We start from the raw sequence: 288,358 nt of genomic DNA, 5'->3' as shown, positions 1-288,358 counted from the left end.
ACCATGTCCTTCCAGTAGTGTGGCCACATGTAAATCGATCAGCCCACAGTTATATGCATCTTTGGCAAAAACCTGTTTGAACTCCATGAATATTTTTCTCAATTGGTCTTTTTCTTCTTCAATTGTACAAGAATCTGCAGCTTGAATATGCTCCTCTACCATTTTAGAAAACGCTGGCAAAACCTCCAAAGAAGGAACCTCTGTACTTTCCTCTAATCCTTTGGCAGTGTCTCTTTGGAGAGTTGCTGTACTCAAATATTTTGCAATATTGACCTCCATTTCAATATGCAGTTTTTCTCTTTTAGATTCCCTTAATTCGATTAGAATACAATCATCCTGATGACAGCATACCATTTCACTTGGCTGATAAGGGTACACAGACTGAACTTTAATTATTTAGGCTTAGACTCCAATGTTTCTGGTAATTCACCCTGTGCAGTCACATAGCTTTCAGGGATGTTCCCGATCACTGGGTTACTGAACTTAGCAGTGTAATAAGACTTCTGTATTGCCATTCCAAATGCTGAATTGTCTTCCAAATGAATGTCTTGACACCCTTTATTGTCCACCAGGATTTGAATGGGTCCATCCCCAAACTGTGCGTGGTGTATATTCGCATTCTCACCCATGCTGCTTTATGACTTAATTTAGGCATACAAATGCATCAGAATCTTTTTTCTGTTGTCCCCTCCTGTATTGCTACTGTAAATTGTCTGATAAAAGCGGGAATGGTAACATCCTGTTTCACCTGAAGCTCATTTGCATATAGCGTCAATTGGGCACAATTGGGTACGTGTCTTTTGTCTTCAAATTCAGGTGCGGCTCCACCCAACCTGAACCAAACCTTTTGATTCAGAAAGTCTAATACCATACACATTCTACGCATGATGTAATTTCCCAAATAAAATGTGTTTGTTGTCCTGCTCACGATCCACAAATTGTGACAAATTCTCTTAGAGCCAATTGTAATCTTTAACATGGATCTTCCTACAATTCTTTGTCCCAACTCGGGGTCATCTAGGCCAAAGATGTGTTGGTTCTTTATTTAAAACTTTGGGATCTCCACTCTGTGATGTATTTGTCGCAGTATCTTTTCATTAATCAAACTTCTTTCATGCTCACGTGCCTATGTGGCTTCAATCATTTCAGAATGCCCATTCACATGGATATCAATCCATGGCTGCCCTTCTCGCACGTGTATTTCTGAGATTTTTGAAATGTGTTTTTCTTGCTTTAACTCTGGAGCAATACTTGGTTTGCATTTTTCATCATTTAGATAGACATGCAACGTGTTTTCATTTATTTCTGTTTGGCAGTTTTTCATGGACTCCAATTAAAACTCCAAAGACCGCTTCTCTTTTTCTCCTTGCATTTCATCCTGACACATGAGAATGACAGTGACATTAGGAACACAGCCATTCGGAAGCTATACATCCACTGCACTTTCTGATTTTGCAACAGTGTAGCATACTTTCACACTTCAGCTTTGGATCATTAATTTCTTAGGTCTCAATGGTTTTTTAGCTAAGGACCACAACATTCCATTTAGCCCCATCAATGAGGGGCGATAACCTCTGCAGGCAATTTGTCCCTATGAGAACGGGTATTTCTTTAATGGGTGTGACCAACACTTCCTATCTCATTTGATGCTTCCCTATCTTTATGTCAACCTAAGTGACACCTTCGATATGTATTTCTTCCCCATTGAAATTGTGCATGGGGCCTTCATTTTGCCTTACCTTTGATATTTTGGTTGCTTGAGCACCTATATCAAGCACTGCAAATACATTAGATTTTTCTTCAATAGTCATAGGAGCATATTTCCCATCTTCAACCTCTTCTAGGAAACATAACGTGAATTTTTGCTAATTTCAGGACATACTTTTATTAGTTATTTTATACTTTTTGCTAGGCAAATGGGCACATGAAATAACATCTTACCCTCCTTTTTGCCCATTTTGAATTTCTGTGTCTATTCTCCTGGGCTCAGAACCCACTTGGAGTGAAGCCACTGACTGCCCCTCTGACTTGGGACTACTAGTGTGCATGCCCCAATTTCTCATTGTGCCTTTCCCATTGTCTGGTTCCTCTCTACTTCCACATTGCACCCTATTGGCAGGGTATTTTCACAAGTGTCACATATGTCATGTTTTGTTGTGTGACATTTATCTAAGTTTTGTACGGAGCCTGTCATTTCTGTCCTTTGGAATATCCTTGGTTCAAAATATTCCTAAGGTGATTGACCTGAATCCACCTTTTGCGCAATGGTTTCCTCTGTGTGGGTATCAACAGTATTTTGATTATCAAGTAAGAATAATCTATCTGTTGATCTTAATTCTTCATTTTGTGTTTCACTTTCCAATTGGATATTCTTTTTAACTCTCCTTCCCTGTTCTTTGGGTTTTTCTTGTTAATTTTCCCCTTTTTGTTCTTCATCTTCACACCTGAATGGTCTTTTTTAACTCTAAATTAAACTACACTCACTTTTTGCGTGTGTTGAAAATCGCTGTCTCACTTTCATTCATTTGTATTCTCATTTTTAAATCAGCAAGCAATTCAGTACTTTTATTCAAGGGCGATTCATGAGCATCTGTGTTCACATCAGGGCAAAGGTCATTATTAGTCACTTGTCGCTACGCACAAGGTCACTGCTATGACCTTCCACACCTTCACTTGGCTGTTACTTTCAGATTGCACATATTTTCCTATCTGTTCAGACAACATTTTGACTTCGGCCTCGAGCATTAAAACCTGTCCAAGTCTCTGAATTCCTCTCTTTGTGGTCTGGGCGGTAATGATTAAACTCACCCTGATTAGGCCTGTTCTGATATCTCTCAGGAGATTGATTTCTATTTGTGTTACCTCTGAAGTTATGTGACACAGGAGGTGGAGAACGTGGCATGACCATCCTTTGACCATGGTCGACCTGTGGTGGTGACTGATTATATTGGCGAGGGATATAATTCATATTTTGTCTTTCATTTGATGGGAACTGTTCCCTATGCTGGTTTCCATTTTCAATTAATCTATCCACATATCGTGTTCTTTGTTATTGGCCATATACCACTGCATTAGGGTATACCAGTGTATAAGGGTCATATCTACTGTGCACCCCTAGTGTCTGGTATGAGTCATTGTAAATTTGATTTTGATTGTTGTTTAGGCCTGGCATATCATGGGGAAATCCCACTCTGGGAGAACTACCAGGATATCTAGGACTAACATAACAACTTCTATTGCTCGGATCAATAGATTGGAACATAGGAGTTTGGGGTGATGTCCTCTGTGGAGGCATGCCCCTTTGATTAGGTGTCATGTCGTTCTTTGTCTGAGCTTGGGCTCATTCAAGTGGCATCTTTACAGATTTGACCTCCAAAATCGCTGGTGTGGATTCCTTAGACTTTGGTTTTGCCTATTTATTCTTGGCCCACTCCTCTTTCTGACCAAATATCACTTCATACAGTTTGGCCCCTGTTCCATTATCCATTCAGTTGGTTTTTCCCTGTCACATTTACGAATTAACTGGAAGACAATTTCTTTTTGGAGCCCGTAAAAGTATGCAGTTTTAAATTCTACAGAGTTAGGGTTAAAGGTCACATCAATGCGTGAAAATGCTCTTTTTAAGTTTTGAAAGAACTGGCGAGGTGACTCATTTTGCTTCAACGTCATAGTATAAGCGGCTTTCTTGGCATCCTGTTTCGACTGGTAAGGTGAGAAGTGATGTCTAATCTCCTTCTCAAAGTCTGCCCATGACAAATGTTCCTATTGATTGAGACCACAAATGATACTGGCAGATGCTGAATCTAGAATGAGGTGAAAGTACTATCTATATTGTTCCCTAGGGATCTGAAGTGCTTTCAATATATCATTAACAGTCTCTGAATGGTCTTCCTTGAAACAATCCCCTCCCTTTTAAAATGTTTTAATCAAAGTTTTGATAGATTTCATAATTTTTATAGAACTACATGGTGCATTCTGGTATGCGTCATTTTGTCACCCATTCCTGTTCTCTTGGGGGCAAGAATGTGTGTGAATATTTGAGGGGATGCAGACCCTACCACTGGGTTATAACCAGCTACGGTCAAGGGGACAGCTGTTGGTACTGTAACGCTCACCTGATTCTCGCAGAGGCGCCGGTCTTGACTGGGCGACTACCGTATCTTCAAAGGTGATGTGTAGCACCCGGTTGGCTCTTTGGGCTGGACCTCTGTGCACTGTATGCCTGACGTGTAGAGTAAGATGTCTGCAGATAGAAAATATGGGGTTAATGAACTGGGGTTATTGGGGTGTCCCTATCTCTTTCCTCTTCTCCTCTCCTGTAGACCCCCAAAGGTTAACGCTCTCACCTTAGGTAAGTGAATGCCGAGCTCTCCATCTGCCTCGGGGCAGGGTGCTGTAACCAGTTTCTTCACTGGATAGGTAGCGCAGGCCTCTTGACTTCAGGGGACTGCTGTCCGTCGTTTACTGCACGAACGGTAAGTTTCGAGTCATTCAAATGTCTTTAAAGTCTTTAGTAATGATGTCTCTTGTTTTGCAGGGTTCCGGCGATGGCGGATGACGGGCTTAAGTGAGTTGAAGATGGAGCCCGTGTGATGAATAGAAGCGCCTGGAAGCACGTAAGTAAGCGCTTGTTGCCTGCTTCACTATGCGCTCTGTCTTTTTATTTTGCAGGTACGAGTTCGGAGCGGCTGCAGGGTGCCGGAATACCCACTGGATTAGATGTGGAAAGGAGTAATGGCACGTGAGTATTAAAGTTCCCCAATGTCTTTAAACGCACCTTGTTTTGTCTTTCAGATGCGGGATGCAGCGCCGAAGGCCTCCGGAGCGTGCGAAGAGTTGGTAAACTTTTGTCTTTCAGATGCCGGAATGCAGTGTGAAGACCTCCGGAGTGCACGAAGAGTAGGTAAGCCTTTGCCTTTCAGATGCCGGAATGCTAACCTGTTCTTTCTTGTCTTTATAGGTGTTGCTGAAGACTGGATTCAGGATGGTAAGCCTTTGCCTTTCAGATGCCGGAATGCTAACCTGTTCTTTCTTGTCTTTATAGGTGTTGCTGAAGACTGGATTCAGGTTGGTAAGCCTTTTTCCTTAGGCCCAGGACCGGATGCGGTTTAAATAGCCTCCTGTAGTGCTTAGGTGTCTCCTTCCACAGCCACGCCTAAGTAAGAAAAGAGTTCCTGGTAAGAAAAGAGTTCCTGTCTTCCAGTGTTCTGAATCTAGGGAGTGGCTCCAGCCCCACCCAACAGGAAAAGTAGTTCCAAACAGAAGAGGATCAGAGGCTCAACTGGCAGGCAAGTAAGCAGCATGGTCTGCTGAAGGTAAGTCCACCCAAGCATTATGAGCCCGGCGCTTCCAGCGCTGGGACTGGGCATATTTATGAGCCTGGTGCCACTGGCGCCAGGACTGGGTCCAAAAGGTCCCAATTGGGACTGGTTGGCACTCGGAACCTGGGTTATGGATATGCTTCCAAGGGAGTTGGGAAAACCCTGACCTTTTGGAAGCAGAGATCATGACAGTACCCCCCCTCAAGGCCCCTCCCAAACCGGGCTTCTCCAGGGGTTTTGGCTTGTCAGGAAATGTTCGGTGAAATCTTTTGATTAGGCGAGGAGCGTGGACATATTCAGCAGGTTCCCAGGATCTCTCTTGGGGGCCGTAGCCTTTCCAGTCAATTAGGTAGAATAGTTTAGATTTGGAGATCTTGGAGTCCAGAATGCTTTTGACTTCAAACTCGAGTTCTCCATCCACTAGGATAGGTTTTGGAGATTTGGTTAGTCGGGTTTGAGGTTGCACAGGTTTTAATAGAGAGACGTGGAAGACCGGATGTATCTTCATGTGCGGGGGCAAGTCCAACTTGACCGCTACTGGGTTTACTATGGTAGTGATGGAATAGGGACCAAGGTATCTTGGGTTGAATGTGCGTGGCCCTTTTAGAGATAGATATTTGGTGGATAACCAGACTTGATCCCCTACTTGATAGTGAGGGGCTTCCTTCCGATGTTGATCTGCTCCTTTCTTGTATTGTTCTTTAGCCCTTTGAAGGTGAGAAACAGCTTCCTTAAAGGCTTGGGTGATTGTAGAATGCAGGTAGTCTACTGCTGGTGTTTCAAGATCTTGGAGGGGATCCAACTCCGAGGTTCGAGGGTGACTACCGTACAAAAGAAAAAACGGGGTTTTCCCAGTTCCCGAATGGACAGAGTTATTTTAGGCATACTCGGCAATCCAAAGGATATCTTTCCAAGTTTTTTCAGTTTGTTGCAGCATGCAGCGTAAATACTGTTCCAGAGTTTGATTGGTCCTCTCGGTTTGTCCGTCGGTCTGAGGGTGGTGACTGGTCGATAGTCTCACATCAATTTGAGCCGACCGACACCAACTTCGCCAAAAATGAGAAATAAATTGACTACCTCGATCCGAAATTAGAACCGAAGGAAAACCGTGCAGTCGGACGATGTTTTCGAGAAATTCTCGGTCCAGAGTTGCTGCTGTTGGCAAGCCTTTGAGCGGAATGAAATGCGCCATCTTGGAGAATAAGTCCACGATTACTAGAATCGTATTGTATCCGGAGCATGGAGGTAGATCGGTGATGAAATCCATAGAAAGCGCATGCCAAGGGCGAGGTGGGATGTCAATAGGGCGTAAGAGGCCTGCTGGTCTTTCCTTTTGACTCTTGTTTTGGGCGCATACTCCACAGGACATTATAAAGTCTCTGATATCTTTTTTCCAAGACGGCCACCAGAAGTAGCGCTTGATCTTTTCTGAGGTCTTGGCTATACCGGGATGACCTTCCATTAAAGAGTCGTGATAACAAGAGATTACTTTTTTCTGTAAATCTGTGCTGGGTAGGTATAATCGTTCTTGGAAATACAATAAGTTGTCCTTTACTGCAAAGTACTTTCCCTGCAGATGCCAATTCTGTATGTCTGCTGGAGTTACAAGTTGCCTGGCTTTATCCTTAACTTCCTCTATGGATTCTGTGGCGATTACACCCAGAATTCTTTGTTCGGGAATGATTGGTACAGGTTTAGGGTTGACCAAGTGTTCTTCCACTCCCATCCGAGAAAGGGCATCGGCTTTACCGTTCTTTGTACCAGGTCGATAGGTAATTATGAAGTCAAACTCGGCAAAGAATAATGCCCAACGGAGTTGTCTAGAGGATTGGGCTTTTGCGGTCTTCAAATATTGCAGGTTTCGGTGATCCGTAATCACAGTAACGGTGGGTCGGGCCCCCAGCAGATAATGCCGCCAAGCCTTAAAGGCAGACTTGATAGCCAGAAGTTCCTTGTCAGTAATCGTGTAATTGATTTCAGGAGGCGAGAATTTGCGGGACCAAAATGCCACGGGATGCAACTGATTGGTTACCGGGTCCTTTTGTGATAGAACTGCCCCCATGGCAAGGCTTGAAGCATCAGTTTCCACGATGTAGGGGAGTTCGGGGCGAGGGTGTTTTAAGATTGGTGCAGAGATAAATTTAGTCTTCAAATCCTGGAAAGCTTGTTCCGCCTCGGTAGACCATTCAAAACGTTTGTTTTTCTTTAACAAGGCAGTGATGGGCTGGACTATTTGAGAGAATTCGGGGATAAACCTGCGGTAAAAGTTAGCGAAGCCTAACATGTTTTGCTCACCTTTTACGGAGGATGGTGATGGCCATTTGAGAACTGCATCGACCTTCTTTGAATCCATACGCACTCCGCCAGGTGATAATATGAATCCCAAGAATTCAACTTCAGTCACGTTGAAAACACATTTTTTCCAACTTAGCGAAAATTTTGTGTTGACGCAATCTTTCGAGGACCATTTTCACATGTTTCCGATGTTCAGATTCCGATGAAGAATAAACGAGGATGTCGTCAATGTAAACAACAACACATACATCTATGAGCTCTCTGAGGACATCGTTCATAAAATATTGAAAGGCGGCCGGGGCATTGCAAAGTCCGAAGGGCATGACTTGATATTCAAATAGCCCATACTTGGTGCGGAAGGCCGTCTTCCATTCATCGCCCTCTTTTACTCGTACCAAGTGGTAAGCTCCTCTAAGATCCAGCTTTGTATATATGCATGCTTTTCTGACTTGGTCCAGGAGTTCAGGGATCAAAGGTAACGGATATCTATTCTTAACGGTGATCTGGTTCAGGGAGCGATAATCGATACAAGTTCTAAGGTCTCCTTCCTTTTTTGGAACGAAGAACAAAGCTGAAGAAGCAGGGGACTTGGAAGGACGAATAAACCCATTTGCCAGGTATTGATCCAGGTATTGTCGAAGGTGAAGGTTCTCAGGCTCGGTGAGGGCATACATTCTACTACAAGGAGGAGTAGATCCAGGTATCAGGTCTATCTGGCAGTCATAAGACCTATGAGGAGGTAGAGAGTTAGCCTGATCCTTACGGAAAACATCTTGGTATTCTAGGTATTCGGGAGGTAACTGGGGAGTCTCTGAAGAAATTGCGGCCAGTGCAACACCAGGTGGAGGGTGACAAGTAGAGACACATTCTGGAAACTGGACCGTTCTTGCTCGCCAATCGATCAGAGGATTGTGTTTCTCTAACCAAGGTATTCCTAGAATAATCTGAAACTGAGGGGCCTTGATCACATCGAACACGATCTTCTCATGGTGTCCATCTTGACTTACTAGCGTCACCTCTTGAGTGGTATGCGTTACTGGCCCGGAGACTATCTCCGTACCATCCACCGTAGTAATGACGTCCTTTACAGCCTTGGGACAAAGAGTTAGTTTCATCCTCAAAACCATTTCATGATCCACATAATTGCTGATGGCACCGCTGTCGACGTAAGCTTCAATTGCATGTAATCGATCCGGATTATCAGGGCTAATGAGGACCATAGGTATCACGAAATGCGAGTTCACGGAACTGGTTTTCACGCTCGGCAAGAGGACCTCTATTCTTGTCGGGTGAGGTCGTTTCCCTGCTCAGAGTTTGTAACTTTGGTAACTGCAGCTCCTACTGCCTTCTTGGCAGGTTTCACCGGACAGTCTCGAAGAAAGTGCCCTGAGTTTCCGCAATATAGGCATAATTGCAACTGTTTCCTCCTTTCCCGCTCCCTTTGTGTTAGAGGACCTTTCAGACCCCCTATTTGCATGGGTTCCCCGGAGTCTACTCCTTTGGAAGGAGTTGGCGGTTTGGAAAATACTCGAGCATCAAACTTGGAACGATCGGCCTTCCTGTTCTGCAGCCTGTGATGTATTTGAACGACCAAGTCTATATAATCCGAACAGTCTTGTGGGGGATTCACTACTTGGGCTAAAACGTCTTTGAGCTCTCCACGTAGACCTCTATAAAACAGCGTAATCCTTTTGTCCTCAGGCCATTGAGTTTCCACTATTAGTCTATTGAAAGATGCAATATAAGCCAAAAGGTCTTGATTACCCTGTCGCAACGAAAGAAGCTCATTGTCCAAGGCCTGCCCCTGTGAATGTCTTGCGAACAGTTTTTCCATACTAAGCTGAAAGGCTTGAAAATCATGGAGAACCGGATCATCTTGATTAACTAGAGGGATTGACCAGTCTGCCGCATTGCCACTAAGCTACTTTTGCTTGATCAGTTGGAAAGGCTGTTGGCCGGCATAAGAAGTGCAACCGGCACTGATTGATAAATACTGCAAACCTCTTTGGGTCACCAGAAAATCGTTCGGGCGGAGCCAGAGGTACATTCCCAGGTAGGTTGATCTGCACTGGATTCATAGAGGATGTTGAAGGAAGATTTGCCCCTGATGCGGGTAACGGGGTCTGTCCGGCTTGTGACTGTAGCACTTGTCTATCAAGATTGTCTGTTCTCTCCTTGGAAATAATTAGTTCCCTTCTTAGAGCATTCGTTTCCTGACGAGCTGCATGCACTTCTGCCCTTAGTTCCCCAAGTAACCGGGCTAGGGGGTCAGTATCCGAGGTTTCCATAGCGCCTGGGCGAGAGTTTTGCGGTAGGCTTTGCGTTCTGTAACGCTCACCTGATTCTCGCAGAGGCGCCGGTCTTGACTGGGCGACTACCGTATCTTCAAAGGTGATGTGTAGCACCCGGTTGGCTTTTTGGGCTGGACCTCTGTGCACTGTATGCCTGACGTGTAGAGTAAGATGTCTGCAGATAGAAAATATGGGGTTAATGAACTGGGGTTATTGGGGTGTCCCTATCTCTTTCCTCTTCTCCTCTCCTGTAGACCCCCAAAGGTTAACGCTCTCACCTTAGGTAAGTGAATGCCGAGCTCTCCATCTGCCTCGGGGCAGGGTGCTGTAACCAGTTTCTTCACTGGATAGGTAGCGCAGGCCTCTTGACTTCAGGGGACTGCTGTCCGTCGTTTACTGCACGAACGGTAAGTTTCGAGTCATTCAAATGTCTTTAAAGTCTTTAGTAATGATGTCTCTTGTTTTGCAGGGTTCCGGCGATGGCGGATGACGGGCTGAAGTGAGTTGAAGATGGAGCCCGTGTGATGAATAGAAGCGCCTTGAAGCACGTAAGTAAGCGCTTGTTGCCTGCTTCACTATGCGCTCTGTCTTTTTATTTTGCAGGTACGAGTTCGGAGCGGCTGCAGGGTGCCGGAATACCCACTGGATTAGATGTGGAAAGGAGTAATGGCACCTGAGTATTAAAGTTCCCCAATGTCTTTAAACGCACCTTGTTTTGTCTTTCAGATGCGGGATTCAGCGCCGAAGGCCTCCGGAGCGTGCGAAGAGTTGGTAAACTTTTGTCTTTCAGATGCCGAAATGCAGTGTGAAGTCCTCCGGAGCGCACGAAGAGTAGGTAAGCCTTTGCCTTTCAGATGCCGGAATGCTAACCTGTTCTTTCTTGTCTTTATAGGTGTTGCTGAAGACTGGATTCAGGATGGTAAGCCTTTGCCTTTCAGATGCCGGAATGCTAACCTGTTCTTTCTTGTCTTTATAGGTGTTGCTGAAGACTGGATTCAGGTTGGTAAGCCTTTTTCCTTAGGCCCAGGACCGGATGCGGTTTAAATAGCCTCCTGTAGTGCTTAGGTGTCTCCTTCCACAGCCACACCTAAGTAAGAAAAGAGTTCCTGGTAAGAAAAGAGTTCCTGCCTTCCAGAAGAGTTCCAGTGTTCTGAATCTAGGGAGTGGCTCCAGCCCCACCCAACAGGAAAAGTAGTTCCAAACAGAAGAGGATCAGAGGCTCAACTGGCAGGCAAGTAAGCAGCATGGTCTGCTGAAGGTAAGTCCACCCAAGCATTATGAGCCCGGCGCTTCCACCGCTGGGACTGGGCATATTTATGAGCCTGGTGCCACTGGCGCCAGGACTGGGTCCAAAAGGTCCCAATTGGGACTGGTTGGCACTCGGAACCTGGGTTATGGATCTGCTTCCAAGGGAGTTGGGAAAACCCTGACCTTTTGGAAGCAGAGATCATGACAGGTACATAGTTTCCTTGGCTAGGGCTGTGACTGAATTCAGATACATGGAATGTAGTACAGTGTTGCCTTCCCTGAGATTTGAGATTAAACATTTGCTGTTCCAGGTTCTTACACTGTCCATGAAGCTGTTCTGCTTCATGGCTTCATGACAGAGATAAGAATTCTCATCCCTGACCTTATTGATAATTGCTTGCAATTCATTGATTTGTGTGTGAGAATGATTAAGTGCTTTGGTTTTTTATTTTTCCTTTTCTTCCAGTAATTTAAATATGTCCTGCCATCTTCTCTAAGGGTTTACATTTCAGAAACTGCAACATTTGTATCTTTCCTTATAGCATCCAATATTGATTTTAATTCTTGCTCACTCTCATTAAGTTGTTTCTCTCTCTGAGCCAATTGAGTAGCAAGAATACTACATTTGGCTTGAAATTCCGTGTCTAACTCCTTGTTTTAATTCTGCGTTTGATTGCTGCACCTGATCACATTCATTGTCCAAACTGTGCTGTAATTTGCTGTTGACTTAACTGATTTTCTCTTGCATACTTATGGATCTGTATAGCAGAAACCACAGTTTTGTGCACAGTCTGATGATGCATCTTTTCTGTTACATAGGTTCTGTCACTCAGAATAACCTAGGAGACACATGCTCTGCAGTTATAAGATGAGAGGCGATAAGACAGAGCTGCGGCGACTGGAGAAGAAAATGGTGGCAGACCGCAGCCAGATGACAAAGGCCTGAGCGAATCTTTGAAAATACTGGCCGCAACGGGAGCCTAATGGATAGAGCTAGCCACAGTCTGCTAAAGTGGATTTGTGAAGAAGCACACCCGGTGACTTGAATACATGCAGGGAAGCAATATATACATGGTTTGAGCACTGCACGAGTGATACGGTACTATACAACATTGGCCAATGGACCGTGGCATGCTACGTGCAGCATGAGGCCCGAGGAGAAAGGAGCTGCTGATAACGGGTTGTTTGGGACTGCAAAATGAACACTAGCCCACTGTGAGATGCGGAAACTCGAATGGCACTGCTGTACGAGCCCCGTCATGCTTGAAGGCGGATGTAAATTAAGTCTGCCCACACCCTGAACTGGAGAGTGGCAGAGGGCCGAAGTATTTAAATGAGGGATTCATGAGAATCCAAGTTATGCTGTGCGCGGCCGAGGAGAGATGTGCAGCTGGATACTGTAGCAGCTGCTGGATCGCACTTCCAAAGGGGGACGATAACTGAAATGCAAGTGTGAGGACGCCCGCCGGTGAACGGGATACATTGTAACAGTGGGCCCGGCGCGGAGACAATGCGAGCCTGGAAGCAGCTGTGACAGGCGCAGCGCAGCCATGAATCATGGGCTGTACTGAGAGGCGTTTGCACAGTGCAGTTACCTGGGTACTTCCACCTGGATGGAACACACAACACGGTGCCTGTGTTCTCAGGCCTAGACAACGGAATGAGTAGGGGCTCTGGATCGGGTCTGCACAGTAGAGAGTAATATGGGCCGATCATCCTGATCAGCAGCCCTGATGCAGAACAGTGGGATGAAGGGCAGATAAGAACCCAGAGAAGTTTTGCAGATGGGACTGTATACGCAAAGTACACAAGGGTATTGGAATGGGGGAGGCGTGGCTAGCAAGCAAAGCAGGAGGCAGAGCAGACCTGGAGCTCCCGAAGATCTGAACAACATCCTGACAACAGAGGGGCCGCAGCAACAAAGGGCGCGACACCTGGTGAAACGCCTACAGATGTAATACAACCCAGCCATAAATACATGAGTGCAAGACCGCAGCCTGACCCCATGGTAAGGCAGACTAAATCATACGGATGCCCGAGGTCGGGGCACCAGAAAGGGACGCAGCATGGGAACCAGCAGGCACAGAATCACCTACAGATAAGACACAGCCTGAGGCCCTCATATTCAAGGGACCTAACTGGGGCGGAACAGAAATTGAGAAATAAGGAGCACATCAGCGCCAAAACAATACACAAGGAGACCATACAACGCAATGCCCTAAACAATCTGTGACCAACCACTCTCAAGAGCAGGAAAGTCTGCAATGCCAGAGGAACAAAGGACACAAAGGGGAAGGACCCTAATACCACCACAGCCTGCGACACAGACAACGGAGCCGGAACACCTGAAGGAGATAGCAATAAGCTCACACACCTAAGGCTGAGTCCCTGATAGTGGCATATGCCGCAACATCCAGAACAGGGGGGCCCGCTCACCTGGAATTGCTAAAGACATGGCAACTGAGCTGAATAAAACAAAAGGGAAGCAATCTACGATGGAGGACTTCACAAAGACCCCACAAGCAACAGAAGGTGCCAGAAGCAAGGATAGAAGTGCCCAGCTGGACGTATCCCCAGCGCGAGGAGAGCAGCAAATCCTGGAAGCTATAGCATACCTGAAAGTGGCCTGGGAAACGAAACTGGAGGCCGCCATGCCCACATTGAAAGTGGCACTGGAATCTAAAATAGACGCAGTACAAATTGATCTAAACCCCTTGAGACAAGATGTAAGGGCAATAGCGGACCGCACAGGAGAACTAGAAAAAGAAGTGGGAACCAACACAGCAGCCTGCGCCTCACATGCTTCAGAGATCCACACGCTACGCCAGCAGGTGGGCAACCTGGAAAGCAGGGCCGAAGAAGATGAAGGACGGGCACGGAGGAACAATATGTGTATTGTGGGGCTCCCGGAGAGTGAAGAGGGATCGAACCCCATGGAGTTCATTGAATCTATGTTGCTGCAAGAAATAGAAGGAGGAACACTCACCCAGGGATTTGCAGTGAAAAGAGCACATAGATCCTTGGTAAGGAGGCCCCCCCGGAACCCCCTGAAGACCCATCATAGCCAAAATACTAAATTACCGGGACAGGGGAAGGATCCTGAAATATTTTCGCAAGGGAGGCACGATCTGAAGGGCGTCCACCTCAATTACAGCATACCAGGACTATACACTCCAGGTGCAACGGCGGCGACTCAATTTCGGAACGGTAAAGAGGAGGATAGGGGAGGCGGACTACAGATACATGCTGATGTATCCAGCGTGGCTGAAGGTGTTCCACAAGAACAGGATGCTATTTTTTGATACCCCAGAGGAGGCATCGGATTGGCTGGACTCACAAAATTGCCCAGAAGGGAAGGATGGCCAGAAGGGAAGTAGTGCCGAGAAATGATGCAGAGACTTCGGAGAGTGAGGTGCTGTATAAGATGTGAAAATGGGACTTGATTATAGTCATGTACACAATGAGAAGGCAAGCGAAATGTGGCACACAACAGGTTGATACAGAGCACCCGACCTCACACCCCCTTATATAGGTTAGTTGAGTTACCAGTAGAGCGATAACCTCCAGCTGGGTTTCCGGTACCGTTTTAGCTGGATGGAACCAAATGTGAGATCGCCTGAGATCCAGGGATGGAGCTGGGCAACAGTTGGGGTTGGCGCGGGAGGAGGGAGGGGAGGGAGTTGGGGAGTTTGTAGTGATAGTTGTTAGGGAACGAGCATGCACCCACGCGCCTCTGTGCATAACCCACGGTAAATATTCTCGGGCTGAAGGATATGGAGGGAGGGATGGGAAAAGGGATCTGAATGGTAATGGGTGACCTCAAAATAATAACCTGGAATGTCAGGGGGCTTAACACCTACCTGAAGAGAAATAAGGTGATGATGTACTTGAGAAGGCAAAAAGTAGACATAGCTCTGTTGCAGGAAACTCAACTCACCATGGAGAAACAGGAGGTCATTAAAAAAAGTGGAGAGGTACTACCATAGGAGCAACTTATTCAGCATACGCTAGGGGGGTGATCATTTGGGTGGCACCACAGGTGCCTTTGCAGATATTACAGCCCATGGTGGATCTGGATGGGAGGATGGTAGAGCTTTGTGGGCTTTTGGATAACAGGGAAGTAAGCATTATAAACATATATGCCCCAACCAAGATACAGTGACTTACAACAAAACATTATACAGAAAGATCACTCCCTCACAGGTGGAGCGTTCATATGGGGGGGGGACCTGAATTGTACGCTAGACCCCAAACTAGACAGATCTTATAGGAAACTAGATAAACCCACCCCCGCAGCGAGAGCGTTATGAGCCCTGTTAAGAGACTTTGGGCTAGAGGATATTTGGAGGCAGCAACATCCGACAGGTAGACACTACTCACATTATGCGAACCCACATAATCTGTACACAAGGCTGGACTATGTGTCCGCAACCCGTGAAATAACAGGGGAAGTGGTGGGTTCACAATACAAAGCGAGAATACTATCTGACCACTCCCCTTTGGTCCTGGAGTGGCGACACCAGCCCCCAAGAGCCAGAATCCCAACCTGGAGGCTTAGGGCCGAGGCACTGAGGGATACCACATTCCAAGAGGACCTACGGGAAGAGATAATTAGCTATTTTGAGAACAATACTGGTAGCATGAAATCGGAGGGAACTCTATTATTTAAGGTGATAATAAGGTGGGCGGCCATATACAAATCTAAAGGGCTGCAGCGGAGTGTAGAGTGAGAGCTACAGGAGATAGAGAAGAGGCTGGAGACAATAATGAATAAAAAGGGAACCTCACAGGAGCAGACAGAATGCGTGAGCCAGTTACGATTGGCTTGCGGGGAGCTGTGGGAGAGATTAAGCAACCTGAATTACAAGAAAAAGATTGAGTGACAACACGCTGGAGGGGACAAACCAGGGATGCTGCTCGCATGGCTATATAAAACCGAGGCACCAAGATCTGCAATTAGAGAGATAGTGGGGGAGGCGGGACAAGTCTGGAATACCCAGGAGATGGTGAGCGAGAGATTCCTCAGATTTTATAAACACATCTATGCAGATACGGGGGAGAATATGGAAAGAGAGACACAGGAGATCCTACAGGACATAGGATTGCCCAAATTAATCACAGAAGATAGATAGAACCCAGAATCCCCAGTTACACTGGAGGAACTAGAAGCAGTGGTGATGCATCTACCCATGTGCAAATTCCCAGGCACGGATGGGCTCCCGCGCGAGTTTTATAAAACATACAGGCAACAGATCCTTCCCCCGCTACTGGCAATGCTGAATGAGGCATATGAGAAAGGGAGACTGCCGGAATCTCTGAGAGAGGCGGTAATCATCCCGCTCCTTAAACTAGACAAGCCTAGCTTAGATTGCCGGTCGTATAGAACACTATCTATGTTAAACAAAGACAGCAAAATCCTCATGTCAGTACCAGCGAATAGACTTAAGCTGGTGATAAACAAATTAATACACCCGGACCAAACTGGGTATGTCCCAGGCAGAAGCATATCTGATAATCATAGGAGGCTCCACCACATCATAGAGCAGACAGAGGGCGACCTAAATGAAATAGCAGTAATCTCACTAGATGCAGTCAAGGCTTTTGATTCAGTCAGAAGGCCATGGCTTATGGCGGCTTTAAAGGAATACGGGATGGGACCTGGGTACCTGCGGTGGGTGAAAATGTTGAATAGCTCCCCCACAGCCAGGGTAAAAACTGGAGCAATAATCTCAGATAGATGGCAACTAAGCAGAGGCATGAGACAGGGTTTCCCATGGTTTCCGATGCTGTACATCCTTGCACTAGAGCCGCTGGCAATTTATCTGAGACAGCAATACAGTGAGGTAGGTGTGTGCACCAAAGGGGGGCCGCACTTGATATCACTGTATGCAGATGACATGCTCCTGTACCTGCGATACCCGGAGGAGAACCTGCAATACATCCTAGAAGTGATCGAGCGTTATGCAGCTCTATCTGGGATAGCGGTCAACCCCAAAAAATCGAGCATGTTCCCCTTTCGTAGATATAAAGGCATACTACAGAAAAACCTACCCACCGTGCAGATAGCTTGGCAGACCAAAACGTTCAGATACCTGGGGATCAATATTTACCAAACAGTGGCAGATGAGCATAAGCATAACACAGAGAAAGCAGTGGAGGGCGTCAAGAATAGCATGGAGTTCTGGGCAAAGCTCCCCCTGGCCATGGTGGGGAGGGTGGCCCTGCTGAAAATGGTGGCCTTACCTAGGCTACTGCATTTTTTCACAAATATCCCAAACATGGTGCCCAGGAACTTTTCACTAAATTACACAGCCTGTGCAGAGGTTTCCTATGGCACAACAAGAAACAGGGTGGCCGGGGGCACTGTTGAGCAGCCGACAAAATGGCTGCCTAGCTTTCCAGCTCCGTGTGCTGCCGCTTCAGATCTGCTTCCATCTGCGGTTTAACATCTTGCCCCATCTTCAAACCCGGCTCCTGCCTTGCAGACACTTGGAGCTACCTGTCTGTGAAATTCTGCCCCGAACCGGACCTTCTGAGCCTGGTTTTGACCGATGGCGCTGCCCCCGTACTGGGCCGACTGGGCCGCCACGCTGCTGCCGAGCGGGGACGAGGTGGCGCCGGGCAGGCCTCGCCGCTGCCTGCAGCCCTGCGGCTCGCGTGATCTTACTACCCGCCTCCCTCGCTCGATCGCTGGCCTCCCGACGCCTGGGGGCTGGAGCTGATCTGGAGTGCGGGGGCCGCCTTCACTGCCCTGCTATGCGTGGGTGGATCCCGCATCGGACTTAACCGCCTGGCCACTGGGATCTTCCGTGGCCGTCCGCCGCTCTGCACTCTCGTGGTGCCGCTGGCTGGCTCCTTCCCGCGGCCCCTGTGTCTCCGCGGGACTCCCGAGGACATCTCCCCCGCAGGGCCTGCGGCCGGGGAACTTCACGGTGCACCGCTGTGTCTGTGCTGCCAGACGCGTGTGATACCCCTGCGGGCGACGCGTGGACTCGCTGGGGACCCTGTCATCTGGATCGATCGCAGGCTTGAGGTGAGGAGCCGGGGTGACGGCTGCGTGCGGGTGTCCCTGTAATCCCTCCGCTCCACTTGCGGCCCCCACACCCTCACCTGTGCTATACGCCCCTGGGACCTCGCGCCCGTTCTCCTGTGACCTATTGAGGCACACTGCATGGGCATCTCCCCTGACACTGCCTCCCCTGATAATACGCTCCGGATGACTCTGTGAGTTACTGCTACACCATCTAGAAGAGAGTGATTTCCTTCATTTGACCTTTGCTCTGCATAGCCCCAGGTCAAAGATAGTGCCTAAGTACTCATACCACATAATGTCCAACGGATCCAGGAATACCAGCAAGACTGGGGCTATGGATAAATTTGCAAAAGCCACCTCGAGATCCGAATCGGCACATTCTTCATGCGACCAGACCGACACGCCGCCTCAGGCGGACCTGACGGTCATGATGGAAACTATGGCCAGAAACTTCGCTGCATTTCATGAAAAGCTGGATGACATCAATGCAAATGTGGCATCTCTTAGGGCCAAGTTAGATCAACCGGGGACGCGAATCACTGAGGCTGAAAATAGAATTGGTGCCAGCGAGGACACTATAGCCACACTGCAGAGTACAGTGGCCACACTTGTCACGGACATGAAGTCAGTAAAGGCTAAGTGTGATGACCTCGAATTCAGATCAAGGAGGAATAATATACGCATTATTGGGGTCCCGGAAAACGCGTTGAAGGGCCGACTCGAACTGGCTGTCGAGAACCTCTTGAAGGATCTATTGGGCAACCCGGATATGTCCCCCTTCTTCACGATCGAAAGGGCCCACAGGGCACTGGCCCCACGTCCCAGGCCTGGGGACTTTCCAAGACCCATTATTGCAAAAATCCTGAGTTTTAAAGATCGCGACCAGATCCTCCGCCTCGCACGTGAGAAGGGTGCGCTCAGAATGGATTCGCAGGTGATCCGAATTTCTCTGACTTCTCGACCGGAGTCCAGCAGGAACGTCGCCAATTCCTTGGAGTTAAGAAACTGCTCAGGGAGAGAAGCATTCCTTATGCCATCCTATTCCCTGCACGTCTGAAGTTCACATTCAACAACAAACTTTACTTCTTTACGGTGCCTTCGGAGACGGTGAAATTCATAGAGGCACACATTCCCCCTCATCCACCCGCTGAGGATATGATGCAGAATGACTGAACTCCATCCGAGGCTTGCTCCCTCTGATCGTCCTATGGTCAGGTGTCCTGATGGCTCCACAAGTATCCGGTTGTTCTATTTACATTTCCTATGTAGCCCGGGCTGTACTCACAGCATCTAATCTCTCAGAGACGCACTGTTAAATTACCATAATGTTAATCTACTCATCTTGACCATGTTGACTTCCTATTGTTGTTGAGTGTAACGTTCCTCTGATCCACATTCAGGCCCGGCACAGCCACTGATAGATGCAGCGACATGCATTTTCATACCGCAAACACTGCTTGTTTTCTCACGGATCCCACTGGGCTCCAAGCGTGCTAGCGCACGGCAATAGCGCACTCCATTGCAATTGCACTGTTCTTTACACTTTTGTTATGGGTTAGCCCCTGTTGGGCTCCTGCACCAGTTGGATCAGGTTGGGGTCGATCCGGCTGTGCACAGATAGGGGTGGTTGGCGTTTACACTACTAAATTTGGGTTAGTGGTGAGGGTGGTGGGTGGGAACGGGGTGTTATCTAAAAAAGGCACACAAGGTTGCATGGTGCGAGCATTAAAGGTCCATGAATGTATGTTCGACTTCAAACGTTAGGGCACACACTACTGTTGGGTCCGAGATGTCCACTAAAAATGTGTGCGGTATGATAGGATATTTACCACTGCAATGTCTACCGTCATAATGTCCTGGAATGTCCGTGGGCTAAGTAATCACACCAACGCTCATAAAATCATAGCTTATGCTAACAGACACAGCTGCAAGTTACTGCTCCTACAGGAGACGCATTCCAATGGCCCCATACCAAGAACTATGGGGTGTTCTAACGATGATTCACAAATCCATTAAGTTTACACTGCACAAAAGCTACACCGACCCTGAGTTACATTATGTAATACTGCACTGCACTCTGGCTAACAAAGAATATCTACTTGTCAATACCTACTGCCCCAATGTGGATTCCCCCGAATTTTTTGACAATATCACCACCATACTGCTGGGATATGTGGGCGTACCGATTCTGTGGGGTGGGGATTTCAATCTTATCCTTGACACGGTCCTGGACAGAACTGGAACTGCTCCTCGTTCCTTGTCCAGTGCTGCACGCAGACTAATAGCCCACATTATGACACTTGACATCTGTGACGCGTGGAGAAAGCTACACCCCCAACAGAGAGACTACACCTACTACTCATCAGTGCACGATAGCTCTTCTAGGATAGACCTATTTCTTGTATCTAAAGGAGTCATGGGTGGGGTGGTGGAAGCCCAGATTCTACCTCGCACACTGTCTGATCATGCCCCGATTACACTCTCGACGAGGCTGGGGATACCTGTCCCGACGTTTAGCACCTGGCGTTTCAAATCAGAGGCCCTTAGAGATGTTGTGTTTAGGGCTGAAATACTTGCTGACATTCTGTCTTTCTTTGAACACAACACTCTTCCGGACACCTCGGCTGCAGTCAGGTGGGACGCCTTCAAAGTGTATATTAGGGGTATGTCTATCTCCCGGGAGGCTGGGGTGTTGAAATCAATCAGAACAGCATTGGGTCGATCTGAAACCAAATTGAAGCAATTGGAACTACAATGTGCCACTAGGGCGGACCCCGCCATACTTGCTCAGGTCTCCGATGAACTCCAGGCATACAACAAGCTCGCTGTCAGCGAAACACAATACTTCACCCGCCCGCAGGCAGCCAGGAAATATGGAGAGGGAGACAGGCCCGGGAAAACATTAGCGACGCTATTAAAATGGGAATCTGGCCGGACGCAAATCACCTCTATTAAAGATAAACATGGCAACGCACAATAGGCTGACCAACAAATCCTAGACACATTCGCTGAGTTCTACAGGTCCCTCTACTCTCAACCCGCTGAACACACAGAACAACATATGCATGAACTCCTCGACCAGATCCCCACCACAGAGATCTCCTCCGCCACTCGAGACGAATTGGTCTCCCCAATTACACTAGATGAAATAGTAACAGCCATTTCTGACTTGCACAAAGGCAAGGCCCCAGGACCTGACGGCCTAACTGCCGAGTTCTACCAGGAGCACGTCGCCATAATCGCCTCCAGGCTGCTTGAGGTCTGGGACGAATCGCTCGATGCCTCTATCCTCCCCCTCTCCATGCGCGAAGCAGCCATTACAGTGCTGCTCAAGCCTGGTAAACCTGACGATGAATGTGGGTCCTATAGACCCCTCTCCCTTATTAAGATTTTTGCAAAAATTATAGCTAACCGATTCCTGCTCATTATGACGTATTTAGTCCATGAAGACCAGGCCGGCTTTGTACCCGGAAGGTCTACCTCCCACAATATCAGAAGACTGTTTAACGTGATGTCCCGCATTGATCAAGATGTACAAGCTGTGGCGGTCACGCTTGATGCCCAGAAGGCCTTCCATATGGTCTCCTGGAAATACACATGGCTAGTGCTGGAGACCATGGCCAAATCAGAGATCTTCCCTTCCCAAACATGATTAGGTTCATCAAATTGCTGTACACTTCTCCCGTGGCGCGGGTTAGAACCAATACACTGACATCTGACCTTTTCACACTCTTCAGGGGCACCCGACAGGGATGCCCCTACTCTCCTATTCTGTTCGCCCTAGCAATAGAGCCGATGGCAGACTATGTCCGTGCTCATCACGCCCGCAAGGGAATTAGACTGAAAGACAGTCCCGAAATTATATCTTTATATGCGGATGATGTTTTGCTATACATCAGAGACCCTGCAACACATCTTGAGCCCGTACTAAGGGACATCACCCGCATTGGCACCCACTCCGGTTTCACTATTAACTATTCCAAATCAGAGATCTTCCCGCTCACTAATTCCACCCAGGAACCCACCACTGAATACCCCCTCCGCTGGTCACCGAATGGTGTTAGATATCTGGGTGTGCAAATATCGTTAGACAAATCCACCCTCATTGCTGATAACTATTCCGCGATATCACAAATAACTGAGACTAAACTCCTACGGTGGCGTGCCCTCCCACTATCCATTGCTGGACGGCTCTCCCTCATTAAAATGATCCTACTCCCCAAACTTCTCTACACGTTTAGCAACGTACCCGTATGGCCCAGGAGGCAATACTTTACTAGACTACACACACTATGTGCACAGTTCCTTTGGCACTCTGGCGCAGTACGCAAAAAGTGGACGGACATGGCACTCCCATATAGACAAGGGGGACTCACGGCTCCAGATCTGTCACTTTATTGGTCCACGGCCCAGGCCCAGGCCCAGCATGCCACTCACTGGTACCCTGGTACTCTGGTGCGTCCCCATATCAAACTGGAATGACTGGCAGCTGCTAGTGTCAACCTAATGTCCCTCATACTACATCGGCACTACACACCTGACTCTCCCATTGACCCAATCAACACGACCCTTCAAGCCTGGGCTCGCCTGCTATTTCAGACACCTGAAGCCTCTCCGTACTACAAGTGGCTTCCTGTGTGGGCCTTTCCCGGCTTAGAACCCACTCATGATGCGGCACTGGCCCGACACTGGGGGAGGCTGGGATACCAATCACTGACGGACTTCTACCCCGAGGGCAGGTTCATTGACCCCCAAACTTGGAAACCGGGGCAAACCGGGTCCGCCTTGGAGACCCTTCAATACTACAGACTGCGAGCTGCGTTTCACACCAAATGGCCCACATTCCTCGATGAGCCCCCAGACAACTCGGCCATTGCATATATTGCCGATTCTGGAGGTGCCCATGGAGTAGTCTCATCACTTTACAAGATCCTACAGGATGCTACCCCTACTCCCACTCTCAAGGCACGTGATGAATGGGCTGGCGAACTAGATCTAGAAATATCAGATAGGGTTTGGGGGGATATGTGCCTACACACTCAGAAAGTCTCCCTCAATTTCCGTCTTCGTGCCATATAGTACAAACTTCTAAATAGACTTTACTACACTCCACACAGGACTTCGAGGTTCACCCATGCTATGGCACACCCCTCCCCCCGCTGCGGGGCGACGGCAGCTGACCACTTACACATGTTCTGGGCTTGTGACAAATTGCTGGGGTGTTCTGAGAAAGCATCCTAGAAACACTCACGGCTATCACTGACACAGTGATTGACCCTGATCCTTCAGCCATCCTCTTTGGAGCCTGGAAAACGGATGACACCAGACGTTTGGCTAAGTTTCTTAATATTGGGTGCATGATAGCCAAAAAATGCATACTTCAGAACTGGAAAAGTCCCCGCCCCCCGGCCCACCAGAAATGGCTCCATATGCTTACTTGGTCACGGAACTGTGAGGAGGAATTTATATCCATGCTCCCCGCCACTTCTCGACCTAAGAACATCTGGGAGGAATTCAATTCGTACCTTAAAAGTCGTAGTGAAGACACACCCGGCTCCGGCCCGTCCACCACCCCTTCAGTGTCCACTGCTACAACATAAACTCGTATTCATATGTATCTTGTATGATCATTGTCTGACATTACTGTGATTATGTACAGCAACTTATGCACTGCTCCACCTAATGTTTCTTACTTCTGCTTGTTGCCTTGATGTATGTACCATACACCAAAAAATAAAAGTTTAAAAAAAAAAAAGAAACAGGGTGGCCCTGTGGAAACTACAGAATGCGTATGATAGAGGGGGGATAAATCTACCTAACTTTGAGATATACCACCTGATGGCGCAATTACAATACGTAACCAGGTGGCTGGCGGCAGACGAGACAGCAGAATCCAGGCTGCTGAGGGATGAGAGTGCCCCATACTTCCTACGAGAACTAATATGGCTACCCAAGTCGAGATGCAGGGTAGACCGAGATTGCTAACGCTGGGCTGAGAGATTTGGCATAAGGCGTGCCGGACCATGGGAGGCCTGACCCCATGCTCCCCGCAGGGGCCACTAGTGGCGCTATGCGGTGCAGATGACCTACTAAGGTAAGGAATCCGGAAATATCAGGAGCCAGTGGGCCTGGCTACCGTAGGGGATATTTGGCAAGAGGGGGAGGCCCTGGATTTCCAAATGATAATGGACGGAACTGGGATACATGCGGGACAGCATATTACATATAGCAGAATAGTTAAAAGGGTGAAAGAAACGTGGTCGGAAATAGCGCTAGCAGAACAACCGGGCAGAGCCATTGAAATGATGTATGACATGTCGGAGGGAGGGCATGAAATATCCAGGATATACGAACTAACAATGTCAAGAGTGGGAAAAGAGCCACTCAGACTGAGGTGGGACTGGGAGGTGGAGGCAGGAGAGACCATGCAGGATGGGCAATGGGAGAGAGCCCAAAGATACCACAAGAAGGTGTCTAGAAATGCGAGGCTGCAACTGATCCAACTATATGTTACCTACAGAGTATACATGACCTCCCAAATGATAGCAAAATTTGGAAACGCAAATGCACAAAAATGCCCAAAGTATGGAGAGGTGGAAGCAGGGATGATCCACATGTTCTGGGCATGGAATTCTGGGGGGAAATTAAGAACAAGCTATCTGAAAAGGGAATTAAACTAGACGTGGAATCCATATGGGCATGTATGCTGGGGGGATTCACCAGGCCATGCAAACCTGAGACACGTATGTAAACTCAAGGATCTAGCATACATCATGGCCAAAAGGAGAATTGCCATGAGCTGGAAAGCTGCCCATAGACCCAGACTAGAGATATGGTGGAAGGACCTCCTAAAATGGGCAGATGCCGAGACAGTGGCATGGTACGAGGCGGCTAATAGAGGGAAAGGTGAAGAAGTGGGACCACTGACAGAATGGAGACAAATTCGTATCGGCCCACCCAAGGTGACCCCAGTGATGACGACACGCCTGAGAACGAGGGAGAGAACTAATCCTGAGTAACGTGAGCCAGAGGCATATGGGGGAGAACTCGAGTTTTAGGGGAAGGTAGGAGGGAAGACATAAAAGAGAAACATGTACTGTATGCTATGATACTTGTAACTGAAAATGTCGGGAGTGTAAGTTATATTTTGTTTGTTGAAAAAATTAATAAAACTATTTAAAAAAACAACCTAAGGACACACATCTGCACAATGGTTCCTTCATCGAAAATGCTTTAAAATGCCTCCTTTCCAACCTCTGTGCTAATCCTGCTTTTCCATATTGTCACATTTTCCAAGGACCAAATTGCATGGGCATAAAGCTTTGCCTCGAGGTAATCTGACAATTAACAAGAAACATTAACAAGAAAACTTGGCCTGAATCTGAGATATGGCGGCACTATTGCCAATGACACTATAACAAGAGTCAAGTGAGCACACAGTAATGCACTACCTCACAGCAATAATTCTTTTAATGAGTGCACATTATGGTGATGCTTTAGGATGCAAGGCCATGCCCAGTAATTATTTTACCGTTCCTGGCCAACGCACCAAATCTGTAGGAGATCTTTTGGGTTATATTTAGTATCTCATGGTATTTTGCAGTATTTTAGTGTGGTGGTATTTTCATAGCTCTTGGCAATATATTGTGGTAAACTTATTGGGGCATTTTTATAGCGGTGAGACTAATTTCAGAACACTACCTAAAATTATTTCACCAGGGTCACCAGCAGTAAACACATACTGGACTGAGTGAATAATTGGCTCATGCTCCCCTGTGATATTTTATCTACAATATATGCCCTTTTGGTTAAATATTAAACATGCAAATGAAATACAAAACATTCATTCAGCTTTGCAACGGAAAACAATTTACTGTGGCTAACTTTGCTTTGAGATTTCTTACTGCGTGTTTATCTCTCTATGCATGTCAAATCAATGAGACTGAATCCATAAGAAATACGCTGACACTAAATAACCTTTTTCAAATTATTGTTCTTTATCATAAACTTGAACTATGCAAGTTACACAGAATGACATGTGAACACACATTGTGAATTCAACATAGACACGTTTTTTCCTGCAATGGATGTCAATGCTCTATCTGCTATAAAGGGCAGAGCTCTGCCTGTTGTCAGCCTTGAAGTTAGCAACAAAACACACTCTGATTTGCACCAAAACTTAGATAAATATAAACAGTTTTACATGCACGTTTAAATTCTTCTTACTAATGCAGCACCTGAAAATGAACTGAATTATTTAACCTGTGCTACATAGTTTCAAACAGCCACTTCACAAGTCCCACAATTAAAAGCATAATTACCCAGGTATGTTAGCGATATTCCACAACTCAGTTTGGCAGTGACCCAGGGTCATTCACAGATAAGGTTGCTCGAGACTGCAGCTCTTCTAGTGACTGCCAACCTAGGAGAGCGACAGCCTCAGCCCTGAAGACTCAATTTGCCCAAGGAGCAGCCCTCTCTTCCTTCCAGAACTTCTGCCTTCTTCGTCAGTGAGTGGATGGAATTACCAGCCATCTCTTCCTCAAACTTTTTTCACAAATCCCTCTGTCACTCAAAAAGCACCTCCCCACGACAACTTGTCTAATTAAAATAGCATGTGATTTCCTTTGTGCCTTTCTCATTGTGCAAACTACATTGCTGAAGAGAAAATGTTACATATCTACAGTGCTTCCTTCCCCGAGACAATGCAATGTCTTTAGCAGAATGGATCTCACATTCCACCCTTTAAAACACAGGTCATCTTCAAGCCTGCACGTTTAAAATTGTCCATTCCTATTTCAAGATCATCATGCATTTCCATCAACCTGCATCCAGTTTATCATGGACTGATTTACACTACATGTTATTATGGGAGTTATATGTAAAATGGTTTTGGGTAAATTAGTATGTTAGTTTCATGTTAGTTTCATTTTTTCTAGTGTCTCCCAGCCCTAGACAATAGCATTGTGGAGCAAAGTGATCATTTTCTAGCATTTGTTCTGTGCATTGGCATCTATTTAGATTCAGCCTGAGTCTCATACCCTTGACTCACAGATGTCTCACACCCTTGACCCTAGTTAAAATACAAACATTAGTTAAAATTCATGCATTCAATAAAATTAATTTATATCCCTACACCTGTCAGGAATCAATATGTAATCTTTAGTGTGTTCCCTATTATGTACTAGGACATCTTGGATTCTCTTGGTCCTGAATGCCGACCTCTGCTTTGGTTCGGGTGCTCACATTTTTCTGTATTTGTAATTCCACTACTAGGTGAATGTTTGCCTACAGGGGCAGTACGTGTTTTCTCCCTGATCATCTTACCTTGTGCACCTTCTGCACATATTCTTATTCTCTGCAGCTGTGACATTCATCTTGCTAGTTTCAAAAGAAATGGACGGTCAAATTGTACTTGCTCCAGGCGTGGGAACATGCTTCCCTTCTGCTCCTTGACCATCCCCTGTGAATCTCCTACACTCTTGCTCATGTGCTTGTCACAAAGTTGTAACACCTGATTAAGTCCCTGCTCCTCATTCGGAGTGTGGGAATAAGCTTCGCCTTTCTGCTCTGACCACTCGCAGCACAACTTTACACCATGCCCCAGGTCTACTGACCATGTCTGTGTCTCTCACTTATATGAGCTGAAAATAAATGCATTTAACTGTGGGGAGGCCTGGTACATCTAAATGGCCTATGAAACTACCTTTATTGTGAGGCTGTCTCTATGTGTTAAAAACCTAAAGGATGTTAGATATATGTATATCATGTTTTATATTGCTACCTTCTAGTTTTTCTTATGAATGCTTATATGTATGACAACTTGAAGCACTCCTTGGCCCCGATTCTCATCAAGGTGTTAAGTACCGAAAAGGACGTTAAAAGGGTTAACAACCTTTTCGGTACTTAAGACCTATTCTGAAGGTGGCGCATTCTTCCGAAGTCAGAAGGAGTGCGCCACTTTCAGAATACATGTGGCGGTTGCTAGGATGGGTTGGAAACCAACCTAGCAACCGCCACATTTGTAAACTGGCTTTTTGGAGGCCTAGTCTTGTGGCACTCTCCAGTTTAATATGTGCGCTAAACTAGTGCCCATATACGGTGCCCTTTTGGTGCCGTTAAATTGGAGGAGTGCCACAAGAAGTCTTGTTTGGTGTAAAGGGAAGTGTCTATACAAACCTGTGTATATGAACACTTTCATTTACACTAAAGCGAGCAGCTTCCACGTTGCATAATGCATGATGCAACGTTGAAGCTGCTCGGTTTGGTGTATCAGCAGCATTTTCGTTAAATAACGATTCCTTCGTTATTTAACGGAAATGCTGCCGAGATTCTGCAATCCGCTTGTTTCCATTAGAAACAGGCGGATTACAGCAAAAGCACTGTTGTGCTTTGCGAAGACGCCCAGGCCCACATGAGAATAGCAGTGGTGCCTGGGTGTCAAGAAATGGCGCAGTGAGTTGTGCTATTTAGCATGCTCACTGCGCCAAGATGAGAATCGGGCCCCTTGTGTCTTACATATACTAAACTCTAAGTATGTGTGTGCTGGCATTGCTGGCTATGGTCTATCTCACGTCCAGCAGGGGTCTCAAAGATGGGTCTGTTCTCTTATCGACTTCATCTAAGGCCTTTGTGCTGTGCATATTGTCTGGGCCTCTGGCTTTCTGTGTGGTTTCAGTCCACACAGCTTTCTTTTTTCTTTATATTTTCTCTCCTGCTTGGTACATTGGAGATTCATCCCAACACTACATTTGGTTACATCTCTAAGGAGGATGACCTCTGTTTTGGTAGGGTTCAGTTTCAGTCAGGCATTTGACATCCAGACTTGAATGGCGGAGAAGATGTGTATCAGTTATTGAATGTTGTCAAGTCAGTTGACCTTGCTACCCTACTTGCTATTCCTGAGGTGTTTGCCCTCTGTCTCTTTCTTATTCTGATTGACTGGCTGAATATCTTTCATGGGTTTAAACCCTGGTCTGCCATTTAGATGTCCGTTAGAAATGGCTTTAACTCTCTGCTCCTCTGCTTAGCACAGTTGTGGTCTGCATAGATCTCTATTTGTGTTGGTAATTTTCACTGGGATATGTAGTGGTGAAGGGGAGGACCATGAGAGCAATACAAACCTGGAACCAAGATCCTGTGCATGTCCAGAGACAGCACTATTCCTGATTCCAAACCCAAAGAAATGTGTATTCCAATCTGCAAACTGCAATGGGAATCATGCAGGGAGCCTGATGGAATGAGTGTAATGCATATTCTATCACAAGGAAATTGTGCTATCTGTGAGTTTCTACTGCCTAGTTGTGCAACAGGGTTCTGGATCCTCAGCTCTTTATTAGGATTCCTGAACTACACATGAGATGAGTGGATGGGCATGGGAGAAATATTACAGGGGATTCCAAGATGTGCCGTCCCCATGCAGCATTTCAGAGTGCTTATGGGCATGTTTAGACCCCTTGGTCCATGTAAACCACAGAAGAAAACCCTTTCAATATTACTTTGTCAAACAGTGCAGTTGTGATTGTTCCTATTGCTTGACTAAAAACCCAATGGTCCATATAATACAAAGAGAAACTGCTCATGACAACATTATGTTAATTGTGTTGTGTCACACTCCACAGTGCCCCCAATGGTGGTGCTGTTATCAGTTTAACCCTCAATCATGTGCTGCTTCATTACGTGTCACACACATCAAACTGGCCTAAATGCATGCTATGTCAGCATTCTTGTGTATTAGCAGTTCACAGTCCCGCGCACCAAAAGAACCCTCATCCTGGAGCAGTCAGCAAATTTGACCAGTGAAATGTCAGCAGACGAGTCCCCTTGTCAGCAGTAACTATGTGTTCTGTGTCCTTTTGTGAAGTCCAGGTATGGGGAGCCATTGTTCAAAATTACCTTTTGCACTGATTGTTTCGAAAAAGAATCCTGCTTTTGAGTTTCCCACTAATATTGCAAACTGGCCAAACACTGGTGCAGATTATTTGATAAAACGCCTAATCTTCCAATTATGGAGATCATTGCATTGACTTCTTGCACAACAAAATGGAGATATGTACAGTATATATTTACATGAGATGTGACTGGCATTTTAATGTATGTATGACATGACCCTTATCCCTACCCATCAGATTATCTCCATCTATGGGCAACAATTTAATATAATCCCCATTTAGATTTAATGTTGTGGAGAGCATACATTTTCAGTTAAAGACCCCCACGTTACGCCATGTCTTCTTGAAAGTGTACCTCAGTTCATACCTTTCATAAGATCTTGAAAATACTTATGTGTAAAATATGCTGTCTCTTCTTCATAAGTTACCTAATGAGTAATGTACTTCTCTTGCACATAGAAAGAGTTATGGTCACTGAGGCAATTCTAAACACACAAAAATACAAAATAAACATGACATCGTACAATATCCACCTTTCCAATTTGTGCAAAACAGTTATTCCTTTCCTTTACAAACACGCCCGCCAGATGCTCTTCCACGATCCCCTTTTAAGGCATATGAAACAGGTCGTGACACGTGTACAACATTGCGAAACAGAAACCAACACCTTTGAAAAAGCAACTGATTTCCAATGAAGTAATACAAAAGAATGACAATCGAGGTTCCCAGTTAGGCACCTGTGTCAGTAATATTCCAGCTCATTAGTGATATTTAATGTCAAGAGGTCAACGTTTCTGAACCAGTATTCTATCACCTTTCAATTACTTAACACCATCCATGCAAACAGGTCTTCAGTTGTTTCTGAGTTAATCAGGATTCATATATATATTCGAGCCATGGCGTGTGAAGCTGTCTAGTCCATAGAAAAGGTTTTCCTGAAGGGGATATGGGCTAATCTGGGAAGTGAGCATTGCTGGAAGAGCCCATCACTGTGAGATCCCTTTGCAGGTAAAGTCTAGAGCGGATTCAAGAGCTAAAAGTCAACGTTCTGCTTGATGTCCTGGATTCACATGAATCAGACAGATAAGTGTGCACACATCAGACATATTGAATGAAGATCAGTGAATGAGACCATTCCTAGCCCAGCTTATTTTTGTAATCCTGCATCCGGAGAGCTTATCCAAATTGCCTGCAGCACCACTAATCAATTTAATTACTTGTTTGCACAGAAGCAGCTCATTAGTGATCTTTTTTTTAATTCTTTGCCACTGTGATGCTTACTCGTTGTCATAATTTCAATGAAACAAATACTGTGTTTTAGTAGCTATGTATTTCTTGGTGCGAAAAAGCAGGTCCCACATATTATACAACTGTATTAATTTACCAATGTAACTCCAGTCAAAGAATATTTGGGGAAAATGCCAGCTGACGGTCATGGAGCACTTACAAATATAGTTTACAAAACAATCAATATTCCTCTGATATCATCGCTGCATAACTTCAGAAATTGGCTATGGAGGGGAAAATTCGTGTTCGCATGTGAAGGTTGCCTCATCACCCTTAGGTGCTGGAGCTGATTCTGCAGTTTTGGCAGTTTGTAATTGTATACACGCCTAAAGGGAATAATGTCTGGCAGCCATGTTTGCTATAATTAAGCCCTCTAAACTGCACAAATTCCACGGGAGTGCAAATCACAGTAGATAGACGAATATCTTGCATATGGCTAAAACGAGAGCTATATACAATAGGGGCTCCTACTCTGTCACTGTCTGTGCGCTCTGGAATCTTCATAATCCTCTTGCTGTGCCAGATATAGAAACAAACAGTAGACAGATGCATCTCTGCCACAGCACTAATAGCATCCAATTCAGATCACAGTATGGTATCACAGTATGGTCCACATTCAGCCCCCACTTAAAGTTCGTAATCGATTAATTTAATTAAGACGTGTTCTTTAAAAAAACGGTCCGATTTGTTTAAAAAATAAATAAACAACACAGAAAAGAATAGTTTTGAATACATGAAAATATGGTGGTGTTCTCTCTTTCCTGTTCAATTTGCCTTCTTACAACTGTATTTCAGATGGCACTTTTTTTTAAAAATCACTTCATTTTGAGTTGGAATCACATGGTACATTTCATTTATTACAAGCGGTTCACACAAAGGACTGCATTTGGCAAAAAATGGGTTGTTCAGACCATGCGCTATTGTGAAGTGGTAAAGCAGCACTGCAAATAGCTTATTGCTATTATTACCCTGGCCCGTAAGACCGGGGTACTTAAAGCATTTTCTTATGTTGTGAAAAAGATCTGTTTCGTAACAGAAAAATATGAAAAAAGGCTGCCAAGGAAGGGTGAAAGTAGTCTGTTCTCCCTTTCCATGTCGGCCATTGTAAATAGTAAAAAAAAGTAAACAAAAAAATGCCTGCCATGGAAACGGGAGAAGGGACTACAAGTAGTTCCTTCTTCCTTTCTATGGCGGTGTGACGCAGATCAAGAGCGGACGTGCTGGAGACAGAAATGTGTTTCCAGCATGTCCTCTCCCGGAGAGGAGTGAACAAGCAGTTAAGTGGTGGGGAAGGGGGGGGCTTGTTAAGGGGGAGGGGAAGGGGAGCACTTACCTAATGCTCTGGTGGGGGAAGATGGCAGTCTCCAGCCGCGAGCAGGCTCAGAGCGGGGGATTACCATGGGGTAATTCACTTGTTCCGAGCCTCCTCATTGGCTGGGAGCCTGACACCTCACCCCTCACAACACCCCACCGGGTACTAATTGCAGAAAATGTCACAAATAATCCAAACATAAAATTATACAATTTGCTAAAAAAAAAAAAGTGGTATTTTAAATATGCCACAGTTTGAGTTCCTTTTTCCCCTTTGAGACTTCATTCATAATAAATCCTGAGGTTCCAATAAAATTATATGCTATGATAGGGAGGATGAATTTTGTTCAAGGTGATAACGTCCGCCAGGAATAATTAAGAACGCTTGATGTTAAAACTCACTGCTTCTGTCTCTCTTCTTTAGAAGACAGCTCCTTTAGAGTGCAAGAAACCCCATTCAGACTTAGGGAACAATGGCTTGCCAGGCCTGCTGCTTCTGGAGCTATGCCAGGTCACTCACTCACATGTCTTAGAGAAAGCCATTTCGCAAAATACCATTCACAAAGATGGCAGCCAGTATTAGAGGATCACGATCCATTAATCAGAAGCTCCTGGCATTTTAAGTTACTTAACATGCATCTCATTTAACAAATTAATTTCTCTATCATCTTTTTATTATTATTATTATTATTATTATTATTATTATTATTATTATTATTATTATTACCTTCTAATGGTCATTTTTAAAGCATAGGACATCGTTCATCAAAACAGCAATTTTAATTATTCCATAATCAATTGTGGTTTCTACTGGCATTTAATGTATTATATCATGGCAAAATGTCCTCTTTTCGCTGTTGCACATTTTGGAGTTACTTTACAGAGAGAGCTGCGATTGCAAACCCTCTCACATTTCTTTTGGAACTCATAGTTAGAATTCTATCTTTTTTTTTTATTCTGCTGTTTAATTCCTTAATCATCCCTCGAGTGAAACTGAAATGTAATTCATTAAGCAACTTAGTGTTGAGTCAAATGTAACGGACATGAAAAATGTCTTTTCATTAGCTCACATCGGCTTCATTGGTTCGAGACGTCAGTGCCCAAAGAACAAAGGAGAAAATCGGAGATTTTATGCAAAATTATCTCCATTTAAGGGGGGTATGTGTGAGTGTGTAACATGGTGCTGGTGAAGGCGGGGTGTATGTCATTTGTAATACAAACAAAGGAAGATTGCTCACAAGCTTTCAAAGAAAGCTTTCAAGGGTAGAATGAGAAATGGTGGACCCCAGAGAGATTTAATTACTATTATTGTAGAACATTATGCAATCGAATCCAATTCGTTTGAACGTTACATTGGATGTGTTTTAGTTAGTCACAGAAAAGATAAGTGCTTTTTCAGGGACTACAGTTTCAAATATGCCAACATGTTTTAAGAGCGGCATCTTATAAATGGTGAAATCACACAATGGTTCAAACTATCACTCTACCTATCTTTCACATTTGAAGGTGTGAGAATGCTAGACTGATTAAAAGTTCTCATTCTCAAGTAATGTTTGACAATTATATATAAGATCCAAACGGGGACATTTCACCAGTGTACTGCTCTTTCTGACCATTTTATTGCTGAAGTTAAGTCCTCAATATTGGTCCAAACACCATACCACTTTTTGATGTCCAACTGCCACTTCCCTCACAATAGACCAGACGTTATTGCACATGATCTACAGCAGATCCCAAGTGTCAGATTAAACAGAGGGTGCCCCCGACAGGGTCCTTGAACATGATAATCAAGAAGGGGCCAAAGAGTAATTAGGAGACCATTAACGTTGAACGCACAATACCTAAAGGGGTATTTCCTCGTTTGCAGGTGCTTCTGTCCCATGCAAGGATATGTCATTGCATATGTAAAGGATGCACACAGTCGATTAGCCCTTGGAGGTGAGCTCTGCATTTGCATTGCAGGGTGAGTTGATATGGGCCTCATTACAAGTATGGCGTAAAGGCAACAACAGCACTGGTATCGCTACCGGCACCGTTGCAACCGTACCACCATACTACAAGTTCTGCTCACAGGTGCCCTTGCAGCCACCAGGTCTGACCTGGTAGCCGTACCGGCACCCATGAGCAGAACAAAATGGTAGCACCGGTACCGTCATTAACAGTATCAGTGCTACCACCCTCCCCATTCCCATTCAGCCCTATGGGGCCGAATGGGGATGGGGAGTCCCTTATTACTGGCACCCGCGATTGGGCATTTACCGGGTCCGCCAAACTCGGCATGACCCGGTAATTGCCCATTCGCGGGTGCCAGATTTTATCACAAGTTTGGAGGTAGCCTGCCTGTATACTTTTAATGAGGCCCGCCTGTGAACCAAATGATATTTAAAAACATTCCATACTTTCCCCATTCTATCCTTCTCGAATCAGTATCTGATAGGATGTATAATAGCTAATTCCGTGAAGCTCATCTTCAACAGTGGTGTAACATGAATGAAAGACTTAAAAGCCTTGAGTCAGGAGTTTGTGCATTTCATTTACTCCATGGCACATTTTCAATATTTTCAATCATTTGTTTGGTGGAGAGGGCAGGTGGAACACAACTTGGGTTTCCACCACCTTCCTTCCTTTTGCACAGATTTTCATGCCCGCGCAAATGCTCGAGATCCCTACGGGGACCGTCTGCTTTATGAACATGCAGCCTGCCATGCTTTCATGGCAGGCAGCATGTACTAATTACAATGAAACACTGCCCGATATGCTTGGTCAACATTTACTTATAACTGTGAACAGTGCTAACTTTTAATTGTAATTATACACGCTGCCTGCCTTGCGAGCAGGGCAGGCAGTATTTATTCACATTGCACAGTGGCCAGGTCCCTGCAATCAAATAATGTGTTTGAACCATTGGCAGTCAGGCATAGCTATGTCCCTGCTATTACATTTTAAAATGTGCACGACAGAGAGCAAATGTACAGGGCAAAATGCATCATACATGCCGCACAATGTGAGCAAACGCTGCCCGGCATTATCAAATGCATGGCAGAGTTTACTTTTAATTGTACACACCGCTTACCATGATCGCATGGTAAGCAGCATTCACAGTTACAAGTAAACTCTGCCTGAGAATTGAGCATGTCAGCAGTGTTTAATTGTAATTGCACAGGATGCATCCTCTATGGTGTCAAACTGCCCCATAAAGATCTCCTGCATTTGCGCCGGTGCATTTGTATGGCGGAGAGGAAGGAAGGAAAGTACTGTAAATGCAAGTTCTGTTCTGTTTGGATGGTAAATAATTGTTTGAATGGGAACCAAGCGTTTGTGTTGCGCATGCTATGTTGGTGGCTGGAGTAGATGCGATGTTAGCGAGATGTTTCATTCTGGTATGTATTTAGTGAGGTTAATAAGAATGAGATAAGTGTCACTGTTAGTGTTATTTGGTGTATAGTTGATGCATTTTAGATTTGCACACACATCGCAACATAATGAAAAGTCTGCTGATACAATGTGAACACAATGTAGTTGTGTGACATTCAATGCAGTGCCTGAAGATGGGAAGCGAGGAGCTATAAATTTACATTCAAGAAAGGAGATTTGCAGATGGGAAAGCCACTGTGAAGGGACATAGTAGTCTTGAACACACATGCACAGACATATATTGTGATGCCTCCTAGTTCTGGCCCTACCACTTCTCTGTGTGTGTTTTCTCTATGTTTTCTGCCTCTGAGGTCCAGCTGGACCTCTGGCAGTGCAGCTCTCCATGTTTTCCATTTGGTAAACAAACACCCATGTGATACCCTTTTGGCAACCATGGGTGGGGGTACACCCTTGTACCCCTTATGTGTGTTTTGGGCACTTGTGTGTTACCCACAGATCAGGGTATAGGATGGTGGCAGATACAGGCTGACTTGGCAGAGCTCTGAGTGTCCTCCATTTTGGGAAACCAGGGCCCTGTCATAGGAATCAATGGATTCCTGACAGGAGGCAAGATGGCCCCTGTGGCATCTTGTTTTCCATTGCCTTTTACCTTGTTTTACAAAAGTCCTGGGAAGCCCTGGCTCTGACCCTTCCTCCTGAGTGGCTGTTGGATGGAACCATAATATATGCCTCTGTTCCCTTTCCTCCTGACTAGCTGTTTGGTGGAAATACCATTCAGGGATCTGGGGCTGCTTCCTTTCAGACTGACTGGAGCCTTCCCAAGGGCTGTGTGCTGTGGGTACACCCTTGGTGTGGGGCCTGTATGAATGGAGTCTGAAGTAAAATCACATTTTGTGTTATTGTTGTCTGGTTTCTGTGTGTGTGTCACAATGAATGAGACAGTCCTGACTGAAACGGACATTATTGCAGTGTAGTGTGCTGAAAGGCTGGGTACTTACCCCAATTCACATTCTTTGTTATGGGTGTCTGGTTGGAGTGAAAGGCTGCCTGCCTGCATGAATGCACTTCTGCGTGATTGGCTGACTGAGCCTGGCTGAGACAGAGTGAATGGGGAACGGAGGTGTATATCTGAAGGCCTCTCACTTACCAATTTGTTCAGAAGTTGAAGTCGAAGCTAAGCACAAAGAGGCTGTTCCTTGAAGCAGAGCTGGAGGAGAAGTATACTGTTGCCATTTCTTCAATGTCATCTGAAATCTGCCATGTTCTTCCAAGGACTGATCCAGAGAGGACCTGCAAAAGAGACATCTCCCCGAGCTACGAGGAACCATCATTCAAACTGCTACTCTTCATCAGAAGTATCACAGATGCCAGTCCTGTGTGCCTGTCGTCCGGCTAAGGGGTCTTCATGAGTCCTGAAGAGGAGTTGCCAGACATCTTGAATCGAAGAAGTCCATTGGTGTCACCCAGGGTTTGGAGGTGCGTTTCCTGACTGCTGGAAGCTGTTGCTGTCTACCGCCCAGAAGAGGGCATAGTGCTGCTGGACACCCAGCTGAGAAAGTTCCAAATGGCTTAAGAACATTTCAAGGGACATCCTTGCCATCATCACTGACCACCTTTCCCTGCCATAGAGAGTCCAGCATCATTGAGTGCAGAGGAAGGTCTGTCGATGGGTTTCCCCACACCAGTAGCTAATGAAGATAACCCGAAGGTCCACACTTGGTGCAACAAGGTCCACTTTAGTGGTTGAGTCCAGGTTGCCAGAGGCCACCCAGACATCTGTGCTGCGAACGTGATATTCGGAAACCAATGCACCTACCTGTCGCTGCCAGCAGTCATAGAAGGCTCCCAGGAGTCTCATCTGCCAAGCCTTTATACAGCCCACAGCAAGTTTCATCTTCACAGGACTTCTACAGTCAGAGAAATCGTTGACCAAAGGAGAGCACCACAAAGAGGAAATCTGCTGCACTTCAGAAAGACTTTGGTTCCATTTGTCTCATGGACTCATCATCCCAGTGGTTCCTTCTTCCAAGGGGGGTGTGCCACCCTCAGAGGAAATCATTCAGTGAAGAAGAGAAAGGTAGTGTGATGAGTACGGCATCTTCTAGCCTCAGGAGTCATCCAGGGGTACCCGATTTGTCTTGTATCCTGTTCTCCTCTGGCTTCTTAGGTACTTTGGGGCGGTAGAACCTTTAAAAAGAAATCAGAAGGTTATTGAAAATTTTGTACTGGGCTGTAAAAGACACAATAAGTTACTCCCTAACCTTTCCCCTACAGGTTACACAGGTGGGGGAATCTTCACACAGAATTGTATATCTACTCTAAAGAAAGTATTCTGCCACTGTTCACAGCACAGCTAACCTGCCTTTCTCCCTATTATATGCTGACATACTTCACTTAATAATGTGCAGGTATATTTAAAACTGTATACGGTTAGTGCATTTCTTATTGAATTTAAATATTGTGTGGTACCACACAGAGCGTATATATTTGCCATTGTTTGAATAAGTATTTGCAAGTACCAAGTGTTATTATTTATATGTATATCTTGTATTAGTAAAAACCTTATTGTATATAAAGAAGCTGTGTAATCACCTAACATAGGGTGTGATCATTTCTTTGTGGGGGGTTGGGGACCTCCCCATGGGGACCCACCCCACTGTACTTAAGAACCAGCCTGCATCACCTCCTGAAAGCTTAGGCCTGGCTACTCATCCATTGCTACCCATTGAGAGCAACGGCATGGGGTGTTTGTGCCTTTACCCTACCATATAGAGGGCAGAAGTACAGATAATCCCTTCCAGTCTTTACCATGGTTGCAGCAGTGCGATCACTGGTTCTAAGACTCACTGTTTAACCTAGCTACTACAAAATATACACACTTCTTTATTAATTTAGAGTTTTATTAGTGTATACTGATAACTACGCTATAAACAATGGAAGATATTGCACGTGATAAGTCGACCAGGATGAGCTTAGAGGCTCTCTAAAGTGCTTGTGAAGTTGGAGAAATAGATTTTGAAGATAAGTCTAGGGCAGAGCTTTTAGATGCCCTTGTGGATTTCCAGGCAGATTGTGATACTCACGATGAAAATGGGGGCGTGGGGGCGCTCTGATGGGGTCCTTAGCCGTGGTGAAGTCACAGATGTTGCCACTGAGATTGCCACATTTCCTGTCATTTTTATTCCAAAATCCAGCATTGTTTCTCGGGGAAGTTCCTGGAACTTGCGTTATTAAGGATGAAACTAGCCTTTGAATACAACAAGTTAGACACTTAAGCTGAGTTGAAGTAGGAGGAGTTGACACAAAAAGTTGTACTCAAAACCAGAGATCTTGAACTCAGAGACAGAGACACTGAATGTCAGAGACTCCAGCTAGAGAAAGCTAAGGTGGCAACAAGTTTAGAGTGTCAGGTCTAATGCAAACAAGTTTATGAAAGATTTTGTTGGTATGTATGTAGAGGGCTCTGATATCCTCCAATGGATAGATGTCTTGTGGTGGTTCTACTTTATTTCGCCGAACGAAATTTCATCGTGGGACTTTTCATCGCCGACCCTTTCATCGCCAATATTTTTTAAAAATGTTTTTATTTTCTTTATGGGGGGGCTGCGCCCCCCAAGCACCCCCTTACTTAAATAATCATACCCCAACCCGCACAAACACCCCCCCTAAAACATTTTTTTTTAAAGTCCCACGATGAAATTTAGTTCGGCAAAATGCGTGTATACCCTTGTGGTATCCATGATATTGACCATAGATATTGAGCTAATTATTTGTTAAGTAGAAAAAAAGTCAATATGAGTGTTTGAAAGCTGTTTTGGTTGCCACGGTGGCAAGTCACATGCCCATTACCTTGAGAGGTTCAGGGATTATAAGAAGCCAGAGAACATGTCTTGAGTTGATTGGATGAGTGTTGTACATATGAATATGATGGGATGGGTTGATGGTTACAAAGCCAAGTCTTTTGTTGAATTGTCTCACCTCATGTTTTTGAACATTTTTCTGAGGCCTGTTCACCAGGTTGTCTGACAAGTTGGTCTTCCACAGTGTGTCCCCTAAGGATCCCAGTGAGAAGGATAAGGACAAAGAGAAAAGGACCCATCAGAAAGCTGAGGGGCCCAAGAAACAGCCGCATCAGAATAAACCTAAACATGTTATCTCTAAGGTCCAACATCTAGTGGGGATCAGTCTCATGGGGGTGGGCGTAAGAGAAGTGATGCTCCTGCTTCAAAGCAGGCTACCAGTGGATCCAATTCAGTTCCATGCACTCCTGGCACCTTTTGGTACTGTGGGGTCGTGAACCAAAGAAAGGGTAACCCCAAGTGTAAAGGTAAGATAATTGGTATCCAGGCTGTCAGCATGACCTACCCTTACTCTCTGCCTGAGGTGGAGGCCACTCTGCACCCCTCTTTTCCAGGAATCACCTTTGGTGCTCCTATAGAGATGTCCTTATTGTCCCATGGGGCCTTGGACTAGTATTCAGAAGTATTGGCTTCTATCCCACAGAATATTAGAAGGTTTTTGAGAAGTGTCCTCGTGAATGGCCTGCCTTCCACTGGTTTCAGAGACACTGGGGACATTGAGAAACGTATGCAAGAGATGGAGAAAATAGTTCTCTGCATTCTTACATGTCTTTGAAAAGAAGTAAACATGCTATTGTGCAGCTAAATTATTTAACTTCTGCAAGTTTGTCAAAGTGGATGTTGAGAAAATGATTGTTGTTGTCATGTGGATTTGTTTGGAAGCCGATAACTGTACCAATTTCCCCACTGACTAATCCTTGTTCTATGCCAAGGTTACGTTTAAGAATTAATCTGCAGTTTAGACACAAAGTTAATATTTTCTCCAATCCAGCTTTGTTGGAGATCGATTTTACTAAGGTATTTAGTCATGTGGTTGCTTGTTGACACATAGGGAGAGTCATGCCGTGCACTTCTAGTTTGTCTGTGGAGCTGATATGCAGTATTGGTTGCATTTCTTTTTTTACCATTGGCTCATTGAATTGACTACAGCTTGCAAGGGTTGGCATAAAGGACATGCATTTTAGATTTTGTTGAGTACATTTATCCATGGCACCAGGAGCAAATGTGCTTCACCCATATAGTTCATGTATTAGTCTAGTATTTAAGATGGATTTTGCATCTTTAGTTAGCATACCAGTTCTAATAAAAAAAAATGTTAGCATAGGTGAGGGCTGCAGACCAATAACTATTTTGAATGAGTTCTTTGTGCTGAAAATGTTGCCGAAATTCCTATGCTGCATGTGTTTGGCAGCATTGTTTATGTCCTAATGTTTGGAAAATAGGTTCAACTTTTACTGGTGTTAATTATAGAAAGTCTCAGAAAACAATAACTTGTTTTCTTCCAAACAATTCTTCTTAGTCCGTTTTTAAAACTTCTTGCATTTTTAGGTGAATTAAAGCCAACATAAGGTTATCGTGCTTACTTCATCTATTGGGAACACTTTCATTTGTTTCAGTATTATAGTGTAGGCAGCTAAACCTGTTGGGGCTGTTACAACAGCCGAAAATGTTGTTTTTTGTTAAGTTTTATAGAAATGTGCTGATTATTTTAATTAAGAATGTTTTTTTTCCAGAACCAGCTTCACCACTTACATACAGGAGAAGTGGTTTGTAATGTTTGCAGGTACAAGTTTTAGTTTCTTGTATAAATCCATGTTCAATGACTTCTAGATAAATGGTGAGTTGATCCTCATGTCTCTGTGATTTTAGCCCTGACAAGTCTTCTTCCGATTGTTTATATTGTTACATGTTTTTTTCTAATTCAATCATGGCTATTTCTTCTTCATTTAGAATTAGTGGTTCTCTAAGTGGTCCTTGGCTTCCTGTAAGGGAAGGTTGACTGCCCTCAGGTGTGATTTTATCTTGTTGAGATTCATTCTCTTTCTCTTGTGACGTTAATTGTTCAACATTTCTTTGTATTGCTTGCAATTGCCATGTGTTATACTGCTTTGATTTACATTGAATGCAGCTTCAAATGATTCATGGTTACCTAATAATTAGTCTTTTCTCCATGGTTTAAAATGTTGCAGTAGGGCCATGTAATAAATATCCCTATGTTGCAGAGATTACATGATTAATTAGGCTGGGTTTGGTAAGTTTGACTAGGCTTCCTTCATAAGATGAGACTAAATATTTGCCAGTTGTCTCATCTGGTATGACATTATTTCTGTAGGAGTAGTTTTGGGCTTTGTGGCACAGGCACATGTTTTCCAAAGCAGTACTTCTGTTTGGGTAGTATCTATTACATTGTTTTTTTTAAATGTCCTGACTGTTGGGAAAATGTGTGGCTATTGTTTCTATCTCTTGGTAGGATTTCAGTACTCTTTTTTGGGATGAAGCTGGACCAAGGTTTAGCCAGACAATTTGTTCAGATTTGCCATGTAAGGCTGGACCTGTTAAACGGTTTGCAGCTTCGTAGCACTTGCATTCTCTACATGTGCACAATTCAACATGTGTTGTTGATTCTATGCTCTCATGTGTACCTTTGTGTTGTTTGAATTTTATGGCTTGTTAATATGTCGTTAGGAATATTGAAAATTGTTATGGGTAGCCTTGGCTACTAGCAGTTGACCTGAACCACGGCTACCCACACTACAATTGGATGTCGTACTTTGTGGAGGACTTTGGTAGTCTTGGTATAAACCTGCTAATTGTACCCGCTGTTATAGCTCTTTGTATTTTGGTGCAGTGATCATAGTATTTTATGGATGTTTTAGCACAGATTTTTACATCTTTTTCTGTTTGGATGTTATCACATCAAGGCATGTGTGATTTAAATTTGAAACCATTGCAATATGTGTTTTTTCAGTTCATTTGAAAAATATACGTGCGCATGCGACTATGGAAAGTTCCTCTCAGTGTAAGTGGATTTAAAGCAGCGGTTATGTAATTGTCAAATAATTTTTATTTCATTAATCTGTGTTTCTACATGCTCTACAAAGTATTATTTAGAAGGATTGTTTTGGCGTACATTCACTATTGTGGGTTGTAACAAAAATGTGTGGGGCATTTTACTTGTTTGCTTTGTACAGTCTTCTTTTTGTGCTATTTATTTCTGAAAGCTATGAAAGTTACCTTTTTGTGAACTTTTGATATTCTGATTACAGAACTCAGAGTGTGCACATGTCCTGTGTTTCGCTATTGTGAAGATCTGTTCATTATTTGGAGCAGCTGAAGGTGAGTGGTTGTGTCTTTTTCTATATGTCATCTATAATATGAATTGTTGTTTATATTAGATAAATTAACTATGTTTAAGTTTCTGATTTTAGTCAACTTTATAAGTGTTATTCGGAAAGTAGGGTCCTCCATATTTGACTTGTTTTGAAGAGATGATTAAGAACCAGCACATATTATGCTATGGTTTTGTGTGAGAAAAATATATTTCCAATATATGTTGTTTCTCACTGACATTGGAAGATGTGAAATGAATGGGGTTCATAAGAAAGAAATGTCAAACAAGTACCATAAGTTTACTGTTGACAAATATCACAGCTGTGTATGTGCTTTGTATTAGGATATAAAGGTGCTTCCTGTGACCGTATATTTGTAACTTTCTACTATGTTAGAGTTGTGGAAGTGTTTGAATGTGGCTTTAAATTTGAGAAGTCCCGGGAAGAAAGCTCAGCGGCAACGTGTGCGCCTTGGAAGCAAGACGACACGAAGGAACACAGGTTCCATCCCTGGGTCCACGCTTAGAAACCTCTGGGTATTTTAGCACGTTATAAATATGCAACTAAGACACACACAAAAAAAAAACAATTCATGTAACAGCGCCTCGAAGCCTGCGGGCTGTGTGAGCGCTTTAAAAATATAAATTTTAAAAAAAAGTCTTAGGAGGCAGTGCACCTGATGAATGCTAACTTGGTTATGATGTTCATCAATTATCTTTTGCTTATTAGTGGATATTTCTGGATTATGCCAGCTTACAGGGAAAGATAATTTCATCTGGTAAATTTACAGTGAACATTTCTACTCTTGGGAAGTGATTTGGGAATTGTTCTCTGAGGTTTTGGCTATAGTATAGCAGATAGTATTTTGGTGTTTCAGGCAAAGTACACCAGGTAAATGATTTCAGAGAAATTATGAAGCAAAGTGAAGAAGGTGAATTCAGAGTGAATAAGTGGGTAAGCCCTCAAAGTTTGCTTTTCAGCTTTTCTGCGGTAATCCATTGAATGTGTTTACCTCTTTTTACATAGGTATGTCCTTGCAAATCACATAGTTTATGCATATCTTTCTCTTGATATTGTGCATGCGTAATCATGAATTGTTAGGCTATGAAAGAAATAGTTACTGTGATGTGTAAGATTAGCTCACATTCCATTTAGGCTTATCATCCAAAAAATTAACTGTGCCAACCAAAGATACATCACAACCCGACAAACTCAGTGCCCACCTAGTGGAACTCTACTTTGCTCATCTTAATTATGCTATATGAGCTGCTCAATACCATCCCATATTACTCAGGCACATAGAGCAGAGGTCTACATGGGGCATGTTTTTATACTGCAGTATTTCTAATTTCATCTAATTGTTGCATTATGTAGCTCAGCTATGCACAGTTTCTTCATTAACAATGCATGTGAAAATGAGATTGGAAGTAGATTCCATCTCTGTATTGTATGTAGAACAGTATGAATACTATAATGTTCTGCACCAGTACATGCACACTTCTAACATGTGTGGTACACAAAACATAATGTTGGCAGTAACTTATAAATAATAACTAGCAACCATGTTTGGTAGTTTCACAATTTGCTTAGAAATAGTGTGCTTTGGAGGGGCAGGTCCCTATTTGGTTTTCATGCTATGCAATCACATATGGTGTTACATAATGCACAGACATAGGGAGATGTAAAATGAATAGGGGTGCATATTAATTTGTATCATTAAACAAGCAGCATTCCTCTACCCTTGAAAAATATTGCAGCTGTTTTTCTGCTTCAAAGTTGGATATTGATATTGATATTTTATTTCTATATATCATTCTATATGATTCTATATATCAAGCTCTTCACTATGACCCATATTTGTAACTCCTTTTGCCTCAGATTTGGGGTGGATTTTGAATATGCCTTTAAATAAGCCCAGTATTATGAGAGAGTGCAGCTGATAAATGCTAGCTTTGGTTTCAATGTTGGCAAATGTTATTTGTCTTATTTTTGGAAATTCATGGATTTTGCCATTTTACAGGGAAAGTTAATTTCAATTGGTTAGTGTCCAGTGAACATTTCTTCTCATTAGAAGTGGTTTCGGAATTGTACTCTTAAGTTATTGTTAAGAGTGGTTACAGTATGCCAGGTATTACTCAAGAAATGTTCAGCAAAATGGGGGAAGGTCATTATTGATGAAGTTTGCTAGGGTAGTTTTCTGGGGCTGCCCAGGGCACTTGGCCATTCAAACCCTATGGAGAGTGGGGATGGGCAGTGGAGGGAGGACATACATGGTGATATGTTTTGTTGAGCAGCAGTAGTAGTGATTAGTTTGTTGGTGAAATACAGGATAGCGGGTTAGGCCATTGGACCTATGATGCCTGAACACGTACAAACAGGTGAGGCACTTGTCTTTGAATGTCCTTTGATGAGGACAACCTAAGGAGGACTGATTAAATGGGTGGTAGGAGGAGCAAGTGTGTGGCAGGACCCATTCATGTGAGCAGCAGTCTACTCAATGTTTTATGCCTGTAGCTGACCTACAGTTTTTAAGTAGAGGCTTGTAAGATGTGAAAACCGATGCGGTTGGAGTAACTGAGTGGCAATGCATTACCTTCCCGCTCTACTCCCTCATCACATTCCACATGAATTGAGGACACACCAGAGATTAATGATGCTTACTTTACATTTACAGTGATGAATGAATGTAGAGGGAGAAGACCATGTGCCCTTCCTTTAAATATTATGTGAAAAATTGCCTTTTGCCCAATAGGCTGATATACCTCTTATAGATTAGCCTTGTATTGTTGGAGAAAGTGTGTGAAGGATTGCATGTAGTGTAAATATGATTAGCAATGTAGAGTGTGAATGGATGGTAACTGAGTTTCTCAGTGTGTGATGCATTTGCGGTTGGTTTAGTACATTTTCAAGACGTTAAACCTGAATGAAACCTGAGCTTATTGTATAGATCATAGTGACAATTTTAAGGTGAAATTAGAGCAACATCTTAAAGGGCTATTAGATTTAAAAAACGACACGACTCTGGAGAGAGTAAAACAAATGAGAAAAGATTTGTTAAACTTTAATCATGAAAAGTCTTTCCCATATGTGGCTGATGGGTTTAAATTTGGAAACACTTTTCCAGGACAGAAGTCCTCCAGATGAGTTCATTTTCGAGATACTTCATATAGCTCGAGCGATGAGGGCAGTACAGGCCCAGATCCACAGCAAAATACTAATAGAGGAAGAGGGAGAGGCCAAAGAGGGTCCAACCAACAACGTCAGAGAATGCCTTTTTTAGGACAAGGTCCGAACAGGGGGGATTGGGACAACCAAATCAGAACAAGGAGTCGCTCCAGGAATCAATGGTGATTAATTTGTCGAGCTATACTTTAAGTAAGGAAGAAGAGGCTATTTTGAATAAAGGTTTAAATTTTGTTACAACTAAAATCCATGATCCGTTTGAGTTTAGGATTGAATTCCAGGCGTTCATGCGCAAAATTCAACTTAATGAATATTTTAGTGAAGAGCAGACATACACTAGTAATAATCTGAGTGGTCTTCGCAACCCTTCTTCTTTTTGTGCCCCTGCTCACTCATTTTCTCCTGAATCTTTGGTGTTTGAACGCCAGGTTCTGACTGAGGTTAAAAAATTGGAGAGTAAGGAAAGATCTATTAATTCTAACTTTAATAGTACACAAAGAGCGCCCACCAGTAAATTGGCCAAAGAAAAATCATTGGTCATCAGACAAGCAGATAAAGGTGGGGCGATTGTTTTGATGAACAGAGGCGATTATATTGCCGAATGCGAAAGATTACTAGATGATGAAACCTGTTATAAACGCCTCTCAGAGGATCCATCGAAAGCACTCATTGAGGTTATAAGAGAAAAAGTTCAAAGTGCTTTGGATTTGGAAATGATCAGTAGACAGGAATATGAATATCTTACTCGAGTGAATGGGAGAGTGCCGGTATTTTATATCTTACCTAAAATCCATAAAAATTTGACACAGCCTCCTGGCCGTCCTATTGTATCTGGAGTAAACTCCATTTTGGAGCCTTTGTCAAAATTTGTTGATTTTTATTTAAGACCCTTTGTGTTGAATATGCAGAGTTACCTTAGAGACACAACAGATGCTATCGTAAAGATAGAGAAACTTCCCTTTGTATATGGTCAATCCTTACTGATTAGTTTGGATATCTAGTCGTTATACACTATGATCCCCCAAAAGGCTACCCTGGAGGTTGTAGAGGATATTTTGGGTGGCAGAACAGATGGGCATCCTGTCAGTAATGGTTTCATTTTATGGTGCACTGATTTTGCAATTACAAAAAGTTTTTCCAACAAGTTGAGATTACTGCCATGGGTGCAGCCATGGCTCCTAACTTAGCTAACTTATATGTGGAATTCTTCGAAAAATCTGTTATATATCCGGCCACCAACCCTTTTCTTCATCATCTGAGGAAATGGTTGCGATATATTGACGATGTTTTCATTGTGTGGGATGGTTCTGTGGAAGAAGCCAATAATTTTGTAGAATGGTTGAATGTACAAAATTGTTTTTTGAAATTCACCAAATGTATTGGTGAAAGTGAAATTAATTTTTTGGATATCACCATTTTCCACTCGATGGGGTCTTTGAAGGTTAAACCTTACAGTAAGATTACTGACAAAAATGCCCTTCTTAATTTCAACAGCCATCATGCTAAACACATGAAAATGAATCTACCTTTCGGACAGTTTCTCAGGTTAAAGAGGAACAGTAGTTGTAAGGAGGGCTACATTAAAAGTGCTAATACCTTGACTCAAAAATTATTAGCCAAAGGGTACCCTCCACGTGTGATCAAATTGGCCTCAAAAAGGGCCTACAACAATAATCGGGAAGCCTTGCTGGAAAAAACTTTGAAAGACAAAAGAGAGATTGGCACTGTGTTTGTAAACACGTATTCAAATCTCTCGTACAAGATAAAATCAATTGTGAACAAAGCTTGGAAGAAAACGTATCATGGTAAGAAGGTATTACCACCACTGGTTGCTTTCAAAAAAAGTCAGAGCTTACGGAACATGTTGGTTCGCAATGATATAACTGAAACTCAGGGGAAACAAGTACGATTGACCACTTTGTGGGGTTTACCTGAAGTTAAAGGTCATTTTCCTTGTGGCAAGTGCAGTATGTGTGCACAAACAGAAAAAAAAAAGATCTTGCAGATTTTGCCAGATCTTGTATGGAATTTTAATGAATTGACGAATTGTAACACCCAAAATGTCGTCTATTTGATCAGGTGCCCTTGCAGTTTACAGTATGTGGGCAAAACAAACAGAATGTGCCATATAAGAATGATTGAACATCGTAGTTGTATTAAAAACAAGATAATTACGGCTCCTTTGGTCAAGCACTTTTTGGAGAAAGGGCATTCTCTTACTGATTTTAGGTGGTTCATCTTGAAAAAAATAAGTGGCAGTAGTAAACAGGAGATTGATCGCAAGTTGCTCAATTTTGAACAAAAGATGATTTTCAAATTGCAGAGCCATACAGTGGGTTTGAATGAAGCAATTGATTGCCACTGTGTTAGTTTAATTTGAGGTATAGTGATCCTAAGAAACGATGTACCTTTTGAATTATTAGTTGTTTCATTGATTCTCCTGAGCTGCTGCATCTATATATCATAAATAAATTTAGGTGGTACGAACTTGTTGTAATCCTGTGTACAAATTGTTTTCAAAAATGTTTTCCAAAAAAATTTTTCTTTGAGTTGAAAGATATGTCTTAAATTACATGTTGCTGTGGTTAATTATCCAAAAAATGTTTCATGTACGAATGAAAAATCTACAAAGAATTTGAGGTATTAGAACACCATTCTTTAAATATAAGGAGCATCAAGGTACATAACCACAGTGTGTGATGGATGCTGTAGGCTGTTTCAAACTTGTACCATGGGTGCATTTGGTTTTTTCCTTGTATATACAGACCTTTTGAGGCTGTGTTCCCCTTTAAAGTGAAGCTTACCTTCCGCACATCAGTGCCATCCCTAGTCTTTTGGTTCATAGTCCGTTTTCTATGAACGTTGATCCACCGTATAGGGGGGAGTCTGTTTTCAATGTTAATCACCGGCCATGTTTTGCGGGTAGTCTACACCTAGGTTGTTGGATTGAGCGGATTGAGGAGCGCGTGCTAACTGTTTGGGTAAGTGGGATGCCGCGACACTCTGTGTAAGCCTCGGTAGTATTGAAAATCGAATTTACAATCGAATTTAAAATAGAAAAGCTTGCGACGCTACGGGTAGTCAGTTGCGTCTTTCGAGTCACACTGCCTTTAGATGCAGTAAGCGTTTGACATGCACTGTGGTGAAATGTAGAATGTTTGGGTTCCGCGGGAAAGGATTTCAGTATTGCGGATTAAAAAGCACTTTGCATGTAGTAAGTGTTCTGGATTAGTTTCACTTATCTATAAGACCATGTGGTGCGGGGTTTGGAATTTCACTTTTAGGGCCACACATGCAGAGGTACACCGATAGTATACAAGTGTCCTTTTGTTGTTTCTAGGTAGTGTGGACATAAACTCTTGAAGATCGGATTGATCTTTTGTAGTTCGACCGTCGGAGCAAACCTGTTTCTGACTGGAGGTAATAGAGGGAATTTTCCCTTGTTGTTTAATGATGACTAGGTGGTTATACACCCATATTGAATTACATCTGGTGTGGGTGTTTTCTGGCTTTTGTCTTGGCTCTACAGTGTCCTGGATCAAGTTTTGAGGCGAATTACATGCGCCCATTGAAACAATAGATGCACCCAGTGATTGTTGTTCATCGTGCAGCTCTAATTTCTGGCACACGTTGGAAGCAATTATACAGTAAAGGTAATTGCATAGTTGATTTTAAGAACTAATATAAAGGCAGATGTTATTTGGTTTATCTTGCCTACGTTACCTCATGCCTCAGTATTATTCCTGAAGTTTGGAGGCTTATATTTAGTATTCACAGACCCAATCCTTACTATCTCTTCCCCTTATTTTTGTATTTTAGATTACATCCTTTTTGGAGATGTGAAAATTGACCCATTGTGCACAGTGTTGAAGCAGTCTACAATATATCTTACAGAAGTTTTCCCCTGAAGAATGTTCAACCGTTTGAGTTGTTGACGAACAGAAACATGTCGGGAATCTTTTTTATAACACATGTAGAATGTTTATTGCTTTAGTTTTGAGTCTTGTTGTGTTTTTTGTAATTACGTAGGAAGTGTTTTTCAGACGATAGGTTTAGGCATTAGGTATTTGTTATTTTTCTTCCACTGTGTATGGTGTCTGTGGGTCCAGTTATGTTTTAAATTGTTTGTGGCAAATTTTTGTAATAAATTGACATTATTTTTATATTCTATCAGCACACAATCCCATTTTTTCAGTCTGTGTTGCCGGAACATCAGGAAGTTTAGGTAGGCTTCTTTGAGGTCTACACAAAATAGTCACATTCTTTTCTTATCTCCTTGTTATATATACACACAGTGTAAATATGATTAGCAATGTAGAGTGTGAATGGATGGTAACTGAGTTTCTCAGTGTGTGATGCATTTGTGGTTGGTATAGTACATTTTCAAGATGTTAAACCTGAATGAAACCTGCGCTTATTGTATAGATCATAGTGACAATTTGCTTTACAGCCTTAGAATTCATGATAAGAGATGTAGATATGAAGTGAAAGATATGTACCAATTATGGGATTGGCCTGGCCATACCTATAGAAAAAATCAGGACAATGTGACAATGTATATGGGAAATGTATGTTTCTCATAAATAAGCATAGTATTACAGCTTTTCTTTAAGATACAATCAAGCAAGCAATAACAACGTGCCAAAGGAAGAATCTTGTGCAGGGAAGTAGAGTGTTACAATATTTAAAAAGTAGTGCTCTCAAATCTGTAGATACAAATACTGTAGATGGTACAATACCTGTTATCGATAATACTTTTGAAAATAGGGGATGTGCCGACTAAACAAATTAATGGAACCCAGAATATTTTTGTGAAAGTAATAAAAGAACACATTTAGGAAATCTGTTAGTTGCTTGTAAAAAAAACAAAGATTTTTAAAAGCAAAGATAGCAAATGTGCTATCAATTTGAAACAGAGGAATAAAGATATAAATAGGAAAATGTACCACTCGAGTAATAATTAAATAAAGCTTTTCAAATGAAAAGAAAATTGTTCATTTTCGTGTTGAATAAACTTAAGAAATTACTCAAGGTGAGTACACATTTCCACAGACATATAGAAACAGTACATGTACTTACACATGACAGCTTTTGTGACATGTTTGGTGGTGAGTGGAAACACACTTCTCATATAGAAAGATGTTTTAACTAGGAGAGTTGCATTCAAGGAAAGAATATTCCCCTTACTATTGATGAGAGTGGATGCAGCTATGAAGTTAAAAATGTTGTGATTTCTAAAAAAAGAAGAAATCCTAAGGTCTGATAATACAGAAATGGAAAGTTTAGGTCAGCCTAGAATAAAACCTAAAAATCAACGTGAGGTATGGATGTGTAATGTTTTGTGCAATATTGATGCATTTTCTTGTAAACTCTCAAAGAGATTTTTGCAGGTTTTGCACAAAAATAATAATGTTCAAAGACAGATCAAAATGCTACAGAGAATAGATGACTGTGACATTTGTAAAGAAAAAAGAAAAACAGGAGTTCTGGGTCACTCTCTTGCTTTTCTTGATAAAAGTAGATGTAAGAGTGAGTTTCACCAAATACGGATGCTGGCTGCACATCATACTAAAATGGCATACCTTCTAGTTAAACAGTATAAGTACAAAAAACCAAGCATGTCTCTTGAACTTTTAAATCAAACACTTCTGTCTGGAACTGTAGACAGTTTTGTTTCTACTGTGCAAATTATAAATATCATGCATTTAAAAGAGTACGTGTATCTAGATGAAACACTTAGAGGAAGTGCAAATGATGATCCTATGCTTTAAAAGGATCTGATTTTTCAACAGTATAAAAAAGTATGGCCATGTTTGAGTTGTCTTCTACTGAAATACATTACTTTGTTTGCTTATCTTGTCACCACACTTTTTGTAAGTCTCAAGTGCAACTAGTGTACATTGAGGAGAAAATGAAACACAGTCTAGAAGATGTTTGGAAAGAACTTTATCTGTATTTGTTTGTAGTAGAACGATTTGACACAAGTGAGGCACTTTATGTTTGTAGACACTGCATTGGGTTTTATAATCAAACAAGTATTCCCCCAAGAAGTGTCTTGAATGACATGGAAGTGCCTGATATTCCTGTTGTGCTTTATAAATTAAACATGTTTGAAGTGATTGCATTGCAAACTTTTCACCCTTTCCAAGTTATTGTTAGATTGCAATAAAAGATGTCAAACCTGCCTAAACAAATCTTTAGTGCAAGGTGAAAGTGGCAAGGTTGTGTATTTACCTCTCAATTTGGAAGAAAAGGTCAACATTCTAGGAGTGAAGCGTGAGATTGCAGATTCTTTGTTTGTTTCAGTAAATGGTGTTGCCACTAAACATAAGAACATTTGGCAACAGCTTATAGATATTGGAAAGGTGAAAAATGCATTGGCGTTCTGTTGGAGCACAAGGATTTATACAAAGACAGTCTGTCTGTAACAGACTTGTCTATGCTTGATGTTGAGTCAACAAACAAAAGCAGTGAAGGTCATTTACAACATCCATCTGTCGCGGAAGTGAATAGCTTGTATGAATATTACACTATTCATCCTCTACACACACGTGTAATCATTGTTGACAGTTTAGAATTATATCAAATGAAAGCATCTTCATCGCATCCTTCAATTGCAAGGAAGCAATCATACAAGCAAAAAAAGAGACCTACAACCAGCATATCTCGCAAGCTGAATCCAACACAAAGGAGTTATTTAAAATCCTTAAGGAATTAGAATCCCCTTCCCCCATCCTTGATACATGTAGCAAAGACAGCACATGCTGCAACAATATCCAAAATGCTCTTCTCACCAAAATAACCACCTTACAAGCCAAATCATTGCCAAACAAAACTCCCTCCTTACCTCTTCCCTAACCAAACTCCATGCACCTAAAACAGCCACCTCTTCCACCCAGACTCCATTTAGCTTTGTACCCCTCACCATACCAGAGGTTGAAAAAATCATTATAAATCTTAAACCTTCCAACTGCCTAGGCAACTCCTGCCCTGCATCAATCATCAAGGAATCAACACATGACCTTGCCCCCTACATTACCACCTTCATCAATTCCTCTTTTCATTTGGGAATTGTCCCTAGCAATCTGAAGGATGCTTGTGTCATCCCCTTGCTGAAAAAACCTACACTGGATCCGTCATTACCTACCAATTACAGACCCATCAACATGGTCCCGTTCCTTCTAAAAATATTAGATAGAGCAGCCTACTTAGTGATACAGAAGTATCTGGAAACTAACAATCTACTCGGCACAAGACAATTAGGCTTCAGACCTAAGCATGGGACAGAAACAACCTTCTTAGATCTCAAAACACAAATTGAAGACTTTAAAGACAATGGCAAACTTGCCCTTTTACTACTTCTGGACCTCTCTGCACCTTTCGATTTGGTCAACCACCAAATCCTCTGACAACATTCAAATCAGCCACCCACTTCTCTGATAGAGCCACTAATTGGTTTAGCTCCTGTTTGGACAATAGACAGATGAGAGTATTCTCACCTACCTCATCAGCTGATCCATCCCCGGTCCCCTACGGAGTGCCACAAGGGTCGTGTGTATCTCCTACACTTTACAATGTATTTACCAAACCTTTGTTTGATGTGCTTGACTATCTGGGTGTCACCTACACCAACTATGCTGATTTCACCCAGATACTCATCCCTATCACTGGTGACTACATCACAGACTCCAAAGCACTGAACGACATCTACCAAGTTGTCCAAGCTTGGTTGGCCCAACATGAGCTCTGTCTTAACGACGCCAAGACAGAGCTCCTCATCTTGGGCACCCAACAACGACTTAATAAATTGGACCCCTCTTTCAGCACCTTCAACAGCGATGGCAACTCCATCAAAGTTGCCAAAGATAATAAAACCTTGGGAATCAACCTTGATTCTACACCCTCCCTAAATAGGCAAACCAATGCAGTTGTAGCTGCCTCAGCCTACACATGCAAGCTGATCACATCCTGCCGCCTTTTCCTCTCCACTCAGAACTGCATTATCCTTGCTAGGACACTGGTCATGTCCAATCTGATTATTGCAATGCACTCTATCAAGGCACCGACCAACGTAACCTCAACAAACTTCAGATCACTCAAAACAATGCGATAGGAGCGGCCCTCAATATTCCCAGATCTGCACATATCAGTGAAACTAGGAAGAACCTACACTGGCTCTCAGTTGCCCAAAGGTTATCACTCAAAACCCTGGCCCTTACTCACAAATACATAAACAATCAGGCCCCCATTTACCTAGCCTCTCGATTCTCCCAGTACACACCTGCACGATCACTTAGATCTTCCCAAGCACATTGTCTCACAATCCCCAGATACAAGCTACAAACAGCCGGTGCTGTTAGCTTCCCAGTCCTTGCTGCTAAACTCTGGAATTCACTGCCACTCACCATTAGAACCCTGCCTTCTCCTACCCTTTTCAAACACAAAGCCAAGATCTGGCTATCCGCCACATCTGATCAACTGCCTTCGCAGGCCTTCTGATTCTCTCCACCCTCTTTCCGCCTGCTACTTTGCCTGCCATCTTGCACTGCTTTGTATTATATTGCCCTTGTGAATGTTTTTGACTGACTGTAACTGTATCCTTGCCAGTCATGTACCTATGTGCTGTTAGATATGCGCCCGGTTGCCTTCAGGCCTGGTGCGATATACATTAAATAAAATACAAATACAAATAAGAAGACATAGAACACATGACACCAGGATAATTGTGTTCCATGGACCATGTAAGTGTATTGCGGTTCTTTCATCACACATGTTTAGCCATGATACATGTTTCATGTGTTATAGAAAATTTGCCACTATGCACTGTGGAACATTTCTTTTGTAGAGAAGAGTACCAGGCATGTGGAGCACCACATATACATATGCTGTTGTGTATTAAAGATTCTCCTCAGTTTGGGAATGAAAAGGATGGCTGTGTTATGGAGTTCAAACAAAAATATGTTGCTTGTTCCATTCCTGCTCAGCATGGGAATGCTGATCTACGGAACAAGATGGAAAGGTTTCAAAGGCACTCATGTGGAAGTATTGTCAGAGAAAATACAAAAGTAAAGACAAGTACTACACTCAGTTCAGATGTGGCTTTCCAAGGCCTATGACACCAGTTGGTCGAGTGAATAGGTTCATGTCATGTGTTCGACACCATGTGACTGGTAAGTCACCAAGAAATACCTATCATTTAAAAAGAGATAAGGAATGCCAATTCATTAATGGTTATAATCCTGTCATTGCTCAGCTTTGGAGCAAATACAGATGCACAGTATATTGCTGATAATACAACAGCTGCTGCTTGTTATGTTACAGGATACATGACAAAAGCAGAAAAGAGAAATGCAGCTGAGGTATGGCAGATTATCAGCAGATCGAATTGTTATTCCGAAACATCTAAGCTTTGATCTGAAGATGCTCTCACATAGAGGGTGTGGTAGATACAAAGCTGCAGATGAGCTAACTAGCATGCCTCTATATGAATGTAGCATTAATGTACTTTGGTTAAGTCTTGGCCCAGCTAGTACTAGAAAATGGGTAAAAAAAAATGGGTACTGAAGCCTTTGAGTGAAATTCAGCAGTTAGCTGAAACAGTACCTGATAGTACATAGATTCTGAAAACTAACTTGATTGATACATATTATCCAAATCGATCTGTAGAGTTGGAGGATCTTTGTTTATATTAAGTAGCAGAATGCTACTCATATCGAAATTTTGAAGCAAACAGCGACAGAGGACGGTTTGAAGTTGTTTTTCCCATAGCATGCGGAGAGTGATTTGATTGGAAGTTTTGAAACTTGTGAAGAATGTGTTTGCTAAAAAAAAAGCATAATTGCATATCCCAAATGTGAGCAGTATTTGGAGTAGCTGGAGAAAGAACTACGTCAAGAAGAACTTTTGGCAGCTGAATTGGCAAAATAAACTCCTGAGAGAAGTAAAGATTCTGCAGCAGGAAGTCAAAATGTGCTTGGTAAGCCAATTATTCAAACGGATATTGAGATTGCCATGTAGAAAGTGCAATGCAACAAACTAAAGTTGCAGATACAAATTATAATGAAAAAGTAAGTAAACTTAATATAGAGCAAAAAGTATTTTATTATAAAATCAAAGATAGATTCTTACATGATTTACAGCATGACAAGCATTAGTATTCTTGTATCCAATACAAACCTTTAATTTATGCAATAAGAGCTATGATCCAAAATGAACCTGCTTGTTCTTTTTCATGTATTGTAACTGCTCCAACAGGTTTAGCAGCATTTAATGTAGGAGATGTTACTTTATATCGACTGTTGATGATACCAGTGAAGCATGAAAACAAACCGGAGTTTTCGAATACTTGTGTCAAGTGCAGCACAAGAAGTAGGAAAAGTTCAAAGAAAATTAAATTCTTTGATTGTAGATGAAGAGAGCATGGTGTCTAACTTGATGCAAACTTTCATTAATTTGCAAATCAAAGAGGTTTTGAAGACTGGCTACAACATTTTCATTGGAGGTAAACATGTACTTGGTTTTGGAGACTTGTTACAACTAACTCTTGTGAAAGGTCAACACGTTTTAAAAATGATGCAATCTAAGGATAGTCAAAAACAATAGAAAGTATTGGTAGTTGTATGTTTTGGAATTGTTTTGAATTCCAGGAACTTACCATTAATATGAGGCAATCTGCAGACTTAGACTATGCTGAAATGATGAATAAGATTTGTATAGTGTTTTTGATGAGAATGTGAAAGCAGTCTTAAAGAGAAGGCTGATTTCTAACAGGTTTCATACAGATTGCAGTCTGTCTGATGTGATGTTGACTCTTTAGGAAAGAAAGATTTCTTGTGTTGCTTTGATATGCACACTTTCAGAGTGTAACACATTTTTACAATTCTATTGTCCGAGAAGCAAAATATTGTGGAGGTAAAATTGTGTGATGTATTAGATGGTCATGTTATCCCATTAGAGTTGGATAAGAGAACAAAAGCTTGGTTAGTTCAACTAGAGAATTCAATTTCTAAAACAGCCGGTCTAGAAGCCGTTTTGAAAGTGTGCATCAATGCACAAGTAATGTTAAAGAGGATCTTGAATGTAGGAATTGGGAATTGGTCTAGTCAATGGAGTGAATTGAAGAGAGATTGCTTTTTACAATTTTCCTCACAGTACACATATTGCACATGTTGAAGTAATGTTTGATCGTGTAGATGAAATTTGATTGCATGTTTCATGATTTTTAAGGATACCTCTGTGAAGAGAGCATAATTTCCATTGTGCTCTGCTTATGCAATTACTATTCATAAATCACAAGGGTTGACTTTAGGAGCAGCACTAATTGACTTTGGTCATACAGTGTTTAAAGAAGGAATGTAATATGTAGCTCTGTCACGTGAGAAATATTGAAGGTTTAATAAACTTTGATGAAAGAAAAGTGAAAGCTGATGTTTCTTGCATTGAAGAATATAATAGGTTATGTGTACTGTATGCTCCTCACCTGAACCTTATACCTGTACCTGCTAAACCCTTAGCCAGGAAATATAAGGAGTCAGTAAAACCACCTTCTAATAAATAATTTATTTTAATACTAAAGACAGAATCTACCGGAGTTGGAGAGTTGTTCAACTATGACATACATACTCTCATTGCAGATTTAGTAATGAATCAGGAGTTGAATCCAGTTCTAATGCAGCTTTATGTATGCCGTTTCAAATGACACCATTGATGCAAGAAATAGCTTCCACAACAGACAAGCAGGTATGTGTGGAACTTCAATTTCTTTAAATATCTGCAGATAAAACACCACACTTTTATACTTTACAGCATTTGTAATGCACACCTTGGACCCCGAGGCCTTAGGGCGCGGACAAGGTAACAAACAAAGAGAGAACAGAAAGATCATCAGTAAGGTCAAGAAACAAGTGTAGGAAGTCAAGAGAATCAAATCCTGAGTTTAAAAAATAACAGGGTGTTTAGGTCTTTCTTAAATGCTCTCAGAGAACTTTGGCTTCTTAAGAATGCCAGTAACTGGTTCCAAAGCTGGGTGGCCGCAGTACACATTAGACATTGCCAATCTGAAATGTAGTAGCTGTTGCAAGCGGAAATCAATCATTTTTCATAATTTGTAATGAATGTCTTCGATTTACTAGAGCAGGAAATTATTAGTTTAGATAAGTATGTAGGTATTATTTATGAGTGGAATCATATGTGTCCACAATGTAAGAAAGATTACGCTACTCTATTTCTGAACAATGTGTCCCTTATCAGAAAAGTGTAATTTTTTAAAGTAAAGTATTCCATGACATGCAATGCAGTGACTGTGGCTGTAATTTACAATTAACACTGCAAAATCTAGTTTTTAATAAGTATGAAATGATTATGTTTCAAAGATAGAGTTTAGATGGTAGGAAAATGAACATGTCAGTAATGAATGTTGTAAATAGTAATGTTTCTATTAGTAAGAAAATGTTTAAGAGGTGTCCAATTATGTTTCATGAGGGGGCATCCATTCACTGTGGACATTTCACAACATGGGTGCGTACAGAAGTAGATTGGCTTGTTTGTAATGACTCTGTAATCACACATCAAGCTAGATTGCAAAAGTGTTTAAAGAATACTTATTTAATGTTGTTAGAACCAAAGTTATACAATATATGTTTTATTTTCTTTGGGAATATAAACATATACAATAAAAGTTTGAAATGGAAGAATAGGGTAATAAGTGTTTTATGTAAAGTAGAAGATGGATTGTTACTAGGATGTATTTTTGAGTTTGTCTAAAATAAATGTAGAGATAATATTCTTAAGATTATATACATTAGAAGAGAAAGCAGCATTCCGCAATCTTCTACTTCTGTTTTATTGTGTAAAACAGTATAGGCCTCATCATGAGTTTGGCAGTAGCCCTTGAATTTGGACGTATTTAAGGGTCCACCCAAACATGAGTCTGGCAGCATATACTCCCAGTCCAACGGACCCAATGGGGAATACCCATTACAGTCCAATCCTTGGTTAGCACCGGACCGGGTGGCGGTAATACTATTAGCACAGGGCGGTATCCCGGCAGTAATACCGCCAGGATACCGCCCAAGTTGTGATGAGGCCCTATATATTTTAACATGTACAAATGTTCCCTATAAGCACATGTAACATAAATGGTTCCATGTACATTATTTTATGTGCTAGGGAGTGCAGAAGGTCATTACTGTTTACATATGAAACAGGTAAACAGTTTGATGTAGATACACAAACAATAAAGTACAATGTTTGTAAAATACATCACATCTAATTGAACTGGGGTCTTCCAGCCCTTTAAGATGAGGTAGCAATACCCTTGAGATGAATGGGGATGCAGAAGTTACTCAAACATCGAAACAACTCAGTAGTTGCCAAAAGGATAAATGTTTTAATATCAATTATCTAAAACAGGGAGTACAACGGACATCTCAGCACTTGATCTCTCAATGCATCGTGAAAAAAAACATTATTTTATAACATACAATCATCATAGGTGACATCAACCCATGTTGCAAACTACAAAAACCAAGTGGCAAGTGTGATACGCTCTAAGGGAATATCTAAGTATATGATCCATACTTGTCTGCGGCAGTGAAAGAAAGTGACGTGTTTCTTAAATATCAGGTGGGGCAACTAAGACCTCCCCAAAACGGGTCACCATGAATGTCACTAAATACATGATGTCCCATTGCCTACACAAACTATAGGACCATTAATCATGCAGTCCCATACTATTGGTTGGCACTGTAACCTCTATCAGTACTTTTCCACCTACGTTAGCAGCACGCAGACTGGCCTTCTAGGTGCTGGTGAGCTAGTCTTCAACCATAGCTTCCCACCAATTACCATATTCATCCATCATCACCTCAGTGGTCTGCTGTCAATTAGGGATTTGAACTTGTCCTTGGGAATGTTCTTTGCTCTGGAGAATTCAGTGGAGTGAAGGCACACTCTGCCCTCATGCGTAGGTGTGACCATCATGTTTGTCCAACTTCATCCCTCCACGTGACTGAAGACCACAAAATCGAGCCTCTCCTGTATTAAAAATACTATTTTCTAATAGGCCTCTGATGTCTTTCTAGTTTTGTGCATGCCTCCAGAACAGGAGCTTCATTCTTTCACACAATTTGTATCCAATGTTTGATCACCCCAGCCTGATACAGCCTTGGCTTCTTGGCTAATCCAGTCTTGCCTTTCTGAGATTCACTATGTTATTCACTTGTTTTCTAACTGCAACACACTGGAAAAGAGGCCTTCCTTCTTTAGCCCAGTTCTGCTATACCACGTAATGGAAACATACATTCTTTACTCACTTATTTTTATATAAGTATATGTTGGTGCCATGCCACAATCTATTCACTGTAAAGCTAGTCTCAAGAATACTTTGTCTGCTTGAATTTCTTTGCATATGTACATGTGTAAAACAGCTTGACATCTTCATCTTTTCTTTAGCATACGTTTATTCATCTTGATCCCAAGATGCCAATTATCTTCAATACTTTCTTAATGCCTTATAGAATATCTGCATTCCCTAGTCTCTGCATCTCTTCTACGTACGTCAACTCAACTCTGTGTGATGTCACTATTAGTCTTGGCCATACAATGGTCCTGCTTCTTCTGGGATTTCATGCAAATGGACATCATACTGTCTCGTATGCAGGTATGGTTTTCTCAATGGGAACCTTGTTTCCAAGATTCTCCTCAGTATCAGTATTTTCACTGGTACTGCATGTGTCGCACACTCTGGTTCCCAACATATAGACAAGATGGGCGAGGTGATTGAGGTGGGGTACTTTGCTCCTTCTCTACATAACTACTAACACGAGTTTAAGGGACAGATTTAGATATATTGTGTATACTTGTTATGGGTGTAGGTGGTCAAAATAAAGATGCACCCGACATTTTAAAAAAAGGTATTCCAATTCAATTAAAAAATGAAAACAGCTCATAATAAGTGTTAGTTTGATCAATGTTTAAAGATTTTCTATTTGCAGTTTGGAAGTTTTTAGAAATGTCGTACAATGTATTGAGTAATTATTACACTGTGCAAAACAAAAGAGTTGATGGCTGGAAGGTTTAGAATAAATCTTGACCTCTGGCATTGCTCTGGGCAACCCTCCAGACCATCGTTCTTCACCTGCCAAGCCATTACAAAAGGGGAAAAACCGTATGCAAATCAGGCTTGATCCCACCCCCAAAGGGGTAGTCCAGCCCGAACTGCTAGGTCACATCCCTTTTGCACGAGACCACAAACATCCCCAGACATGTTTCAGCCTTGTTGGGCGTCATCAGTGAGGAGTAGCTTGGGTCTCTAGGCCCAGCAGGCAAGGGACCCACGTCTGGGCATACCCTTCCCACTCGGGGTGACAATAGCAAAACAAAAGAGTTGATGGCTGGAAGGTTTAGAATAAATCTTGACCTCTGGCATTGCTCTGGGCAACCCTCCAGACCATCGTTCTTCACCTGCCAAGCCATTACAAAAGGGGAAAAACCGTATGCAAAGCAGGCCCAGAGCAACGCCAGTGGTTAAGATTCATTCTAAACCTTCCAGCCATCACCTCTTTGTTTTTGCTGTGTCACCCCGAGTGGGACGGGTATGCCCAGACGTGGGTCCCGTGCCTGCTGGGCCTAGAGACCCAAGCTACTCCTCACTGATGAGCCCCAACAAGGGCGAAACATGTTTGGGGATGCTTGTGGTCTCGTGCAGAGGGAATGTGACCTAGCAGTTCGGGCTGGACTGCCCCTTTTGGGGTGGGGCCAAGCCTGATTTGCATATGGTCTTTTCCCTTCTGTAATGGCTTGGCAGGTGAAGAACGGTGGTCTGGGGGGTTGCCCAGAGCAACGCCAGTGGTTAAGATTCATTCTAAACCTTCCAGCCATCACCTCTTTGTTTTTGCTGTGTCACCCCGAGTGGGACGGGTATGCCCAGACGTGGGTCCCGTGCCTGCTGGGCCTAGAGACCCAAGCTACTCCTCACTGATGAGCCCCAACAAGGGTGAAACATGTTTGGGGATGCTTGTGGTCTCGTGCAGAGGGAATGTGACCTAGCAGTTCGGGCTGGACTGCCCCTTTTGGGGTGGGGCCAAGCCTGATTTGCATATGGTCTTTTCCCTTCTGTAATGGCTTGGCAGGCGAAGAACGGTGGTCTGGAGGGTTGCCCAGAGCAACGCCAGTGGTTAAGATTCATTCTAAACCTTCCAGCCATCACCTCTTTGTTTTTGCTGTAATTACACTGTGGACATTTTTTGGTTTTTATTGTAGTTTACACAAAATTACTATTAGCTGTGTATGCGTGGCCCAAAAAAGGACGCACATGAAATTAAAAAAGAAGAATTGTAATGGCAATGTCGAAATCATTTTTATATTTGATGTCATAAAAAAGAATTACACACTGCACACAGCTGTGTGGGCAAATTGTAGTTTAAATACAAATTCCCAGTTTAAAAAAAATTCAAAATGATGTGTACTTTTAAAATGTCATTAATAACTTCTCACATGTTTACATGGCCAAACAAAGGACGCACGCAGATTTTACGAGAAGTATGTAAATGTAATGTGTTAGGTTCTTAGTGTAGCTTTTGCTAAGTGTTAATATGTTTACATAAACACATGTTTTTATTGTTTACCTATTATTTGAAATATTGGTATGAATATACTTTAAAAAAGATTTATAATCAAAATAATGTTACTATTACGATCACCTGGTATCCACTGGGATGCCACTCAGCCCTGGTTTGATGATATGCACCTCAAACCCTCTCCCCAATCCCTGGGTAGTGTCTCTGATGGAAGTTGAGCCTTAATTCTTTAGAAGGCGTGCTCATCGTCCTGCTCTTTGTGGCAGGGGGGCGTAGTCTCATGTGGCGTGAGCAAATAAATTGCTTCAATGGTGCAAGCCCTTTTGAGTGTCTTTAAGGTAGGTCTTGCTGCTTTACAGTCTTTGTATTCTATTATGTTCTATCCTTCCTTCCTCTTATTGTTATTAATGTCTTATTCCTTCTCTTTAGGTGTGCAAAGAGATTTTGGCATTTTCATGCCAGTTGGAGCTGAGCACGAATCAGTAATGCTGTCCGGTAAGTAATGCGCGATGCAGGGCACTGTTTTGCCTTGTATGTGCTAACCTGTGTCTTTCCCCTTCCTTCGTATGCCGCGGTGCTCTTCGCCAGTTGCAGTGATGTTCCAGAATGATGCTGACCAAGAGGCGACTAACCAGGAACGAATCTTGTGGTTTTAGTTGTTCATTTGGAATGATGAGTATGCACTCACTAATGCTGTTGTTCTCTCTCCTTTTCAGGTTGCTGCGTTCCGGGAAGCATGCGGTGCCTAGAAGATGGAGTTCGCTGGATCGACTGTCTCCGGGTAAGCAGAATCAGGAGCTGACGATGGGCTAAAGACAGGATGCTACTCACAGGTAAGTTTCCAATAACAATGATCTTTTTCTCTCTGCAGGCACGAGGTTCCAAGAATAGCTGGCATCAAAGAATGCTAGAGCCCAACTGGACACAGTGAGTGTTACGCTGCAAACAGCAGAATAATGCAAAGCGGGTTCTGCTGTTTGGGTGTGGTTTAAATAAAGTCCCAGGCAAACCACACCCTAAATACTATACCGCATAGCTCAATTCTTGGTAACTAATTCTTGGTAACTAATGTGAGTGCCTCCATGTTGACTGAAGCACCCCAAGAAAGTAGTTCCAACTAAAGATGTTCTCCATAGTGATTATGAGCCTGGTGCCAAAGGCGCAGGACAGACTCCAAGAGAGTCTCGGGTGAGAGTTTAGGGTCTTCAAGGCCATAATGGAACCCTGAACCTGGTCCTACCTGGCGGGCTGCCTTGCCAGTGGGGGTCAGGGGTAGGGATCATGACAGCTACAATGTTGGCTTGTCTTCATACATTTATTTGTAAAACTGAAGACATAGGTTATATGCCTTGGATTCCTGGTTAAGGTTTCATAAATGAATCTGCAAATGTGTCATCATTTAATATTAAGTCATGCTTGTACAGTATTGTAACATACCTTCATTGTAGTGAATTGTCTTTATAGGTGCACAAACTATTGACATTGTGGGCAATTCTATTTAGAATTTATTTTTTCCATACTACACTATAGATATCCCTTCTCTTTGTAAGTGTTATTCTTTTAAGTTTTTTTCAACACAATGTTTATTTTATATATTTTTAATACATATTATTTAACCTGTTGTGTAGATATACTTGCAGAAAGGAATAGTTTTTTTCTCCAACAAGACATTTGTTCCCTTTTTAGCATAATTAATGAATACAACCTTCTTTTTGTTGTGTACGAGGAATACATTCATAAAATTATTTTAAAAACATCAATATTCTTGTTTTTATTTTATTATGAAATACATTTCATTCTGTTTCAGAGTTACTAATATTCAAAAAAGAAGACAACACATACAAAGATATTAGGTAAAACATTTGATACATATGATATATGTATAATGCACATATGTAGACACACAGATTTGTATATTTAAAAATATATTTTTATTTCTAGCTGCGGCTTGAGCATTAGTCAATGAGTTGCAGGTTTATGCAGGCGCAGCTAAGGCAAGCAACGACTGGAGTAGTTCTATCCATGGCTACATGCCCCCTCTGTTAACATTGTAACCATGGTTAAAAGCAAATATTTTGGGGGATTTTAGACACTCAAACTGCATGAAATAAATTACAATAGATAATGTCTGTGTTCAATTTCCTCTATTTTGTAACTTAAAGGCTGGCCCTTAAAGGGGAAGGAAAGAGGGTGGTGAAACAGGGAGGAAAATACATAAGGATGAAACATATAACAAAGGGAATAAAAATAAAGAGGAACATATATTTTTTGGGGTATGTTCTTTTTTTTTTTCTCCAAAAAAGCAGTAAAGAATTGCCACAAATAACTAAGGATGTCAGTTAATCTGATTTTGAGATATTACCTTCTCCCAGTCATTAGTTTTGGCATCCTCCACAGCAACCTATTTGTGGAAACGTCATCGTTCACACAGGACTCATCACTGAGAGATTGGGAGTCAGAGAAATTGCAGCAAGTGCAGTTGACACTGCTGCAGAAGTTGATGCTTCATTCAGTGTCGGTGATGCCCCAATGGTGGATGCGGGGGCTGGAGGTGGTGCTGAGTCCTATGCACGTAATGCATGAGCCACGTGTATTTTTATTTTGTGGTGCTAATGTGTTTTCCGATACACATCATCCACAACATCCCAGTGGACTCGCACCAGATGATTTATCATGATTGATGCACCCAGGCTTTGTAACAGAACATTAGCAGGGCCAAGTCTTAGTGTTTTCTTGCACAATGCGCACAGTACATCCTCTGCCTCTTTTTTTTTAACAGTGTTCTTCCACTTTGAAGTATCTCCAACTGTTTGCAGTGGTCTTCATTCCAGTTGCTTTCGTCCTGGGTGGCGACGGATTGGGGACCCAGGTAACATCGGCATCTCTGCTGCTGCTATCATGTTTGCCTATGTTGGAATGTCCAACTGGGGAGGAAAATGGAAAACAGCATAAATGACAACACTAAAAAGACAATGCCACAAAAAATGAAAAAGTAAAAAAAAATAGACAAACTGACCAAATCACAAGAAAAGGGAAAGAGAATTAGGACAAAAGCGGGTAAAAAGGAAAAATAATTCAAGAGTTAAAGTGCCAAAAGTTCTTGCAGTTAATAGTTTTTTTGTAGGTGGTGTGATTATTCACAACTACACAATGCCAAGCACCATGATTGGACATTTTCGCATGCATGGATGTCGTCATACTTCGTGGGCGTAGACCCGGCAATACATTGCAATATGTTATTGGACCGTTCGTTGAAGTGGATAGGAATGACGTGTAGGTGCAGAGCCACAATGCATGATATGATTGGCTGGTGCATCAGGCACACAGATGCCTAGCAACTTTGAAAGAGCTCAATGTCTTATTGGGTCATTTCACACGCATGGGTTTTGTCAAACGGCAGGGGCATAGCCACATCAAAACATTGCAACGTGTGATTAGACCATTTGTTAATGTGGAGTGGAGTCACATGTATGTGCAGAGCTGCAGCATGCGATATAATTGGCTGCCACATCAGACGCAAAGATGCGTAGCTCCGTTGAAGAAGCTTGATGTCCTATTGGAACATTTTGCAGGTGCAAATTTCAACAAACGGCATGGGCGTAGTCCCGTCAATCCAGCTCACTGTATCATTGGCTCATTCATTGATGCGGCTAGAAGGGTACCACAGCCCATAATCCGATTGGCTGTTAAAAACAGGGCTGAAGCCTTGTAGCCATATCAATTTAGCGTTCAATGTGATAGGGCCTTTCATTGATGTGGCTACTTATATTTGCAGGTGCAACTCCTTATTGTAACTGGTCAATCGTTTTGGTGCAAACACGCTATTGCGCTTGAGGTGTAACTGCGCATATGGAAAACACATTTCAGTTGGCTATATAGTGTAACCGCGGTTATAACCATCTCCAAAATATCCTTTTCATGTTTTCGTTCATTGCTTTTCATCTTCTGGTGGGTGAACTTCATTGTGAGCCTTCAGGAAATTTTAAAAGCAGTAGCTTGATGTATCCATTCATTTTTTATCTTTGTTCTTCCTATGCCTTTGTCCTTTGTCTTGTGATTGGCACTTTGTACATTTTTTGTCATTTTTGCTTGTTATTTTATTTTTAAGTGGCAGAGTCCTTTTTTTTGCATATTTTTACTGTTTTCATTTTTCCTCCCCAGTCCTGCATTCAAAAATGTCTATGACCAGCAATGATGATGAAGTGGTGGTGTGGGTGGCTTCAGATTTATTGCCATGGAAGAAGCAATATGCACAAAAAAAACATAGCTGACAGTTGGCAATACTTACGCTTAAAGGGCCAACACAGCAAAACGGAGATTGAGGCAGTCATGTGTCATTTCTGTGGTAAGGTTTTGCGCGGGGGACCTTTGCACAAGCCATCACAAATCTCAGGGACATCCACATTAATTCAACGTTAATTGTCCATGTTCATTGGTATGAAGTGGAACAATCCTATAGGAAGGCTCATGTGAAACAAAAGGTCAAAGCACATGGAGCAAGATCAGCACAGCAGTGTTTGTCATCTGTGCCACAGACTTCAAATTCGATTACCAGCTATTTTCCACCAACTAACACCCAACCTCAGTCCATTCTGCCTGCACCCGATCTTTCTAATTTTATTGAGATGTGAAAAACCTGTTACAGCTTAGTCGAGGTGGAAGGTGGCACCCTAGACGCTTGGGGAAAGGCTATTTTAGAACATGCAGACAATTGTCAATAATAGGTATATTTTTGAGTGTCCATTTCTATTACTCCATTCTTTAGAAAATAAAACAGAAAAATGTTTACAAAATATAAAATTCAAAAAATGAAAAATCGTATTTAACCATTTGCTATATGTATGAATCCTAACATTTTTCCCTTCCCAGTTCCTACCTCTTTTTCCTTATCCCTAAAATGGTTTTCTTCAAGACCAACCTTTCAGTTACAAAAATAGACAATAAAAAAACATATTGTATAAATGGATCCAAGAACTTTAATTGATCCTTTCAATACATTGTTTGCTAAAAAAAGAAAGAAAATATCTTTATGTATTTCATTATAGCCGCAAGTAGAACTCCTCAGTCATTGCCGCATTTACCCACACATGCAACTGTGGTATATGTTCATATATATGTGGGCAGTAGTCTGGCAAGTCATTATTTTAGGATACATTGAGTGTAGTCTGTGTTCACAGTTATTGTAACACTTTAATAACGTTCTATTCATCAACAGTACATGTAAATGTAAACTATTAAAAAAGTTAAGTAAATATGCAAACACAGATTTTAAAGAACAGGTTTATTTGGGCGGAATGTGGTTGCACAATTTCTTTTTTATTTTACTTTCTACACATGATACATTGTCCCTCATTATAAGTTTTCCGGTCCCGGTAAGCTTGCCAGTACAGTAGTTACCGGACCGGCAAACTACGAGTTCTCCTCGCGGGTGCCTTTTCGGCCACCAGGTCTGACCTGGCGGGCTGGCCGGCACCCGCAAGCAGTCCATGTCGGATGCACCGGCACCATTCAGAATGGTGCCGGTGCATCCGACCTGCGTATTACCATTGAGCCCTATGGGGCTCGAATGGGAATGGGGGCATTTTTTTTCCAGTGCCCAGTAATGGGCAATTACCGGGTTCGGTGTGGCCGTAATGACCGGGTAATTGCCCATTCCTGGGAGCCGGAAAGAAAATGATACCAGCGGCAGCTGTGCCAGTTTTACCTCATAATGAGGCCCATTGTTTTCATTTGCTCAATTGTCTGTATTATTAATGTCAATTATGTATAAAATTACAAAATCCTTAAAATTAAAGGAAGATTATTCAGTTACAGGGACTTTAAGGTGAGCAATAAGTTCTAACAAAACCTTTGAAATTCAAGGAAAATGAAATTCAGCTAAAGCCACCTTAAGATCCCCCCCGTTGTGCAACCTATAACCACAATGATGACATCACAGATCACATCACTGATGACATCACTAATTACATTACAACAGTAACTGGCATTAAGCTTGGCCTTCAGCCATGGTCCGTGTACATGTTCAAATATACATTAACACATGAATGGGTTCTAGTCATGGCCTTCAGTTATCGACAGTGGTTATAACCTTCACCTATGTGCAACGATTATTTTAAAACACTAACATGCTACCAACCATAGATTTTGTCCTTTACCAGCGGATACAGCTTTCGACGATGTCCACTGCATAGTATATAAACTCATCAGGCACTAGCCATGGACTTTAGCACAATACTGGCCACTGGTCACAATCTTTGGGTGTGTCCAAGAAATAGTCTAACATATACATGGGCCATTAGCCATGACCTTTGACCGTGAGCAGTTTGTACATCTTTTGGCCATGTCCTATATATAGTTTAAAATAATAAAATGCAAAAAGCGATAGCCCACAGCTGTGCCCACTGTGCATTATACAACGCTAACCGTCACTAGCTATGGCCTTCGGCCGTGCCCACTGTATATTATATACACCAACCAGCCATTAGTCATAGTCTTCAACACAATATGTGAAAAGAACAGTGACCTAAAGACTTGGTTGAGACTCTCCCAGGGGCCATCCACCCAAGAACAAATCAATGGGCTGTGTTCGTGCTGGTAGAGAGTTCCTAGACCCCCATATGGTTTGCATACCGAGTAACTTTGGGTCTCACCCTAAGTTACCAGGGAAATCCAGAGGTGTACCCTTTTCTCATTGCTCTTAGAGAGGCACAGCTTCACCTCACTGATGATGCCCAACTAGGCTGAAACACGTGTATGGGGTAGCTGTGGTACTCTTGTTCAGAGGAGAATTGCCTAGCATTTTGGTGCTGGATTGCCCCTGTGCAAGACAAAGACTGATGTGTCGGGACATTTCTACTCTGTGAAAAGAACAGTGAGCTAAAGACTTGGTCGAGACTCTCCCAGGGGCCATCCACCCAAGAACAAGTCAATGGGCTGTGTTTGTGCTGGTAGAGAGTTTCCCAGACCCCTCTCTGTTTTGCATACCAAGTAACTTTGGGTCTCACCCTAAATTACCTGGGGAATCCAGACATGGACCTCTTGCTCACTGCTCTTAGAGGGGCACAGCTTCACCTCACTTATGTTATGTTATGTTATATATATTTGTAAAGCGCACGGTCGTCCAGAGGCATCATGGCGCTGGTAGGGAAGCTGTGAGCTCAGGGACCACAATAAGGACAAAAACGTTAGAACAGGGTGGTCTTCAGAGCTTTCCTGAAAGCCAGATGATTATGATGCCCAACTAGGAGGAAACACGTGTATGGGGATGCTGTGGTACTCCTGCTCAGAGGAGAATTGCCTAGCATTTCGGTGCTGGACTGCCCCTGTGAAGGACAAAGACTGATGTGTGGGGAAATGTCTTTTCTGTGAAAAGAACAGTGAGCTAAAGACTTGGTTGAGACTCTCCCAGGGGCCATCCACCCAAGAACAAGTCAATGGGCTGTGTTCGTGCTGGTAGAGAGTTTCCCAGACCCCTCTCTGTTTTTCAACACAATATTAGCCAGTGGCCACAGCCTTTGACTGTGCCGACTGTATATTCTAACATATTAATGGGCACTAGCTATGGCCTTTAGCCATGGCCACTGACTAAAATTTTCAACGTTGCCCACTGTATATTTTGAAACAGTGATGGGCTTCTGGCCATGGCTTTTAACCATGCATATTGGTATTTTTGAACACTAACCAACCACTAGCTATGGCCTTTGGTGCTGACCAGGGACCCCAGACTTTGTCATGGCCAAGTCCATGGCCTAAATTTTATTGTTATTAGGGTAATCAAAGTTTTCATGAGCTAACTTATAAATTATGGTATGTCTCATTCCATTATTGATGTAATCAGTTATATACAATGTAATGAGTGTTGTCACCAGTGATGACATCAGTGATGTGATTTTCAATGTAATCAGTGTTCTCACACAACATGTAATTAGTGATGTCATCAGTGATGTCATCATTGTTGTAATAGGCTGTGCAAGATGGGGCTCGAAGTTAATGTGGCTTTAGCTGAATTTCAGGGGTTTTGCTGTGTTAAGTTCTCAGCTTAATGTCCCTGCGACTAAAGTTGTTTCCTTGCCATAGCAGCCTTGTAGTTATGGTTAAGTTGCTCAACACATAGGAAGAACACTTTTTGGGCGATTTATAACTTTGCCCCCCCTGAACCAATCCTCACAAGACTTTGTGAAAAAAGGTATATGGGCTGATCAAATTGCTCCTGCAAAGTTTGATGAGGTTTTGTCCAGGTTTTGTCAAAGAGGTGGTAAAGTTATAAGGGGTGTCCCAAAATGTGTGTTTTTTTTCCCATAGATGCAATGGAAAAAGAATTTGCTCACGCCTACAGTCCATACCGCTGGACGGATTTTCATAACATTTGCGGAAGGAGCGGCAGCTTGGTCCCAAAAGTGTTCTTTTGTAAATTTAGTGTAAATCCAGCCAGTAGTTATTTTTTAAAATGACCAAAAAGTAGGTAAATAAAATAGTGATATCTGGATTCGGTCTGCAGACTCTCGTCCCTGTTCAGTCCGCAGACGGTCCTCTGATTGGCCCATTGGCTGATGTAACATTTGTGGACATCAGGCATGCCTGCTGATTGGATGGTGATGAGCGTGAGGTGCATCAATGCTGTCCATGCTGGATCTGCAGACGGCTGCAGCTGACCGCAGATAGCGTGCTGGGGAAAAAGTCTGAAAAACACATTTTGAGTCATTTGATGGTGTAAAGAGAAGCTTGGAAGGGTGGAGGAGTGAAAAAAGGAAGATATGGGGCTGTTTTTGTAGGTGGAAAAAGGTAGGGCAGGTTTAGTAGCAGTCCGCAGACACCGCGGTTGATCACAGACAGCGACATGAACAGAGAGCTTGGAAAAGACATTTGGGGCTATTTGATGGATGGAAGAGAGCATAGAAATGGTAGGGAAGTGGAATAAAAGTAATGTGGAGCTGTTTCTATAGGTGAAAAAAAGATTTGGAAATGCTGCAGTGTCCACCTTAAATTTCAATGTCCGCAAACATCATTTCGATTGCAGGGGGGTCAGGGTGAGTTGTATTACTTGATGGTGTATGGTATGTACTTCTTATATAGTTAATTGTGTTGTGGTGGTTGCGCCCAGTGGCCAGATTCTGGGAGGCATGGCTGCATGCCATGGCCCCAAGAATATGTACAATGGTCTCAACTATTGCAGAAGTAATATGTGTATAGTAATTATAGGTAATTTAGTAGGGATATGGCCAGATTTACATTAGTAGCAATATGTGCGTAGTCATTGTGGTTAATGTAGTGTTTGTATTATGGTGGAATGATGTGATTCAACTGTATATGGTGCTTATGATTGGAGAACAATTGAGGATAATTGCTGTAGTTACTTAGTGCTATAGTGTTATGAAACTCCAATCTCTGGCTTATTTCTGTGGAAAAAAACAATACAATTGGTCAAGAGGATGGTTCAAAAGTTGTAGTTGTATACAAATTTAAATATACATTTTCTTTTTTTGACACTCATAAACAGAACATTGTAAGTCCTATGTTAGGTAAAACATTAGTGAATGACACACTGCTGTTGAATTGACATTACATTATCATTGGATAATTGGTAAAAAAAATCCATACTGGATGAAAAAAACCTGATTATAGTTACGTGAGTGTAAGGGTGATGTTATGTATGTATGTTGTGCTTATGGGAATGCTTGAAGTAGTTAGATACCTGGTAGCATACTCTAACTACATTAAAGGTTAGAAGATGTTTTGTTGTATAAGAATTTAGATGTCGTATTTGATGTGCTTTGCAATGAAAGGTGTTTTTCAAGTAGTTAGATGCCTGCTGGCATATTCTAACTAGATTGACTTTCAAAAGTGCTGTTATAATATTAGGGATGTAGTTAGATACATGCTGGCATAATCTAACAGTTAATTGTGCAATAGTCTAGTGACTAAAAGGCGTGCTAAAGCGTGCGAATCGCAGTGCCAGTGCGAAAATCGCAGCGAAACCCACGCACAGCGATTCATGGAAGTCTGTGCGCGTGGAAATCCATGGATGTGCGCTGAAATCCTGTTTGGCGCTCGCTGGCACACACGCCTTCAAACAGCATGCGCTAAGAGCACAGCGAAAGCGCACATAGCGCGGTGCACACAACAAAAGTAGGCGTAACACGGGACGTGACACGCGGAATGGGGAACACTGCTTGAAAATGTGGGCGTCACGGGGGAAGTACAGGAAGCAAGTGCGCAGAACGCCCACACGCTCGCCTACAACACGTATTCATGGAATCGAATAGGGCAAACCAGCGCAAGGGCAAAGACGCGCACAGGCCTAAACACTTCCGCCACACGAAGGCAGGCGGTAGCGTCCCTGCACATGAAAACAATGTGCGCTAACAAAAAGCACGTACATACAGCTATGATGGATGTCCCATACTGTGGCCCTCTAGGACAAATGAGGTGCAAAGGGGTACCGACAAACACGGACACCCGCTGTGTGAAAAATAGCATGTGCGTGTATTTCGGGGGTGCGCGGGAAGTTTCACACGCAATAGGCTTTGGGCGAGTGGGTTACGTGTTTAACTGGGGTTCGCGTGGAGTTTCATACGCGATTGGATCCGGGTACGTGTATGTCTGGGGTGCGCGGGAAGTTTCACACGTGAAAGGGCCTGTGCGAGTGGGGTATGTGTATTTCTGGGATATGCGTGGCGTTACACACGCGATAGGTCCTGTGCGAGTGGGGTACGCGTATTCCTGTGGTTTGGGGAAGTCTCACACGCGATTTCAGCAGGGTACGTGTATTTCGGGGGTGCCGGGGAGTCCTACACGTGAATTGGCAGTGTGGGTCCTCCCAGATGTTCCCTCTACACCCTCCACGGCCCCTGCAGGCAGCCCACACCACAGGGGACTACCCTGCACCCCTGGTCATGTCCCGCGGGCAGCCCATCCACCATGGGCATGCCCCCAGCCAAGCCACATGTCACCTTGGACTACTGATCACCAAGCATGACCCCCTGCACCCCCACCCCCCAACAGTGCAGGGCACGTGCCAGCAGGCCCCCACACATGTCCCCCAGCACCCCCACCCCCCAGCAGTGCAGGGCACCTGCCAGCAGGCCCCCACTCATGTCCCACTCATGTACCCCAGCACCCCCTCCCCCCAGCAGTCAGGGGCACCTGCCAGCAGGCCCCCCAAACATGTCCCCCAGCACCCCCACCCCCCAGCAGTCAGGGGCACCTGCCAGCAGGCCCCCACACATGTCCCACTCATGTTCCCCAGCACCCCCACCCCCCAGCAGTCAGGGGCACCTGCCAGCAGGCCCCCACTCATGTCCCACACATGTCCCCCTGCACCTCCACCCCCCAGCATTGCAGGGCACCTGCCAGCAGGCCACCACACATGTCCCCCAGCACCCCCACCCCCCAGCAGTCAGGGGCACCTGCCAGCAGGCCCCCACTCATGTCCCCCAGCAACCCCACCCCCCAGCAGTCAGGGGCACCTGCCAGCAGGTCCCCACTCATGCCCCACTCATGTCCCCCTGCACCCCACCCCCCAGCAGTCAGGGGCACCTGCCAGCAGGCCCCCACTCATGTCCCACATATGTCCCCCTGCACCCCCACCCCCCAGCAGTGCAGGGCACCTGCCAGCAGGCCCCCACACATGTCCCACACATGTCCCCCTGCACCCCCACCCCCCAGCAGTTCGGGGCTACTGCCAGCAGGCCCCCACACTTGTCCCACACATGTCCCCCTGCATCCCCACCCCCCAGCAGTCAGGGGCACCTGCCAGCAGGCCCCCACACATGTCCCCCTGCACCCCCACCCCCCAGCAGTCAGGAGCACCTGCCAGCAGGCCCACACACATGTCCCCCTGCACCCTCACCCCCCAGCAGTCACGGGCACCTGCCAGCAGGCCCCCACACATGTCCCCCTGCAGCCCCACCTCCCAGCAGTCAGGGGCACCTGCCAGCAGGCCGCCACACATGTCCCCCCCGACAGGTCATCACACTCCAGACCCATGCCCCTCATGGCCATCCAAATCCACCCCAGTCCAAACACCGCACATTGAATTCCCAAAGTCAAGATAGAAAATACATAACCAGCATCGCTATGAATCAATGTCCCTCAGACCCACGCAATGGTGACACATGACTGTGAAAAGATAAACATTGTGACATGCACAAAACAAATGAGATAAGACCACATCAGTAAAGTATATAATACATCTGTATTCAATAATTAACCAAATGAATGAAATAAAATCACACAATAATGGAAATAATGAAGAAAAAGCTGCATGTCCAAAATATTCAAAAACAATGTGTGAAACCAGAATCCAAATCAATCCAAAAGCAAATGGGTCCAAAGAGTCTGTCCGTCCAACCAAATCCAAAGTGTAAAAATAAGACACATCCATTGATCCATGGTAAAAAAAGAAACTTAAATGAAGTGAAATCCAGTGTAGGACTATATACAAAGTACAAATCCAGGGTCCATGAGCCCAACCATTGAAAGGAAACCTACAAAAACCCTACCTAATGAACAACTATATACAAAAAGGTGGGGCATTGTCCAAGTGCCCCAAATGAAATGAAAACCAAAAGGAAACCTAACACTAATTAACTATATACAATGGCAGCGGGCTACTCCGACAGCTCACTTCCTGATTTCCCGGGCCAGGGCATCATGGAACTCCTGCTCGATGTCCCGGAGGCAGTCCTGTTCTAAGGCCCCGAGGGTTCGCAGAGACGATGACACCCGGACCCCCAGGTCCCTGTGAATTGCCTCGAGGCACTCGACCCGCCTCAGAGCCCTTTGCATGGAGTTCTCCGCCCTGACCATCGTGAGCTGTGCCTCTTCCGCCCGCTGCCGCTCCGCATCCATAGCATGATCATCAACAGACACTTCCCGTCGTGGGTCCTCCTGCCCTCCGGCCGATGCCTGCCCCTCCGATGTCGAAGGCCCCGAGCATCATGGCTCCCACCTTGTTGCTGCTGCTGCTGTGCCTGTGCCCTGGCTCCTGCTGCCTGCACATCCTCCTCCGGCTGGGGTGCAGTTGTTGAGGTGGCCACCCCTGCTGGACGTCCGACTCCCGACTGTGGCAGGGATGTGTCCTCCACCATCCTGGCCGCACGGTCAGAGGCAGCTCCACAGGGTACCCAGGTGATACATGGGTGGGAAGATGGCACGGAGGACAATTGGCGCATAGGGGGTTCAGGTGAGGAGGGGGTCAAAGCAAGGTTCAGCAAACGGAGGAATCCGGCCTGGGTGACCTGTCCCAGTAGGCTGACGTGGTCAATGAGCCATTTGAGATGACGTGCAGTCTCCCCATGGAAAGACTGCAGGTCACCTTGCATGTCCCGTTGACACAACGCCACCCCACACAGGACAGACTCAACCCAGATAGCCACGTCCGCAGGGACAGGAAATTCAGTTGTTGTACGCGGATCCCCTCCCTGAAAAGGGGTCTGGACGTAGGCATCCCTGCTGGTGCGGGATGATGCAGTCACAGGATCGGGGACAGCCTGTGCTGCCTCCTGTCCCTGTCCCTGCACTGCACCACTGGCACCAGTGGAATCCCCACCTCCAGACCCCATCTCTGTCCCTTACGCGGCCTCCTCCTCCTCCACCAAACCCCCCACCAAACTGGATGACTCCATGCCATCTTCCTTCGTCGGACCCTGTGGGGTCTCAGCTGCCCCTTCTGCTGCCGAGGAGTCCAACTCCGACCTCCACCTCTTGGACCTACCCTCGGCAGCTGCGGCCTGGGATGCGGCACCGGACTCCTCACTCCCTGATGAGATCACAACCTGGGAGGGGAAGGGAGCCGGGCCTTGCATCTCCGGCTGGTGGTGTGATCCCCGCCGCTGTGCTCCACAGCACCCTCTCTGCCCTCTTCATCAGTTGACGCTGCAGACAGGGAGAGATAGGAGACAGGCATCAGGACACTGTACAATGGACTGATACGCACATGCCAGTTGCACATGAGTGGCAGTGTCAAACTTCAGATATGGCATCACAATCCCCAACACACATGGCATGTCAACTCACACACCTGAGCAAATCCACAGCCATATGGAAACAGCCAGCACCATCCATACACATACAACAGCATGAGCAGCCAAAGGTGAGCCAGACATCACATGAAACACAGGGAGTGCACTAGACATGCACACACGCCACCACACTTACATGCATGTGTACACCTCCACCAACTGTCGCAGTGATGAGATCGGCATCCATGTCACATCTGGCAATCAGTCTTCTACATATCAGTGTCCCAAGCATCCATGTTGCATCACTGTTGCACCCTTGTGAAATACACACACATGCACATGTACACGGTGCAGATACATGCAGCTGGAACCGACATCCATGTGTGACACTACAACCATGCCAACTTACATACACAGTCATTCAAGCATGTGTGCTCACACATCTGCATTTGGCATGCAAGCTTACACACACATGCACCATCCATGTGTCTCACACATGAGAGGACTCGCATGTGTTAGTCTCATGGCCCTATACATACACATCCATACATGGCCCTACAAAACCACATGTGCAAACTGCACACTACTGGCACACCACCACATGCACAGCTTACAATCAGTATGCATGTACACTTACCGCTCAACACCAGACGGGTCTGCCTCTCAAGGACCTGGACGTTGAGCGCTGGGGATATGCGTTCCAGGAACCTCATTTGATGTTCCTTGTTGAGGGTCCTGGACCTGAAGTCCTCCCAGCGCTTCTTGACATGTTGCTGTGTCCACACCTGCTGGAACAGAAGACTCCCGACTGGGATACCATTGCTCCACAGCCCAGCCCCAGGACCCAGTTGCCCACCCACGCCTGCCTCGGGGGTCACCATGTCGGGGCAAACACCATCTGAGACCACTGGCGACCCCCAGCCAGAGGGGCAGAGGGCCACCAGCTTCAGTCAGAAGGAAGTTGGTGTCCTGGTGGAGCATGTCCTGGGGCATTATGATGCCCTCTTTGGAACATCACGCGCCAACAAGGAAGGACGAGATAGGATCTGGGACGACTTTGTGGTTGCCATCAACACGGAGGGGGTGGCAACCTGCAACATCAAGCAAGTCAAGAAGCGCTGGGAGGACTTGTGGTCGAGGACCCTCAACAAGGCCCGGCGCCTTGTGGAGGGGGGCCTTGGCAGCATGAATATCATCCAGATGAGGGTCCTGGAACGCGTAGGCCCAGCGCTCCACGCCCAGATCTTTTGGAGGCAGACACGTCTGGAGTTGAGCGGTAAGTGGCCAAGAATTTCTGTGTGAGACAGGGCATGTTGCAGGGTGCTGGTTGTCTGATACTTGCCTGTATGTGTGACATAGGCCATGTACATATGTGTGTGTTTCTGGACATCATGGTCATGCATGCGAGACCAGTAATGTGTGAACCACATGGTTGGTGCATGTGTTACAATGCAACATGCGAAGCAACATGGGGGAATGCACACATTAATGCATGCCTGTCTCTGTTATTGGACATGGTTGGGGTGTGAGAGATGGGTGCTGCTGTCATGGACATGTATGGTGTCCATGTCTGTGTGTCTGACTTGCGTGCCTGTGACTTGGAAATGCCATGGATGCATGACACATGTCTTTGACAATGTTCAGATTCACTTATGCAGCCTACTCATCCTTGTATCCACTGTGTCTGGGGTGTACGAGGCCAGATGGATGAAACTAGGGTGAAGTGTGTGCATGTGATAGGCATGACCCATGATGCATGTGAGTTTAAAACCTGCATTGTATGTTTCAAGAGTCCCTTGGACATGTATGCTAATGTTCATAGCATGCACCATGCCTGTTACTGCATGTGTTTTGCCTGCACTGACTCATGTGTTGTGGAGGGACATGATGGAAGTGATGTTTGACAGTGCCACTCATCTGCGATTGCTTCCTGTCTAGGGGACCATTGTACAGTACCCTGATGCTTGTGTTCTATGTCTCCCTCTATACAGCGGCAAGTGATGAAGAGGGCGGAGACGGGGATGTGGAGCAAAGCGGCGGGGAAGCCCCCACCGGCCGGCGACGCAAGGCCCAGTCACCATCCCAGAATTTACCATCCTTTGGGAGTGAGGGGACTGGTGCTGCGTCTGCCACTACGGCTGTAGCGGAAGGGGTGGGTGAGCCCCCACAGGGGCTTGCAATGGCGGAAGACTGTGTGGAGCCATCCAGGTTGGTGGTTTCCACAGAGGAGGAGGAGGCCGCTACTGAGCCGCACACGGGGCCTGGTGGGGGTGGTACCACAGGTGCAAGTGGTGCAGTCCAGGGCCAGGGGCAGGAGGCAGCACAGGTCACCACGGAGGGGCCTGTGCATGTCGCTGTCCCTGACCCTGTGACTGCACCACCATGCACCAGCAGGGATGCCCCATCCCAGGCCCGTCCACAGGTAGGGGGCATGTCCATGTCATCTGACACTCCTCTACCTGTGGAGAGGGGACCCCTGGCTGTATGGAGAAGGTCCTGATTGGTGTCGCGTTGCGCACGCGTGACATTCGTGATGACGTGCGTGCTTCCCGGGGGGAGCACGCACGTCATCACGAAGAGCAGCGTGCCAACATGGTCCAGTTGGGAGTGTCCATGGTCGGGGGTTTTGTACATGTGTCGGCCACTCTGGCGGCCTCTGCTCCTCGTCGAGACTATTCCTCAGTCGTTCTCCATGCCGTCTTCTGGCCCAGATGCCACCAGGGCCCCCTGTGGACCTGCCCTGACCAATGCAGCCAGCTCAGTGGGGATCCCATCCCTGCCACAGTCAGGAGTCGGAGGTCCAGCAGGGGTGGACACCACAGCAACTGGACCCCAGCAGATGGAGGATGTACCAGCATCATCGAGCAGGGCACGTGCACGACGGCGTCGGTGGATTCCATCTGCCTGGATGCCGTCGTGCTGGCAGAGGCAGTTGCGTCGGTGGCAGCGGCAGGCTCAACGTGGGAGGCATCATGGCTCGGGGAAATCTACATCAGAGGGGCAGGCATCGGCCGGAGGGCAGGAGGACCCTGGAATGGGAGTGTCTTCCGTGTGGCAGCGATTGGGCCAGCAGATAGGTGCGGAGCGGCGGCGGGCAGAAGAGGCATGGCTCACTATGGTCAGGGCGGAGAACTCCATGCGCAGGGTGCTGAGGCGGGCTGAGTGCCTCGAGGGAATTCGCAGGGAGGTGGAGATGGACATGGCGTTATCCCTGTGAGACGTCGGGGCCAGAGAATAGGCCTGCCTCCAAGACATTGAACAGGAGTTCAATGATGCCCTGGCCCATGACATCAACAAGTGAGCCGTTGGACTTGCCCGCCACCATTGTATATAGTTCATTAGTGTTAAGTTTCATTTCTTTTTTCTTTCATTTGGGGCACATGGACTCTGCCCCACATTTTTGTATATAGTTAGTAATTAGGTAGGTTTCATTGTAGGTTTCCTTTATGTCGTTGGGCTCGTGGACCCTGGATTTGCTATTTGTACATAGTTTTACAGTGGATTTTTCTCCTTCATCTTTATTTTTCTTCACCATGGAGCAATGGATATTACGTTTCATGCATGTCACAATGTGGGTTTTCTCAGTCATGTGTTGCCATTGTGTGGGTCGGACAGACTTGTACTCATGCGCATACTGCTTATTTGTGATCTATCATGTAATGGGGATTTCAATTTGGAGTGGATGTAAAGCTTGGTTGGGTGTTTGGACTGGGGTGGTGTGGAATTTGTGTGGCCAGGGAACTGGATTGTGATGACGTGTTGGCTGGGGGACATGTGTCAGGGCATGCTGTCAGCTGCCTGTCAATGATGGGGGTGTGGGGGTGCAGGGGACATATGTGGGACATGAGTGGGGGCCTGCTGGCAGGTGCCCTGCACTGCTGGAGGTGGGGGTGCTGGGGGACATGTGTGGGGGCCTGCTGGCAGGTGCCCCTGACTGCTGGGGGGTGGGGGTGCTGAGGGCCATGTGTGGGGACCTGCTGGCAGGTGCCCTTCACTGCTGGGGGGTGGGGTGCAGGGGGACATGTGTGGGACATGAGTGGGGGCCTGCTGGCAGGTGCCCCTGACTGCTGGGGGGTGGGGATGCTGGGGGACATGTGTGGGGGGCTGCTGGCAGGTGTCCCTGACTGCTAGGGGGTGGGGGCACTGGAGGACATGTGTGGGGGCCTGCTGACAGGTACCCTGCACTGCTGGGGTGTGGGGTGCAGGGGGACATGTGTGGGAGCCTGCTGGCAGGTGCCCCTGACTGCTGGGGGGTGGGGTGCTGGGGGACATGTGTGGAGGCCTGGTGGCAGGTGCCCCTGACTGCTGAGGGGTGGGGGTGCAGGGGGACATGTGTGGGACATGAGTGGGGGCCTGCTGGCAGGTGCCCTGCACTGCTGGGGGGTGGGGGTGCTGGGGGACATGTGTGGGGTCCTGCTGGCAGGTGCCCCTGACTGGTGGGGGTGCTGGGGGACATGTGTGGGGGCCTGCTGGCAGGTGCCCTGCACTGCTGGGGGGGTGAGGGTACAGGGGGACATGTGTGGGACATGAGTGGGGGCCTTATGGGAGGTGCCCCAGACTGCTGGGGGTGCTGGGAGACATGAGTTGGTGATCATATTGCAATGTGATATGTGGCTTGGCTGGGGGGCATGCCCATGGTGGATGGGCTGCCTGCGGGACATGACCAGGTGTGCAGGGTAGTCCCCTGTGATGTGGGCTGCCTGCAGGGGCCGTGGAGGGGGTAGAGGGGACACCTGGGAGGACCCACACTGCCAATTCACATGTAGGACTCCCCGCGCACCCCCGAAATACGCGTTCCCCGCTCTGACAGCAAAATCGTGTGTGAAACTTCATGTGCAGCCCTGTAATACACGTACCGTACTCCAATCGCGTGTGAAACTTCCCGCGCACCCCTGAAATACACGTACCAAACCCAATTGCGTGTGAAACTTCCTGCACACCCCTGAAATACACGTACCAAGCCCAATCGCGTGTGAAACTTCCCACGCACCTCTGAAATACACGTACCCAGCCCAATCGTGTGTGAAACTTCCCACGCACCCCTGAAATACACATACCCAGCCCAATCGCGTGTGAAACTTCCCGCGCACCCCTGATATACACGTACACAGGCCAATCGCGTGTGAAACTTCCCACGCACCCCTGAAATACACGTACCCAGCACAATCGCGTGTGAAACTTCACGCACACCCCTGAAATACACGTACCCAGGCCAATCACATGTGACACTTCCCGTGCACCCCTGAAATACACGTACCCAGGCCAATCGCGTGTGAAACTTCCCGTGCACCCCTGAAATACACGTACTCAGGCCAATCGCGTGTGAAACTTCCCGCGCACCCCTGAAATACACGTACCCAGGCCAATCGCATGTGAAATTTCCCACGCACCCCCGTAATACACATACGCCACTCGCACAGGCCCTTTCACTTGTGAAAGTTCCCACAAACCCCATAATACACGTACCCTGCTGAAATTGCATGTGAAACTTCCCGCAAACCCCAGTAATACACGTACCCCACTCGCACAGGCCCTTTCGTGTGTGAAACTTCACACACACCCCAGTAATACATGTTCCCCGCTTGCCGTTTGCTGTTTGGCAGCCCTGTAAACTGGTCCAGGGTTAGAGCAGCCCTTTGCGCTGAATTGGGAATTTTGATGGCTTTTCCTTGCGTGAGGGCGTTCTTGGCGCTGCTGCAGGGTCGCTGCGCCACGGCTGGTTTTGGAGGCTAAAATCCATGAATACGCTGTGCGCGGAAAACGATTTTATCGGACGCGGCTGGTGCAGACATTCGCACGCGCACACTGTGCGCCTGCCGCGTGCGCCACTTTTATGCGAAATTCTATGAATTACCCTGTAAATGTGGGTTGTAGGAATAGTAAGTAGGCATTTGTTAAATGTCCTGGTAGCCTAGGATTTGGAATAACAGAGGTATTGTCACCTTCAAACCAACCACTTATTTTTTTGACATATGCAGTGCGGTGACTTGAAGTAGTTGTGGCACCAGTGTGGTATACTATACCTTATGTGGTGAAGGTTTTCTTTCCAAGAGATACTTGGCCGCATGTGAAGCCTGTAAGTTTACAGGTATTTTGGTACCAATTGCATTGTACCTTAGAAGCATTAGTATGACATATTGGCTATGTGAGTTCATTTGTATGGTGGACCAATTGTCTGCATTTCAAAAAGGACTTAATAAGCCATGATTTGCATTCTGGAGAAGCTGGTGAAATGTAATGGATTCAGAATTTGGTATGGATACATACACATCGTTGATTTGGGATGTGGTCTTGTGAAACATGGTTGCAGAGAATGCATGCATGTTTCCATGTGTGTGAAATCTGGAAGATTTAATTTATAGGAATGTGTTTGGTTTCTAGTACTTGCAGTAACTATATTAGGAATTATTGTGGATCGTCCTGTGTTTTTATGAAAAATGTTACCATTCCTGCACAATAGTCCAATTCTTGCCTTATACCCGAGACCTTGTAAGAGTTGTCAGGATTATTTGTGGCATTTCTCTGAAGGACAAGCATTTGCAAACACAACTGGTCTGATATAAGTAAATGTGAACAATTGATGGCAATTGAAAGAGAAGATTCACTGTCACATTAGTATAACAATTTACTCCAGTTGTGTTTCTGAATTTAAATTGACCAGAGAGTTCTGTTTGTGGGCCTGCAGATGTTTCTGCAGAAGAGAGATGTGTGTGTTTCTTTTGTGATAGATGTGCAGTTGATTTTGTACGAGACAGTTTTTTGGTTGTATTGTTGGATGAAGCAGTTCGTCATTTTCTTTTTAGTGGTATTGTTGGGAAATCAGATATAGTTCTGTTTCTATTATTTCTCTCTTAAAAGGTGTCTTTATTGAAGGTACAGGGCACATATATAGATGGGGGGAGTATAGTGATTCTAGCCTGTTGTATTCCAGGATGCAAGGAATGTCAGCATTGACTTTGTTTGTATCAAAGTTAACTAGGAATAGACCATTGAGTGTACGCAGACATGAAAGTGCTACTTAACTCATACCTTCTTTAGAGACTGTGCTCACAATGTCAATCAATGCTTAATCTATGGTTAGACCTTGTCATTTGTGAATAGTGACAGCATATGCAAGAGATAGAGAAAATCTTTCTCTGCATACGTACATATATTTGAAAAGCCGGAAACATCCTATTGGCCAGTCAATTTTATTAACTTCCACAAGTTTGTCAAAGTGGATGTAGACAAACTGAATGTTGTTGTCATGTGGATACGTTTGGAAGCCAACAACTGTACCAATTGTTCCATTGACTAAACCTTGTTCTACTTCAAAGTTACGTTTTGGAATTACTCTGCAGTTTAGATACAATCAATATTTTCTCCAATCTGGCTGTGTTGGAGATACATTTTTCTAAGCTATTTAGTCATGTTGTTACTTGTTGACACATAGGAAGCGTCATGCTGTGCACTTCTAGTTTGTTTGTGGAGCTGGTACGCAGTATGGTTTGCATTTCTTTATTCAACATTGTCTTGTTGAATTGACGACAGCTTGCAATAGTTGGCATTAAAGACAGATGTGTTTCGTCCATATGGCTCATGGATCAGCCTACTATTTAAGAGGGATTTTGCATATTTAGTAAGCAGCCGAGTTCTAATCGTTTTTAAAACGTTATCATATGTGATTTCTGCAGACTGGCGCATGTTTTGTATTAGTTATCTCTAGTGAAAATGTTGCCAGAGATTTACATTTACAATGCTACTGAGGGTATTGCAGCATTCTTTGTGTCCTAATGTTTAGAAAATAGGTTGTCCTATCACTGGTGTTAAATGTAGGAGGTCTCAGAAAACAATAACAAGTTTTCCTTCAAACAGTTTGTCGTAGTTGGTTTTTAGGACTTCTTGCATTCTCAGATCAATTAAAGCCAACATGAGGTTGGAAACCATGCTTATTGCCTCTATCAGGAGCACTTTTATTTGTTTTAGAATGCTGTGTACTTCAGTAGCAGCTTCTGCTGACAATTTGTAGTATTCTAATTTGATTTGGTGTTCTACGGGGAGGAGTAGCAGTTGATGTAAAGTTACAACACCTATGTTGTAAGCAGCTAAACCTGTGGGGGCTGCTACTAGAGCTGAAAGGTTGTTGATTGTTATGTTTTGTCGAAATACATGGATTATTTTAATTAAGAATGTTTTGCCAGAACCAGCTTCACTGCTTACATACAGGAGCAGAAGTTTATATTTTTTACAGCTAGAGCTTATAGTTTCATGTTTAAAACCATGTTCAATTTCTTGAGTGACTTCTAGATAATTGATGAGTTGTTCATGATTTAGCTGTGATTCCAGAAATGACAAGTCTTCCTCAGATTGTTTATATTGATACATGGCATTTTCTACCTCAGTCATGGCTAGTTCTGCTTAATTTAGAATGAGTGGTTCTCCAAGTGGGTCTTGGCTTCCTTTAAGGGAAGGTTGACTGCCCTCAGGAGTGTCTTTTGTTTAGTTGAGCTTCAGTTTCTTCCTCTTTTTATCATTCATGTTCCAACATCTCTTTGTATTGTTTGAAATTGACATTTGTTATACTGCTTTCATTTGCTTTGAATGCAGCTTCAAATGAGTCATAGTCACCTAATAATTATTTTTCTTTTCTCCAAAGTTTAAAAGGTTAGACTAGGGCCATGTAATATAGTTCCCTATGTTGTGGAGATTTAAATTATAACTTTATATGATTAATTAGGCTGTGTTTGGTGAGTTCCACTAGGCTTCCTTCACAAGTTAGGACTGAGTATTATTTTGCATGTTTGCCAATAGGTCTGTGATACTTGACTGCAAAATGTCATCTTTGTCTTTTATTTTTTGGAGCAGTTGGGAGCAGGTATGTTTAAAAGGCTAGAGCCTGTTTTTACCGTGTGTGTAACTCCATAACTTGCTAGTTCACTTTCGAAGAGGATGTGGAAATGTATTCGACATTTTGTCTGAATCTGCGTTCTTCAGAATACATTTGTAAAGAGCAATATTCTGATGTACTAATTTGCGTGGACATTTCATCATATCTTCCTCATTTGCCTATAGGAAAGTGTAGAGGAAAATAATGTGCTTCTACACTTTGTTCCAATATGCTTATTGGGGATCCTTTGCATTGATGCATTTGATATGTTTCTAATTTATTGTCAAGTTATTATTGATAGCACATGATGGCATTTAGTTATTGTCAACCTTTGTGTTGCCGTACGTGCACACCCTTGAGGGGTTAGTTATTTTGAATTTAACTTCTGCTGTTAGATATAAAGCTAATTGGAACTATTGGGATTCTTTATTGTCTTATAATTTGTAGGCTAGATCTATTATTTTTGTGTTCTTTTTATAAAACATTCTGCGGCAACAGATACATGTTTGGTCCAGTATTTTATCAGATGTGTTTTGAAACTTAGCTATTTCTTTTTTGTATGTTGTTATTAGGACATTGGTGTGTATGATATTTTCGGTAATGTTTTCTAAAGGTACAGAATTTTCGAAGTCACCTTCAGTTCCAAAGTATTTAAGTTGGATCTGCTCTATTTGTTGAAGGAGTTCTTTGGCTGTTCCATGTAGGAGAATGTTATTTAAATTTCGCAGTTCTAGAGCAGGTCTTTTTACATAGTATAGTTGATCCACAAGATTCCGTACAGTAGTAGAATGGTGTGTCGCTAAACATTTTTTGTGGTGGAAAGTGCTTTTGCAAGCAGTTCCTAAAATGCAGGCTAATACATGTCCTCACAAACCAGTATGGCTGTGCACTGGACAGGAGTCTATGCTTTATAAAGTTTTGATTTTCTTCTGTCTTTTAGTTTGGTTGAGGAATTGCTGTGAAGATTTAAAGGACTGTTGGAGTACATTAGACATTGAGCTGCATGTCCATGTGTATACTGGACGGTTGTTTGGGTGAAAGGAGCATTTGGTTCAAAGATTGTTCAGGACATTTTTTTCTATAAGGGTTTCTTTTTCCATACTGGTTTGTTCCACCATTTCATACCCTTGATTATTATTGTCTATGTCAATTGTTTTTTGCTGTCCATGTGTATAAGATTCTTCATTGAAGTATGGTTCTGTGCTGCTTGTGTGAATCCATTCACCATCACAGAAGTTTGAAAAGGTGTCTATATTGACACTGTGCATGTTTAGAAGTACTTGTAATGTATTGATTCAATCAGTTAGCAGTTTCATTCTGTTCATTCTGTTTAAAATCAATATAAACAATGTACTCTTCAGTAGAAAAGCGCTGTCAATTAGAGCTTGCAGTATTTCTCTCCTGCAGTAGTTTTTAAGGGAAGATTGAGACTTTTCAGATATTTTTATAAGATTGTGAAGAACTCTATCGTGGAACATTTTTGTAGCATAATTTTTTGGATTGCTTTACCGTGACTATGTCAACACTGGTAGATACAGGATTGGATTTGTTAGTAGGTCTACTTTTCTTAGTACATAATTTTGTACTTTTTGTGGCATTGCTTTCTTTAGGTGTGACTAGTTTAGTTTTGTTTAGTGAGATTACTAGCTCTTTTGTTTTAATGTTTTCTATAAATTGTTTGAGGTGGATGACTATATGGTGTAGTTTTAGTCTTATCTGATCTACTTTTTCTTTACAGAGCTGCTGTTTAGTATGCTTTTTGTTGAGAAAAGAGAAAGGTTACGTTGGAAAGTTGTGCAATCTATATGCATGTATCGTGCATGGGTCTGTGGGTGTGATTGCAGAGATGAATAGAGTGCTGTTTGATTGTGCGGTGGTAGATTAGGTGTGGTTGGTATGCTTGTGAGAATACTAGTGTACAGAGGTCTGATCATGTTGGATTGGTGAGGCAGTGGTGGTGTGATGGAATCTACACGGTCCTTGTGCTGTTTTGAGGAACAATTTGGTTGTTGCAATGGTGGTATGTACATGGGAATAGTAAGAGTGTGAATGGTGGAATATAATTGGCTAGAGTAAATGAAATGTTGGTTTGAAAAGAGTAGTCTGGGGTGATATATACAGTAGAACTGTGCTTCTATAATTGCAAACATATACCTGGTGCATTAATGTACTTACTTTGTCAGATGCGAAGTGTATTAATTTTTCGGTGGTTGATTTCAGTGACATTCTTCTTTCCTGTAATTGTAAAAGAACGTTAGTGGGGATGTGTGGTAATGGTGAAGTACTTTTAGGAAGCAAGGTTCATATTTAAAATGGAAGGGGCAATGGTGGGGAAAAAGTTAATACAATTGGGGGACAGATAAAAATGGTTGCTTTTAGGAGCATTTTCATGAACGTTAAGAAATGTGTACGTGCATTTGTAGAAGCTCTGTAACATTTTGTAAAAGAGAAGACAAGTTGATGGAAAAGATTTGTAGAACACTTTTAACTTTTAGTTGGTGTGAGGAAGTTTAATATGTTCGGAGTATATGCATACTTGCCAACATGATGAATTCTAATCTGTAGGTGTTTATGTAGTCCTAGATTTTTGGTTTGTAGTATGGGACTTGTAGTTCCACTTTTACCATTGTGTAAGTTGGAGTATAAGTCACAGAATGTATAGAAAAAAGTAGGACTACATAAGCAGCTGAAGATTGGAATGGCTTATGTTAGGAAGTATACATGTACTGTGAATATATTAACCTGACACACACTGAGTGTCAATAACAAATGGTGTACTTAGCTATTTTATCTGCATTTACTTTCTTTTATGAAAAAGTGACACAGTGTTGCTGTAAATGCAGCTATACATATGTTTTACTTTCTTAAAAATGCTTCCAAAATATTTATTGAAAAGCACAGCATTTTATATGTTATTTGATGCACATGTCACAGTTTTAAATCTTGAAGTTAGTTGCGTTTTTTATTTGCATTCTGGGACTTGTAGTTTATGTTTTATTATGGTAGAAGTGGAATTGGAAGTGACAGAATGCAAAGGAAAAAAGAAAGACTTAAGAAGCATCAATAGATTGGAATGGGTAATGTTGGGATGTATGCATGTGCTGCCAAAATATTAAACTGGCAGACACTACGTGCAATTTAAACATGGTCCTGAGATGTATTTCATGTGCTTTTCCCATATTTTATGAAACAGTAACATAGTGCTGCTATGTATACACCTATGCATTCTTTAACTTTCATCACACAGATTTTAAATAGAAACAATTTAAAATCTGTGTGATGAAGTGCAGAGCAATGCAATTTTCCGCTGCTTCCTGTGAGCAGGTGCTGAATGCTGGAATGCATGGCCTTTGCTAGGGTGGCTACATAAGACAATATACTTATTGAGAAGCTTATTGCAGAGTAAGTAGCAAGAACACTTTTATATTTGTGAAAGAGTTGAAGAAAACAAGAAAACTATTTTTTTAAAATAAGCACACCTTTACTATGTTCTGTTAGATGCAGATTTTGATGAATCTGGAAATAGAAATATTGGACAGTTGTAGAATACTTTTTTAATGCAGATGTCTTTCGTTAATATTAGATATGTACAAGTGTACATCTGAAGAGTTGAAGTGAGATAACAGGGTTAGGTGTAGAGGTTTTGTATGTGATTGGTGGATGGATATGCGACTCCTTGAAAGCAACCAATGAGGGAGCATTGATAACATGAAAGTGGAAAGGGTAGAAGGGCTGTCCCTGTTCTACAGGGTCTGTGGACACTGCTGTAGTCCACGGACAGCATGTGCCACATCCGGGTCTTTTGAGGATACTTGGCATGAAAAGGGTACTCTGGGGATTAGTCAATCAGGTTTGCTGGCAGTGGTGTACAGGAAGAGAGGGTGGTAGGAGTTTTGTTTGCAGGAGTTGTGATAGCACTAACAAGGGCTATGTCTTTGAGAAGGCAGACTGCGTGGATTCTGGGGGGCTACTCAGTTCAGTGATTGAAGGTGTATGCTGATAATCATTGTAATTGTTATTGTTTATTTGTAAAGCACTTATATACAAGTGAAGTTCTTCAAAGCGCTTCAAGGCACGAAGGAAACAAGGGAATACAGTTGTCATTCTTAGGCCTTGAAGATTACAAATGATTTAACAACAATAACTAGCATACTAGGCCAGAGGCTATTCTACTAGAGTAAGTGCATGACAGAGAATGGGGGGAGAAAGTGGAGGGAGTGGGAAAAGGGCATACAGAACAATAAATTACCAAACTAGGCCTGGTGACATTTCAGATTGACTGGTGGTTGGTCATCTAATGCACCTATGTGTGAGTATTTCAGGCACAACCACTCTAGGGAGAGGAGACAGAGGGAGGACCAGACAGACAAACTTGCTAGGCCTAGTACATTCAAGGTTGTGCAAGTGCACAGACAGGAAAAGCGAGGGAGGAGGAGGAGGACAAATGCTCCCAGTCTAGCAGGGGATTGGGGTAATTGCAGAGTGGTTGCCCCTCTCATGGAATGTATTACGAGTGCTGTAGTACCAAGCAGAGTGAAGAGGCACGGAGCCATGAGCAGGATTGGTGGGGGAGCCTGGGATCTGTGAGGATCTGGCGGTGCACCAGGTGACCAGTCAGCGAACAGAGCAGTTTGTGGGAAAGAAAGAAGGAGAGAAGCAGGAGAGAAGAGAAATGAGGTTAGCAGGGGAGAGGGAGAGAGAAAGAGGAAGAGAAGAGCAAGGTCTTGAGGAGTTTCTGGAACTTAAAGAGGTCCGGCTCAAGACTAAGAGAGGCAGGGAGTCTGTTCCAGAGGGAGGCACCTGCAGAAGATAAGTATCTACCCTCAAATCTCTGTTTGGAACAACAGCTCACCCACAGAGAGTTGGAGGAGGCCGAGCAGAAGGCTCTAGAAGAAGAGTTTTTAGGAAGAGTGCATTGTAGATAGTAAGGACCCTCGCAACAGAAAGCTATACAGACGGATTTGAACTTGATCCTTGCAGCCACAGGGAGCCAGTGGAGGGATTTCAGCACCAGAGAGATGCAATCCCTGGGCTTGAGGCCAAGGATAAGTCTTGCAGTTCTGTTCTGGATAAGTTGAAGAGGTTGGAGAGTAGAAATGGAGAGATTGAGAAAGAGACTGTTGCAGTAGTCCAGTCTGGAGAGAACCAGGGCTCTGGAGATGATGAGCCTCTAGGGGAAGGTGAGCAAAGGTAGAACACCTCTGAGGAGGTGCAGCTGGTAGTGAGACTTTTTCGATATGTCTGAGATGTGAGAAGAGAAGAAGAGAGTAGAGCCAAAGATGACCCCCAGATTATTTGCCTCACTGGTGGGTGTGGGCGCAGGACCAAGGGAGGCTGGCCAGAGTGAGAGGGGGAAAGTCGGAGCTGGGGACCCAATGAGGATGATCTCTGTCTAACTGGCAATAAGGCAGAGATCATTAGCAGCACACCAGGACTGAATTGCGAACAGACAGTCAGGAATGAGCAACAATGAGGAAGAGGCTGAGGGTAGCCTGAAAGAGTGGTGTGTTTGTCATCCGCATAACACTGGAGGTTGGAGGTCACTGAAATCATGGCATCCTTGGAAATATTGGATTGGCAGAAGTGGACATTTTCTGGCATGCAGTTTGTGGTTTAAACTGGGCAAGCTTGTTTTCATTCTGTGAGAGTATTGCTCACCTTAAATGTCCAAACATTGTTATTGTGCATTGTGGAGGTGACAGTTTGGGGTTTGGGACTTCAGTGTCTTTGCAAGTTGCGCTAAAGAATTTCTTTAAAAGCCTAATGCAACTATTTCCTGCTGCTCAGATTATTTTTGGTGAAATAAATCAGAAGTGCAAGTGGAGATGTCCAACAAACCTTTTCAGCCCTCAAATTGAAGAATCAAAGCAGATTGTCAATAAAGGTGTATCTGCTTTTTTATACAGAGGCAAAGCAGCTGACAAGTACAGTTCTGCAGCCGCAGAACTTCAGCGTTGGAGTTCGAGGGGAAACACATTGTCCGTTTATCTTGTTCTCATTCCTTCAGTGTGTGAATATTTGTGGTGTCGTAAAAAACATGCCTGCAGGTTATATGGTCCCACGGCCTGTGCAAGTAAGGTGGTTTTATCTGATGATATTTCATCTTCATGCAAGGGAAAATAAAAGGATATCCCCTTTGCAGTAAATGACAATCTAGTAGTGAGGCCAAGATGCCCTACGAACATGACTACAATAAAAAAAAGGCTCTGCATACATTTGTGGTTGTCCCTCCCATTGAGGGGCGAGGAGGAGTAGAGTATTTTACTCATATTAATTTGGTTGCTATGGTTTGTGTGGATAATAGCAAGATGACTGACTTTTTTCTGCGACTACCTCTAATCAGGTGGGTGGAAATATGGATGCACCTGTCCGTTCTTTGTTGTCTGCAGATCTCATTACTGTGTCGAGAGAGGATGTGACCAACCACCCAATAGTAATAATGGGTGCTTCCAATTCACCCATACCATTGGATAATAATTCATTGCTCACCCTCTGTTATAGTCTACAGAGAGATTTGATTGGACATGTTTCAAGTATACCTATTGACTTACAAGATGACGGGGAAGGCAGTATGAATTATATGTTATCCAAAACACTGGATCTGATGAGAATTGCAAAATAATTAAGAGATGAACGTGGGGATAGCACCATTGAGAACCAATTGATAATTGATCAATAATCTAATACAGTTTATTTCCGGGAAACTCTAATGATAGTTAAGATGCTTTTTACACAATGCATGACCATGTACCAAAAACAAAAATAGATATGAAATGTTGTATCTATAATTGTGGAGATTGTGTTAGAAAATAGTAGCCCGAAAGAGGACTCACCTCCTTTAATGGAAGGCACATTAGAGATTGGGGAAGGTGGGGTAAATGGAGCACAGATGAATGCTTCTGACATTCTGGCTCAGGCAATAGTGCTTGATGAATAGGTGGTTGCAATGCATCCTTCAAAAATCCAATCATTGCAAAATGTGGATAATGTAGCTCAAAGACCTAGATTGAGTAATAGAAAGCTTTGTAAGTAAATTAGAACAAAGAACAAACGTAGATTAAGAGATAAAGTGGAATCTAAAGAAGTGGTTGCTCCACCCATAAATATTTGGACTAATGCTTCTGCACTAGTGAGCATTGTGTCTGAACTCATTAACCTTGTCCCAAGACTACAGAATATGAACTGGTGAAATGTGTTAAGAGTTGAAATTTGGTGGTGGTAACCAGGTGGTTGAGAGCTCTAGCCCTTCTTCTGACTCCAAAATTAATTATATTCGCATAGTAATGAAATACGACCATATTGAAGCTTGTGTGATAAGTTATACCCATAGAGAAGTGGTTATGAAGGATGTCACCTCACCCCAGCTTGCCAAATTATAAAACACATATAGAAGTGTTATGGGTAACAAACATGCATAAGAAATGAGGCCCTGCTTATGGACCCTATTTTAGAGCCTAATAGATTTTCAATTTCTGATTTTTCCAAACCTAATTCTGGTGAGTGTATTTTGTTCATTGATGTGTTTGCCTACCAATATCAGTCTGTTCCTTGACAGAAACTGTATTTTACGACAATTTAATTGTATCCTGCAGCTCTCATCCATTACTACAATGAATATGAGTTTACTGAAAATCCAAAGGAGATGGAAATTAATAACTGCTCTCTAGTACATTGTATTTCACCTGTGAATTATTCTAATGAGTTTTTGAAACTGGGGTAATTATGTGTGACATATGTATTTATTTATTTGTACATTTATAACAGTGCACATAGCCTACTGGCATCTAGGCGCTAGTACCAGCATGATCGAAAGGGAGAGAGGGGAAAGGGGGCTGGAGAGGAGAATGAATGTCAGTTGAAATGTATGTCTTGAACTGCATTCTGAAGCCATTGTAGGTTTGTCTCATAATTGGGCAGGTAACTTGTTCCAGAGTGAAGGTGCACAGACTGGGAAGCTGTTGCCACCTGCTCTAGACCACTTGAACCCAGGCGTCACTAGACACTGTTTGTAAGAAGATCTTGTAGGCCTTGCTGACAAGTTCTTTTTTATTTTATCAGCTAGCTAGAGTGGGGCATTATTCAATAGACAGTGGTGGGTGGGGGACATCATTTTAAAGTTGATTTGCCCTTGACTGGAAGCCAGTGGGCAGTTCATCTAGGCTTAGAAATATGGTCTTATTTGCCATTGTCAAGTGCCACGCTAAGGGCATTGTTTTGGATTGTTTGAAGTGCATGCAGGTTATTTTCGGATGTATACAAATTGCTCTAATAACAATTGATCGCGGGTGAACTGCTTGTGGGAAAACTGATTGAGTTTATTAGGTCAATTAGGACATATTTGTGGGGGAAACACCTTGCAACTCCCACCCAATCCAAAAAAAAAAACAACCTCCCACCCAACCCCCTTACATTATTTATTATCCTAAACCCACCCCACACATATATAAAAAAAACTAAGATACAGGTAAAAGTTAATTGTGCAGAAGGTCAATTAGGGGCACTACTATTAGGTCAATTAAGATAAAAGGTCCATTCGAAAAGGTCAATTTGGGTAATACCTTATTTTTGCAAGTGCCACAGAGTAGGGAGTTGCAATAGTCCAGTTTCGACCCTATGAGTGCCCAGGCCACTTTCAATCTGTTTGTAGTGCTGAGGAAGGGTTTGCTGGTGTTGATGATCTTAATAGCATAAGCAGATGATGAGGCAATGTGGTTGACCTGACAGGACCTGGTCAAAGAGGAATCAAGGCAGACACTGAGGGTCTTCACGTAGGAGGTGACAGCAATGTTGTGGACATCAATGATGAAAGAAATGTAATCCTGGGGTATTTTTGCCAGGTGGGCAGGGGGTCTATGAGCAGAAGCTCTGTTTTTGTTCCTCATTAAGGAAGAGGCTATGTGCGTGGCGATCCCGGATTGGATAGCTTTGTTGCTGGAATTACATTTTGATGGTGTCCTCAAGGTGGTTGCCAGTGAGGGGGATGGGAATTTGGGTGTCATCCATGTAGTTTGTATAAGAGATCTCAAGGACATCAAGATGGTTGAACAGGGGATTTGAATACACATTATAGAGGGAAGGGAAGACACAGGAGCCTTGGTGTACCCAACAGGATGTGGGCGTTGGTTTGACAGCAGTCTCTCCGGCAAATATTCATGTGGAGCTATTGGCCACAAATGATGGAAACCATTTTGCAGCTTTAACAGAGAAATGGGCGTGGAGGTGAGGGTGTGACAGAGGATCTCATGGTCAACATGGTGGAGCACTGCTGAGAGGTCGAGCAGTACGAGCAAAGAAAGGGTGCCCTGCTCATCAGTGCAATCAAGCTGTTTTTTTTAAATCTAAGAGGGTGGTTTTGGTCCTGTGCTTTGGACGGAAACCTGATTGACTGATAGAATGTGGTGGTGTTCGAGGAAGGACTAGATTTGTACATAGGCATCTCTGTCCATGATTTTCAAGAGGAAGGGGACTGTTTTGATGGGGCGATAGTTGGTAGGGATGATGGGGCAAGGGTAGATTTTCAAAGCAACAGTGAGATCCAGGATTCTTTCTGGGCAGATGGGATGATACAAGAGGACAAGGAGGAGTTGATGATGGTGGCAATGAGTGGAAGTAAAGGGTCAATGCATTCCTTTAGCAGGGAGGCAGGGCATATATCCCCTTGCAATGGGATGGTTTGAGCCCAGCAATGATGTTGGCATGGGTAGACCTGCTGGTCAGTTTGAACCTGAATGGCGGATTGTCACTTTGGGCTTCGGAGGTGAGGGACACTCAACAGGTAGTGAAGATTGTTTTAGCTTGTAGCTGTGTGATGGTGCCTTGGATCTTGTTGCACCAGGCATTGTCTTTCAAGATGGTGGAAGTGGGGAGAAGAGAGTTTTGGGATCCTGAAGAATGGAGAAATGTTCACGAAAGTCAGAGGTGGCAATGGAGAGTCTTTCAATATAAGTAATTGCTTATGAGCTCAGAATAAGCTGCTGACAGAGGAGTGACAGTTTGGAGTGGTTGGTTTTGTTGGCCAAGGTGGGGTCTTTGTGCCAAATGCCTGGAGCTGCTCTTTTTGCCGCTCGAGAGGCATTAAGAACAAGGGTAAACCAAGAGTTGAAGTGAGTTGGATTCTGGTATTTCCTGGCTTTGAGGGGTACCAGGTGGCCAATGGCCTCGTGGAGCAAGGCATTACAGTGATCCACCAAGGATGTGGGATCCTGAGTGGAAGGGAGCAGGGGGTTGATGAGGGATGATGTTGCAACTGGCCAGATCACATGAGCCATGATGCTCTATGGGGCAGGCTTTTCCTTAGAGCGTTTCTTGGTGATAGGTATGGTAAAGGCGATGGTGTGGCAGTAAGACCATGGGCAAGGTGGGCTATAGAGAATGGAGATGTTGCTTTTGTGGTCCAGCAGCCAGTCAAGGTTGTGGCTGTGGGAATGAGTTGTCTCTGTGATGAGTTGGTTGCAGCCTAGATCTACCAGGCGGGTAGATATGACAGTGGTGCCTGTGTTGGTGGGGTCACTAAACCCCAGGTTGAGGTCGCCTAGTACTAGAAACTGTGTAGAAGGCTTGAAGTTGGATGAGATAAGCTGCGTGAGGTTGTCCTTGAAGGAGGTGATTCAGTCAGGTGGTTGGTAGATGATGTGGATAATAGGGGTGGTGTTTGGCAAGCATTTTAATTTTGCGGTAAGGGATTCGTAGTTAGGGAGTGGGGTAGAATTAGAGGCATATATTGCAAGGAGCCCTTGTAAATAAAGGTCACTCCACCACCTTTTTTACAGGTCTGTTGAATCAGAGCAAGGCATAGCCGGCGGGGACGGCAAGGGATAGGGCATGGCCAGCAGTGGGGTCAGCTAAGTTTCTGTCAGGGATAGGATGTCCAAGTCATCTGCTGTGATGAGGTCAAGAATTTTCATGAGGATGGGCCATAACTGACCTGGTGTTGAGGAGGGCACACTGGAGAGATACTTTGGCAGGAGGCTCTATGGACATGGGACAATCGTTGGACTGAAATTGAGGGCAAGGTATCACCATGGACATACTCGTATAAGAAACACTGTGAATATGTTGATAATGAAAGTGATAGGGCAGATGATAAGCAGGGCCAAAAAGATCTTCATGTAAAACTATGACATATGATAAGGTCATTGATTGATCAAATGAGGCCAATGAAATATAGAAATTGAGTTTCGGTGTATGGTCATATCCCCCTGTTCTTTTGTTATTTCTTCATGGAATACTAGGGGCTTCTCCTCCTATTTAACAGGTAAATAGGGGACACATTTTGTTAAGGTATCTGACTGCTTTGCTCTCCAGGAGACCTGGTTAAGTGATAATGTGTTTATTGAAGGCTGCTCTATATTACAAAGACTTGCAATTAAGCAGGATAGAGGAAGATCTATGAGTGGCCTCATTATTGGAGTGAAGGACAAATACTCAATTATTGAATATAAGCACAATGTTCATTCCTCTTTTGTTGCTGCTATTGTGTCTATTAGACATGGTGATGGTCTTTCCAACTCTTGCTTGTCAATGTTTATGTCCTCCCTATGAGCAAATTGACTCCAGATATTACAAGTCTTGTAGAGGGAATCCTTGCAGATTGGGTCTTTTGCTATTCTGAAAAACAATGTATGGTGGTAGGTGACTTTAATTCCATTTGTAATGAGGGGCATCCTATACAGGGAATTTATGAAAGGGGGAAGATCATGAATGGCGGACGATGGAATGATTTGTTTGAGAGTTATGGTATGCATTATCTCTGTTCTAGCCATGAGCTGTACATGGCCTGATGGTTTTGCAATGTCTAGAATAGATTATGTTTATGTATCTAGGCAGTTAATAAGTCATTTGTATGCTCTTACTCTGATTCATAATGATTTAAGTGATCGTGCTATTTTGCGCTATGAGATAGATGTTGGGCTGAGAATCTGGAACAGCAATAGTAATATTAACGTTGTATTCAATACTAAGGGCAATAGATTGTTATGTAACTCTGAAAAGGTTCATACATTTAACATGAATATTACTAGTAATCTCTTTGTGAAGGTATCGTACTGGAATCCTATCGGTTGAATGGCCAAAATGATTGATGATATTTGGGATTCAATAGGGGTTACCTATCACAAGCTCTTGGGATGGGAAAAGCCACTAGATAAATTAAGGGATAATGCTGTGCAGATATATGATGTTGTTGTAGCTAAAAAGAAAAAGCTAAAAAGAAAGAAGAACTAAGGAGGATAATCAGAAAGATTTGCTCCAGTAAGTTTACGTCAATTGAGAAAGCCAGTATGATAGCTAATCATAAGACCAAATATAGGAATTGGATAAAGACGCATAGGATTTCTACTAGAAGTGCTCACTGGGACATTGTTTATTTGGGTCTGTGTTATAGAGATGGCTTGAAATGTTGGTACTACCTCCGTAAACATATGCTCATGAATGATGTTAGAGAGGTTAATACAATCCCTGAAGAGTAATGGGCAAGATAGGTTGGTCTCATTTATTACAATATACGAGGCAATCTTTATCTGACAAGTTGTTGCAAGAAGACTTGTCTTAATGGTTTGATTTTCTGATAGAAGACATTGTTGATATAATAAATACATTGTAAGCATCTCGAGCCCCAGGCCCTTATGGACTTGCCAACTTGCTCAACCTGAGACTTTGGGGCAACCTATTGAAGTTCAACTTCCAGAATATTATTAAATCGGGGTTATTCACCCGAGTTGGAAAAAAGGCTATATTAGTCCCTGTATTTAAGAAGGGTGCGAGATTGAATCTGGAGAACTATTGACCTCTGGCACTGACATATTCTATATCTAAAATGTTAGCTAATTGCATTTTGAAGAAATTCAATTCATGGGTTAAGGAAATAGATATTTTTATGCCCCAATTTATAGGGTTTCGCAAGCGTCTTAGTACAAAACATAATATATGGACCCTTGTATATTTGATCAGAAGCACTCTATTTTGCAAGAATCAAAGGTTCTATATTTGTTTTGTGGATTACACCAGAGGTTTAGATTCTGTTAGAAGACATAAATTAGGAGATAAATTAGAACATTGGAGTATTGACCAAGATAGTTTTTAAAACAACTATATTCTAACACATCTGTAATCTTTAGGCTTAACAACGAGGGATAGCTCTCAGATGAAATTGCCACTAAGTTAAACAAGGCTATGTAATGGCTCACTTATTATACAGTCTATATGTAGTGCATCTGCATGAGATGATGGAGAGAGTAAACAACTTCCCACCTCGGATTGGTACACAGACAACACTATCATACTTGATAGAATGGCATTGGGACTTCAATGCCGCTTAAACTCATTACTGATATACTCTAAGGTAAATGGTTTGGAAATGAATATCCATAAAACTAAAATCATGAAGGTTGGTGGAATAAGAAGTAGGACTTTTCGATATGTTTGGAAGTTAAATGAGACACCGGTGGGAGTTGTGGATAAATATATGTACCTAGGTGTCATGATTAGAGCCAGTCGGGTAGGGATTTTTTTTTCAAATTGATTCAACCCACAGTGAATATTCTTTGGAGGGCATGTTAAAGTAATACAATACTAAAAACATACCCTCTGTTTTATATGGGCTGAATGTATTTTTGGAAAAGGAAACCTTTTGCATTATCAAACTGGAGGCTAAACTTTGGCGGAAAATTCTGGGCCTGACACATTCTGTGCCTGTAGAAGCTCTATGTGGTGGATTTGGTTGTACCTCAATTTTTACATGTTGGAAGATCTCTGGAAGTTCATTCAATTTAAAAATGGTCAGTTTCGTGGGAAATCATGCTGAGCTATTAGAATTGTTTGCAGCATCCAAACTTTTAAAAGTTAAAGCTTTCCAGGAATTTGAAAAAGAGAGTTTATACTTTCAGTCAGTTATTGGATTTAGTGCTTGGACTCCTTTTAGTCTGACTCTTGCTTAAAAAGGAGCCCCAACAGAAAGCTGTTGATTGGGATACAAGTGAGATGTTTAAACATCTATTAGAGAAAAGAAAGTATCAAGATTATATGAAACAGAGATTTTATTTTCCTAATATGTTTAACTATCTGTTAAAAAACAGTAATTGGCAGATACTGGCGTACATTATGAGGCTTTGCTTTGATGTACTGCACGCCATGGATAGCTTTGGGGTGTGGGCTAAAACCCATAGGGATCAGAGATACTGTACATTATCCAAGAAGTAGACTGAAACTGGGCGGCGTGTGCTAATATCTTGTGGGAACTTGGAAAACAAATGTGTAAAGGGCTATGGTCTATTATTATCTGAAATGGACAATATTACTGGGGAACAGTTTTGGGCACAGATTTTCTCAGGGTCTCCCTTGACTGAGGCTGCAGCTGCCTTTTATATATGACATGAATTTGAAATTCTGTTTGATCAAATATAATATGATTTTATATAACTATGTTATAGATTCTTGTATTTTACAACAATTCCTTTTTGGGTAAACATAAATGATGAAATATGTTGTTGATTTGTAGGTATGGTATTGTGCTGATAGATTGTTTTAGTTTTGCATAGATATAACATTAGTTTTATTTGTGTATATTTACTAGCAACAAGTACCCGTTCTCCGAAAGGTATCTGCAGACAGACAGCAACATTCTTATCAATTGTTTAAAATCAATGATCCAGTAAGTAGTTGTTCCAATTTGCTTAGCGCTCGATGTGCTTTGCACTCTGAAGTAAACTGCACTGAGAATGGGCGTGTGTGGCTGGCTGACATAATGTGTAGCAGACGTTGGGGAGAGGCAAAACTTAGTGTGCTGCTGCATACTGGAACGTACTGTGCTCTTTCCACACCTGTTTCCTCACCCTGGCGTGGTGCAGTTCATTGTGGTGGATTGTGCTGCAAATGTCCCAGAAAACATTTATTCTACGGTTGAGGACCGGTCTTTCTATGACCACATTGTTGTTTCACCAATTTCAGGCAACCGTCTCATCTGTGAAGGTGCTAAGTCCGGGAAAGCAGTTGAGTGTCCAAACGTCATGTAACCAGTAATGTCCAGAGGGTCATGTGAGGTAACTATACAGAATTTGGTGCAGAATGGAGAAACAGTGTGGAATTGTACAAGGAACAACGCTTCGCCATGCCACAAACCCACAAACACATTTAGAGTTTTGTTGGAATCCGGGGAAGAGGGTGGGGTGTCCAAATATCATGTAGTCAGTAATGCCTGGAGGGTCCTAACAGGTAACTATGCAAAAGTTGGTGTAGATTTTTGAAACAGTGTGGAATTGTATAAGGAACAACCCCTTCACTAATGCACACACCCAGCCCCAAACCTACACATTCTCTTCTATAAATATAGATCTGTGATTTATGTGATTGGATGTTTATCTTTACTTTTTGTTATGATTATACATTGTTATTGTTAACCAATACACAATTAAAAAAGAATACTTTATTTTCAATACTTTACTTCAGCTTAAGAAATTCTAGGACACAAGACTTTTAAAGGATACACTACATTGCATAGCATGTGAATACAACATTTTTTATATTAGTTTCTACCTATTTATATTATATAAATTAACAAGTATATCTGATAATTTAATCTGTACGCACTCATGATGTTAATGTTAAAGGATATTTGTACCATGCACTATTACCACCGGAGTGGTCCCCTGGTGCTCTGGCAGATCTGAAACAAAGGGGGGGGGTAGGTTAGGCGTGTTAGTAGGACAAAGTTTGGAGAAGAGCAAGGGAGCTGTGAAGTGCTGTTGGCAGCTTTGGTTCAGTTAACACGGTTAGCCGAGCATATTGGTGTATGATGTTCTTTGGGGTCTGTGTGGTGTGGTTGTTGTTGTGGTGTGGTGAAGTGCGTGCATGTTGCTGCAGCTTTAAGAGGTGTGGTTTTGTTTGGTTAGAGTGTGAGAGGTGTGTAATGAGTGGAAAGGTTTTTAGTCATTTTTTTGGGGTCGGTTAGTATCCTTGTTGTTGGGAGAGATGCGTAGTCCTATTGTGTCTCCTTCGTGATTTTGAGAGGGTTGTTTCTTACAGTGATTAAGTTTCAGCATGATAAGGCTTTCTCATCTTTGTCATTATGCTAAATTAGCTACTTTCATGTTTCCATCTTTGTTTTCGGCTAGCCCTTTTACCTTAGTTTGTCTTTGTCTTTTTCGCGCCTTGAAACACTTGTGTATATGTGCATTATAAATGACATATCATATCATATCATTTGCTGCAACCTAGGTTTGGATTGATTTACTTGCGAGTTATGCCCGTATCCTACGTCCTTTCTGAGTGGGCAAGGTAGCTGGTAGTGTTGGGTGTGTATGTTAAATTCTGTCCTCATGGGGTTGTTGCTTGTGTTCCATTCCACCTAGTGTTGTCTCTCTAGTTCTTGTTGGAGTTTCCCTTAGTCGGTCCTGGGTGTTTGTCTGTGCCATCGTATATTCTGTCAATCTGTTCTTTGTGTTTCCTGTTTGATTGTTTTTCTTTTTTCACTTTGGAACAGAGGGGTAAAAGAGCCAGGTTTTTAGAAGTCTTCTAAAAATGAGTTGATGTCAACTCTTTGTATATATATGAAATCCCAGAGATGCAATAGAGTGTTGTTTATGAAATACAATACTTTTTGGGAAGGGTGTGTCAGTTTAAACCATACATATTATGTCATTCCTGAACAGCATTCTCAGAATTTCTTCCGATGTCTAAGGCAGTGACAGGGAGATGATATGTAACCTGCTGAAATAAACAAATGCATCTGTGAATACAAGAAAAGAAGGGAGGGCACAACTTGATCAGGTTAAGGATATGGAACAGAAGAGCAATGAAGTTTGTTAAGAGGAAAAAGGTTGGCCTGAACAATAATGTTACTTGTAATACACATTTTGATAGTAAGATTGCAAAATCTGGTGTATTAAATAAGAGTCGATCAACAGGTACCTCCATTAATGAATAAGGAGAAGATAAGATGATCAGTATTGTACTCCATATGTCAAAGACTATGATGTCAGTTCAAAGGTTGTTATTGAGGCCATTCTGTAAGTATTATCAAAGAGAAAAAAAGGGGTGGCAAAGGAAATGGAGTTTTAAAATATATTCCTGCCATTCTTGGAGGAGATGTGGGGGAGGACAGTGGTGTAGCATGATATTTGGGGGTCGGTGTGTGCCACAGCACAACCCACACTCATCTGCAACTTCTAATCAGCTGTAAGTCTTTGTTCCTGCTAACCTGATCTCAATATGGCTGACTGCATGTGCAGCATGAAAGCGAGGCTGCTTGGCAGTTGCTAAGCAACATCTCAACTTATCTCACATAAGCCCCAGCCGGCAGGCAGAAGCCGACCCTCCACAGAGAAGGCCCGTGAGGAAAAGGCCTGTTCTGCGCCTGTTACGGGTATGCGGGGTAGCCCACTCTCTCACTTGCCACATTTAACTCTGCCCTATGCATGTGATATTCCCTGAACTTCCTCCTCAATATATTCATAACCAAGAACTAACAAAGACACTACATCTGAGAATGAATTACCCAGCCGCAATCATACATAGCTGCGGAAGATGACGTGAACTATACCCACTACAGCACGTGCCATTTTGCCTGCTGATTGTCATTTCCATAAGTACATACGGTCCTCTTGTACTACATGGCTCATATTTATGCATCTGTTCCACTGTTAGCTTCCTTAAGTACGTACCGACCGAATGTATCATGTCGCACATTTACCTGTAAATGCCTCACTATGAGCATGCTCGCATCGTATGAATTTGAACTTGATTTATGTATTGCCAATAGCTGCTCGATTATGTGCCTGTCTGCTCTGAAAACTGATCCCTAACCTAGCAAACATAGGACTAGCCTAGCGCAACATTCCCTAGCACCTTGCAAGTACACTGACGATCCTCTAGCCAATCCTGAACCAGCCTGCTTGTTAGTTGCTCTCAGCGTGTACTGTTCAGTCCTTGCACTCCTGGCCGTATCCCACTTTGCCTATTGTCAGACTATAGTCAATTGCTGTTCTAGCCAATTTGTTTATTATCCCTGCCTGTACTGTTAAACCAATTATTATGACTGTGATGCCATACTTTAGCCAATGATAAACTAGCCCACTCTATCAACGTCACTGCCTGCACTGCTAGACTAGCCTATCACATCTCCTGAACACCAGCCTCCAGCTAAAGTTGAAATAGCCTACTTGCCTACTGTTATAACTATCTCCTCAACGGTTATTCATCAGCATAATATGCTTACAAAGTACACATCCCCTGTGTCCTTATTCTTGTCCTACCTCCTAGTGTGTCTAACGCAACCCCATCTCACCAACGTACAAGTCCACACTAGAACCACCACAATGTCTACAGACCGACCCACCAGTGGACAAGTGAACTATGCTACACCCAGCACTATCACAAGCAACCCGTGCACACTAGCCTCTAGAAACACCAGACTCCGTGCCTGATTATCCAAACTTTTCAAACCGCTCGCGAGATCCCTGCCCATGGAAAACAAGAAAGCTAACTGTTCCTTCAACCAGTTGTCTAACAAACACAACCTCACCACTGCCAGCCTAGATCCCCACACCAAAACCAAGCACAGCAAGATGTATAAACTTAAGAAAACATTCCCAACGACCAGTCCCTCCACTGCCACGAATGCCCTTAAAGGAGCCCTAATAATTGACAGATCAGTTATCACTCATGCCACAAAAATCGCCGACTTGATATTGGCAGACAATTATGGAGTCATGGCTGCATGAAGCAGCAGGCACCATGTTATCGCTACCAGTTCCTAACAATTACCCAATCTTGCGACAGGATGGAGATAACGCTTGAGGCAGCGGTATCGCAATTATCATCAAATCTTGCCTCTCCCGCCCAAAACTACCAGTCCTGCAAAACCTTATTAGTCAAACTTCCACTAATCAATTCCCAGACCCTCATGATCCACATAATCTATAGACCTCCCGGCCCCATCGGGACATTTGAGGACATCTATACATTACTTTCCAACAACCTTAAAACCACCTCTCAGCTACTACTCCTAGGTGCCTTCATCCTGGGCTTCAACAACCCTCTGGATAAACATGCCACAACCACCTCCAATATTTTTACTGAACTTGGACTATCCCAAAATGTTTATGAACCAACCCACAAAAAAGGGAGAACCCTTCACTGGGTGGCGGACTATAACTGCTCTGCCAACATCACCTCCATTGTTCCACATCTTTGGACAGACCATTTTCTCCTGTCCTTTAAACTCCTTACCTCTAGACCACTTCCTTTAGTTAGCCCTACTGCCCCACCCTGCCTGACTAGAAACAAAAAGAGTATTACAGTGGACAAAGTGTTCCCTGCTATCCTCCCTACCCTCAACTCGCTTGCTGACAACCTAGGCCCCGGTACTCTAGTTGACGAATTCAATAAAATCATGCAAACCTCACTCGACACCATTGCCCCACTTAAACTTAGAACTAGTAAGCCCAAAACTCACTTGAATAAATGGTACACCCCACAGCTTAAATACCTAAAACAACTAAAGAGGAGCTGTGAAACCTCCTGGAGACTACTCCCCTCAGAATCCAACAGGACCAAATTAACAGAAATCTCTTCCAAATATAAAAAAGAACTCTGCCTGGCCAAACGCAATTCCTAAAATAAATGTATTTCCAACGCCAACTCTAGTATGAAGAAACTATTCACCATCCTTAAGGAACTAGAGTCTCTGATACCCACTCCCGACATCTGCACCAAAGATAAAACCTGGTGTTCAGACATTCAACAAGCACTCGCCAATAAATTTGCCACCCTCCAAAAGAAAATAGCCATGAAAAAAGCTTCACGCAGTTCCCAGCCTAACAAGACGCCCCATGCCCCTCCTACTAAGGACATTTTACCCGACGCTCTCATCCGTTTCAACTTAGTGAGGTATAAAGAGTCATTCTTTCACTAAAGCCCTCTAATTGCCAGGGCGACCTCTGCCCTGCCTAGCTCATAAAGGATGCGGCAAGAGATCTGGCCCCCTTTATCTCCAAACATATCAATGCCTCATTCGCCTCTGGCATTATCCCCTCAATCTTAAGCAAACCCTTGCCCACTTATACCTACCAATTACCGTCCTATCACAACAGTTCCTTTTTTGTTAAAAATACTTGACAAGGTTGCCTACCTTCAAATTTAAAAATTCCTTGAAACCCACAAATTAATAGTGGCCCGACAATCAGGCTTCCGGCCCCAGCATGGAACTGAGAGTGTCCTTATCGACTTGAAGACGCTGGTCGATGAACTAAGAGACAAATGGAAAACAGCCCTTCTCTTACTACTTGACCTGTCAGCTGCATTTGACCTTGCAGACCACAAGGTCTTATGCAACCACCTGGACTCAGCTGCCCACTTCTCCAAAGAGGCCATACGATGGATTGAGTCCTTCCTGAGCGACAGGACCATGAGGATGCTGCCCCCTCTGCAGCGGCAGACCCTATCCCCATCACGTGTGGCGTCCCACAGGTCTCCTGTGTTTCCCCCACTCTTTACAATATATTCACCAAGCCCCTCTTTGAAGATCTGGATCTTCTGGGTATCGCCTACACTAACTATGCAAACGATACTCAGATTCTCCTCCCACTTTCCGGGAATCACATTGAGGACTCGGCCTTCGTGAATAGAGTGTGTCTCATCATTCAGGTATGGATGGCAACCCATGGACTCTGCCTGAATGATGATAAAACCAAAATCATCATTATGGGTACTCAAACCAACTTTAAAAAAACTAAGCCAGGAGTATTCATCCTTCCTAATAGACAGTAACCTCATTAAGGTGGCAAAGCAGGTGGAGACCCTGGGGATCTAACACAATTCTACACTCTCCTTTGCCAAATAAGTGAACTCCATGGCCTCTGACACTGCTTACACATGTAAGCTCATTAGAACAGGCAAACCATTCCTGACTGATGACAACTGCATGATCCTAGCCAGAGATCTCATACTCTCTAGGCTGGATTACTGTAACACCTTATATATTGGCACCAAAAAATCAATCATCCAGAGGATACAAATCCTCCAAAACAATGCCCTTAAAGTGGCACTCGGCGTGGCAAGAAGATCACACATATCTGCCATCAGGCACCATAATAACTGGCTCTCAACCCACAACAAAATCCTGTTAAAAACAGCATCCCTCACCTATAAAGCACTCAACAATGCCGCCCCTAGCTATCTCAAGGATAGATTCCATAGGAGAACATCTACCAGACCCAAGAGACTATCCCACACCAACTGCCTCACCATCCCAAGATTTAAGCTTTCCAAAGTCGGTGGTTGCAACTTCCCCGTCAAAGCAGCCCAACTTTAGAACTCTATGCCACACTCTATCAGAGAAGACCAATCTTACCTGAACTTCGGACTAAAATACATTAACTTGCTTAAGTCTACAGATTAATAAGACTTACACACACACACCTAACTTCCAGCTACAACTAGATACATCCTTCTTCCCTCTTCCAGTTATTAGTACTAGTTTCTGTATATAGAATGTATATAATATTCCTGAATGTTTGTTACTGTATGACCATAATGTATCCTTCCTAATTTTCTGCATCACCCTGTAACTCCTGTACGTAAGCCTTGCATATCCTGTAACTGTTGCGCCCTGATACCCCTGGGTCTGGAGCGCATTATAAATGATTAAACAAACAAACAAACAAACATCTGGGGTGGCCTAGACTACAACCCCAAAAGCCAAAATCATCTCCTCAGGCCGGAATTACCTCCATGTCCCTCTTTATCATCCCGGTGCTTACCTATGATAAGGCACCTTGCCTCAAAGGGAAGTACTAGGATGAGGAAGAGTGGGATTAGAATAATGAAGATTACATGTAACTAAGCCAGGCATTACATCAATATTCCTCTACCTCGTCCCAGTACCTGTGTATGAGGCAACAAGCCCCATACACAAGTACTGAGATGAGGAAGAGTAGGGCTAGTTTACCAATAAGAAACCCAGGCATTAAACACAAGCACACACCATTACCTCCATATCCCCCTTCCTCTTTCCAGTACATGCGTATGAGACACCTTGCCTCATAGGTACATAATGGGTCCAGGAAGAGTAGGATTAGGAGTAATGAATATTACAGGTAACTAAGCCAGGCATTACATCCACATTCCTCTACCTCATCCCGATACTTGTCTATGAGGCAACGTGCCTCATACGCAAGTACTGGGACAAGGAAGTGTAGGGCTAGGAGTAATTAGGTTTACCAATAAGTAACCCAGACATTAAACACAAGCACACACCGTTACCTCCATGTTTCTCACACTCGTCCAAGTACTTACCTATGAGGCAACTTGCCTCATAGGCAAGTACTATCAGGAGGAAGATTGGGATTATGAGTAATGAAGATTACAGGTTAGTAATCAGAGCACTAACCATACATTCAAAATCACACACCCAGTCAACCATACATTTACATGTGCATCTGTTCACCATACACTCACACATGCACACACAGGCAGCCACGCATGCATCACACATATTACATTATATACATATACACACTTACGTGCACACACATTTAAACAAAATATTTTTTTTTGTTACCTTTTAATCTGTTGATCCAGGACAGGGGACGAGACCTCCAGCTCCATGCAGCAGGAACGCATGATAGGGGTGCCATGTGACTTCAAAAATAAATAGTTTCACTGGGGTTGCGGGGGCCTCTGCTACGACACCGGCTGGAGAAGTGTACATTGTGAGGGCAATTTACAGAGCCAATATTGATAAGCTGCAATACAAGAGACAGCCAGGGCTTCCAAGTGCTATAGCCATCACTCTACAACAATAGGGATGCGTAGTGTCTCATTCAGGAAGGTAAAACTGGCAGAACTTGAATTGTATGCCTCCCTTCCCGCTACTTTGGTAGTGTGGGCTAAGTACAGGCTATGCTCTTCAAAGATGTGATTCAGAAGAGGAATTATCGAGAGAACAAGAATATGTTAATTATCAAACAGAAGAGGGACAAAGGCAAAGCACTAATTTAAACACATATAACTAATAAAAACACCCCTCTAAGACAAATACACAGATAATGAAGGCGAGACATATATAGAATGTATTTTCTGGGTATTATGATGAAGGAGGGAAAAGGAGCAGCCAGGAACAAGTTAGTTTTAAAATGTCTTTTGGTTAAGATAGTAACATGGAGGCTTAGTGGTCTCCATGTAAAAAGCCAGGCTGTCAATTACCTAGATTGCCTTGGACTTGGTGTCTAGTGCAGAGGTTTACTATAGCTCTTTAAGCAAGTTCAGTAGCAGCAATAAGGCTTCTTAGCATTTCTCCTTGCAGTTGGAGTGGAAGATTAATTTGAGACATCTAAAGGTGGCAGATGGCTGAGCCTTAGAAGACAATATGGATCGTGAGCCTCAGAAGCCACAGCAGACAGTCAGGTGTGTGGAGCATCAGGTGGGTCAGCCATGGGACTGAATGCTGCTTTGCATTATTATTTGATGAAAAGTCGTCATGCTGAGCAATAGCAAGCACCATGTGTAATGCCTGGAGAGTGTGTTTTTGGTTACATATACGTTCCTTTAGAGGGTTGGGGTCCTTTACTTTGTCTTTCCCAGGAATGAAAGTGTTCCAAAGTTACTTGTGTACGTTTTTGAAACAAAGTTGAAATGGCTTCCTGTGTACTAGTGTTCTTGGTGGAAGCAGGCTTCTGATTCTCCTAGCAGTTCATTTCTATAATTCCCTTTCGTAAAATCCCCTTTCGTAATGCCTATCTGCAGCCAAACTGCAGGCCCCGTTGAAGTAGTTAATACAATACTAACACAATGAGGGATGTTTCCTTCTATACATAGCAGAATTCTGCCAGAGGATTGTACAAGGCTCTGGTAAGAAGTAAAGCATAACCACTTCAAAACTACTTTTCTTTCTCTTACCTAGATTTCTAGGGATGTTGAAATTCATGTATGGGCATAAGGAGGTGATGTCAGAGATTGATCTAAGATGCAGCATCCGTCCTATCTGTGGCACTGTTTTTCTCCCTCCTCGTCACTACCATCTCACATTTCTCTCCTACAGATCAAACCGCCTCCTTGGTTGTTGCCCCATTTTAGTCTGGCCACCCCCAACCTCCATGCAGATTTATTTGTAATTCACAATGTTCCAGCCCGAGTTGCTGCAGAGTTCTGCAGTCTTTGCAGTGTGCTGGTGTGCTCTGAGACTCTGAGGATGTGAGTCTTTCTACCAGCGCTGCTCTTTGACTGTGGGCGCAGACTACCTTACCCCCAGGAGGCCACGGAGCGGCCGCAGAGTTGCTGCACAGTTCTGCAGTCTTTGCAGTCCCTGCAGTGATGTCAGTGAGGCCGGCGGTCCTGACCCCAGCTTTGGACTCACTGCGGGAGGAAGAGTCCCTGAGTCATCTGAGGAGTGGCTGCGTGAGGTAGGAGCCAGTGGACCCTTCAGTTCCAGCAGAGTCAGCAGAGTCAGCTCCGAATCAACTTACAACTCAACTGACTGTTGCAGGCATAGAGCCCCGCCTCCCCTCTCTCAATGCTGACTGGACCCCCCCAGGTAGGGAACCCTCTCTCCAGTGCGCATCCTGCGTGCCAAACGCGCCTGCGTCGCCACCCACGATGGGCTCGCGGGTACCACCTAACGAGACTCCAGCCTCGGCTCCTCCCTTCCTGGGATCCGGAGCGGGACTCTGGAGACCCATGGCAGCGAGAGACCGAGCCGGCTCCACTTGGCAGGAGGATTTAAAGGCACAAGTGGAAAACAACAGTGGGGCCAGGGGGGATCAAAGAATGACAGAAATCTTGGATTTCAGAGTTGGACGCACCCACTCCTCGCCCCATAAACCAAGAGAGGTACCGGCTTCTGACGCCTACCAAGCCAACATCTTTACCTTCCCAGACCCAGAGCTGCCCTTCCTCCTGCCAATCGGACGAGCCTCCCCAAACTATGTTAACCAGGGAAGCACCTCCCAGCCCCTAAAGGCAGCTGATCCAAGCCTCTCCCCTATGCAGGACCCGGCTAGGGCAAATAATCACAGTGCCAACTGGGAATGCCCCCAAAAAACGGGGCCTGATGGTTCTAGAAATCCTCTACCCGCTCAGTTTAAGACAATAATAAACTCAATCGAAACACATCCCGTCAGAGCAATGGCAGAGCTGACATTGCCAACTCAAGAGCTTGATATCCTTGATAACATCAACTAAGGAAATGGTGACATCATACTCAACTGAGGAACAATGCGACTCAGTAACGGTATCCCCTACTGACCAGGCTGAAACCCTGGCACCAGCAGTAAAACTGTACCCTAATAAAGACCAAGGCCATAACGCCCAAGGCCTAAACAACTTGACCTTTTCAAAAAAACATTACAGAGGCCCAAAGACAGGAAAGGCCTTGAAAAGGAAGAGAAGAACAAACTCTTTCCTGCCCAAGACCATTTGTCAACAAACAAAATTAAGCAAACACATAGAGGACGCAGGGCTACTTCAGATTCACAGGACAGGGACAGGCAAAATAGCAAAGCAGGGGGTCCCTACCCCTGATGCAGAGGCGAAAATCGCCCAACTTCCAGAAAGAATACAGGGCCCTCTTGACAATTTCTTTCATAGACACACGAAGCAGACGTCAAGAGCCTCGCACGAGCTGTCAGACGCAGAAATACTTGAAGTTGCGACGTGCTCCCCTATAAAACACCCAGCACTTTATCCTCAGGAGCTGGGGCAAAACCAGAAAACCCTGGCTCAGTCAGCTAGCATTAAAAGTCCAAACACCTCAACTCCGGTTAGATGGTACTTTGGGAAACCCTAGCTTCCAGTTAACACCAGCAGCGCAACTGTGGTGGCCAACTCCCTTCCCGACCTTGACGATCAGTCCAGAGGCCCGAGAAGAGACACTAACACCCCAGTCCAAAAAAAAAAAAAATAACAAGATGGAGGAATCGAAGCAAGCATATGGATCTTCCGGAAAGGACTCCTTAATTAAAACGGTCCCAGTACAAGTCCTAGCTACTGACTATTCAAAACCAAGCATGAACAACCTTACCAACAATACTGTCTCAAAATCAAGTGATCAAGTGACATGGCTATCGCCACCTCACTCAGGTCAGAGGAACTCACCTTAGACTCACAGGAAAGACCTGAGCCGAGGTCAAAAGTTTCCCTTGCAACACCCATACGGCACATCTCTATGCAGGTGAAAAGTAAAAGACTGAGTGACATCCAGCCCCAAGCTTCCAAAGAATATCCTAACAAAAAGCCAGATTTAATGGGTATAATGTCTACAATGACGATAGCCTTAGCACCCTTTTGTAAGATTTACAAATCGATTAATGACACGCTCAAGGACCACACCACAATGGTAGCCTATATGCAAACCAAATTATCTTATTTGGAAGGATACCTAATGTCACTTGAAGCTTACAAACAAAATACAAGAGACATGGGGACGCAAACACTGAAGCCAACCACTAAATTAGCTGTGTCGATTGCCTCTGAAACTGATATATCCCTCAACTCCAACATCTTACCCCAGGATGAAACGGCAGAAAAACCAATCAGTATAAAAGCATATGTATGTCTAACTCAAGAAACCTACAACAAACAAAATGGTCAAGGTAGTGTGGAAAAACCGCTGAGATCGGCCCAGCCTTCCAAGGCCACGACATCTACTCAGGTGAAGGACAATATTAAAGGGTCCCAAGACACAGCATCCTTTAAAAACAACAGCCGGTCAGGAGCTCAAAAGGACCCGGGCATCAAGCCCCAAAAGTCGCTGTCTCCAAACTTGCCTCCTGTCCTGAAACCAGCTAAAAACGCAACAAAAAATAAGATCAAAGCGAGGCAAAAGGTTCTACAACTGCCCAATCAACAGACAATTCAATGGCAGAAAAAAAGCAACAGTAATGAGATATATAACAACCACCAGGAGGCACAAGATCCTTCCAAAAACCTACCCGGAACCCTGGAGAACAGTATGGCAGCCCCGCTTGTCCTCACCTACGGGGCGAAACCGCCTCTTGCTTAAACGATAATGAAGGGTCGGTGACCAATCTACTGGACATCAGCCAATACCCCACCGAACCACCTGGAAATGACCTACATGAGACAAACAAGGTAAATTATGAGATGGCAGCTATACCTCAAAATACGCCAAGATCCTTACAAGAAAACAAATTGAAAATTCAGGAACCGGAATCCTCCCTCTTTTTAACCCTAGAGGACAAGCTAAAAAGAACCATGGGATACAGGAACCTAGACAAGCGTAAAGACATAAGCGAACGAGAGAAAACTACCCGGCACCCACAAGGCCAAAAAGATCTGACTGCCTCCCCACATTGGAATCCAAACAAGACGCAAAGACGAAACTACCCGCTAACAAGGACCTCTATAAAAAGAGCAGCAAGCCACCTTTTCTGGAAAAACCACTACTCACCTACATCAGACAGACCAAAAGAGCTCTAATGACCAGAGACCTGAGGACAATGAGCACACACTCCTTCAAACTAGAAAAACTCTTAACAGACGGGGAAAGAGTTATACTCAGTAGGAACACCACAATGATGCTCCTAACCCATATCCACAGCTTGAGATCTCTTAACTCACATGATTTAGACATCATCAAATTTGCAGACAATAATCCTAAGGACAGGGTCTACCTCCACATATCTTTATCAAGGGTGAGACAAATGCTGTCCGACGCAACGGACAGATTAATATCACTGGGCTACAACCCGAGCCCTTGGCCCAATCCAAAAAGGAACTCAAAATAAGAGAAAGAAATTGAATCCTCGAGACTTCCACAACCACACAGCCGTCTTTTTGGAAGAGTGCAGTATCACTCTTACAACGAAAGAGTAAACTCGAATAACCTACATAAGCAAGCAAGCCCGCAACATTGACATCTTTTTAATAACAATCACAACACCTGAGAAAACCACGCTGATTTGCGTACAGAGAAGCGTCACGAGACACATTGCGAAAACCAGGACAACAGAACCCTTACAGGGAGCCTAGCTCGCAGAAGAACAGAGTATAATCCCATTAACATTAGAAACTCAAAGGACACCCGGATTTCTATAAGAAAGGAATACACCCACTCTCCCAAAAGGGAACAGATCTACCAACGCTACCCAATCAAGGAAATCACAACAACCAAACAGCAATACACCGCTAAAGACGATGATCGTCTCCCTCGTGGTCCCCTCCCAAACTGGAACATCACTATCGCACAGGACCAACAGAAATTAAGAGCTACAGAAACTAGGTCGAACAACTCGCCAAGCTGGCAAGACACAGAGCTTAAGGCATGGTCACGCATCCCGGAGATCTTATCAAACACAGTTCGCTCATAGCCACAAAAAATAAACCCAGGAAACTCCAAAAGCATAACAAAGCAAGTCAACACTCCCTCGAAGTCCAGCATGGCTATCCTAGGTTCTTGGAACACTTGTGGCTTTTCACACTTAACACAACAAGGTGACGTAAATCTAGGAGAGTTTGACCTGCTATGCCTGCAAGAGACCTGGCTACTAGACACTCCGACCTTGGATGGCTTTGAAGTCATTACCTCCCCAGCCATAAAAGGCCTCAAAGGCAGACCATCAGCAGGGCTACTCATAGCCATACGCTCAGGCAGTGGCTTCCCGCTGGTCACAATCCTGAGGAACGACACATTCATTTTAGCCTCGATGATCTCAGGAAATTAACCAGCAAATACAAGAGGAAAAGAGGAGGTTGCCTTCCTTTTGCTAATTAACACCTACTGGAATCCAATAGCCAAAATGGACATGAGCCCTCATTACGAGTTCGACGGTAACCATGCCACTATTGGCGGCATGACTGCAGCCGAAATCGCGTCGGGGTCCGGGTCCTCGGAATGAGGACTTACCGGGCCATTCCGAGTTCGGAAGGCCCGGTAATTCCTCCCTCCAAGGACCCGGACACGGTCCTTCCCCATTCCCATTTCAGCCCCCATAGGGCTGAATGGGAATGGGAGAGGTAGCAAACAACGGGCCATTACGAGATCACCTCTTCCCCGCACGGGACCTGGTTTCCCAGGTGTGCTTACCGTTTCCCGCGAGGGGAACTCGTAATGCGGCAGTACGTGGTGAACGGCACCGGCACCTTTTACGAAGCAACCAATTGATACAACATCTCTCAAACACTGTTCTGTGGTGACTTGAATGCAAGCTGCTTAAATTCCAGAATTGGAATTGGACAGGTCCTCTCGAGCAACAAGTTAACCCCCCCACAATAGTGCTAAAAACCCATCGAAGACAGACAACAGAGGTATACTATGGAATCAACTCATGAACTCGAGAGACCTTCACAACTTGCACAGTACCAGACCCAAAGAGAATCAAAACATACCGACATGGGGACAGGAAGGTACTGGAGCGACTATTGAACACATATACAAGAAACCTTTTAGTAGCCACTCTTAACCTTGAGGTAAGGTGAACTTCTAACAGTAAACACAACATACTTATTACAACTTGGGTGATTCCAGATAAAGAACCAAACCAACAAATGGAACACCAGATTGAACTAGAGACCCGGGGATCAAGGCTAAAACTTACCAGTGCGGCAATAACAAAAATTACAGCTCAATACCACAAAATGAAAACGAGACACTAAAGACCCTAGATCTCTAGCAAAAATAGACTACTACCCGTTGCTCCAAGCATTCAAGCAAACCTATTAGAAGAAAAAGGAAAAGCCTACTCAACGTTTACACAACAGGAACGAAACGCTGATGACCAAACGCAGAATTACGAGACAAAAAAAAGAATTGCAAATAAAAACCTGACAGTTAAAAACTTGGCCATCGCTAAAGAGGAGACTAAACATTACAATTCCTGGGTGAAATACTACAGACATGTCTTATATCAGGAAGACTCGGAGACCATGCTCAGAACTCTATGCGGAAAGAGAACAAGAGGCTTCTGGTCCCTAATCGACCTAGCGGGGAACGCCACCCAGGATGCACTCCAAAACAACGTCGGTGAGCCGAGGTGGGTAGCTCACTTTTCAGAGCTATTTAAGAAACCTACAAGTGAAAACATTTCGAACACAATCTCGAAAGACATAAAATGGAGTCTTGATCATGACCAAGCAACAATAGAAGAAAAAATCAAGAAACTCAAACCATCGCGAGCTCCAGGACCTGATGGTATAACTAACTTAGACTTAAAAGCAAACCCTGAACTATGGGCAACTTTGATATCAGACATATTCGACACTTGTATAAGACCGCAATCCATACCACCATCGTGGAAAACCTTGAATGTAGTACCCATCTATAGAAAGAATGGAAAAGACCACCCGGAAAACTACCGCCCTGTAGCACTGTTAGATGTGGTAGGTAAACTGTTTGGATCTCTTCACCTGACAGAATTTCAATCATGGGCAAGTTCTGCGGGGTGAATGGACCCATATCAGTCGGGTTTGAGAAAAACTCAGGAACTCAGATGACCATCTTTTGATCGAGTGAGCAAGGGCAAATTATGGGCCAAGTTATCTGCATGGAACTGCCCTGACTCTATTCTCGACCCGATTAAGAGCCTGTACTCTGACACATCAATGAGAGTGCGCCTGAATGGCGTGGGTCAACTCTCTATAAAAATTCCAACCTTGCGTGGCGTTAAACAGGGCTGCCCGTTGGCACCAGCCCTCTATAATGCCTATACGGAAGACATCAGAGAACACAAATCCACCCTAAGAGCATTTCCACCAAAGCTGGGCAAGGACAAAATCAGCCGTCTCCTCTACGCAGATGACATAATCCTGCTTGATCAAACGGCTATTGGCCTCCAACACATACTGGACGCCCTCGAAGCTTACACAAGAGAAAGCCATCTCGAAATCAACATTACAAAAACCAAAGTCATGATCATGGAGAAATCCCAGGAAACAAAAGGAAACTGGGTCCTGAATTATCAACGGGAGGAAGGTGGAAAAAGTAACATCGTTCACTTACTTGGGAATAACTGTAACTGTAATCCAAAGAAATAGCCATGCAAGACACACTCTGGGCTAAAACAAAATGCTTAACTTCACAACTAAAAAAAATTGACCGCAAAAACGGCTGATTCTCCCTCCAACCTGACATCAACTTTTACAAGGCAAAAGCCATCCTGGCAATTATCTATGGCACAGAAGCCATGCTGGCTATCCCAGACAGTATCTGGCTAAGACTGGAGGGCTTCCTCTGGAGAAAAACCTTGAACCTACCCCCCTCCACACCCATGACCTCAGTGAAAAGAGAATTGAGCCTGGTCTCTTTAAAAGCAACAATGCTTCTGAACAGGCTGATGCTCTTTCGCAAAACTCTTATCTCAAAACTCAAACTGTTTGAAATAATCAGAGATGAAATAAATAAAGAAACGAACAAGCTGTTGAAAGGGTGGAAGCGAAAAAATCAAGACTTGCTTAAAGAGATTGGAAGCTCAGAAAGAGAGCTTGAAGAAAACCCGTATAAAGCGAAAGACCGACTGAAAACTTGGGATTGGATGCAAACACTGCAGGAAGTGGAGAAAAAAAAACGGACTCACCATCTACCTCCGAACCTACAAAAGGTTAACAACACAGAAGAGTACCTTGCTAAACTCTGAAACAAAGGGACCAGGGCCACTTTCTTAAGAATTACATTAAATCTGCTCAGAACCAATGAGATTTTAGCCATAAGAGGAACATCAACCACAAACACTTGCCGCTTTTGTAGGAGCCCGGATGCTGTCAAAACAGTAAGACATCTATTTCTATCATGCAAAGGCACAATCTCAAATAGACAAACCCACATGGGCCACCTATTCAAAGACGCTTATACCCTCGAGGAAACACACTAGTGGAATCTCCTGATGAGTGGCAAATCGATGAAAACAGTAATTTCAGTCGCAAACTTTTTCCAAAGCCTCGGACTAGAAACTAGGGATACAGTCTTTACATCTAATGAAACAGAAAATTACCTGGAAAAGGACCAATGACACACCGACTGAACGGAATAAGCGGATTTGTCCAATAAGCAAAGAAACACAACACAAACAAATCTTGCAAAAATTACTTACTCAATTAAGTAAAAAAAAAAGAAAATCTCACCCGAGGCACAAAGCTTTTCCTGGGGGAAGCTGTTTACATACTCTTCCTTCTTCTCAGCCAATGAGTGTAAAGGTATAATAAAAAGCATACAGAAGTTTAATCAGCAAATACATATTGAGCATAACTTGAATTCCTTCAATATCATAATATCTATATTTGGCTATGATTTAGCTTACTTTTAATTCAGTTCAGCATGTGATGTATCACATACTTTAATACTGCATTCATGCATTCTGTTAAATGAAGGCACTTTGTATTCATCATGACACAGGCTTTTTAATTTATATTTTCCAGAAAGGCTAGAGTGATTTTAGTCATAACTCGGTTTCGTTTATACTACCGACAAATATTTTTGTGGCATGTGTTAAAGTCTCACCATGATATTATGGGCAGTTTAGGAACATTTTGATGCATCTGCATAAACTCAATTATGTGTCTTTGTTTTCTGAGTTACACTTGCATTCATAAAAGTCTGTATCCAGTGGAACTCTGTAAACCGGGAAAGAATGTAAATTGCCTAAAAAGCATTATAGATTTCTGGCTATCTTTTGTCCTATGGTATGTATCAACAGTGTTGGTACATTTTTCATATGTTCTTGTTTATTTATTTATTTTATTTATTTGTTTACTTGCTTTTAATCGATAAATTTTAACGATTTTTACAAGAACCTTTCTTCTTCTTCAGATGCGCCAGAGCGCTTATCATAAATGTTTTTGCGGCGACAAGTCATTTGGCGCCCTCTATCTCAGGATTACGGTGCCTTTTGATTGTCTGTAGTGTTTAAAAGTTTGATAGGGGATGTCACTGTCCCAGCCACCTGTCCCAGCCACCTCTGCTGTTTTTATGTGAGCCTGTGCGTTGGGAATCATTTCGAAAGCTAGATCTATCAATTTTACTGCTGCTATAGTCCATCTCGTTGTCTCTCTGGAGATTAGCTTATTCCAGACCGCCTCTTCATCTAGCGTCATCGCCCCTTGCAGACACGATTGTAAGTATCTATCTCTGTTTGTCCTGGTTTTTGGACATCTTAGGACTAGGTGTTTCAGTGTTTCCACTTCCTCTTTATTTTTACATAGGCGACAGCTGTTGTCCATCTTCGATGATCTAATTGCTAGGATTTGATGGGTCATCAGTAGGTTTAATCTTGCTTTCAAAAATGTTCCTCATCTTTTTGTTTGGAAATTTTATGCAGTAGTTCAGAGGCGCTTTCACCCTATTGAAAGTCGGAGAAAGGTGGGTGAGTTCTTGTTTAGTCTTAAGCTTATTTATGTTGTGCTAAAACGTTTGAGCATGAAAGAACAAGGAAATTGAGATGTAATGATAATTAATTCTCTATTCTAAGTTTGGGAAAAATAGAAAAGGAAAAATGTTTGTGGAAAAGAAAAGTCTTAAATTCCATTCTGAACTTAATAAAACAGTTGCACGATCTCACATATTTGGGTAGCAAGTTCTACGCTGGGGTCCTCTGGATCAAAATACGTTTGCCACCAGAAAAACTAAGCTTGACTCTTACAACAGAAGCTAGGTTTAGCTGTGCTCAATGCAGTGTTTTTTTTTCATTAATTCTGGAATTCGGATTTTTAAAAGCAAGATTATGCTGACCATTATTAACTAAGGAGGCCATTTTGTATGTGATCATTGTACATCTGAGGGACCGTGTAAGCTGTGGAGAATAGGAGCAGCATGTAATGCATAGGTGCAATGCATGGAAATCTAGTACGCACTAGTATTAAACATTTTGTGGAATCCCGTTGAGATAGCATTTCCATGCTCCAATTTATTGTCAATAATGGTCATTGCTATGGTGCTCAAATGTTGTATTTCTAAATTAGCCTGAATTTGTTGAAAAGGGCACACAATATAGCTACAACTGCTTACCAACATATGTATCTGTTGACCCATGTAGAAATAAAAGTTCATGTATACTCTCGACTTCTTAAATTTAAAGTGAATAGGCACATGTTGATCATCAAGAAATAAAGAGGTGGATTGAGTATGACTAAACATCCGATGAATCCCAGAGAAAACCAACACTTTGAAACACTTTCCTTTGAGTTTGCGCTGTGAAATAGTTTCAGTTTGCGATTTGCTAAAGATTTTTGGCACTTATTGAGACTCCTGTTCCCTCGTTCTTCCCCTCGTGCTGGCCACCCTCTATGATCTCTCCCCCTTCTCCTATATCTGAAGCCAAAAACCTTGGAGCCATCTCTGACTCCTCTCTTTCCTTCCTTCCTCCCATCTAGGACCTTGCCAAGAAGGCCCTCCTTCAACGCCACCTCCTCAAAGAAATCTTTCCTTTCCTCACTTTCCCCCAGAAGCTCAATGTCTCTATAGCTCTGGTACTCTCTAAGCTAGACTACTGCAACAGCCTCTTCCTTAATCTACCCTCGTTCTCTCTACGACCCATCCAGCTAATCCAGAATAGGGCTGTAAGATTTATCCTCGGCCTCAAGCACAGGAACCACATCTTGCCAGCCCTAAAATCTCTCCACTGGCTCCCGGTTGCTTCAAGGATCCATTATAAATCCCTCTGCATCATCCACAATGCTGTCTGGGGCCAGGGACCACGCTATCTACAACTTGCTCTAACCAAATGCTCTCCCCCCAGATCTTTGCGTTCCTCCGGCACCAACTCTCTGTGTGTCAAGGGCTTTGCTAAACAGCAAGCTAGTGGCTGATCTCTTTCCATGGCTGGCTCCCACCTATGGAACAGCTTCCCCCTTCCGCTTCGTCTTGAGCTGGATATCCTCAAATTTTGGAAGCTCCTCAAGACTTTCCTCTTCACATCCTCCTTCCTTTGCTAAGCATCTCAGTTGCTGAAATTGGTCACCAGGGCCCTTATGCCTCCACCTGGGTTCTGGCTTCCCAACCCCCAACCGCCCTCAGCCTCTGCCCACTCCCAGCACATGCCTTAGCGCCCACTAGTTTGTGCTATCTCAGGCCTGCACTTATTTATTGGCAGCTGACCAACCACTGTTACCAAGTGATCTCTCCGTAGCACTCCTGGTACTTAACACCCTCCCTTCTCTCTCTCTGCACTTGGACGTTCTGAATGCTCACAGGCCTAGTAGATCCTCCTCTCTCTTTCATTGTTATATTTGGCTTTCATTCCCATGTTCCCTCCCCATTGCCCCATGGGCACTTTGAAACACATTTTTCTTGATGTATAAGCGCCTTACAAATGCACAATAAAAAAATAAAATAAATAAAGCTCAGTGAATGCCAAATGCAATTCTGGCAAGTAAGTGTGCATTTACGCATGTAAGGGGCATTGTACACAATGGCACAAAAGCAGTGGCTCCATTGGGAGTAGTAATAAACACAAATGGGCCTTGACTATGAGGTTGACAAATTAATAGAAGGTGTACACATCTGGCGGACATTGAGACAATCTAGTAGCTGCTACATGAAAAGTAAGTGTTATTGGTTAATATATCTGGACAGGGAATCTAGATCTAGTATTGACAAGGGCAGAGAGCCCAAAATAATTCACTCTGTGTTTCTGCCTTTTCTCAGGCTCCTTTGAAAATTGGGTTACATCACTGGAGCACCCAGGATTAATTTCCAAGTTTACACTACCCCCAAAAGTATACACTGGAGGTGAGTGTGAACCAGTATAATGACTAAAGATTTATACGCATAACTTATATGTGTTTTTTTAAAGGGTTTTTGTAATTTAACAACCTGTTTATTGGACTGCTTATTGGCATGAATGAAAGTGAGTAAGTGGATGCATGGTGGGATGAGTTTGTTGATGTCAAAGGAATGAACCTTAATTGGTATTTTATATAAGCAGTCTGTGTATTTATTTGTTTTTTGTAATAAATCCATTCGTTGTATGATAATAATGTGTTCATTGAGTACTTCCAACCCCATAGCCGAGGCCCATTTGTGCTTATCACTATATTACTTACCAGGAGGGCCTTTGGTATTACAGGTACCCTTATTGTGATGTTCCATTGGGAGCAGGAAAGCATTTGGTGGATATTGCCCATGAATGTCAGGTAGGAGTGGCAAGAACCAAGAAGGTGTTGGGAGATGATTATCAGTGGGCAGGATTTGATCAGTAAATGGAACATCAGCTAAAACAGTGTCAGGAATGCATGGATTCGGGCACAATATTTAGGCAGGAAAACCTACCTGCCAATCCTATCACCCATCAGTAGATATACTTGGTCATGTGACAATGAAATGGAAGGGGGGGGCTCTTACCTGTTGTGTGAAGTAAATCTATTCTCAAAATGGGTTGAGATCATAGTACCACTGGGTGTCAGTTTTGACAGTGTGACCTAATTTCCCGGGTATGTGTTTTGTCCAGAAAGTCTACCTTCAACCATATGGAATAAATTACTTACCAGTAACTCTGGTTCTTCAGCATTGGTATCTTTCATAAATTAACATGCTGTGAATAGTCCCCGTCGTCAGGCTGGGAATCCTCGGTAACATAGAGCACTTGAAACTTAAACTGAAAACTTGTGTGCTCTATTTCAATCATTTTGGATCATATTGCCCACAGCCAATAGTAACACCTCCCTTAACTCCTCTCCTGTCGGCCATCTTCAGATTTGGCAAGCGCACGTGAGTGGCAGTGGGAGCCAAAAGATGAGCCATGCAGGGTAGGTGGGAGGGTTGCATGTGAATCTATGAAAGATACCAATGCTGGAGAATCGGAGTTACAGGTAAGTAACTTATCCTTCTCCAGCACTGGATCTTTCATAATCGCTATAAATATATTACAAAGCTGTATTGTGATACAAATGGGTGGCGGCAAGCTCCCAGCATAGCTTACTACTGTAGACTTACTAACCTCTATTAAAAAGGCTCTGCATAACCGACTGGCTGACTGTAGACTCTTCAGCAGAATCTCTGTCAACAAAGTAGAACAAAGGAGAACCTGGTGAATGTATGCACCGATCTCCAGGTGGCTGCACGGCAGATGTCAGGCAGCGGGATTCCGTAGAGTAAAGCAGTAGTTGAAGCCACTGCTCTGGTGGAGTGTGCCCGGGGACTGCCAGGAAGCGGCCTGCCAGCCTTTTGATGGCAGAATGAAATTCAGGCTGCAATCCATCTTGAAATGGAGGACTTTGAGAGAGCCTTTCTGGGCCCAGAAAGTCCAAATGAAACAAACAGTTGATCCATTCTAAGTACTTGAGGGCACGCACCAGATCCAGTGTGTGCAGTGTTCGCTCAACTGGAGATGTTGGTGTGAGATGGAAAGAGGACGGCACCTTTGACCTAAAAGTCTGGTTAGTACATAGAATATCCTTGGGCTTGTGAAACGTCTAAAAGGGCGGTTTGGAGGAAAACGCCTGGATTTCACGCACTTGCCTGGCCAATGTTAAGGCTACCAAGAATGCTGTTTTTAGGAAATATGCTTAATTGATGCTTTGTGCATAGGCTTGAAAGGTGGGCTCATGAGCTTTGCAAGTAGCACATTTAGCTCCCATGCTGTAGCTGGACGGCGGACAGTGTGATGCTGGAAATGCATCAGAGGGACAGGGCCTCTGAATCCTTGTCCTCTATTGCTATTTTTTTCATGCATTCTGACTTGTTTTCCACACAGGAGTTCACGTGGGACTCCTGACGATGCAGCTCTTCCTGTATTTTGTTTGGTGAACAGACTCTTGGGATACCCTTATGGCACCCATGGGTGTGAGTACGACCCTGTCCTCCTAGTGTATGTTTTTGGGCACCTGTGTGTGGCCCACAGAGCAGGGTACGGGCTGCTGGCAGCTCTGTGCTGAATTGACAGGTGCCCTGAGCGTTCTCAATTTTGGGATGCCCAGGCCCTGTCATTGGAATCAGTGGATTCCTGATAGGAAACATGATGGTCCCTGTGGCCTCTTGCTTTCTATCGCCTGTTACCTAACTTTTCCCAAAGTCCCGGGTAGCCCTGACAGTCCCTTCCCCCTGACTGTTTGTTGGGTGGAAGTTCCATATATGGTGGTGTAGGAAGGTCCAGGCCAGACTGGCTGAAGCCTTCCCAAGGACTGTATGTTGTCGGTACGCCCATGGGGTGGGACCTGGGTGAATGGAGTGTGTGACAAATCACATTTTGTGTTATGGGTGTCTGGTATCTGGTGGTTGACACAATGTCTGAGACAGCCCTGCCCGAAATGGGTATCTGGTGGTTGACACAATGTCTGAGACAGCCCTGCCCGAAATGGGTATGATTCCAGTATGTAGTGCTGAATGGCTGGGTACTTGTCCGAAACCACATTCTGTGTTGTGAGCGTCTGGGTGGAGAAGAATGGCCTGAAGTCACAGTGCGCCTGATTGGCTGACTGACTGCCTGAATGCCCTTCTGAGAGATTGGTTGCCTGAGTGTGACCCAGCAGAATGAATGGGAGATCAACTTGTATATCTGGGGTCCTCTCACTGCTAGGAATCGGTCAGAAGCTGAAGAAGAAACTGACATAGATACTGACGCCGTTCAGAAGCTGAAGCTGAACATGATGCTTAACTTTGAAGCCCACTGGAAGAAGAAGAACTGCAGTTGCTGTCCTTCGCTAATCTGAAAGCTGCTGTGCCTTCAAGTAACTGATCCAAGAGAGGCCTGGCTAGGAGACTTCTTCCCGAGCTACGACGGACCATCGTGCACCAACTGATCTTTGCCAAAGCTCTCTGGTAGACAGACCTACGAAAGGCTGCCGACCGAAGAAGGGGATCACCGCGGAATCACGAAGAGAAGTGCCTGGACATTGAAGTCCATTACCGTCGATGACCGCCGTTGAGGACCGGAGCCGCTGTGCTCCCCTTGCCTAAGAACATTTGATCCAAGGACTCCCTTGTTCATCCTCGTCGACCACTTTCATCCTGCCGGGGAAAGTGAAGACCGCCGACGACCGAGGAGAATCCACCGGTGGGTTTCCTGCCACCCGAAGACCTCAGAGACACTGACGAAGCTACTAAAGCCAGCCATGAACATGTCCCATTCACCGACACCAGGCGCCGATGACCCGACGCCCTTGCTGGGCCAAAGTTCATTCCCCCTTTGCGGCAACAAACACTTGTCATCGAGGTGCACCGCACGCCTCACCTTCACAGGACATTTACGAGCATTCGTCAATGAGCATCGTGAAGATCGAAGCTGCTTCCTCGATGACCACCGTTCACCTTTTTCTTCATCTCGGAAGTTCGACGACCCGTGGCTCCTGTCTGAAAGGGAGCGCAATCAAGAAGGGCCCGTCGATTCCCCAACGAAGAACTCTACAACATAAGGTACATTTGAGTTGTAAAACTATAGAAGAAGATAAGACTCTAATAGACAATATATGGACTGGACTTGTAACACATCTTCATTTACAGGTTGTCCAGGTGGGGGTATCCTCATACAGAACTGTGCCTAGGGATAGGGGCCCAGTATTCTGCCAATTGTCTAATCCACTTGTTTTCCTCCTAAATCTATAGTTGATATCATTTTGCTGTTTTGATCCATATGCTATTTGAACTGAGTACAGTTGATGCATTTTAATGGAATCAGAGTAATCGTGGTACCACCTAGAACTGTATATATTTGCCATTTTAGAATTGTCAAAGCACAAAGTGTGTTATCATGATGGTGTATATAATCTTGAACCTTATTTATATAAAGATTGTGTTTTAACTAACATAGTATGTGGACATTCCTTTGTGCGGGCTTGGGGACTACACTTAAGAGCTAGTACTTAAGAACCAGCCCACATCACCTCCCGAGAAGCTAGGCCTTGATTGCTCGTCCATTGCTACCAACAACAGAAAATCTTGGCTGGGGTCCTCTGTGCCTCTCCTCTTCCGTATAGAAAGCAGAAGTACAGACACCCCCCTCCGTCTTTACAGACAGATGGAAAAGACCAGAACAGTCCATGCAAGAACTCCTTCACCAGCCAGTTGGACCACAAGAATGGCACCCCTATGGAGCAGTTGTACCTGGAGATCACCACCAGCTCCGCCTTAATCGAAGAATGCATCAAGCCAGACTGAGCCAGGGACAACCGATAAGGTAACAGATCTTCCGGCCGGAGAGTCTGAGGTTGCAGTTAATGGTTCCTGCACCACACTTGAAAATGTTTCCATTTGCTTTTGTAGCACTTCAAGGTGGATGGAGCTCTTGCCCTGGATAGGAGATCTTGGCAATCTTGCAGACGGAACAGAGCCCTGAATTCTAAGAACACAGGAGCCAGGCCGACAGATTGGGAGAGGCTGGGTCGTGGTGCACCAGTGCCCCCTGTTTAATGGACAGGACCTATTGGTGCGGGTGCACCGCTGATGAGAGGGCAAGGAAGTTAGAGTACCAAAATTGTCTCAGCCACACAGGGGCCACAAATATCAGTTTGCACCAATGCAGTCTGAACGTGTGTAGGACTCGAGGCACCACAGTAATTGGGGGGGAATGCATACAGAAACTTCCCTTCCCATGGAAACACAAAAGCGTCCCTCAAGCTCTCCAGATGGGGAAAGTGGCTGGCAAAGGTCTTGCAGTGATTCTTCTCATAGGTGGCAAACAGGTCAAACTCTGGAGTACGCCACATCTGAAACAACAGATGTAGCTGGTCGTCTTGCAGCTCCCACTCGAGACAAGAGCACAACTCCCTGATGAGGGAGTCTGCCAGAGTGTTCTGAATCCCCAGGCAGATGAAGGAGAATGAGAAACATGTTGTGCTGTACTACCCAATGCCTCTTTGGAAAGCTGTTTGTACCTCATTCATCCTTGTGGACATAAAACATCAATTTTGTGTTGTCGGTGTAAATTCAAGCCACTTTTCCCACCAGGAGGGGGAGGAAAGGCTTCAGTGCCCAGAATATCACCCGCAGCTCCAACAGGTCGATGAACTTGATCTTCTCCTCTTCCGACCAAAGGCCTCTGGTGTGTCGGTCCTGACAGTGACTGCCCCAGCCCTCTAATGAAGAATCCATCATGACGGTGGCCTGATGGTCTGGCAACCAGAAGGTGGTGTCTTGCTCAAGATGTTCCGTCACTGTCCACCAGCAAATGCTCTGCCTGAAAACCTGTGTCAGAACAATGAAGTAATCCCAGAGCCCTGCGGATTAGATCGACTGGGCATCCAGGAATTCTTGCACTATCCTCATTTGTAGCCGACAGTTGTTGATCAAAGGAATGCATGATGACAACATCCGCAGCAGAGATTTGTTGTTGCAGAATTGCATTACCTGGGCTCTGCCGAGACAGTGCACCTTTTCCAGGAGAGCCGCCACCCTATCGTCCAAAGGCCTGGTGGTGCAGGTTTGGGTGCCGAGTCTTTCTCCGAGATAAAGTGCCTGTTGCGATGAAACTAGGCATGACTTTGGGAAGCTGATTGAGAAACCCAGTTGCTATAGACACTGGAGGGTGGTTGCAGTGTTGGCTTCTGCCAGTGAATAGGAGGGGGCTCTAACCAACCAGTCATCTAGATACGGTTTGACGTGAATGCGCCTCCACTGAAGGCACAGGGCATTTGCTAAATACCCGCAGATCAGAACGCAGACCATAGGAAGGGCTTTGAATTGATAATGCACTCCTGCCACCATGAAGCGCAGGTAGCACTGGTGTGAGCGGCAAATTGTGATGTGAAAATAGCCGTCCTTGAGGTTGAGCAATGCCAAGAAATCTCCTTGTTGCAGCGGGGATAACACTTGCTGCAGTGTGACCATGAGGAACGTTTGTGCCTTTAGGAACCTGTTGAGCACCCTTAGATCTAATATGGGCCTCCAACCCCCTGAATTGTTTTAAAGTGACTTTTCCTTACCAGAAATTAGTGGGAGTAGACTCATGTGCCCACCTCATCCTTTGGAACCTACTCCACTGTGCCCTTTAGCTGCAGAGCTCACACTTCCTGTAGCAAGAGGTGTCACATCTTTTCTGGCTTGTGTGTGGGAGGAATGTCCAGTGATCCCGCAAAGTTCTGCCATAATGCCCTTTTCCCAAACTAAAGGACTGGTGCCTTTGCTTCAGAAGGGACCAAGGAGTGAGTGGTTTCCTTGTACATTTTGATGCACTGTAAAGCCTCATCCACCTTCTTCCCAAAGAGGGCAGATCTGTCAAAGGGCATATCAGCGACCATAAACTGGACATTGGGTCCAAAATCTGTGGCATTGAGCCAATCTTGCCAGGAGAGAACTATTTTTCCAAGCTGGCAGAACCCAGTATCGGTGATGTCCACTGAGACTGTGATGGCATGGCCTGATGCTAATTTGCCCTTATGGAAGATGTCCATGGCCTCTTGTTCCTTGTCATCCAGAAAAAACTCTAGAAGGGGACCCATCTTGCACCACAGCTCATGATCATAGCGTGCTAGTATGGCCATTGCATTTGCCGCCTTGATAGTTATGGCTGGGGTGGGAATAGTTTTCTTCCCAAAGGCATTGAGGTTAGCTGACCTTTTTCTGACAGCAGCAGAGACAATGGAGTCTGGCGTGGGTTGGGTGCAGAGTCAGATGAGAGCACTCGCTTGTACTCTGTACTTTTTGTAGAACCATTCCTCCTTAGTAAAGCAGTAGCGGGATGCACCAAGGTGACCAAGCCATTCTCCCAGACATCTTCCAACAGTGGGATGGACATAACAGATTTCCTGCACATTTCCTGCACTGCTCTCTATACTGGTACAGCACACTGTCATTGTGCTGCTCCTCTGACGCAAGGCCAAGCCTCCTGGCTGCCCTGGACATGAGCATGTAGAAGGCCCCTACCTCATCAGGGGGGTGAGTCCCTGAGTGGACTCTCATCCGGTTCCCCATCACGTTCGATGAAGTCGTCAAATTCGTCAGTGTGGGACAAATGTGTAGAAACCGCGACCTCCAACTGGTCGGGATATGTGTCTGTTCCAGTATCCGACAGCATCTGCAGTCCTGACAGGATTCATCCTTCCGGGGCACCAAGGGATGTCATCCGCCTCCCAGGAAGGCCTAGGGACATCTACGTGAGGTCGCCTAAGAGGCACTGGAACTGAGGCTGGGGCAGGAAGCCATTGTTGCAAGGTTGCTAAAAGAGTGGCTAAAGTAGATAAAATGTCTAGTGACATGTTTCTTTGAGAGGCAGCAATGGAGCCAGCTACATTAAAGGCAAAGTGTCGTGTGCCTGAGATAAATGTAGAGGAGGCAAAGGTGACAGTCTGATGTCCTGTGCCTGAGAAGAATGCGAAGGAGGTAAGAGGTAAAGGTGGCAGTCTGATCAGGCTTGCCTCACCCAGCAAGGAACTAGATTGCCTTCTGGGAGGTGATGTTCTGTTTGATGGTGATGATGACAGTGACATGATGGCCTCCTCTACACCTTACAATAGGGAAGACTCAGCTCCGACATGATAGTACATCCTTGTAGCATGCTCCTCGTAGCATGGCCACCCCAAGGTTAGGGTATGATGCCTGTGGATGAGCTGTCAATGCGGACACTGTTCTAGTTTGGGTGTCTGCAATATCGGTCACAATTGCAGTGGTAACAATCCTATGGGAAGATCCACTTTTTCCTGTTGATGGGGTCATCGACAGGGCCATCGACAAGGGCAACACAGCCATTGACGTAGTTGCCATCGACAAGATCCTTGATGACGTAGTAGCCATAGTCATGGCTGTTGGCGGTTTCATTGATGAGGTGCCGGTGGACGGTGTCGACTGCCTTGGGGTAGACAACCTGGAGGGAGCTTTGGTCATCGTCAATGACATACTTGCTGCTTATCTTGATGACAGGCCAACTTTCTACACTGAAGACAGATTTCGTCTTGGACTTAGATGACATCACTTCCTTGGGGCGATGGAAAAGCCTTGGCTGTCCTTCCATGCCAACATCCCTTGGGCACTGATCTTTGGTGAAGACCGTGCCTTGTGCAAGGATCTGGTCTTGTCGCCAGAGAATTCTTTATGTTTCCTCTTGCTGGTGGCCTGGACCTCATGCGACCAAGACATCTTACCCGAGGTGGCCCGTCCTGTCCTGCACAAAAATTTAGGAGACCAGAGGTTTTTGACCTATATTTTCGTCTTGGACCTTCCTTCAACAGCCCTCTTCGAAACACTGCCCACAATATATTATTCAATGTGCAGAAGGTCCCTTGTTTTCCACTACTCAACCAGCTATTGACCACAAGTGCATGTCTTTTTTCAATTAAATTTCGACATACTACAAAGGGTTTTGTATCAAAAAAGATATCACAATTTCATTTTCATATAAAAATGTATATTGCAGCTTCATTTCACTTATAAAAAATCACATATTTCATTGTGCTTTAAGACAAACATTTTTTTTCAATTTTTCCTCATTATTTTGTAAACTATTGCATATACGAATAATTAACTTTCTAATTCGGAAAACATTTTCAATAATACATCTCACAAAGGCAAATCATTTAAGATCTAATGTGTTATTGCTTTTAATCATACGTTGGGACACTCAATCACGGTTTTTGTTGTTATAGAGTACCGTCTATTAGTATCCCTATTATTTTGCACTGATGGTTCATCAATGATCAATTCTTTCATTCCTCAAACAAACATACCCGACATGTTTCATTCCTCATTATCAACTAACATACTTACGGGAAATTCTTCAGGGGAATAAAAACACACTAGATAGAAAACATTCTTTATATTTGAATTGTTCCTTATTCTTGAATTTCACCGGGCTTCTAAGTTTCATTTCTTATCCCTTTTGGTTATGGCTCTAGGTCAATTTCTGGATGACAATATGTGAGGGGGATAGTCTTCCCATTTCGATTTGCCGTTCGGTTCTAATACAGCTATATTGATTACTCGCCTCTGTATGATTATTCTGGGTTCAGCGTTGAATATTCACTTCCCTTATTCAACGTAGCTCCTCGTTTGTGTGTTTCGCAGCCTTTAAACCAGAGAGATGGATGTCTGTTCCTCTGCTACAGATTATCGGTCAGGGTCTCATTTGTTGGCCTTAAACAGGGAGTTTGTTGATAACATAGCCGGGTTCATCTAAATTTCCGCATTAGATACCCTCTGTTGATGGTGTAGGTTAATCTTCACTTCCATCCACGCGGTCTCCCGCTGGCATTCCTACGGTTCCCAAGGACCTTCTTAGTTGGCGCGCGTAACGTAATGATTACCGCTCCTGCACGTTTTTCCCGAGGTTCTGAACAGTCCTCCTCTTTGTCCATAGACCACGCGTCCTCGCTCTCCTTTCTTTCTGTTGTTACTTTTCCGCGAGGATGTTTCTTCGTGCGGCCTCGTTGTTCTCCTATTTCGGAACCTCCTTTCGTCTTGGCATCGACTTTACGGCACTTCCGTCTGACTGTCCCACCTCTCGTCTTTCATTGTCCTGTCGTAATGAGGCATGGCTTTGTGCACATGTGGAATCAGAGGACCCGCCAGTGTCCTTGAGCCACGCAACAAGATGACGATGACAATCCTTCAGCGGTTTGTTGGAAAACGTCTGACAAATTTCACAGTCTTTTATGACGTGATGAGGGAGACGTTCTGCTGGTCCTCCACATATACATTCTTCAATCCGCAGCGGACATAGGCCTTGAACAGGCTCTTCCTCATGGATTCCACCATATGGTAGTCCCAACTATGTAGACAAAACTCTGTCAAAGATTACCGGACAGCGGGAACGGTCCACGGTCCAGCACCTTAGCCGCCAAGATGGATCTTTCATCTGAAAGATGATAAAAGTGAAGTTTTTGGGGAGATATATGAAGAGAGAATTATTTAAGGAATGACTGTAATAGAGCACAAAAATGACACAAAGTTTTCAGTTTAAAATTAAACAGCTCCATGTTACAAACGATTACCAGCTGGTCGACGGGGAATAGTCACAACATGTGAATCTATGAAACATCCAATGGAGAATGATAGATATTGGTCCATAACTTGTCAGTAAAAAATACGAGAAATTCCTAGCTGAGAATTAAATTGACGACAATAACACCTCCTTGTATCAACCCAGTGGTAGTGTGGCTGTAGAAATGGTTAGAGACATTGTGAAGGTTATAATTATAGCTAAGTCATGCCGGGATGATGAAAAGAGGGCAGGGGTGATTAGAGTTAATTCTATGCATTTCATGCCACACACAACAAAGGGCATGTCAGCTTTTCAATGGTTGAGAGGTAGGAACGCTCATTTAAAGGAGTGTCCAGGGTGGTGGGAAAGGAGTGGGCCGTGGTTACATAAGGGGAGAGAAGTGCACTAATGCACGTGTAAACAAAATAAAATGAAAGATGTGACCAAAGGTCCACATGGAAGAGAAGTGTGAGAGTTAAAAAGGGGGACTTGATAAGGTTCAGAAAACCAGGATGTGTACCAAAATGGGGTGCACTGTATTATTAGCCCGCAAGTATTATTGGTGTGGGGGAGCATACGGGTAAGTTTGAGAATGTGCAAGTGTAGAATAGTAGAAAAATGGTGTTGTTTTCCACTCCACCTAGAAGGTCTGTTCAATCTTTAAAGGAGGAAGATGTGTGCTAATTTAAGCAGCTCTGTGCCCTGGAAAGGTGGTATGTCATACATAATGCGACGCCCTGGCCATTCTGCATAAGTAACGGTCCCAAGCAGTTAGGTGAGGGGAAGTTGGAGCTCTCAGTTAGCTGTAACTTATAACCGGTAAAAAAAAAAAAAAAAAAACACAGACAACACATTTGCTTTTGTGCTTGCAGATACTTCACAACACAGTCCACCATCGCAGATGAGATGATTTTTACATGCGGATGCATTGTAGTAAGTACAGGTACAGCAGGATCAGCTTAGAGCAATGCAGTAGTAGATGGTAAAGACTCAGACGGAGCGAGTTGAATACCGTGCAAATAATGCATGCAGATAATGACTGAAATGTATTTAGTGAAGCCACAAAGGCAGGGTGACGTGCAGGTCACAAATTGAATACAGGAAGGATGGATCAGCATACATCGAATTCTTTTGAGGCAAGGAAAATGGGAGACGGCCATGGTATAGTCCATTCGAGAAGGTCTCACTTGTAAAGACAAATGAATGAATTGGTCATCACACACATAAAGGCACTTAGACATTGTCAGATATCCGCCATGTATCACAATGGTGGGGTTTTGCACATCAAATGGCAGTATGTCTTTAATCTATTATCTCATTGCGCTTGTCTTGCACCACCCACATATGTGGTCATTACTACTGAGCTGTGTCTCATCCATTTTTTGGACAAAGCCATTTTTGCCCAGGTGCATCATCCGTACCCACGGTCATAAATGTCATTACGTTTTATATTTGTATCACAAGTCTGTTTTTTAACCATATCTTATAGAAGAGGTGACGTTTTATTTATGTATTTAGTGTGCATTTGTAAGATGCTTACACATCAAGTAATTGTGTCTCAAAGCTTACGTCATGACATTGTCCAACAAATTGCTGCTGGAAAGAGATGACGGCTTTATTTGACTTAAGTACCAGTCGGACGGGCAACCGAACACATCCCCCGAGATGTGGCAGTCAGCCTAAATTGAGCATTGACCAGGAATGACTGTGCTGTAGATGCGCATTACCAGCAGACGGCAGTTGAGCACGCAGCTGATTCATGGTGAGGCTAATCAAATGAAACAGGTATTAAGTGAACCGTTGCTCCAGTTGGAGAAGTCATGGCATGTACAGAGCGGGCAGAGGCATTCTGCTTTCATAGCATTCACAGCATAGTACGATCCCCCTTTCCATTCATTCATAGTTCAAGAGGCACTTGATTTGACAATATTCAAAGTAATTGCATGGATACTAGAGGCTAACAACACAACGTAGGACAAGAATGAATAAAGTGGTAGAGTAGAGATAGTTTCCTTACAGAGCATTTCAGTTATTGCCATTTCACTTATTTACAGCTGCAGAGGCGTTTGATTAGACTATACCCAATCAGAGTTGAACACAAGACACAAGATATGGGGAGCAACTGTGTCTCGTACTAATTAAGCAATAGAACCTGAGCGTCGGGGGCATTACTTATTGCTATTAGTGCCCCGGCCCGCAAACAAGTGTTCCCAGCGCGTCCGCTCCCGAAAAAAGGATCAAAAAGAAGGTAAGGTGGGTTGGGAGGGTGGGAGTGGGATGGGAAAAAAAAAAACGGACGAGGGAAGCCTCCAGCCGCGTGGAGCCGCTCCGAGTCTCCATTCTGCTTCGCTCTCGCCGGGTTACTAATAATGACTCATTTTTGTTTCAAACAGCATTTAGTCACAAATATTAATTTGGTTACATTTTGGGAGTTTGTAGGGGCCATAACCATTTACAAGAATGCAAACTGTTATTGTATGTCAGACTTCCATATATTGACACATTGATTGATAAGTCATATTCATTAAGATATGCAAAATCCATGGAAGCACTTCAAAGAAGACGTGGCTGCCCAGAAGGCGCAAGAGAGCAAGACAACTCAAACAAGCTTTCCCTCAGCGGATATACCACCATTACAGCTCCCCTGCACTCTCTTGAGAATAACTCAGAACACTACACATACTTAATTACTTAAATATAATTAAAAAAAAAAGATGAGCTCTGAAAAGTCAGAGCAGGAAGACCGAATACTGGAAAGGGAGGAACTAGAAGAGGAGTATGACTACCCGGAGCTCCTGTCTTCCCTCAATCTACAAAGCACGATGGTGCGGCCCCTGAGGGAGACCATAAAGGATGGATTTCATCCCACCCCTCCAAAAGAGGCTAGACTATCTAGAATCAATGTTGATTAACCTCAAAGGTGGTAGGGACTCTGGGAAAGGAGGTTATGAGGACCTTGAGGCAGAACCATCAAACATGGGAACCCACATTCAGGAGGGTCTAAAGAGGAGCACGAGGAACTGGGAGAGTTGTGCCTTTCAGACCTCCGCAGATCACGAATACCAGAAGATGAGTCCCCTTTTAGAGGCAGATAGCACACTCAACCAGCTGCAAGCAGCACTGGTGAAGCGTGAAGTGCCCTGCCTCTTGACCCCCAACCAAGGGGAGAACAATATGGGAGCCAAGGGTCATTCAGTTCCATCCATACCCATAGTGGATTTAGACTCCTAAATTGACTGTGACTCGTCTGCTTCAGAGGATGATGCCAGAGGCCCTAAATATCATAAGAATAAGATAAGGGCACAAGCAGTGTTACCTGAGCTTGATGAAATGTTCGACCCACCTAATTACACACCCAACCTCATCAACTTGAACTCGCTCAGTTTGAGCAGTGACATATATGTGGGTCTATCTTTGCAAGCCACCAGAGAAGGAGGCCAGACAGCAGCTGCAAGCTGAATGCCCCAGGCCAAACCTGACAGTCAAGTTATCTGAGACTCCTGACCTTCACCCAAAACTGCTAGCATTCATGGGCAAGAATCAGAAGGACCCAAAAAAGGGATTGACCGCTCACGGTGCGTATGTCAGGACAAGCTACTGGACCTGGCAGAGCTCTTAGCCAAGATCATGGACCTAACAGAGAGGGCTAAAGATACCGGGCACCGGTGGACCCCACAGCTCTGGCAAACTGGGCCCAGAGAGCACTCTTCTTATTGGGCATTACCAATTGTGCCATGGTGGCAGAGGATATGAAGGGTTTACTGCTACAAATATATCAGAAATGATGTGATGTAGCCTCCTTTGAAGCAGGACTAGCAGCCCGGGGCCTCCTCTTTGGGGACTCATTCACAAAGGAACTGAGCAGGTATGGCAGTACCTTCATGGCATGGGACAAGGCCCACCAATATACAATAGAAAGACACTGCAGAAATGTTTTTAACAGTCCCGAGATTCATCCCCAACGACTGGCTTGTGAAAGCTTCTAAACTAGAAAATGTTGTTACCTTCATGCTGCAACCCCTCTAGGAAAACAAGAGCTTTCCTTTAAACATTTACCACATTAAGAACAGTATCACTGTGCACACAATGTCAATTACTTACAAAACTTTATTATTACAATATATAAAAACAGTTTCTCACCAATTTAAAACAGAGTGCAGAATTACTTGTGCCATAAAAAGAGATGCTTTCTTTTTACCTCAAAAAGTGCAATTGGATAATAAAAAGAGGTTCTTTCTTTCTATCTCACAAAGTGCATTCATACAAACCTACAAAAGACAGTTCACTCTACCACGTACTGATATACAATTAGACCCCATGTGATAACAAACACATCTGTTGAATACAGAAATAAGACAGCCCCCACTTAGAGGTTGCTCTCCTACAACGTCTAGTGTCCTGAATAGGCGAATCCTTGTACAAACAGTCTCAGGGTTCTACTTAACTCAATAGTTTATTAGCAGTGTTGTCATATAATACACCACAACAAAAAACCCAACATGTGTTGTTCTTTCTAAACAGTATAACCAATATGTAAGAACTCCTTCAGGGGAAAATCGACAAAACAGGTCCTCTCACTCTCGCACACTCTTCACAGTAATGTTCTTCTTCAACCTTGAGGAAAACAGCATGAAAAAACAGCCATCAGTTAGTTATGCTGCTAACTATTATAAAAAGCCAAAACATAAAGGAGCAATCAATCTCCTACTGCTGGCGCACCGTGACAGTATTTGTTTGTTAACAACTTCAACGGATGCGTAGACACGTCTGCAAAGTAGACTTGTGATCTGTAAACATAAATACACCAATCAGTGACGGCCGTCCCAACAGAGCTCAGTACCGAAAAATCTTCTTTCTTGTTCCTAAAAAGATATATCTAGAGAAATATTTTTAATTATAAGTACATCATTTAGTACGTCAACAGAAAAACATGATGTCCCGGTTTAGATGCTATATAAACTGCCAACTCCTTACTACAGTAGACTTAACTGGGTTTAATTAGGCCAGCATATTATCTCACTCAGTGCTTCTCTTCATTTAGAGTTGCGGGAAGCTATTGACAACACAGCGGATATATCGCGTTGCATGCATGGACATTACAACCCCTCATAAGGCTCATTTCACAGGTATTGTGCTAACGAATGAGCTCTCTGCTCCGACCATACCAAGTCACGAGTGTGGAATGGGGAACTCGACTTACTTGCTAGTTGATGGTTTCCATGATCCCACGTGGTGCTGGTATGGTAAAACGATCCGTATTAAGATTCTGCAATGCCTCTCCGTTTTCGGGATGTGGACGCGTAGTTGATGCAGCTTTGCAATTGAACCGCTTGTTTCCAAACGGAACCTACACCATTGCGAGCAAGCAGGGAACACAAATGAAATTCTTAATTGCAGCACATCGGTCTAACAAACCTCAATCTCATGACAGGTAACACGATGTTCAAGGGAAAAGACCCGACCTGGAGACAGGGAAGAGAAGTGGCTGGGGGAGCCCTCTATCGGTACTTACTAGGGCACGTCTCGCATAGTGTTACACTTCCGCCTACATCGCAGTCACGTATCGTCAGTCACCTGATCTGATGGTGATTGTGGAACGGATGCTTTTAAAGGCATCCATTCTACGCGGCTGGATGTAATCAAGCCAAGTACGGCCAGGAAGGTGATCCCTCGATGTTGTTAACCAACTGCTGTACTCTCAGATCATAATATTAATCTCTCTTATCTTAAATAAGTAGTTAAAGCAAGGCTGGACCATTCAAGTCCTATATGTGCTCGCGCATATGGATTTGTGGTTAATTAGTAAATCACCCGGTGGAATGTGCAATGATGTAATTTTAAGATGGAATACATATAATTCTACAGGTGGTAACACCTTTACGCCAACCATTATCTGTCTAATTCTCACAGGCATTTAAGACAACAAAGTAATTATCCAAAGTTCCAGACAAAATCTGTCATGCCAGGTTGTTCCAATCAACAGCCTCATTCAACCCTGTGTCTGCTGATTTACACAAAAAAAATCAGCAATTGTTCTTTCACCTGCAGTCTTTTGATCACAGATTCGACATCATTGGATGGAGATATCTGTAGCAACACTGTCCACCTGAAATCATCCATTCCATGGCCCATCATCAAAAAATGATTTACCATTGGGGCTGTGGAGACCTTGTTTTTAATACAGCTCCTATGCTCTGAAATTCTCACCTTAATTTCGCGTTTAGTCATGCCTATGTATAAATTTTTTGCATGGACACCATATCACGTAAATGACGTTACTAGTATTACAATTAGTAAACTTCACCTGTGACCATAATTTCTCCAAACCAACGTCACATGTGTGGTTCTACTAGTTAGATGACAATGTACGCAATGGCTGCAGGGTGCATGTCCTAACACTTCCGGCAAACCCCACATCTCGGTGACACTCTGTTGTTGAATGCCTATGGAAACATCATTTTTCGTGAGGAGATATTTTAAAGTTGGCCATCTTTAAAAGGAACATAACAGAGGTTCAAGTGGACATTCTCCACCTGTCAAAATATGCCAATTCTTCCTAATAATCTTAATAACTTTGTTGGCTAGAGGAGTGTAAGTACTGAAAAAAACTATACCTTTCTTCTCCTTAGCTCTGTCACAATACTCTAAAAGAGCTTCACGGTTATTGTTCGTGCACCTTTTGAATGCCCATTTAACTATTTTGTTCGGGTACTGTCTGGCATGCAGTTTAGAACTTAAGGTCTTTGCTTCAGCCAGAAATATCTCTTTTTTTGTCGAGCTATTATGCTTAAGGCGCAAAAATTGGCAGAGCGGGAGATTCTCCCTGACATGGCGTGGATGGCAGCTGTCAAAGACCAACATTGAATTGCGCTCAGTTGGCTTGTGGAATGGTTTTACTTGAAGGATGTTTTAACTAGTATCAACCCAGATTGTGATGTCTAGAAAGTTGATTGTCAAATTGCTCTGTGTGGAAGGGAATTTAAGATAACAATTTTGACAATTAATCTACTCCATGAATTCAGTAAACAAGGTGACCGAATCATTCCACACAATCCAAATATCTTCAATATAGCGTCGCCACAACCCCAATTTAGTAAAATAAGGATGTGTGGGGCTATAAATTATGTGCTGTTCAAAACTCTCAACATACAAATTAGCTGCTGAGGGGCCACAGACGAACCCATTGCTGTAACATGGGAATGATGGTATAATTGGCCATTAAAACTGAAATAATTTTTGGTTAGTGTCATTTCTGCACACCATAAGATAAAGCTGTTAGGTGTCTTGCCCTCTGTTCTTTTGGTGAGTAAAATCTCCTCTGGACAAGGCGCAGATATCCATCAAAAAGATATTCTCTGGCAAGGTTTTCTGAGAGGCTCGGAGAAGTAGAGGATGCTAGACCGTTGTTACTATGGCAGAGGACCTCATTGAAGAGGCTCAGCACAATACTGTCTGGTAAGACTCCTTCTTTTCAACGTAAGTCAGAGATGGCAGAGGGAGAAGGGGATGGTCAACAGGTTATCAACCAACCATCACCTCAGATAAGTAATACAAAGAGATATCCATCCAAGTGGGGCAGGACAGCTCTGTTTGTTGACAACAGGCAACATTGTCAGAAGATGCATGGGAGTTGCAGACTCTGCAGGGATATCACCTAGATTTCTGGGAGGAGACCGAAACAAGAAGGAGACTGACTCTGATAGTTCTGTTGGAGACAGAGAGTCAATTACTGACCACAGAGACTCTGGACCTCCAGAGGAAGGGTGTGATTGCGCCAGCCACATAGAACAGGGAAGTTTTATCAGCAACTTGTTCCTAGATCACAGGAAAGACATGGTGAGGTTGGTCATCAATTTAAGAGAGCTCAACAAATGAATTTTGTACCCACTTGCTCAGAGACATCTTACAAGAACAGCATTGGCTCATCAGGTTAGATCTAAAGGACGCCTATCGGACGATTCCCTAGAACAGAATTACAGGAAGTTTCTACAATACATCTGGAATGGAGAAGTAATGGAATTTGCCTGTCTTCCTTTCAGGCTATCATCCGCTCCATGGTGCTTCACCAAGTTGACAAAGCCAATCATGACAGCCCTGCAGGAGTCAGGCATGAAATTGATCGTCTAGCTAGACAATGTGATCTTCAAGTCCCAGGGGAAATAATGATTACAGGAACAGAAGGAGGTAGCAATATGGCTGATAGAAGTATAGTATTCCTGATTTTGGGAGAAATCCCAGCTAGATCCAGCTCAGTAACTGGAATTCCAGTGGTTTATGGTAGACCACATGAAAAAACTTGCTAGAGTTGCCCTGCACATAGGTGATAGGAATCAAGAAGGAGCAGAGGAATCCCCTGAGCACAGCACACATTTCGCTCATAGATGTAGTGGGAATCATGGGGCTCTTGGCAGCATTAATCCGGGCTATATTTCCCATGCCACTACACTACATCAGCCTACAGAGAATTATGATACAGAGTTTACAGAGAAGACAGATATAGCACGAAATAGTGGAGATAGACAAAGAGTTGACGATGTGTGGAATGGCGCGGTCATCTTCAGAAGGATGCTGAACACCATACTAGAGTCAGACACCAGCAGGTTAGGCTGGGGAAAAATATGCAGTCAGAAAGAATCTGGCATTCGGTGGACCGAGCAGGAGGTGGAGCTGCACATCAATGCCTGGAACTCCAGGCAGGAAAATTCCCAATACGCACTCAGCTAAACTGAATAGTGGAATTCTGCATGCTCCTGAAGATGGTGAATATCTTGGAGGTTAGATATATAAACCACCTGAGAGACCAGGTACAAGATGTAAGCAGACATGGCAAAGAAATGTTGGTGCTACTGTCTAGAGAAGAAGATTGCATTTGTGGCAGAGTACCTGCCAAGGATGCACAAAATAATGTCTGACTACAACTCACGCTATCTGGTGGATTTCAGTTAATGGAGGCTAGACAGGGGTATCTTCTTAGAGATCGAAAAAAAAGATGGGGGCTGTTTCAGCTGGATCTGTCCACATCCAGAAAAAACAAATCAACTCCCAATGTACTTCAGCTGGAGGCCAGATCGAGGAACAGAAGACACAAATGACTTCCTGCAGACCTCAGCGAGTTCAGGAGGCTAAACATCCCGCTCATCCCCTTCACAATGAATACAAGGATCCGGGCCATGGTGAGGAAGGAGAAGATTTAATTAGTGTTAGTGACGGTGGAATTTGCAGGCCTGGTAGTGGTACTGATGGAGATCCTGACGGACATACCTTTGATCTTACCATCGTTTCCATGGTGGCTATGAGAAGTGAATGCTGAGAATCATGCGCTAGTGGCAGAGCGTATGCTGGAATTGATAGCCTGCAAGATGGCAGTTCAAGATGGAACTTCCAGGAATGTTTTAACATGCTTCAGAACTCATTGCGTGATCATGGGTGACCAGTACCGCAAGAAGCTGTAGAGTGGTGTGGAACGCGTGGAGCAGGTGGTGAATTGAGCAAGGTGAAAGTACTGAACTTCTTAGTGGAGCTTTTCCAGCAAGGCAAATCGTTCCAGATGGTAGGCGTATGTTAGGAAGAATTGGCCAGAATGTCTAATTTACCTTACCTACTGAGTCTCTCAGCAGCTTTGCTGGATTTCTAGGATTTTTTTTTCACCTGGTAAGAGTGTGAGCCTTTTTTCACACTCTTACATGTATTTTTCTGTGTATTTTACATGTGTGTGTTCATATACTTTGGAGTCTCACCTACTCCATACGCATCATCTTTTTACTGTGTGTCACACAGCACCTTTAGTGCAGTGAAATAGGGTTGACTTTTTTAGACTTCCCACTTTAAACTCCATTTTCTGGGACTGACTACTGTCTCCCATAACATGTAAAGTTGCCATTGACTTTATTAGTCTTTTTAAATCCACAGACCTAGTACAAACTATCTTCAATAGAGTACTGGAAAGGGTTAATGGTTATCCCTTTTTGTCTGTCTCTCATGGCGCATTATTTTGTTCCCCTTTTTTTAAGATTTGGCTGGTGGCAGTGGTATCTACCTTTCTTTTTCCCTCCCGCGGACTATGAAAAGAGCCTTGGTACTGTTTTAGGCTATGTTAGTAGCCTCCAACTTTAATCTGCTGTACCCCATTTAATTTTATTTGGTTCTGGCTGGGTTTATTCGCCATTTCTTTTTGTAAAGGTCTTTCTTGTGTTTTACACTGTGTGCCAAATCAGGTTTGGTTCCTTTGTTCGCTGTCCTTTGGCTGGCTTCTGCAGAGAAGCCCTCCTTAAACGCCTGAGAGTCTGGGTGGACAGGATGTGAGGGAGGGGTTTTAGAGTTGCATGGTTGTTTTATTGGCTAGGTGACTGTCCTGTCAGGACAGTCACCCTGCTGTGTGATTGACAGCTAGGCTGTGTGAATGGGGGAAAACTGCCTAAAAAGCAGATCTCTGGGACTTGGAAGGCAGAGTCGCCACTGGATCAAGAGAACTGAAGAGAAGCCGAAGGAAGAGGACTACTGCAACTACTGAACCTCCTGGTGAAGCCCTGTTGCGTGTCTGAATCTCCTAAACTTCGACGACAGAGAAGATCAGCAAGGTATCTTCTTCCCTTGAGCTGGTGGGACCAACCAGTTCGCCAAACAACAAGCAAGGCCTCCCTCCCCTGGCCGAATTTGCTGTACACCGCTGCAGTGAACCAGATAGCCAGGAGGACCGGACCCTGTTTGGGTTTTAAGGAGCGCACCTTTTATTAGTTGCTTTGCTCTGCTGCTGGTTTCTTCCCTCGGCACTGCAGAACCCTCCAGTCTTCCTCCTTCTTGAGAGTCTGAGAGTCGCTTCAGGAACTGTGAGCCTGCAGGACCTGCCAGGAACTTCTGCCTCAGCTACAGCATTCTTCTTCTACTAAGGTACTGTGGAAACCCGGTTGTTTGTTCCGTCCGACCACGGTGAAAGTGTTTGAAATCTTTCGCTAATCTGAGGGCTTATCCTTCTCTACTCTTTTAAATAACTTTTCTGCCGACCAACTTCATTTCGAACTCTTGGCAAAGACTTAACCGTGAACTACTCTGAACTGCGTGATCCTCTGCAAAGAATCAGAACCATTAACATTGGGCCAGGCCTATTGATTTGAATCCTAATTGTAGTAAACCTTTTCTAGATGGCCCTGCCCACTTACTTGTTGGTGCTGCTTGATTTTGAATAACCTTGTCTTTCTCTATCTTTTTTAATTGCTGGAATGCCATTTTGCTCTCACTTCATTTTGAGCTTAACTTGTCCAGAATTCATTGGGTGTTGTGTAGTATATTAAGATTGTGATTTTCTGCTGCTTTATAATAGTGAATTGTTTTATAACGGCTGGTGTAAATAAATGTATATTCTTTTACTCAGAAACCTTGAGTCAGTGTTTGGTTGAACCGTAGTAATTTCTGTCCTTTGTGTAACTTCTGATACTGCTCACATTACTCTTGAGATAAGCCTGGCTGCTCAGCCAAAGCTACCACTTTACTGTGTAGTACAGGCTTGTACCAAAGGTGAATTTGTACTTACACTTGTAGTCTTAATTGTATGTGGTGTTCCCGAAGGATACTGCATATGATTCTGCCTAACAGCGTATATAGATCAGCTATTTCCACAGGACACAAGCTGTGCGAAGGAAGCCCAATTAGGGAGCATCCGGCAGTATACAGGTTACTAAAAGGAGTCAGGCTGACAAAACACCCAGGAGCTAGATATTACTCCCTTTGAGACATTAATCTAGTCTTCAGGAAGATGGAGGAACGGCCGGGGAACGAGGAGTTAGAGCTTAAACACATATCAGCCAAATTGACCATGCTACTTTGCCTAGTGTTATGTAAAAGGGTGTCAGACATAAGGGTGCTGGACATAGCAAGGACAAGTTATTCCCTGGAAGGTATCACCTTTACAGTGGTGAGGTGTACGTAGTGTAATTGCAGAACAGTTTCATACCCATATCTCACGATAGGCCAACGCTGTGTGTGGTGAACTGTCTGATAGCATAAATGTAACGCAATTGCTAATATTTCATGGAGCACCTTTTGGACCAACTTTCACAGCCACTATTGCCAGATGGGTGAAGTGGTTTAGTGGGGAAGCAGGCATTAACATATCTATGTTTGAAGCACATTCTTCTAAGGGTGCTAATTCATCAAAGACAAGGCATTCTCGGTAGAGGAGAGCCTAGAGGAGATTATCAGGACAGCAGATTGGGCTAGTTATGTGACTTTTAAGAAATTTCACATTAAGCCAATCATGGGAGTGGCAACTACAGTGGTCGACAAGCTTTGATCTAGCATAAACCTCTCCTCCGTCTTGCCATAGAATAAAGATTTCCCAGACTAGATTAGTGCTGGGAGTCTTGATTCTATTAAAGACACCGAGGCAATCATTATCCCTCCCACACTGCTAATTTAGGCAATGTGTGCCCGTTTGGTGACTTTGTAAATGACATTCCATCCTTATCCGGTTGAATTTTCGGTGCAGAGCTGGGACAGAATATATGAGTACCCAGAGACGAGAAGGGATTTATCATTTCACGAGTTTGACAGTTCTAGTCGGTTCCAGCGGCTATGGTGGGATGGAAAAGACTTTTTGAGAGAAACTACAGAAGCTCAGATGTTTCATGTATTTTTACTTTTTGGTTTGTAGTTCTTGAAGGAATGTTTGCTTTACTGCTGTGAGAGTTAGTAAAGAAAGTGAGGCATACTGCGTGCTTCCGTGTCGGTAATACAATCAAGACTCCCTGCACTATTCTAGTCTGATTATCTTTATCATACATTGGATGTAATTCAATTGTGGTGGTCAGTCTACCCATTACCCAGATGAAGATGAGGGAGGGTGGAGATCTATAAATGTTTGGCCTTTTTAGAGAAAGTTGATAAAGGGAACTGTATAATCTACACATTTCCCATACATCAAACTCCTTGTTGGTACTTATTAGGCGGTTTGCATACTATAATTTTCTTTTTTCATTGTTAAATGCATTTGTTTGAGTGGCATGTTGCAAGAAAGGATATGTGTATTCAGTTATAAGACATATTGGGCCTCATTATGGGTCTGGCGGTAACCCTGCTGGTGCTAGCGGCGGGTTGCTGCCGGACCCGTAAAAAATTACTGGTGCCTGACTTCCCGGTGCCACCGGGATATTCCAAGTCCAGTAGCCGGGAAGTCAGGCACCAGTAAATTCGTTAGTCTCCATTCCAATAGAGTCCCAAAGGACTCTATGGGAATTAGGACACGGAGCACCGGCACCATTGCCAACGGTGCCAGTGTTGCTGGGAAAACTGTGCAGGTGGGTGCCGTCCAGCCAGCCAGGTCGGACCTGCCGGGCGAGAGGGCACCCACCCGTAGAGTTATAGTGTGACAGTCTGGAAAGTTGTTTCTGGACCGGCACACTTAGAATAAGGCCCAATGTGTACTGCCGTTCGATTTTAATTATTCTGAGGTGTACTTTTATTGTGTTAAAAGAATTTGAGGTTGATTAAGGTAATAATACTTTATTCTGCATTTTCATGACACACATAAAAGAAAGTTAAGTAATAATCATGTTGAGTCCAAGTAATCTCAACTAAAAAACATAGCAAACCAAGAGTGGACCACATTGTTTTGCATATAGTTCAGAGACAACTGGTGTGGTCCATAAATGGGCTGTTTTGATACCTAAGCATTTGGTTTTCAGATGTGAAAATGTAAGCTCACATTGGAGAAAGGGCTTAAGGCATAACACAATATATTCAGATTTGTGCAGTGCTACATACATCATTGTGAGAGTATGTAGAATGTCAATATTCACAGTTAGTGATGGGTAAAACAAACCTGGCAAAACATTGAAGAGTTAATTGGTCTAGATTCCAAGTAAACCATGAACTCGTGGCCTATAATTTGTTTTGTAATGGCATACATGCAAGTCGTAACACACAACGATACAAATGAGGTATATATGCCGATAATCATCATTCTTTCTAGGTTATAAAAGCATGCAGGAAGCACACAAACTTAGAATTTGAATCAGTAGAGGGGATGACATGAAACAGGTGCGTGATCACATGCATTGTAATGCAAGAGTCACACGTGGAAGACGAGATGCAGAGATCATGCACAGTCAGAAAGCACAACTTTTATCAAAGATGAGGAGTAACAAAACAAGAGGAAAGCGGTAAGGAAACACAGATTAAGATAAGTTAGTGTGCAGAGCAGCAGAAGTGATTGTACACCAGTGGTTGAAAGGTTGCTAACAAGGGACATTCATAGGAGCACGAAAATTGGGAACAGCAACAAGAGACAATTGAGCCTCATTACAGCTTTTCCACATGAGGACGAGGTACAGTTAGAAGAAAGTTAGACTGGAAGCGAAGAACAAGGGGTCGTGGGTGGGTGAAAGGAAACAAGAGATGTAAATAGGTTTTTTTCAAGATGGAAAGGATAGTAGTGTCTTTAAACAAAAGAGGGAAAGTAGAAGTAGCAAGGGAAATATTGAGAAGACTGCGAGGTAAGAATTAAGGGAAAGATAGATCTTTGGAATGAGAGTAGAAGGAACAGGGTCTTTAGGAGAAGCAGTAGGATGAGCCTGTGTCAGAATTAGAAATATGTAAGAAAATGGAAAGAGCCATAGTAGGAGAAGGCGGAGGAGCAGAATGAGAAGAAGGAAGAGAAGTAAGACAGATAGCGATCAAACAGAATCAACTTTAGAAATGAAGAAGTTAGCAAAGCCAGATGCAGTAAGCGTCGATAGGAGAGAATGGTTAGGAGAAGGAGTTGTCAATTCCTGCTTTGCACTACACCAAACCCTCTACTTCTGGGTTAATATAGTGTGTCAGGCTCTGAGACGCAGGATGAAATAAAGAAATGAAAAGCTACTCCCTTCTCAAAAAAAGGAAAGAATGAGAGAGGGCTGCTGTATTAACCCAGAAGGAGAATGATTGGAGTATTGCAAATCCTGAATTGTAGGTGGGATTACAGAGGGTATAAAGATGCAGAAGGGAGAGAGGCTTACCAATGATCAATGCAAAGCATAGGAAGTCAGCATGCTAAAGTGAAGCACCGAAATGGAGGTAGCAAGAGAGATAGCAACTGGGCAAGCCTGTCCTGCCCCCTTCCTGTAAGTGTGAGAGGCAGCTGATCATGTGACACGTGATGTGCAGACCTTTGCTCCACCAGCCTCGAATGCTCCATACAGGTGGATGCTCTAACAGCAAGTTGCTATTCTGGAACAGGCTGCCTACACTGGGCACACAGATGATTTAGTTATAATTGTGGGGAATAGCTGAAGGCAAATTATTCTAGAGTCCCAGTCCATGATGGTAGGCCTTTCTGAGCTTCTTGCACTGAGGGTCCGCTGAAATGACCTGAGATGCGTGCACCCAGGCCACCTTTGAATGCCAGTGTGAAAGGTTCTTGGGTTTGGTTATGTGACCCAGAGTACCAATTCACTTCTCCACCAGTCTCAAACTCTCGACACTGAGGGAATGTCCACTAGCAGGCCACCATGCTTTAATGGGTAGCCTGCAATGAGTCCATAGAGGATATAGGTACCAGTGCGAGACAACTGTTGCCTGCCAAGTCTTCATGGGGTGAAGGGGTTAGGCCTCAATCGTAGGCCTTACAGAGCTTCTTACTATGCGGGTCAGATGGAACAATCCATAATCTACTCACTGATAAAATAACCAAGGCAAAAACAAAGGCCGCAGAGTTGGTTTTACCTGTCTTGTCACACATCACTGCACTCCAATCCGCACCTCCTTAATGCTCCTCCCAGTGGGGTGCTCTACTGACAGGTGCATTGCTTAAACAGGAGCCTTGTACAGGGCATAACCTGATGTAGGTGCTGGTGATCTGCTGCAGGTCAAGTCTTCTGAGTGCCCCATGACCACATGGTGCACCTTCTAGACGCTTTGCAATAGAGGTCATGTGAAAATGTGAATATGTCAGGAGTGTGAGTATTTCTGTTGTTGTTGACAAATCCGTGAACCAATGTAATGTCTGACATCATTGCAAGTGACTTTGTCTGTTTTGTTCCTGGCTTTTTCTTGTCCATTAATGCATTCAGCAGTCCATATTGTTTGTTAATGTGTTACTGTTAGTCTCAGTGACCAATATGTAGCTGGCTTACAGTGAATCAGTATCTCCAATCTGGATAGCAGTATTGAGTAATTGTGAAATGGACCTGTACATAAAAGGGTGTAGAAATTCTCTTTCTTCCTGCCAACGCGTGGTCTCTAACCTGTGAGATCAAGTAGATTGCCACTTCCAAAATGGCGTCTGCTGCAACTACCAGCGATGGCATTGTTTACATTTAGACGATGATGTGGGACTTTTAATCAGTCTAATACCCACAGTTTTACATTGGGTACCATATCAATGATCCAGTATCCATGAGGGTGAAACTGTTCTCCTTTCCAATCCTCCCTTAACATCGCCATTCCTCTCGAACCCTCTCTAGAGCACTGGAGAGCAACCCATATGGTTCTATCTATTATAATTGGCTTGGCAACATACTCCCATTCTCTTTTGGCCCTGCAGTTATCACTAGCTCAAAATATAGAGAAAGGCTTAATAACCCTCAATGCAGGTCATATGGGCAAAGAACTAAGGGAAAGAAGAAGCTCCCTTTCAGATTCAAATTCTCAGGGGGGAATGAGGCTGAAGCATAGAAGGTGCCCAACTCACTACAGCTGCGAAGGTGAAGATGATTATAAACTTTAATATGCAGTATATTCTTAACTACTTGTTTGGTGGGAGGGTCTACTGAGTGAAATCCAGCTATTTATTGTGGTGGTTATTCCTACCCACCACAATAACATGTTTAGATTTAGAAGTACCAATTGTGACTAGAATTGTCCTCAGTAAAAGAGAATCCCATTAAGTCTCATAACAAAATGGCTACCTACTAATCTAGCTCAAACTTCCCAGTATTTCCTACAATCTGTTTATGTTTTGTTTTACATATACCTTTTTGTATCACAACATGTCCCTAAAATGTACCATGAAGTGGAGATATTTAAACATTCTAAGAAGGCTCTAAGTATTCAATATTAAATATGTCTGTTTCACAAACGTTTTGGAGCAATTATAGATTAAACATGTCCAAAATCAAAAGCTAAATTGATATGATAGGTCATTTATAACGCAGTTAACACCCAGAAGTTTCTAAGCGCGGACCCGGGATCGAACCTGTGTTGCTGTGTGTTGTCTTGCAACATGGCAAGCACGTTGCCGCTAAGTATCCTCCCTTGCCAAATTGAGGTGCATCTATTGTTTGTGTACCCAGACAGGATTATAATTGTTTGGTGATCTGTTGCAACGTGCCTTGCTAGAAAAATGTAATTGTTTCTCTTTAGAAAGTTTGTAAACACATGACATTTGGTGAGCAAATATGAAATTGTTGTATTTCTTTGCATTTTCAAATTCTTTCTATTCAATCCATGTTTTCAATCATGGGAACACATATTATATTTGTTTTAATGGACATGCACAGATTTGTTTGTGTGCTTGTTTCTATATCCAAATGTTAGAAAGTTAGGAACTAAAAGAAGGTGCATACAATCAGTAGTATCATGTCAACAAGTCAAAGAATATTTCATGTTCTAGCAAAACTGGCCGGCAGGATATTAAAATAGAACACAGGAAAATTCAGAGCTAGTAATGGAAGTACAAATAAGAATACGTTTCAGCAAAGCAGTGATGCTGAAATACACACAGTGCTTTTTTCATGCACTAAAGGATATTGGAAGGATATTAAGGCAAGCCCACAAGTGACCTTGGTATAATGTTCCATGAACACATTTAATTCCATTGAAGATTAGAATCTGTAAAAAAGACACACAAAAAACATGTTTTTTTCTTTTGCAATATACATCCACAATGTTTGCAGTCTTGCACCTGTCAAAGAAGGAGATGCCTACACATGCAGCCAAAGAAATACTGATTCCTTGTTGCATCGAAAAGGTGCGCAAGGGCTTCAAAGTTGATATGCAATTTAAGCATATCAAAATCACAGGCCAGGGAATAGTGTTCAACATTGTTTTTTTTATGATGCAAGGAGAAGTGAGGTTCAGTTTGCTAACTTCAAAATGTGTTACAATATCATAACATGTATACCATGATTTGTATAACAGTACCATATCAATTCACATTAATTCAAATCAATTATTGCTTTGAAGAATAGAAATTCCATAATTAACAGCATAACAAAATATTATATTTTCCATCAGATAGTATTGCACATAATTAGGACATGCAACAATTCCCAAAGCAAGAATGGATTACACATCAAAGATGCAATACATTTTGAATTTAGATTAGATGCACAAACCCAGTTATTATCAACTAATTACATACAGTAGTATGTATTTCACATAAACACAATCTGATCAGATATGCATATATTTATATATAAGTAGGAGTCAGTAATATGGTTAATATAGGCATGTGCAAGGATGATATCAACAGAAGGTATATTGAATATGTGGAAATGGAATATGTTTTGTTTTTACAGTTTGTGTGTAATGTGTATAATGTGTATATGCATTTTTTAATATTGAGATATGAATCTTGAACATTGACAACAATGTTAATGTGTACACATATTTAGTTTAAACTCTAAATCAATGTGTTCTGATCGTATTGTTTTATTTTATTAATGAAAAGTATGTATACAAGCTTGATAATGTACAGTCAGAAAACATGACTGCCATATAGATTTTCTCATAAACTGTGCACAACATGTATGTTTAATATAACATATCATTGCAGGATCCATGATTTATGCTTGTATTAGATTGATAAAGAGAAATACTAGCTGGGAAGCAATGTAGTGCTCTGTACCAGGGCTGCATCTAGGGGGTTACAAGTAGGATGTGGTGGTAGATGAGAAGATTTGATGGTTTGGGTGAGCATGAGGGGAACTCCAGATGTGAGAAGTAGGGCTGAGTGGAATGATCAGCATTTGTCAAGATGTTCTTTGATAAGTAGTGTCTTGGGTCCCCCTTGACGTGGAGGATATATGGGGAAATCTTGCCTGTATGGGTAATGTGTTGTAGATCGAGGGTTCTTAGCTGAAAAGGTATTTTTTACTGCATTTTGTCATTCTTTATTTCCAGTCTGCATTACCATGGATTCTGGTAGTGTGATGGCTTACAGAGATAGTGAGTTTTTGTACAAGCTAAAGTGATGTGTTTAGGTCTTTGAGCAGGTTATTGTTTGCTTGTTATTTATTATTGCTTCGAGATGTGTTTAGATATCGTATGGTTTGGCATTATTTGATAATTTCTTGTTGTGTTTTCTTCAGCACCCTAATCATAATTAGAAATAACTGCAGGATTTCAGTCTTGCAAGGCACTGACTGAACTTTGCATGTTCAAATCCAAGCAGGGCCAACTCAGCTGTTCACCATGCCAAAGTCAATAAATTGGACAAAGTAACAGCTGTTAATTCAACACTTGTCAGCAACATTATACAAACCAGATATTATTTGTATGATCCCATTATGCATAATAGAGTTTATACCTTCTTTACTATTTCATTAGTGAAACAGTGTTCACACTGTGGATAAGAACTGTAGAGACTCTTGCTGTGTAAAGAAGAACAAAATATTACCCCTCAAACCAAAATGGTCACATTTCTTTTACTGTGTCTTCAAATTGTTACTCTAGAAATGATTTCCTGAACAACATCTGGACACTTAAACCCATGATTAGGTGAGTGCACTGTAGTCCATCTGGGAGACAATGAATGTACAGTTTCAATACGTGATCACTTTCAATGGTTTATCAGTACACTCTGTAAACTGGGCATCCTTACACCTGAAACCTTATGTATATCTTAGGCATAGTGATATACTGTTGAGAGCCGATAAATGGAAGATATGCATTTGTTTATACAAAAGCATAGCTCCATTGTAAAAGAGTGAAATAGGCACACTACTTAAGGATCACCAACACAGAGATTACATGAGAAGCCAAAGAAGGAGGTGAGAATGCCAAGAGAGGAGGTGTAAATATAGATTAGAACTGGACAGAAAATGATGAAGAACTGACATTTGGTCAACTCATTCCTTTGGTGGGTGGATGAGGTGGTACTCGAATCTACAAGAACGGGAATCTATGAACATTCAGGTGCGAGGTGTTACACACATCTTTGAAGTCTCTGTAAACCAATGAGCTAGAGAGCCTCGGGGAGGAAGGCATGACCAACTTTTCAAATATTACATACATTTTTCATAAAACATGATGAATACATCTATACTTGGGAATTGCTTAAACCTATTTGTACAGAATTAAAGCAACAAAATATACATACATAGTTTCTCGCAACTTGCATTTCACATGTCAGTCTCTTTTCACTTTTATCCAATTTATTCAGATTTGGTTTCAGGAAAAATTAAATTTAAAAATTGCACAATTGCAATCTGTATAGTTATTCTCGGATTAGAGAATAGGAGATTCCATACTTGTGTGCAGTCTGTGGTACTCTTAACAAATAGTTTTTCCCCAAAACATTTCACTCTTATATCATATAATGCAGTGCACTCAACTATAAGATGTTGTAACGTTTCTTTTTGCTCCTTAATTTGACAATGTCGACAGAAATTCTGTTCCTTTGATATAACTTTTCTTCTAATCAAGATCTCATTTGTATCATACTGATTTAATCTAAATCTTAGATATTTCTGTCGACATGCATGTGATGGGAATTTCAGCAGATATTCAGATATAACTCCCTATCTTTTAATACCAAATGCATCAGAGTGAAGTCTTTGAGTTTTGTACAAAGTTCCATATTACTGATCCAGTCAGCTTGATGAATTTTATTTTTTGCACGATCAGGATTTGTCAAAAGAAGCTCAATCAATACTGAGGCATCGGATGCCGCATTTAAAGTGTGATTTCTCCACTTTGTTGATATACCATTTTTTGCTGTTAATACATTTTGGGCCAGTACATTTAAGAAGGTAGTTTTCTCTAACCCCTCCGGCATTTTTCGTAGAAGGGCACGCTTCTTCCATAATGCGTGAGCATGTAGAGACACCAATCCCAGTTCAAATCTTAATATAGCCAGTGGTGTTCCAGGCGAAAGTGATAATAGACCTTTCCAATATCTAGCTTCTACACTGTCCCAAAACTTACGATTTTGCGGCACCAGGGCCTCAACTCCGTATAGCACAATTGGTATTACCTTGGAATTATAGAAGGACACAATATGTTTCAATGTGAACTTCCCATATTTTCTTAGGAGAATTTTCGATTGAGATATCAAGGCGCTCAGTTTAACTCGGTGGTCATAGTGCCTAGGGTTTTCTTGTGCTCAATATACACTCCGAGATACTTATATTTCACAACTTCAGTCAATACACAGTTTTGAAGGGACCATTTTGGGTGATATTTTTTTAGATATATTGGTATTGCAAACTAGTATTTGGGATTTATCTGTGTTGATCACAAGATTGTTTGCCATTGCGTATAAATATATATTGGTTTAGCATATTTTGCAGGCCAATGGGTGTACGAGACAGTAATACCAAATCGTCTGCGTATAATAAATAGGCCACCTTTTGGGATCCTATGCAGGGCGCATCTACTACACAGTACATTAGGGCAGGACCTAAATCAAAAATAAAGAAGTAAAACAGGAACGATGCAAGAGCACATCCCTGTTTATGTTCAATTATGATTATAAAGCTACCAGGGTCTATGATATGAGGTTCACATTATCCTAAAAGAGCAAGATTCCTAAATACTTGCACACTTGAATCTTGAAACACCTGTGTAAAATGCCATATCATATCATATCATATCTAACAAGTAGTTGAACATTGGGCCTCATGGTCTAGCTCTATTCCACTGTATCATTGAGTGATTTTGTTAGGATTAAGACACTAAAACACAACCCTGCCATGTTCAGTTTGCTACTGGGAAAGCTCTGGTTGTTTATGCTCCACCCCCATACCTAATCATAGCAGAGTTGTTACTTGAAAAATGTCTTATTTCAAGAATATTTAATTTCTCCAATACATCCGATTGTCCTCATGTTGTACCAAATCAATTGGTTTATTTAAGTGGATTCCCAACATCCATCCCAACTCTTGCTCGGAACATCAATTGATGTGACAGCAAATTATTTTCTGCTAGCCATAATTCATGTCTGTTTGGAGTAAACTTTCCATGAAGCTTTACTGAACTTTCAAGCAACAATATCAGTCTATAATTACAACGGCTGTCCCTCTATTCTTTTTTGAAGATTGACATTTATTTACAATGGAGTTCATTTCGCACAATAAACATTCCACAAATCAAACAACGAAAAGATGAGAATGGTTTCATGACTTTGGGGAATTTCTTCATAGTGACAGGATATTCAATTAGTGGAATGGTTAGTTGCAAGACTTCCATGTGTTCCAATTTTTCTTTCTCAATCAATGACCCCACGATGCAGGATTCTCTCAGGTCAGATTCCCAGGGTGAAGCATGAGTGATAGATATATATTTGGTGAACTGGTTTGCCCTCTCCCAGACTGCCTGGGCACCTGCATCTGATCCCTAGGCACATGAACCCCTCCTTTCCACTATTGTGAACTAACTCTCCACTCGGTGTAAATGTATCCTTTGGAACCTCCACACACCCTTGTGTCAGCCTTGGACTAACTGGGTCTTCTGGAACCTCCTAACAAGTTTCAGCTCAGGCTTTCATACTGTTCTTCTTCCCTTTCTGATAGCTCCTACCTCATGCACTTTTTCTAGTTATCGCCTGTGTAACCTCTTCCTTCCACAGTCGAGGACCTGATGCAATGCCTTGTAGTAGGGGTAATGCAAGAATCCACTCATAACCCTCCCTTCCCCTCTTGTCTCCTTCCGACTACTCTTTTTTTTTTCTCTTCTGACTGGTAGGTTCTGATCTCCGAGTCACCTCTCTAGTATCTCATGCCCTATTGGTGCCTTGTCTCATATCTCATTCACATGGGGCTCTGTAATCAGTCAGATTTCCTTTTCCAAACTCTTCTCTCTACCTCAGCTTTATACCTCTCCTAGTCATACCTCCATCTCTTGCAGCTTAGTCTCCTTGAGGTTCTCTAGTTCCTTTAGGGGTGTCTCCCCCCAGAGACCAAGTTCCTCTACTTCCTTTCACTTCTTGTAGTTGTTGGCTATCTCTGAAAACCTATATTTAGGGGTATCCCCATCACCACCAAATCTCAGGCTTTCCCTTGCACACACAAATCCATGGGTATTCCCTGTATACCCACATTTTTGGGTGATACCTGCAACCCCGAATCCTAATATCTTGTGCTGACCCCCGCACCTTAAAATCTTCAAGTGACATCCATACACTCATATTTTGGGGGACACCTGCAACATAAAACCTTGGGGTTTCCCCCACACATTCAAGGTTCAGAGTGTCCCTTGTACCTTTAAATCGTTGGACAGGTCCTGTAATGCATCCTCAGAGTTTCTAGGTATTTCATATACCCCCCACCTCAGAATCCTCAGGTATCTCTTGTACCCTCACCTAGAATACATTGGTATCATCTATAACCACCTTCCCCCAAATCCATGGGTATCTCCTGCAGACATCCCTCCTTACTCTATAATTATCGAGCTCCTCCAATCCCCTCCACTCGACAATTAGTCCTCTCTCCCAGCTTGTAAAAAATAATTTACATACAAACTCTCAAACGTGTATATAAATGAAAGAACAAAACACAAACATACAAATGTTGTTGTAGACAATATACAGAGAATGCATGATATGCACAACAGTGACTCTTAACCTCTCTAAGTAATGGAGGCTCTACTACATAAAGCCTGCAATTTGTAGGTGAAGTATGTAATTAACATTTTCGAAAGAGTTGTGATGACTCAGTGAATTTATACACAAAAGTCTCCACACTTCAGCATCAGCCAACTCTCAACATGTTTCTGTTCATAATCCCTTTATTGGCAGGCATTCATCAGGAGCAATATAATTGAGGTCACTGATAATGCTAGGTATCTGTAATTTTTAAAACCTTCAAACACTTTGAAATCAGTGGGCCTCATTACCACCCAGGCGGTAGACGTGCCAGTAAACCGGCAGGCTGCCTCAAGTGTTGTCATTTCTTTTGCCACCTGGCTTCACAGAATAACCGGGGCATTACAGTCTGTGACGTCAGGTACAGGAAAATGTTACTCCCTGTTCCCAGTGAGTCCAAGAGGACTCAATGGGAATGGGGAGGATGGAAGCACTGGCACTGTGTGCATCAGTGCCGGTGTTTCCGTCAATGTCTGCGGGCGGGACGGCAGCCGCCCCAGAACTCAGAGTGTGCCAGTCCGGTAACAATGGTGCCAGTATGCTTACCAGCACCCTTGTTACCAGACCGGCACACTCGTAATGAGGCCCAGTTTCCATATAGGTGTTTCGTCTAAACACTTTACATTCTCCTTACTATAAGCTCGGGTGAATAGTGGGTTAGTCAACTGTCAACAGGAAAGCCTCTGTTAATAATCCAGTGCTGTGAGTAGTCTTGTCTTAATCTGTAATGCACACAGCTGAAGAGTGTGTCAAACAGATACCAGGATATCTTAAATGGATACTTTTCAATGGGAGCAATCTTGGATCTTAATGGGAGCAATCTTGGATCTTGTTTCCGGTCTTCAGTTTTTTTAAGAAGACAAAGAGTGGTCAGCAAGGCCCGGTATGTGATTGCTGAATCTCAGGGTTCTTTTCAGTCTGCAGATGGATTTGAAATTGCAGGAATTCTGCTTATTTTCCATGAATTTCTCTGAGGATGCTGCAGAGTGTTTTGAAGTAAATTGTTTTCTTGACCGGTATCCAGTGTAGGGATATTAAAGCTGTGTGATGTGCTCCCTATTAAAAAGTCTGAGGAGTGTTGCCATTACATTTTGTATCTGTTGCAGTTTTTTGGTGTGGTATTCAGGCATTTGAAGCAGCTGCGTTTGGCGTAGTATATTCATGATATAACGAAAGTGATTATGGCAAGTTGTCTGTGTGGGAAGGTGTGAAAAGGTGGTAGCAGTTTCATTGTGTATAGTTAGAAAAAGCATTTCTTCAATAATGCATTAACTTCTAGTGTTAGGTTGTTGTCCATCAATTGTAAGGGATATTGAACTACTTGAAAGCTCCCGGTTTTTTCAGTAGTTCATGGCATGTGCTGTTGAAAGGAGAGGCTCTCAGGCATGATCATAATTTCTGTTTTGTCTGGGTTGCGTTTAAGATTGTTGCTGCTCATTCATCTCTTTATTTGTAAGAGGCAGCTAGAAAGGTGTCACGTATTCCATTTAGAATTACCTGGCTAGCAATGAATGCTGGTCTTCAAGGGGAGAACCACCACGTACTTGTAGCTTAGCCCAGAGGAATATCCTAGCATCCATCTTTATGCAACACAATAGCACAGGGTCGTTCCTCAGAAACCTTGGTAGTCGTCTCCACCTTTGCCTGAGTGCAACACCCTTTTTGTCTCTGCTACAATGGTGTTTAAGATTGATTGGGTTTGTTTGTTTTGCCTTGTGGAACTTAACATAAGCACCCTCCTTCAACCCTTTTCACATAAGCACTTTGCTACAACCCTGGCCTGTTATTGTATAACGTGTAACTTCATGTGCATGTTGAAAAGTGATAGAGCAGAACAAAACAGATATCATGGTAGAAAGGATTTTCTGTAGCCACATGCCCCTTGCGGTGGTTTGCGTGTAGTTGTTCATGCTTCCCTGTTTTTTCTGTGAATCCTTAGTCACCTTTACACCTCGAGACATGGAACTTTATCTCCAGTAAAATGTGCAAGAAGCTATTGGATAAATCAACGCCCAGGTTGTCCCCCAAATACTACTGTAGGTTACAATCTGGAATACATATGGTCTTAAAGCCAGATAGTAAGAAGTACAATGTGCCCAGCATAATGTTCCAGGTTATGTAAGGTATTCATGTCGATCCGAGCTGACGTCTAGAGCATACTAAGGTGCCTCACCTTCTCCACTGCCATGACCCAGTTAGGAATCTTCATGTGCAGTAGGAGTGGGCAACATAGGAAGCTATTCCCAGCAAATGGTCTTCCCTTTTGTTTATATTGTTAATGTATTTGTTCTTTCTTTCTTATCAGTATCCCCTCACTAGAGCCTTGGATCCAAAAATCTGGGGAATAGAGAGAAACGGCACATGGGCCAGCCACCTTTTTTTCTTTTTCTCTCATCTGCCATGTGAGCACTGTGGTACCAGTGCACAGTGCGTCTGCTCCAGAAGGGGGCCGACGTCAGCAGTGACCCACTGATCCAGAGCACTCCTCGTAATGTCTTCCGGGCACCCATGCCAGAGATCACCCACCACCTGCATGCCCGGGCCTCTTGCACATGTCTGCATAACTGGCACTCCTACTCCCAGATAGGGATCTCTGCCAGAGAGCAGCAACAATTTCCTCTGAGGCAGGTCTGGCAACTCCACATGGGCACCGGTGCTGCTGTAGATCCACAGATGCGTCCGTGCCTCCAGCATGCCGCATTCTCTCACGGGCTACCCAGGGTGGGGCTTCACAGGTAGTAATGGCTGGATCTTGTGTTTACAGCCCAGCAAGGTCAATCCGGGCTACAGCAGTCAAATAATTCACACCAATCTGTCCCCAACAAGTCCCCTATTTGCACTGTTGGGTCTCCTACTCCTAAATATGGAGCATGTGGATGCAGTTGGACACCGGTGGTTCAGTGGCAGGAGCCTCAGAAATCTGTGCCAATCTTGTGAGCCGCACAACAGTACCCCCATCAAGAAGAACATTTGGTTGAAGATTTGCTACTGAAGATTTTTCAATGAAGGTTTCTTTTGTCTTGATGTTATCTTCTACTATTTCATTGCCTCTTCCATTAGTATCTATGGCAATTGGGTTTGTTTTCCATTGGCTGTATGCTTCTTCATTGAAGAATGTTGTGGGGCTACTTTTGTGAAATCTTTCACCAGCACAGAAGTTGCAAAAGTTATATATGCTGATATTGCATTGTTTTGAAGTTTGGTTTGTAGAATAAATAGTTCCTACATCTGTTTTGTTTTAGGGGTTTAATTTTCTGTTGAAGTTGTTTTAGGAGATACTTTTTTACTTTGTTTTTTTTTACATGTAGGACTAATATTGTTTAGTGATGACGCTGGATGCTCTTTGCAAGAGCAAACTTCTTGTTCTCTTGCTTGTATGTATTTTCTATAAATAGTTTTAGTGGAGGGAGAGTTTATGGGCCTCATTATAAGTTGGCCAGTACACAGTAAAAGTGCTGGTAAGAACATTTACTGTCACTATTACCGGACCGGCCAAATACAACTTTGTTGGTAGGGATAGTCCAGCTCAGAGCTGGAGATAAATCTGACCCCTACCAGCAAAAACCTGCCGGTATTACCGGCATGGTAATACAATTGCCAGTGATAGAGGCAAAACCCTCCATGGAGTCCTACAGGGATCCACAGAATGGGGATTTACTGGTACTTGTAATCTGCTGGTAATACCAGCAGACACATGCCAGTAACGGTATTAGCAATTTATGGTCTCCTGCCAGATTTATAGGTTGGATACCAGCAAACTTGTAATGAGGCTGACTTTCCCTTCGTTTTACCTGCCCAATAGTTTCTTAATTTTCTACAGATTTGAATTTGTGTAGGCACTTTTTGTATCTGTTGGAGAAAAGAAAGTGTATACGTTAATCTTGTATGAAGTATGTGTGAGTAATGATATGCATTAATATTAAATACTGGAATGAGGAATACGGATGTTGAGATAATTATATGGATGAATATTGAGTAGTAGGTGGAGGAAGATGAACTTGGAGCTAATGATCTGGATTTGTTTTATTTACAGGCATGCAGAATAGTGCCATATAGATAATGATATGGATTAATATTGTGTACTGGGAAGAGGAAGGGGGGTCTTAGGCTAATGATATAAATTATAATGGGCAAGTAACATGTGAAGAGGGATGTATAGGTAATGGGAGCTCTGGTCCAAAACATTTTTAGAGTCACCATTTGTAGACCCCTGGTGTACTGCAACGATGATAGGGGGTAAGGAGATAACAAAATGCATTATGGTTGAGAAGTGGGATGTGGAAGAGGGATGTATAGGCAATGGGCAAAGGGAGCTGTGGGCTAAACCATTTGTAGTGTTACAGGCTGCAAAGTGCTAGTGTACTAGGATAAGGAGGAGTGGTGTGGGTGTAATGCAAAAGAGTGTGACTGCAGTAATGGGATGAGGAAAGGAGAAATGCGGCAATGAGTACATTATGAATGTCTAGTTGTATAAGGACAAACCAGATCAGGGGATTACACAGTATATGTATGTTAGCAAAATTGTAATGACATATATATGACATCAATACACTGACTTTTTAGAAATGGTAGAGATTGCTTTGTCGGGTACGTAATCTTTCTTCTCCAGATTAAAAGAAAGATTGCTTGTAAATTTGCAAAATTGAAAGAAGTTTTTAATGCATTACTGTTTTCATATAGTTTGGAAGGGCACTGCAAGCATTTTTGTTTTGCAACACAGAAAAGAAGTTAGAGTTGGAGTGACATCAAAAGCAAGGTGTTATCTTATAGCTACTTTTCACCAAGAAAAACAGATGTTAGTTGACTTTACAAAGCTTATCCTTAATAACAGCTTCTTTCTGTTCAATGGAACAACATATTAACAAATACGTGCAGTGATGATGGGTTCGAAATGCTCTCCATCAGTATGGAATCTTTTTATGGGCCTTGTAGAAATACAGTATATCTACACATCCAGCAAAAATGAGATGTATACTTGGATCTTCTTATCCACATCAACAATAATCTGGTAGAGACAGACACCTAAAGAAAACCCACCAAAGCAAACAATGGCTTTGGACTGGCACCGGAAAAAAGGTCAGTACGTAATCTGCCACATGGGGAATTCTTGAGAGCCAAATGCAACTACAGTACACAAGAGTCATTTGTCAAACATTTTGGCATTCTAGAAGAAAGGTTTCGAAAAAGAGGATATGAACAATTGAATATCACCCAAGCCAAGTTAAAAGCTTGTGCCAATCTTAGAGAGTCCCTATTAACATCCAGGATTCGAGAGAAAGACACCAGCTACAATTTTGCGTTCATCACACTATACTGAGCACAGAGTAATATAACTTTCAAATGACTTAACAAACATTGGAACATTCTGATATCCAACAAAGGACTGCTTCCCTTCAAGAATAATGTGCCTGAGCTGGCCTTTAACAAAGCCCCAACGAATGGTAATTCACTAGCTCCAAGTATTCTAAAGAAATCCACTGAGAGGGCTGACCCTAGTGTGCAATGGCTACCCACCAAACCTAATGTTTTATTTCAAATGTGCTAGCAGTTTGTGATGCTAACAGCAGAAGGATTGAAATCAAAGAGTCTATCAACTGTGAAAGTATGTACATGGTGTATGTGATTACCTGTATGTGTAATAAAGTATAGATCGGCAGCACCAATATCTATTGGCAGTACATTGTCAAACTGAAAATAAACAAGAGAATCTAGATTGAATCAGTTTCTGTGGATAATAAGAACATCAAACAGAATGAAAGGAGAGGAGATCGAGAACGACTACTACGTCAACAAGAGGGCAAAACAATCTTTTTGTTCAAGACTGCGATTTCTGGGGTAAAATGAGATCATCAGCTACATGCCTTTCTGGGGAACAATTGAATATGAAGGGATTGTAATTAACCTGTTGGGCAAGATCTGTCAAAGTCGATATGTGTTTGGGGAAGATATACCAATGTAAATGGATTTTATTTAACATGAGGACATAAATGCAGAACATATTGGGCTGTGTTAGTGATTTTAGCATAACTCTCTAACCTGTCAACACTGTTTATTTAGGCTGGTGGTGCCAGCTACAGCAGACATTGACAGATAATGTAACTTGTGTGGGACACATGGGGCCACCCACAATATACATCGGGAACATCAAAGGAGGATATTTCCATTGTTTTTAACAGGACTTGTGTGATAGATAATCAAGAACTTTAGAGATACGGGCCAGCTTAAGATGGTGACCACCTGTCACACTCACCTGTGTCTCTGCAGGAGTGATGGATGAGCCTCCTTTGGCCCTGAGTCTTCACTTCCCCTGTTATACCCGGAGGAATACCTGTCAAATACAAGGTGTATACTCAGACCTGAATTCACCCGATTCCCCTGGGCCCTTCCCTTCTATTTACTGTGTGCTGTGATGGCCCCCTATGGGCTTACCTTGATCTTTAGTAGGGTGTGAACTCCATCCTGCATTTGCAGGGGCGTGATTCACTCATGTGATTGGTGCCAATGTCTGTAGGCTGAGTTCAGATGCCAAACACTGTTTTATGCCTTCACAGCGAGGCCGAGAGTTCAAGGTGCCAGTTTCTTCACTGGCTAGAAAGTCCTTCCCACAAGTGAACGTTGCGCGGAGAATGTTGAGTGTCCAAAATTGTCCGTATTGTCTTTGTTTGCCGGTATTTTTGTGGGTGAGTAGCGCTGCGTGTAGAAGCTAGCTGCTAGTAGGTTTGCACAGCATCTTCAATTTGAGCGTGCCTGGTAATGTCTCTCCCTTTCCCTTGCAGGAGCAATTATGTGGTATTAGCTCCTCGAGTCCGGGTTCAGCGCTACTGGAGACTTTGTGGTTAGGTGAGTTTGCATGAAGGCTTTTGGTAAGTATGCACCGCGTAGAGAGAGAGAGCATAGTGAAATAAGTGTCCACATTATTGGAGCGAGCGCAATGAATAATGTCTCTTCTTTCTTACAGGGGTTTGTGCCCTCGTGCAACTAACCTGGATTCCAGCGTCGCGGGAATATTTGGTGAGTGTGCGCAGCGTTACTGATGTGCACTTGTCAACGCTGTTCTTCTTTGTTCTTACAGGTGCCGGTGTAGAAGTCCCCGCTTGACTGGAGATAGCTGCGGCATGGAGTAAGAACCAGGTAAGCTGAAGCTGAATGATCCGGAGCGGGTAAGCAGAAGTAGGATGATCCACAGCAGGTGAGCAGAAGCAGGATGATCCGGGGCAGGTGAGCAGAAGCAGGATGATCCGGAGCAGGTAAGCAGAAACAGGATGATCCTGAGCAGGTAAGCAGATGCTGGCTGATCCAGAGCATGGCAAGTGTGTTGCTGATACAGCTCACAGTAAGCAACACGAACCACTGGAAGAATCTTGGGTGTGGCTTATATAGCCAGCCACACACAAACACTAGAGAGCTCATGAGTTAGCATGCACATCCTGTTTGACAACAGGAAGTGGTAACCAGGAAGTTACTACAAACACTAGGAAGGAATGAAAGGAGGGATTTGTTATGGGTTCTTTGTGTGCCTATGCTAGGCCTGCCAAGCCTCCACCCAGCTTGCCCCAACTACCTGCCTGATACCCATGACACCACCAAAATCCATCTGTTAGAATGGTTAGTCCTTCATTGTTGCTAGTAATGGGACTATTTATTCAAGTTTTAAGATGGCACTTGTTTCTTACGAGACACATGAGAACGCTGCATATGTTAGCGTACAAATGTAAAAGGTAAGCCCTGTGAGAAGCACAACATAAAAACCGAGAAGACGGCAGAACTAAAAAATGTTCTGGAGAGATTCATTTGTGTTGCTCAGAATATACTTGCTTTAATTATAGAAGCCGGTTGGGGCACAACTGTGGTACTAAGAATGAAGGGCGTACAAGCAAACTGTGAAACACCATTCAAGACAACCTTAGGTAAAGACCTTGCTCAATACATAAGGGATCAACACTGTATTCTGCATTATCGAATAAACTCACACTAAGTGAAACAACCTTATTTCTTGGTTCAGAGTGTACAGCCCACAGACTATATTACCAGCAGAAGGGATAATATGCAAGAGGGATTGCCCAAGTAATATTAGCGGTGAGTGACACATTAGGTCAAATTATATGTTTTTACTTAATCTGACTAACTATGCTCACACTTACGGAAAACTTAAGCACCAGTTATTTTTCAACTATCTCCAAGTGGTGTTAAGGCAACTAATCAGCCTGGCAATTGTCTTCATTGATTTTCTCCAACATTAAGCAAACTGCACAAGACGTTTAAACATTGCATCAAATTGGCAAACATATGTAAGTTTAAATGAAGAAGTAGAATTTGATGAACCATAACAGATTGTTCAACAACATGGATTTATTTTCTTTTTTGTTGTCTGTTCTCTTGTTGTTTTGTTGACACAAGAAACTTCATCCACTATTAATGAGGGTCTTAAGGAGATCTGCTTATCCTCTGAAGAAACTCGCTGGATGGGGCAATAATTAATTGGCCTCTCCAAGTGAAACACTTGTCAGGCTAGGGGAACAAGATCAGGACAAATGTAATGAAAACTGCAATATGTATGTAATTTGTAATGTGTATAGAACATGATGTGTGTCAATATACACATTGGAATCATTTGCCTAGATATGCTGGGATTGTGATAACGGGAAAACGTTTCTCTTTCTGTTCACTTGTTGTTCACTACCGTACATCAAATAAAAAAGAAATCATATGGAGATTAATTGGTTATTAAGTTTGTCAGGAGTACTTGGTTCTAGGCATCTTAATTGTGGTGCGAAATATGATTGGTGATTTAGGTCTGTAGTATATTATATGTTTATGAATCTCGTTTATAGTTTGATAGCAGGCAGGGCATTTATAAAAATATCTCGTTATTTTTCTTACCCTAGCTTGATAATTGAGGTTTTTAATCATGGAATAGTGCAATACCATAGTTAATGGGTTATGTTAAAGTGCCAATGCAGGCAAAGGTAGTTTTAAAAGCACTGGTGAAGAATTGGGAAGGGTGCTAAAGGGAACTGTGTTTTGCAGTATAGAAAACATGTTATAGTAGAAATTATATTATAAGGAAAGTGGTATTTTATATTGTAATATGAAGGTATTTTATAGTTTTTAAAGTTTTGTGACAAGGCAATGTATTTATGAAAAGGTCTCATTATATTTGTGTACTGTAGTTTGGCATTTGAGGATTTTTTTGGGGTAGGATATGAAGCAGAATATAAGCAGAAGTAGTTTTAAAAGCATTGCTGAAAAATTGGAATGGGCGCTGCAAGGCAAACATGTTTTACAGCACATAAGAATGTTTATAATTGAAGGAAGGTGGTATCACTTTTGCAGATTAAAACATACCAGTACAATGGGCCTCATTACGAGTTTGGAGGTAGCCATGCCGTTTTTAGCGGCATGGCTACCCCCAAACTCGGGTCCCGCAAAATGGGATTTACCGGGGCATTCCGACATTTGTGCGGGCCCGGTAAATCCCATTCGCAGTACCCAGACCCGGTACGTCCCCATTCCCATTTGAGCCCCCATAGGGCTCAAGGGGAATGGGGCGGATGCTAACAATGGACCCGTTAATGACGGGTTCGTTGTTAGCATCCTGTTCTGCTCGCGGGTGCCAGTATGCACGTCTGGCTAGACCAGACATGCATACTGCCACCCGCGAGCAAACTCGGAATGTGGCGGCACGGTAGGAACTGTGCCAGTCCCTTACCAGCACCGTTCGTACCGTGGCTGCCACAGTCGAATGAGGCCCAATGTCTTCTTAGATGCTGATGGCTGTAGATCCTAGGAATAGAAATCTGTAAAATGTTGAAATGTAATTTGGGGTAGAACAGTCTATGAATCACAGCACACATGCAGCCTCAGAGTTGAACCATACATCTGAACTGTTGAAATTCGCTAGGAGGTAAAATGTAAGATCTGTGGATGTGCTTGGAGGATGGGTCTGTGACTGTTTGAATGCACCAATCAGAGTGTTTACATAGATAACGCTCACAAGTGAAGAAGGGATGTCCTGTGCCCAGAAGTCTAATGATACAACTGGTTGTTGGCAGACAGATCCCACATGTCATCCAGGCACCTTTAACATGAAGGGAAACAGGACTGGGTACGGACATCCCGGATGGTCGTAGATGTCAGGAGGCTCAACCAATCAGGCATTCTGCTTGTGGAGGAGGAGTTGAAATGCATACGACAGGAAAGAAAGTGCTTAATTTCTTGTTTGCACTGCTAAAAGAATGGAGCTGACCATGAAGACTGTTTGGATCATAGGAGATTCCTGGTTTATTGATTGGAATGTGTAATGCAGAGCAGTTGGGTATCACACATAATCTTGGCTTTGAAAATTGCAGGTGTTACTGTTTGATATGATAATGATAACGATATTGATGTGTTATTTATATAGCGCCTTAATCCAAAGCACTTTACAGAGCATATATTTACATACAATATCTATTGCACCTATACACATGTGTTTCAAAGTGTTTCAAGGCAGGGGAGGGGGCAAGGGGAAAACAATAACATTCTTTCAAGGTCTTGAGACATTAAGAATGGAAATCAACAATCGTACTAGGCCTGACGACATTTCAGATAGTGGAAGAGCTATGACAATGATTAAAGGAAGTGAGGGATGGGGTGGGGAGTAAGGAGAGGACCAGACAAGCAACTATCATACTAGGCCTGACGACATTTCAGATAGTTCAAGAGCTATGACAACGATTAAAGGAAGGGAGAGAGGGGGGCGGAGGGGAGGACGAGAGGAACAGACAAGCAACTATCGTATTAGGAATGACGATATTGCTGATAGTGCAGGGGAATTCACAATAGGTGAGGGGAGGGAGGGGGTGCAGTGGGGAGGAATTGGCTTTCATACTAGGGCTAACAACATTTCTGATAGTGTAAGAGCTACTACAATGATTAAAAGAAGGGAGGGAGAGGGGGGTGAGGCGGAGGAAGGAGATGAACAGACAAGTGTCTATCGTACTAGGCCTGACGTCATTTCTGATAGGGCAGGGGAATTGGCAATAGGTGAGGGAAGGGATGGAGGGGGATGGGGGAAGGAGAGGAACAGATAAGCATCTATTATACTAGGACTGATGACATTTCTGACAGTGGAGGGGAATCGACAAGAGGTAAGGGAAGGGAGGGAGGGGGCGGAGGGGAGGAAGGAGAAGAACAGACAAGCGACTATCATAGTAGGGATGACAACATTTCTGATAGTGCAGGGGAATTGAAAATAGGTAGGGGAAGGGACGAAGGGGTGTTGTGGGCTGGGGGTAGGAAGGAGCGGAACAGACAGTGACTATCGTACTAGGCCTTATAACATTTATAATAGAGCAAGTGCATAGAATATGGAGAAGGGAGGGGGACAGGAAGATGGTACAGAACAGGGGAGAGGAAGAGGAGACTGAAACACAGTGAGTGTGGTGAAAAAGGAACAACATTGGTGAAAAACAGTGTATAGAGCAAGCAAACAGGTGGAGTGAGCCCCACCAAGATGCAGAGGTTAATACTGAACACCTTATGTTGCGAGAGTCCAGCAAGTGCAAGCCAGGATTCAAAGTCGCTGATGGGCACAACATGATTCGGGGTCACCATGATTACGTGATGCTTCAAAGAAGTCCAGCATGAGAACGACAAGATTCAACATGGGTGAGCCAACAAGAGCCAAAAAGTCAATTCAAAGCATCAGCAACAAGGCAGCACCAACATACTGTGTCAATAAGACTCCGACCTCGGGCAGGGTGGGATAGTTGAAGCAGAGGAGACATTGCAAGTAAGGGATGCCTTGAGAGGGAGACACCTAAATACAAGATTCAGGCATACATGGACATACATGCACGGGGGACAGATTTTTACAGAAGGGGCTCAGACACAATCTTGAAAAACATGGCTCTGGTGGATTTTAGCTACCAGTGTGTTTAACCGGGTCGCGGTCAGGTAAATCATGGTAATACCACTGCCACCAGCCATTCTGAGATGAAAGGGTAGCTTTTGAGGGCTACATGAGTTTTCTAGGCATAGGGAACACTAGGTATTCCCTCCAACACTCTACTGTAAGGCAGTGTGTGCTGGGTCTAGCAATTTAAAAAGACTAGCAAAGTCAATTTAACTTTACATTCACTGGGAGACAGTAGTCAATCCCAGAGAAGGTATTTAAACCTTGGGAAGTCTAAAAGACATCCCTGTGCCACTGCACACAGGGTGCTGTGTGACACACAAGAAAAATATGATGCCTATGGGGTTGTCAAAAACTCCATATCCAAAGAACACAAAAGTAAAACACACATCAAAATACATGAAAGAGTGGGAAAAAGGCTCACACTCTTTCCAGGTAAAAATGTAAGTCCTAGAAATCCAGCAAAGTTGCTGGGGGTCTCAAAAGGTAAGGGAAATTAGAACATTTATCAGTATTATCCCTAACACCAATGTCCTCCACAGGGGTAGGGTTGACTGTGTCATTAACCTTGGTAGGCCTCCCAAAGCAATACATTTCAATGAATTAAACATGATAGGCGAAAGAATAAAAGTACCATGCCTGATTGAAATATATAAATAACAGCTCCAGTATTCCTTCCAAGAATGGTACAGCTATTTAATTAAATCAGAACTAGATTCCAACAATCCTGTAATGGCTGAAGTAAAACGAGTGATGCCATACTACATTTTTGGATACCTGACTTTGCATGATATACAAATGATCTTTTAGTTTATTCAAAAATCCAGCAAACGATATAGAGCCAACACAGAATGTTGCTTGGGAATTTCATAAGTGCTCTGGGTAGTTGACAAAATAAAAAACAAAATAAACGTTGCCAAAGAACTCTAAATAACACACAATTGGATAAATGTAAAATATAGTATTTTAGTTCTGGTGATCTCTGCAAATAAAGGAACTATATAAAGTGAACATTGACAACGTTATGAACACATTAAAAAAGTGAGTTGATTAATGTACATGCATTAAGGTGTATTCCTATAGGCAGTGTGCAATACATTAGGATGTCCAGTCTTCTGAAATTTATTTTAAAGAGGTTGAAAACATTATACAAATCTGGCAAATCAATGTTTAAATAGAACGTCAATGTTTGCATTAGCTCCACTATGCGCTAATGCTCAATATGAAATGGCTTTGGTGATAGGAAAGACAAGTTGTTCATAAGATCTAATGTCAACCAAATAGGACAACTCTACTGATCAAACCAGTTAGATTGTGAAGATAATACTGATAATAGTTACTTAATGTACTTCCTACTTTCAATATCAGGGGTTCTATTCATGGTTTAGGGGGCTAATAATATATTGATAATATATTGAAGAACATTTGTTTAATCATGCATTTAACAGGAACCCTATTACAAAATATTATTAAATGTTTGATTTGAACTAAAAGAAGATGGGCCTCATCACAGCCTTGGTGCTATCCTGGTGGTAATTGGGCCGGGATACCGCCAACGCAAATAATGTTACTGCAAATCGTTCCGGCGCTAAAAGCGTCAAATTCTGAATTGTGGTAAGGCTGTAACTCCCCATTTTCTTAACAGTCCATATGACTTTATGGGGCTTTTGGTGCTATTACTGCCAACGGTAATAGCGCCATTGGTAATAGCGCTGAAAATGGGTGAAAAGCTAGAGATGTACCTCCAGCTCAAAGCTGGATGTAGATCTCCAGCTTTCATCCCAAACTCAAGACCGGGCTGTGCGGTAATGCGGCAGTAATAGTGTTACTGCTGCATTTTTTGCCACTCCGCCCCACCCCATGCTGAGGTCCGATGTCTGTAAATATTGCTATGAATGGGAAAAAAGAACCAGGGCAAATAATAGATATAAACAACTAGACAATGGACTACAAAGTTTGTTTGATTGGCCTTAAAACAAGCAGAGCAATAGTATATGGAACATTGTGAAGGATTGTTGACCTCTGGCAAGGATATAGAAGCCCTGGCTTGTTTGATTCTTATTAAATATAACATGGTTCAGATAATTCTCTCTCAGAGTGTGTAGTCTGCTGACCAGATGCCCCTCTACACAAACTCCATGCCAAAAGTATGAAATATACATGTGCCTCCTGAATACGAATCCTGTTCTTGCCACTTGTTCCGCCTGTGGCAAAGAGCAGCTCTAGTGAGAACAGGTACCCTGACAGCTGCATTGACAGCCACTCCTTTTTTGATTCACTTTGGAGCCCGAGAATGATATGATATATTATATGATTAGTTATTTATAGCACACTTAATGCCCAGAGGTTTCTAAGCGTGGACCCGGAGATCGAACCTCTGTTTCTCCGTGTTGTCTTGCTTCCAAGGCAGGCACTTTGCCCCTGAGCTATCCTCCTGAGACCTGTAAATTTGGGCCATAGAGAAAAATATCTGAACTTGTCCCGGATTCCCCAGTGTGGGACTCGCAGAATTCTGAGAGCCAAGACAGCCAGGAGCCCTGTATTTATATACTCATAAGAAATGAACTACCTTTGAACCAGGTGTGCTGCATTTTGAACATCAGGACCTGATGATGCTGCACATGGCACTCAACTGACCCATCAAACCTATGTTCCTGCAACTTCAAACCAGCTCCACGCTACACCATGTCCTCTCAGAGCCCATCACCTGCGCTTGGAATGAATCAACCACTCATTGCTGCAACTAAGTTGAAATTCTGGAGTCTCACTCATCAACTCAAAGCAGGAGTTACCAAGCAACTCAAGCTGGCTCAACCTCAAATCACTGCTTCATCAAACTGCACATTCAAACATCAGGATTTCCAATATGAACCGTTAATGACCTTTGACTTCAACCGCTGGAGTGTTACATATTGACTCTACTCTGCTCTTATCACACATTTTGAAACAGCTGGACTCCAAGCTGATCCTGTTGAGCACTCCAATCTGCATTGCCATGAGCTACCACATTTGAACCAACTCAACGCCAGCTTGCTGCTTGGGTCAACATGATGTGCTGCACCCAAATTGAGCTCAAATCATTCACACAACAGCTTGAAGACTGGTTCTATGTCATCAAACCTCCAAGAAGGTACCTTTGAAACCCATACCTTCCCCCCAGGAGCGGACTAGCCCATCTGCCATTCTGCCACTGGCCGAATTAAAATGGACTTTGGATGGCACTGTGGCCGATTTTATAAGCCACTCTGGGGCCGGTTTTATGAGCCACATTAATATGTAGGGAGCTGGGCTTGATTTTTGTAACTGAAGTTGTACTTGTTATGTTGTCTCACACAGCCTGCCGACAGCTCACTGCACAGTGGCACACAGATGTATTTATGATTAGAATGCACACAGTGTCAGACGGAGAACATCATCAAAGAAAAGTGAACACTTAGTAAGTGTTAACTTTGCTTTGATGATGCACCAATAGCATGAGTCATGGGGCTGACAGTGCCCCAGCCATCCACTGGCTTGGCACGAGGCAGACAGCTTGACGTTCCCCTCAAGAACACCAACAATTCCTGTCATGGGGGGTGGGCTGTGCATCAAGTTTACTTTTGCCTGCCTTTGGTGGGGGGCAGGGCAGGGCTGCCCCAGGGATGACTCTTCAGCCTTGCCCTCTCAGGGAAGGGTCAGGGGGCCTGTTGATATGTAGCAGGCTAGCAGTGGCAGCCATTCATGCTCAAGAGGCGGGGGCCGTCATGCGCATTGGTGTGTTGCTGGGTGACACAACCAGCAGAATGCGCAGATATTCTAAAGGAAGTGTTGATGACAGAGGAGGCAGCAGGCCCCAAGCAAAGCACACCCGACAATGACGAGGGGCCTATTCGAGCTGCCTGGCCCAGCCGTAAACTGCAATGGAGAGTCTCTGGACACAGAATTTGTGCACGTGGGTTACACACAGTAAGTAATAAAAATATAAAAATGCAATGGGCAAGCAGGGGTCGGAGAAGAGAGAGTCAGTCTAAATGAGAACAGTCAAGTGAAGTATTTGTAATTAATTGTTACTAGCTCTGTTAGTGGAGAAAGGGCCAGAGCACTGCCACTGAGTCAGTGTATGTCACGGCTGTGCAATCGTGTCAGCATGACTAACAACACACGCAACTCAAACCACAAGGGGATGTTTGAGCACAGACAAAAACAAATATGAAAGAAAAATCACATTTACAATCAGACTAAATGAGTGTCTTTTGAATGAAGATCAGGTTTTCTCAAACAACTGTTGTAGGTAACAGTATCCCTCCCATCCATGGCATATGGTGGTGGGAGCATGAGATGACAAACTTGATCCTGTCCCTGGTGCTGTATCCAGAGCTGGTGTGGAAGGGAGCAGTGCCGTGGTCTGCCTGGGTCATTGCTTGCAAAAATTGGCTCAGTGTGGGCTAGACAGCGGTGGGGGGCTAGCCTTTGTAGTAGTCCTAGTCCTTACAAAAGTGCACCATGTGAGAGGGGAATACTGAATCCTTAAACGACCCGTTTGTGTGTACGTAAGTGTGAGCCTACAGGATTGCCAATTTAAATGAATGCCAGAACAACACGCTTAAAATAGTGTGGACTCGGCCCTCATGGAAGAGCTTTCCTTGACAGACCGGGTGCAGGGAAAGGTGAAAGTTCCTGTCCTGGTGGCTCATGCAGGGCCTAGGTATCCTGGTTGATGGGAAGTTTTTTCGGAAATAGTATCATTGTGCAGTCTTTCATTCTATTAATGGAAGTGTCGACCTGCTCCAAACTCCCATTACCCTTTTACCTTTATCTTCCTGTCTTCACCCTCCATATTCTATCAAGCCTGGCCCCAAGTATTCAATTGAATCCAATTTATCATACTGTGGGCCTATATAAAACATTAATGCTGCTCTGTGATGCTACTCAGCGAAAGATATGTTTACACGGTTGTCAAAGGTGCTATGCTCCTGTCAGTGGTGCTTTGTGTTAAAGGCATGTGAATGTGATGGAGTTCTGTGGTGAAAACACTCAGTGCTGCCCAGTGGTAAAGGCATTTGATGCCAATCAGTGTTAAAAAAGCATGGTGAAGGCAGTTAATTGTAAAGGTTTAAATTGGGTGGGACTGGGAGGGAGTGGTGATGATACAGTATTTAAGAGGCTCGAGTGTCACAATAAATATGTGCAGGAATCTCTATGTTTCTACCTGGGCTGCCCTGGGTCTATGTCATCGTACCTGCTGGCTCCTTCATGCAGTGATATTGTATGTATGTCACTCTTATCAGGTCATTATTGAGCCTCCCTGAAAGCTCTCTAAGACTGAAAATGAACTACATCCACACCACCTGTCTCTTTTTTTTAAATTTATTTAAGTTTATACATTTTTAAACATGTGGAAAATACAGACAGTTGTATGTTCACATTTATGCATCAGAATGATACTTTGACTAAATAAATGTCTTGCTTTCGATAGTCATTATCCTCCTCACCCTTACAGGGTGCGGATGCAAGGTTCTTTCCCTCCCCCCTCCCTCGCTCTGGCGGCATTTCAGATTCTACTGGGACTATGGCAAAAGTTCAGTTTGTGCTTAACGCAGAGTGGGACATTGGTCTTGTGCGCTTTGTTTGTACTTAGGCTTCGTGGCAGGCTAGGTTTCTCGGAACATGATCTGCGTTGATCTCCTCACATTTGGGGATATTGATATCTCAAGTCATTACTTAACAGTTCATTGGTGCTCTCATTTCGTATATACTGGTTGACGAATTCACACCATGCTTCTTCATGTTGCGCTGCCTTATCGTGGAGCGCTGCTGTAATCTTCTCCATTGTGTGGATGTTTTGGGTGATGTGTATCCATTCTTTCTTAGCTGGAAGATGCGGGGACTTCCAATGGATGACCATGCAGGCTCTGGCTGCCAGCAAGAGCGAAGCCACCACTCCTTTGATCCTAATGAGGTCATCTTCTTCTTCTTCTAGGCCAAACAACATTAGGAGGGTTCTTGGAGTCCTCTCTATAGCGTCCGTCTGTTTGATCCATCCTAATACTTCATTCCAGTATATGCGCTCTTTGGGGAAGTCCAACCACATGTGCCAATAATTGGCTTCCTTTCCACGTTGTCTCCAGCATTTCGGACTGTTAGTTTGGTACATTCTTGACAGTCAGAGAGGGTCATACTGCCATCTGTGGAGTAGTTTTAGTGCGTGTAGTTTATATTGTGAGGCGATTGATATCCGGGATGGGGTGCTGCAGATAGTGTCCCATGTCTGTTGGTCAAATTCCCTATCAAAATCTTTTTATCACTTTCTTTTTAGGCGGAGGCTTGGGGTTCGGTCGGTGCAGATTAGGGCACTGTACAGGCATGCTATCAGGCCCTTGTTCTTGGTGACTGTGTCCAGGATTGTCTCAAAGGGCGTTAGTTCTCTTCGAATTTTGTCTTTCCATTCCTTCTTGGACATGAGACCTTTCAAGCGCAGATAGAGGAATATCGGTATGGGGTGTATCTGGAGGGCTTCTTCTAAGTCTGAGACGGATATGAATTTGTCTTTTCTCCATAATTGGCCCACTCTCTCAAGTCCTGTGTCAAACCATGTTTGATATCTTGGGTGCTCTGGGATTTCTTCTCTGATCCCTGGGGTCTGAGGTGACTCAGTGGGGAGGGCCATGTGCTATGCCCACCATTCTCCTTCCGTCTTTCCATATGTTCCATATTGTCCCCAGTATTGGATGATTGCGCAGTCTTCTTGCGAGCTGTGGTCGGGGAACCCATATCCATTCTGCGAGGGTCGCCGGGGTTAGGTTATCATTGTCCAATTGCACCCATTGTAGATCTTTCCTGTCCCTGAGGTGGGGGATGAGAATTCTTAGTTGGGCCGCTTGATAATATCGCTCAATGTCTGGGAGGCCAACACCACCTTGGTCCTTGGGTAGTATCAGCGTTTCATAGGGAATTCTGGGTTTTTTTCCCTCCCATAGGAATCTAGTTATCGCTCTTCTCACTTGCTTGAAGAAGTGCTCTGGAATCGTCACCGGGAGTACCTGGAAGGGATACAGGGAGCATGGGAGACTGACCATTTTCACAGCGTTCAGACGTCCCATCCATGAAACCGTGAGGAGTTGCCACATTGCAAGATCAGCATTAAGGGCAGTTAGAAGTTGGGGGAAATTGGCTACATATATATCCTCTACGTTTCTGGTCAAATTGACGCCTAAATATCTTAATGTGGGGCCGCCGATGATGAGTCCCAAGTGCTCGAGGTCTCTTTGTTGCTCCGGTGATGGTTCTTGCAGCGGGAAGAGGATGGATTTGGTTTTGTTAATTTTGAAGCCTGATAGTGCCCTGCATTCCTCTATAAGGTGAATTGCTTGGGGGATCGAGGTCATTGGATTCTGCACGTGGAGCAGAATGTCGTCTGCATATAGGGCCAACTTGTATTCACGGCTAGACACGCGAAGTCCCTCGACTCGGCACTCGTTGTGATCTTCTGTGCTAGCGGTTCCAATGAGTGCGAAAAGAAGGGCGGAGAGGGGGCATCCCCGTCTCGTTCCTCTGGTCAAGGGGAACCAGCGTGAGTACTGGGAGTTCACAGCGACGGATGCCCACGGTGTGGTGTAGACAGCTTTGATTCCTCATCTGAGGACTGGGCCTAGTCCTATTTTCTTCAGCGTGGCCTCTAGGAATCGCCATTCGACTCTGTCGAATGCCTTCTCTGTGTCGATTGAAAAAAGAGCAGGTGTGTTTGGCATCTTCTTGGCTTCGTGTAAGTGGAGGGTTTTGCGAGTGGAGTCCGCTCCCTGTCTGCCGAGAATGAATCCCACCTGGTCGTTGTGGATTATGGTTGGCATATGCGTCTCTATCCGTGCAGTGAGGACTCTCGCGTACATTTTGGCATCTGTATTCAGGAGGGAAATGGGGCGGTAAGATGAGCAGAGTTTGGGGTCTTTACCCTCTTTGGGGATGACTGTGATTAGCACCTCGGAGAAGTAGTCGGGAGAGGTACCTGATTGGAAAATGTTATTGAAGAGCTCGACCATAAAAGGGAGGAGGGTGTCAATGAAGGTTTTGTAGAAGCCGGCCGTGTAGCCGTCATTTCCGGGGTCTTTCCCTGTTGGGAGTCTCTTAATGCTTCTTCAATCTCCTCGCCGGTAATAGGAGCGTCAATAGTTGTCCTGGGATAGGCTCAGGAGAGATATCTCGTTCATGTATTCCGTGATTGCTTGTTCATGTGATGTGGAGTCAGAGGTGTACAGTTTTTCATAGAAGTTGGCAAAGGCCTCCGGGATGCTCGAGGGGTGGTTTACATTGGAATTGGGCTCATCTTCTATGGTTGATACCCATCTTTCTTTGCGCTGTAGTCTGGCGGCAAGCAGGGTGTCTGCTTTGTCTCCTTTCTCGTAATGCTTTTGTTTTAGATATTGGAGCTTGCGCACAATTTGGTCCGCTTCCAGTTGCCGCAATTCCTCTCTTTTGCTGTTGGCTTTGTCTATTTTTTGGGGTCTATCAGGGCCGGCTGTCTGTGTGCAGTAGTCTGGTTGGGTTATTTCATTTCTGAGCTTGTTTTCTAAGAGGTGGCACTCTATTTTCCTTGCTGCGCCTTCCTTGATGAGTATTCCTCTCCACATAGCCTTCCCTGCCTCCCACACCGTGTTCACTGATGCATCGCCCGTGTTGTTCTGTTCAAAATACTGATCAATGTCTTTCTTGAGTTGGTCTCGGAACACCGAGTCTTTCCAGAGTGTTTTGTTGCAGTGCCATTTCGTGCTTCTGTATGGAAGCGCCAATCGATTAAGAGTGACTGTGACCATGTCATGATCTGACCATGTTATCGGGTTTACTTTGGATGCTGACATGGCCGCAGTTAGCTCCGGGGTGAGGTAGATGTAGTTGATTCTCGTGTATGTAGCATGTGGCGCTGAGTAAAATGTGAAGCCTGCTTGCTGCTTGCTGGGGATTCATATGGCGCCAGGCGTCCGCAAGCCTGTAGGCATCTAACATTTCTGCTACTTGTATGCGACTGGCCTCTGGCGGCGTAGGGGCAGTTGGGTTTCCGGCTTGTCTGTCCATTCAAGGGTCTGACCAGATGTTAAGATTGCCGCCTATGATTACTTCACCTTCCGCTTCGAGCATGATTTTGGGGACTATATGTTGCAAGAACCTGGACTGTCCGGAGTTGGGAGCGTATACAGATGCAAGCGTGACGGTGGTACTTTGTATCTTGCCGACCAGTACAAGAGTCAGACCAGGTTTTCATGAGTTCAAAACGGAGTTGTTTATCAATCAAAATGCCTACTCCAGCTTTTTTAAGTGGTGCGGAACTCCAGTATTCAGCACCTAGCTTGGTGTAGAGGGTTCTTCTTTCTTCCCCTCTACTGTATCTGGTTTCTTAGACGAAGAGTATGTCAAACTTTACCCTCTTGAATTCTCTGGACACTAGTGACCTTTTGGTGGGGGAGATAAGTCCCTTGATGTTTAGTGTGCCAATTTTAATTGTGCCTAACCTGCCATTCATGGTTTCTTGCTTATCGATCATTTATGTTTTTTCTTCAATCGTTCTTCAAGTCCCTTCTTCCGTCGCCGGGCACCAAGGTAATGACGTTGCCCTGTTGGTGGCTTGTTGCTGTCTTGAGCTTTGATATATTCCCCAGCCCTCCCCCCTCCCTCCCCTTTGAGGTATCTAACATGATGCCCTTTGCCTTCTATATCTTTTCTTTGTTTTTCAACGCCCTAATAAGGGCTTGCTTCGCTGGTTGGTGGCGTCCGGATCGGACTAGATAGAAGTGTTAAGTCCAACGTCGGACCACCTGTGGGGACCGTTACCTCATGGTCCTTATCACAATTATGATCATTTTGGAAATTTGGGCCCCCTGTCCCCCCAACATCAGAATATTTAACATTAACATTAATAAACGGAAGTGTAACGTTACGTGCGGTTTTCATTGTCTTCGTCAGCAGGCTGTTCCCCCCCCCTTGCTTCAGGGGGGGGACTCTTCTTCAATCGGTACCCATATACATTGCAGGCGTAGCACTGAGTTTTTAATAATGAATGCCCATATTGTGTTCTTCGGTTGTCCCTTTAGACGTTTTGACATTGAACCCCTGCAATGGATTTTCATTTTCCGCTTTCAGGCGTATTATTGCCATGTCTGTACTTTCTTGACCCCTTAACCATTTTTCTCATTGGGCCCTGGAGCTCCCATCATGCTCCGTTCTGCATGGTATCTTCTCGTTCTCCCTCTTTTGCGCCCGTTCGAGGATGTCCGCGATGCAGTCTCTGATCTCTTCTTCTGATCGGAGCGTGATCCTCCTGCTTTCATGCTCGAAGGTGAGGGAAAATGGGTATCCCCACCTGTATCGGGTGCCTTGCCCTTTAAGCCATTTAGTCAGGGGGCTGCAGAGACGTCTCATGGCTAGGGTGAGCGAGGATAAGTCCTGGAATATAGTTATTTGGGCTCCACCCATTGTGAGAGGTCCACCGGATCTGACCTTCTCTAGGATTCTGGTCCTGTCCTGATATCTATGGGATCTGGCGAGGACTGATCTAGGGCCGCCTGGTGGTCCCCCTGCTCTGTGTATTCGTTCGGTTTTGGGCTCATCAATGTCTTTGTCCGCCATCAGGATTTTGATGATGTCGTGTATTGTCCTTTTGAGGTCTTCTTCTGTTTCTCCTTCGTTTTCCGGTATCCCGAAGAATCGTAGGTTATTTCTTCTTTCTCTATTTTCTAAATCGTCCATCTTCGGGCGTATTTCCTGTTCTCTGTTCTCAATGTCTCGTATCCTCAGATCCATTTGGATTTCAAGAGTGTCAATCGAAGCTTGATTATTCTCAACACCTTCCAGTCTTTCCTCGATATTGTCCATTCTCTGAGTGATCCTATCTATCTTGCCACCCAGATTAGCTCCCATGCTCTTTATCTCGCTCAGGAGGGCTGCAATGTCGCTTTTGGTGGCAGCTGCTCCCGTGTCATCAATGTCTGTTGACATGGTGACTTTATGATCCAAGGCGGAGGGAGACGGTGTGTAGGAATACCTAGCTAGCTTGTTCTGAACATTCATGTAGCAGTTCTTGGATTGGAGGAGGCCCACGCCCCAACTTAGGGGGCCTTACCCTCCGTACCCCTGTGCAGTTTGGTGGCTCGGGATTGATTCCCAGTTGGTGGGTTGGTATGAGGCCTGATGTGCAGATGGGAGACTGATATGAAGGCTCTCTGGGGAGTCTTCGGTGCTGTCAAGTCCGTCAGTGGCCGTAATTCTATTGGGGAGATTTCTCCTTTATGGTGATTTGTGCTGTAGCCTGCTCAGAGGGGCAGGGTAGGAGCCCGGGGCAGGCCAGTCCACTTGCATTGGAGTAAGTTGTTCAGAATTCCAACTTCGGCGCGATTACTATGTGGTCTTGGGGTCTTGATCAGGGGACATGTGAGAGGTCTCTGGGACGGGGTCTTTTATCCCCCTTACTTGTTACCCTGCTGGAAATAGGCATGAGGTTAGGTGCCTGGGTCGCTCCTGTGCTGCCCCGCTGTGCTGGGGGGGCATTGTGGTCACCCTGAGGGGGTGGGATTTCTTTGTGTGGGAAATGTCTACTCAGATAGATGGGCCGGGTTGTGGCTGTACGGCGGATCAGTTTCTTGATTTTTTTTTTTCTTCTTATCTTATTTCCCACACCGGGGGAGGGGTGGTGGCAGAGGCCTGGGGTCTGGGTGCTCACTCCATGGGGCTCAGAGCAAGCCCGGCGGGCCTCTGGCACCGCAGGGCAGTCAACGCAGGCACCTGGGCCCCCGTGTAGTGTGGTCGCTGCCGGTCGCTGCCGGGGCCATTGGCATGTGAGCTGGGCGATGGGGGAGCGCCGCCCGCCTCTGATGCCAGCAGGGTCCCTCATGTTCTCACGCCGGAGTTAGAAGGAGGGGCACTCGCGAAGGGGCACTCCGGGGAATCGCTGGAGTCTGTTCTTTATGGCGACCCCGGTGTTTCACTTCAACTCCCAGGTGGGAGCGCTATGGGGGCGATGGGGGGCCTGGTCTTCAAATGCCTCTTCGGTCCTTATGAGGCCCCAGGGGCCTACCTTCAGGTTCGGAGCGTCGCGCTATTCGGTGTTTACTTTTTGGGAACGTTCGAATGTTCTTCCTCGGCTTTCAACTTCTGTCCTTTATATCTCTGGCTTCCAACATCCGATTTTCGTCGGGTTTTCACTCGGAGTGGTGGGGGGGTCTTCAAATGTGTATTTTTCTCTTGTTTTCCCGTGGGGGGGTCTTGGTGAGGGGGCTCTGCTCACTATACGGACCTCTAGGCTTGGAGCTCATACAGGGAGGATGATCATCCGTGTGCCCCTTGGTGGCCAGTCCCATCTGTCTCTTTTTAACCCTTCTAAAAATGTCTGAAATTCGACATGAACAAACCGCTACAGGCCAGGACAAAGCTTCATAATTTTAGTTTACAGAAATGGAAATTTCCCTTAAACTGTAGTAACTATTGATGCATGTATGTGCATTTTGTGCATGCCCGTTGACTAGGAGTGTCCAATGCACAGTGCTTCTTCTAAGAGCTGATTTCCTAAGTTCCAGTGTACAATTATAGGACAGTCAATTGTACTTCTGCATTAGGTATAAAGTGTGGCAAGCACAAGTGTGCACTAATAATTTGTCATAATGTGGTACTTTCGCTCTCAGTTCAAACTGTTGGCTTTGGAGCCTAGTGTGTGACCTTGCTTCCAAACTTTGCAGCATACGGCTGTTGCGTTTTGTAGGCCCTAGGATTGTATTTCAGAATGTACTACATATCCAGAATATGGGGATAAAGGCAATCAGCAAAACTAATTTAATTTTAAAAAACTATTTCCCAGAATACCTTGCACACCCCTTCCTCCTTACCTTTGCAGGTCAAGGGTGGGGGAAATAAAAAGAACATTTGTGCTGGCAGACGGTTGCATTTGCTGATACCTCAGGTGTACAATCATTATTTTCTCATAAAAGCTCAGTTTTGTTTATTCCAACGTTAGTCACAGTCTCTGTCATCTAAACGCTGCCCCTTATTCCAAACAGCCTGCTTTAATATATATTGGGTGTATGGTTGAATGTACAAATCCTACCTTTTATTGTGTCTGTGCACTTGCACAGCTGAACCCCAATACACAAAATTACATGAAACAGTTTATTCCGTGATTCCCTGTGCATTGGGAGTTTGTTACAGGCCCCTCAGTAAGGGACCTCTCAGAGGCTGTGTATGGTTCAGATTCAGTGGCTGCATTGAGGACCCTTTCATCAAGGCCTGTTTTCTTGGGCCATTTGTGTACCTGGGAGGGTGCCCGAGGAACACAAGGTTTATTGCACCATGTTTCCTTTGAAAAAGTGTTTTCTGGTGTAGGGCATGTTTGTTCAGGGTTTTGAACAGAAACAAGGAAGTTGTGGGAAGTGAGAGCATGTCACTTCACTAAAGTCTAAATAAAGCGATCTAAAGCCAGGTTATCGCTAGTGCCAGTTCAGCAGTACGCTGTGTCATACTGGTATGAGCATCACGTGCTGCGCTGGGGACACGTTTTCCTAATATTCCAGCCAGCAATCGCACCTCAGTAATTTAAGTGCATTACCCGGATTTAACAAGGGATGGTTCTCATACTATAGAATTGGGTATAATTGGAGAGGTGGTAACTGTAGCGTGGCGTTGCTTTAGATTGGGGATTGTCTGAGCTGCATGATGTGTGTAGTAGTACCATGGTTGTGGTAAATTGTGGCATTGTTAAGTCGTAGCTGAAACTGCATGCTTGTGGACATCACCCTGTCCTGGCACCTTACCCGCAGGACTGGACAACACATACAGGCATTGTAAATTCTGGCCCCTAATCCTGTGAGAGACCTATACCTAGACAGACTCAGATGTGGGGTTCATGCATGCTTAGATTAAATTCTTCTGTCTGAACATGGATTTGTCCCACTCTCATGCTGTCTCGACTAAGGGCTTGCTGCCCTTTGGTATCAGCTGTGCTTCAAGAATGCTGCAGAGCCCATCATTGCACTCGACTCAAGTGCACCCTAGCCTGTTGACCCATGCACAATAATTTATCTTCAACTGCTATTTTCCAATATTACAATGGGGTAGGAATTACAGAGAGTGAGGAAGTAAAGAAATAAGGAGGAATGGTAGAAGAGACAAAAACAAGGAGGGTAGAAGGATGTTAAATGTTAAAGGTATTTGTACCGCGCACCGTCACCAACGGAGTTGGTCCCCAGACGCTCTGGCTGATCTGCAAACGAGAAGGTGGGATGGGTTAGTAGGTGAAGCAGGAGTAGGATAGTGAGAGAAGTGGTGTTCTGTTGATAATATGATATATGATATGATATGTTATTTGTAAAGCACCTATACACAAGTGTTTCAAGGCGCGAAAGATGGCAGCTTCAACTCGGTATACACCGGGTGCTGAGCTTTGGTGCGAGTATCGGATCGATCTCAGTCCTCTTCTGCTGTTGGTGGAGCTTATGTGTTGTTGCGGTGTTGATAAGTGTGTGGGGGTTGTTGTGCGAGAGATGGTTGTGTGAGATTTTTGAGTGAGTTAAGTTATGAAGTTTAACATGCTAACATTCAGAGCTCTGTCCGAGTATGGCGCTCGCCAATCCTCCCAGTCTCATCAGGGTGGGCGAAGGGGTTACACCTGGCAGGGTTTTAGGTTTGTGTGAAGCGCTCCCTGTGCTGTTCTAACACGCTCTGTAAGTGTTATAATTGCTCCTCGCCATTCTATTCTAGCGAGCTCTGCAGGAGTTCTAATGCTGATGGATTGATTAGTGTGGGTTGGGTGTCTATTCTCCTCCTTGGGTGCTGGAGCTGGTGTTGTGGTCTCCTCTCACAGACTTTCTATCTAAATGTGTCTGCTGCGGATTTTAGGTTATGGTACGAGTATGTGATCAGGCTATGGTGACCTCCCTTTGCAGCTATTTCCTATAATATCTTAAGGTCTGGCGTGGGGGCCGTTCTTTGGGGGAAATTAGGAGGAAAGATGGTAGGGAGACAGGAAGGAAACAGTGTGAGAGAGGAAGGAAAGGAGGAGAGGAAAGATGTCCCTGAAAGAAAGGGGAGAGAATGGAAGGGGAAGCAAGAAAAAAGGAAGGAACAAAAGAAGAAAAAAGAAGAAATTCAAGAGGAAGGACGGGCAGGAGCAATAAGGGAGTGATGGAAGATGGGAGGGAAGAAGGAAGGAACTCCTTTCTCCTCATAGCTTACTCCAGTAATATAGACCAGCATGTTGAGCGCTCACTGGTGCTGCTGCGATCTATGCATGATCTGCAGGTAGCAGGTTCAAATCCTGGCAAGGCAAACTCAGCCTTTCATTAATAAGAGGTTGATAAATGAGTACCAAATACTTCGGTTGGGAATGATTGTATATAGATAAGTGCTATGTACAGTGCTTTGGCAAATGCAATATTTAAATAACAAATCAGTATCAAATGCCGGGCCCATGGAAAAGGAATGTTATCACCTGTTTTCTCAAGTGTTTACACAAAACATCACATGCAACAAACACCATTGAAGTGGGAGAATGGAAGACCAGGCTCCCGTCCTTCACCTCTCGCGCTTAGCCTAGAGGGTCACGGCCCAGACACCCGCCGCGAGAAGAGTTTGTCCATTTACCAGACGACCAGGTACCCTGGTACAGGAACATACGGATGTGTCCACCTGCCTGCCCAGCAGCCCGCACTGGCCATGCCGACACCTGCGGCTCGGATCAGCTAGACTAAAAACCACACGTCGTTAGAGATGCCATGACGACCTAGACAACGGGAAGCACATCTGTACAAATATACACACTTAACATTTCCACACCAATCTACACGAAGAACATACTCAGTGCTCTGACGTAGGCGACAGGCATATTCACGGACGTGCATCTTTATTATTTTTACATAGGCTTTCAGAACGCAGAAACGCAAGACGCATCATGAACTCATCTAGAACGCTTGCTCACGCTTCTCTTGAAACCCGTTACCACCATGAGAGGTATAATGGAAACACGATACTGGTCATGGAAATATATGCTATTATAACCTAAAAGCACCTATGCACCAAACAGACTACTTAAGCACCAGGCCCGAGTAGGCCTCAAACAAGAGCTCCCGTGGACATTAACAAAGCAAGAGTCAGGTTGCTGATCCTGCAGAAAGAACCCGGTGGAGCAACCAGCCAAGGTCGCAATGTTGCAAACCCACATCCAAGAACAAATCATCAAAGGCACGATGTTGCAACCTCGCACTCCGCGCCTCAACGATAAAGGCACGCCGACAAATTAAACCAGACGCGCAGTAGAAAAAACAATATTAATTGTGCAGAATTCTGCCTCTTTCACGGTCCCTCCCCACGTGACCAAGCCGAACCTGACGAGATGCCAAAACCCAGGAGAGAAAAGGCGTCTGGGTCCCTCACTACGAGACACAGGCCGATACACTTGAAAGGATCAATGGACATCTGCTACAGTGGGAGCGGTCAGCCTTCCACCTATGAATAAATCCTCATATTGTCTGCACGTACCCATATTGAAACATTGTTGCAAACACAGGTACACCGAGAGCTGGGAACAACGGTGGTCCCAGGCTGGGAAGCTCACGGATGCACCAATCAGAACATGGGGCTCTTATCTCAGACGTCAGTAATACTAGCCAATCCTCAGGAGTCTTCATGTAACAATTCTTATGTATCTAATTGTAGGGACAACCCAGATATACCACCTGACTACACCTTGTCCACTAATATCATTCTCTATATGTGTACTATACTAACCCTACCACTCGAGCAACCAATTAAGAGTGGCGATAGGTTTTTTGTTAACTTTCTGAAGTGACGCAAGTAGCGCGTCATAATGCAGTAAAAAGGGCCTGCGAGCCCCACGATTGTGTGTGTGTCAGGACGAACGCGTACGCTCCTTGACCCATCCCTGCCGTTTTGTCTAAATAAACAGCAGAGTCACCTTGCTCCTTGTGTGTGTCTCATACTCAATCTCGTCTGGGATATACGGGAGGAGTTGGGGCCTCCCTGCCCGGAGGTCTGCGGACGGCCCGGCCGACCCCGGCAGAATTTCCCCCCGACAAGTTGGAGGCACTGCTGAGATCTGTTTAAGATCAACTTTTATTTTTAGTTTTTCCAGGCACTCCCGTTGCGAGGAGGCCCGGCGGCGCGGCCCCCTCTGCCGTTGCCCCCTTCTGAGGACTACAGGACCATCGCGGAGCTGCGAGAAGACCGGACAGCGCAATACGGATATTGGCCCTCGGGAGCCGGTTGAGAAGTATCCCGCCCGCGGTCGGCGAGTGTCCAGACGTGGTCCAGACGAGGGGAGGTGGCGAGCCGCTTGGAGGGGTGCACGCAGTCGAGCGGCCCTGCATCGAGAGAACTTGGTGAGCATGACACGCACAACAAGCAATGCGAAATTGTGAGGGAGGGGGAGGAAGTAAATAAGGGAGGAGGGAGGTATTGTACAGATGTGCGGCGAAGGTTTAACTGAGTGTTGCCAATGGAATGAATGGTAGCGAAACGAGTGCGAGAACAGTCGGCTAACGTTACGCGAAAGAGGGGGGCGGGGCACGAAAACATCACGTGCAGCCGCTCGTAAGACACTGATGGCCTAAATTGCGACTACGTGTGAGGGTGGGTGTGTGTGGTTTCCTACGACTTGACATTTATTGATCAATGAGTAGATGAGGTTTCCTATTGTTCGAGCAAGAAACTCGATAGGTAGATGACGTTTCCCTGTGGCCGGTAGCTAGTTACATAGTTGCCCAAAACGGAAGATAATTGGCTGGTTAAGCCCTCCTGTTGAGGGGCGTATCACACGCGAGGCGACGCAGCGTGCGCAGTCCGGTTATATTATTGATGAGATTACCTTGTTCCAGGAGAGACAGGAAGACAGCTGTAGGGTTAGCGGGGTAGATTGCAAGTGTATTTTGAACTTAAAGAACATAACAAGAATATACCAGTAGCTCGAAGAAATCGGTGACGTCACCAGTAGGGATTTAATAAGATATCGCGAGCGCAAGAAACTTTGGGTTGAGAGTGGTGGGGAAGAGAAAAATGATAAAGGAGCGGATACGGAGATAAACGATAAACGAGTGGATTGAAAGAGGAGAAGGGGAAAGGGGCGTGGCTGCGCACAGAGAACGCCGGCCACGGCAAGTGTAAAAGGGGGAGGAGAACGGAGAAACAGGACGACTGTATAAGATCGTCGTAAGGGGTACGCAGCCGCAGGGGGCTGCGTGCGCTTCGGCCGCAGGGGGCCGTAGGGGAAGGAATATAATATAACATCATACTTATTATTATTGCATAATCTGTCAAGGGATTGTCGTAAGTCCCCACACTTGCGGGGCAAGGTAAGCAATACGAGGTTGTATATTGTAAACTGCTGGTAAAGAGAAGGGTAACAAGGGGAGGGACACTATGTCATACGGGAGAGGGTCGGGAGGGTGGGGGAACACCCTCACTACCCCATTACAACACATATGCACCACACTGCCACCACATAGGGAGAAATTAATTAAGTACAGCATAGAGTGGACCCAGGGGACGGACAACAAAATGTTAACACCATGGCCGCCTAATGGTAGTTTCGATCCATATGCCCAACATTCACTACTAAACCATCTGCACAATACATACAAGGGGAAGAAGTTGGCAAACCATGTGGAGGTGTTTAACTTATGGAGGATGTTCCAGGGGTCCCGACCAGGACCAAATGGAATGTTCACTATGGGGAAAACACCGGAAGAAAAGGAGATTAAGAAAGAAGGAACGGATGAGGAAAAGGGGTGCGAAAGCACAAAGAATACGGGGAACGGAGGACAGGGAGGAGAAAAGATTGATAAATCAAACGACATAAAAAAGGAACGGAACAATGAGACACCCATAACACCGGGAGTGAAAACAGAGGGAGGAGGGTTGTACCCTTTAAGAGAATTAGGAGAAATAGAAGGACAGTTAAGGGCGGCTGAAGGATACTCGAACCCGGCATACAGCCCTCCACCATATGTGGCTCATAGGAAGATACCAATGGGGGAAGAAAGGATTGGAGAAGAGCAGACTGTAGAGATAGGAAACGATGAGTGGGTAGCTGCACAGATATTATTGAAATTACGAGGCTCACTAACTGGAGAAGAAAGGGAGGCGGTAAGGAGAACAGACGAGGATAGTGCCAGAGAGAGTGAAATGAGGGGAGAGGAGCTACTATGGCAGAAGGAAGAGATTTTGGAGGAAAAATTAATTAGCAAAACTAAGGGATGAGCAGAATGAATTGATCAAACAACTTGAGAGGGAGGAAAGAGAGAGAGTGAGGAAAAGGAAAGAAGGTAAGAACGAATTGGAAAAATTAAGGGAACGAAATGAGGAGCAAAAGAGAGAAGCTGAAAGGGTAAAAGCAGCAGCAGATAGGGTATCAAGAGTAGTGCTGAGGGAGAAGAAGAAGGAAGAAGAAGAAAAGGAAAAGGAAATGGAAATATGGAGGAGGAGGGTACTATCAGAGACAGCTAAGAAATATGAAGAGGGGAAGGTAATAGAGAGTATAGTAGAAAGAGAAAGGGTGAAATGGGAAAGGAAGAAAGAGGATGAAAGAATATTGGAACAGATGAGCAACGAAGTAATGGAGGAATTGAAAAGAAAAAGGGAGGAAAATAGTAGGGAAATGGAGGAGAGAAGTGAAGGGGGAAGAGAAGGGAGGAGTAGGGAGAGTGAAAGATGGGGAGATGTATATAAAAGTAGAGAGGTAGCAACAACATCAGTACTAGGGGGAACAGTTGGTAACAACGAAAGGGGAGAAAGAGACTTAATAGACTTAAAAACAGTAACAATAAAAGGAAAAAAGGCAGAGTGGGGGGTGCCATTTATGAATGACTTTTGCAGTGAGGAGGAAGAAGGAGTGGAGAAGGATGGAAGAAAGAGTGAAAGGGAAAGCTTAGATAAGCTATACCTCACTAGAACAAACATAGATTCGCCCTGGATGAGTAGAAGATGGGAGGAGCTGGAGAGAAGTAAGGAGGGAGTGAAAAGAATAGGGGAAACACAAACCCATGAAACCACGCCACCAACATCTCCATCACGCCCTCCCACGTCACACCATACATGTTCAACCACCGCACGCTCACTGCACAGAATAAAGCTCGCGCCCTTCATGAACGAACTTACACCTTATGCATGTCGGCTTAGGGACCTCCCTAGTCGCAGGCAAGACAGACAAATAGACATACCCATATTGAACACAGGAAATGACGAAAAAAGGGGAAAGGAAGAAGAGGGAGGTAGGAGCAGAGGTAGTAAGGAAGAATTTGAAGTAGTAAAGGAAACGGGGGAAGAGGAGGGGTGCGAAGACTCAATATTATGGAGCGTAAAGGGTGACACAAGACAGAATTTAATGCCACTGTTGGAGAGAGGAGGGGTTAGACCACAGTATGTACCTTGGAAACATACGGATAAAGAAAATATAAAATGTAGGCTCCCATCACTAAGTGGAGGTGCGGGTAAGTGGATATATGAAATGGAAAAACACACCGCAGGACAGAAACTAGCAGTAGGAGATGTGAAGGGCCTGTTAATATCAATATTAGGGGATAGAGCGGATGACATTTGGAAAAGAGCGGGATTCCATGGGGTAACAATAACGAACACATCGCATGATGGGGCACCATTTGCAAACTGTAGACATGCGCTATGGCAGGCACTGAGAGTGCAGTACCCAGACACATCAGACATAGGAGCCATTACTTCCCGTAAGATGGGTGAAAATGAGGACCCTGTTGATTATATCCAGGATATTCAAGAGAAGTGGCGCATGGAAACTAGAGAACAATGGGACAAAACACCAGCCATATTTTATCATATACTAGTACAAGGGCTCCCAGAAGGGGTTCAGAAACAACTAAAGAAAGTAGTGGGGATGGAAGCAAAACCATGGCCAGAAATACAACTGACTATAGTACATCACTGCAGGACATGGCAAGGAAAAATGAAACAAAAGGAAGAGGATAGGAAAACAGAAGAGGCCAAACTAGTACAGAAAAAACTTACTAAATACACAATGGAAGGGGCACTAATAACTACGCCCACACCAATGGCCCAAAGCCCAAAGCAAGTAGTGGCTGCACAAGATCCAGCCCAAATAGCGCCTCCACAAGGTGTAATACAGCAAGTGCCGCCTCTGCAATTACACGCACCAAACATGGGAGGAGGGTACCCCATGCAAGGAACTGGGTATTATGGTTATAACAGAGGGAGAGGAGGGTTTATGAGGGGGAGAGGATACGGATATAATACCCAACAACAGGCTGGGGGACTTAGAAATTACTACCCCACAGGGCAACCCGTATACCAGGACAACACAGAGAGCTTCCCATGGCAAAGCAGGGAACCACCCGTGTGTTGGAGCTGCGGACTATTAGGACACATGTCACGTACATGTAGGGTCAGGCCAGGAACACCAGCATGGAATGAACAAGCACAACCTAGGACCTCACAAGAACAGCAGGGCATACAACAACAGCAGATGTCACAAAAAGGGAGTGACCCACAACAACAAACAACACAACAGCCACAAACCTATTCACTGCCACAACAACAAATAACACAGCAACTGCCACCGCCACAACAACAAGTAGCGTTAATACAACCACCACCCCAAACTCAACAAACGCAATTGGGTAGGGTGACGGTGTTGGGACACAACCCTTACACAGGGAATGGCCAATCATTGTACCCCCAATAGGCCAGCCCACAGACGGCCTTGGTGTGTCCCATCCTGTCAGTAACACCTAATAGTGCGGAGGAACCACGCATAGAGGTAACGATAGGTGACAAAAAATTATCATTTCTTGTTGACACCGGGGCAACCCGGTCTTGCATAAGGGAAGGTAAATTTAAAATGTCAGGTGAAGCCATGAACACCCAAGGATTTTCTGGGGCTAAGGGGTTGGTTCCATTTACTGATAACGTTCCATTATCTATTGGAGATTATGATCTGTCAGTCCCACTCTTGTATTATAGTGCCTCACCAGTAAATATACTGGGGAGAGACATAATGAACAGGTTGAATATGACGATCTCCTTTACAGAGGATGGCATAATTTGCTCTACTCCAGGGATTAACATGCTCGCAGCACGACAGATTTTGCAAGCATACTGTGGACAGACAGCGATTAGGGCGGAGCCAGTAGATGGCGAGCTATTCCAGTATGGCACAGACATGGCATTTGCATGGATGCCAGGGATAGAAGGGAAAATATGGAGGAGGCCAGCAGCCTATCTGTTCCGACCAGAAACACCAGTTAATGAACTGGAAGGGAAGGTGTTTGTAATGGACATTGAGAGCATTATTGCAACAGCTGATTATGTTGCTGTGCACGCCCAAGATAAAGAAGGGAGAGCATGGAGGGCGGTGATAGCACTAGCAGAAGGATGTAGGCTGACCCAGGTGTCAGATGAAGAGCTGTTCTCAGAAGAAAAGGAAGAAGATGAAATGGTGTTCATGATGAGTGTAGAAATATGGCTAAGAGTGGCTCACAAACAAGTAGCACAGAAAATTGCAATGGCACTTGAGGCACCCGCAGGCACCCCAGTCCCATTTTTTAAGGAGGATATGTCAAAAGTGCCCAAATCATTATGGACTATTAGCCCTTATGACGTAGGATGCATAAAAAGCATAGGGGGTGTAAGGATAAAATTGAAAAAAGGTGCCATACTACCAAGAGTGAAACAGTACCCATTGTCAAAAGAGGCAGATGAAGGCATATATGAAACCATAACGGCCCTTATAAACAATGGCATATTGGTCCCCTCAGAATCACCATGTAACACAGCTGTGTACCCGGTGCGCAAGGCTAAAGGGGGGTCTTGGCGCTTCATACAGGACCTCAGACCCTTGAACAACATAGTAGAAGCAGAGTATCCAGTAACAGCAAACCCGGCCACAATATTGTGTGGCATTCCAGCAGAAGCATCACGATTTACAGTGATTGACCTTAAAAATGCTTTTTTCTCAATACCATTACACCCAGACTCACAAGATCTGACAAGCTTCACTTACCGAAATACAAAGTGGAAACATACCAGATTACCACAGGGGTATTGTGAATCACCCTCAATTTTCAATAGAGTAATACAGATGGATTTGGGTAACGTTGAGGTGGAAAGCACAGTGTTACAGTATGTGGATGACATAATAATTTGCAGTACAAACGAAAGTAAATGTAGAGAGGACTCCTTAAAGATGTTGACAATATTGGCTGAAAAGGGGTACAAGGTAGACATGGAAAAGATACAATACTGTCAGGAACAGGTACTTTACATTGGCCAACTGATATCCCAACATGGAAGAAGGATTGCACCACAAAGAGCACAGGCCATCTCAAGCACTCCCGTGCCACAGACTGTGAGAGAACTGCAGCAATTTCTGGGGCTGTGCAACTACTGTAGAGCATGGGTATTTGATTACAGCTCATACATAGGACCCCTGCTTGAGGGTTTGAAGGAAGCAAATAAAGGGGAGAAAAAGTTGGGATGGACTATGGAAATGAGGGAGGCATTTGACGAATTGAAAGACGCGATATCAACTGCTCCAGTACTGGCATCCCCAGACTATGAGCGACGCTTTTTTATATTTTCACATTGCGACTCAGCAGTGATGAAAGCAGTATTGGCACAAAAAACGAGCATGGGATATAAACCAGTAGCATTTTACAGCGGACACTTAGACCCTGTGATGTTAGGCCACTTCCCTTGTGAACAAGGTCTCGCTGCAGCTGCCTTTGCAGTAGAAAAAGCATCAGCAATAACTATGGGGTGCCCAACTACACTGTTTGTGGAACATGCACTATGGGCCTCATTCCGAGTACGGCGCTAACCAATGGCGCTATTAACGCCTTGGTTGACGCCGTACCCGGACCGGCAGCGCCTTGGTGGTTGGCGGAATTACCGCCCCATTCCAAGGTTGGCGGGGCGGTAATTCCCCAATCCCCATTTACCCTTCCCCATTCCCATTCTTGCCCCATAGGGCATAATGGGAGTGGGGAAGGCGTCAATTACGCCACCGTAAATTACGGTGGCGTAATTAACATCAAGGTCCCTTAGCGCCATGGTATTTAACGCCTGCTAAAAGCAGGTGTTAAAAGCACCATGGCGCTAAGGGAACTCGGAGTATGGCGGTAAGGGATTACCGCCACCGCTCTCGTTAGCGGTGGCCGCTATCCCTTACCGCCATACTCGGAATGAGGCCCTATTTGCGATATTGAACAAACCTAAGTCCACACTAACGACACAGAGGGCATCAGGTTATGAGATTATTTTGTCTAAAGCTGAACTAGCAATTGTTAGATGTAGCACGGTTAACCCTGCAAGGTTCCTAGCAGAAGTAATTGAAGAGGGAGATTACGCCCACGACTGCACCCAAATAACTAAAATGTACTCGTGTACTAGAAAAGTTGAAGAAAACGCACTAGAGGGAGGTGAGCTTTTGTTTATTGATGGGTCATCAACTATTGATCAAGGAGATGGGATACGAAGGACTGGGGCAGCAGTAGTAAAAATGATGGAGGCGCCGGTGTGTGTGGCTATGAAGTGTGTACAATTACCACAGCACTACTCTGCTCAAGCCGCGGAACTGGTTGCACTAATATTGGCATTAAAGGAAAGTTTTAATAAAAGAGTAACCATATATTCCGACAGTGCATATGTTACATCCACTGTCCACTCAGGGTTATCAAAATGGAGAAGAAGAGGGTTTAGGAGAGCTGATGGCACTCCAGTACAACATGCCCTCTTGTTGGCTGAACTAATTGAAGTAATAAACGACCCCCAAGAACTAGCCCTAGTCAAATGCACCGCACACACCAATGGTGAAGACTACGTCTCAAAAGGGAATGCAGCAGCAGACGCACATGCGAAATATGCTGCATACTTTGGTGAGATATGGAACCCCACAGACTCACAGAGAGGGAGAGGGAGGGGAATAGCTAGGGAGATGTTAGTAAAAGAAGGGTACACCCATCTCCCAGCCACACAGATTATGGAACTACAAGCGGCTGCACCAATGGCCGAAAAAGAAGTATGGGTAAAAAGAGGATGTACAATGTCCCCAACCGACGCACTATGGCGCCAGGGTGGCACGGGGAAAGTTGTAATACCGTTGGCACTGTTAAATACCGCCCTGAGCCAATTACATCACCCTGCCCATACAGGCAAGGAAATAATCGCAGCACGAATTAGAGAAGATTGGTTTTGTCCTGAGTTAAACTCTCATGTGTCAAATTTTATCAGCAATTGCCTCACATGTCAACAGTTTACGGCCGGTCATACTCTAAAAGTGATAAGAGGTACCATACCCCGGCCAGAAGGACCTTTTCGGCACCTTCACATTGACTATGTTGATATGATCAACATATGTCAAGGTAATAGGTATATGATTGTAGTAGTATGCCCATTTTCTAGGTGGATTGAAGCAGGGCCCTGTTCACACCCTGATGTGTTTAGAGCAGCCAAATTCATAGTAAGGGAGGTCTTCCCCAGGTGGGGAGTGTGCGAGGTGTTAAGATCAGACAACGGCCCACATTTCGCAAACGAAATGTTCCAACATATCACATCCCTGCTGAACATTAAACACAAATTTGCATGTGCATACCACCCACAGGCTAATGGCGTATGTGAACGCCTGAATGGCTTATTGAAGGAGGCAATTGCAAAAATACAACAAACAACAAAGAAAAGTTGGTTGTATTGCCTTCCGTTAGCTTTATTTGAACTTAGAAATAGGCCAGGGTCCGACCACCACCTCACCCCTCACGAAGTGGTTACTGGACGTCAAATGCGCCTTCCCCTAACCCCAACGTCAAGGGCATTCACCGACCACGAAAGTTCAGCGAGTGTGTTAGGTGATGAAATGTATCAATATGTGTCTTCTTTGATTACTAGTGTCGTGTTTGTGTCTCAACAGCTCGAGCGCACACGGGGCGGGTCTACCAGCAATCAAGAAAAAGGCGCAAGTACAGAATTGGGAAAGGAGAACTTGTGCAAACTTGCCAAAGGTGACCACGTGCTACTTCGCAATTTCAATAGAAAGTGGAACGAGAAGAGGTTCACTGGCCCCCATCTGGTAGAGGACGTATCAACAAGAGCAGTAAAACTAAAGGATAAGCGTGCCTGGAACCACCTACATGACGTAAAGATCTACAAACTGCAGACCCGCCCCAGCGCCAACGACAGGTCCATTGGAAGAACAGCAACAACATCCCCGACAGCGGAAGAAAGTTCCACCACAGACAACGACCCAATTGTTCCCTCTGAGACAATAACTGACGAAGAAGGGGGTGATCCCCATACTGCCCACCCCATGGTCACACGCTCAAAGAGTAAAAATACTTCCGGCATCTGAGCGCAAACCCCCCCCCCATTGACTGCTAAGTACAGTTGTAACTAAAACTGAAGGACATTGCTTGCACCAATACACATGTAAACACGTGAATGTTCTCTTTTTTCTCTCGCACATACAGGAACTGCGTAATATTGTATTGTTAAGAAAAAGCTAATTAACAAGTTCAGTGTACAGGCGTAGATGGTGCTGCCAGACGATAACTACCCAGAAGAATTGTCACACCAATTTGTATACGAAATAAAAAGGCCAACATACCTAAAAAGAAGAAGGGTACGTGTCTACTACACAGCCTTCCTCCTGGCCATAGAATATTACATGCCGCACCTCCGCCCATACTTGCCGGTCCTAAGAGACCGATCACTTAGAGTAGCGTGGGAGCAGCTCTTCGCCTGGGCACTGAATGACTACTTGATAGGGAGAGCTTAAAGGAAACAAAACTAACATTTAATAACGAGCACTTTTGAGAATTTTTAGGCGGGCAACTTTAACGTCGCAAGAATACGCTGCCAGGACTGCAGCAAGGTAAGAGCAAAATGCCGGTGAGATTAGCATATGTAATAAAACTAATAGGGATTTTTATGATCACCGGGTTCTTGGCTGCCTCTGTCTGGCAGTACAGCTATGCTATCGATTTTATTGCTGCACCCAAACCTAATATACCCCCGTTCCCTGCTGCAACAGGTGTTACGTCAGGTGGTAATAGTAATTTTGCACCCAAGCAAAATAGAGTTAAACGCAGCACATACTCAGACAATAAAGGTATTGATAATTATGTACAAGATTCAGCGCACGGCGCAAACAACATATGGTACCAGCACATGACCCGCATTGGTAAGCAGACAACCGAGGACAGCTGTTACGTTTGCTCATTAATACCATACGCCATGAGCGCTTCACGAACATTTGTTGCCACAGAAATAGATGAAAAAACAGCACAGTGCATAATCTATTTGGCCCTGTTCCAAACGAAAGGAAGATTTCAAGGAACAGTAGTGCACATGACATGGAAAACACGAGACTCATACCCATATGAAAACAACTTCCTCAAGACCTATCTGAGTTATCACAAGACCAGTTTACATGCTGAAGCATTCAGGTACATAACAAGTGGCCCTGCAAAAGGAGAAACAAAGAAGGTAACACTGAAGTATCTACCATGTGATTGGTACGCCACTGAAGTTCCGGGTAAACAAGGATGCTGGGAAAGGCCACTACTGACGATAACAGGAAAGGTGTATCTGGGCAACAGCTGGGAGATAGGAGTGATTGGCAGCAACATGGTAACAAAAGAAACTATCTCAACTATCGAGACACACAATCATCGATGTTGGACGACGTGGATCAAGTATGTACCAATGCTCACGTGGGTAGAAGAAGATGAAGACCCAATAACTATACTACCATTGACTGCGCCCAAAGTATGCTACCAGCATAAAGGAGAGGTGGACGTAGGATATAACACCAATTGTGCAAGCGTGATGGAGTTACCTGAGGGGGGAGCGGGAACAGCAGTAATAATGGACCATTATTGGGCCTGCGGAGAAAAGGCATATCATACACTGCCTCCCCTGTGGAATGGTGTGTGCACAATGGTACACGTCAATGTACCATCACTAGTGGTACCTAAGAAGCATGTCGATGTGGCGAAATTTCCTAAAATGGATGAAGGGGATAGGAGAAGAAAGAGATCTGCACCACTTCAGAAGGAGCAAGAGAACAGGACCAACAGCAATGATACTGTCCTAAATAGGAGAAAGAGACAAGGAGAGCCACTGACAGGAAATTACCTGTGGGGAAGGTCGGAAACGGAACTAACATCAATACCGCCAGAACACAGACTATTCAGCAGAGCAGCAATGTTCTTCTCCTCAATAATACATCCGGGACTGCAGGCATACGCAAACGCAAAATGGCTCCAAATAACCAGATGGGAACTAATGATGACCATCAATTCAACAGTAAATGGGTTCAACGCAATTAAAGAGGAGCTGCGAGCTGTAAGGATGGTAGCACTCCAGAACAGATATGTATTGGACCTTCTCACAGCAATGGAAGGAGGAGTTTGTGCAAAGATAGGACAATCTTGCTGCACGTTCATACCTGCCAACGATGCTGACAATGGTACACTGACAGAAGCAGTTTCACAATTGGCCCAGATGCACTCCAAAATGATGGACGAAAGTAACGGTGTAGACAAGGATAAGAGCTGGTTTTCACTATTATGGTCATGGATGCCATCTTGGCTGTCAGATGGACTGAAAATAATAGTGGGGTGTACTATTTTGGCTGGAGCTACCCTGATCATAATTAGATTTTGGAAGGCCCGGAAGGCACGCACGACTGACGAGTTGCTGGAAATGGTGGGAATGCACCCCTTAATGCCAGCAGATGACGGCCAGCATACAGGTGTGATAATACAAGAAAGGGAGAAGTTGCGCACCCAAATCATCACCAATCATCTAGACCCACCATCAGTGAAGATCGAGAACCCAAGGAACCCCAGGAGCTGCATAGGAAGATGGGTATACTGTACTCCTGGAGGAACATGTGAATATATGTATTGGTCATTTGAAGATCATGTAAACCATTATGGACATCTCGGAGGGATAACTAAGATATGGAGGGTAAGAGGAGATAACGAGAAGGATATGTTTGTGGTCGACAAGTCGACCAGAGGGGGGACTGAAGTGGGAGAATGGAAGACCAGGCTCCCGTCCTTCACCTCTCGCGCTTGGCCTAGAGGGTCACGGCCCAGACACCCGCCGCGAGAAGAGTTTGTCCATTTACCAGACGACCAGGTACCCTGGTACAGGAACATACGGATGTGTCCACCTGCCTGCCCAGCAGCCCGCACTGGCCATGCCGACACCTGCGGCTCGGATCAGCTAGACTAAAAACCACACGTCGTTAGAGATGCCATGACGACCTAGACAACGGGAAGCACATCTGTACAAATATACACACTTAACATTTCCACACCAATCTACACGAAGAACATACTCAGTGCTCTGACGTAGGCGACAGGCATATTCACGGACGTGCATCTTTATTATTTTTACATAGGCTTTCAGAACGCAGAAACGCAAGACGCATCATGAACTCATCTATAACGCTTGCTCACGCTTCTCTTGAAACCCGTTACCACCATGAGAGGTATAATGGAAACACGATACTGGTCATGGAAATATATGCTATTATAACCTAAAAGCACCTATGCACCAAACAGACTACTTAAGCACCAGGCCCGAGTAGGCCTCAAACAAGAGCTCCCGTGGACATTAACAAAGCAAGAGTCAGGTTGCTGATCCTGCAGAAAGAACCCGGTGGAGCAACCAGCCAAGGTCGCAATGTTGCAAACCCACATCCAAGAACAAATCATCAAAGGCACGATGTTGCAACCTCGCACTCCGCGCCTCAACGATAAAGGCACGCCGACAAATTAAACCAGACGCGCAGTAGAAAAAACAATATTAATTGTGCAGAATTCTGCCTCTTTCACGGTCCCTCCCCACGTGACCAAGCCGAACCTGACGAGATGCCAAAACCCAGGAGAGAAAAGGCGTCTGGGTCCCTCACTACGAGACACAGGCCGATACACTTGAAAGGATCAATGGACATCTGCTACAGTGGGAGCGGTCAGCCTTCCACCTATGAATAAATCCTCATATTGTCTGCACGTACCCATATTGAAACATTGTTGCAAACACAGGTACACCGAGAGCTGGGAACAACGGTGGTCCCAGGGTGGGAAGCTCACGGATGCACCAATCAGAACATGGGGCTCTTATCTCAGACGTCAGTAATACTAGCCAATCCTCAGGAGTCTTCATGTAACAATTCTTATGTATCTAATTGTAGGGACAACCCAGATATACCACCTGACTACACCTTGTCCACTAATATCATTCTCTATATGTGTACTATACTAACCCTACCACTCGAGCAACCAATTAAGAGTGGCGATAGGTTTTTTGTTAACTTTCTGAAGTGACGCAAGTAGCGCGTCATAATGCAGTAAAAAGGGCCTGCGAGCCCCACGATTGTGTGTGTGTCAGGACGAACGCGTACGCTCCTTGACCCATCCCTGCCGTTTTGTCTAAATAAACAGCAGAGTCACCTTGCTCCTTGTGTGTGTCTCATACTCAATCTCGTCTGGGATATACGGGAGGAGTTGGGGCCTCCCTGCCCGGAGGTCTGCGGACGGCCCGGCCGACCCCGGCAGAATTTCCCCCCGACACCATTAACCCTCTATAGGTAGCATTTCTGTAAAGTTGTGAATTGACATGATTCCCGGATGAGGGTCACTTTTACTTAGGTATCCGGGCCCATTTCTTGTCCCAGTCTGACCCTGCTGGCCCCGGGCCAATTTCAATCAAAACCCTATTTTCTTTTAGAAGATTTTAGTTGTTGAATTTTCTTTCAACCCAGTATTCTACGAGACTACTGCATCTCTCTTTCCTTGCATATTCTAGGTTAATCCATATGTGGGATTTGTACAGTGTTTTTCTATAGCTGAGTCAGATAAAATAAAAGTGTGCATTTAAGGTTAGATTCAATGCCAATGCTTATTGCTACAATGGAACTCAACGTGAGTGTTGTACATGCCTGGAAAGCAAACGTCTTGCACAAAATCTTTCAAAAGATGGGACTCCCTCATGGCTGTAAGGTTTAGAAGGCCAAACTGCTCAAGAGCCTCAAAACTTTTGAGGAAGCAAGGTGGGTGGAGGGCTTCCCGGGTAGCAGCAGTGAGCTGAAATCCCTAACCTGTCTGCCTATCCATCTGCGGGCATAGAAGTAGCTGTGGAGCGCGACAGCCTTCCTCCCAGAACAAGGTAAATGTGGTATCCCAAAGGTACCAAGTTTACTCCAGGTCTCAGAAATCTGCTAAATGCTGTGCTTCATCTACATATCAAGCTTCTGTTAGGTCCCGGGTGAGTCTCACTGGGGATGACATTACCAAGGCAAAGTACCTCCTGGCAAAGAGAAAGCAAAGAAAAGCTACAGCTTTCGCAAAGCGAGCACAGAAGTTTGCAGAATATCTAGCAGAGGGATATTGAACTACTGTGCGAGATGCACTTGAGTCCCAGAAGAAGGGCAGGAATGCTTCCAGTGGGGAGGGAAGTGCCTCCTGTGGTGGCTGCCAATGAAAGTCTAGGCACCACCTCCCAAAGGAAGTGGTCCAACTTTATGATAAGGGAAAATATATTTTTGACTGGATCAAAAATCTGGAGCTAGCTTTGTGCCTGCACGAGGGGGCAGATGAGTTGTGGGGTGCCGTCTAATGAAGGTTCTAACTGATGTAATTATTCAGTTGGCTCCTGAGGAGAGGTAACGCTATTACAAGATGAATGCTGCCATCCTCAGGAAGTTCTGCAAGACCCCAGAACATTATCTCAAGAGCTTTAGAAAGCTCAGCAAAAAGAGGACTCAAAATATGAGGTGTTTGGGCATCAGTCTCTGAAATATCTGGATGGGTTAGAGGTAACAAAGCTGACACTTTTGAGGGCATGTTTAATTTGAATGCATGTGAAAGTATCTTTAAACATTATGAGATGGATTTCCACCAGCATTTAGAGGACAAGACTATCACAAACCCTAAGGAGCTTGCAAAGGCAGCCGACAGGTATGTGAGTACTTGTGTCCAGAAAAAAAAGGCTTTAGCAACAACTTACATAACAGATGACAAGAGAAATGATGAAAGTAAATCAAAGGAAGGTAAGGACCAATTTCCACACCCTCCTAACAAGAAAGGTCCCCAAAATGTTAGGGTAAATTCCCACAGAAAGGAAGAGTGAGAGCACCTCTAGCATGGAGAACCCACATTCACAGCCAGTCCAAAGGTCTGCCTTAGATGTGTAAGTGAGAGAACCTGCCTGCAGGGTAGACACAAGCCAAGACCCTGTAGTTGATGCTACACTCAAAAAGGCGAATGAGATATATCTTTTAATTGTGTCTGTTTTACCTGTTATTATTTTGATCACTGTTGATGTGTAGAGGTATGAGGGCTGAGCAAGTGGTTTGGTCACTGCTCACCACTATACTCCAGCAGAGCAGATGTAATTTTGTCACAAACATAAACTACATTGTGCTGTTGGTAAATGAAATAAACACACACGGAAGGACTATTTACGTTTCTTTTCCTGCAAAAAGACTGAATTATGTGTAGTACACTCAGTGTTTAGTAAACTCATTTGCTGGATTAAATACTGGATGCAAATGTAAACTCAAATAAATGACATGTATACTAAACAAATTAATCAGACCCAGCAATGAATTTAAATGGAATTGTGGTAGGGTGTACAGATTACATGTCACAAGAAGAGAAACCTATTTTGCAATTTAATGATTATTGCAGATAATCATATCATGAAGCTCTGGCTTGGAAACAAATGATTAATATTGGAATTAGTAGTGGTCAGATGTTGTACAACTTTACAATAACACATATTATGAGAAAGGCTTCGGGCCACACAAAATGCATTTCTGGCTTTTGAAGACAGATTCAGAAAGGTTATATTCACAGGATAATCCTGACAGTTGTGGAACAGTTGAGCAAGCATATCCCTAGTAAACCTCACAAATATGACATTAATATATGGTGGAGATGAATGCCTCCACTTTGTATCCACTGCTTGGAGAAGTTTATTTGTGGAAGCAGGGTGTGGCACCAAGACCGAAAAATGTAGGACTGAGTGTGGAGAAGTGCCATGTGGAACGGGGGGAGAACACATGCAGACATATTATGGGGACACTTTTTCAGCAGTGTGAAGTTGGATGAAGAGCTGCTGTCCAAGGAGCAGATACATTTGGGCACAGTCAGGCAACACAAAGCTGGCATACCCTGGGAAATGATGCCACATACTTGCAGGCCCAGAAAAAAACATTGGGCCTCATTACACGTTAGGCGGTAGGGTTTACCGGTACCGGTAAGGGCACCGGTACCGGTAAAGCCCTACCGCCTTACTACGAGTTCCCTTTGCGGGACTCGACTTTAACGGCTGGTTTTACCAGCTGTTAAAGTAGGGTGCCGCAAAGGGACCTCAGAGCTAATTACAGTACCGCAATTTGCGGTACCGTTATTAGCACCTTCCCCATTCCCATTATGCCCTATGGGGGCAAAAATGGGAATGGGGAAGAGCCTTGGTGAATGGGGAATTACCGCCCCCGCTCACCTTGGAGTAGGGTGGTAATTCCGCCATCCACCAAGGCGGACACAGTAAAATACCGGCGGCAACCATGGTTACCGCCTACCGTGTAATGAGGCCCATTGTCTTCTATGTTCCAACAAAGGGAATTCTGTGATTCTTATATCAGCAATGCAGCATGAACATGCATTTGAAGGCTATCAGAACAAGTCAAGCATCATGCTTTATGGTGTCATCATAATTCTGGTTGCTGTATCCATTATGACGCAGTAACCAGTATAAATGACAGTCTTGACAACATTAAGCACATGTACATTCTCCAATGAAAAACCAACATGTGCTAATTTTTATAATAATCTAGACACTGTGGTCATTTTCAGATCCATCATCTTGTTTCACCCAATCTGCAATGGTAGCCTCATGCTCAAATAAATTACACAAGTACATGTTTTGCACCAATATTGTGGGTGATCTGATTGATCAGGTTATCACATGGAGAATAATGAATGCCTGGGTGAACCCCAAAGTCAAGAGAGCTTGAGCTGCCATGCACTATACCCCTTTACTCCTCTGCCCATCAGCAAAGTGGCCCCACAGCAAAACGTGGGAGTTGTAACAAGTGCCAAATAATAAAATGCAAGCAAACAGTACACAATTGAGACTACTGTAACAGACTGCCATGTGCAACACACATCTCTATTCCTGTGAAGACTGCATGTAAAACTGTATTATATTCCAATGCACCATAAAAGCTTCTTGGACATCGAATGTCCCACAACGCAGGATTACTTTGGAAAAACAGGGTTAGCAATTCATGCTACGCAAAAGATGTATATGTTATGATGTTATCAACACACCAAGAAAGGTATGGTGGGTTTAAAAGTTTTGAGAAAAACCCTTTCACCTGAAATGCATACCCACAATGTCTTGCTGTTGTGGCTCAGAACTGGAGGTGAACTTCCAATGATGGCTACTAGGTGACGTTGTGGAATGTGTAATTTGGCTCAAATGGACTTTCCTACTTTCACATTTCAGGTGAAAGGGTTTTTCTCAAACCTTTTAAAACCCAACATAATTTTCTTGGTGTTGTGAACACATGGCCAAATGCTCCAACCACAAGGCTGTGAAAGGAAGGCATGGTATCAACCAGTGAAGACAGACACAAGCGATCACAGTTCAAGGGTGTTTATTGAATTTCAATGAGTTCTTTAAATGCCTATCTAATCCTAAATCTAAGTATGGGTGAAAGCTACGGCCATCAAATATTAATATTGTAGTCCTAGTGCAGCGACAGTTAAAATAAGAGGGCCTATACTAATACTCCTATTGCCAATCCGTACTTCTAAATACAAAACGTGTGGGACAACAATGTAGGCAAAAGAAAAGTGTTAAAGAAATAACATGTCAGGATAGTTGAGCAGTTTGCTTCCCTTCCCTACCTTTTCAGCACAGGATAATGCAGCACGTTTGAACTTCACACACACTCTGACTTCGAGAAAACAGTTCAAAGCAAAGGTATCAGCGCCTTCTGCCAAGGTCTCTCTCTCAATGATAGTCCCTTATTGCAGAGGTCCTGCCGTAACAAACAATCACCAAAGTTCCTTTCTTATCAGGATTTTCACATTCACATGTTCGCAATTGGTCTTCCTCTTTCGGGCTTGGACCATGGATCCCTCTTGTTCGGGCTCAGATCCCTTTAGCACAATGTTCACGATTGGTCTCCTTCATTCAGGCTGAGACCATGGCTCCCCCTCATTCGGGCTTGGATCATTTTGTGTCAGAAACCAAAAGCCTTCGAATGTGTGATGGGTTTATCTTAAACTGTTCCAGGACCACTTTGATTCACATCAATTCTTATTCTTTATCTTTTACTTTCGTATCTGCCACTTCTTGGTTGAATATCTTACAGTGACCTTCAATTGAGAACACTTGCCATGCAGGACCGCTCTGTCACGAATGTTGTAGCTTCTTTGCTACAGTCCAAACATCCATCAACCCTTAGGCTGTCCTTACGTCTTTCATCACACACATTCAGTAATATTTATCCTTGCTCTTTGCATACAATGTTACTGCTTGCAACCTTGACTTCAACAAAATCCAGTCTTGCATCGGTTTCCCCAACTCACCAGCTGTGTTCATCTTTCTTGGAGCTTGGAGCCAAGGATGGTACAATGGCAGCTGTTGCTTCTCTCCTACTCGATCAGCCATGCAGGAGGGCCCCGGGTATCTCTGACAAGCAACACATGATTCTTCCATCTTGTTTCTTGGCCTTTTGCTCTGAAATCTGAAGGTGTCTAGAAAGTAACAGCTTTCTGCCAGAAAGGTCAATGCGTCATCCTCCTTATGCACCCTTTGTGGTTTGCCACCTTTTGTCCCTCGTTCAGCTGCCGTCTCGAAAGTTATGTTCCTTCATGTGCTTTGCCTCGCTCAGAGCGTGCTCTCATGCCCTGCCTGTTAATGGAAGTCAGGTGTGAATGGTTACCACTAATTGCTTGACTTTGCCTGACCATAGTAGTGGGACATGTCAGGCATACGGCTCAGGTGTGCTTCTGTTTTCTCTCGGAGTGGGCTGTCCATGTAAAAATGTTTGTGCAGGAAAAGTGGGGGGTAGCGTTTCCATATATCCTACAGGGTAGGATGGGGATAAGGTGTTCCACTCCCCGGAGACCACTCATCCAGGTGATCCTCCCACACTGGTCCACCCCCAGGGTCTGTATCCAAAGGCGATGGCCGTGCCCTGGCCACTTGAGAGAGAAACCCCACAGGGACAAGCAGGTGAGACACGTTCTGGTTTCTCACAGCTGTCAGGACCCTACTGCACTGATGACCCCTAATAAGCGTGAGACCAGGTATGTAGTTGTCCTGGCAGCCTTGCAAATGCCTGTCTTGGGTTGATTAACCTATGTATAAAGTAGCACTGCCCTCTTAGACAAAGACAATTTCCTTGAGAAAAAGGTTTGCATTTGAGCTAATTTGCATACCCAATGCTGTTGTGTCTCACAACTGGAGGTGAACTTCCAGTGATGGCTTCTAGGTGACATTATGTAATGTGTGACTTTGTCTCAAATGGACTGTCCTACTTTCTAGTATATTGTTATACTAGATTACATTTATTAAAAATGTAATATATTAATATATGCTTCAATAGAGTTCACATTTTATTGGTGTGGATTTTGGTGGCAGGGCATGGACTCTACTACATAGGTATGCTCATACATAGGTTGAATGCAGTTTATGTGTCTGGGTACCGTATGAATGAATATATGTGAAATGTGAATAGACAATTTATGAGCCTGCATCACTTATACACCATATTATCTATAGCTCCTGGACATAGAATGTCCCAGAACATGGGCCAGTTTGGCTATTGCATTACGTAGGGTGTTAACAAATTTTACAAGTTCTGATTTAATCTAGTGATATAAAATAATTCTACTATATGTGCTGATAAAGCTTACAGTTGTATTCCAAAAATATGTGTATTTACATAATATGAATGTTTGCTGCCATGGAATGCAGTATACTAAAATGTATCCCCATATTTGCAGCATCCATTATTGGGCAGGATATCCCCCTACCAGGCAGCATAAGGTCACTAGTAACACTGGACAAACTATGTGTGTTCCCAAGGTACTAATCTAGGGGGAAAAGCGGATTGTGGGTTTGAGTCTGCTTGCAGCACACAGTAAAAGAAAGGACAAGCCAAGGAGCCTGGACATAAAGTGTTTGAAGACGGTGGAACAGAGCAGAGAGACAGTGGGGCCCCGCAGAACATCGATTCATGTGGTGTGGCAACATGAATGATCTGTGTATTGCCACTGACAGACTATCACATAGAAAGGAGTATGGCATGATGAACCAAAAGACAGTGGCAGGGGTTAGAATGCAGAGTGGTGCTATTGTGGGTGTGGGCAGCTATAGCAGTTGGCACAGTCCAGAGGGGGCAGGGACACAGTACAGAACAGGAGAGAAACAGATGGCAGCAAAGGCCACTCAAATCATACGCAGCAGGGGTCACTGCCACCAATGCATTCATGTTCCCACTGATGTTAGCCATTGGTGACACAAGTGTGCATTGCTGCTGTGACAAATCAACTTCTGGGGCACAAGTGGTCCAGGGGTGAATATCAGTTTCTAAACCATCAATCAGCCCCACATCTCTAGTACACCAGAAGTGATCTGAACAGATTGGAAACACAAGCAAAGTATGCACCTCTGTCCAATTTTGGTAACGTGGACAGAATGGCAGGCTTATCTCTGCAAGGTTGTGAATCGTGGTTTAGTTGCAACACAGTGAAAATACAAGTATTACACAATGATAAAAGGGACTGTCCAGTCAAGGTTGTATACCAATATCTACTTTATTATTATCACAACAGAAAGTTCAAGCACACTACAAAATACAACTCACCCTGTAAAGGAACGCAGAGGGCAGACAGATTCAAGACAACTGGATGGTCTTGAATGGACTGGCACTCAACAGGTTTGGAGTCACCCTGCACAGTATCCAAGCTGGGCCAGGCCTACGAAGGCTTTCAACGTGGTGATGTGAATATCCCTACTCTCAAGAAAGTCAAATCCTTAGGGGTAATCATCTATCAGCACCTTACCCTAAAGGCCCATGTGGGGAGTTTGCTCTCAGCAGCAGCATATTACCTGAGACTATTTGCCCATCCGCGCCCCCTTATTATGCAGGCTAATGCTGAGATTCTGGCCAAAGACATTGTTGGTGCAAAAATTGATTTCTGCTGCAGTCTCCTGTCTGGCATCAGTAAAGCCGACATAAATCGACTGCAAGTGATTCAGAACGGGGCTGTAAGGGTGGTAATAGGCCTCTCGAGATGAGATCACATTTCTGAGGCAAGAAGAGCCTTGCATTGGCTGCCAGTGGAGGCACGTATCTGTTTCCGCCTCATCATGATCACCTTTAAGTGTGTACAGGGCACTTCACCCAGGTACTTGAGGGAACTCATCTTGATCAAGGCCGCTACCAGAACCCATAGATCAAATAACTCTAAACTTTTAGTTATCCCTAGAAGCAGATCTAAGAAGACTGAAAAGGGGGCTTTTTCAGTTGCTGCACCAACAGCTTGGAACGGTCTCCCATTGGATCTCAGGCTCGAGTCGAAACTAGGGCCGTTAAAAAAGAAGCTAAAAACTTGGCTGTTTGCCTAACATAGTCTCTTCTTCTCAGTGACCCTCAATCTGGCCCCTGTTTGATCACCCTATTGTTCCAGTTTCATTTTATGTTAGCACCATTATGCCTCTGGGTCCATTGCTGCGCTATGTAAATACGTTTAGGTGAAGTAAAGTAAAGAAGGAAAAGGGATGCACTCTGAATACTGACAGTAGGGTAGTCAGTAAAGTATCTCAATAGTTCAAGGATACTTGATTTCAACACAAAGGGAGCAATGGATCGTAAAAAGTAATTAGGGGAACAGAACCATAATGTACCTTGTATTTGTAGAGGTTCTTGGTGCTTGACAGTGTAGAGTCAGTTTCAGGGCGCTTTGCAGCTTCAGCAACAGAGTTCAAGATGGGGGACAGCTGCAGGTATCAGGTGGCAGGCAGTTTGGTGAGCGAGGCTAGATGGACAGCTGCAAGCTGGCCTATAAGTCAGCTCAGGGTCACGAATCGTCTCAGTGCTGGTTGGCGAGTCTGAAAAACTGGTTGAGGCGTCTTGGACGGTGTTAGCGACTGCGGAACAACAACAGTCAGTAGTGCAGTCGGTTGAGCTCAAGGAGCTTGACTGGCTCAAATATTTCCTTTAAGGTGGATGCTGGTTGATATTTGGTGAGGCACTCCTCCTAGCTTCTTCATTTGGCTTGTGTTGTCCTTTAAGGCAGATGGCCCACAGCTGAGGAGAGTGTTGCATGCAACGGCCTTGTCCTTGATTTGGTTCAGAGACTCTCTGGCACTTCCCACCTAGAAAGCTTCCTTGCAGAGCCTAGCAGGGCATGCTGTGTGCTGTCTGGGTACTAGTTCTGGAACTGTTGTAGTGTCCTCTGTATTCAGTATCTCCCAGTGTTCCCTGGGAGATGTTTGGTGGAGGGATCGTGCTTCCCTCTTTTGAAATCCTTGCCTTCTTTCACAGACATTCTTCTTGTTACTCCTTGCAAAGTCTTCAGATGATCTCCCTAAAAGAGGGGGCCCGCCCTCTTTTAAGGCCAAATGGGCCACAGTGATTGGTGTAGGCTAAGCCAACCTTAATGAACCAATACTGGATCACCAACAACAATCTCCTGTATGCATCAGGTCCTAGCCAGAGTGCTTTGCAACAGAAAATCGTTATTTTGGCTGGTCATGACAGGTGGAAGGTTTTGGCCCTCCCCATGCTGAGATGCATTGTGTACTCCACCTGTCAGACCCCAACTAAATAATACAGGGAGGACTGCGCCTGTAGGCTGTTTCCACCCAGAGTACACGTGTCTATGTGTATGTCATGCAGTGAGCATAGTAATATGTGTGCGGATTAGCCCCACACATTTTCCAGTGGTTGATCTACCATCATTCGATTTTATATAAAATTTCAAAAAAGCCTAGGTGAGCGTACACCCATCTTGTGGATGGTCGAATTCCTCACAGCTGCTGGTACTAATTATGGATAATTGTGGGAAGGTAAGCCTCACAAACCACATTCAAATATTTGCTTCCATTCAAACATTTTGGCAGCAATCCAATAAGTGGTAACCACTTTCAATTTTGCAGGCTTCTTCCCAGGAAAATCCTAAGGATGCAAATTCACAGATTTTTCCTGACAACCCTGTCATACTATCCAGAAGTTGTCCTAGCACACCCTGTCTCTGGAAATCGAAAACAAGCCTGCCATCAACCATGGATTGCTCCATCCTTGCTCTATGTACAAATTCAAATAAGATCTGGCTTCAGGACCTAATTCTGGGTTCTAATAAGTATGCTAAGTGGGTATGAACCTGGTGTAGTTCTATGCTGTATTACGTGAAACCTACATATCTTCTCCCAATCACTGAGTTCTCCTCACATATAGCTAGACAGGTTATCGCCCTAGGAAAATGGGGTGGATGGTGCAATCCCTGTGCCTGGGAAAGTAGCAAACATTTAAAAACACAGTCAGCCACATAGGCTTGAAAACATTCAGAGATAGTTCTTTATAGCTACAGCATAGGTTTTTGCTGTCTTACAAGTGGCGCCAAATATTTTGCTGACGCAATGTAGCTTTCAATTTACTCGCTGTTTGTATTTAAGTGGTCAATTATGAGACAGCATCAGTCGCAACATTTTGATGTTACACATACAAACGCACGCACACGCAAATACACGTCATGAAAGCGAGTTTTCCATTTGCTAGACCCTGGCGTAATGAGTATGTATTGAATTAGTTGATTTTAATTATCATATTTGCTTTTCTGTTGTTTATTTAAATCGCTTTTCATTATTGTTTGTGCTGGACTTCCTCTTAATCACAAGTTAAAATACATCAGAATCTCTCTCTGTCCTTCCAGCCAACAATATGCAAAGTATCAACATATTGATGTTGCATTGACATAATACACAATGTCACCACTCACGGCCCTGAAGGCAAACTTTTAGAACCCACAAAAGTAAAAGTCAGATCTCAATTCTACTGAGTTTAGGTGTCTAAGGGCCTGATTTATGGAAATGTGTGCAGAAATCCTGCAGGGGCTGTGCGCAGAGAAGGGCACTGTGCGAGCCTGCACACAGAATGAAAAATGCGTGCCTGTTAGGGACCACTACACACAATTAAGACTACAAGTGGTAATACAAGTTCACCTTTGGTACAAGCCTGTACTACTATGTTAAAGTGGTAGCAGTAGCGGAGCAGCCAGGCTTATCTCAAGAGTATATGAGCAGTAGCAGAGATTACACAAAGGGACCACAATTACTGTGACTCAAGCAAACACTGACTCAAAGTTTCAGGTAAAAAATATAAGTACATTTATTTTTAAACCATCTGTTATAAAACACAACACTTCTATAAATTCAAAACCACACGCAAAATACACTACACACAACCAATTCACTTGGTACATTATAACTCAAGGTAAGAACTCTCTGTTTTAGCGGACCGGTGTTGTGAAACAAAAGACGTTACTGGGAATACATATGCGATCACTTTTTGACAGTAATGACAGTTCGGTCTTACTAAAGATACGCATGTCCGCAGCAAGAAATGTTACCGGGGCAAAAACACACTTAGCACCTTAGTTAACCAGAGAGATTTGGGGGCAAAAATCATAGGCAATACTTTTGTCAGGGCAGACAGAATCAGAGAACACTCATTGACAGAAATACAAGATAAATAGGCCAGAACCTTTGAAGAAGAGAAAAGGCATTCACCCTAGTTTCTCAAAGCAGAACACAGTACCTTATTCAAAGGAGAAGCTGGTGCCACGGCAGTTGTTCCTGGTAGTTTCCTGCAGAACCACGGTTCCTGGAGCTTTGGCAAGAAGGAGGATTTCTGGAGGGGTTTGCACCACACAGGGATGAAGCCAGCAGCAGCGACAGTGAATAAAAGGCGTGCTCCTTTAAAACAGGAGAGGCTCTTCAGGTGGCTATCTGGGCCACTACAGCAGTGTGCAGCGATTTCGACCATGAAGAGGATCCTCTGACTGTGGAAGATGAGGTGGTTGACCCCACCAAGCTCAAGGGAAGAAGACTCTGGACTGGATCTTCTCTGGTCGTCGAAGGGTAGATAGCTCAGCACTGCAGCAGGGCTTCAACGGGACGGGGTAGTTGCAGCAGCAGTCTTCTTCTCCGCTCCTCTTCGGTTCCTTGTAGTTACAGTGGTGACTCTGGCTTCCAGCCCAAGAGTCCTGCCTTTTATGCGAATATCCCCCATTCACGCAGCCTTGCTGTCAATCACACAGCAGGGGGGTTGTCTATCCCGGACAGCTACCTCAGTCAATCATGTCAATCATGGCAAAGTGCAACTTGGGTTTCCTAGGATACCCTGTGCAGGGGGTGACTACACCCCCCCTCACATTCAGCCCACCTAGACACCCAGGCACCTAGAGGAGGGCTTCTTGGCAGAAGCCCGCCAAAAGACAGTGAACAAAGGAGGCAAACCTGGTTTGCCACGCAAAGTAAAACACACAGACTTTAACAAAAAGAAATGGCGGAGCCAAAAGAAAGAGTATTTGGGCAAGCAGGTTTATGTTTGAGGCTAATATAATAGCCTAAAACAGTTCACGGTTATATAGTATAAATGAAAAGTTAGGGTAGATACCAAAGCCACCAGCCAAGTCTAAATATTAAAAGAGCAAAACAAGGCTCTAGCAGGTACAGATAAAAAGGGCTAAGGAGTAACCCTTTCCAGTACTCCATGTAAGATGGGGTGTACTGGATCTGTGGTTAAATGACTAAGTAAAGGTAATGGCAACTTTACCTTTTTCTGGGGGACAGTAGTCAACCCCAGAAATGGAGTCGGTGGGAAGTCTAAAAGACAACCCTGTGTCACTGCACTGAAGGTGCTGTGTAACACACAAAAGAAGGAGGCTACTGAAGTGGTGTACTCCAGAGTCCACAATTACAAAAAAAGACGAAATACACATGGCAAAACATGGGTAAGAGTGGGGGAAAAGCTCACACTCTTACCAAGTGGAAAAAATAAACTCCAGAAATCCAGAAAAGCTGCTGGGGGACTCACAAGGTGAGGGAAATTAGCCATAAAATGAGAATTCTCCCTAACAGTGCCCAATGTATTAATGGAATTTATATCACAAAGTAACCGTAATTGCATGTCGCGACTGGAACGCCCCACCAAACGCCCACACACAAAGTATAAACAGCCAGTACAGCTACCTTTGTGCGCTCCCCCAGGCTGAATACATGCACCCTCAAAACAGTGCGTGGGGTCCCCCGCAAGCAGGCCTGCATCTTGGAGACCATGCACAGGGTCCCCTATAACTGAATCTGGCACCCAGGCAACATGCGTATAAAAAATCATAACTCAGTAATTACTCTGGAAATCCTTGTGCAAACTGCTGTAAACTGTTCCTGCACCCCGCTAAACTGTGTACGCACACCCTATGTTACATCAAAACCCCAGTTGAGTAGACCCACCCTGAAATCCGACATGCAACCCCAGCTCTGTGCTGCAAATCCAACATGCAAGTGTGGCTACGCGCAAGTGTGCTTACGCCTTCCTTCAGGTGGGCGATTGTATGAAGGACATGCATGGCCATTTCCCAGCCGAGAGGTTGCGCAATTGGATCCATGAATATGTCTTGTGCTGCACAATTGTGGGTGTGGGAGGGACGGACTGCAGGTCATCCCTCGGAACGCCCATTTCTGAGCAAGTTATTCACAATTTTTGGTGTTTCCGCCTCTTCCCAACCCTCTGTGCAAGCCATACCCACGTTCTGTGTGGAGTCTCATGCAAGGCCCTTGACGGCTCGCAGAACTCTATGCAAGTCAAGGAAAACTACACCACATTCGATTACATGAATCAATTAACAGGAATTTGGGCGCAGAATGGCATGCAAGTACCCTATTTTGCGTTCAAAATGTGTCGACAAAAAACACCACTCCACTAGCTCAATTTAGTCCCACACTTTGCTACGACTGAAACACATTCCATAACCCCACATTACTCATTGCACAGTGACTAAATTCTCTTGCCACACTATCACTGCTACAATTGTTGATTTGTCACTCTCATCCAATCCTACACCACCAAGCTTCTCGCATTGATCATTGACTTTCAAAATGGCAAGAAGACTTTGCAACATTAGTGCACTCTCAATTAAACAATTAGATTCCGATGTGTTCTAGATGTTCACATCAAATATGGTTGGACATTAAAGGCACATGGGTGCTAGACAATTGTACGCTTTTGAATCATATGTTGTGCCTAAAAATTCACCTTAGTGAAATGGAGTATAAAAGCCTTGCATTGTAATGTAAAAGATATCTTCTGTCACCTGGTGGCAATATTTCGATAAAGTGACGATACGTGATGGGCACTGGCTATGTTGGTGTGTTATGGGGCACAGAGGGCACGTTTCATAACGCCAGAGTTTGTGGCATTATCATCCTGTCAAATTGACTAGGTTAACATGAGCGGTCCCAGAAGTGTTCTAGTTTGAGACTTTGGGGGTAATTCATAGAATTAAGCGCAAAAATAGCGCACGCGGGCAGTGCAGAGAGGGAGCGTGCACCAGTCGTGTGCACTAAACATCATTCTGGCGCACCGCGTATTCATGGATTTCCCGAGCCATTTGCAAATCCCACAGCGCCAGTTACGCCCCCAAGAATGCCCCTTGCGCAAGGAAAATCCATAGAAATACCCAATAGGCCACAAAGGGCCGCGCTAACCCTGGACCAGCTTACAGGTCCCCTACACTGTAATTGCGTGAAAAACTATGCATACCCCACTTGCGGCAGACAAAATGCATGAAAATGTACTTGCGCACCCCATTCAATATGCGTATACTGCTTGCAGCAGCCCAATCACGTGTAAAACTCCTTACGCACCCCTACGAATACACATACCCTGCACACGCCAGACTAATCGCGTGTAAAACTCCCTGCGCGCCCCTCAGAATACACGTACCCCGCTCGCGCCAGCCCAATCGCGTGTAAACTCCTTTACCCCACTCGCGCCAGGCCAATCGCATGTATAACTCCCCACGCACCCCTCGGAATACGCGTACATTGCTCGCACCAGCCCAATCACGTGTAAACTTATGTACTCTGCTCGCGCCAGCCCAATTGTGTGTAAAACTCTGTGCGCACCCCTTGGAATACGCGTACCCTGCTCAAACCAGGCAAATAACGTGGAAAAAGTCCCCCGTGTGGTGTGGGCTGCCAGCGGGGCATGTCCAGGGGTGATGGGCTGGCTGCGGAGCATGGTCAAAGTGAATGTGCTGCCTGCAGGGAATGTCCAGGGGTCTAGGGTGGACCCCTGTGGTGTGGGCTGCCTGCAGGGGGTGCATGTGGCTCCTCACCACACTTCTGCGCAAATCTGGGGGTACACAAGTGAGCTTTCCACGCGAATTCGCTGGCGCGAGCGGGGTGCATATGTTCCGGGATACGCAAGTGAGAATTACACGTGATTTGGCTGGCGGGAGCGGGGTATGTGTATTCCGGGGTATGTAAGTGCACTTTACATGTGATTTGGCTGGTGGGAGCAGGGTACGTGTGTTCCGGGGCACGCAAGTGCGCTTTACACGTGATTTCGCTGGCGGGAGCGGTGTACGCGTATTTCGGGGTACGCGAGTGTGCTTTACACGCAATTTGGCAGTGTGGGTCCTCCCGGGTGTGCCCTCCCCATGACCCACAGGCAGCCCACACCACAGGGGACCACCCTACACCCCTCCCCATGACCCCCAGGTAGCCCACACCACAGGGGACCATCCTAGACCCCTCCCCATGACCCGCAGGGAGTCCACACCACAGGGGACCACCCTACACCCCTCCCCATGACCCGCAGCCAGCCCATCACCCCTCACCATGCCCCACAGGCAGCCCATCAGCCCTGGACATGCCCTGCAGGCAGCACACACCACAGGGGACCACCCTACACCCCTCACCACGACCCGAAGGTAGCCCACACCACATGGGACCACCCTACACCCCTACCCATGACCCGCAGCCAGTCCATCACCCCTGACCATGCCCCGCAGGCAGCCCATCAGCCCTGGACATGCCCTGCAGGCAGCCCATATGACAAAAGGCACTTGTGAGCCCCAACTCATGTCCCCCCCACCAGTGACAGGCACCTGCCAGCAGGCCCTGACTCATGGCCCTCCACCCCCAATGACGACAACCTGCCAGCAAGCCTCGACTCAGGTGCACACAACCAACACATCCACCCAGCATGTAAACATCTACCAAATGTCCACACAAATGCCACCCCAAGCTGCCCCCCACAGTGCAAGACCACACCCATCCATTACCCCCACATCCCAGTACAGGCCCCATGGCATTTCAATCATGGAAGCACACATGCATGCTCCCAAACACATGCGCAGAATCGCCACACAACAGTGACACATGACTGAGGCAATGACGACTGACACATGCACCAACCAATGAGAGCACACAACGCAAATTAATTACACAATGAAAATGTGTTATTAAATAACAAAATGAACAAAGGAAAATCAAACATGAGAACAATACATTAAATAATATGAACTGAAAAGCCAAATCCAAAGAGAGAAATGAAGATACGGAAAGAAAAAATCCAAGAAGTGGTCCATCTCCAAAGTGCGTAAATTAAAATCCAAAGGGTAAAGGAAAAAAAACATTGCTGCATGGGTGAAAAAAAAATGAAATGCAAAATCCAATTTACAGAACTATTTACAAGGAATTGTCAAGGGTCTATGATCCCAAAAAATGAAACTAATCCAAAAACCTAAAAAAACAACAACTATGTACAAAAAGATGAGCATTGTTTGTTCACTCAAAATAAAAAATGAAACAAACGAAACCTAACACTAAGAAACTATGGGCCTCATTAGGACTCCGGTGCTAAACCATGGTGCTATTAGCACCATGGTCCATGCCGGAGTCCACCATGGCGAAATGGGGAATTACCACCCCATTCCGAGGTTGGTGGGGCGGTAATTCCCCATGCCGCCATGGCCCTTCCCCATTCCCATTTTTGCCCCATAGGGCTCAATGGGAATGGGGAAGGTGCTAATTACGGTACCGCAAATTGTGGTACCGTAATTAGCACCAAGGTCCCTTTGCGGGTCCCTAATTTAACGGCTGGTAAAACCAGTCATAATGAGGCCCTATGTACAATGGCGGCAGGCTAGTCCTACAGCACACTTCTGTTGTTAACATCCCTGGCCAGGGCATTATCAGAACTCCACGTTCATATCCCGGAGGCGGTCCTGGGCACGCTCCTCAAGGGATCACAGGGACGCTGCCATGGTCTCCTCCAACTCCATGCGAGTCACCTCGATGATGGCAGCCACCTCAATGCCTGGTGCATGGAGTTCTCCACCCTGACCATCGTGAGCTGTGCCAACCGCTGCCACACGGAAGACACACGGACACCTGGGTCCTCCTTCCCATTGGCCGATGCCTGCCCCGATGTTGTAGAGGGCCCCGAGGCCGCATGCCTCCTACGCGGAGCCTGCTGCCACCTTTCCGCTGCCTGCCGCCACCACCACGACTGCCTCCGGGTAGATGGTAACACCCGGAGCCGTCATGCAGGTACCCTGCTTGTATGTGCCTGCACATCGTCCGTTGCCAGGGGTCCAGTTGCTGGGGTGACCACCTGTGCAGGAGCTACGACTCTCGGCTGTGGCAGGGATGGAATCTCCACCAGCATGGCCGCGTTGGTTGGGGCAGGTCCACAGGGGGCCCAGGTGCATCTCGGCCGGAAGACGGCACAGAGAACGACTGGCGATTGTGTGCACAGAGGAGGAGAGGGCCGCAAGAGAGTGCGACACATGGAGGAAACCCCCGACCATGAGCCCTCCCAGCTGGGTCACATTGGCACACATCTGTTCATGGTGACGTGCGCGGTCCCTCCAGGAAGCACGCACGTCATAACAAATGTCACATGTGCGCTACACAACACCGATCAGGACGGGCTCAATCCTGTCATGGATCGCAACGTCCGCAGGTAGAGGAGTGCCAGATGACGTGGGCCTCCCCACTACCTGTGGATGGGCCTGGGACAGGGCATCCCTGCTGGTGCATGGTGATGCAGTCACAGTGTCAGGGACAGTGACATGCAGAGGCCCCTCCGCGGCAACCTGTGCTGCCTCCTTCCGCTGGACTGCACCAATTGTACCAGTGAAACCACCCGCACCAGGCCCCATATGCGTCTCTGAAGCGGCCTCCTCCTCCTCCGTAAACACCACCAAACTGGAAGGCTCTGCACCGTCTTCTGCCGTCACCAGTCCCTGTGGGGGCTCACCCACCCCTTCCGCTGCAGCTATAGTGGCAGACGCGGCACCAGTCCCCTTGCTCCCGGATGATAGAATTACCTGGGAGGGTGACTGAGCTTTGTGACGCTGGCCAGTGGAGGCATCCCTGCCGCTTTCCTCCGAAGCACCGTCTCCGCCCTCTTCTTCACTCGCTGCTGCGTAAAGGGAGACATTGAACACAAGCATCAGGGAACAGTAGAATAGTCCCCTAGACACAAAGCAATAGCACATGAGTGGCACTGTCAAACGTCACTTTCATCATGTCCCTCCACAACACTTGGGTCAGTCCAGGCAAGACACATGCAGGAACAGGCATGCCACATGCAACAGACATTTGCATCCATGTCCAAGGCACCGTTGAAACATCCAATGGGGTCTTGAAACACACATGCATCATGGGACATGCTGATCACATGCACACACATCATTGGAGGGTCATGCATCTGGCCCTGTATACCCCCAGACACAGTGGATTCAAGGAGGACTTGGCTGTATCAGTGTATCAACACATTGTCACGGACAGTCACACACAAACAAAACTCAGACACACAGACATGTACACGATGCATGTCCATGACAGCAGCACCCATGTCTCACACCCCAAACATATCCAAGTACAGACACAGGCATGCATACATGTGTGCATTCCGCATGCTGCTGCGCATGATGCATTGCAACACATACACCATCCATGTGGGACACGCCTGACTGGACTCACATGCAGCACCATCATGTCCCTGCACACACATATCCATACATGACCCCTGTCACACATACAGCCAAGTTGCACACTACCCCCACACTGCAACATGCACTGTTTTCAATGGGAATGCATTGGCACGTACCGCTCGACTCCAGACGGGCCTGCATCCTGAGGATCTGGTGGTGAATCACTGGGCGAATGCGCTCCAGGACCCTCATCTGCTGGATGGTAAGGTGGCCTCACTGCATCCGCTGCGTCCAAGAGGCTCCGGGCCTTCTTGAGGGTCCTGGACTTGTAGTCCTCCCAGCGCTTATGAAAGTGTCTGATGTCACGGGTGCCACACCCTCCGTGTTTATGGCACCCACTATGTCTGTCCAGATCCTCCTCCGTCCTTCATTGTCGGTGCGCGATGGTGAGAAGAGGGCACATTAAATGCCCCAGGACTTGCTCCACCAGGATGCCAACTTCATTGGCAGTGAAGCTGGCAGCCCTCTGCCTCTCTGCTGGGGGGTTGCCACCTGTGCCGGATGTTGTTGCGTCAGACATGGCAACCCCAGGGGCAGGTGTGGGTGGGCAACTGGGTCCTGGGAGTGGGCTGTGGAGCGATGGAACACCAGTCGGGAGTCTTCTGTTCCAGCAGGGGTGGTCACAGCAACTGGACCTCTGGCGATGGCTGATGTGCAGGCACCAAATGGCAGGGCACTGTTGGCAGCAGGCAGGCAGGCAGGCAGCACCACATGGCTCGTAGGAGTCTCCCCAGGGCTCTGGGGGGCAGGAAAATGGCCTTCTGGGCAGGAACGTGGTCTTCCGTGTGTTATTGCGTGGCCAGCTTGATGCAGAGTGATTTAGCATGTGAAAAACAGCACGTCAGCGTGTAATCTGAAGAAAGGGCTTAAGGACGTAAGCGCGTATGTGACGTGATGCGTGCAGGCGTTTCCCCCGGCATGGGTGCATAGTGCATCTGCATGTGCCAAAACAGCATGTCTGCGTGTGAATGTGTGTCATTTGAGGAAAGGGCCTTAGCGCGTAATCGTGTAAGTGACGTGGCAGGGGTTAAAGGTCCGAGTAGGATGCCATTTTCTTGTACGTGCTTTTTGTGGAGAGCGAGCGGGTGATTCTTGTGCTTCTTGTCGGTTCACACGCGATTACTTCGTAACGGTTGCAGTGCGTACTCCTTGTTTACTGAAGCAGATCTTAATTCTTCTTTTGGCTGGGGTGTTGCCAATGCGCACACGCACGTCTTTTTCACGTTCATTATTCAGGCAGATGGTGAGTCGCGCATGTATTGTTCCACTGTGGTTGCCCCTGTATGTTGTGTACCCATTCGGAGGTCATTGTTGCCTGCGTGTACCACGCGTATTCATTTTTTGTGTTTCTGGGTGCCACAGCGTACTGCAGGACCTTCATTCCACGCACGTGGGTTACTGAGGGGACGCGTGCATGTTTGTTTTTGTTTTTGGGGTGCCTGAGTGTTGCGTGACCTGTCATTTTCCCCCATGGGTCACAGACAGCCTTGCAAGAGCACAGGGGTACGTATTCCATCTAGTACCCTGCCCCCTTCGCCCCAATTGCCAAGGACAATTGTTTTTTGCACCTCCCATTCGCACAAGAACATCAGTGCCATGGTTGGGAGGTGACCAAGTAGTAAGGGAGGCAAAGGTGACCGGCCTCCAAGAGGTGGCCGCGGTAGGCGACGTGGCCAGGATGAGCAGGGTGGCCCAAGAGGGCAGTGTGTCCAGGACCATTCAGGGACACCTATGCCCCCCCGCCTAGTGGGTCAGGGAGATGCAGCTGACACCATCCCAGTTCAGGGCCTGCTAACCCAGCCTGGATTGGTCACCAAACTGGCAGGTGATGACTCACAGGCCGAATTCCGTGTCACGAAGTCCAAGTCACGTGTAGAATTGAAAGTTGCTGTCCCCAGACCACGTGGATAGGGGGAAGCAATGTTATCTGCTGCCCCAAGTAGCCAGGGTGAGGAGGATGCAGGGGCAGCTGCAGCTCACTCCACCCCAGCCCTGAGTCACCCACCCAGGACAGTGTTGGTCCCAGACCCTCACACCAAGCCAGTTGTGCCGCTTGGTCCTGGCAACAGCACCCAGCAACCAATGCCTGCAGAAAGACCTTTGGTTAACGTACCATGGCCTGCTTCCAGTGGCCAGTCTACCTGCGCTTCAGCCCCTACAGACCAGAGCGGTGTTAGCCACTCAGGTTCCACACCACTTCTCAAGAGGAAGAAGTGTGCTCTTGCGGAACAGGCTGGGATCCCAGACACGGCTCGCCCCTACGGCACGTCAAGGAAGCAGAGTTTCAATGATGTGGAACTAGACGCACTTGTGGGCTACGTGTCAGCACATGGCAGTGACATGCTGGTGATGGCAGGGTGCAAGACTACGACAGCTCAGCGTAGGGCCCACTGGCAGTGCATCGCAGACCAGATTAGTTCCCTTGGATTTGTGAAGCGCACAGCTGATGATTGCTCAAAGCATTGGAATGACCTCAAACGCCGAGCAAAAAAACAAGCTGGCTTCCAATTACGGCTCTACTGTGGTGACTGGCAGTGGGTCTCCACCAGAGGAGGATGAACTCACAGAACATGAGGCAATCGCTGGAGGGTTCATTGCAGAGGATCAGATCCAAGGCGTGGGAGACCAGATCTTGAGACAATGTCCGGTGAGTGCCCATGGGTGTGTGTCCAGACCATGTGTATGTTGCTTGGGTTATGTTTTCTAATTGAGTGCCAAGGCAGGCTGTGTAGTCATAACTGCTATATGTGACCCATGTAGTGCCTCCAACCCCTCCCCCGCCCTTGGGTTTGGTGTTCACTGTATCCCTACTGACCGCTGCAAACACTTTGTGCTTGATGACTGCACTTGCCCTTGAACTGCCATCATGCCACAACATTGTTAATACAGTTTTTCTCTTAAGTCTGACTGATTGATGGAATCATTTGCATGATAAACGCACATTTGTGTGCCGTTCTGACCTAAAATCACCATACTTCAGACAGGGATTTTCCCCCACAAAGCCCCACATATGTTGAGTTTTTACGCAAATGGTTTCATCAATCAGGCTGATTGACTGCTGTGCAACTACACATGCAGTGCACCCCATCACTTCTGAGCCCTGTTTGAATGTTCAACATGAGAATTGACTTGTGTCATGTCCAAGTGAATTACCATTGATGTATCCATGTGCCTCACATCACTGTATTTGAACACACTGGCGTTGTTACAGAGTGTGACACATGTGTGTTTTGTCCCACTCTTTTGCATGTTCTGTTTGATGATATGTGTTTGACATGAATAGGGGACAGTAGTGATTAACTCCCATCTGGGTGTCGTTGTCAGTTCTGGCATGGCTATGCTACGTGCCATCTGCGTGCTGGCATGTGTTATGTTTATGGATGGTCCATGCCACTCACAGGCTAATGTGTGATGCAGGTGTTATGCACCATGCAGCATATGTGTTGCTTTTCCATTTTGGAGTCATCAGTGTTTGCTCTCAGGTTCCCCTTCCACTTCATTGGCACTGCATGCATGGCTGAGTTTGTGTAATGTGTGACATGTCTGTATTGGATGTTTAAATTGTGATGCCTATGTGTGTTGGCTATGCTGTTCATTCGTGTCTTCATTACTTTTCTTTAAATTTGGGCAGGTGATGAGGCACTAGATGCTGTGGAGGAGGAGGAGATGGCACAGGGGCAGGAGTACTCGGAGCCCCAACCAAGCACCAGTGGAGGATGTGGGGTGGTGGTGCATGAAAATCCATTAGTCCTACAGACCATCCTGCCCACGGGTTTCTCTCGGTACACCTCCGATGATCTCTATGACTCAGGTGCTGAATCAGACATTGAGACAAATGTCCCGTCGCAGGTGTTTCTGGCAGGGATCCTGTTCTGTCCAACACACCTGCACTGTGGGTAGACCCCTCAATGGCTCATTCAGTGTTGGAATGTCCCCCTGTGGCGGTTACGGATACAGGGTAGCACTACACAATATTTACACCTGTTCCTGGGGCAGCAGATCAAAGGAGGAATGCAGTCCTGCAGCCTCAGGTAGTGCCAGCATAGCAAGGTGCACATCACCTTGGGGCCAACAGGTGTCGTGTCCAGAAACGCGGTGGCCGTGCACCACCGGACAATACTGTGTGGGAGAACTCCATTTATGCAATTGCAGCACAACAGGGGGCATCATGTGAGATGATGGCTCAAGCCGTGGATAGGGTGGCCACTTCCATTCTCCCCTCCGAAAGGCAGGTGGAGCTCCAGCAGCAGGCAATGGAGTCTACATGCCGCTCACACAGGGAGGACATGTTGGCCGCCAACAGGCACTGACGGGCTGAACTGGAGGCTCTGCGTACAGCCATATCTGCAGAGTTACAGGCCCACAGGGATGCATTGAGGGAAGAAAACAGGTCCCTCAGAGGTACTGTGGGTGCACTTGAGGTGTCCCAGAGTATTATGTCAGAACAGCAGCTGGAGCAGCTAACACGCACAATCTCAGATGAGCACCAGGCAACCCGTAAGGAGATCCGGGCATCACGTGAGGCCTTGCAGGCAGAAGTCTGTGCTACCCGTGAGGTGCTGCATGGGGATCTCCGGACCATCGTCCTGCAGAACCAAACCTTTCAGACACGCATGCTTGCTGCCATCGAGGAGCATACCAGGGCTTTGCGTGTTCTGCTTCCCATTCCACGCACACCTTCTAATGTATCACCAGAGGGTGACGACAGCGACGGCAGTTCTTCTACTATCGGGTAGCCGTGCAGGCCATGAGCCCATGGAGTTTTTTTTTTTTTCTCCACATCCACACATGTGGGTGTTGGGGTGCACCCTACACCTCCTCCCTCCTGGGTGCCCCCGTTCGACCCATGGCCATTTTTAATTATTTTGTTTTGCCTCTTTTTTTGTCTATTGTGCATTCATATTACAGTGTGTTGCTTTGTGTGGCACCCGTAGGCATCCACTGTGTGTTCCATCTGGGCCCATGCAGGCTTGTCTTGTGTTTGTGTTTGAAGCTTGGGGTCCAGACACATATGCCACTCATGCTTCCCCTTTCCATGGGCTTGCAAGGGTGGCAACATGTGACAGTAACTTACACAGAGGCATTGGGCTTCCATCAGTTGTGTGGCCAGTCTGTAGTTCAAACTGTGTGTACATCCCTGGTGGGAATTTCTGAAGATTTCTCCACTGCATGGTTGATTTGTATATTGTATTACAAATTGGTTATTATGCATATTTGCATGTAGCTTCTTCATGTCTTAGCTTGCCTGTCTCCATTGCAGATGCAGTTCATGTTGTATGCAGTACCCTGCCATATTTACCTACCAGCAACACACTAGAGATGGAAGGGGTCAATGTGCTGCCTTTGTCAGGTTGTGACACTTGCACTATTGTGATTGGTTACTGTCAGACTTTGCCACGGTTGGGTCCTGTATTCATGTTTTCCGTAGCTGGTAAGTATTTGTTCATGTGTGCAGTTTCTTTTTCATAGGTGAGAGGGAATTGTCTGTGGCCTGTTTCCATTTGTGACGGTGCACTTTGTGACAGTTGTGTCATGCGTTGTGCATTGATTTGGTTGCTTTCACATTGCATTCCATGCCATGGTGTCGTGGGTGGGTAAGCTGGGGTTTGGGAGGGGTTGGGTGACATACCAGTATTTTGGTGTGCTGTTTTGCAAGGGGGTAGTCCTTCATGCAGCATGAATGTGTGCCTTTTACTGACACAGCATTGGGTCTGTTTAAGTAGCTAGGTATGCACACAATGTAGCACTTCCAGGGAAACAATCTCAGGGTGGTATGGTTGTGACAGTTCACTGTCCCTTTTGTCATCATCAATTGTCAGCTGGTATGTGCCAGGCTTGTGTGCACTCCGCAGGGGTGGGATTTTAGGTGAAAAATGTTGCCACAAGCTGGGTACGGGCTGCCTCATCAAGTGCCCTTTCCCCTCCCATGCGCAGTGGCTGTGCATGTGGGGGCACCACCATGTCCACTGGAACGCCCCATTGGGTTGCAATGTTGTACAGGAAACATGCTGCCACTATGATCCTGCACACTACTGGGGGTGCATATAGCAGCTGGCCACCAGAGCGGTCAAGGGAGCGGAAAAATGCCTTCAGCACTCCGAATATGTGCTCCACTATGCCCCGGGTTACAATATGGGCTGTGTTGTATCTTACCTGGGGTGGTGTGGTGGGGTTCCATATTGGCGTCATCATGTAGATGCTCAGAGGGTAGGCACTGTCCCCTGGGGAGGTGATAATGGTTGTCATTAGTTGGGTTTTGCCATTTCTCTGTGTCTGACATGCATGCATGTGCAGAGGCATTTGTACTCACCAATGAGCCATGTGTCGCCATGCCTCCCAGCTTTCAGGTCCCGGTTTAGGGGTGACATTCTGAATATGTAACTATCATGGCTGGACCCCGGATAGTTGGCATATACAGAGGTGATGATTCCCTTGGCATTGCATACAACCTGCACGTTGATGGAATCCCAGTACTTGCGGTTGCGATAGATGTGCTCAGTGGCTCTAGGAGGACCTAGAGCCACATGGTGTAATCAATGGCACCTACCACTTTCGGGAAGTGTGCCACCCCGTAAAAGTCATGGGCCATGGCCTGCCTTTCTGCGGGTGTTCTGGGCATGTATATGTGCCTGCAGACTGAGGGGCATGCAGTCATGATCGCCAACACCTGGTGTAGGCAACGTGACTGTGTGGCCTGTGAGACACCCTCAACTATGGCAGTTGTCCGCTGAAATGACCCAGTAGCCAAGAAATGCAGTACATTGAGCACCTTTTCCAAGGGGCTCAAGTGCTTGGGAGCACAGGGTGGGTGATGAGAGGTCATCCTCCCACTCAGCAACCAGTTCTAGGATGATATGGGGTGGAAACCTATACCTGCCATAGACCTGGTCATCAGGCATCCCAAAAATGCTGGTCCTGGGTAAAAAAATGCGGGTCATGGCTATCCTCCTCCTCCTGCGGTGTCTCACGACCACTGCTGCGAGGAACAGTTTATTCATTGTAGCGTATGAGCTTGTTTGTTGTTTGCACACACTTTTATGCTGCGCAGGGCTGTTTAAGCCTGCTTCCGCCTGCCATACGTGTTTCCGGATTAGCGCGTCTTTTGTGGCGCACGGGTTTCCCCTGTTCGATTCCATGAATACGTGTTGTTAGTGCGCGTGTGGGCGTTACAAGGATTTGGCAGCGATACTTCCTCCGTAATGCCCACATTTTCACATGTTGTTCCCCAATCCGCATTTCCCGCCCCCTTTTTAGGTGTGCGAGCTGCCCTGTGTGCGCCTTCACTGGCCGTCTCTCGCACAGCCTTCGGTATGTCGCAATGACGTGTGCCCCACAGGTGGATTCAGAACAGTTCTCAGGTAAGCCACACGCAGCACCTTCCATGAATCGACAAACGGCTGTGTGCACGGCTTTCACACGCATGCGCTGCGATTCTCATGCTTGCACCCCCGTTTTCAGTGCACATTAATTCTATGAATTACCCTGTAAGTATTGTTTTACTGATTCCCTGAAATGCATCCGGGAGGGGTTGCATAAAATCCGAAAATTAGACTTCTTTATAGGCATGGGGAAATAGCTAAGACATATCTGCCCTTCCTTAATTCCTTGAAACTGCTATTTTCGATGACAAGGAGATTTGAGGGGGTCATGGGTGGCCTGCAATTAGGGTGACAGTTCGTAATTCTTCCTCATAGGCGTGGTCCTGTGGAGCTCACTGATATTTGTAGGTGAGGCGCAGAAATTCAATTCTGATTTCTAGTGTTGAGCCATAGAATTGTCCCAGATAAATCACTCCCAATATGATCATGATAACATAATGTCCAAATGGAAACACAACCGATCAAGTGACTCACTCACAGGACAAGCACTTTATAGAACACGTGTTCTGATGTGTTTACCATTCTCCAGCTATGATCTGATCCTGATCTGATGGGACTTGTTAAAGAGTAGTAGTGCAATAGGGACGCTCACAAGGATGAGGTTTCCTGGTGAGTGAGGGCAGAGTCAACAGTCTCTCTCTTCTCTGCGCACTGCACTGCTACTGCCAACACTTCTCTTTATGAATCTAGCCTTAGTACTTTAAAATAGTGGCTTTCACAGGGATGAGCTGTTAGGGAGAATTCTCCAGAATGGCTAATGTCCCTTACCTACTGAGCCCCTCAGCAGCTTTGCTGGATTTCTGGGATTTATTTTTTTCACCTGGTAAGAGTGTGAGCCTTTTTTTTCCCACTCGTACATGTGTTTTGCTGTGTGTGTTTAACATTTTTGTGTTCATAGACTGTGGAGCCTTACCTACTCCACAGGCATCATCTTTTTATTGTGTGTTACACAGCACCTTCAGTGCAGTGACACAGGGTTGTCTTTTAATCTTCCCAACTCAGACTCCATTTTCTGGGACTGACTACTGTCTCCCAGAACATATAAAGTTGCCATTAACTTTATTAGCCTCTGTAAAACCACAGACCGAGAACACCCTATCTTACATAGAGTACTGGAAAGGGTTAATACCTATCCCTTTTCATCAAGACTTGGCTGGTGGCAGTGGTGACTACAGTATTCTTCCTACCGCGGTTATCTTAAATAACCTTGGTATTGTTTTAGGCTTCTTGGTAGCCTCGAACTTAAACCCGCTAGACCATATATGTTTTATTTAGGTTCCGGCTGGGTTTATTCGCCATTTCTTTTTGAAAATGTCTTTCTCGTGTTTTACCCTGTGTGCCAAACCAGGTTTGGTTCCTTTGTTCACCGTCTTTTTGCAGGCTTATATGCAGAAGTCCTCCTTAGGCCCCAGTATGTGTGGGGGAACAGGATGTGAGCGAGGGGTTTAGGACTCCCTGCACAGGGTCTCCTTGGAGACCTATGTCACACTCTGAACTGATTGGCTGTGGTGACTGTCCCGGCGGGACAGACACCCTGCTGTGTGATTGACAGCCAGGCTGTGTAAATGGGGTAAAACTGCATAAAAAGCCGGTCTCTGGGTCTGGAAAGGCAGAGTCGCCACTGGAACAAAAGAACCGATGAGGAGCTGACAGAAGAGGACCCCTACCACGACTGAACCGCCCGGTGAAGCCCTGGTGCAGGTCTGAATCCTCAAACTCCAAAGACAGAGAAGATCCTCCAGGAATCTTCTTCCCCTGAGCTGGTGGGACCACCAGTTTGCCCGAACTGCAAGCCAGGACTCCCTCCTCTGGTCGAATTCGCTGAACAGAGCTACAGTGGGCGAGTTAGCTAGGAAGGTCAGACCCTGCTTGGATTTTAAGGAGCGCACCTTTTATTCATTGCTTTGCTCTGCTGCTGGTTTCTTCCATGGGCAGTGCAGGACCCTCCAGTCTTCCTACTTCATGTCAGTCTGACAGTCACTTCAGGAACCGTGAGCCTGCTGGAACTGCCAGGAACATCCGCCTCAGCTACAGCTTCTTCTCCATTTAAAGGTACTGTGCAAATATGGTTGTTCGTTTCGTTCACCTGTGATGAAAGTGTGTGAAATCTTTCTCCAATCTGAGGGCTTGTCCTTCTCTACTCTTTAAACAAACTTTTCTGCTGACCAACTTCGTCCGGAACTCTTGGCAAAGACTTAACCGCGAACTACCCTGAGCTGTGTGATCTTGAGCAAATGTCATCACTGTAGTCCCTCTTTCTAGATGGCCTGCTTACTTAGCTGTTGGTGCTAATCAATCTCTGCCTGACTTTATCTTTCCCTCCGTTTTAAATTTCTGGAGTGCCATTTTGCACCCACTTCATTTGTGAGCTTAACTTGTCTGGAAACTATTGGGAGTGGTGTGGTGTATTAAGAGTGTAATTTTTAAACTGCTTACTTTAGTGAAATGTTATACAACTGATGTGTAAATAAATTATATTCTTTTACTCAGAAAGCTTGAGTCAGTGTTTGTTTGAATCATAATAATTTCTGTCCTTTGTGTAACTATTGATACTGCTCACTTGCTCTTGAAATAAGTCTGGCTGCTCAGGCATCGCTACCACTTTTACTGTGTAGTACAGGCTTGTACCAAAGGTGAATTTTTATTGTCACTTGTAGTCTTAATTGTTTGTTGTTCCCAAAGGGTACTGCATATAATTCTGCCTAACATGAGCAAAGACACACTTTTGTACTATAGCTATTACCCTACATTCAGCGAAGGATTGGATCGTTAAGGGCCCAGCAGCCCATGCCTGAGGTAGGCCAGAGCGAAGCCAAGGCCTCAGTGAGGGTTCAGTTAGATCACTAGTCCTGTCCACCCTGTACAGAAAGGTGATCGCTAGTCACACACTGGTTCTCCCTACCTGGTGTAAATACCACCTTTAAAGAATTTTCTTGAGGAAATGGGCTGTGCATTTAAAGCCTCAGTCCAATTCCTCAAGAAGGCTGACATGGAAATAGTAAACGGGCGAGTAGAAGAGCATTGCCCCTTTACTATTTCAATGGCATTGAGGATGACAGCTGAGGTCTGGGTTGCGTGGAAAACAAAGAGACTCTGGGTAGTCACTGATGGGTTCCACCCATGTTTCCGGACACCTGATTAACCAGACGCACTCTACCTGTTGCAAACAAACAGATCTTCCTGAGGATTTGCTCTTACCCAATGTACTAAACTAAGTAGGGAGCGAGGGATAATTTGAGATAAGAGGAAAACGAAGCAGCTTGAAGAAACTGCTGTGTCCAGTTAGCAATTGCAGATGCTGTTCTGGGGCTTGGGCCCAGAATTGAGAAATCACTGCCTGACCATTTAGTCCTGGGGACCTCTGACACTGGACAGCATTCTTGTTCAAAGATATAGCAGTCAGGGAAGCTTCTTCCTGGGACTAGATACTGTTGGAGAGCACTGTCTGGGAGGTTGAGTGTGTAATTCGTATGCATGCTGTGGTTATCAAAGTATGACGTTCCACAGCAATAAGCGGTCCAAATAGACGAATGTTTTAAATGAATGATCAGATGCTTTATGTATCCAAAAATGTGTTTAGTATTGTTTGTGGGAAAGTAATTCATAACTTCCCCACTTCTCGAGCAGTATAAGTGGAAGTCTTCAAGTCTCATTACGCAGAAGAAGCCATACAGATAAGCAGAATACCAGACACTGTTACTTGCTAGAAACAGGCAAACATTCTCAACCAAAAATAAAGACTGGGGGACACAAAGTGCCCGATTCATGGAATAATCACCTGCATCAAAGTGAATTTGCACTGCTGAAAAGTGACTTTGCACTGCCGATACAAACCCTGTTTCATGGAAGCGTGCAAAGTGTATTTTTCCATGCAAAGTAAGGGCAAAGTCAGCACATAGTCATTTTTGCAGTACAAAAGGATGAATTACAAACACATATCTGTTTTAGAGGAAAATATGTTTCACGTGCCTAAAATATATTTCCTTTGATAATCGAAATTACTTGTTTGCTCCATGAAAAAGCCATGTAAGTAAAACACTGACATTTCAAAATCTTAACTAGAGCCATGCGTAGAAGTTATCATTTCCCACAAAAAAAAGGAAGGAATTCGGTCGGAACAAAACGGAGCTCAGCTCGAGCAAAAATTGCCTGCCAGAGCAAGGTTCCCGTGTAGACTCAGGCCCAAACCTCCCCAAGTTGAGGAAACTCTCTCACCTGATTTCAGAGAGTCTTCTAAACGCTCTGCGTTTGGAGTGTCAACGCATGGAGCGATATGCAACAGCACCTGAAAGCTCAAACTCAAACCATGAGCAGGGTCCAAAGCTGTATATGTGTTATGTTGACTTGATCACGTGGCTCCTGAAAGAAAGTGGGTGGGGTTGGTTAGTGGTGGAAGAGGGATAGGATAGATGGTGTGGTCTTCTGTTGGTGCTTGCAGAACCAGGAGAAACTGGCGTCTGTGAGTGTCAGCTTTCTGGGTGTGCTTTGACTGTGTGCACCCAGGTTATTCTCTCCGGAGAGGCAACATTCAGTGTTTGGGTTGTTTGCTTTTTGTTATTTGTGGCAGATTGTTGGGTGTGTGGCTTGTGTGTTTTATGTGTAGCACGGATATCCCAAATGGGCGTGTTTGGTGCCCTCCCCCCTCGCACTTCTCCCTTTCCCACTTTCCTGCACTTGTGCAATCTGAATGACACAAGGCCTAGTAAGATTGTTGTTTTGTCCTCCCTTTGTTTCCCCCTCCTTGTCTTGTCGCGCGTATGGCAGTTACAACACACCTGCATGCATCACATCATATCCTATATTCAGGCCACCCACATTATTGACACATAGCTCTGCTCCTCGGTTCCATCAATTCCCATGACAATCAACCCCCCACCCAACCCTCACCCTGCCTGCTGCCCCCTTCCCCGCGCGTCAAGCAGGGCGAGGGAGGGGGTTCCTCAAGTACATTTTGACTATTTCCAGCACTGCACTGAAATGCAAAGCACTGTCATGTTCTTGCACATATCATTTTAGATTATGCTGGAGGGCAGGACGCAGAACATGTATGGCTTCATCCTGTCATTTCTGTAGATGAGACTGAAGTGACACTCAAAAGCAAGGAGTAGAAAAACAAAGCAAAGACAGCAGGAAATACGTTAAAAAGTATAGAAAATAGTAGGCACAGAAATGCGAACTGTCAGAAATGCGGGAAAAGCTATATTTTCAGATTGTTCTTGAATGAACTGAAAGGTGGCAGATATCCTAAATGTACGGGTGCAGCAAGGAGAATGAAGCGTCCTCTCAGGGCGCCTGATTAAACTGTTGGACAGCGACCTCGGTGATAGAAGCAGGTCAGAATGGATTGTACCGCTGGCACTTAAGCCGTCTGCCGACGGTGGGCAGCGTCCACGTTATTCACTGCTCTGAAGGCTTTCATCGAGGGATCATTTGCGATTCGATAAACTGTCATGACAAATGGTGAGCGGCGCAACTCGCCGCCGCGCGCGTGGTGTCACCTGGCACGCTGTGATCAGTTCAGAGTGATGACTGCAGGCTCTTGTCTTTTTTTTTATTACACTGTAAAATCCCGTTAAAGGAGACACTTAAATATGTCAGCAAAGTACTTCAACTGTTCATGACACTTTTGAATTCGTAAAGAACAATGTCACCGGGGCAACGCGTTGACCCTGTTGTTCACGCGCCGTTTTCCTGCAATAATGACATCTTTCACCCTTCTCCTGACACGTAGTCAACCCAAGAAACGCTGTCGGTTCTAATTCGTGCTAATTATGCGATCTTGCTCGGTCCCCTTATGTATGTGACATTCATTACTTAACTTGCGCAACTTTTTCAGAGCAAGGTGTGATTTTTGACTAAGCAGAGCATTTTCCTAATATCAGAAGGCCTCTAATGAGGTTCACTTCAGTGTACACGTTTAAATATCAACTGTTTGAAAAATAGATAATTACTTGTTTTGTATTTCGCTCTTCACGTCACCCTGCACACGTGTACCAACGACAAGGTTTAATTAGCGAGCTGTGTTCCATCAAGGCAAAAGGTTACTTGTGTTTCAGGAGATATACTGCATGCTTTTCTGCAGACCTGCGGTGAACCGCAAGACTGCTGCTAAATCGCATGTCGCAAAGTACGCACATAAGGCCTCATTCTGACCCTGCGGTAGTCTGGTGGCTCCATGATACTGGCAAATGTAGATATTATTTCCGGCACCCAAAACTGCCAGATTACAGGTGCCGGAGTCACGGTGCAAATCCCAATTCATGGCCCATAGGACTCCATGAGGGGATTTGCCGTCATTACCAGCACCGACAATGCCAGTAATGAGGGCCTTTTTTGCCGGTAGGCCTTAGCTGTAGTTAACCCGGGTGCCCCACTGCCAAACCCGTAGTCAGCCGGTCTGGTAAACTGCTGGTATCCATGAATGCCGGCACTTTCTTACTGGACCATCCGACTCAGAATGCGGTCTATCATATTTCACATACTGTTACTCCCCCTGACAGATCGTGGCATTGCCTCGTTCTTCATCAGAAAATGTAATATTCCGATGCAGGCAATTATTAGCATCTACACAATTAGTGTTATTTCAAATTGATTATGAATCAAAATTAAATGTGCACCTGCACCCGTTGTGCCTTTGTGTTCCAATGTAATCCGACATAATGTTGCAGGTGCAACACACACGTGATTTCCATAGGAATCCTCTGGTTTTAGGCAAACATCTAAACATATTCCTTTCATTCAGGCGGAGGAGGAATTCACGGCAGAGTGAGTCACCCCATTCCAAGACCACACTACACCTGTACAAATGTTTTACATACCCCAGACCATAAATTACGTTTCTTAACGATGTAATGCCAGATTTCAACACCTTTATTTGTGTTACATGGAACTGAAGAATTAACCCTTGTAAGTCAGGTATGGCTATCCAATTCCTATGTAGTTTATTGATATGTCAAGTTCTGGCATCACATACCACGTCCACACCAAACGCCAATTTTTGCTGTTGAATGTAAGCTAGTGACACAATGTGCATCAGATTGAATGAAGCACATTTCACTTGATGGGTATTAGGCCGCTATTGGCATCATATTTCTAGGTACTTGCCCAAGTTTCCAGATATTGCCAAAATATGTCCATGTGCTCTGATCATATACTTGTTGATTCAAGTAGATTCAGATACATACAATTGTGCCAGGGGAGTGCAATGATGTTGCAATCAAATGTTCAAGAAAATGGGCATGGACATTATGGGTTATTTGGGTTCCTGGACCAACTCTGGAACCAGAAACATCTTGGTGGTGGTAGGTCATGCTACTAGGTTCCCTAAGGCTGTCCCTCTGAGGAGTATCAAAGCCCTCGTGGTTGTGAAGGCTCTGATTGGGATATTCTCCAGTGTTGGGTTCCCTAAGGAAATCACTTCTGACAGGGGAACAAAATTCATATCATGATACATGACAGGCAGAGAGATTGAGGAGGAAACTGAGCTACACCCAGACCTCCTGCAAACTCAAGCCTCAGATGAGTCTGTTGAAGGTGGCAACCCTGTAAAAGACCAGCATCTGACAGACTGTTGCCATTTACTGGGGCAGTTTGCTGGTGTTTTTCATTGACTCCAGATCACACAGATTGGTGCACCCATGATGTGGAAATCGGCCACAGTAAGCGAGTGAAGCGCAGGATTCACTGATGTCCTATAAGATAAGGAACATCATCAAGGAGGAAGTTTTCAAGCTGTTGTCCCTATGAGTGATAGCGCCATCCCACAGCACCACAGTTAGCCCAATGTTACTGGTCCCTAAAAGGACCAGTGGTGAGAAGACTGAAGTTCGCTTTGTATGGACTACAGCAGGCTCAATTCTGTCATGAAGAGACATGGTCACCCCATTCTGGGTAGATTAGCTCATTGACAAGCTTGGCACTGCCAATTACATGAGTACCTTTGACCTCTTGACAGGTTACTGGGAAGTCGGCTTGACAGAGTGAGAGAGAGGTCAGCATTCTCAACCCAAGAAAGACATTATCAGTTTATCAGTTCACTTTGATGCCTTTTGGGTTGACGAATGCCCCTGCAACTTTTCAGAGAATGGTTAACCAGGTTTTGTCTGGACCAGATAGATCCATTTTCCCACGCCCGCTGTGAGTGGAGGGTGGGATTTAAGGAGGTTGTTCTTAACCATCTGTGCCCATGGAACATAATGAGGGCGACCTGCTCCTTTGTGAATCAGTGGTATTTGCAGTTTCAATTTCACCTTCCCACGTTTTACACCACTCCCTTTTATTTTGCTAAGGCCATTCTCCTGAACCCATCAACCTCCCCTTGCACGTCCCTTCCACCCTTGGTGTGGTCATCTGTACCTGTTGAACCCCTCCCACTGCTCCTTCTTCTACACCATCAAAGTCACTCCAATACTCCTCATCCCTTACTGACCCCACGTTCTCATATCCCAAACTATCTGTCTCCTCTTTCTTTTCTAATCGCACGGCCCGTATGGGTATGCTATCAATCCTGAAGAGAAGTGTTCTGACTTCCATTCACTTTCCGTTGGGGGCGGAGGGATACTCAGACACCGTGGTCCAATGTCTGGTCATCTTGCTGCCTCACATGCTGCTTGTGATCTAGCCAACTCTGTACAGGGGGAAGTCAATGCTACTTTAATATCCCTTGCACTTACTCCTGTGTGGGTGGGAGTTGTGGTTGGTGGGTCTTATGGCGGGGCGGTGCTGTACTCTCAGTTGCTTGATCACTTCCCCCTGACACATAGGTCGGATTTGAGTACCCCTCTGTTATTTGTGTTAGTAACGGGTACATTTTCTTCGGTTCCCCTTCTGCCTTTTTATTTGCTCCCATGTTACTGTCACCTGTGGTTATGTTTTCTGATACTCTTTCCCTTTTTTCTGGGACAGGTGTTTCTTCAAACATCTGCCACAGATCTACTATTTCTCTTCTATTTTGCAGTGGCTTCCCCTTGGACTTAGCAGTCAAACATGTGGACATGTGGTCTTAAGTTCCCTTATCAAAGGATCCTTCCTCTGGCCAGGCGTGGGGCAGTCCCCCCCCTTTTGTCTCCATCAGCCATTGTCCATAGTAGTTTTTAATTTTGTCAGTGTACAGTGGTAGGCTTTTACAGATATGGGATAGGGGGTTGTCTATCCCCATGGTTTGTCACTTTTTCTAAAGTGTGTGTCACAAAAAATGTTCATACAGAGTTCCCCTTCCCCATTCGTCTAAACCATTAAGGTCCACAGTGTCAATCAATTAATGAACGTCACATATGTGTTAAAACTGTCTATTGCATGGTCGTAGTGGACACAATCGTTTTTTAACCCAAAAACAAAACACATCAAAACAAAACATGCGTTTAACAACTCCCCTTCTTCCCCTTAAAGCATTCCCATTGTTCAATTACTCGCCTCTCATTCACATCACACCTGCCCCTCGTGGGCCTCCTCCATGCATATAAAAAACACTGAAAATAACAAGCTAAAATAATAAGTTAAAATAACAATCGCTACTTGTTCCTGAGCCCTCTAATTATGCAGGTCTCCCACTTTGTCTCTGTATTTGTAAATCTCTGCACTGGTCGGGACAGTGCACTGTGTCTGCGACCTTCTATCCCTTCACAGGGGTAGTCTTCCTTTCCTTCCTCTTTTATATTCTCTGTATAATCTTAAAATAAGAAAAAAGAATAACAAATGGCCATAAAAAATTCTTCATGTCCAAATAATCAACCCGATCATTCACTTTCAGTCACTGCTGTTCACTTCAAATCATACTGCCCTGTACCCAAAACCCCAGACTTTGGTATCCCTTGCAGTCTATATTCACATGTCCGTGTTCTTCTGAAATCTGCAGTTCACAGTTAATCCACAACACGTCTGGGCCTCTCCCTGGGACCGCAACCAGCTCCAAGGAGCAGGTGGGGCATTCGCAAAGCCGGAACCGACAAGAACCGCTTCTGCTGTGTATGCGTTGTAGGGGACTGGTCAGCTGTAGGTGGGAACAGCCTTTTTCCGGAGAGGCCCCTGGATATCGCGGCAAGTACGGGGGCTAAGAAATCACATCATACGGGTCACGAAATGAAGGCATAGACCTCTGAACGCACACTCCAAAGTAAATACAACCCGCTAAGGAATAAGTCAAAGAGATAGTTTTGCAAGGATAACAAAGTTTTATATAATATAAATGTCAGCAAAGAACTGTGCTGTCTGAGAGCGTTCTGTCAAAAATGACACGGGCAGCACACTAAAAAGGCCAAACGCATCATCAGTGACATAATCATATACAGTAGAAATTCGAATAGCTAGTTGGTACGGACATATACCGAGGCCTGCTTCATAGGGGAAGCCAGGCGCTTATTGGCTGCCTCTTCCCAGTTGATCTTGGGGCACATCCTGGGGTCATCCTGGCGGTGAAGGTCAGGGCAAACATTAGAAACACACCATCTAATCTAGGATAAACAACAGGAACTAGTTATTCATTCATCATGGAAGGCACCTGACCATAATATGAAAGGGGTGCCAGAGAGAAAGGAGGATAAAATACAGTTATGTTGACCCCCACATTCAGGGCTTCATTAATACCGCAGTTCCCGCACCCAATGTCTCCCCCCGGGGGATTGATCTCTGATTTATCCTTCCTGGTACCTCATGTTACTGGAGACATGTGTTGCTTGTGGGAAGATGTACAGTTGTGTGAGTTTTTAGATCTGTGGTGGGCACTTTGGGGAGGTTAGAGCCTGGGGGTTGGGTTGGTGGAGGGTGGCTGGCTCTGGGCTGGCTGGGTGGGGGTCGGAGGCCCAATGGCAGTTTAATGGAGATGGATGGGTGCATCGTAGGTCCTGGTATTGTCTCATGCTCTGTGCCAGGTGCATTCCTGAATGTGATACTAGACAATAGAGGGAGAGAAGGGAAATGGAATTCTGTGGAAACAGGGCTCATGCAGAGCTGGCCTGGTGTGCTGATGGCTTGGCACCTCTGTGTGAACTTGGGATGCTAGTGCCGCAGCCCTCAGTGTGTCTGTTCTCGGCCTAATACAAAATGGAGTTGTGGGGCAGGGCCATGGCTAGTGCTATTCACCCACTTGTATTCACTATTGAGCATTTATACACACCATGGAGGTGGGGGCTGCTCCCCCCTTGTCTTTGTATGGAGTTCACCTAATTCGGACATGCCTAGGGGGGTGGGATAGGATCATTTCCATCCAACAAAGGTAACTTGGACCCTCACCTGTCAAACCTCCTTTCAGGATTTGAAGGCTGGATTGTGCAGGGCCCCAGCTCTGAAAGTGCCAGACTATGGTCAGGAGTTCATTATCCAGACAGACACCTGTGCTTTTAGGATTGGAGCAGGGTTAGTGAGGAGCAACCTGTTGCCTAAATTTGCAGGTGATTAACAAAAGGGAAATGGACCATCATTGAAAAAGAGGCTTACACATTTGAGTGGGCAGTAAAGAAGCTGAAAACTACATTTTTGAGCCACAGTTAACTATCCAAACAGACCACCAGCCTCTTTGATGGCTAATGGCCATGCAAGGGGATAACCCTAAGCTTTTGCACTTGTCCATATCCCTACAGGGATTAGATATGGACATTCAGGACAAGCCAGGCCCACCATGGAAATGCTGATGGTGTCAGCCGGTACTTTCGCCAAGATGGTGAACCAGACTCTGAGTAGGGTGGTGGTTCACATGTTGAGGCTGGGGGGCATGTGAGGAATTTGACCATCCACACAGTGGGTGTGCTCTCACCTGGGCCTTTTTGATTTTTTTATTAAATGGCATAATTTTAGACCAACCTCCGGAAAATGTGTGTTTCTAATCCACACACATATTTCTATGTTCCTCCCCTCCCCCCGAAAAAGCATAGACTGTGTACTCCAGGCTGGACAATGCCGACAGGCACTGTCCAGCCCTTTCATATTTAATTGATAGCAGAGGAATGCACAATGTCATCTCCACAAAGGGGGTGGGCCAACCTTCCACCTGCCATGGACAGTCTGATTAACTGACAAAGGCTCCATGGATCGATCCACCCTGATCTTTAGTTAGGCCCTACAGCGCTGGTGGCAGTGATCATCATAGCAGGGGGCATTTCAAACAGGCCCACAAGGGGTCTGTCTGCAGAGGAAAATAGGAAACCCAACCACCTTTCATATGCAACTGTGCCAACCTGAAGCCAGCTCCCATCTCTCAGTATCAAGGGCAGTGAAGTGTTATGACTGGGTCTGTTGTTTACAGTAAGCCACCCTGCTAGGGGGACCCCATTGATAAGGTATGAGAATGTAGTTTGCAGGAGCCAGAGAATCTGGTCTCGCCGCAGCTTCAAGGGAGACCTGCCACTTTAAACAGGAACCACAGAAAGATCCATTAACTAGAGAGACCCTTTGATCAATACCAGACAGGAAGATGTGTGGGATAGTATCACAAGGGAGTGTGGTCAGAGCTTTTTCTGTTTAGAGAAGGATTCTACCATTTTAGCTCTGGAGCACACCTTGTTCCTGTTTTCACCCCTTTACCTTTCCTGTTTCAAAGCACTCTGTTTATGACCTCATGCATACAGGAGATTGTTGGTAGGGACTACAACATTGGTTCATTAAGGTAGTCCTCACCTACACCAATAACTGTGGCCCACTTGGCCTTAAAAAAGGGCTGATCTCCTCTTTTGGCAGTTTGTCTGATGGCTTCTCTTAAAGTTACATAGAAGAACTCAACCTTGGACCCTGGCTGAAGGTACAGTCTGCCTTACATCTTCTGTCAGTGAAGGAAGTTCAGGATTCCCAAAGAGGAAAGCAATATCCCTCTCCTAAACATATCCAGGGAACAGAGGGAGATAAAGAACTCAGAGGACCCTCCAGCAGGTCCAGAACCAGTACCTAGCCAGCAGACAGCATGCCCTGTTAGGTTCTGCAGCAAGCTTCCTGGATGGGAAGTGCCAGAAGGTCTCTGAACCTAACAGCAAGGGGAAGGCAGCTGACCGCAACACACTCCTCAACTTTGGCCCGCTCACCTTAAAGGATAACACAAGCCCATTGAAGAAGCTGGGAGAAGGACCTCGATGAACATCAACTGATGTCCGCCTTTAAGGACATTTTTGAGCCAGTCGAATTCGTCGAGCTGCAGCCGACTGCACTGCTGACTGTTGTCAAGCCGCAGTTTTTAAAGACATTCGAGACATCTTGAATAAGTGCTTCAGAACTGCCAATCAGAACCAGATCCTCAGTGTAGGCCAGCCTGCAGCCGTTCATCCACCTTCGCTCGATGAACCATCTTGCCACCTTTTATCTGCAGATGATTCTCTTCTTGAACTCTGTCACAGAATCCTGCAAAGTGTCCTGTAGTTGACTTGACCCTGTCAAGCACCAGGTACACCTAAAGCACAAGGTACATTGTGGTTCTGTTCCCCTGATCCTTCCCAAAAGGACCCTAGAGACATATCAAGACACAATGCTACCTTTGTGCTGAAGTCAAGAAATCTTAAACTGGTGTGGTTGTTTACCATACCAACTTCCCTCCTGTCAGTATCCGGAGTATATCCATTTTCCTTCTTTGAAGCTCTCTGTCGTCTGCATTCCTTTACAGTATGGGGTGTATTTCATAGTGTTCCTAGAACTGTCTTTTGTGATATAAATGAAGTAGATATTTTTAATACAACCTGCGTTGGACAATCCCTTTTATCATTGTGTAATAATAGTTTTTCCACTGTGTTGCAACTTACCAATGATTCACAACCTTTGGGAGATAAGCCTGCCGTTCCATCCCTGATACCAAATTGAACAGGGATGTTTATAATTTGCTTGTTATTCCAATCTGTTTGGATCCCTTCAGGTGTATTAGAGGTGTGGGGCTGATTGATGTCTTAGAAACCGATATTCACACCTGGACAACTGGTAGCCAGGCGGTTGATTCGTCACAATCTATCGCTCTTCACGACCTTCCAACAAACAAAGACATTGTAACCATACCCCCTCTAACACCTATTCACCTCGTCCCTCTTCCTCTGAGACTCAACTTCTCTACTCTTTCTTACCTCATCAACTGAACATTACACTCTGGAATGCTCAGTCTGTGTGCAACAAAACGTCTTTTATCACTGACTACTTTCACTCCAGATCTCCTCCCCTAGACCTTCCCACTATCACTGAAACCTGGATTTCTCCACCTGACACTGCCACTCTGGTGGCTCTACATGACTCCAAACTATCTTTCATTCCCTCTCCTAGACTGACTGGCAGAGGTGGAGGTGTCAGACACCTACTCTCTTCCCACCTCAATGCCTTACAAATCTCCAATGCACATCCTCTCCCACCTAAGTCACCATCCCTACTACTGCTCTGCCTCACTTGGTTCACATCATATCCATCATATCCATCCTCCTGGTTCCACTGGACCATTCTTTGATGATCTTGGGCAACTCCTTGATTCTCTTTCCACTACACATCACCTCATTCTCTTAGATGACTTAAACATTCCCTCTCCAATCACTTCTCATACATTTGAACTTCAGTCTTTTCTTAGTGACCACACTCTCCACTCTATCCATTACCTACCTACCCACACTCAGGGCAACTCTTTGGATCCCCTATTCATCTCCACCTCTCTCTCAGCCACTAATACCACTGTCACACAGTTCATATCCGATCACTCATTTGTTTCCACCACCATCTCCTTTCCACCTTTCATCACCACTTGCTTCACCTCTTACTAAAAAAAGTAAACCTTCTGCCATTCCCGCTTTCTATCCACCCTACAGATTTCACCTTCCTCCTTCACACCTGATGCCTCCAACACTGTCTTCTCCAGCTTCCAATCCCTACTATATGACTCATTCTCCTCTTACTTCCCACTTACTATCACCCCTAATTCTCAGCATCCTCAAGCATGGGTCACCCCATTCATGTGTTCTCTCTCCACAGACAGGTGTCAACTGCTGCGCAAATGGAGGTGAATCCACTCGCACAAGAACCTACAACTCTACCTCTCTGCCCTGGACTCTCTCAAGTCCACTGTTGATAGAGCGAAAAGGGAATTCTACCTAACCCTCATTGACTCTCACTCCAACCATCCTCGCCTGCTACAGGGCACCTTAAAGTCACTGATCACTCCTCCTAATCCTATGACTAACAATTCCACTCTCATAGCTAATGACCTAGCTGAATACTTTTCTGCAAGAAGTTCCAAAATTAGAGACTCTCCCCAGACGCTCCTCACAACTGTGCTTCTGCCATTACATATCAGATGGCTACGCACTCTCTGATATTAAACTGTACTGTGCTTTTCTTTCCTTCCAAAAGCTCTCTCTCATCTCTTCCTCTGCCTATCCATTTCAATCCTGACACATTCCCGTACTCTTCTTCAGCTAGAAACGTCAGTGTCATCTATGACTCTTCTTACTTCTCTACTTTCATCTCCAGAACTGGAGCCCCACCCACCTCAACCTCCTAAATATTAGGAAAATCAGGCACTACCTTCCTTTCAACAACACCAATCATCTCTTAATCACTCTTGTCTTCTCTGAACTGGACTACAGTGCCAGCATCCTCTTCTGTCTCCCCAACTATGCTTTCTGTCCTTAACGTGATCATTAAGTTTGCTACCAGGACCCTCTTTGGACTCCCTCACCTCACACCTACTTCCTTATACTGTCATGAGGCTGGATGGCTGATGTTGCAAAACAGGGCCAAATATAAATGTCTTCTCATACACAGATCTATCCATGGTAAGACACCACTGTATCTATCCTCCTCTATATAACTCTAAAAGACTTCTCGTGGGGGTCGCTAGTGAGCCCAGCCAAGATGGCTGTGAGCTTGTGAGCTCCCGAGCACCCTGAAATATCTGGACATAATCCTGCTGATTGCCATCTAACTGCTGTTTCAATAAGTGAAGCATATGGTGTGGGAAAATGTTGTGCTCACCCCCGTGAAATCTGGGGATATTCTCTGGACCATTGTGGATATATTGTTATGTGTGTTGGACAAGGGTTCACCCTGGAGTGTTGGTGTGCAAAAGTGGCAAGCCCTCTGAGGAGAGCATTGGCGAGCCCTGTATGGTGGTTGTGGTGAGGAGTGCAATGACCAGTTTCTTGGCTCTGCTGCTGGCCAACCTTGATGGACAGCCTGTGTGCGACGCAGGTGTGGTCTGACCCTCGAATTGGAGTCTGAACTGTTGGGTGTCCTGACCCACGTTTGAGCCATCATGCTGCAACATTTGGTGCTGTGGGCTTAGAAAATCCAAGATGGCCAAAAAGCCCACATGTGTGCCAGAATCCAGGAGAACCACGCAGTTTGTGTGCACACCAAAATGGTTACCTAACTTGCCACCCACTAGTGTAAAGAAAGATCTTTGTTAAAAAAAATCCACTGTTACTGATGTCAAAAAGTTGCTGAAATCGTGGCTCATCGGACCACTTTAAAGATTCAACCCTTTTGTGGGGTTCCACATAACCATTTTACTGTAAGGAGCCCCATCAAAACAATGTTAAGCAAGGATTATTTACTACCATGTAAGAACCATTCCTGTTTGGAATGCATTAATCCAAGAAAGATCCCAAAAATGGATGCAGTACCAACAAAATCCCCAAGGCGGCGCTAGGGTCTAAACTCTGACAGAAGAACTGAGTGCAGTTGCTGACAAAGGAATTTGACTCAGCTGACTTCAAAGGCTGCATTTTAATCAAAAATTAGCCACCTGCTGTTCCCAGAGGCCAGAAGCCTGGGAAACCCTCTCACCTCAAGAGATTCACACCACAGCCCAGGATATCACATGGTCATAGTAACCAAATGCAAAGTGACCCCCTGGTCTGCTGACATCAGCCTCCTGGAGACCACACAATAGGCTCGTGCACTTGAATAGAATATGTTGATTTTGACTGTTTCCTGTCAACAAAGGCCTGCCTGCCAGCAGAGGCATGGTCACTGACCCACCCAAGTTTTGGAGGCGGACTCCAACACTCTGAGAACTGAATTGAAAGCAAAATATATTTTTTACAGAAACACTGATAACTCTTTGTAATCAAATGACAGGAATGTATAACTTTGAGAGCCTTAATTTAAAAAATGTACCTTCGATTCAAGCCAAACTCCAATTTGTGTGATGTTCTGGGGCAAAACCCCGCTATTTATTGACACCACATACTCTGTGTTTAAGCTAGAGATATGGGAATTTACTGGAGTAGGTATGGACAGCCCGTGTATATGTGTATAACTTTTAATGAAGAACCAAGGTTGCATAACCCACTAAAATCGAAAATAAGTTGCCATTTTTGAATGCAAGCCCTCAGGAAGAGCAGAGTTTGAACAGAGTATACCTCATGTGATATGTGATGGGTGCATGTCATTTTAAACAACTGTGTATCTGTGCAATATGTATTTGAATCAAATATAGATTTGTGGGCAAACTGACCAGGGGAGGATCCTCTGACCCATAAAACCTACAGCATCACTCTGACTCACATTTCCTTCCCCCAATCATGGGAGAGGGGAGAATTGGGCCAATGACAAGTAGAAAGGGGCAGGTTTAGCTAGGCCCAGGCACACACCCACTTTCAAAACACATAAAAAGAGACTGCTGGGACAGGTAGAGACATTCAATTCCATTTGCTGCGGAGCATGCTGACCGACGACTTCACATCCAGAGATCCTACACATAGACTTCCAAGCTAAACAGAGACTACAGAACTTTGAACCAAGAAGGCCCACTGCAAGCAAAAGTATTTGTCAGCAGGCCCAAAAATCATTTGTAGACTATTCACAGCCGGACCCAGCTGTTGATTCTGGCCTAAACCCTGTGCCAGAAAGATCCAGAAGCAGTGCTGTACCCAGAGAAAGCAGAGCAGTATCCAGAACCAGAGGCCAGAGATCCAGAGTGACCCAGACCGCTGTTAGCAGAACCAGAGAGTTGACCCAGATCACTGTGAAGTGCCGAGACCAGAACCGGAGTCCAGTCTAAAACCTGACCAGATCCGTGGCGAGGCCTATTTCAAAAATATTTCAAAAATATATATTGTGAGTACCTAGCAGAACTCTGCAGAACCAATCTTTTAGTTAAAATAATCTAATCCAATTTTAATCTAACCAGAACTGCCTCCTAGAAGTTGTCACTTGTCATTTTTAAAAGCTGTCACCTGTCATTTTGAGTTTACTTTAAATCCGAAAAACTACCTTTATTTAATCGTCCGTATCTCTGGAACCGTTTGGGCTAGGAGCTTGGTTTAACTTTCCTCTGAAAGCTTACCTTTCCAGCAAGCCTAGAACCGACTTCCTACTCCTTATAGTGTCTCCGTAATCACGATTCACGCATCCGCGAATTTTGCCGCGATTTGCGATTTCAGCTGATTTCTCTCACGTGTGAAAAGCGGCAGCTTTCTTGCTTTACTTTGCCAAAAACTCGTTTAACCTGCTAGTTACTCCTAGAGCATTGTTAAAGTGATCCTGCACTCATCCCTAGTATCTCTCACTCACCCTGAACCTCCTAAAGGGAATTAAAAGCATTTTCAGCATATTTCTCACTGCATTGTCACCATATTCAAAGCATTTTGCCTGTGTTTCAAAACTCCTATCTGTTGTATAAGCTGCTGGGGGGGAATTGAACTGAATTCTATTTGATTACATTCCTAAGAACTGTGTGCTCTCATCTTCATCTCCTTACATTGCAAAAAGGGGGGGGTGAATTGTCCAAGAAAGTGATTACATTGTCTTTTGCTGAAATCCTATCAAGTTATTTTCTGTACTGCATTTTCATTCCATATTGCATCTATTTGAAACCATAAAAGTATTGTTGCTATCTTATCCATCCTATAACCACTCATCATTGATTATAAAGAAGTGTGCTAGTGCCAGACTATCCACTATTGATTACTGCTCAGATTAAGTGTGATATTCAATTATTAATTTATTATAAAGTGTGATATATATATATTGTTTACATTCTCAAATAAACCTTTTAAACTTGCAAAACAGAACTACGTCTTGGCTCAGTGGGGTCAGGGGGATTCTAAGAGAGGGGTGTTATAAAGGGGTAGTCATCCAGGACTTATGAACTGGACATAAAGATATATCAATAAGGGTTTCCATTCCATACCCCAGACTAGGCATTGACTTAGCTGTAGTATTTAATTGGATCTGCTTACAGAACAACAGAAGAACATAACTGAGGTCTTGATCCGGCACCATCATAACGGTGCATGGATCGGAGCTTGCGAGCAGGAGCTGTAGTGGCTGTGCGGCAGAAAAGCAGATTGCAACGGAGGAGGTTGAAAGAACCATTGCTTTATAGGCAACAAGGGACATTAACACAAGCAACCTACTGGATAGGCAGGTAGTACCACTGGTGTATTGACAATCTGAGGCTGTTCAATATCTGCAATGAGTGATTTTCCTTTGTGGAAGGTGATGCAGTGTGAAGACAGTGCCACACAGATCTGGTACAGTATTGAGGAGCATGACTGAACTGTGTCAGGACTGGTTAGTGGCACTCTGCAGTATGAGTCAGAATTGCAGGTGATCTGCAGCTTCAGAGTGATGTTGCACCTCGATTGGGGGGCACATGACTTTTGGATTATTCCTTGGACCCTGAGATGTGTGGCACTATCTGGGTGGTGGTCTGAGTTACAGGGACAGCCATGGTGTTGTTCTTAGTTCTGCTGTTTTCTCTGGTTGTCAAGAGTGATACTGTATGCAGAGAGCAATTACTGGACTTCATGTAGTGATATTCTATGGACTATTGTGAGTGCTGTTTGCCTCCTCAAGAGTGACAATACTGCAGGTCTCTGGAGGTGTTGTACGAATCCCAGATAACAAGAATCTGATAGAGAACAGATGTCCAAATCTGGTAAAGGAGGGAAGCAACAGTCCAAGCTACATTTTGAGACACCCACTTAGATCAAAAGCCACACAAATATGGAGCACTCCTTGGGGGTAAGCTCTTAGCCTTTTCCGCAAGATGCGAGGAGAACATTTAATGATATAAAAACGTTGTTCAATCAGCTTCAAGCCAGTATACAATCATTAGATTTGAAGATGGATACTCTGACCTGCAAAGTGGAACACATGTAGGTCTGCTTAGATAAGCAGGGCGAAAAATTGGATGAGGTTGAAGGAAGTGTCTCTGCAGTCGAGGATGAATCCTTTACTACATCCAGAAAGCTTACCGAAGTGAATAGGGCTTTAAGGAATTAGCAGATGAGCAGGAGGATCTTCAATCGAGGTTTAGGAAGAACAACCTACAGACAGTGGGGGTTCCTGAGTCAGTGGGCCAATGAACCATGGAACCCTTGGTTGAATTGATGTTGCATGAGGCCCTGGGAGGTGAAGACCTTTTGTCAGTATTTATTGTGGAGAGTGCAAATCAAATACCTAGTTGCGGCAGGAAACAGCTCCCAGCCGTACAGGCCATCCCCATCATAGCCAAGATGTTGATAAGGATCTTGCTCTCTGAAAGGCCAGGGAGAAAGGAACTCAGATATATAAAGGAGACACAATCAGGCTCTTCCCGGATTTTTCGGATAAGGTACATGCAACTAGTGGGACATATGTTGGCATCAAGAAACGAATCAGGGAGAGGGGCATGCAATACTCCATGCTGTTTCCCACTAATCTTAGAGTGAAAAATGAGGGATGGCTTCTGTTGGGGTTGCGGGCGTGTGGGGGGGCAAGTGGGTGTGGCATTGGGCTGTATTTGGGAAGAGGCGGTGCTTTGCGAAATCACCCCTGGTTGATCTATACGGCTTTCCTTCCCCAGAGTTGATGATTGTGCTGAAGGGGGGGGGGCGAGGCTGGGCCATTTTTAGGCCTTATTGTAGCATTCCTGAAAGGATGTACACCAAGCACATTGGGGTTCTACAAGGAAGGTTTTCAGTGCCATGGCTTGAAAGCTGAAATGCATGAGTTGGAATATTAGGGGTTTGAATTGTCCCTCTAAGACAAGTAAGGTGTTATTGTATATGAAACACCATCATGCTCATCTAGCATTTCTGCTGGAAAAAGACCTGACCTCAACCAGGGAATCACGATGTGGGCAGAGCTGGGGATGCCAAGGCTACTTCTCTTTGTATTCCTCCTATTTCGGGGGAGTTTTGTATCGTGATACACAACCCAGCTAGTTTTTGGATGATGAAAGTGATAAAGCATCAATAGGGGAGGGCAGTCTTAGTTATTGGAGTTAGACATGGGCATGTCATCACATTAGTTAACTATTACGCCCCTAATCAGGTGGGTACATTGGAGTGGATAACTCAGCAACTGGACCAGAACCCCACAGGTGTGATTGTGTGAGCGGGGGATTGCAATACGGTATTGGAGCCAGAGGTGGCTAGAACACGGGTGGTCCATAGGCCTCCTCTGAAATCGACTACTTAGTTAAAAGACAAATGCTGGGAGTGGTAGCTAAATGACATTTGGAGAAGTAGGCATGGGGATGAAAGGGGTTGTATGTATTGCTCCATGGTTCATCAGTTGGCATCATGGTTGGATTACTTTTTGATGTTAGACATGGTCACGGGATGGGTTGAGGAGATCAGTGATATGGTGCACACTTTGTCACACCATTCAGTAGTGGTGCTAATACTAGAGATCCCGGGACAAATTGGAACAAGGCAACTTGTGTGTTTAAAAGTGAAGGTTTATCTGATAGAGTGTTTACAGAGGTGATTACATGGGTTATTGACAACTTCTTTACTGACAACCTAAGCTTGCTCACTTCATACTCAGTGCTTTGGGAAACCTTCAAGTGTCTGGCGCGAGTATAGTGCATTTCGCTAGAGTCTGGGATATTGAAACTGATACAAGGAGAATTGGCGGATAGCAAGGCATACATTCAGCAGCTGGAAGCAGAGGTGGGCTTTGAGAGTGACCTCACTAAGCTTAAAAAAGTTAGAAAGAAGTTAGAGAGAATTAGGGCTGCATCCCAGAGGTAAGTAAACTTCCTGCGGGGGAAAGGAGCTTTCAGACAATATGGGGAAGGCAAGCGTACTGGTAAAGTACTTGTGAGGATGGCTAAAGTTGATAATCCAAGGTCACATATAATGTCTATCAAGGATGAGCATGGGAATCTACACTATGTAGATAGGGAAATTGTCCAGGAGTTTGGCAATGTGTGTTCCCGTCTTTATTCCTGTCATGCTCAAACATTGCTATCCTTGTTAAATTCATATTTATATCGGGTGACGCTCTGTTGTTGTGTGGAGGAGGAGCGAGAATGGGTGCGTCAACTCATTACAGAACAAGAAATTCGCCAAGCAATAAAGGCACTGTCATCCGGGAAAGCCCCCTGACTAGATGGCTTTACCACAGAGTTTTATAAGTATTTTGCAACGCGACTGTTGTGGCTTGTAGAATTTGGAATGAAGAGAGAAGTGAACTAGAATGAGTATGCAAAGAAAAAGAGCGAAGGGCAGGCAGTTAAGATGGATCAATAAAGGATTACAGATGTGTAATCAGTCTCAGCGTATTATTCAAGATATTCAGATTATATGATGAAGAGATGCAACATTTGGTGACAAGGGGAACAATAATCCACGCGTGTGAAAGAACTGTGAAGGTGACTGGTTGAAAAAAAGGAAAATGATATGAATGATGACCTAAGGAGGAGGTCACAACAGAACGGAGAAAGGACACTAAGAAAACAAAGGATAAAGGATAAAAATGGGAACATGGACTGATAACTAAAATGTAAACTGAACTGGAAGCAGGATGATGAAGAAATGGACAGTAAAGACAACTCGGATGCAAATATAAATGGAAGTGAATTACTGTTGGATACGGAAGGACAGAAATAATAAAGATACACAGATACAGTCGGTAAGAGGTACTGCACAGCATGATGTGTGAATGGTGACATGATGAGAAAAGATATCGCTGTGAGCACGAGGTCTATGATGCTGGGATAAAGGAAAGTTATAAGAATACATATTAAATCATATTGACAGCACGAGTGCCGCATGGAAAAAGCATATGGACAGTTGCAAAATATGATAGTTAAGGATAACATGAGTAGTGGCAACACATACAGTATATTGGAAGTTGCTTGAAAGAAAACACATTGTTTAAATGGATAAAAAGGAACGTAGAATATGACTTACCATGACGCGGGGGACAACACAACACTGAAGCGGGTGCAGCGCTGGATTTTTGAAACGCTCAGAGGAAAGGACCTCGGAGCGTGAGATAACGTGCCGCCATCTTTGGTTGCTTGAAACAAATGACAAGAGGTGTCATAGCAACACAGTATAATGCGACGGAGATGAGATGAAAGTAATGAAAAATGAATCATCATTGCAACATTTTTTTACATAATGAGGCTCCTAGACTTCTCGAGCCTAAGGAAGCAAAACAAATAAAGGTGAAGAGTCAGAGAGTCAGAGAAAATTCTCACAGACAAAAGTCATATGATAGGAGTGAACATGAAAATTGAAATAACACGGACAAAAGAGCGATGGATTAACAACATACATTACAAGGACTGTCACAGCAACACAGTCATGTATGTAGGTGTGACAATGCATAACACTTCAATGTCGGAGTTGCAGCAATTAAATTTCGGAAAACAAATTAAAGAAATAACACCTACACTTGTACAGCAATTTCAATAGAACAGCAGAATCAATAACGCTGCACTATATTAAAACAAGACAGAGACAGACTGTCAATTTAAAACCAGCAATAACAGTTAAGGGGATATTGAGGATTACACATGCAGAATGGCTGAGGTGCATGGATATAAAACTGAGGGCTTGATCCTCTTTTAGCGCAGATACGATATTGTTATCACAGAAGTCTACAGAAAAGAAATCTACATATCCTACGTAAGACTACCAGTTCAAAATGTCATCTGAGGGTATGAGTGGAGATTTAAATCTAGCTCAGGACATGTGTGAAACCCCCATATCCTCGAGTTTAATTCATTACCTACACCGTCCAGAATCATTCAATCCTGAGCCATAATGATCAAGGGCGGCTGTGGCAAGAGTGGGTGAATGAATTTGAGGGCTTCATGAGAGCACTAGGAAATGAGAATGTTCCAAATAAAGTAGACATATTGTGAAGAGGTGCCGGCAGCGGCCTTGGGAAAAGCCACCAACTCGCACACATTGGACGAACTCGGCGATCCTGACGGGAGCGGAGCCGCCCCCGCCGAACGCTACGGCGGGGTTAGCTACTCACCTTACTGGAGTCGCCGACCCGGACTGGGAAGGGGGCGGGAACCTTGTCAGGATGCAGGCCGCGGCCCGCGGCCGAGGAGGAGTAAGAACCCCGACATCAGAGGCCACCCCTATGTACCCAAGTCCCGGCGCCGCATGGATGCCGCCGACGAAAACGCTTCAGGAACAGTCCCCATGCTACAGGGGCAGGTGAAACTGACGGCAGGGAAACCCGGTCTTAAGGGAGGTGGGGCCAAACCTTCCCAACCAATAACAGACGAGCTAGGCAAGACGTCTGCTCATTGGTGGGGATTTGAACCCAGTGAAGTATATAAAGGCCCGCCTTTTCTAAACAAGGCTGTCTGTTATTTTCACAGGACACCGAGGAGCACGCAGGCAACCCCGAGTGGTGGGCCTACCCAGATAACCCGAGTTAGAGGACCACAGCCTTATCCCAAGGGCAATTGGGGAAGGAAAAACCCCACGGTGAAGCAACCGCCAGAACTTTCAGTTTATTATTGATTTACCACACCTCAGTTATTGACTCTTTCCGGATCAACCATACGGCAATAATAAAGATTATTGCAGCACGAGTTTTGTCTCCTGTCTATCATTCTCACAACTGGCGACGAAGGTGGGATTAACGGCGTCGCGATGGAGGCATTGATCAAAACGCTGTCGGAAGGACAGCAGCAACTGCAGCAGTTGGTTCAGATACAAAACCAACAAGCAGCTGCCGACCGCCAAGCCTTCCAGCAGGCATTGCAGGTACAAAGCACGGTGCAAACTACTGCACAGGACAAACATCATGACACAATATCGAAGCTAACCGAGATGGTGGCTAGCTCTAGGACACAACCAATGGTCCCATCCGCATTACTACAAAAGTACAAAGACGGCGAGGACCCTGCCTTCTTTTTTACAAGTTTTGAAAGAATAGCCAGGAACGCACAGTGGCCCCCCGAACGATGGGGACAATATGTCGCCCCCTTGTTGTCCGGCGTCATGCAAGGAGCCTACCAGGCGGCAAACCCCACCGGGAATACTCCCTATGGTGAAATAAAGGCGGCTGTACTGGATCGCCTTGGCCTTGATGAAGAGACCTATCGAATTCAACTAAGGGACACCAAGTTACGACCTGGGGAAAATCCACGGCAGTTGTATTATCGAATAAAAGACCTGGCGGAAAAATGGCTGTCAACTCCGACGGTCATAACTCAACCGATACTTGAAAAGATTATCCTTGAGCAGTTCGTAGAAGCCCTGCCAGGACAAATGCAGAGGTGGGTGAGGCAACATCACAGACCCTCCCTAACTGAAGCGGTGGATATTGCCTCGGCGTATCAAAAGGCTGGGTACCACAGGTTTCCACCCACAGGGATAACAGCCCGCATAGCAGTACCAACGACTGATGCCCCTCTGACCAAAGGGGTCAGACCACAACAGTTGAGATGGAGACAACCCGAGGAGGCGGTTCGGAGGCCAGACGAGAAGAGGTCTGGAATTGAAGACAAGTCCGCTGGGACCAGTCCAGGATATCGGCAACCTCAGTGCTTTGAGTGCAACGAATGGGGCCACATAGCCCGGTTCTGTCCCAGGAGAAGATCCGCTGAACCAATGGATATTGGGTACCTGCACGCGCTACAAGAAGAGAGCGTACCCGGTCCTTACATCGTGGACATACGAGTTGACGGCAGACCCACACGTGGTCTACTTGACAGCGGCAGCCGGCAAACCGCCATATCACCTACTGTAAGTAGCAAACCCAACTTACTTAACGTGTCCGTACCTATTAAATGTATACATGGAGATATAAAACTTTATCCGATGAAAAATGTGGCTATCGAAATAAATGGGGAGTTGTCACCCGTGAGGGCTGCCGTCCTACCTTCTCTGCCTGCCCCGGTAGTCATAGGGACTGATTTACCTAACTTTGACCAGGCACTGATGACGAAGGAGGGGAGAAGGGAAGTAGGTCCCGAGCCAGAACCCGGGAGGGGCATGCCTGGTCCAAGAACCCTCATCAATAAAAAGAGACGAAGCCGTATGGACTGGTGTCAGGCTTGTTATACGACTAGAGGCATCGACTGGAGACTAGAGGATAATGAAGATAGCATTAGGACCGAAACCCTAACGGACAACACCCTCAAGGTAGCCCGAGAGAGGGCTACACAGGAAGGGGATCCAGATCTTTCCAGGGGACCAGGATTTGTGCTTCATCAAGGTCTACTGTACCGAAGATACAAGGCAGATGATGGGACTGTTAAGGAACAGTTAGTTTTACCCAGAAAGCAACGCCCCATAGTACTGCAATTAGCCCACAACCATCCTTGTGGAGGCCACATGGCTTCGCTGAAAACACAGCAAAATATACTCAAACGGTTTTATTGGCCGGGAATTTATGGGGAGGTGGCTCAGTTTTGCAAAAGATGCCCCTTATTACAGTACCATTCCAGAGGATCGGCATGGATATTGTCGGTCCATTGGAACCAGCCAGTAGAGGGTATAAATACATGCTGGTCGTAGTCGACTACGCTACACGTTATCCTGAAGCATTTCCCCTTAAAGGGACGTCAGCCAGACAACTATGTGATCAACTCATACCCTTCTTTGCCCGAGTTGGCTTACCCTCAGAAATCATCACTGACCAAGGGACGAATTTCATGTCGACTTTACTACGACAAGTGTGTGAACGCCTACACATCAAGCAGCTAAGAACATCTGTGTATCATCCCCAAACCGACGGCTTAGTCGAAAGATATAACAAAACGATAAAGAAAATGTTGAAAAGGGTGGCAGGACCAGGTGCCCAGAACTGGGATAGGGCGATACCTCTTGTTCTGATGGTCCTTCGAGACACACCCCAATCCTCCACGGGGTTTTCCCCCTTTGAACTCCTGTTCGGGAGACAACCCCGAACAATCCTAGACCTGGTTAAGGAAGAATGGGAAGCCTCCGAAGAAACGACCCTAACCGAATATACCTAGGAACTGAAGGAACATTTAAGCGCACTGCGTGCTTTGGCGGAAGCCAACCTCTCTCATGCCCAGAACATACAAGAGAAAAACTATAATAAAGGGAGCAGAATGAGAAGGTTCAACCCAGGAGACCAGGTACTCGTACTCTTATCTACCAGCGCCAACAAATTACTGGCCAGATGGAAAGGCCCGTACAAGATCACGGATGTTCTCAGTCCCGTGACCTATGGGGTGCACCAACCTGACCGAACCAACCCGGATCAAATATACCACATCAACTTGTTGAAGGAGTGCAATGAACCCCTGGTATCAGCACTAGGAACCATCGGAGACATAGAAACGTTGGAAACCGCGAACCCGGACCCCGGTTCGCTGGACCACGTCCAGTGGGGGAACGCCCTATCGCCACTCATGAGAACGGAGCTGATGCATAGGCTACTACCCTACAGAGAATCCTTTTCCACCTTACCAGGGAGGACCAAATTACTTGAGCATGAGATAAAAACAGAGTCCGGACAAGTAGTACGGCTCAGACCCTACCGGATACCCGAAGCCCGGAGACAAATCATAAACACGGAGGTAGATGAAATGTTGCAACTAGACATCATTGAGCCTTCAGTCAGCGCTTGGTCATCGCCAATAGTTCTGGTCTCTAAACCTGATGGCTCAATCCGCTTCTGCATGGACTACAGGCAGCTGAACAGCGTGTCTAGTTACGAAGCATACCCAATGCCACGGATGGACGAGTTGTTAGAGGGACTCGGGGCTGCCCGGTATCTGAGTACGCTAGACCTAACAAAGGGATACTGGCAGATCCCTTTGCGACCCCAGGATAAAGAAAAAAACGCCTTTTCCACACCAAGGGGACTGTATCAGTTTAAGGTTCTTCCTTTTGGCCTACATGGGGCACCAGCCACCTTCCAAAGACTTATGGACATCATCCTAAGACCGCATGAGGGATATGCAGCGGCCTACCTTGACGATATCATCGTATACAGCAAAACCTGGGAGGATCATCTGAACCATTTGGAAACGGTGGTAGCTGACCTACATGTAGCAGGCCTTCACATCAATCCCAGTAAGACCACGATGGGAACTCACGAAACAAAGTACCTCGGACACGTGGTGGGGGGTGGAATGCTGAAACCACAGATGTCCAAAACTGAGGCCATTCATCGCATCCCAACACCTGTGAACAGGAAACAAATACGGGCTTTTCTGGGGCTCGTTGGTTATTATAGGAGGTTTATTCCCGATTTTTATTCCATAGCCGCGCCACTCACCGATGCGCTAAGACTCAAAGGGAACCCAAACCTGACCAATAACAAAGCCGCCCTAAGGGCCATAGATCTTCTAAAGGAAAGGATCACATCTGATCCGGTATTATGTTGTCCCGACTTTCAGAAGCAGTTCTTCCTCCAGACTGATGCCTCGGACCATGGCTTGGGCGCCGTCCTGTCTCAGGAATAAGAATCGGAACTGCGGCCCATTTGCTTCATCAGCCGAAAGTTGCTGCCAAATGAGTCGGCGTACTCCACGATTGAGAAAGAATGCCTGGCCATCAAATGGGCGATTGAATCCCTCAAGTACTATCTGGTTGGTCGTCGGTTCACGTTGTTCTCGGACCATGCACCTCTACAATGGCTTGCCCGACACAAGGATACCAACCAGAGGGTTCTTCGCTGGTTCCTCTCCCTACAACCCTTTGACTTTCTGACTCTGCATAGGCCAGGCAGATTTCAGCTGGTGGCGGACTACCTGTCCAGGTGCTCTCACTGGCCCGATCGGCCAGATCCCGGGGTGAGTATGTGTGAAGAGGTGCCGGCAGCGGCCTTGGGAAAAGCCACCAACTCGCACACATCGGACGAACTCGGCGATCCTGACGGAAGCGGAGCCGCCCCCGCCGAACGTTACGGCGGGGTTAGCTACTCACCTTACTGGAGTCGCCGACCCGGACTGGGAAGGGGGCGGGAACCTTGTCAGGATGCAGGCCGCGGCCCGCGGCCGAGGAGGAGTAAGAACCCCGACATCAGAGGCCACCCCTATGTACCCAAGTCCCGGCGCCGCATGGATGCCGCCGACCGAAACGCTTCAGGAACAGTCCCCATGCTACAGGGGCAGGTGAAACTGACGGCAGGGAAACCCGGTCTTAAGGGAGGCGGGGCCAAACCTTCCCAACCAATAACAGACGAGCTAGGCAAGACGTCTGCTCACAGGTGGGGATTTGAACCCAGTGAAGTATATAAAGGCCCGCCTTTTCTAAACAAGGCTGTCTGTTATTTTCACAGGACACCGAGGAGCACGCAGGCAACCCCGAGTGGTGGGCCTACCCAAATAACCCGAGTTAGAGGACCACAGCCTTATCCCAAGGGCAATTGGGGAAGGAAAAACCCCACGGTGAAGCAACCGCCAGAACTTTCAGTTTATTATTGATTTACCACACCTCAGTTATTGACTCTTTCCGGATCAACCATACGGCAATAATAAAGATTATTGCAGCACGAGTTTTGTCTCCTGTCTATCATTCTCACACATATTTATGAATTTGGTGGGAGGAGAAATGAGGAGTGTCATAAAAACATTGACAACAACGGAGGAGAGAACATCGTACCAGATTCTTCTTGCTGTTCTAGAGAAACGCTTGATAATTGCTCCTAACAAAGATTATGAGAGATATCTGTTTAACCAATGCAAACAGAGGCCACAGGAAACAATTGCAGAGTTTGTATTACAATTGCAAGAGAAAGCAACCTATTTTGAGTTCGCAAAATTTGATGATGAAGAAGCTATTAGGTTAAGAATAAATGAAAGCTGCACATCGGCAGAGTTGCGGAGACATCTTCTAAGAGTGCCCCTCTCATTGAAAGATATTCTGGAATTGGCGAGAATGTACGAAAGATTTGAGAAACAAACAGCAGATATGGAAAGTGACGGGAAGTTAGAGACACTGGCTGGCTTCAGATGCAATGTGCAAAAACAGTCCTGATACGCGAGCAGGATATTCTCTCAAAGCACATGGAATGGTATCAACGGAAGTGGTCAAGGTACGTTTGGAGTTGGCGAGTGTGGTGTCGAAGAAGCGGGGGTTTGCGGGGTGAGATCAAGGCTTTGGGTCAGGTGTATGTGGCAGAGAAGGAAGGGTGTAAGGTGTTCACGGATGGTTCGAAGGATCCTGTGTCTGGGAGAGTGGGTATGGCGTTTTATCTGGAAAGCACTGGGGAGTATAAAGTGGGGCGACTGACGAATGACGTGTCGATTTGTACGGCTGAGTTGGTGGCGACTGCATTGGCGATTGATAGGGTGTGCGAGTTGGGGTTTGAGAAGGTGGTGGTATTTTCGGATTCATTGAGTGGGTTGCAGGCGATTGTGGCAGGGGATGGTGATAGGAAGGATGTGATTTTGGACATCAGGAGGAAGATTGAGCGGTGTGTGCTTGGGGGATGGATCTGGAGTTGGCGTGGGTCCCCAGTCACAGTGGCATTTTGGGTAATGAGTTGGTGGATTTGGCGGCGGGTGCAGGTATGAGGAGAGGAGCGGTTGATGTGAGGATACCTTTGAGTATGGATGAGGTGAAGGCTGTGGTGGTGAAGCGGGTTATGGATGAGTGGCAGGAGAGGTGGGAGAGTGGGGTGATGGGCAGGTGGATGTTTGGTGTTCGTGAGAAAGTGTCTGTGAAGGTGGATGCAGGGAAACTGGAATGGAGGAGGAGGGAGGAAGTGATGCTGAACCGGTTGAGGATAGGGCATGTGGGGCTGAATGACAGTCTGTTTCGAGTGGGGAAGCTTGCGTCGAGGGACTGTGCGGTGTGTGGGGTGCCTGAGACTGTGGGACATTTTCTGCTTGCGTGTGAGAGGCATGTTGAGGAGAGAGAGTTGATGAGTGTTCGGTTGTCTGCGCTGGGAGTGGCTGAACTGAGTGGGAAGGCTTTGATGGGAGGAGTCGGGGTGAGAGGCAGGGAGAGGAGCAGTGTGCTGTTGGATTTTGTGGGGCAGACGGGGAGGTGGGAGGAGTTATGAGAATGTGAGGGCTGTGTGTAAGATTGGTGGGGTCGGTGCACATCATCCTTTTGGATGGGGAAGCGCCTGCGTGGGTCCGCCCACGCATTCCATAATTTGAAAAAGAAGAAGGAAGGTTGTGTTCTAGATGTGGATTTAGGTTTCCACACAAAGGTAGATGCCCGGCCATTGGTCGAAGATGTGTGGGATGTGGTCAGAGAAATCACTTTTTGGTCATGTGTAAAGAGAGAACATCTCTATTGTCGACCTGTGGAACTGATGCCCAGCCAAGATTGAATGGGAAACAATGCCTAAACCCAGATCGAGTACTTATGGTTGGAAGAAAGTGGCTATCCCAGGAAGAAACCCTAAGAAGTCACTGAAGGAGCTCCCATGAAGCGACAGGATGGGTTCTCAGTGAAAGAATGGTCAGCTACCAGGGAAAGGACTGTTTCCCAAGGTGCGAAAAGTATAATTGTGTAAATGGAGAGGAGGATGGTGACAATGAAAGGGAAGTAGTAAAGTGGGACAGATTTGGGACAACTGGTAAGAGGAAAGTTGAGGAACATGAGGAACATGAGGAACATTTGTGGATGGGGATGAGAATATGTGATGGGGTCAAAGGCAGTGAAGGAAGATGGTCAAGAAGATGGACCTTAATGATGAGTCAGAGCCTCTCTTTCTGACTGATGTTAAAGGGTTCATGGTAATTGCCAGGAGAGATGAAGTGGCTGGGGATCCATTCTTTCATGCATTGTTTCAAGATGATTCAGGTGGGGAAAAAGCATATGAGGAGAGAAGAAATGAAGAGGTGCATGAGGAACGGGGAAATGAAGAACCTGTTGATGTCATGTCACTTAAAGACTGTGGACATTCTCCACCATGTGTAGCTGGTGAGGGAAGTCAGGGGACAGTCAATATTCGGCCCCAAAGAAATACTCGTAAACCTGTACGTCTGATTGAGCAAATGTAGGTGTGGTCTTGCTGGACAGATGGGGAATGAACTTATATGATAAGCAAGGGGGGATGTTGTGGCTTGTAGAATGTGGAATGAAGAGAGAATAGAACTTGAATGGGTATGCAAAGAAAAAGAGCAAAGGGCAGGCAGTTAAGATGGATCAATAAAGGATTACAGATGAGTAATCGGTCTGAGCGTATTATTCAAGATATTCAGATTATATGATGAAGCGACTTTCACGTCATCTTCTGGAAGCATATCAGCAGGCATTGCGAGAAGGTCAACTGCCGGATACTATGAGGGAGGTGTGGTCACTGTATTATTGAAACCGGAGAAAGCAGCAGATTAATGTCTTCTTACACCCAATCTCGTTGATCAACTTAGATAACAAAATACTGGTGAAACTGCTGGAAACGAGTTTAAAACCCTGATGCATGTGTCAAAGTGGATCAATTTGGTTTTATTTTGGGCTGCTCCAACCTCCAATGGACTGCGTTGCATGTTTGTTTTGATGTCAGTGGTGTGCCTGACTGACTCCATTTTGACAGAACTATTGGATGTTGAGAAGGTGTTTGATTCAGCAGAGTGGCCCTTCCTTTACATGGTTTTGAGATTAACGGGTATCCGAGAGGGGTTCATATCCATGGTTCATTAATATGCATCCTGCCAAATGCTAAAATCAGAGTGAATGGCCAACTTACACTGGCCCTATCATTGGAGAGGGGCACAAGGCAAGGGTGTCCTCTTTAACCTTTGTTGTTTGCCCTGGTGATTGATCCGCTCGCCAAATTAGAGATAGCCACATACATAGGGCGATACAGTTAAACAATAATAGGGTGGTGGTATCTCTTTATACCAATGAAATTGTGATTTCTTTGAAAGATCAGCAGAATAATCTGGTGCCGATTAAGGTATATGTGTTGGAGTTTTGTGTATTTTCAAGGTTGAAAATAAATACTACAAAATTGGCGCTCTTTCCACTCACTGATTCCACTGGGCACTTTACTGATGGTTTTACATTTCAGTGGATCATAGAACATTCTAGATAAATGGGGATAGATGTGAATCAATCGCCGGAGACTTTATACCATCACAATTATGGAAAGGTGTTGGAGCATGCTAAAATGGTCCTGGTGAGATGGATGGGACTTCCCCTTAATTTGTATGGGAGAATTTCACTGGTAAAAATGGTCTTACTCTCCCAGTGTTCCTAAATGTGCCGCTGGCAGTGCTGAAGTCTTATTTTCAGGAGATACAATCAGAGATGTCTCGATTTATATGGGCGGGTAAACAGGTATGTTTGGCCTGGCAGAATCTGGTCTTACCACTAGAGATGGGCAGCTTAGCGCTACCCGACATGGAGGCATATTATGAGGTTGCTCAGACCGGGATTTTGGTATATTGGTGTGGTGATGAGATCGATAGGAGAAATATCGAGATAAAAAGGGCCCTTGCGGTGACGTCCATACTACGAGCAATTGTATTAATGGCCCATGGTAGATTATCTAAGTCGAAGAACATGGTAGAGCTGACTTGCAGGGCATGGGTTCATATTGAAGGGAAAGAAATAAGGAGGAGTTCTGTACTCTCCCAAACTACCAGTAATTCACATCTCGGGTCTAACACTAATCAGAGAATTGGGATTTGCACGCTGCGTGGAATGGGTAGGCAGCTCATGTTTTCAAGACTTATTTCCAGAGGGGCAGTTTCTGACTATGGAAGGATGGAAGGGTAAGGGGCACGCTACATCCCTGGATCTTTTTTCTTTGTTCTTCGAGCTGCAGAATACTCTGAGCAGGTTATTTTAACCTTTCTGAAGGAAATGTCGACGACCTCTACACTGGATACAATGATAGGGCTGTGTCTTAGGACGTTTTTTGTTCTGCATCTGCTCTAATAACCCAGTGCGAGTTAAAACAGAGATTTTAGCTCTCTGCATGCACTGGGATCTAGAAGACTATACTACCCAGAAGCCACGGTAGTTCTTTGGGACTACTTTTCTTCAAACCGGGCGTGAACACATTGGCAGGAAGTCATTAGCCGGTCTGTGGCTCCTATTTAAAGACTGCCTGACATTCTCCTTCATAGATTGACCTGTTCTTAGCTCCTCACACTTATATTGATTTTACTTGTGTAATTGGTACTATATTGTATTTTAACCTATTTGATTTTATTTGGCTTAACTGTGCTCCTATCTGTGTCTTAGGGCGCTTTTTATTCACCATCTACTCTAATAACCCACACACTGGGATCTAGAAGACTACACTAACCAGAAGCCACAGTAGTTCTTTGGGACTACTTTTCCTCAAACCTGGCGCAAACGCGCTGGCGCGAAAGCATTTAGCCAGTCTGTGTTGATCCGTGCAGGACCGGTAGGCCTGTAAGCTGGATTCCCTGTGCACTTGCTCTCTCAGCCCCATGCAGCAGAACCATGGGAATCCCGGAGCTTCTTGCTGCAATAGCCGCGGCGCGCACTGAGCAGAGTCCCAAAGAGTACCCGCTTGGCCGCACTTTCTGGACCCTCCTGCCTTGATTTGGATTTTTATCTGTTGAATACTACATCTTACGAACATTATTTACTTGTATACGCGGCAAAACCGCGTCGGAACAGCGTAGTACTGCCCCTTTTCCCATGTGCCTACTTAACAGGGGGCTGCACGCACCAGCGAGCGCACCGAGCAGAGTACCGAAGAGTACCCGCTTGGCCGCTTTGCCACGGTGCTGCATGCTGTGTCCTGGTGTTTTTGTTATATGTGCTCTTATCTGCTTGAAGAATAAGCGACATCCTCATGTGTCTGCTTTTGCAGTTCAAGTAGGTAGACTTACATTGTGGATGTACTATATTACTTTCTTTTATTTTCTTTGGTGTCAACACGTGTTTTCTGTTTGTTACCTTGGTTGTAGAGTATTTGTGCTATTTACTCAGTTAAATTGCATCAAACAAAATAGCACTGCACTTTTGCTACGACTTCTGTACACGTGGGCACCCATTTTATTGTTGTGTTTAGGGGGTTAAAATGCAAAATCCATTTTACACTTTAAAAACTAATATGCCGGATACAGCTAGTCTCTTCCTAAACGCTCCAAGGAATCAGACGGCAAAATCTAAATCTAAAACTCGGATTGTTAGGAAAACCATCACCCTAACCCCCGTTCTTAGAACTCCCCTTTCTAATAAAGACATCTGCACTTTTTGAGCAAAAAGAAAGGAGTGCATGGAAGAGGAACATATTTCCGATTCCATAATGTCAAACGTTCAGCGCCCCAATACTGCGTTAGCAAGTTCCAATGGTGACCCGGTGAGGATTCCGATCCTATCGAGAATCTCAGATCACACCATTCTAAATACACCCACAAGTCAGCAGCCTTAGCTAGCTTCCTGGAATCCAATTCCTTCGAATCAGCCAAGTGCTGTCTGAGCTCAGGAGAACAGGCATCATAAATAGACTCCAACATAAAAAGATTCTTGTTACCCTCATAAGTGTTCACTTTGTAACCCTTAATCCATCCCTCTAAGTTTTTCAACCCTTCACTCACCCAGGTAGCCCAAGGGGTACCATCATGCTTTTGAGGGTTCTAAACCTCTTAAGATACTGGGAAGGGCTCTTCCCGAACCTAGCGATTAAAGCTAATTTCACACTTTCGTAATCCTTCTTATCTGCCTCCCCCAACTCCATTACCACATCAGTCGCAACAGGGGGGAGCCTAGAGAACAACCAGGGAAGTAACTCATTCCCGGTGATGTCCTGGAGCCCATGATTATATTCAAACTCTTCAACCAATCCAAAACATCCAATCTCGGTTCATATATACCCCCTAATTCCTTCGGCATCCGGGGTCTTTTGGGACTGGAGCTTCTAGAGGAACCAAAGGAGAGAGAAGCATTTTCCACAGACAACTTTTTCATCTCTAATTCGTGATTAAGTTCTATTTCTCTGAGCCTTAACTGAGCTTGATTCTGCTCAGCCTGGGCATTCATCCGTCTGAACTCTAGCTCTTGGCTTCTTTCAGATTGAGCCAAAAACCGTTTGTATTCTAATTCGAGCTTCATTTTTTCCAAGTTCAAAATAAGCAGGGTTACACGTGGGACCTGGTATGGGCCCCGTAGGTACAGTAGGTAAGGCAGACAGATGCTCAGCGTGGTTAACTTCATTAGGTTTACTTTCCTCTTCTGACTCATTATCAAGACTTTGATTCACATCAATACCATCACTGTTTTCTACATTCACTGAAGAAGTTGGTTCCTCTGAACCAGTACCCAGACTTTGGTTTTCCAGCAGTCTCGCTATCAGTTCTACTTTCTTGCCTCTTACAGAAAGATTCTCTTGTCTACAGAGAGCTCTCAAACTCTCAGTATTTTCACCTGACAAGGACTCTTGACTGTAAACTTCCATAGTAGACATGTTTTTGAAAGTTGCTTTTTAGTGCTAAGCTTTGTGGTTAGTTATCCTAAAGTGTTGAAAAGCACTCTAAACTGTATACTCGATACAAATCCCACCGCTGTACACCAGTGTTAAGCAGAAAACCTGTGCAGTTCCCTCTGGGACCACTGCAACATATTTAGGCTTACAGGTGTTGGCAGTAAACCCACTTGGTAGCTGTCTGTACCACATGATTCACCTGGTAGCTGTGGCTGAGCAGTCAGACCTCTCTCAAGAAAAGTTAGGCAGTATGTGGAGTATACAAAATAGGGCAATTTACACAGTAGAACAAGCAAACACGGAACAGAGCTTGGGTGTAAAGATATATAGGTATTTATTCATAACAACACATCTATGAAAAACACTCTGGCACTAATACAGCAAGCAACTTCAATTACAATTACTATAAGTAAATCAATCCCCCTAACAATAGTTCGACAAGTCTAGGTTCAATGGCACCACTTATTTGCAGACAGAGGTGAATGCTTTAACCTGGATGGCACTCTAGTATTCGTTAGGATGGGAGAGAAAAAGGCAGGGTATGAAACCAACTCGGTAACAATACTTTTACGAACAAATGCAAGGCAAGTAAGGCAGGGTCTGCTGTAGATCGCAAAGTTCAGAGGCCAGACCCACTCGGAGAGAGGCAAGGCAATATGTCCCAAAAAGTATCACAGTGGAAATGCACTTCTAGTCTTTGGCGTAAATTGTCACAGAAAGATCGGACCAGTTAAGAACAGAAAGTAAGAAAGCTTGGAGGCGACCCAATGGAGAGGCGAGGATTAAGACACCTCACGCTAACCGTCACGAGGGAAGCCAGGCGGACACGGTACCTTGTATGTGGAGAGACAGCTCCGGCGGGGGCAGTTGTTCCTGGTGGTGGATGCAAGTCGGGGCTTTGCCAAGAGAAGAGATGATCTCGTCGTCGATGGAAAGTTGAAGATCGTTGCACCACCAAGGAAGAGACCAGCCACGGAGTGCTCCATCACAAAGCACCACCTTTTGGTCGCGGTATGGGCTAGTGGCTATCCGGTTGCTGGGGTGCTCAGCACGGGCAAGTCGACCACTATGCCCTCGAAGCGAAGAAAAAGCAAAGGGGATGGGTTGTTCCCACCAGTCAGGGGAAGAAGACTCTCCAGAAGGGAGATCTCCTCTGTCGTCGGGAAGTGGTGAGTCGGTACCGCAGGACTTCACCGGAGGTGTCGTTGTTGCAGGTCGGCTCAGCTATACCCTCGTCGGATTCTTAGGTCCTGTGGCGACTTCTGAAGATCCAGTCCCAAAAGCCCTGCTTTTATGCAGAAAACCCCCATTCATTCAGCCTAGCTGTCAAACACAACACGCTAAGTGGTGAGCGGGGTGGCTCACCACTTGGGCCAATCACACCAGAGTGCGACTTGAGTTGGAAAGGCAACTCAGTCCAGGGTGCCTAAACCCCCTCCCACACCCCCTGTGGTACCCAGACAGAATGGCACCACTTTGGAGGGCCTCTGTACAGAATCCCGCCAAAAGTGGACCAAAGGGCTCAACCTTTAGTTTAGGAGTCACAGAGAAGAACGCAGACGCCATTTTAAAAACCGAGTTCTGGCAGAAAATACCAACCGATAGATGTATTTAAGATAAATAAACCGGTGGTATATTAGAGATTAACGAGAAAAAGTATTAACTTCCAACAATGGGAAGAATCCCATAGGATTATATTCGGGGTCGAATATAACAAGTAGTTTCCACTGCCACCAGCCAAAACTCGACGAGGGGGGACAGGACAGTGCCCCTCGAATAACAGACCCAGGGGTAATCAAATTACCCCTACCAGTACATCCACAATAGGATGGTTTGTACTAGTTCTGTTAGTAAATTTAGGCCTAGTAAATCCAATGGTGACTTTACATGCCCGGGGAGACAGTAGTCAGTCCCTGGGTATGGAGTCTATGGTGGGGGTCCTCTAGGACGACCTGGTGTTACGGCACGGAGGGTGCGTTGTAACACACATAGCAAAACATATGAGTCCCTATGGAGTAAAAGACCCAATAGCCCATAGAACACATTGACATTCACAGGAATTAACCACATTCATGTCCAAGAGTGGGAGAAAAGAGTCTCACTCTTGGCAGGATGGAAAAAAAAACTCCAGAAATCCAGCAAAGCTGCTGGGGGACTCACTAGGTTAGGAAATTCAGCCTAAACTGAGAATTCTCCCTAACACTCCTCCATCTGTGCTGGCACTACTCCATCTGTGCCATGGCTGGGAGGCTACCAAAGCTGTGGTGTGCCTCAACTGGGTATCCTCCTCGTGGCGGCGTGGTCAGGGACGTGACCGGGGTGACCAGGGAGTAGGGGGACTCCAGGGTGTCCAGGGTGGCTGCAGAGGTGGAAGAGGCAGGCGTGCACCACTTGTGCACGATGTTGTGCCATGTGTCGGTGCAGTCATGCCACCACCCCCTGTGGTTCCCGGAGATGCAGCTTCTGCATCTGGCACTGATGCCTGTGTGACCCGGCAGTGCGATTCATCGACTGCCACGGGCCCAAGGGTAGTGGTAGCTGCAGGTGCAGCTGTGGACACCACCAACCAGGCTCAAGGTCTGCCAGCGCAGGCTGCGTTGGCACTTGAAGAGCCCTTGGAAGATTTCCAACAGGCCAGGAGGGAAACCATAGGTGCACGCAGGGCTGCCCTGACCAAGACACGTGTCCCTGGGACAGTAATGTCATCTGTGTTCCTGGGACAGTAATGTCACCTGCTGCCCCGAACAGCCAGGTGTTGACAAGTGCAGGGGCAGATGCAGCCAACAGCACCCCGGTTGTGAGTCTGCCTACCAGGACAGTCACAGTCAATGACCCTGCCACAGTGGATGTTGCTGCGCAGGGTCCATTAGAGGGCACCCAGCTGCCACTGACGGAAGTCAGGCCTTTGGTCGTCCCTCCACCTGCCACTCCTTTGGCTGAATCCACCGGCGCCACTGGCCATAGTGATCAGGGCGGCATTTGCCAGCCAGGGTCTGCGCCACAATCCAAGAGGAAGAAGGTTGCACCTGCAGCACAGGCTGGGACCCCACACCCAGCCACAACCTCCTGCATGTCGAGGAAGAAGCCTTTCTGCAACCAGGAACTGGACTTCCTCGTGGATGCCCACCGTGATACCCACTGGAAGCAAGTTGTGGAACATGTGAGTGCATTCGGCCATGAGGTGCGCACGGCGCAAGAGTCTAAAAAGCATTAGAATGACCTCAAACGCAGCAATTAGGCTATGCGTGCCTCAAATTACAACTTGACTCTGGTGACTGGCAGTGGGCCTGCACCTGAGGAGGAAGACCTCACTCCGCATGAGTCACACGTTGCAGAGTTCATACCATCTGAATCGGTCGAAGGAGTGGGAGAGATGCCGGACTTTGATGCCCAGTCCAGTGAGTGTTGCTGCGTGTTTGTTGAGGACATGTGTGTTTTACTTGTGTGATGTGTTGTGCATGACTCCCACTACATGTCACATGTACATGGTTCTGATGTGCAAGTAATGCAATGCTTCCCTGATGCATGTCTGCTCTGCTGGATGGTGGACATGTGGAGCGGACGGGGACTGTCCGCATCGCCACTATTGCACCCTACTCATATGCTGGTCACCAGGATGCCCCTTCAGTCCATGTTCCAGCTCACTGGCCCTTCTGCATGTATCGTGGGGTGACCTTCCTCTCAGCCCAGGGACTATGTCATAGCATGACTGACGTGCATGTGTCCTCGGCCTGCATGCGGGTACTCCATGTAGGCATGCTCCCTTGCCCCTCCACCCCACCTCTGCACCCCAATTCAACCTTAGCACTGGTATGCTTCAATTTTGTCATTGAGTACTTCCCTGTTCATGCGTCCTGTGGACATGCTAACGTCCAGCAGCCAATCTGCCAGACATATGCTATGTGGTACGGATGATGCAGGGTGTCTCACTTGGACTGTGCAGAGGTCAGATGCCCCTCAGGGACATGAGTGCCCATTCATGCTCCATGTGTATTCCACTCATGCCCCTATGTGTCCTTGACTGGATGATCATTGTAGTACGAGTCCAGGGGGACCTACATTGCATGGCATTTCATCAGCCTTCCCATGTCCACTGTGGTTCAGTCCTGCGTCGCACACATGTTTAGGGTGTGACAGTCTGTATGGGTCACAGGCCTCAGCCTGTTTAATGGCCAATGACTCTGTCCAACTGGTGTAGTGTCTTCTCCACACGTGGGTGTACTCCGGAGGTTTCATCATGTGTCCTGCTTACTGTCCCATCATCATTTGCTGTGTTGTCACTTGACTCACATGATGCAGTTGATGCTAGTCAATACACAGGTCTATGGTCAGCCTTTTGATACCATGCTAGGCATCCCTGCATTTGCACTTGGGGGGAGGGGTGGTTTGCTTGTAGCCATGCTAGCCATTGAATGCACATTGCACGTGATGGCTGAACTTGACCTTGCACTGCCTTCACATTTTCAGATACACATCATGAAGTACTTGTACATGTAGACAGTGAGTAACCTACAAATTTGCTGCACCGCATCGACCCACTTCTGTGCAAAATGACACCATTTTACATGCCTAATCACAGAAGCAGTGTCAAGTTGACCCAGCATGCATGGCAGATTCTCTTTTGTGTGTGACATATCTGCTTGATGTGTTTGGTGTCTGTGTGATGTCTGTGTGTGTGTGTGTTGTGTGCTTCTAACATGTGTAGTGACCTTTTTTCTCTCTACTTTTCAGATGATGACGCAATGGAGCCAGAGGATGGTGTTGTCATGCCAGGCACAGGGTTGTTATCACTACAGCAACCCGGCACAAGTGGGGGTCGTGGGGTGGTAGGCCACGGAAACCCACATGTGCTACAGTCCATCTTGTCTCTGGCTGGCAATGAGTCCAGCCCTGATGACCACTTTGACATCCATGTCGAGTTGGATGAGCATCAGGTCCATATGTCAGGGGTGAGTGATTCTGATTAGGGCACTCCTCTGTCCGCGACACCTGCACTGAGGGGTCAGACAGTCTTGGAACCTCCACCTGTGTAGGATCGGGACGCAGGGTCACCCTCCACACCGGTCACTGATGTGCCTGGGCCATCAAGTCGACGGGGGCATGTAGTCGTGCAGCCGCGGGTGGTGCCAACACAACAAGGACACCCAGTCCTTGGGTCCCGCAGGGGTCAAGTCCAGCAACGCGTTCGCCGCGCGCAACCACTGTATACTGAGTGGGATCAAGACATGACTGCCAATTCTGACCATCAGGGGGCAGCAATGGAGAACATTGCTGTGAGCATGGAGCGTGTGGCCCAATCCATGCTCCCCCCTGCTAGGCAGGTGCTTCTCCAGCAGCAGGCGGCACGGTCCACGGCCTGCTCGCTCAGGCTGGGCATGGCGGCCTCAGACAGGGCACGCCAGGCTGAGATGGTGTCTTTGCATCGAGCAATTGCTGCTCATGCAGAGGCACACATGGTGGCCCTGAGGGAGGAGTATGCTTCCCTCAGATCCACTCTGGGTGTCCTTATGATGTCCCTGAGGGAGCGGGAAGAGAAGAGATTTGCACATCTTGAGCGTACCATCTCGGCTGAGCTACATGCTTGCCGGGAGGTGCAACAGTTTTCCAGCCAGGCCTTGCAGGAGGAACTCCGTGTTACATGTGTTACCTTGCAAGAGGAAGCACGCATATCACGTGAGGTCCTGCATGCAGACCTATGTGTGATCGCCGCATAGCACCAGGTTCACCGTTCCGGCAGACTTGCTGCCGACGAAGGGCAAGCTGCGGCTAGGCGTCGTCAGGCTCCTGTGCGACGTCCTCCTTTCCAGGAAGACAATCTATCTCCCACATAGGTCGGGCTGTGCAGGCGTTGAGCCCATGGAGGTTTTTTTTTTCCTCAACATCATCGCATGTGGGTGTTGAGCAGCACCCTGTACCTCCCCCCTCCTGGGGGCCTCCCCCCGGGTCGTATGTGGCCATTTTTGATTTTTCTTTTGCTTTAGTTATTTAAGTTTCTATTTGATAGTTGGTTTAATTAGGTAATGTAGGTTTTTCATAGTGTAATTAGTTAATATAGTTTAAAATTGCTTGTCTATTGTGCTTTCATGTGACGGTGTGGTGGTTTGTGGCTTTTGAAAGCATCCACTGTCTGTTCCAGCTGAGCCCTTCAAGCTTGTCTTGTGTATGTGTTTGCAGCTTGGGGTCCTTGACTCACATATGCCACTCCTGCTTCCCTCATCCATGGGCTCGAAAGGATGGTTTGGTGTAACAGCCTATTACACAAGGGCTTTGGACTGTCATATCTGTGGCATGTCTGCTGCTGTCCAACTTGTGTTAAAACCCCTAGTGGGGATAATAGGGGTGTTATTGACCACTGTTCTTCTTTCACTAGATGGGGGGGGTTTCATGATTCATGTGTACCTTCATTGCTATGCATTGTGTAGTATGTTTCTTATCTTTACTGTACATGTGCCGTAGATAGTGTGTTCCACACTTTGCCTGTGAAAAACAGACTGATGGTGTGATTTCTGATGTACGTCTCTGACATGGTCCAGTCATGAAATGCCTGAAGAGACACACAGAGATGAATTTAAAGCATTAATCATGTGTTTCATGCCCTTTCTGCCGGGGGATGAGCCTCCAGACCACCTTTGCCAGCAGACATGGGCCATTGGACGCCTGGAAGCTGGACACGTTTAGTGGTGCAAACATGCGCATGTGTGCGCAAGCAGAGGCACAGGGATTGCGCTCATACATCCGAAAACAGCTGACATGTTTCAAGGGACTCCAGGCAAGGTGAGCAGCACAGGGGGGCCACAACGCATCAAACATTCCACCAGGCCAGTTGCACATGCAGGCTTAGTAGCAGCACTGACGGTGAGCTTGGACAAATATTGGTGTTGAAGCGCACAATACAGCTGAGATGCGTTGGTGGACTAATGGCTAGTTGATGGGAAAGTTGTCTGGGGCACCTGCAGGGGCAGTGGCACATACCCTCCGGTCCACCATGGTCCATTGAGGCACTTGTATTAGCCATGTACCGTTCCGAGACATGGAAAGAAGCAGCTCACAGGGACAGACAGCAAGGGACAGACTTGTGTGCAGTGCATTTCATTTCCATGTAGAATTTGACCCATGCACTACCTACTTTATTTCGGTCATGGCGGAACACGACTTGTTCTGAAGTCAGACCTTGCTATATGCCTCTGGCTGCTTACCTAGGGAACATTGCATGTTGTGTGAATCGTGACACATTGGTCTTCCATTTGCCATGCACCCACCGGCGCCTGACTTACTGCATTGACTGTGTATGAACCATCACAGGGGTAATGTTACGCATGGGTACGAAGCATCCACACCAGCTTGTTTGTTTGTAGAGTAGTTTGTTACTTTGGGGCATATATGGTGGTGTGTTTGTGTGTTATGGGCACGCACAGATTAGTAACTGTGGCTCTCTTTGCAGCATTGAACTGCTACTGTTACAGGACCTGAGGTTGCGCAGGCAGGAGGCCAGCACTCATCCCAGAGATAAGTTTCTCTTTGGCTTCCATTTGAGTAATTTGTTACTATGTGCATGATGATCAAGTTTGGTGTACTTGTGTATGTGTTAATGTGAGTAGTGCAGTTCTGTGCATTTCCTACTTTCCTGTGTCAATCCTACTCCCCTCTCCTGCCCCTCATTCCGGTTATCCAGTATAGCAATGCCTGTCCCGACTGCATATCCCTGACCCTCCTTCCCCACCAGGGTCTCAGAGGCCTGTGTGAGTTTGACCTTATAGGCACCAAGTCCACGGTGGGGGTGGTTGGTTCGTGCCACTCCTGCGCCTGTACACGGGAGCTGTGACAGTACACATCCGTTCGTGCTGCATCATTCTGTGTTATGTTCCACACATGGTACACATCCTGTTGTGACATTGTTTTACTGTGCTACCTTGGTTGTTACGTCATTGTGGTAGTACTTGGGCTCTGTGACGTACTGCTACTTTAAGTCATCTACTGGAGGCTCTTCTGGTTTGTTTTTCTGCCTGCAGGCTTTTTGCTTGGCTTCTGTGTTGGCCTGCTTTGAGTTCTCTTTGATTTGGTGTTTTTGCAAGTCACGGTGGCCTCTGAGGGTGCTGGACACTTTTTGCACACAAGGAGGGAGATGGTGACAAAGGGGAAGGGCGATCCTGTGGCCAGGTGAACTTCAAGGATGAAGGCTCCATAACCCAGGTGCAGCTGTTCAGTGGGTCATGGTGATTTGTGAGGGGGGGGTGTTTTGTTGATGACAGTTGCCTTGCCCTACAGTGTGATGTGCACCCTGACATTGTAATTGCGGTATCCTATATACATGATGTATTCTGCTGATCAATGCCTGTTCATGTGTTGAGTTTACCTTTCAGGTGTGAGGGAATAGTTGTGGTTTGACATGCTGGGAGGTACAGATGGTGAATGTTCACATGTGATGTGTAGAAGAAACTGATGGTCACTTGATTGCACATGCATATATTGAGGGCATGTCCCTAGTGACCCACACACTTGCCCTATGATGCACTACATGTACAACCACCCTTCCATGTCCACATGTACACTCTGTTTGCCTTCTGGTGCCCACTGTGTCCCTGCAGCACATGATCTATGACCAATTGTGGATCCTGTACATGCGTAATTTGCTTTTTGATGTAGTTTGTCGCTTAGATGTGATGCTCAGGGTGTGCGTCACACACAATGACTGTTCACTATGCTGTGCGCTGAGCAGTGTGTTGCAGGAGGTGGAAACGGCACACAGAAGCTGCAGTGTTGGTTTTGCAATGCACAATGTGCATGTAGACAGGCATTCATTGTTATGTTACAACTACAACTGTTGGAATGCATTTGGGTATGACTTATTTTGGGTGGGAGGTTGTTGGTCAGTCATTTCATCTGATTCCATGTCAGGCATCATTGCCTGAAGCCACTTTACATTTTTCACATGTCAATGTGTACCTTATTGGTACTGTGTTGGTGTATAGCTATTGCTTGCCATGTCATGTTTTGGTTTGGGGGCGTTTGGGTGGCATACCAGTGATAGTCATGGCCAGTTTTGCAGGTCTGTGTGATTCACACCTTGCATGTGTGCCTTTTGGTCACACAGGATTGCTTATGTTTAAGTAGCTAGGGATGAACACAATGGGGACTTCCATGGCAACATTCTCAGGGTGGTAAGGTTGTGACAGTTGACTGTCTCTTTGTCATCATCGATTGTCACCTGGTATGTGCCAGGCCTGTGTGCACTCCGCATGGGTGGGAGTTTAGGTGAAAAATGTGGCCACAAGCTGGGTCCGGGCTTCCTCGCCACGTGCCCTATCCCCTCCCATGGGCAGTGCCTTTGCCTGTCGTTGGGGATGTGGGGGCACCACCATGTCCACCGGTACACCCTGCCATGTTGCAACATTGTGCAGGACACATGCTGCCCCAATGATCCTGCACACTAATGGGGATGCATAGAGTAGCTGCCTGCCAGAGCGGTCAATGGAGCGGAAGTGTGACTTGAGCACTCCGAATGTGCGCTCCACTATGGCCCTGGTTGCAATATGGGCTGCGCTGTATCTTACCTGGGGTGGTGTGGTGGGGTTCCGTATTGGCGTCATCATGTGGTTGCTCAGAGGGTAGGCACTGTCCCCTGGAGAGGTGATGATGGTTGTGATGCTGAAATGACCCAGTGGCCAAAAAATTCAGGACATTGAGCACCTTCTCCAAGGGGCTCAATGCTTGGGAGCAGAGGGTGGGGGATGTAAGGTCATCTTCCCACTCCCTGTCCAGGTCTAGGATGATACAAGGTGGAAACCTATACCTGCCGTAGACCTGGTCGTCAGGCATCCCAAAAAGGCTTGTCCAGGGTGAAAAAATGTGGGCCCTGGCTATTCTCCTCCTCCTGCGGTGTCCCACTGTCAGTGCTGTGACAAATGGAGCATTCATCATAGCTGTATATCATGTTTGTTGTTTGCGCGCACTTTTATACTGTGCACAGGGACGCTTCCGCCTGCCTTCGTGTGGCGGGCGCATTGACGCCTATGCCCGTCTTTTGCCGTGCACAGGTTTCCCGTATTCAAATCCATGAATACGGGTTGTTTGCGTGCGTGTGGGCGTTCCATGTAGTTCCCTGCAGTACTTCCCCAGTTACGTCTTCTTTTTCATGCAGTGTTCCCCATTCCGCGTGTTACGCCCACTGTTCCGCCCACTTTTGTTGTGTGCGCCGCGCTATGTGCACTTTCGCTGTGCGTGTACCTCACGCCGTTTGATGACGTGTGCGACGCGTGTGCCACTCACAGATTTGGCACACAACCAGTGGAAAAAACGCGCAGCACCTTCCTTGAATCGCACGCGTGTGCTTGCTTTCTCACGCTTGCGCCACCTTGCGCGAGCTTGCGCTGGGATTTTTGGCGCACGTTTGTTCCATTAATCGGCCCCATAATATCTGCTGCCTTGAGCGCAGAGGCTTCTAGCGGATAGGAACGTTTGTTTGGTGTTTGGTGTATTTGTAGCAAAGTACGTGTCTGTTCAAACCTAAATACAAGGATTTCCATAAAGGCTAAAGATTTTCCAACCCAATGTACTTGTTTTGAAGAATATGTCAGTTTCTTAAAATACAGAAATTGACCTATATCAAACTATTGTTTATTTGAAAATTACAGGCATGGATTTCCAGAAAAGTAGCAGTCTCTTCATACCAGAAGCAAGGGACTTTTTTAAAAGTATGGACCTCCTTAATTCTATAGAAGCAGGTCTCTGTAATGCTTTCGAAAAAAATACTGTCTCTAGAAAATGGAAATAGGAAGTGAACGTCAAGAGAAAAGTATTATTCTTATCAAAGTTACTCACAAAGCACGTCTTTTCAAACCCAGAAGGCTTTGTATATCATACCAACTCATACCTGCCCTCAAACATACACATGGTTTCAAGGAGTGCAATGGTGTGTTCAAGCGTGTATGTTAGAAATTGTTTGTAAAGTGCATCTTTCACTAAGAGCTCCTCACAGAGGGTGTGTGTCTGGGAAAGTAGCATTTCGTCTCGATCTGCGCAGTATACATTTCCAAAAGGCCGTTCGCTGAGGATGGTGGATGCACAGCAACGTTAAACGTTTTAAACCTCACATACATGCAGGGTATGGAGGGTGTGCAACGTGCCGATCTTCTGTTTGAATCCCATATCTCGGCAATGAGGGATTGCATCTCACCTGAAGGAACCCATGCTAAATCACTAGATCCAAGCGCAGGATATCATTCTGTTTTCAAGGCATCTTTAATCTGGCTGCCTGGACGTATACTTTCTTCATCATGGTTTTTCACATACCTTATTCATTTACAGCACCCTTCCCAGCCTGCCAGCGATTGTGCGTGCCAATGGTCCGTATATAAGTTACGTATTGGCAATAAAAACGTTTCTTATCATAGCAGTGATTGATATGGAGGAAATCTAGATCATTGGGAACAGGCCTCACCTTTAAATAAATAATGTAGTCTCACTCACCATGTGTTGTAGCCCGCCTCCGGTCTCCGGGACGGGCCACTTCTGATGTTGGGATCACCCGACGGGGGAGCCACGCTGGGGGCATCCAGCAGGCTGCAAACAGGGAACACCCTGCAACGTCCGGATCACCGTACGGATACCAGTTGCTTGGGGATCAACCCAAGCTAGCCAGCCTCAGCACTGTGATCACCAGGTCTGAGCTGCCTCCACAAGCCGCGATCATGCGGCAAGAGGCCCCACCACACAAGGACACAGACACGAGTTGCCGCTTCATGGGGCTCTGCTGCACTGCATTCCGTGTGCCAGCAGAGCCCCTTTTTTTAAAGGAGCGTCATGACACAGTCATGACGCTCACGCCGAATAAACCACTAGAGCACCACACAACATCCCTCCTTTATTATAACAAAGAAAAACCACCAACCACTGCAAACAAACAGCGACCCTCGGCGGGGTCTAACTTGGTGCATTCCAGTCCGAGCACCGATTGGGCTCCTACATAATTTCTGCAAACATAGCGTTCATTCCAGTCCGCGCACCACCTAATAGCTACTCATGAACTTCAACTTTTGGCACTCCACAACAAGGTGTTCCAGTCCACACACCATGGGTCCAACAGTGGGCAGCTGGAGTTCAGAAGATGCCAGGGTCGAATTGGCCTGTGGCGCTGCTGCAGGACAGAAAGAATATGTTTTCTTCATCAGCCTCCTCTCCCGCATCATACTGCCTTCTGCCTTGATCCTCCGCAGCTTGGATCGCAGCCACTCTGGTGGTCCTCTTCCCCCTCGACTCACTCCCTGCGATGTTCCCAACATGCTGGCTGGTGTCGCGGCGAGGCACACCCGTGCAAAGTGATCCACCTTCCCGCATCTCCCACAGATGTCTCCTTTCGCCAGGCAGTCCTGTGGGTGTGGAAGATCCCACCCACACTGGTGGCATAGTGTGGCATTAGGGTCTCTTCTTGGCCATTCTCCTCACCTCACCACCTTTCCTCCTTGCCACTTGCCGACGGCTGACACCTCCTCCAGCTTGACCCGCTGCATGGGGACCTCCAATTTGAGGTGTTGTCTGGATGAGTCCATGACAGAGGCCCGCACCTCTGCTAGCTCCTGGGCACGGCCAAGGTCTTAAATCCGTTCGATGGTTACAGCTGGGTCCCTCAGGACTTGCTTACACAGTTTTGAGGAACTGCAGCCATAGATGATCTGCGCCCTGATTTCCTTCTCCTCAAAATTACCCACGGCACAGGTCAGTGCAATGCCACGCAGCTTCCCATGGAATGCATCAAGGCTCTCCCCTTCTTCTTGCCTCGCACACATCATCCGGAACCGTTCGTAGTCCCTGTTGACCATGGGTCAGAAATATTCATTCAGAACTGCGATGGCTGCATCATATGACTGAGCCGCGGGCCTTAGTGTCATTAACAGCCTTTGTCCAGTGGACATCTTGTGACTTTTGAACTGTCACTTATATTTGTATCTCTATGCCTCTACAATCTCATGCACTGTCTTCTGTATTTCTCTGAATCCTAGCGTGGAGATCAGCACACTGCAAAATGTATCCTTTTATTCAGGCTCTGTCTAAGGTCAACACCGGGCTTTGCATTGTGCGGGTCATTCTAAATTGTATCATGCATTTGCGGCTATGAATGTACCAAATTCAATCCTTTACACATTACAAAAATAAGCATGCCATACAATAACCAGCCCTGTGCAGCCTTTCCTTATTCTGTAATACACTATAAAGATTGGCTGCAGATCAGAATAAAAACACACAGAAATAAACATGATGTGCGATCATTGGGCACATGAAACATTGGACACAAACATATTCCAGTTTATTTGCTTCTACAGTTTCACAGTCTGTCAAATATGATGCACTGCATTTATGTCAATAGCAATTTCAGAACCTTTTCCTGGCTTCTCTCAACCCAAGCAAAAGGCTCTCCTCCACAAGCAGCAAGGCATGCTCTAATTTTCGACACTTGGCAGAGCACACACATTTTTTTAATATTAACCTTGAGCTATAACTGTTGCACTTACAGTTTTGAGAGCATGGTAACTCCCTTCTTTTTGCAAGCAACTAGCTTTGCATAGGAAAATGCTTTTTCTCTCCAACGAATGAAGAGCAAAAGGGTTTTCCTGATGACTAACTTGACTTTTTGCTAATGGTTGTAAGATTATCTAAAACATGTATAAATATCTCTCTTCATTTGTCACTTTATGCTTACCAATTGATCAAAGTCACTTTGTCAGCATGGCAGAGCGCAGAATGGCTCTCCCCTAACTGTAGTGAGAGCTCAGACAAGAGATGCCTGACCCCTCCTCGACACTGCAGTCTTTCTGTACACACACAGTCACTCAGCAAGGTCTCAGATTCCAGCACATTTTTCTCTTTTCTCCCTCTCGATCCCTGGCCCAACCAAAAAGCCCCGGCTCCTTCTCAGCCTTTTTAAGTCCACTTCTGCTTCCCTTCTCTTGACTTATGGCTCCTGTAGGGTATTTTGTGGAGATTTGGGGCCTGACGGTATTTTATTACCGCCGAAAAATAACTTAGCAATAATCACTCTTTGTATTCAGATTTGGCCATGTGCAACAATAATACAATGGACATGCATTATTTCAGCACCCAGACCTGCATATTTGGTATACGTGGTTGGTGGTATTTTGGTGAGCATAATTCCCTTGTTTTATTTGTGGCCCCAATGTCCAGAATCCCTTATCTTCGCTTAGATTTTTCGTGTGATCACTAGAGAGACCTCAGACCTGCATTCTAGGGATACCACATTTTCCAGTGATAGTGTTGGTGCGCCACCATGGGCAAACTCACTGACTTATTTACGACAGATAGCTATATGTGGTAGTCTTGTGGTAATTTCCACTACCTTATATACGGTAGGGAGCTATGTTCAGAGAGTCTCTCTTCCCGTTGGCTCATGTACCTCCAACAAGTTATACTACAGTCACTCACAATTATTCATACTGATTCTGACATGCACACATCTGTCTTAAAATGACCATTGCACTGTTTAAAAATCTCCCCACATCAACAGCACTGTAATGATAAACAGTAAGTACACCATCCGTCTGTTTTCAAATATTTTTCTGTATTATAAAAGTTGTATTTAACACGATCTCATTCTTTACAGCAATAAAATGGCACAATCAAAGCATTTTCTATGACCCACTGCAAATAGAGTGGCGGAGAACAGAACTCAAATTGCAACATTAGCACCTGATTAAGACACGCACGGGACTTTCATTTTTTCTACACTGACTGCATATTTTCGTGCACACACACAGCTCCCCCAGTTATGTAATTACCTTATCTGTTCAGAGGCTTCTCTTTGTGAATGTGGCTCTCTTGGATTAACTCCAGCAAAAAGGAACGCTTGCCTTCTCAAGCCGGGGTCATTGCCTGGAATTCTCAGCTTTTTCAGATAGGACTGCCTCAGCCAGTGGAAAGGTTTTTCTTTCAGCTCTCCCCAATGTCGACTGCAGCAGGACACAGGAATCTGCATTCAGTCAGGACCCCACAGCCAGGTCTTCTCCCCAGTAGTGCAGAAAGATGTCTGCCTGTCTTTTTCCCTGATACTGCCCACTAAAACTTTCCTCTCAGCCCTCTTTATGACGTGTCCCAATGAAATCCATCATCTCTCATCCTCCTACTCTTCAACAATAGCTTCGCTTATACATTTGCAATTGTTGCAAATCTGACTTCCTCCTTCCTGCAGTTACTGTGCACAACAACACGGAGAATCAGGCAGAGAAGAGAAGAGAAAAATCTGCACACTTATTTAAATGGTTTTCAGAGTATGCCTAATTCTGCAGTAGAGAACACATTTTATTAGTGGGTTATATTAAAATAAGGTTTTATTAGTCAGGTTAATGGTTAATAGGTTAGCTGTTAATTTTCAAATGTGTCTCTAGCAATATAGGCATTTCAGGTGAAAAATAGTGTGCATTTTTAAATGAACACGTGTGCTTTTAACTGTAAAAATAGATTTGCATCTTATATGTTAAAATCGTTTTTTACTGAATAGTCTGTCTTTCCTTGTTAATCTGCTAACCCATATAGCAATGCACCGCACCCTTGTGGTGGTGGTGCTGCAAAAAAATTGTGCTACTTGTGCAGTATTGCTGTACTGTGTACTGTAACACGCCAAATATCCTTACATATACCCTCCTTTTGTTTTTAGAACTTGGCTATAATCCAAGCCAATTCCTAAAAACAACTTGTTCTATTTTTTTTTTACAATATAGCAATCCAACAAAATGAATATTCATGTGCATCAATGAAAATTTGCAATCAACATTTCATCTGAGTCCATCAGTTCATAAAATGTTCCACATTTGCCTTCTCAGTGGAAGTGGCATTACTTTAAGTTTAAATTTTCCAAGTCAATTAAAAACAATGAAATAAAACAACTAACAAAAACAAATAAGTAATATAACAAGTTAAAATAAATAATTAAAATAATAAATACGTGGAACTTCATATGCCGGAACTTTTGCTTTGTCTCTTTTGGTATGTCCCGACCAGCGATGTTATTCGGTTCATTCGAGTACTCTTTCATCTTGGCAATCTTGAATCCACAGTAGTCATCTCTTTTGGCATTCCGGTTATTTTGTCTTCACCTCCACCTGGAGGCAGGCATCTTTTGGTCTTCATCCAGGGGACTCCAGGACTCCATCGTCTCCCGTGGCCTCTGATCCCGGAACCTCCGACCAAATAATGTTAATTGTCTAAATCAAAATAGAAAATAAACAGATTAAGTACATAGCACAATACTAACTTCATCCTTTTGCCAAAAATAAAACATGCTTGGTAAAAATACTTCGTTTTTTTTTTTTTTTTCTGAAATTAAACACAAGTTAAAAGAAAACAAACACATATAAAACAGCATTCAATATTTAATACACTTTCTCTCTGCACACCAACCACGAGCTTCCGTTATATGTGCATTTATTTATTTATTTATTTATTTATATTATATATTTTTACATATATTACAGTGTTTATGTGCCATCATAACAATCAACTTTTTTTTAACTTCTTTGTCACTGCCTCCTGATTACACCCATTTATTTTCTCAAGGGACTCTATCAGTTTCCACATGCTCAAGCTGCCTGATCTCATGTCTGGGATGGCATGGTTTGATTTGATTTACATGGACAAACTGCTCTATTGCTGTTTCACCTTCATTTTTCAAAATTTTATACACTACAGGAGAGACTTTATCTATAATTCGAAATGGCCCCTGCCAGGCTGCTAGAAATTTAGAATTTTTCTGTTTACTTTTTCCAAAATGAAACTTGTACACCTGATCCCCTACCTTGTATTCCTTTACTGATGTCTTTTTGTCATAATATGACTTTGCACTGTCAGCAGCTCTTTCCAGATTTCTCTGCACAAAAGCAAATGCATGTTGCAAATGCCTCCTCAGTTCATCAATATATTCATGAACTGTGGATGCACTCACTAGAGTTTGCTCATGTGTTCTGTATAGTAGGTGTTGTGGTAACACCATTTTCCTACCTGTTAAGACCTCATGGGGGCTAACACCTGTTGCTTTGGCAGGAGTCGACCTGATTGCCATCAGAACCAATGGTAAACGCAAATCCCAGCTGGAACCTGCTTCTGCCACAAATTTCTTTAAAATATCCACAACAGACCTATTGCTTCTTTCAACTGTACCTGAAGACGCCGCCCGATATGCGATATGTAGTTTCCTTTTCACACCTAGTATTTGCCATACCTTACTCATTAGAGTACTTGTGAAATGACTTCCTCTGTCTGACTCAATTCTTTGTGGCAACCCAAACCTTGAGAACACATGGTTCACCAGCAATGTGGCTGCTGTTTGCGCACTACAATCTGGTGCGGGAATGCACTCAATCCACTTTGACATCAAACATACCACACTCAAAATATAGCGGTGTCCCCTGCTCGACCTTTTTAAAGGACCTACATAGTCTATTTGCAAATCTGACCATGGGAGAGTTAGGCCTCTTTTCATCAATGGTGCTCTATGCATTGGTGAAGCAGGTTTAAATTGGGCGCATACTAGACATCCTCTAGTATATAATTCCACATCTTGGGACATATGTGGCCAGTAAGCATAATCTTTTAGTATTTCTAATGTCTTTTGTGAACCTCTATGGCCTGCAGTTATGGCATCGTGTGCATGGTGTAGCATTAGTCCTCTGAATGAAAGGGGTACTACCCACTGTATTTGCCCTGTTATGGACTCTCTAATCATGAGTCCATCCTGTAATCTAATTCGTGTTTTGTTCTTTAATAACACCCTCAATTCTTCTTTTCCCATGCAATCATTTTCTGTTAAAGGATTTTGTTCAGGATCTATCAAATGATTATAATAGATTCCCAAAATTTGATCATTCTTTTGTGCCTCAATCAAATCTTGGTCTGGCGTGTCATGACTCCACTGCACCACCGGTTGATCTACCTCCTTTGGTGCTTTAGAACGTGTGACTGCATCAATTTGTATTTCACCCATTAAATAATCAATAGGTAGCAATTCTCCCATCACAGCCCCAATCTTAGCCAGATGGTCTGCCTTATCATTTCCCTCCTTATCCTCTCCTGGTGTTTTTAAATGCCCACGAATTTTTCTCCAGTATATTGTTAAATTATTTTCTGACACCAATTTGTCTATGGCTTGTATCATTTTTCCATGTTTAAGTGGCTTTTTGTTGTATGTAACCATGCCTCTTGCTTTCCAACCAGGCAAATACTCCACAAAGCTATTCCGTGCATAGTCAGAATCAGTCACCAGGACAATTTCACTGAACTTTTTATCAACTGCAGTAGCAATTGCTTTATAGATGGCTGCCAATTCCGCCACCTGACTGCTCCTATCTCCAATCCTCATCCCTATACTAGGAACGCCTTCACATTTCAACCAGACATTTCCTATTCCTGCCACTAATTGTTTATTACTGTCATTTTCAATGTGAAAAGCACAACCATCCACATATACAGTTGGCAAATCCTTGCATGTTTTTTCATCAAAAGCTTTGTGTGGTGATTGTTCAAATCCCTGTAAACTAGCTTCCACATCCATTTCATTTGTTATTTGTTCAGCTGCACAGTCATGTAAGTCAGCTAACCCTTGAGCAATTGGGCTCTTTTTATTTTGTCCATATCTTACTTCTACGGGAAAACCTTGTAATGCCAGCGTCCATGAAGTGATTCTGGATTGCGCTAGATTGCCTGATCTAATTCTTTTACTCTCTAAAAATTGCAAAGGTTGATGATTTGTTTCAATAATCACCTTTTCTCCCTGAACAATGGGGCGGAAATGTTGTAGCGCCCACACAGTGGTTAATAGGGCCTTTTCGCATTCATTAAATTTCATTTCAACTTGGGAAAATGCCTTACTTGCATATGCAATGGTTTTGTGATTCAAATCGTGTTTTTGTGATAACACTGCTGACATACAATGTTCAGAAAAGCCTATTTCTATAAAGAAATCCCTGTCCTTTATGGGGTATGCTAAACATGGTGCCTTTACAAGACATTCCTTCAATCTAGCCATTGCATCAGACTGCTCTCTTTCCCATCTCCAGGGAGTATTTAGTTTAAGCAGTTTAGTCAATGGTTGAGTGATTTCTGCATAATTCTCAATGAACTTTCTGTTATAGCCTGTCATCCCTAATAAACTTTTTACTCCTTTCACATTTTTAGGATCTTTTAATCTTTGTATGGCCTCTATTTTCTTCCTTTGTGGATTTAGCCCATGTTCAGTCACTTCATGCCCTAGAAAGTTCACTTTTTTCTTGCACCATTGTGCTTTTTGCAAAGATACTTTGGCGCCTGCTTTCTGCAATTGGCCAAGCACATGTCTTATTTCATCAAAATGGCTTTTAAGGTTTTCATTTCTTATCAAGACATCATCCACATAAACTATTGTTCCTCTTTCCGCTGCATCTGGCATGGCCTTTCTCAAAAATATGCCAAATTCACTCCCACTATTGATGTACCCGAACGGAGCTCTAAGCCAGGCATATTGAGTCCTGTCAAATGTAAAGGAAAATAGGTGTTGTATCTCCTCTGCCAATGGCACACACCAATATCCAGATGTGAGATCTAACGTGGTAAATACATTTGAACCATGTATCTGAGCTAGGCCCTGATCAATGAATGGTAGTGGCCATCTAGATACTGGTACTCTTTTATTTAACTCTCTTAAGTCTGCACACAGCCGCCATTGACCATTTGGCTTTAACACACCTAAAATAGGCGTATTGGATGTGCTATGAATGGGCCTAATTATTCCCCGTGATTCCAAATTTTTAATAATCTCTGCCAATGATTCTAAACATGCCAGCGGTAGTCTATACTGGCGTACAAACACTGGATTTCTGCTACAACCTTCTGGTAGTGTGGCCACATGTAAATCAGTTAAACCACAATCATAAGCATCTTTTGCAAATACATCCTTAAACTCCATAAATATTTCCCTCAGATTGCGTCGATCCTCATCGCTGTCACATGCATCCGCTAAGGAGATCTGCTCTTCTACCATTCTGGAAAATTCTGGAAACTCTTCTGGTAAAGGAATCTCAGCGCTTTCCTCTAACTGTGTGGCTGTGTCTTTTTGTAGAGCTGCCACTTTCAAATATTTTGGCATATCAGCTTCCACTTCAATGGGCTGATTTCCTGTTTCATTTTCATTTAAATTAAATATTATGCAATCCTCTTGATGGCAGCACACTGTCTCATTTGAATCATAAGGATACACAGAATGAATTTTAAATATTCCTTTGGGCTGAGAGTCCAGGTGTTCTGGCAACTCGCCCTTGGCATCTACATATTTTTCAGGAATATTCCCAATCACCATGTTATTTAAATCTGCCGTATAATGTGATTTTTGTATGGCCATTCCTAATGGGGAGTTTTCCTCTAAATGAATGTCCTGACAACCTTTATTATTTACCATGATTTTTACAGATCCTTCACCAATGTCTACCAATGGAATGTATTCATAATCCAGGCCTTGCTGTTTTATGGATTCATTCAGGCATACAAATGCATCAGAGCCTTTCATCTGCTGTCCATTTTTGCATTTCAGTGTTATTGCAAACTGTTTTGTAAATGCAGGAACAATAGTATTTTTCCTCATCTGTAATTCGACTGCATAAGGAACTAGTTGTGCACAATGATAAGCCCTTCTTTTGTCTTCAAATTCAGGCGCCGGCCCACCTAGGCGTGACCATATTTTTTGATTAAGGAAATCTAACACCATACACATTCTGTGCATGATGTCATTGCCCATGTAAAATTCATTTTGTGCTCCACTCACTATCCATACATTATGGTAAATTGTTTTCTGCCCAATGCTAATTTTAAGCATGCATCTGCCTGTAATTCGGTTTTCAAAGTCTGGACTGTCCAACCCAGAAACATATTGATTTTTAATCCTAAATTTCGGGATTTCTTCCCTCTCCATAATTTTTTGCAACAATTTCTCATTAATGAAACTCCTTTCATGTTCAAGCGCTAAAGTGGCTTTTATTGTTTTAAGATAATCATTTATACCAACGTGAACCCATGGTTGCTCATCTTCCATGTGTATCTCTGCCAGAGTGGTAATGTGTTTTTCTGAATCCGTTTTAGGAACAATATTCTGTTTGCATGTATTCTCTTTTAAGTAAAAACGTAATGTGTGCTCATCTATAGCAGTCTGCCAATCTTTCCTTGGGTCCAAGTATATTTGTACAGGTAGTTTTTCATTGTCGCTCTGATCTTTGTCTTGACACATTAATATAACAGTGACACTAGGTATGCAGCTATTCTGGAGATATACCTCCACAGCATCATTTGTTTTGGCAACGGTGTGACATTCTTTTATATTGCTGTTTTGTGATTTTAGTTTCTTAGGCCTCAATGGTTTTTTGGTTAAGGACCACAGCACTCCATTCACCCCATCTATGAGAGGAGACAATCTTTTCAGGCAATCTGTCCCCATCAGAAATGGAATTTCACAAATAGATGTGATCAATACCTCTTGTTTCATTCTGTGCTTTCCTATTTTTATGTCAACCTCAGTTACACCTATGATGGGCACCTCCTCCCCATTAAAGTTATGCACTGGGCCTTGATTTGCCTTCACTGTGATCTGACTCTGTGGAGGCCTCCCTTCATTGATACTCTTTACCAGCTCCTTGGACATAATTGTGGCCTGTGCGCCAGTGTCAATCATAGCAAAGGTGTGGCATTTTTCTTCTACAGTGATGGGTGCATAATATCTGTCCTCAACTTCCTCTAATACACATAAGAAATGTGAATTCTTACTGATTTCAGGGCTCACCTTTCTCAGGTCTTTTTCACTTTTGGCTAAGCACATTGGTAAATGAAAAGACATTTTTCCCTCCTTTTTACCCATTTCTGTGCGAGATATTTTATTCATTTCTCCATGTTCAGAGGTTTTTTGGAGTGTGGCCACCGTTCGCCCATCCATCTGGGTAACATCAGAGACCACATTACAACCTTCCAACTGAACATGTGTAACAACATCATTCAGCAATTTGTCATTTTTTAATTCTGTGTATTTGTGATCATTTAGTGTAATACCAGCCCTTTCAGCCTCTTCAAAAATATGTGGCTCAAAGAATTTTTCAGGTGATTGACTTGTACCCTCCTTGTGAGTATTTCCTTTTTCTGTCTGTGTTTGGTCATTGTTTTGCTTGCCCAGGGAAGGAGCTATGGCATCCCCACTTACTCCCTGTTCACTGGTATTCCCCATGCATGAGTCATTTTTCTTAAATCTGTCCCTTTGTTCTTTTGGAATTCCTAATGTTTCTTTTTCATTTGTGCAAATCTTGACTGTTTTATTTAGCTCTAAGTTAAACCGTACCTCTTTTTTAGAAGTATTTACACTTTCTATCACAATTTCATTTACTGGTACTTTCATTTTTAATCCATTAGTCATCTCAGAGTCGTTATGCAAAGTTATATCAGAGCAATCTGTCATTTTGGCACTGCAGTTATCATGAGTACTTAGTCACTTTTCGGAAGCCCCCCGGTCATTGCTATGGCCATCAGCCCCCTCTTTGGAAGGTTGTTTTTGCGCTGTATAGAGCTTTCCTATTTGCTCAGCTAACATTTTCACTTGGGCCTCAAGGCATTGGAACCTTTCCACCTCTCTAGGATCCTCTTTCTGTGGCCTAGGTCGATATTGGTTGTTTTCCCCCTGATTGGATCTATTCTGATACCTCTCAGGTGATTGATACCGGTTGGGATGGTTTCTGAACTCTTGATTCATTTGTGGAGGGGAGCGGGTTGCACCCATCCTTTGATTATAGTCCCCTGGTGGGGAATCATTGTACTGGCGTGGACTGTAGTTCACGTTTTGCCTCATGTCCTGTCTCTCAGATTGTAGGTACTGGCCCCTATGTTGATTTCCATTATCAGTAAATCGATCCACATATCGGGTCCTATCCTGATTACCATATATCATGGTGCTGGGATCAAATCTGCTCTGTGTCCCCAATGACTGGTAGGGACCATCATTTCTTTGATCTTGATCTTGTCTCTGGTTATTGTTCATACCTGCCATATCAGACCGGTATCTTACCCGGGGTCTATCCCCTAAATATCTAGGGCTGATGTAGCTCTCTCTATTACTAGGATCATGTGATTGGAACATTGGTATAGGAAATGGCGATCTTTGTTGATTACCCCTTTGTTCAGGTGTCACATTATTTTTACCTTGGCTTTGAGCAGACTCAAGGGACATTTTGGCTGACCTGATTTCCATTACTGTGGCTGAGGGTTCTTTAGATTTAGGCCTAGTATCTTTCATTTTATCACTTTCTCTACCCTGACAATAGAGTACCTCATATAGCTTGGTGCTTTGATGTACAATCCATTCAAGGGACTTGTCACGGTCAAATTCACGGACCAATTGGGATATGATGTCTTTCTGTAGCCCATAGAAGTATGCGGTTTTAAACTCATTGGAATTTGAGTCAAAAGATACATCAAAGCGAGAGAATGCTCTTTTTAAGTCTTGTAAAAATTGGCGAGGGGACGTATTAGGTCCAGCAGTAATAGTGTACGCGACTTTCTTTGCCTCCTGCAATGACTGAAAAGGAGAAAAATGACGCCTAATTTCTTTTTCAAACTCCAGCCATGTCATATTCTGCTGTTCATTTAATCCCCTTATGATGCTGGCCGTCGGGGCATCTAAAGTTAAATGAAAATATTGTCTGTACTGTTCCTTAGGTATCTGGAGTGCTTTAAAAATGTCATGCAACGCTTCTAAGTGATCCTCAATGCAGCATTCACCTCCCTTTTTAAATGGTTTGATCAGGGCTTTAATGGATTTCATTATTTTTATGGGGCTACTTGTTGCAATGCATGGAATTGCACTATTTTGTGATTCAATCCTGTTTTCAGGTGTATGAGATTGGTGGCTGCCCCCAATGGGAGTATCAAATCCCCCAAGGGCGCTGCAACCAAGTTCAGTCACCGGCCCAGTCACTGGGGCACTAGCTCTTTGGGCAGAGCTAGAATTCACCTCCACTCCATTGAATGTGGTACCCTGCCGCCTCTCTTGGGACCTGGGAATGCACATTTGCTGTTCTAAGTCATTACACTTTTTAAGGAGTCTAGTTGCTTCATTCTGCAAATAATTATTTTCATCGTTCATTTTATTAATCGCCTCCTGCATGTCGCACATTTGCATTTGGCATTCATTGAACTCTTTATTTCTTTTGTCTCTTTCTTGAATCATTTTAATCATTTCTTGTTCTGCACTCTGGAGATCACCTTCTTTTTCACAATGTTCTTTTTGTAAAATCTGCATTTCTGAAATAACCTCATCTTTATCCTGCCTAATGTGATCCACTAATGCTTTTAAGTGTGTCAATTCTTGCTCACTATCTTCAAATTGTTTCTTGCTTTTGGATAACTGAGTATCAAAGTCTCTGCATTTTAATTGCATGTCTTTTTGGCATACATCCAATTCTGCTCTCAACATTTCCTGATTTTTACTTGTCCCATCTAATTCAGTCTTTAACCTGTTAATTAGCTGAGTATCATTCTCTTGCATTTGCAGGGACTTGTTTAAAATAAACCATATTTTGCCGCATAGCCGTATTAAACAGTCTTTCTCTGCACTTTTATCGGCTGCATTCAATAATCTTGTAAGGCAGACCTGAATTATGCTGCCTTCTGCAAAAATATTGTCTAGTTTTTCTTTCTGCACCTCACCTTGAATGCGGTTACTCCATTCTAACGTGGTATTCGAAGACCAATTCCCATGTGCAAATAACTTTGCCTCTAAATATTGCACTAGATCTGAGAATGTGGTTTCCCTTTGTGACATTCTGAAATTCGTTTTTAGTGGCACACTGCTATTATAAAATGGGTTCCCTTTAATGTGCAAATGGCAGTGTGAGACACGCTTGCCACGCCCAGTAGGTACTCTGTGATCACTTTCCCGGCCTGCAACGCACCATAAATATGTAGGGTATTTTGTGGAGATTTGGGGCCTGACGGTATTTTATTACCGCCGAAAAATAACTTAGCAATAATCACTCTTTGTATTCAGATTTGGCCATGTGCAACAATAATACAATGGACATGCATTATTTCAGCACCCAGACCTGCATATTTGGTATACGTGGTTGGTGGTATTTTGGTGAGCATAATTCCCTTGTTTTATTTGTGGCCCCAATGTCCAGAATCCCTTATCTTCGCTTAGATTTTTCGTGTGATCACTAGAGAGACCTCAGACCTGCATTCTAGGGATACCACATTTTCCAGTGATAGTGTTGGTGCGCCACCATGGGCAAACTCACTGACTTATTTACGACAGAGAGCTATATGTGGTAGTCTTGTGGTAATTTCCACTACCTTATATACGGTAGGGAGCTATGTTCAGAGAGTCTCTCTTCCCGTTGGCTCATGTACCTCCAACAAGTTATACTACAGTCACTCACAATTATTCATACTGATTCTGACATGCACACATCTGTCTTAAAATGACCATTGCACTGTTTAAAAATCTCCCCACATCAACAGCACTGTAATGATAAACAGTAAGTACACCATCCGTCTGTTTTCAAATATTTTTCTGTATTATAAAAGTTGTATTTAACACGATCTCATTCTTTACAGCAATAAAATGGCACAATCAAAGCATTTTCTATGACCCACTGCAAATAGAGTGGCGGAGAACAGAACTCAAATTGCAACATTAGCACCTGATTAAGACACGCACGGGACTTTCATTTTTTCTACACTGACTGCATATTTTCGTGCACACACACAGCTCCCCCAGTTATGTAATTACCTTATCTGTTCAGAGGCTTCTCTTTGTGAATGTGGCTCTCTTGGATTAACTCCAGCAAAAAGGAACGCTTGCCTTCTCAAGCCGGGGTCATTGCCTGGAATTCTCAGCTTTTTCAGATAGGACTGCCTCAGCCAGTGGAAAGGTTTTTCTTTCAGCTCTCCCCAATGTCGACTGCAGCAGGACACAGGAATCTGCATTCAGTCAGGACCCCACAGCCAGGTCTTCTCCCCAGTAGTGCAGAAAGATGTCTGCCTGTCTTTTTCCCTGATACTGCCCACTAAAACTTTCCTCTCAGCCCTCTTTATGACGTGTCCCAATGAAATCCATCATCTCTCATCCTCCTACTCTTCAACAATAGCTTCGCTTATACATTTGCAATTGTTGCAAATCTGACTTCCTCCTTCCTGCAGTTACTGTGCACAACAACACGGAGAATCAGGCAGAGAAGAGAAGAGAAAAATCTGCACACTTATTTAAATGGTTTTCAGAGTATGCCTAATTCTGCAGTAGAGAACACATTTTATTAGTGGGTTATATTAAAATAAGGTTTTATTAGTCAGGTTAATGGTTAATAGGTTAGCTGTTAATTTTCAAATGTGTCTCTAGCAATATAGGCATTTCAGGTGAAAAATAGTGTGCATTTTTAAATGAACACGTGTGCTTTTAACTGTAAAAATAGATTTGCATCTTATATGTTAAAATCGTTTTTTACTGAATAGTCTGTCTTTCCTTGTTAATCTGCTAACCCATATAGCAATGCACCGCACCCTTGTGGTGGTGGTGCTGCAAAAAAATGGTGCTACTTGTGCAGTATTGCTGTACTGTGTACTGTAACACGCCAAATATCCTTACACTCCCTACAGAACAATACAATATTCAAGCCCTGGCATTGATGTCATTCATCAGTAAAACTTGTGCCTGGAGTGCACTCGCTGTAATTTGGTCCCTTACTATGGAAGATCATATGAACACACATCCGGCAGGCAACGCATCTCAAACACAGCAGTAAATCAGAGCAGGTTCTTTAGTTATTTCTGCTCTGCCTCTCACTCCTGCTGCTTAAACCCTCTCGCTTGTAATCGCCTGAACCAGTGGTGGCTCCTCCATAGTGGCGTTTGGGGAAGAGCCCTCCCTCGAACTTAGCCACTGCTACAGTTAAGACGTGCAAGCAGAGCACTTATTAATTGTTCCCAATTTTATGTGTAAACTGAGCATGTGTTGATTAAGGGGCGCATATGTGAGCAGCCCCCACCACGCATGCGCAGTTTGGATGTGTAACGGAAGGGATTGTAACTGTTTAAACTGCGGAGGATGGCACCAAGGGGTCGATCACTTCCTGCAACCCTGTGTTTGCAAACAGACTTTGACCCCACCCATGGCCCACGTGTTTTGCAGGCTGGGGTGGGATCTGAGCTGCTGATCGCACGCCAACCTACAAAATGCCTGCAATGGGTGGTGGGTTCAAAGTGTCAATCAATCTTTCCATCTGCCCTAAATTCAGCTCTGAGAGCTGAAGCCACGCTTGACGTATGAGCCATACAGAAAGCATACATACATAGACTTTTCCAAATGAAATCAGGACTGTTACAGAAGATTGAAGATTTGCTCTGCATTCTCGCGTTTCAAGAAGCACAGTGCTTTGGAAGGGCCTGCAGAGCTTTTTCATTGTTAGACCGGATCAAAGATCACCCCGTGATGCATTACAGGAGCCTGTGAACAGATCAAGGGCCCATGGTGTTGTGTGGTGGTCTAGTGGTTTATTCGACGTGAGCGTCATGACTGTGCCATGACGCTCCTTTAATAAAATGGGCTCTGCTGGCAAGCGGAAGGTACTGCAGCAGAGCCCCACGAAGTGGCATCTCGTGTCTGTGTCCTTGTGTGGTGGGGCCTCTTGCCGTGTGATCGAGGCCTGTGAAGGCAGCTCGGCCCGGGTGATCCCAGTGCTGAGGCTGCCTAACTTGGGGTGATCCCCAAGCAACTGGTATCCATCCGGTGATCCGGACGTTGTACGGTGTTCCCTGTCTGCAGCCTTCTGGGTGGCCTCAGCGAATGTGTATTCCGGTCAGAATGTCCGACACTGCCACACGGCAGGACAGAAACCCAGAGGACCCAGCCTCTCTTTGATTCTCTTTGGGAGGGCCGGTAACCCCCTCCTCCAGAGACAGCCGCACAGCAGGCAGCTGTCCTGGGCCCAGGTATCAATGTAACACACCCAACCAGGAGGAGTAGCCTCACACCAGGGTGCTGCATATCCAATGGTCTTTGGTGTTAGCAGGAGGGACGGGCACACGAGTAGCATAGGCAGGGGTTCTCTGGACA

At 44.7% G+C, this 288,358-nt stretch overlaps 1 long non-coding RNA gene across 1 annotated transcript; it reads right to left on the bottom strand.

Moving 5' to 3' along the window:
* Positions 1 to 135,695: 135,695 nt before the first annotated feature.
* On the bottom strand, positions 135,696 to 246,952 carry LOC138582023 (uncharacterized). Its single transcript, XR_011304935.1, has 3 exons — positions 246,840 to 246,952; positions 136,805 to 136,951; positions 135,696 to 136,480 (listed from the first exon to the last, which is right to left on the bottom strand). It is a non-coding gene; the product is annotated as an uncharacterized lncRNA (long non-coding RNA).
* Between the last annotated feature and the right edge of the window lie 41,406 nt (positions 246,953 to 288,358).

The sequence above is a fragment of the Ambystoma mexicanum genome, chromosome 1p (genome assembly GCF_040938575.1).
Source record: "Ambystoma mexicanum isolate Mex_15411 chromosome 1p, UKY_AmexF1_1, whole genome shotgun sequence".
Classification (NCBI taxonomy): Eukaryota; Metazoa; Chordata; class Amphibia; order Caudata; family Ambystomatidae; genus Ambystoma; species Ambystoma mexicanum.
Note: the sequence above shows the minus strand (reverse complement) of the source record. Positions and strands in the feature narration are given on the sequence as shown.